The sequence below is a fragment of the Salminus brasiliensis genome, chromosome 25 (genome assembly GCF_030463535.1).
Source record: "Salminus brasiliensis chromosome 25, fSalBra1.hap2, whole genome shotgun sequence".
NCBI lineage: Eukaryota > Metazoa > Chordata > Actinopteri > Characiformes > Bryconidae > Salminus > Salminus brasiliensis.
Genome location: NC_132902.1, coordinates 7,298,160 through 7,583,932, shown reverse-complemented (window position 1 = coordinate 7,583,932; position 285,773 = coordinate 7,298,160). Strand labels below are relative to the sequence as shown.

Here is a 285,773-nt window from a genome sequence, read left to right as displayed (position 1 = left end):
CAAGAGAGAGAGAATGTGGCAAGGAAAGCATGCAAGCATAAGAGTGAGAGAGCAGAGATGTGAACTCAAGGTGAAGTAAATGTGAAAAGCGACAAATGAGAATAGATTTAGAAGTATGAGACTTTGTGTAGCCAGAGATGTTAAGAAAATGTGGGGCGGGGTGAGCAGTGGCTCATTATCATTTACAGGAACAAGCTCTCAAACTAGCCAACCTGAACAGGGCTATTTACATTGGGTAAGAAGTTTGCTGTGGTGCCAAATTCCCTGTGGTATTTTGACCAAAGCAACTCACAGATGTTTCATTACGTGAGCTGTGTTAACTTGTAGAAAAGGGGTATCATTTGTCACCTTTAAAGGAATGGTTCACCAAAAAACAAATTTCCTGTACCCTAAAACCCTACATTTTTATTTGTGTGCACAGAAGCTGTGAGGCAAATGTCACAGTCTTACCGCAGTCTAGAGTATAGAGTCCAAAGATCACAGTGTCCAAAAAAGTGTTCTTTCAATTCACTTTGATCTTTGTACATGAATGCACACACACACATACACACACACACACACACACATGGACAGAGGAAGACAGATGCAGATCTTCCTAATGGTGGGTGTGTTCTGCAGTAGAGATAATTGTCGGTTATGGGAAACTAAAACTGTCTACATCATCATCATGGTCATCAGTCAATACATGTGTTACTTACAGTAGGACTGTCATAATTACTCATTTCAATTTGCATAATGGTAAATTCTTCTTTGGTCTGTCTTACAGTAAGAAACTGTCAGGATCTGAGAGATACACCCATTTATATGTATTTTTTGGCACATGTTTTTAATACACTGACTGCACAATTTATTAGGAGAACTAGACTAATACTGAGTCTCAAAATAGCTGCTTTACTTTATGGAATGAATTCTAGAAGATCATGGTGATCAGTTGAAAAGTACCCCTTTCTTTGTGACATTATGCTGAAAATAACCATAAGAAAATGTGACAACTACTGAAAACAGTACTGAAAAGTGCTCTGGCATTCAATCAATGATTGGTTGATATTAATGAGCCCAAAGTGTGGCAAGAAAACGTGCCACACGCTATTACACTACCTCCACCAGCCTGAACTGTTGACGCAAGGCAGGTTCATAGGTTCATGCTGTTAATGTCAAATCTTGGTGCCAACCATCTGTGTGAAATTTGGATTAATCAGACCAGGCTACATTGTTCAGTTTTGGTGAGCCCTTCCTCACTGCAGCTTCAGCTTTCTGTTCTTAGCTGACTAAAGTGGAACCCGACGTGTTCTGTTGTAGTCCATCTACAGGTTTTCTCTCAGACCAGTCTGGTCATTCTCTGTTGACCTTTCTAAACATAAAGGGGGTTCTGTCTGCAGAATGCCTGGATGTTTTTTTCTTATTGCACAATTCTGAGTAAACTATAGAGCAGAGAGCACAGCGTAATGCCTCTCCTGCTTAAGAACAAGTGATTCAATTAATTTGTTAAGTGCCAGGTTTACAGGTTTACAATTTCACTGTTACATTTAAAGCCCACAGCTCACCCCATCTAGATGCTGTTGTGCTTTAAAAAAGATTTGCTTTGCTACCATATAGAACCCATTTAGCTAAATGTGTCTGTCTCACACACTACAAATTGAACATCAATTAATTTTATTAATGCACACTACATTTGATGAAATCTTACAAAAATACAACTGCACCCTACAGTTCTTCATTGGGTTGAATAAGAATTTTGTCAACATTATGTAAAGCTTGTCTAACCTCTCAACATTTGCTATTAAATAATGCATTTTTGGGTGAAGCATAACATGCTTTTTATAAAGAACACTGTAACCACATACAACCAACACATACCGGCAATACAGCACTTGCTTTTGACTGACCCAGCAAGAGATGCAATTAGGTCATGTGCTGTGCCAGAGAAAGAGACAGTGTAGTGACAGATGCACCAGAGTGGTGCAGGCTTTCATCATCAATGCAGGAGGGTTGACACTGACGGAAACAGACACTGCACATAACAGGCCCAAATAAAAGAGATATTTAATCACAGAACCAAACTACATCCATTTTTCACATCTGTATTTCTGGCATGATGTTCTTTGCCAGTGCTATTTTAGGCCTGTGTACTAAGAAAGCATCCATGCAACCATGTCATTTGGTGTTACTATATTAGCATGTATAGAAAAGAAATGGTTGGGCTACAATAAAAAAGAAGAAATTTTGTATTTCACAATAGTTATATTCTTTACTTAGAAATAATTAATTAGGCAGGATCAGATACAGTATATACAGATACTAAAAGTATGTCATACTTTCATTTGCCACAGGCAATAATTTCAGTTTACCTGTGCTTATGAACTACATCCTTTTTAGATTTTGAGCAGTTGCTTAATTTTGTAAAATATTTCACAGTAAAATTTCAGTTTATTACTACTAGATGCATTGCTTTTAACGTAATGTACTGTATCATATGAGTAGTAAAAAACAGCATACTGTGACATCCCAGACAAGCAAGATACCTATGATTTAGCTCTAATCTGCTGCTTTCTTTCAGGAATACATTAATTAACTATTAAAATACAGTAATCTTTTGTTCATACACAACAACTAGAATACTAGTATTCTACAAGATATTCTTTTGCGAACAGAGGAAGGTGTACAATGTATAAATATTGTGAAATGTTAGAACACATGCCATTCTCCCTATAGGTTTGTTTGGCACTCCTAAAGAACTAACTTTGGCACTTTGTGATTGGCCAGATATCCCATGAGGAAAAAAAAACTGAAATCATGTACATTTAACATGAATAGAAAGTTATACAAATACCAGCAAGGGCAGATGAACTTACCTAATTGGCTCCATCCATCCGTGTCCTATACAAAAATAAAACATTCATCTCCTGATGACCCTGAAACATACCAGCACATTAACTACTGTCCCAGTTGTCAAGCTCATGGACTGTAAAATCTCCCCCAGATATCTCCTGCTTCAAGGGCGCTCTATAAGTCATTCATGTGTATCCTCTGTGGAATGGTATAAAGCTCTGGTATGGTGAATATGAAGGCCACATGCCTATCCTTCCCTGGGTCCACTCATGTCTTCACCTGAAACACAGAAATAAGACAACTACAACCCAGGTACAAACATCAATATTGAAACAATATTGTTTCTAAAGTTCCATTACATTAATATAGACTAAACATCAGTAATGTTCATACCTTGTGTATAAGAAAGTGATATACTATAAATAAGATTATTATTCATACATATATCCCAAACAACCCAAACTAGGGATGTACATGAAATAACATCCTGACAAAACGTAAGGAGAAAAAATGAATAAATAGAAAAAATAGAATAAATGTTTACATTTTTTACATCATCGCACACATGGTGGGTGAAATACAAAACACAAGTGCAGTGTAGCACAAACAAACAACAAGCTGTAAAAATATCATGTTGTTTAATGTGCAAAGAGCTGTTCGAATAAAGGTGCTTTCATTGCTCAATGCACATTTTTATCATAAAAGCTCAGGGGTGTAGGTTTGACTTTGACATTAGTGGGGACATAAAAGCAGCCCACAGGGGGGCTCATGAAAGCTGAGGCTTTGCATTTATGATAGACTTAAAAATGCAATTTCATGTCATCTAGAGCCTTTATTTTATAGATATGGTAGCCAACACACTCATGGGATTTTGTATGTTCCTAACACAATGATTACACAGTTGAGATTATGTTAACCAACAGCATCACAGTTAGCTTTCTGTACCTAAGTTTTTACTCTGTACCAGAATAAAAATCTAGGTTTTTACTCTGTACTGATTCAAGAATATAGTAATGTTGTAATGTTATAAGTTATAAGTTAAGAGGAGGTCATTAGGAACTACTTCAACAAGTTAAAGTGTAAGTTAAAGAAAAAAAAAATCAAATGTCACTTGTTAATGTTTACACTGCTAAAAGTATTGAAAAAGATAAAATACCCTTGAGGAACTTTTGGAGGCTGTTCAATTTGAAACTGATTGTTGTGATATAAACAAATTCATTGCAAGGGACAATTCAGTAGTAATTGGATATTGGTATGGAGATCTCTCTAGCATTCCTACCTAATTATATGCCCTTGAAAAAGCTTCAGTTCAATAGTAGTTTAATAATTAGGCTACATTAGCTAGTCATCTTGTTAACTAAAACTGCTAAATCAATAATTAATTTAAAGGGAACTGAAATAGTTCAATCACATTGACAATGACCAAATATTATGGGTTTGTGGAGAAGCAAAACAGTATACTAACCAGCCTACTTGTGTAACCTTTACTTAATACACAATAGGAAACAAACATACACAAATAGGACATACACTATGGAATACACTATGAAATGGGACAAGGCTCACACCACAAACAGTGCATCATAAAACTGATTGATGAATAAGGGAACATTAGTTTTTCTTTATCAAGTTATATATGGTCCAATTTGACTATGAATTGAGTGTGTTCAGATCTATTTATTCTGTATAAATAATGTTTTACTAACACACTACTGATTGGAGGGTGTGTACATTTAACAACCTGAATAATCTCGGTTCACTGGTTAAATCAAAATAATGATGATCGATATTAGCAATCCCATTAGTAATAATCTGTAAATAGTAAGTACAACTATTCATTTACTTTACTAAATTGTCAACATGTAGTTTGTGAATGTGATGTAATCTGAATCTTCATTAGTTCATGAGTCATTCACTTATGTAGCAAGCATAAACACATCATCATCATCATCATTGCACAATCATGGCAGATAGGGTAGACTGATTGTTGCACTTGCCTCTGAAACAGTATTCTGTGAGCAGGCAGATGTTTTCATGAAAGACAACCAATGGCATATTGTTGCTTCTTTGAGAATGTCAACTGGTAACTGTCTATATTGGGTTGACAAGAAGCTACTGAGGGAGACAACAAAGATGTTGCTGATGAAGAGAGTAGAGGAAAAGAGATGAAAAGACATTAGAAGTAAACTTATTAAATATTATATGATTCATCTTTTATGTTTCCAATTAGGTTTTTGTGACTGAAAAACTACATCAAAGGGTCTTTATAATGTAAACTTGTAAACATATAAAGTATATATTAGGAATGTAAGCATTGGTAAAGTTTTAAAATATACCTTTTTGTAATTTGAAATGTTTCGTTATCAACAGATTAAAGATGACTTTTTTTCTGTGAAAATGATAACAGATCAACCTGAAGGGTGATGACAGGGTTGTGGGTTCAATATCTGGGTTCACTAAACTTACCTTGCTTACCTTATGTGTATGCATATGTTCACTGCTTGGATTGGTTAAAAGCAGCCAAATTCCATCCACAAATGATCATTGTCTTTGCAATTTAATTATGGTAAGAGTCATGGGTTGCAGTGTTCAAATAATAAGGATTGGATTTCTAACAAGACCTGGAAGTTAGACTAGCCCAGTGAGATTGTCTATGCAATCTGCCTTCACTGTCTCTGAAACATTATATGTTTGTAAACCTAGGGAGCTCAGCATAATTGTAAATGTCCTGTATGTGATTGGCCAAAATGAGGTTGTTTTAAACCGTTGTAAGTCATGACTGACAGTGAGAGCATGGCGCTCTAAGTTCTCTCCTTTCCAGGCGAGTGCTCAATCTGTTTCCATTAGCTGAACAGGTACAGGGTGTAATTAGAGCAGATAAAAACATGAGGCAGTAAGTGGCCTCACTAATTTGGTACATTATTAAGATAATGTGTGTTTGGTGGCATTAGCAATCCACAGGGGGACCAGATTCAACATAATCACTGCAAACAGCATTAACTCAGAGGACATTAAGAGCTGAACAGTGACAAAACATGATCTACACACTGAGCCCTGCAATTTACCACATCAGTCAATCTACTGTCAGCAGAAGGTGTGAGAGACATAGAGATAGAGATAGAGATAGATAGATAGATAGATAGATAGAGAGAGAGAGAGAGAGAGTATACATATACAGTTGTTGTGGTTGACAGTTCATATACACTCATCATGTCATATTTCAATGCTTTCTTTGAACTGTTGTTTTTTTTCTGGGACTGGATGAGTATGTAATATTTGTAAACTTAATAATTTAATTTGTGTACATCCGTATGTATGTTTTTGACTGTGTATGTATAATTTGTTGTGTTGTTTTCAGAAAATGCTGCGGCATTTTAAAACTCATGGTTTTATATCAAACTTGTATGTTGCATACTCATTTAGACCCAGAAAAAGAGAAGTTTAAAGAAATCACTAAAAGCCCAATATTGTAACTACTTACAATACTGTAAGTACAAGTTCAAACTGTGTTCATGTACGACATGTACTTTGGTCAGGACAATTCCACCATATTTATGCTTGCTTCTATGCCTTTTGAAAGATGACAGGTGAAGGCTAAGTTGTATTTTAAGATAAAAGAGTTCTGGGTATGGATGGAACTTTTGGCCAATGGAATATAATTCTCTTAATGGTTACCAAGAGAACAGTACTTGTCTGACTGCATTGTGCCAAATGTAAAGTTTAGAGGAGGGGGGATTATGGTGTGGGATCATTTTATAGAAGTTGGGTTTAGCCCCTTAGTTCCAGTGAAAGGAACTTCAGCATTAGCAGAAGATTTTGGTAAATTTAATGCCCCCACATTTTTGGGAACAGTTTGAGGGATGGTCCCTTCCTGTACCAACATGAAAGCAAGGTCCATAAAGACATGGATAAGTGAGTTTGGTGTAGAAGAACTTGACTGGCCTGCACAGAATCCTGACCTCAACCCAATAAAACACCTTTGGGGTGAATTAGAGCAAAGAATGCGAGCCAGGCCTACTCATCCATCATTACTGTCTGCTTTATATGCGTGCAAAGGTAGGCAAGCAAATACTTTGGCAATATAGTGTAACTTTTGGATTCTAGCCCATACAAACTGTGGAGTGTTAGCTAATGCTACTCCTGATTAAACAGTGAAGCACTTTTGTAAGTCACTATGGATAAAAGCATCTGCTAAATGTCTTAAATGTAAATGATTTTCATGGGAGGTATACAAGGAGGAAACCCTTGCTGTTAAAATATATATATATATATACAGTCATGCCCGAAAGTATTCATACCCCTGTCAAAGTTTGACTTAAATTTACTTTTATTTAACCAGAAATTATATTTTTGCCTGGAAATGACACAGGCATCTCCCAGGAGATAACACGATGATGTACAAGAGGCATCATTGTGGGAAAAAATATTTCTCAGCTTTTATACACATTTGAACAAAAAGTGGCATCTCCAAAATTATTCATACCCTTCTCAATAATTAATAGAAAAGCCTTTATTGGCTATTACAGCAATCAAACGCTTCCTGTAATTGCTGACCAGCTTTTTGCATGTCTCCACTGGTATTTTTGCCCATTCATCTTTAGTGATGAGCTCCAACTCTTTGAGGTTCGAGGGTCTCCTTGCCATCACCCTGATCTTTAGCTCCCTCCACAGATTCTCAATTGGATTCAAGTCAGGACTCTGGCTGGGCCACTGCAAAACATTAATGTTTTTGTCTGCTAGCCATTTCTTCACCACTTTGGCTGTGTGTTTTGGGTCGCTGTCGTGCTGAAATGTCCACCGGTTCCCAAGGCCAAGTTTCTATGCAGACTGCCTGATGTTGTTGTTGAGAATCTTGATGTATTGCTCTTTTTTCATGGTGCCATTTACTGCGATCAAGTTCCCTGGTCCATTGGCTGAAAAACACCCCCAAAACATTAGGTTCCCACCACCATGTTTGACAGTGGGGATGGTGTTCTTAGGGTTGAAGGCTTCTCCTTTTTCACGCCAAATGGTGCACACATCATTATGGCCAAACAATTCAATTTTTGTTTCATCTGACCATAAAACAGAACACCAGAAGTCTTCTTCTTTGTCCAGATGAGCATTTGCAAAGGTCAAGCGGGCTTTTGTGTGCCTTTTCTGGAGAAGTGGTGTCCTCCTTGGCCTGCGTCCATGGAACCCAGCAGTGTGCAGTGTCCGTTGAACTGTCTGCCTTGAGATGTCGCCACCAGCAGAGTCCAGATTCACCAGGATGGCCTTGGTGGTGATCCTTGGATTTTTCTTCACCTCTCTCACTATTCTCCTGGCCAGCACAGGTGTCACTTTTGGCTTCCGACCACATCTTCTGAGATTTTCCACAGTGCGGAACTTCTTGTATTTTTTAATAATACTTTGCACTGTAGCCACTGGAACTTGAAAACATTTTGTTATGGCTTTATAGCCCTTTCCTGACTTGTGAGCGGCCACAATGCACAGCCGCAGGTCCTTAGTGAGCTCCTTTGTCTTAGCCATGACTGTCCACAAACCAACTGCAGAGAGCTGCTGTTTTTCTCCTGTTGAGTTGATTAAAACAGCTGTTCCCAATGAATCAGGGTAATTAGGATGCTTTAAAACAGCTTGGACTATTTGGAATGGTATAGAACTTTGGATTTTCCTATATACTGTGACAGTTTTCAAAGGGTATGAATAATTTTGGACATGCCACTTTTTGTTCAAATGTGTATAAAAGCTGAGAAATATTTTTTCCCACAATGATGCCTCTTGTACATCATCGTGTTATCTCCTGGGAGATGCCTGTGTCGTTTCAAGGCAAAAATATAATTTCTGGTTAAATAAAAGTAAATTTAAGTCAAACTTTGCCAGGGGTATGAATACTTTCGGGCATGACTGTATATATATATATATATATATATATATATATATATATATATATATATATAATAGTAGTACTACTAGTAGTAGTAATAGTAGTAGTAGTAAATGTGGGGGTGTAACTTTTTCCTCATAAGGAAATTGAATTTCTAGTAATAAATTTTACAAATGAAAATTGTATAAATGTAAAAATTTTTAAAAGGCATTTCTTTAGTTTTATATATTACATCAATCTCTTAATATTGCTAAAACGATAATCTAAATGTGTGTAAATATGTTTAAAAACAAAAGATTGACTTTTTTGTGATTTCATATTTTATTTTAAAACACAAGTAAAAAATTAAGGACATACACACAGCAACTGAATGATGCAACACACATTTATGAAATCAGCCAGATGATGTAAATATTATTTTGTTAGCCTTAAACATTACTTTGTGAGCAAGAAGAATTAATGCCCCATCTGTTTGAGTGAAATGATTAGCAGTCTGGATCAGAACTGTGAAGCCCATTAACCCAGCTTCAGTTTGAATCATCTTACATTCCACTTGGCCTGTGGGTTCAGCCAAGCAAAGCAGGGGAGAGAGCGACTCCCCTGAGGGTATGTTTGGAATTCATACACTGTCGTGTGCTGTTACCCCCTGTGCCCATCCCCACGGCCTTCTGCCACAGACTACACACCCTCTACCCTACTGTGCGTGAGCAGAAGGAAAAAACCCAACTAACAGGCATGACTCAAACATTATCTTTCTTTCTCACTCTTTGCCTCTGAATCTGACTTCTCTAATTCAGCTTGTTCCCTTTCTCCTTCTCAATCTCTCTCCCTTTCTTTCTCCTACTGGCTCTTTACATTCAGCTCCTCAGAGACATTTTCCCTACAGCTCTGAGGAAGCACACCTTAACCTGACACAAACACGTTCTCCGACCTCTCTGTGAAGCAGAACATACACCTTTCCATTGATTTATAAAATATCAGAGAGCCGGAGCCCTCCCACCAGCTCTATGCAGGCCAACAGAGAGGAAAACTCCAGTGTGCAAAGCTTTCTGATTCAATTCCCTCCTCCACCTCTTTCTCCACCTCTTATTCGCACCCTCCTGAGAGATGAATAGAACTTTGGTGGGTTTATATGAAAGAATTTGAAAATAAAAAAACTATGAAGCACAGGCTCTATATAGCCACCTCTCTCCCTCTCTCTCTCGAAGCGAGAGAAGCTGCTGTTCCTTTCAGTTGGGAGTAAAGGGTAAAGAGAATATCTGCCCTCATTTAATTATAGAGAAAAGAACAAAGAGTTTGATTTGAAAAGTTAAAATAAATCACTAATGATGTACTACATTTTAAGACCCACAGCAATGGAATAAAGTTGCCATACAGGTGGGTCATTCAGATTTGTGACATTAAACATGGATATTTCTAAAATCATAACAGATAGATAAGCATGAACATACTTTTTTGAAGCTGAACTCCTTTGCCAGCTTCAAATAATTTTGGTACAGTTAAGTTTTGGGGATTATTAAAATATTTCTAAAACAGCTTAATATGAAGTTGTGAGTAAAAATGTGTTATTATTTAAATGATTATTTCTCAATCTAATTTAATTCATACAATGCACCTTACAAAAGAAAACAGGCGAAGATTGTATTATTAACATAGTTAACACTTAGATTTAGCACTTGTCTTTAGATCTTTTATAATTGTTGTATAGAAGAAACAGCAATTAGATGTTACATATATCAGAACTGCTCTGGTGGAAAAGCACCACTACTACACCAATGTGATATTTTAAGAGATAAAGGTTAATATAAATCTACCTTAATACAGAATTAAAGGTTGGATATTGGTTTTAGCATATTACAATGATCTAGTTTCCACCCAGCCTGTGCCAGCTGTATCAACTTGTTATCAAGAGTTGTGGGGTTACATACAACAAACAATGTTGGGAACCACTGTGACAGGAGAGGAGATGTTCAGGGGACTGTGGGAGCCATGGCAAAACTTCGGGTTGCACAACTTTTAGAGTCACTGCACAGTAGAATTGGTTGTTTGCCTTTGTAGCAATTGTTGCTCTTGAGATAAACGTACAAAAAGAAAAACTTGTCTTGTTGGTACATCTGGAACCTTCAGAGTTTAACCCTTCACCCCTGCCTTCCATGTTTGGTAGGAACCAAACATGGAAGGCAGGGGTGAAGGGTTAAACGGGTGGCAGTGGATGGGTAGGAGGAAAAAGATTGTCATGCCTTGCTTACAGGTGAGGGTAGTTGTGCCTCAAAAGATAGTAAGTTGTATTAAAGGAGTAATGGCAAACTGCAGTAGCTCTTTCAGTGCAAGTGTTTTTATTAAGTAATAGGTGGCACAAACAAACCCAATTGTATTTACAAACTATGCAAAGAAGCCAACATTTCTCTGCAACACAAACCATTGGTTCAACCAACCATCCCCCTCACAAACTTGAAATGAGCCCTTAAATAGGCTAACAGTGATCTACTACACACAGCCAAAACCAAGTATTTTCCTCTGCAGGGTAATACATTAATGATTAATGTATTAATTAATGTACAAAATAATTATTAGCTATAACATAGGTCATAACTCAATAAAATAAACATGGTCAAAAGAAAAGAAAATAATAATTAAAACATTGAGCATTGCCTCGATCTGCTCAGGCACTATTTAAGGGCAGCCAAAAGTGAGTTTTGGCTCTTTGCCAGACAAGAAAGGAAAACAAAATGGATCAAAGAAGATTGTGTAAGTATAATCCTTGCTTGACTGTTGCTAATTTGGAAATGTATAGCCCTTTGGGTTAAGGTATGAGAGTTCAAATTCACAGTAACAGAAATTGTAATTAGGCGGACCCAACTTTTGCATGCCACTGCATGCTACAGCTTGAAACAGACATCATTTTTTGTTTGACGTGCACAGGCTGTTAATACAATGTGTGTCGACTACATCATTTAGACACCAGAGTATTCCTGGAAAATAATGTAACCTATAGATCAGTACTGACCTTAAGGAAAGTCCAAATAGTTTATATAAAAAGAAATATCACTAATTCTGTGCCTAAATCATCTCTGTCGAGGACATTTCTTAATGCAGTTACTTAATTGCTGTTACTTTTTTCCTTTATAGACATGAGTAAGGCAAGTAACTACACGATTATAAACATTTAAATTGTAACATATCCTGCTGCTTCATTACAGGAAAAATAATTAATACTTTGCATTAGGTTAAAGCAGCATAAGTAAAAGGGAAGAGCCAGAAGGTAACACAGGCTTGAAGACACCCTGAGGAATCAGTACCTTTCCACTCCACCATCAACAAACCTGAGTAGCTACTTCATTCCTGACAATCACGCTGCCACAAGTACTTAAGCTGCCACTTACCTCATCAACGCTGATAATTCTTCCAGTCTCCCACCTCCATATTAAATTTCAGCTCTCCAAATCTATGTATGTAAGTATGTCTTAAATAAAAAGCAAAGGCCCCATTTAAACTTTTACATTTTCAAAAGAGAAAATAGATTAGTATAATTAAGAGGGATAAAGGACTTATTTTGCAATATTTCACTTCATCCCAGCTAGAACGTTACAGGAACGTTAAGTAATGTTTTTTAAAAAATCCAGGTAGGCTAGTCTTTAGTGGTATAATGGTTTGCTTCACATACCATTATGGAAACATCTAAATTAACTTAAACTAAAAATGCAATAAATAAAATACAATAACATTGATCAAACTTATATGACCCCCTCTGATAATTAATATTTAATGAATGTATCCTAAAACATTTTCCAAACTTAACCCCTTTATGCTCCTTGACTTTTATTACACAACCTTAGCAAATCCTAAGTTATAACTGTGTGGAGGGTTCAAATAATGAACTTGCATTACTTATTTAAATATGCATACCCTATGTCAAAAGCCAATGTGTGAGAATAAACAAATAAAGGTAAATGTCCAGAAAATCTAAACATTCTAATAACCAAAACTGTAATTTTCAGTTTCGTTCATGTAACGTTCTTCTGACCAAAGTAAGACAAGGCAATAAAGGAGTGGCTCTGTAAAAAGTGTTAAGGTCCTGGAGTGGCCTAGCCAGTCTCCAGACCTCAACCCCATAGAAAATTTGTGGAGGGAGTTGAAAGTCTCTATTGCCCAGTGACAGCCCCCAAAACATCACTGCTCTAGAGGGGATCTGCATGAAGAAATGGGCCAAAATACCAGCTACAGTGTGTGCAAACCTGGTGAAGACTCACAGGAAACATTTGACCTCTGTCATTGCCAGGTTATGTTAGAGTATTGAGTTGAACTTTTGTTATTGACCAAATACTTCATTTTCACTATAATTTACAAATAAATTCTTTTAAAAACGTACAATGTAATTTCCTGGATTTTTTCCCTCATTTTGTCTCTCATAGTTGAAGTGTACATATGATGATTATGGACCTCTCATCTTTCTAAGTAGGAGAACTTGCACAATCAGTGGCTGACTTCACTGTAGCTGGGATATTGTAAATATAAAAACTAGAATTAAAGGTAAATATTGAAAAACATTTCTTACACATTTTCATACATCTGTTTGTAATCCATTTGCACATTCATAAACCCAATTACTGTAGACATAAACAGTGAAAACAGTTTAAGCTTCAAAGATTGTTGTTTCAAGGCTGTTTCTTGTTTTAGTTTGGAAAATGTTGTAATGATTTTTACTTTTCATAGATGACGTTCTGTCATTAAGCAAGTGTAATTGACCTTGCATAACTCAGTATGAGTTATGAGTTCAGACATACAGCATGCATAATCCTAATCAGATATTATAAATATAATCTTCCAGTCTGCCAGTTTGCAACATTAGCCTTGCAGTTGTAATGTAAAACTACAGAAGATTCATTCCTTATTTGATCAATGACATTTGGCATAATGGGTCAAACTGTTAAAAAAAAAAAAAAGCAAAACCTCTGCATAGTTCTTTCTTACTCCAGCATAAAATGTGATGAATACTATAACATAAAATAATTTTGAATTTTCAATTTGAAAATATCTATATCCCTTGGCCAACACTTTCTTCAACCACCACTGATAGCTCTTGTCTTTCTAAATATTCTCTATGAACTTTGTCAGTAAGGAGCAGTACTTGTCCATTCCTCCTCCACAAAACTGCTCAGGCTCTGAATTTTACTAGAGAGTGACAGAGTTCTACTTTAGTCTTAACATCACAGGACTTTCTGGCACATATCTCCAGTGTCTCTAAGGAGAATTGTTTTGAATGTTTTTTTGCAGGCAAGGACATATTTCAACTGTGCTTTGTGGAATGCTTTTGGAGCTTTATGATCAATCAGCACAACTCTTTCAGAGTGACGGTAGTTTCCTTAGGAAGTGCCCTTTGTACTTAAAAACTAAGCATCTTTTTCCATTTCTGTATGATGGCCTATACTGAATTCTAAATGAAGTTTCCTTCTGAACTTCATTGCCATCTTACAAGTATGCTTTCCTAGAATAAATATTTGCTTAGAATGAACTTTTCAACCTTTGAAATGTCTATAATGCAAGGCCTTAAAGCTGAGTATTGGTCTAGGTATGATATGGGTTCCTAGACAAATAGCTAAAATTCCAGGCATATATTGATGTTATATTGATACCATAGTCTGTATACATTTTACTAAATTCCTGTCCAATACTATTAGCCTAAAATACAACCTCTTGGGTAACATATGCAAGATTCATAACATGGGCCCCAACATTTAATGTGATGTTTTTTTGAATAATAAATGAGGATTGCTTGCCAGTTTTACTGTGACTTGTCGCTACCACTCCTTTGCCTCCTTTGTATGTGCTGTTAGCATTACTTAAAAATCAATGCCCTACAAAAAGCAACACTTGAACCTGTTTGACAGTAAATTTACCCAGTGAGAAGCCAAGACAGACAATTGTTTTCTTTACAAAAGTTAAAATGTGTTCAAACATATGCATGTAAAATTATTCACTGAAACATGAGTAATCTTTTTAGATTGATCATTAGGGCTGACATGCTCATGTGGGGCATGTATGGTTAGCACAACTGGGAACCAGAATGTTTTCCAAGTTCCTTGGACACATTCCACCCATATGAGGCCCAAATACATTTACTGGGGGTAAACATTACAATTGCAGTTGTAGATGTAGGAGTAGATGTAGGAAATGTATTAAAAATCGATTGAGAAGCATTTCTCAGAAGCTGAGAAGGATTTATATACATTTAGGAGAGATTTAATTTTGTTGCTCTGTCATTAACTGATGAAATATTTTTGTTTTGAAATGAATTCTTAAAACGAACACATTTTTTCATGCATTTCAGTTTCTTTGATTTTCAGCTTTTGAGTCGGCAGAAGTTGCATTTGATAAATTGTAAATGTCAAGCAGCATATTTTTGTTTAAATACTGTTTCCTTGCTGCCAATTGTCTAAAGCAACAAAAGGTAAGTTTTGACTTTCTTTGGCATGAATCATGTCTTTTTTTGTCTTTCATTGACAATTGCACCTCATAAGCATTAGCATGATTTTAATTTTATGGACACTCATAAAACAAGAGAGACCTGTGGGCTGATAAAGGCCACAGCAACTTTAGGAAGATTTGCCAAGCCACAGATGTTTTGTAGGATGGCACATCTACTTCTGGCCCATTGTTGATTTACGACATGGTTGCTAACAACAATTTATTTTCACTTTCATGCTCCTTTGCTGTATCAGAAGTGTCAAGTTTTTTGGCAGGCTGTAATGCATACAAGCTTGAAACCTTCTCCAGCTATCATGAAGCCTGATTTAAACTGGAATGACATGGCATGAAAGGCAGACCTGAAATGCTTCCAAGCAGTTTACATTCTGTGTTTTTTCCACAATGACCTAGCTAGAATAGATTGCAGTAGTGACTGTTTAGCCCCTTAAACAGCTAAAAGGCCACTGCTAGTTTATACAGAAGTTCTGGTAGTTACTGAATACACATTAGTGTGTAAAATCCTTACTGGGCAGGTATCTGGACTTCCAGGAATTGCCTACCCCTGCTTTAAGTGGTGGTAGTCCCTTACCCATATTCAGAAAGCAAGAGAAGGCATTGTCACATTACTTTGTTTACTTCTCTAATATTCCAAGAAGAATTTGGATTGACTTGAGATTGCTTCTTTTAGACTTGAAGTTACAACAATAATTATTCTTATTAATGAGGTGACTCTCGATGCACACACAGCTATGATGTTGACATGAGCATGAGGTAGCAAAGATCAGAATGTTTCTTGAATTTGTATACAGTAAGAAGTGTAGACTCAGTGTAGTCAAGCAGGTAACGGTTTTACTGTTTGTTCCACCTACAAACAGGAGGTGAAGGTGTGGAGGTTTGGAATCTGCAGCTTATACCGTAAATAGATGTGCTCCGATCACAACTCCCTCCCAGATGTGTGTTCTGAATCATATCAGCAATAATGACTCATGTCCACTGAGAGCTGAGCATAGAGCCTGAAGAGTGCATTACTGACACACACAGACACAGCATTCGACAATTCCAGCACGCCACAATTATTTCCAACAACACAGTATCACCAGCCTAACAGGAAGTACATAATCAACACTGATCATATTATTCACTCCCAGAGAGGGAGTGCAAGAAAGTGAGAGCAAGATAGAGAGAACAGGTCCAGTAATACAAGGGATTAATGCTGCATTCGTTTAGATGAGAAAGTCCTGAAGCAGTGTGTTCTATCAACCTCAAGTGTTCAAGGTCACTCACAATAAACTAGCATGTGTTTTTCTGTGCTATTTTTAAAATACAACATTATTTTGGCTACTGCTAATATGTCCTGATTTCCCTCCACAATTTTAGATAGCCCATTGTCCAGCCCACATGTTAGTACTCTTCCCCCATCACATGTAATGCACACAACACTGGGATGGTGAGGACTGACCCATGCCACTTCTGATGCATACACAATCAGCCGCTGTCTGCAATGCAACATTACCAGGCAACCAACAACTCTGGGGAAAGCACCAGGGTACCTGGCTCTGATGAATCAGCTAGCAGACACCTATGCCAGCCAGCATCACACTGGAGATCACTGCGGGGTGAGGGAGTCGTCTTTTCACCCGGAAAAAGCAAGACCGGTTGTGCTCTCTCAGGCTTCAGCTGCTGATTGGCAGGCAGGATTACCTGGGATCTGAACCAGCAATCCTCATATGCATCAGATATTTAAGGGGAAAAAAGGACAAATACAATGTGATACTGTAACAATCAGAGCCAGGACTTTCAAAAAACTGTTTCTGATTGTGGCGACACAAAAAACTAGAGTAACTTGCATCTTTAAAAAGCAAAAAAAATAATAAAAAATAGCCCATCCTCAAGGTTTCAGATTCCATATTAATATCAGAAAAAAGTCACTTTCAAAATTTGGTGCAGCACAAATTGGCTGACGTAACATCAACGCTATTTTAATCATGGAGGACGAAAGTAGTAAACAGTCCATCAACATGAAGTGATTAAATTGCTCTGTACAAATAAAATAAATGGTAGTGGTAAAGTAAATAAAACATTTAACCCCCATTTCAATTAACAGATGAATGAACTTCTCCTCTGAGAAACCTACCACCCATCTCATATTTGAAAGCAGCACCGCTTTGCTACTTTGCACTAGTGTTGTCATGGAACTGTAACTTAGAATTACAAGTTGGAGAGTCACTCAAGTGAATTTTCCCACTTTCAAGGCTTAACAGTTCTGCCATAGAAAAAAAATGCAGCATATGGTAGACTTTTAATGCAGCTTTGTTTCTGAACCTGTTTTTCCCTTTCTCATGTGTTACTTGTTTATTTGTGTGTGGGAGCAGCTGGTAGTTGAGATTTTCAGTAATGTTTACCCAGCAATCAGAGCAGAGGAGGGCACAAGCCACCTTCAAGCATAAGATGCTGTTTGCCAACTGCCAAAGATATTAAAATGACTTCTGATCTTCTGACTTTTTCAAACTTTAAGGACTGCTGAAGTGATATTTCCCCCTTTGCTTAAAAAATCTGACAAAGCTTACATGATGCATTATATGCCCCATCCTCCACTTGCGGAAGCACTAGAATCACAATCAGATAATCAGAGTGCAGCCAAAACCAGTGATAAAGATGGTGGCATGACAGTGAAGAGAAAGATTAGAGAGGATGGGCGGTGATGGAGATATTTTCATATGTAGAGAGGATGACTCATTCAAGCAGTCCAGCAAAACCAGTCCAGCTACCAAAATAGAGCTTTAACTACAACAAAACGAGTTAGAAGCTGTCATAGGGGTGTGTGTGTGTGTGTGTGCTTGTGTATGAGGATTTTCGAAGTTCAGTTTCCTGCTTTCTCAGCTCAGAGAGAAAACTGTCTGCTTACCAATCAGCTCTCAGCCCCCCTTCACCACCACCCCCCCTCTTACACACACTGACAGGAAATGTCAAACAGACACACACACTCTTAAAAAAAAAAAAAAAAAAAAAAAGCTCAGTCATGGTGTTTGCTGCCAGATTGTGTGTGAGGACTGATAAAACATCCTTTTTTATCATATCATTTTAATAGTTTATTTTTGTATAAAAAGGTATAGAAAGGTATATTGCTCCATCACACAACATAAAGGGTAGCTGGTGTTTTGAAATGATGTAAATAAAGGGCATTACATGGTGTTGATATAAGATTGCATAACGACATGTGCTACAGCACTACTGACTATTTTGCATTTTGGCAGTAATTCTGTTTTTACTACTTATATTGAAAGATTTGCTGTTTATCTGTATGTGCAATTTAAATTCATATAAAAGGATTCACACATTGATACATTTTACAGGATTTTACAATGATCTACTTCGAGACACCTCAGACAAACACACTCACATAGTCACATGCTCAATCTGCTGATAAGGAGATCAGTTAACATGTGATTAAAATGCTTTAGCTGCTCTTTACCTATGTAGATAAAAACAGAGATCCAGTGTCAGTGTCCATCTCTCTGTCTCGATTTCCATCTCTCTTTCTCTCTCCCTGTCTTTCCCTTTCTGTATTTCTATGATGTTGTTAGGTGTGATTAGATTTCCTGCAGCAGAGATTATCTAATTGGACGAAACTTGCCTTCAGGGAATGCCGATATTACCCAGCATACGCCTCTCAGGGGAGCAGTCACGGGTGTGTCAGTCACAGCACAGAGAGAGAGAGTCTATCCTTCTTTAAAGCACATGTAGCAGAAGACCAAGGTAAGGTACGTGTATCAGAATATCAAGGCTCAAAGTTTCCGTAGCCCCAGGCGTGAGCAAGTGTGTGGTATCTAGGCTTCTAAATGTGCTGTTGGTTAAAATAGTGATGAGATCTTAGGTCCTGCTCTGTAGTCCAGAGCATACATTCAGCTGCTGGCAGTCATGTCCAGATTGGCTTCATTTCAATTAGCCCAAAGAGTCAGACTCTTTTCTTTTTTTTTTATCTTTTTAGCCAGTCCGATAAGGATGACTGCTAGGCCTAACTATGCATACATGCACTTGACAGTTTATTAAGTACTGGAATGAAAACAAGCTTCCAAACAAAATGATCCAGCTAACAGAAACTGACCACTGAATAAGGTCTAGAGGATGACCAACACATCCTTTAGAACAGGTTTAGCTATAGTCTACATACAGATCAATGCCTTGCTGCGCCTGATACATTTATACCATCACAACACACAGTGCCATGTCAGTGTCACTACAGTGCTGAGAATGGTGCAGAATGGTTTATAAATAACATCTGGTCTGCAGTGGCCATTTAGTGGTGGCATTTCCACTAATGGACAAGGAGCACTTACATGGTATGTGTACGGTATGTATACTTAATAAAATAGTTAGTAAGCACTTCATCTAGCAAGTATATCTAATAAATGAGCAAGTGTTTAATTATGCCACACAGTGACTCCTGCACCAAATGACAAAACGTATATCAAATAGACCTCGGTGAAAGTGAGAACACAGTCAGGTGTAATAATACATTGGAAATAACCATGTTATCTGTCTTAATACTTTTGCAATATGTTTCAATAAAGGTAGTGATCAAAGAGTAAAAATAATATATAGTTGTCTCTTGATTGTTATTTAATGCAGCTCATCTGTACATACCTTATTGTTAATTGAACAGGTGGAGAGAGAGAGGCTGGTAGATTTTCATGTCGTAATTACATGTGGGGGTCACCTTGTGTGAGGGTCAACTAATCACTTACCTCTGATTCCATTAAGATTCTGAATAATGTGGCATAAAAACAGAAGATTGAAAGCAACCATCATATGAAGCTCACACAGAACTGTGAAACAGAATTTGACATGTTGAGAAACAAGTGAGTGACAGCGACTAAATATAAACTGACATCTGTGACCACAACTTTGAGTTAGTATGTATACATGCAACTTTTCTTGACTAGGGTTCTGGATTTTCTTACTGACCTATACACTTTTGCAGTGGATTAGCTTGTATATTATGATATATCCCTCCAACAGACTGTAGGGGCGATCAATTTAAAGGTGATTGAAGGAGTTTTGGGCTGGAGTTCAGGTGGCTTCTGCTTTATGGTAGGAAGTCAGTCCTCCCTCTTATATGTAGCGCGAGGAATGATAGATGACAGGATTGAAATTGAGGTGACGGGGTGGTGGAGCATTGTGCAGACTTGATGTAGACATGTGAACAAGGTAGAGATTTTGGAGGACATTAGAATAGGAAGCAGAGGTTTCAGGAATGTTCCTTCTCCCAAAATTGAATTTATTTATTTTATTACTTCACTTTCTGAGCACTTTAATTTTGTAATGTTCTATGTCTGCTAAATTACAATGTTATGTCTTATGTTGTAACATTTTTATTGATAGGATCACCAGCTGCTTTTACAATAATACACTGGTAAACACTGTACTGGTAAACTTGGTAAACTGGTAAAATAAAAACATATGGTGGACTAATGTAGCCTTCACCCTCCTACTGGTACCATAATGTGGTCATAGAGAATGGGGAGGCTCTGCCCAATTACAAAAATATTCATTTTAATATTCAATTTAAGTTTTGTAAATCTTTTTTTATCTTCCCTTTTTGTTATGCATTATATATATAATGTAATGTTGGGGCAAGGATTCTACCACAGCCATCACAAGCTATTTTGCCAGTCACTTCAAGGACAGAAGAGGCATATAGACATACAATTACCGCAGTTAGCAACAGGAAAACAGCTTGAGTAAGAACAGTAGACTTTATCAGGTGTTAGATTGCTTTTGGGCCCTAACTCTTTCACTGTCTGTCCATGCCATCAAACCCCCTCAGTGCAGACAAAGGCCGTGAAACTGCAGCACTCTGCTTCACAAGGAACTGTTAGATTTAGAGCAGTTCAGTTTTATCAATAGACATTGTCACAAAGCAGCTTAACAGAGATTTGGATGAACTGAGGGCAAAGCCTGAGGTCTGAACCTCAGTTACATTATAGCAGATAAAACCTATAAAATGAAAAATATGTGAAGCACCTGACCAAAGGAAAATGTATCTCTCAATAAAAAAAGCAAATGTTATTGCACAATTTAGTACCAAGGTTCTTTGACTTAAACTACAGCAGATCTGTTTACAAGAGGTATTCCATCATAGAGAACAACAATTTAACCAGGCAAAGAAAAAAGCAAATTTGCATGGTCATGTTTCTTTACAAAATTGTCTTCACTAAAGAATACTTGAGGAGCCCATTTTTGAAGAGTGCAGTTGCTGCTGGAGATAAGAGCATGTCGTATGACATTTGACTGAAGAAAAGTTAGTGTGTGTATTTTATATTTTGCCTTGAATTGTAAATGTACGTCAAATTCATTACAAAGAGTCCAAAGGTCTGAGAACATTGATAATTGGGGATATTTTAATGTAAACTTAAAAAATAAACAACAAACTGTTCATATAAAAGGAAGCTTATAATGTTGATGAGTAGTAAACTTCCAAGGCTGCAGCCACGAAGCATGTCAGCTGGGTTTTTGTAGAACATTATAGGATAGAAAAATTAATTTGTAAACAAGCGGTTTTGCTGTCAGTGACGCTGTTATGACAGCAGAGTCTACCATCTGTGCCAGTGAAGTGACAGTACACTGATATTGATTATTTTGGAGAAGTTGTTTCATTTTTCTTTTAACAGTACAATTACAGTAAACACTATTTCAATCAATTCTACTGTAAACAAAATAGATGCTAAACATGCAAAATATGAGTATGTGGGGGTGAGTTTTGTACTAAGAGAACAAAATAATACTGAACACTTGTGTGAACTTGTGATCTTTGTATATTGCAACTCATCAGTCTCCCAGTCACTGAAATACAGCCAGTCAAACCAGTGCTATATGAACACCCACAATACAGTTCTCTTTTAATGGTTGTAGATGCAATGCCAACCAGCAGTAAACTCACCATCTGCAAATGTATTAAATTAATTGCAATTGCAATTCATTCTACAACATACATTATTCTACTACATTTTTCACCCAACTTGCTCCTACCTTTTTAAGTTTGTTTCTTTGAACTTTGTAACTTTGAACTTTGATTAAGAAGGCTTTGGAGTAAATAATTGTCAAATCTGGCAAAGTCATTAGGACAATTCTGCAACAAATGTACATTGCATGTAGTCTGAAATCTCAAATCTCCACCAAAATAAGCGATCTTTTTTTACAAACAGATTTTTGTAGGTTACATTTCACTTATTCAGTCATCACAAAGTTGTATCTTGTTACTTATCATTGTGATGTTAACAAATATAAATCGAAACAGATTTTAACGGATAAGGGGGTTGCTGTGGACAAATGCCTTTGTAATGTTTTAATTTTAATCTTTTACTATATTACAGTACTAGCAGCAAGCTAGATGTTAAGTTTCACAGACTTTCTCAATATTGCAGAAAGTATTTTAGAATTACACTAGAATTACACTAGAATTATACTTACCATTCATTTCCACAACCCCAAATGGAATCCCAATGTCTCCTTACTGGAGAAGCAAACAAGACTTCATGAGAAGCAAATAAGATTAGTGTCAGAGTGTGGGGACGGGGCAATAGCACAGAGATCAATACCTGTTCCACAGATGAGTAAGACTTACCCTGTCTCAGAGAGTACAGTGTCTGTCAGTAATGAGATTGGGGCACAGCACAGAGTAGCTCTGCCCTAATGCTGGGCTGGGTTGAGCAGTCTTTTCTCTCGTTTCAGGGACACACTAATGTCTCCCAAGAGGTGAGAAGGACTGGATAAGAGCACTGGGACTCCCAGTGCAAATACATAGCTTAAAGCTACAGGAAAGTTTCTAATTACAAACTGTCTTATTAATATTAGCCCTGGGTTGCAGGGGGCTTTGGGAGAGGATCTCTCTGCAGTTTCCATGTGCCTTCTAATCTGTCCCTGTTATATGTAAGATTATATATATATAAAATTGTAATAAATAAATAAATTAAATAATTTGTGTGGGTCCTTTACTTTGACTTACCATCCTATCACACTAAATAGTATTGTCTATAAATAATGTATTGTTGCTTTAAATGGCATTGCAGAGAGGATGTGACATAATTTGAGCATTTGGAGCAGCCATCAAAGTCAACCCAACCAACCTGTAATCCCCTGTAACACAGGGGAACTTTTGTATTAAACTTTTTACATTATTAATGCAAAGGAAATTCTTTTTTAAATTGATTGGCAAATGTGCTAGGACAGGAACCTGATCACATGAAGAACTGTAGCCATTTAGGATGCAATTTACCATTCTTTCACATACCATCCCATTTGATTGTGAATATGGCTCCCATATCTGAAAAAAATAATGATCTTAATAAGAATTTGATGCCTCAGGTGGACAATGTTTTTTTTTTAATTTTTTTTTTAGAATGTATATAACTTCTATTTTAAAATATGATCTAGTGTAAATTTTCCATGAGATAAGCAATATCGCAATATAACCTTTGTTATGAACTTTAGTTCCGCTCATTCTAACAGAGAGCTGTAGGATCTTGGTTTATGGTTTAAATTTCTAAAGGGCAGCACAATCTGGCTCTAATGCTGGCATCATGTAAAGGATCACAGGTTGTGGCTCCAAGCGCTTTAGACACTGCACTGTCATCAACTACAGGATGACATGAGCCAGTCGAACTGTCTGCAAGAGAGAACGCCCCATCAGAGGAAATGCCAGCAGGCCCATGTCTCCTCTCCCAGCTAAATGTCACTTCCTTTATGTTCTTCTACCATTCACCCTCTTCCTTTCTCCATTCTCCCACCTCCAGTCTCTCTTGCACTTTTCTGCCACGTTTCCTTCATTTCCTTTCTGCCCATTATCATGCGAGCACACACTCTTCATTCTTTATTTCCCTCCATCTCTCTTTCCATACTTCTCCAATAGAAAGCTTTGGTTTGTCAGCCTCTTTGACTCTGACAGCTGCTCAAAGCGCTGAGATTATTATGCCAGTGAAATCAATGACATTCAGGAGAGCCTGTCCACCAGGAAAGGTCACGTACACAAACACACTGTCTCTGTAGACACACCATCTATACACACACACATACACTCAAAGTCTCAACAAACCATCTAGGTATACATGCACGCACACACATGCTTAAAGAGTCTCTATTGCTACACACTCATACACTATCTGTAAAACTTTGACAACTTTTAAAGCAGCACTCTCTCAACCACACACACACACAGACACACACACACACACACCATCTGTCACACCCTGTAAAACTAAGATTTCTGTCCAATTAGTGGAAGGGATAGAGAACGTTCGGTACATCATTGTCAATCATGTGCATATTTTATTATGCACTCTGGGTAGCTTTATGTAATGAATTTTTTGAGACAAAACATTGAACATTGAGGCATTCAACCACAAATTTAACAGTTAACATTATTCCATTTAATAAACATTTAACAGTTTAATTTTAAGTTTTTCAGAGCCATTCAGGATGACTGTAAGACTGCCTGTGTTTGTAGGAAACCGATGTATTTATAAACAGTACACAAAAGAAATACAGGCACAAATGGCAATTACTCACTAATAAGGGGAGGTCCTGAAGATCTTAATTATTTTAACACATTTCCCTCCTTCTCAATCATGCATAAACTCATTTTTCTCATAAACTCATAGTAGCTTTTGGTAGATATTACAGTGAATTTCCCTGCTTACTTACTATAGTACAAATCCAGTTTTAATTCTTTCTATGTCAGACAATAATTGTATGAAAAAAATGTCAAACCAAAGAAGCACTGGCAAAAACTTGACTATTAGACCTAGGCCTTGACTTAAAGCCACATCTGGCAAAAATCCACAATAATGCAATTTCTGTTAGTCCTACTATAAAGTTCTTAGAACATGCATGTTGGCCATTGGCTGCTGAAATATTACAATATTTTTATGCCCACAAATCAGGAGTAGTCTAAAAGAAGAAAACAAAGAAAGTTTAATTGCCATTTCCGTAGTTTGTAATGTAATCAAGAAATGGCAATCAATCAAAAGGAGGTCAAGTTGCACAAATATGACAAATATGATATGAACCTTTTTTGTGTCCGAAAGAAGTTAAAGTGACCTGGTGCATTTTGGAAACAAGTCTTATTGACTGATGAAGTTAAGATATAACATTTTGGCAGCAATGAGCAAAGTCTGTTAGGGGTACAACATTTTCATAAAAAATGCCTCTCCAACTGTTATGAAAAGGGGTTGATTAAGGGAGTGGATTGATCATGCTTTAGGCTTGTGTTGCAGCCAGGGGCATGAGGGACATTTAACTAGTTCTAAATTCTAGAAACAAACATCTGAAAAAAAGCTATAAAGATGAAAAAGGATGGCTTCTTCAGCAGGGTAAGTACTTAGTTACTTCAAAAACCCTTTCACCATGGGCTACCTCAAAAGGCAATAGCCCTCACAGTGCCCCAACTTCAACATAATCGGAAATCTGTGAATATCGAAGACTTTAACAATTATTGTTCTCTGTCAAATTGTTAAGTTTTGTCAAGATTACCATTTTTCTCCCAGCACGCTTGCCTCTTGTGTCTTCTTGTAGAAATACAAGACTTTAGTATGGAAGTTCTTCTTTTAGCGCTTACTCAGAAAATATCCCCAGTTAGTTTGTATTGCCAAGAATCTAAAAGATACTTTTAAGCTTACATACTACTAAATACTAAAGTCAGTATGAATGCCACAATATTTAACATGCACTACACTTTGCTGTACTCTTGGAAGAGGTTGGTCCTCAGTCTGTGATTGAAGACAGCAAGAAACTCTGCCGTTTTTACTCCCAGGGGCAGTTTGTTCCAACACTTAAGTGCCAGAACAGAAAAAAAGTCTGGATGCTTGTCTTCTGTGGATCTCAAATGATGGTGGGTCAAGCAGAGCCATATTTAAAGCTTGTAGGGCTCTTGGTAAAGATTGGCTTTTGACCAATTTTGGCCTTTGCCATCAAGTATGAGGGCGCTGGTCCAGTCAGGGTTTTGAATCTGATGCAGGCAGCAACAGAAGGCCAATGGAGAGAACACAGCAGAAGAGTTCTCTTTACTGCCTTCCTATAGCTGCCCATCATCTCTCATGACCCCAAATACTGATGCCCCCCCCCATATACAGCCCTCTGCTGTACACCCTGCTCCTCCACTACTGCATCACAAGACATCAGACCAATCATATGACATTTGCTGATGGTACAGCTGTTAGGAGGCTCATCTCCAACAATGATGAGCACCTACAGGGGTGAGGTAAGACAGCTGGAGTCTGGTTTTCAGAAGGACACAGCACCCCACACCCCTCTGCACATCAACAGAATGACACTGTGAAAGTTTGTGAGTGCACATCACTGACTAGCTCTTCTGGGCCTTCTTCTAGGTAAAAGATCAGCAGTTCTACTTCCTGAAAACTGAATTGGACTGGCAAGCATGCACCCATCTTCAACTGCTTCTATTGAAGCATCAAGGGCATCCTGCCCTCCAGTATAACTGGTATGGAAACTGCTCTGAGAGAAGAGCACTGCAGCAAACGGTGAGGACTGCCCAGTGCATAACTAGGTCAAGCAAGTTTTCCTTCCATCAAGGATCTGCACTGAGCAGTGTATGCAGAAATTCTCCACAATCAGGATGGATTTCTCCCACTTTCCCATGGACTATTTACACCCCTTCCATCTGGGCACAAGCTACTGAGCATTCAGGCCAAGTCATCCAGTCTTATGAACAGTTTCTTACCAGAGGCAGTCATACTGCTGAACAGATCTACCTGATGGTCCTCAGTTACATTCAGACACAACCACCATATCTGGTTGCATTATATTTGGTCCTCACTTTTATCTATTGCTCCACCTGCAGCATCTAGTCACTTTAGAATCAGAAATACTTTATTGATACAAGGAAGGAAATTGCAGTTGTTCATGTAAGAATAATTCTTAGAGAGAATTATTGTTTTTGTTTATTGTCTCAGTACCAGAGTAGTCATTACTGTGCAACCATCTTACTGGTGTAATGATAATGAAGTTGAATTAAGTTAAGTATTTGAATTATCTTAATATTTTAGAAATAACAATGTGTATGTGTCTCTGCTCAGCTGAGTCAAATTAACGTTAGCTCCCCCTACAATTGCAAAGTGTAATAAACTACATATTCAAATTGCACTTTGAGACTCCCCTCATGGCATACATTTTACAAGCTGAGAAATTTAGAACCAGCAGTGAAAGTCAAAGAAGCAATTTATAGAGTAATATTACAGGATTTAATACAAATATAATTTGGGTTAAAAAGCATTACATTTTTGTGAGGTCTCATGCAGCTGGAATAGCAATGACAGATTCTTCATATTACAAGTCAGTGGATCATCACAATGATTATGAAGTTATTATTTTAAGGTAAAAATGCATAATGTTGCTTTACAAAGTATAAAAAATGGCTACATTGTCCTACACTATTAAGAAATGACACACCAATGAACATGTCACCCTCTTAAACATAATATTAAAACACTGCAGTGCAACAATTTGTCAAATCAGCCCAATAGGTAATTGTAAAAGGTATCTTTCCTTTATGTGGTTTGTATTGTAGGAAGAGCTCAGCCATTTTAGATTTGATGGAATGGAGGTGGAAATGTGAGTCAGCCCCAGGCTGCAATCTCACAATAATGGAGAATGGGATTGTTCTGAAAAACACAAGCAGTATGTATGTGTGTGGTTGCATGTAGAATTATTAACCTGAGCGACAAATAGGAAAGCCCTTCACTGATAGATAAGATTACAATGAACCAATAGGCACAGAGGATGTAACAGCCAAACAGACACTACAGTAATTAAATTTCCTGTCTGATGTATGTTGATGTGTATTTCATATCAAATTTCTAGCTGTCCCCATATCTAACCCCAAAAATCTGCAGACGAATATTCAGACAAAGATGCATCAATCAAAAGCATACACATTCACACCCACACAACCTTACATGATGAAACATGCTGAAAATCTACTTTCACAGTTTTCTACTGTCACTGAAAAATTCTTGTTGGGTTTAGTTGGATCTATCTAAAGCAACTTGGCATACAGTAATCTTAATGAAATCCATTTTAAACAGTTCAAGAACATTGTGCTGAGTGTAATATTCTCAGTGTGTGTGAATATTATGTATGTAATATAATGGGGCTAATGCATATATATATATCTCATAAGGACCATTGACCTATTCATGTTCAGCCCATAAAAGCATTTTAGCTGTTGCAGAATCTTTTTAAATTTGGATATTTCTAAAAATTATGCATGGCCACAACTTCCTAAAGCATAGAAACACTGGAGTCTGGACTTAAATACTGGGGGAATGATTGGGTTGGGATCATGGTTAATAAGGTGTGAAAATGTAACAATAGAGTCATAGTTACAAGATACAAGATAACAAAACTATGTTTTGTTAAGGCATGGGAAAAAGAGTTGGGAATAGAATAATTAAGTCCTGAAAATTATGTCTACAATGAGAAAAATACAATGTGATAATTAAATTATGGAATTAAATTAATTAAATTAAATTAATATTTAATGAAGGTGTGAGAATTATATATTTAAAGTGGCTACGACTTAGTAAGGAAGGCCATTGTCAGAGCTTTGTAATAATGTTTAGATAAATCAGATGTAGTTTTTGTTGTTTTGTTTGTTGTTGCTGTGTTGAAATCATGCAGTCTCATATTTTACATTGTTCATTTTACATTGTTTTACATTTTATGTACATCATATTATGTAGCAAATAGTGGTCTCAGTATGGGTCTCGATCAAAGCAAAAGAGAAAATGCAGATATTACACTCATAAAATAGTAGAAATATCAGTACTCTTAGTGCAAATTTGACAAAGCACAAAAAAACATAAAAGTAGTGATAAAAGCAAAAACAAGAATACATTTCCATTTATTCATTTAGTTTAGTTTATTAGCAAATAAGTCAAAATAGTTGTCTAAAACATTACCTTACACAAACAAGGAAAAAAATGTTTATAGAGGAAAATGATCTGCTGTTCCCTGACCCTGTACCAGTGGATTATGGAGGGGGTGTGATGTGTTGTGTTGAATGTCAAGGAGTTTAAGTGTCCTTCTCTCAACCACCACCTTAAAACCATCCAGGACTGAGTTAGCCTTCCTGATTAGTTTAATTAACTTTTTTCTTCTCTACTTCTGATGCATGACACTCCTCACAACAGACTGGTAGAAGATTGCCAACATCTTGCTAAAAACTGTCATCCCTGTCCTGTACACTGCCTCTGTGTTGGCTTTTCAGTCCAGTTTGTTGTTGAGAAGAACGACCATCTATTTGTAGGTGTCGATCAGATTGTAACACAGGCTAAATGTGCAATCACATGTTCAGTCATGTTATCCCCTTACAGTGTTAATCTTTGCTTTGACTTCCACTGAAAATTTAAAGTTTTTTTCCTTCCTCTGTAAAGCTGCTATTTTGGAGAGGATTTTCTGTGAAATAGTTATACTATATTAACAAGACATTAATAATCCATTAAATGCTCTACCCCAACCTAAGACAGTTTGTGTTAACCCATAGTTTTATTGACTTTCTTTGAGAAAGACCCACACTCAGTAGAGCTTAGACTGCATTAGGCAATCGCTCAGTAGGGCAATTCACCCTAAATGCCTTCAGTTTTTGGGTCAGTTAAAATAATACAGAAAAAATGGTTGTACCTTCAATTTATGACAGGAAAGCTTTCTCAATCACTAGTACAAATTCACAGGACTGAGAAGGAGATTCTTTATCTAGTCTATTTTGAGGGTTTAATCTATACTGCAGGAAGTAATACTAAAAACGGAGACTCTGTAAAGACTCAGTGGCTAAAGGCAATGCAGCTGAATGCACTGAGCATTAGATTAGCAATGTGCTTTCCATAAACCCCAACCTCAATTCACACATCTCCAAAACAACCCTCAGCAGCCACGATCTCCTGTGTAAGCCTAAAGAATTGTCACACAAACACACACACACACACACACACACACACACACACACACACACACACACATACACACTTTCTGAAATCATTCTTCACAGACACTAAAGAGAACAGGGACTGGAGAAATGTAGGAGTGGAAATTGGAAACTGTTCAAAAGAGTGTGTCTAAAGAGTGTGTATAGCTCCCCTCTACAGCCCCCCAGAGCACATCAAACAGTGCCCACAGACAGCCCACATATCGGAGAGGAACATTACGCCGAATTTCGGCCAATTAGCTAAATGGTACAAGCCCGCCGCTAATTCTGCTCTGTTTCCAAGAATTGTCTGATGGTAATCTCGGACTTCTGAGGGCGTATAAGGACAGCCTTTTTAAAATGAACTAAAAGGTTTTCAGGGATTGTGTGTGTCTGTGTATGTGTGTGTGCATGTGTGCGTGATCTGATGTTGCTTTCCCACAGGTATTAAGGGGTCATTAGTAGCTGTTATTCTCATGCCAACACCATCACAGTCTGATTCATAATGACACAGAGGTGCAGCGTTTCATAAGCTATCAGAAGTGTAGTGTCCATGTCAAGCTAATGTCTGTCAAATTGCATCAGTGTATGGCCTCCCTCGCTTGAATTTAATCTCAGAGGATGAGTTTAAAAGAGCTGAATTTTTTTGTTTTATTTGGCTACAACATAGCAGTGTTTAACATAATCAATTAATAACACTTAACAAAAAAAAAACATATATGTAGAGTTTTTGGATGCAAAAGCAAAGCAGCTGCAAGCAGTTGGTGTTCAATAATTATTCAGTTATCAATAATTGGTTTTCAATTCAGTCCTCCTAAGAAACCAGGGTTAGAATCCCACACAAAAAACAGCAGTATTGACCAGTATTGACCATCTTCTGCCCTAAAACCATTTAAACTTATCTGTCCAATACTGGTCATTCTTTACACAGTAATAGCCTGAGGCAGCTGACCTCCTACCTAATAACCCTATCTATTGTCAGTTATCTTTCTTCACAGTGAGGGAAGGCAGTTTATTCAACATGGTTAAACACACAGTAATAACATGTAAAATCTGGTGCACTTTCAACTATATATATTTTGTTTTAAAAATAATATTTGTTCACATGTTGACGTCTTCAAAGGCAGAAATACTTGAAATCTGAAATGTTATAATTTATGGCTTTATTATATGGCTTGTGGCACATTTATCAGACCCAGTCAAAGGGAAACCACAACACTTCATAGTTAATTAGCAAGGCCATTGTTAAATTAATTCAGTGTTAGCGTTTTGAAAAGATTTGAACAGTTAGTAATGTGTTTGATACCAGTAAGTTAAGATTATGATTATGAGGATCTGCACACAAATGAATATGGCTTAAAAATATATTTATAGCCATTTGTACCCGGAATTAATTATATCTATCTGCCACGGTTGTAGTTATTGGTAATTGTGCCACCAACCTAATACTTGCATTAAACAACATGCTATTTAGGAACTTGGCAACTCAGCAACTGTAAACAGTGAATGCTGATCCTGGTAGCCAGCAATAAAGTGCAGTTTTTGTGTCTGACTGCCAAACGGTGGTCGTTACACTTTGCATAAAATGACAATCTGTTGCAAAGAATTCAGTTGCAAAAGTTAAGGCTCCTCAGTGGTGCAGCCATCTAAGTATTGGCCCTGTTATCAGTTCAGCCCCTGGTGATGCAACAGCCATCTGTGCATAATTAGCATAATTAGCCTTGCACTGTCTGGGTAGAGCAGGATTAACCATCATCATTACTTTCATTATTTTTACCATCACAACTAACAACTTTGTCCGCACACCTGAGCATAACAAACATACGTGATGATAAGGTGACTTTTTCACATTTCTAATTAGTTTTGACTAGAGGAGGATCAGTCCCCCCTGTTTTTTTGTTTCATTACTGGATTGCAGTAACATCAGTTGTAAAAAGTGCTATACTAATAAATCTATTTATTTTAATGAGAGGAACGGATTGTTTTTACAGAATCTACAGTTCTACTGCTTTCTGATATAAATAAATTACATTGATTAAAACTGTAAGCTGCTTTTCATTAAAAGAAGGCACTGATCGGATACCAGAGATCGGTATCAGCCTGAATAAAAAATCTGCAAGATTGAATATCGGAGAAAAAAGAAAAATTAATCTGATCAATTCCTGTAAGAAATCCAGCCTGAATCCAGCCTGAATCCAAGGAATCCAAAGTGCTGCCACATGGTTTAAGGATAGTATGGTGCTGTACAGTGCAGAAGTTATCCATGTGTTTGCAATTAAAAGAAAGAGAAAATACTGGTGTGCTCATATATGTGTCACTTTTAACTCACTCTACCAGTGTGGGTAACCCTATAGTCAAATAAGCAGCAATTCTGCAACAACTTCTGCAACAAAAACTTCAAACAAGCAGAAACTGACTTAAATATTTTATTCCATCTTAAATGGTATAGGAGACAGAGTTTAACTGCTGCAACAGGTGGATAGAGAAGCCTGAATAAGAAGCTGGCAGCTAAGAAGCTATTTGAAATATAAAAAAAACAGAGCCAATGTAAAGCATTTTTTTAAAGTAAACCAGCTAAATATGGTTGATTAGTTGATGATGGACAGTAACTTCAAACTGTATTATTTGTTTTAAATTTCCTGTATTGACAATAGGATCTCAATATATTTGTTATTTATTTACTTGTTTTATGTCAAGTAAATGCAAGTATGCATTTATTTAGATCTTCTTAGTTCTTTTTTAAAGCCTCCTATGGACAGGTGCTGTAAAGGAACATTTTGCTATAAACACAGTTCATCTGGTTCTTGTGCATAACATGTTGTAGTTCCAAAGTTGCTGTAGTGTCCATGTCAAATGAAATGTTAAATATATGTAAATGTATTAGACACTGAAAAAAACACCCAAACATTTAGCTGCAAAGCTAAGACCACCCATCCACACAGTGTTGGATAGCAAAGTTGTTCTGGCTAACCCCTCAAACAGTAATGTCATTATCAGGTTTTTAGGAAGCAGTCTCAGACTCAAAACAGAAATCCTAAAAATGACGGTATTAGTTGACAGTGAGAGTAAATGCAGATGTTCTGTGATACTGTATATTTCAGGATGGAGAGAATGAGTGAGTAAGTGGGGCAGATGGTCTGTGCAGTAAGAGAGAGCGAACTGAAGCAGCAGAACCCAGTGCAGTAGAGCTGAGAGTGCTGGGGGTGAGTACTGTACAGTTGGGGATGCTAGAGGATGTGCCTGAGCAATGGAGCAAGTGGAGGATGGGCACTTTTATTTTTATTGCTATCCCCCCTCCCCTTTTTAAACAGTAAAATTTTACTTCCAGTATAACGATGTGAACAACTGTTTTTGTATACATTTGTTAGCATTCCATAAAACATATCTATAGCATGAGAATAACATTAAAGGAACATTTTAAAAGCCAGCAAAATATTTCATTTGGAGGTTAATTCCCACCAGACAGAGGAGAACCAATCACATTTTACGTCACTGTCTTTTTTCTGCCAGCAGTATGGAACTGTCTGGAGATTTCCATGGAATTTATTAAATTCATGGCAAACGTCAGAATTCTGTCATGTGTCATATTAGTTGTAGCAAAATGGATTTTCATAGATTTGTGATTTTGTTTTATTTAAATAAAGTTTGTTTGAGAGTTCATTAGCCCTGATTCCACAGTTCATTCAGAAATAGGTTTCTGTTGAAATAATATAGAAGTGTTCTGTTTATTTTCACTGTGAAGTAACTTTAGCATTGGCTATTTATTCTCAATAAACACAAAACAAAAATTATAACACATCATGTGTATTTTGTCAGGCTATGTAAAGTCGTTTCCCTAGCATCGCTGTAGTCTGTGCCTGCGTTCCAAAACTATAAATATGCAATTCATTTGCAATACTCTACATGTATGTATGTGTTGACCCGCTCCTGGAAGCAGCCATGTTCTCTGGCTTCACTGTTTCTAATGCATTTGTAACAGATTTGTGCCCAGTTTCCTAAAAGCTCTGTAGATCATCTTAACTGAAAGAGAGAGTGTTTAATGTGATTCTCACTCTGCCAGCCCTGACTGTAATTTCATTGTGAAATGTGGTTCATGTTTGCAGTTCGAGACACGCTGCAGTGTTTACAACTACTTTCCATTAAAAGTAGCTAAAGCCTGCTCAAAACGTTGTAAAATGTTGTTACATGATGCCATGCACTAATTAGCATATGTGATGTCATCACATAAAATTTTATTCAGCCTAATGTCAGTCCTTTACATCAGGTTGCTTCTCTCCTTTGTGTGTGCTCACATTTAGCCTACTAAATTTAGCCTACTAATATATTAATACAGCTGTATTCTCAATATAGCTTTTCTCATTTACATATTTTCCTGTTTCTGTTGTCAGAGAATGGGAATGGGATGAGTGTGAAATGCTGACTAAGACCTTCCAAGCCCAATTCAGGCTGTTGCATTGCACTTTCAATAGAAGGCAATGTAGAAAAATGTTAGTCAAAGTAATTGAGCATTTCTAGTGATCCATTCATCATGCAATTTTAACACATTATAAAGAGCATGTGCCACATTTGTATTATGTGTATATCAGTTAAATAAAGTTTATTGTCATGTATGGGAATAATGTTCAATGTACAGATGTGTCAAGTTCAGAAATGGGATTTAACTCAACTGAAAGTTACTGATTAGACAATGATTTGTTTATTTGTTTGAATTAAAACAAAGGATGAGCAAAAAGGGCAGGTTTAGTGACTGTTCCTTGTCAATGTGCAGCACATTTATGCATATATCAGCTGCTCCACCTCTCTGCCAATCACAGAATGAATGCAGTGAGAGGTGTGCCTTTTGTTTATGGGACTTTTAAACTAGTAAAGAATGCATGACACCCAACAAAGTTGTCCTGCTGCTGGGGAAGAATTGGTTAAGCACCTGTTTCCTTCGCACCACGATGAAAATGTGATATTTTGATGAGTAATTAGCCATTAGGGAAAAAGCAAATATATATATTCAGATCCTTGAAAAAGTGGTATCATTACATCTCTACTGTACATCAGCTGACTGACTACATGTGAGATCAGAGTTTGAAAAGGGACAGATCAGAGTGGGAGTGAGGTGTGGGAGCTCCTTTGGAAACTGTCAAAAGACACATGATGACATAAGATCCATTAGTGACATGATGGCTTCTCATTAAGGCAGACAACTGACCCTCAAAAGTCAGCAGTCATTACTTTTTTTGCTATACTATTCAATTCTAATGATGTAAATATATATATAATACATTTAGTTACATAACTCACTTCTGAATTACATTTATATTATTTTTTCATCCTGCTTTCTTGTGTGTTTTTTTATTATTTCACACAGAGAAACAGAGCAAAATGCTAAATAGTTACATGAAGAAAAATACTTTTCAGCAAATTCAAATCCTAATGATTTATTTATTTAAATGTATTTGTTTTTTTTAATCTGCATTTACATACATTCTATACTTGATTCGGTGAGCAATGAGTGAGAAATAACTAATGTTGAATTACACTGTACTTTTGGTCTCACTGTTTAAAAACAAAGTCTTATTTTTTTAAGAAAGAGAAATAAATAGAATCCTAAACTACAACTGTGTTAAACATTTGAAGTATACATTGATATTTTGAGACTGAAATAGTCTGAAGAACATTACATTAATTGTAAAATTAACAGTAAAAAAAATAAATATGCATTTTACATATGCACATCATTTTATCAGGAGCCAAGTAGTTGTTTCATAAGCTGTATTTAGAGAAATTAGAACATATTCCCTGAGGTGCTACTTTTTAAGCCTGTAAACAGGAAATACACTCTGCAAGGAAGAATAAAACTAAAGCTCAGGCAGTAAATATCCTGGTTATATCAAGAATATGATGTGAGGAAAAGTACATCATTTGGTCAATAAAAATAAAAACTCTGAAGTAGTAAGAGTAAATAAGTAAATAGAGAAATAAAAAGAGTAAAAAAAATAGAAAGGAAGACAGAACAGAGGAGTGAAAACTAGAAGAGAGGGGAAGAGAAGAGAAAACAGGAGAAGACAAGTGAGGAGAAGAGAATAAAGGAGATGAGAGGAGAATTGAGAAGAGAAAATGGAGAAGAGTGAAAACTAGAAGATAAAGAAGGAGAAAAGAAGAAGAGTGAAAACGAGAGGAGAAGAGAAGAAAAAACTGGAAGAGATGAGAGGAGAAGAGAGAAGAAGATGAGAAAGAAGAAGAAAAGAGAGAAGAGTAAAAACTAGAAGAGAAGACAAGAGAAGAAAGGAGAAGAGAAGACCGAGAACCGAGAAGGAAATAGAAGAGTGAAAACGAGGGAAGAGAAATAAATGAATAGTGATAAGAAGAGAAGAGAGGAGAAGAGTAGAAGACAAGAAAAGAGAAGAAAAGAGAGAAGAGATGAAAAAAGAAAAGAGGAGAGGAGAGGAGAGAAGAGAGGAATGCAATTACAAATAGTGTGCATGTACTGTCTTTCTGGTTGAGGGCAAATGGAGGTTGAATGCTATCACTTACACAGGTTTTATCTCAGATCAAGGCTTATTTTTCCCATCCATCTCCCTTTACATGCACATGCACACACACACTGAAAGAAGAAAGAATGGGAATGGTGGAGAATAGCAGCACTAATGTATCATTTGCATCATTGTGATGAAATCTGAGAAGGTTAGGCATTATTAATGGAGTGAACAGATAGCCTGTATCACTGTGCAATACAAGCCAGTAATGTTTACTAATGCATTTATAGCTACATCAATATTTCATTAAGTATTTATCATCCGTATCACTATGCACCACTTGGTGCTGTGAATTATTTGCAATGTACAAAACAAATCGTTTGGGTCAAATGTAAGCAAATACAAACAATTTAAACACAAACAAAGCAGCATATACATGCACATAATGTCAGATTGCATTAGATTCTCAGTTGCTCCTGTTTTGTGTGTGTGTGTGTGTGTGTTCAAATCTGGTTGCAGCCTATAGCCTGTATTTATAAAAGAATATGCCAGTGAAATTATATATCTTTACATATAAAAATACCATACTGTGGTCAGCAACACACTTCCCCTTCACACACACACACACAATCACACACACACACACACACACACACACACACACACACACACACACACACACACACAAACTAAGTTAGGAATGTAACAAGAGTGAATGTATTTCTTCCAGACTACCACAAGTTGTACAATGTGAACGATGCAGATCAAACTCTCCCATGCTGAGAAAGAAAGAAAGAGAAACTGTGAGGCACACACACACACACATACACTGGTAAGTGCTCACTCTCATTAAAGAAAAGTTATGACTGCCAGAGGGCAGCATCTGGGCTATAGCAATAACAGCAGGTCAGAGAGATGCTGCCCAGATCACTCTCAGGCTGCAGGTTAAATACATTTTCAAAATGCATTGCTAATGTGGCAGAGCCGCTAACAACACACCCCTACCATCTGGCTATGACATACACATTACTGCAGTCTACCTGCTGCACAACACACCACTCAGTTGCCAGTTCACAAGGTACACCTAGATTGTGCTTGTACAGGCACTCATTGGCTGTATTAACTTCAAGCTTAACAGATGTTTGCAGCTGAACCACATGGACAAAAACAAAGCTTTCGGGAAGAAAGGTTTATGGTCGGATTTGTTTGGCCAAAGTAACACATTTGGAGGAGGAAAGGTAGCATTTTCAGCCCCAGTAACACTGTTCCAACTGTTAAGCATAGTGGTGGTTGCATCATCTCTGGAGCTGTACATTGCACACAGTGAATGGAATGCAACAAGCCTGGTTGGGCAACAGTTTTACGCAGTTTTCACGCCCAATATATTATTATTATTTTTTATTATTTATTTTTATTATTTTTTTATTTTTATTATTATTATGTATTTATTTATTTTAAGTGCATTTGTAATCATTGATTTTTGCTGAATAATGTTATATGTGTACATATTATATATTTTACAACTGGTTACATCCCATCAACACATTTAAATTGAATTGTTGAAGTGTAATAATAAAGATAAATATTGTGTGTTTGACTGGGTGAAATGAATGTTGGAGGTTTTGGGGGAGGAGTCAACAAAATTTTTTGAGCTCATGCATTAAGTTCTGCTGTGCAAAGCTCTTCGGGAAACCCTTACAGATTTGACGCCTCTTTTCCTCAGGTCTATAGTTAGTTGCTTTGTTATTTGCTAAGATTTTATGTTTTTGATTGAGGTGTTCATAGAACATTTCTTTTGACATCTAGAGTATTAAAAGGACATTCACCCCCTTTTTACACTGACAGGTTTGGCATTGAGCCAAAATAACATTAGTGAGGTCAGGTGTTTGATGTTTGATGATTAGTTCTGCATCACAAACTCTACTGCAGTTAATCCCAAAGTTATTCAGTGGTCACTGTGGCACTCACACCACATTCAATTTTATCAGCGATGCTTTTTTTGAAGATTATACAAGTTGTGTATGTGCAACAAACACCTGTGTCAGCATGTGTGAGATGTAACTTAGATGTTCAAATATTTGCATACACCTACTCATACAACTATTCTTTTAAATCAAAATGGTTTAATAGTGAGACAGAAAAGTATAACAGTACATGTGTAAAAATGGTTTCTACTGTACATGTATGTAAATGTGTCTCACACTTTAGCAACATAATATTGTGTTTAAGGAACTTAACAAGCTTACCTACAGTGCTCCAACATAGTCCTGGGAGACTCTCTAAATATCTTGGTCTAGTTTATTATTAATGACTGTCCATGGGTATGTTGTTATTTATTCATATCTTTAAGACAAGTTATACCATGTTTACTAAATGAAACTTAAAATGATCCTGATAATTCATTAAAAACTTACGTTAGACAAGTCAAGGTTCTCAATGTGCTAACATTAGTGTTTCCCTTGTATGGCTTAGTGATTAGTATTTTTAAGTTGGTATTTTGATGCATATCCCTTATTTCTTTACAGCAATGTAAAGTCTTCAGCTACCCAACCAGGCTTTTTGGATTTTCTCTTTTCAATGATATTCAGACAAAGTGCAGCTTCTTTACACTCTACTACTTCAATAAAATTTTGTTCATACTTGATTTTGGAATTGGCAGTAATTTTGAGTGCATCTGTGATCTTTCTGACACACATTTTGTTATCAAGAGACTTTATGTTTGACAGAATAAGTAATATTATTCTGCTTTAACTTAATATTAAAGCTTCTAAAGCAGTGTCTATCAAAATATGAATGCAAAAAAAGATGTGCTGGATGGCCTTCCATGAGTAGCACTGGCAATACCACTGTAAAACATGTTTATTTGAGTAATATATTTTGCTTTGCTTTGTAGATACAAACTAAATATTTATTAAATGCATTTGCCATAACCCTAAACCTCACCCTGGTCCTAGGCTAGTCCTGGTTCTAATTATATAGGATAAGAAAACAGGTTGATTAATCAAATAGTAAGTTTGCGGAACAAAAGTTGCTATTGTTTACCTAAATTATTTACTCATGAGTTATAATGTAACTGAATTGATGTACCTAAAATTGCAATGTGTCCTAAGAAAACTTTTGAACACTGTATTCCCTCAAAAATCTTCTCTTACATGCTTTCTTTCATTTCTCACACTTTGTTTAGCTGGCGTGTATTTGTATTGACTGCAAACATGAACAGACCTGTACGTTCATTTTCTTATTGCCACGCTCTCCTCCAAGGCAATCTCTGGACTCCACCCAAATAAGGACTTCCTCTTCAGTGTGGTCTTTTCATAGTCTAAGAAAACTATCAGGTTTGCTTGCCTTACCTTGCCTTGCTCCCCTTCTTGTTACTTTGTTGGTTTTGTTTGGTTTGCCCCAGTTCTACCTAAGCACTGCTGAGTGTTTTGTTTGGGTGATGAGGAAGGATTGCACCAACCCTGCCAACCCAGCATACAGAGGGGTATATTGCTAATTGTTTGGCCTTTTTTTTACTCAAACCCTTCCTTATGTAAATCACATTGATTTGCGAATGTCAAGACTACAATCAGCTAAAGCAATTGTCTGAGCCTTTGCACCATACATCTGCTGTAGGTTGAAATGTGAAATGTTAAGAGGTGTAATTGATCATTTACAGTATAGATAGTTTCTTTAATCATAACATTGGGATTGTCTTTTACGCATTGGAAACCAATCTGTTTGGACTGTTTTGTGAATGAAAAATCTCACTGAGGGTTGAGAGGTAGTATGTAGTACTTTAACAGTATGGATCCCGATGCTTTTGTACTGCAGTATGTACAGTGCTTTTTAAAAACAAGGAGCACATACTGTCTGTCTTTCTTATGCAGGTCTAAGAACAAAAATCCTCCCACCACAATAGCTCTGACACACAGAGAGAGAAGGAGTGATTAGAGAATGAGAAAAAAGAGAGGAAAGAGGACATGGGAAACGTGGGATGGTGAGTGGTTATGGCAGTGTGGACAGAAAGCCTGGAAAGAGTACAAAGGCTACACACAAACGCACACACCTCCACTGAGCCCATGTCAGGCAGTGGACTCATGCATAGGCTAGCTTCTCTAAAAGAAAAGTCTTGAGAAAAGATCTTTCATTGTACAAAAACATAACACAAGATATGAGCACAGAACACATACTTGCAGAGAGCAGTTAATGAGGTGAGACGGGTCCTCCTGGACGAACATGTCTCCATGTCTTTCAGATCAGCATAGGTGTGCATGCTTGGCTGGGGGGTGTGAGGCGCTGAGAGCTCATTAGTCATGTGCAAGAACTCAGGATGATTACAGAGCCATTTTAGAGAGAGAGAGAGAGGGAGAGAGAGAGAGAGAGAGAGAGAGAGAGAGAGAGAGAGAGAGAGAGAGAGAGAGAGAGAATCAAAGCTGGTTTACAGTATAAAAGCCATTTTCCTATCAAGACCATACAGGTGAAATACACAGTATTGGGACACCTGTTCATTTATTGTTTCTTTTGAAATCAAGCGTATTAAAAATGAGTTTGTCCTGTTTTTGTTGGAGTAACTGTCCTACTGTCCAGGAAAGACTTTAGATTGTAGATTTCTAGACTAGAAGAGGATTTAGATTGTTTTCAACAACAAGAGTGTAAGTGAGATCATTTTGGATGATCACTACTCCACCCCATCACGACTCAATTCAAAATGTATTGGATGGAGCACCAACATTCCAGGGAACACAGTTCCACTGCTCCTCAGCTCAATGCTGGGGGGTTTAATATCCCTCTAGCCCACGTCTGGCATTAGGCATGGTGCCAATGGATTCATGCTCATCTGCTCCAGAGAGTCTTAAAGTAGCTGAATTCATTCGTTAGAAGGGGTGTCCACAGACATTTGGAGTCGATAATGACAAGGCAAGGCTCATATTCTGATTAACAGGCATTTATGTCACTCGTACAATCTTAAGACTAGGTTCACAAGCTAGATGCTTGCCTGTTGTCAGAGAGCCGGGTGCATTTGTCACTTAACGTGGTCCAGAACCACCTACTTCAACAGGAATGGCCATTTGACTGACATGCAAAATAACCAACCATGGACCATGTTTTTAGCATGATGTGTGAGAGCTTGAAGCCTGCAACTGTGAATACTTTTAAAAGCTTCTAAATGAATCAAAGAAATTCTTAGGGTTCTTAGTAGGGTTTTGAGACCAACAAAAACACAAAACGGTTTTTAAATGATCATTTTATTTACAGAAGGAAAAAGATTTAGCAAAACCTACATAATCCATGCAGAAAAAGAATTGCCCCCAAAATTGGGTGTTCCACCATTCAGGGGTGATTGTTGTCTTGCTGCATAACCCACTTGGACTTGAGTCTCAGATCAGGGACTGAAGATTGAACATCCTCCTGCTCATCATCAATATCATCATCTTAACCCCAATTAATTAAGACTTTTTATCTTTTTATCTTTTTCCGCAATAGGCTAGTTGGTGTTGGATAGTTTGTTTTTTTTCAATAAATTAAATGTACACACTAAGGCCAGTTTTCCCTTTGGTTTAATTCAGTGTTGTGCATAAGTAGCACCTATAAGATTAGCAGCATGAGCAAAGTGTGATTGTGCATGTGGTGAAAACATATCAAACAATCTCCTTTGACACATGATTCTACTCACTGGGGACCCGAGTGAAAATGATGTTTTGGAGACTTGAATGGTTTTGGAAGTTCCAGACCAAACTCATTTCTCTTGTGGAATCAAGTGCAACATTGCCTCACCTCATAACTCAGAGCATCAACACTATGAATTCAGAGGGTTGAGGTGGTACATTTGCAGTGTATCACCTCTGTTCATTCTAAATATCACAGTGAGTATATCCTGACTGACACATCACTTGAAATGACCCTTACCATAAGCACTTATTGTGCCTCACAAAGAGTGTATTGCAAAGTCTCTTCAACCACTAGAGTACATTAATACTTTCTATGTTATAAAGTATTATTTGAGAACATATTAGTACAGACATCTTAATTTTGCAAAATGCAAACCAATATTCATCCATGGAGAATCATTTTTCTTTAGTAAGTTTTAGTGTTGATAATCTCTAGTATTACCCATTTTCTTTTATTGAAAACATTAAGTGACTTCTCAGAGGCATTGGATTAAATTACACAGCCATGAATCCAATAGAGCATAATTGTCCATACTCTCTATGGGTGTGTAGGATGGTAATCATGTTCCCCTCATCTTAATGCTAGCCAATGCAGGCACCTGCTGACTGACACTGGAAAATTGACAATGAGCATTCTCTAAGCATGGTTAGCTGTACACTGATGTTGTGTTAGCATCAATTTGAAAAGATGTGAAGGCTAACTTCACATGAATCAGAGAAAGCGTGTGCTAACAATCATCAGACCTAGCTTGTGGGTGAAATTGCAATAATTGAGAAAACGGGGTTAAAACAACCCGACCTCTTACAAAAATAAGGACTGAAAGTAATGTTAGAGCTTTATTTAAAGGCAATTGGAAGTTTCCTGTAAGAGTAAGAAAATATTTAATTTTTTTTAAGAACTTCAGCACTTCAAGGTATTTAACATGGAAATAATACACACTGCTCAAAAAAATAAAGGGAACACTTAAATAACACATCCTATATCTGAATGAATTAAATATTCTCATTGAATACTTTGTTCTGTACAAAGTTGAATGTGCTGACAACAAAATCACACAAAAATCATCAATGGAAATCAAATTTATTAACCAATGGAGGCTTGGATTTGGAGTCACACACAAAATTAAAGTGGAAAAACACACTACAGGCTGATCCAACTTTGATGTAATGTCCTTAAAACAAGTAAAAATGAGGCTCAGTATTGTGTGTGGCCTCCACATGCCTGAATGACCTCCCTACAATGCCTGGGCATGCTCCTGATGAGGTGGCAGTTGGTCTCCTGACCTGGACTAAAGCATCCGCCAACTCCTGGACAGTCTGTGGTGCAACGTGACGTTGGTGGATGGAGCGAGACATGATGTCCCAGATGTGCTCAATCGGATTCAGGTCTGGGGAATTGGCGGGCCAGTCCATAGCTTCAATGCCTTCATCTTGCAGGAACTGCTGACACACTCCAGCCACACTCCTGATAGCGCCTCCAGCCTTTGGACACTACGCTGACAGACACAGCAAACCTTTTTGCCACAGCTCGCATTGGTGTGCCATCCTGGATGAGCTGCACTACCTGAGCCATTTGTGTGGGTTGTAGAGTCCGTCTCATGCTACCATGAGTGTGAAAGCACCACCAACATTCAAAAGTGATCAAAACATCAACCAGAAAGCATAGGTACTGAGAAGTGGTGTGTGGTCCCCACCTGCAGAACCACTCCTTTATTTAGTGTGTCTTGCTAATTGCCAATAATTTCCACCTGTTGTCTATTCCATTTTCACAATAGCATGTGAAATTGATTGTCAATCAGTGTTGCTTCCTAAGTGGACAGTTTGATTTCACAGAAGTTTGATTTACTTGGAGTTACATTGTGTTGTTTAAGTGTTCCCTTTATTTTTTTGAGCAGTGTATATATATATATATATATATATATATATATATACATACATATGGAAATAATAATTTGACAAAACCACAGTTTGAAGTCTAAAATTGTGTTGGCAGTGTGTTCTTTTGTTTGTATAGAAATGATTAAACCAAAAAAAAGGTGAAACTGTGACAAGCAGCAGGACAAAATGTGTCTTTAAGACTGAACTTGATCACTTGAGACTATACAGCTTTAGCAACAATCAGTTACAGAGGACATGATGCCTATTAAATGATGTTAATTACATACATACACACATACAATTACACATATTCAGTTGCCATAAATGTTTATGCCTCTAGATAACACTGGACTCTGAATATGAAATGCTGATATCAGAAAAAAATCCTCTTTAATTCAGAACAATCCACCATTAACACACATAATCCAGTGATTCCAGTGGTTCCATTGTGCTTCATTCAGGCTTCATTGCATCAAGTCAACATACAGAAATAGCTCCTTTCACAGATTCCACCCTGTATCTCTCGCTGTCTCTCTCTCTCTCTCTCTCTCTCTCTCTCTCTCTCTCTCTCTCTCTCTGTTTCTCTCTCTATCTTACACACACACACACACACACATACACATCCATGATGCTTTTCTGAATTGGATTAATTAAAAGGTTTGCTTTGATGTGAAAGAGGCTCCTGTTCCCTAGTTCCACCACGTTATAGAGAGAGAAGAACAAGAATTACAAGAAAAACAATGGCATTAGAAAAAGAAGGTGAGAAACTAGCAGTATTACAACGTTTCATTAGGGGGTTCTTAAAAGGTTCTTGCTACAGGCTAATGCCATATGTTGAAATATATAAACTCAAAGAACCATTTAAATGTTTCGATGGTTCCTTGCTCATGGTTTAAAGTAACAGAATCTTTCTGCATTGATTGCATAGTGGCCTGATTGTTATTTGAATCAGTGGTTCCCTACTCTGGTCTTAGAGGAATATCATGTGTTAGAGCAGGAAACTATTAAATGTCCAGGGCAGAGGGTCCTCCAGGACTAGAGTTGTGAAATACTGATACAAGTCAGTGATGGACAAATACAGTCTAACTAAACTAATAACACACTGATGACTGTGCTGTCAATGTCCTTTATTGAGCACATTGAGTATACTTCCACAGTGCAGGAATAACCTAATAACATCTAAACCCTCCATTCACCTCCACCAAACATTTCTTGTAGCTATCATTGAGTAGGAATGGTGTCCTTCTATACATATTTTTTTCTATACCTTTTTGTTTGGTGTTCTAATAATGCTGTTTTGGGTTGTTTGTTCTGTTTTTTTAGGATTTCATGTTGTGCTCTTGGAGTGATCTTAACAGGATGCCCACTCCAAGGGTGAGTAGTAACAGTCCTGAATTTTCTCTGTTTGTAGCCATGGTATTATAGCCCTTTCCAGCCTTATGCATCTCGAAAACACCACAGTCTATTGAGGTCTTCTGAAAGCATTTGCATTGCGGCATGGTTTGCAGTAGCCAATCTTTCTTGGGAAGAACAGATTTGTCAGTACCCAGGCTTTGTGTGTCTTTATTTAATTGGCAAAGCACATGTAAAACCCACACTTCTCACCTCATCCCTCTAATTGAAACACCTTTTGTCAATTAGTTCATGAAGAAGTCATTTTCACAAAGATTAGGTGGAGAAGAGTAAGAGTAAAATAACAAAAATAAAACTGAAATGAATAAGTAAAAGAGAAGGAAAAACAACATAAAACTCAGCTGTTGGTCATTAGGAAGAATGTTAACGTATAAACAAATGATACAGTGATGCATGATGGGAGAAAAAAGAGCAAGAGGTGTTACTTACATCTTCATTTTACAACTTATTTAGCATGAGCTCCACCCCATCTACCTAGCAAACAGTAGTCTGACAGCAGACCCTGTTGATTAAACTTAAATCTGTCTCTCTCTCTCTCTCTCTCTCTCTCTAGAGTTTCCCTGCCAGAAACGGAAACCCTGGACCTGAAGATGCTAATGTCAGGCTAACTTTCTGAACTTTTTGCGAACCAATTAGTTCCACCATAAAGGCTCATGTGTGGGATGGAACGTCCCATGGTGGGAAATCTAATGAAATACAGTAACAGGCTAGCCATCACACACACACACACACGCACACACTTCACTCTTCCATATTTATAGGCAGGAATTCAGACAGTCTCTTTACAGCATCTAATATCTAATTGAGGAAAGGGCACACTTCTCCTAGAACTCTCTTTCAGTACTTTTGTTTCAGGGAAATGTCCAGAGAAACTTCTCTCTCGCTTCTAGATCAAGTGCGACAGCTTTTGTGCTCTCGCCACCCTCTTTTAAATTTCCATCCATTTGTGAGCTTATGTAATGCTCTCAGCAGCGTTTAAGTGTCTCATGCTCTCTCTGCTTCAGAACTGAGTGTGTTTGCTGAAGCGTCATTATTCACCCCCCCCCCCCCCCCCCCAAATAGACAGAACAAGTAGAGAGAGAGAAAAGAGGTTAATTTGGTTAGAAAAACAGGTAGGTTTGACAAAGTCATGATGGGAAGCATCCTAAGAGGCACACAAACAGCACTGAGAGTGTGCAAACAAGCTTGATCAGAACAGTTAGAATGTTTTCACCCAGGCTTGTGCAGGGCACATGAGGAGGTAGCTTTAGAGATAATAATAAAAAGAGAGAAATTAGAACAATTCAGGGCAAGTAAGAATTAAAATAATTTGACTAAATGATAATGAGAGAACTGTCTAATTTGCCACTGAGAGGGAATATACTTTTCTGTTTAGGTCATTAGGTTTAACACTTTTTCTACCACCCATAATACTAGGGCCTTAGCCACACATATCTGGATTTTTTAAACAGAGATTTCCCTCTATCTGTTTTTGGCCACAGAGATAGAAACCCTTGCTCTATGGGTTTTAGTCCCTCATACAAAGATACATCAAAACACCACAAATAAGAAAGAAAACATGTTTATGCACGTTAAATGAATATATGAATGTGTATATTAATCTTAATTCTGGTGGCTTGGTCCGCACGTTAGTTGTTATTGACCTAACACTGACAAGCATCAGTTGCTAAGCAGAAATAGGAAGACAAAAAGGCTCCAGCCCATCACAAAGCCACTGACTCTCCAACCTTGGAGATGTTGAAACTGGATGCCCTGACTCTGGATCCGCTGACTGTAGCGCCTGTGCTTGGCCCCGATAATCAAACCTGCTGCCCCATGCCCTGTAGGACTTCCCTACAAGTCTCTCAGAAGCGCTTTGGGGCCTTGCATTGTGTCTCTTTTACCTCAGGAAGTACCGGTGTGTGAGGACATATCCTTTTTAAGCTGGTGTTCAGGATTCTTTTGGACCCTGCACCATGGGCCCCTATAGTTCTGGATGTCTTCAAAACTGACAGTAACGCACCATAACAAGTTTCAGCACCACTGAATTAATCATTTAAGTGGGAGCATGTAAAATTCATTCAAGGAGTCATTAGGAGGCAAATATTACCATGATATCCATGCCTGTAAGGAGTGTATGAAAACTTTACAAATAGAGTAATAGTTGGAGTAAGTGTTAATAATGATGTCTTAAGTAAGAGTCTATGCAGTCTAAAGTTACAGTGTTTTCCAGGCAAAAACACATTAATTGTCAAGATAAGCGGTTTATTGTTCTCTCATTTTTGCTTCTGTGCTTCATATAGAAGAGCCCTACTGCAAATAAAAACGTCCATCTTCGTTTCCTCAACCATTTCCCAGTTCAGCCATGTGTAAAAATGCTTTGGGTTTATGAATAGCAGTCAAAGGAAGGTGCTGTTATGCAAATCAATCCTGCATTATTAATCAAGAGAATTCCCAGGTAGAACTCATGAATATTTAGAGCTATTAATTAATAATTCAGAGTTTCCCAGCAGATGAGAGAGCTAAACGCACGCACTGGTCATCTCGGCTTAAACACCTCACTCCCAAATACCTTAATGCCTACATCTCCCATGAGGCATTTGTGCTGTATTTTTGCAGCTTAGGGTAACTGCATGTATTCTCACACATGTATACACATATATCTACAGGTCTCATACAGGTCACCATGAGTGAGGCAATGAAACAACACACAATGAAGTAATCACCCGGCCTTTACATTTGTATTTATTCAATTATTTTGATCATGCAAAAATGCAAAGGTTCAAATATTGCTTTTATACAATTTCATTTTACATTTACAATGTTTACATTTCACATTCACATAAAGGTAAAGTGATATTTTATAAATATAGAATCATGTCCAATTGTTTTGACAATTAATCAGTAATTGTTTTTCAAAGCCAAACAACAAAGAACAATACTTAGCACAAACGTCATTCAAAGGTTCCAAAATACTTTACTGAAAATGGTACAAAGGCAAGCCTTTATGTAAAAAAAACCAAGAAATCTATATAGTGTATTCAGTGGCTTCCAGCTTATAACTTCCACTGGCATTGTGAAATTCTAAATCATCTAATGATTTTGGTGCTTTTGTATTTGTTTCCTCTGTTGTTTTTCAGTTTAGTTGTTGGTAGATTAATATTGTTATTCAGGACAGTATCAGTGTCTTCTGATTTTTAGTATATCTTTAAAAATATCTAAAACTAGATTTTTTTCGGCACAACAGTTTCTAGAGTTTACTCAGAATGCTGCAATAAAAAAAACTACTTGAGTGATACCCAGTTGATGAGAGGTCAACAGAAAATGGTCAGACTAGTTCAAGCAGATAGAAAGACTATGGTCTTGGTGTGTAATTGTGGTGAGCAAAAAATCTTCTCAGAATGCACAACACATCAAACTTTGAGGCCGACTGGTTACAACAGCAACTCTTTTTATTTCTGACAAAACAGTCAGAAAAGCTGAAATCTGAGGCTGCAGTGGTTGGTAAATATAGCCTGGAACCAACAGCTTTTATCAACGGACCCAACCTGTTTCATGTCAACAATCCAGGTGGGTGGAGGCTGTGGAATGGTGTGGGAAATGTTTGTGGATAGGCTGGACATTTGCAATAAGGGATATTTATCATTATGTGGGTCATAGATATTAGCAATGGTATATTAGTATATTATTTGTAATAGTGATAGTTATTGTGGTAAACAGTCCATCGAGGACTGCAATTCCGATATTACGTATACATGGGATTTTCAAGTGACACCACTTTAAATTGTAATTAATTGAACTGTAACTAATCATAAATTAATTGTAATGCAGTGATAAATTCTATAAATAATTGATTTTTTCTGGCATTAGTCTCTTTTCTCATTTCTCTGGCATTAAATCTGCTAAATGTGTTTCCTGTAAAAGGCATGCATCTGCCTTTTTTAGCTTGAGGGCCAATGCCAAAGTATGTTCCATGTTATTTCAGCTGTGGCATGTTGGCATGCTAGACATAGTCGGCAGTTTTTGTCAGGTGTATGTGTGTAGGTGTCTGTGCTGTTGTGTTTGTAGTTCATTGCTGGTATGAAGATGCACACTGGTGTTGGAAAAGAAGGGAAAGTAAAGCACAAACACAAATATGGTGATAGATGTAGACAGACACGGACAGGATTATTAAGAAGGGTATTGCTTCTCTTTTTTATATACAAAGGGTAGAAAGAACATGGTGCAGTGTATCAAGTGTATATATATATATACATATATGTAATATGGTGGCCTATTTTCCGCAGCCAATATTCAAGGTTTAGATTACATGTGTATATGGGTTTGGAGAGAGAAGGATGGAGAGAAAGTGAACAAGAGCAGTCCTCTGGAGAGCTAATTAATTAGTTAGTCAACTAGCCAGCTTAGAGAGATAGAAAGATAGAGAGATAGCTAGACAGACAAACAAATAGACAAATATGTAATCAGAAGAATGGATGGCGGGACAGACAGGTGTCAGAAAACAGAATTTCAGAACAGCTAAGGTATCACATCTTTGTCTCTGAATAGACGACCACTGTCATCTATGTGAACATATAAAACTGCTCTCTATCTGAGCTGCTTTCTCATGGTGAGTGGCTTTCTGTGTGTTTTTTAAAGGGTGTCGGTCATTAATGCCAAAGTTTGGACTCTTTATGGTCTCATTATTCTTAGCATTCTCTACAATTATTATATTAGTTATATTATGATTATTTTGCACACCTGAGCAAAAGGACATTACACTGAAAGGACATAAAAGGAAATCAGTATGTTTAATTATGAGACAAAATAACAAGGATTATAATAAGCATTTAAAAGACTGGTATTATGGGCTGTCATGCAATTAGCTGTTTCATTCAGTATTATACAAATAATGTAAACAAGCTTTAGCCCAAAAGAACATTGTGACATAAATTATCACATTCGCCCACCCCTATTTCCAAACATTAATTACAGCATTAAGCAAATGTGTGAGAACACAACATTCATAAGTTAAATCCCCTGTTCTTGCTGTGGTCTCCTAACCCTGTGAACCCTGTGCTCCACACTCATTAATTCCTGCTGATTAAAGCCAATTAGGTTTACAACACACAATAGACGCAAGGAAAATCTGAGGTAGGTCACTACAGCTGCTTTATATAAGCAAGTACAGAACAGCAGTGTAATCAGAGCATGGGTTATATAAGCATGTAATGTCTATATAATTAGGCACAAAAATAGCCATATCCAAAGCTAATGGGTCATGTTGTTAAAACCATAACATTGATCATTAACAGTCTGTAGTCCTAAAGTCTGTCCATTAACACAAATCAGCTGTGGCAGTCCATCTCTTGCATTATGCAATTAAGAGAACCTTTTGCATAACAGCTATTTTCTCCCTCACAAAACATGAATCATTATTTCCTCTTATGCACCATATACTGCTGGATGTGCCTATGTGTGCAAGCATCTTGTGCTTTCTGAAATAAATTAATAAATATATTAAAATGCCACCACACACAAACACATATGCCCACTTAAACTCAGCGCTACAGCTTTTTTTTTTTTTTTTTTCGGTCTCTCCGTCTTGTGCCTGAAGGACTTTATGCAATACTGGCTCTCTGAAGCACACTCCAGTACTGGCCTCTCAAAGGCCTAAAAATACTTTCACCAATCAGCAGGCCTTGTCGATGCCCTGAGTGTCATTGTTGTGCATGAATTAGTGTTGCTTTGCCATAATAAAGTGTTTGTTACAAGGTAGAACATATTTTGTCAGAAGGGCCTTACACCCGCACCTCCCTTGAATTGATTTGATTTGATTTCATTTGAATTAAATTTGTTTACTTACTTTAAATCAGTCACATTCACTGTAGTCTACATTGCTATGAAGTCAACTCAGTCTGTCACTGTTTGCAGAAAGTGGCCTGATTGCTTAAATTCCGACTAATCTCAGAACCAACTAATCAATCATAAAGAAGCAGAAGGAAGCTGTATCTCTATTTTTATGCATCAGAATGAGTCTCATAATAAGAAGGCTGTACATCATTTTGCATTTAGGGACATGCTCAAACAAAGCAATCTGCTTTACTAAATGCATAGTGTCAAATGCTACATATTTGCAGTTTAAAAACACATTTGTGTGACACTCAAAATAAAAAGGTACTTTGTGAAACTTTGTAAAACTTAAAGATTGTTCTAAGCATCTATATGATCGCCACAGTACTAGAAAGGTGTCATACTAAGTAAATTTAAGTGAGGCACTGTCACTGGATGCCACCAAATGTCAGTGTGTCAAAAAGTCAGTTAACCTAAAAAGACAGTTTTCCAGTATTTGCCACAATATTTTATCAAAACCATGTAACAAACATGGAGGCATGTTAAATGTTAAGTGTTCAACTCCAGATGAAAAATTCATCATGTGTAATTTTTAATGAGGCAACCAATAAAATGAGTTACTGAACGAGAGTGAACGCAGGGCTGAACAGTTGGATGTTTGTTATTAAAAACTGGGCAAATCAAATGATTTGAATAAAGAATGTTACAAAACAGCCAGTGTAATTTTATTACCTGAAGTTGCAAAGGTAAAGGTGCACGTATTTGTCACTGTACAGTGTGTACTGTACAGCGAAATGGGTCCTCCGCATTTAACCCATCTGTGGTAGTGAACACACACTCACACACACACACTAGTGAGCTAGGGGCAGTGAGTACACACACACACCCAGAGCGGTGGGCAGCCAACTCCAGCGCCCGGGGAGCAAAGAGGCTAAAGGGCCTTGCTCAAGGGCCCAACAGTGGCAGCTTGCCAAGCCCGGGAATCGAAGCCCTGTTATCGATAACCCGGCACTCTAACCGCTGAGCCACCACTGCCCACTGAATCTTAACTGGAAGTATTGCCTGCCCTAACCCTAAACTTAAGTCGTACAAATTTGTACAACTTGTTGTACGAATGTTCGAATTTAGCACAGCATTTAGATTCAGCTGTTAGTCAGTAATCTAATGAATTGGGTTCCATGGCCAAACAGCTGGACACAAACAAACGTGCAGCGCCACATGTTGCCTGGAATTCTGCAAGTCTGATGAATGAATGTGGTAAAGAAAAATGTATTTTTATTAATAATAACATAACATTTCTAGAAGTTGGGTACCTGATATGATGAGATATATATGTATGGGTAAAACATGCACAATGTTTAATAATAAAGTTTTAAAAAATGGTAAAAGGAGAGAAGGTGTAAGGAAGTATGGTGGTTGGTGTGGCGCAACAGATGACACCACTACCTGCCACTGAGCTACCACGCCATGTGGGAGACTGGGGTTCGATTCCCGGTCTGGGTAACTGTGCTGCGCTACACCAATAAGAGTCCTTGGGAAAGACTCCTAACACTACACTGGCCCACCTCTGTAATACGAGTAACCTTGTAAGTCGCTCTGGATAAGAAATGTCAGAGAAAAAAAATTAAACAATTAGAATCAGGTGCAGTGCATTAACTGCAACTGCACCTAATTTCAAGATGATGCAGAAGCTCTCATTTAAATCTCAGACACATTTGCTCTTGACTGTTGAAGTGAGTGGTTTCACCATGACAAGATTCAAAGAGCTCTCTGAGGCCTTCAGAAAGAAGGTTGTAAATGCAGATGAGTCTGGGAAGGGATTTGAGAGATCTCAAAACAATTAGAAATCAGTTCCACTGTCCTCAAAATAATTTATAATGGAGAAAATTTAAAACAACTGCAACATTACCAGGTCAGGCCGTCCAAGCAAGTTCAGCCCAGGAGCGGACTTAAGATCCAAGTCTCCAACAATCCTAAAAGGTACTCACGGGACCTACAGCTGTTGTTAAAGTTGATGTCAAAGTACGGCATCTGCCATGAAGGTACAGCATCAGTATGACTCTAAACAAGTTTGACTTGATCCTGGGAGATGTGCAAGGAGAAAGGAAATTAGGGCACCACTAATGTTTGCCTAAAGAACACCTAAATAAACAGCAGGACTGAATCAGAAGTTGAATTAACAGTAACAGAAGACATGTTTAACACAAACCAATCACAGAATTTGTGGTTGGCGGATGTTTTGCTGCAGCAGGGTCAGGCAAGCATTCTTCCACTGTAAATTCTCCATTTTACCAAAGGGGCTTGAGATCATTCAAAAACTAAAGCTGAAGCAGAGCTGGGCAATGCAACATTACAGTGATCCAAAACTTTTCAGTAAATCCAACAAGAAATGACTCAAAAGAAAACCCTTTGCACAGATCACACAGATGAAAGAATTAAGCAAGGAGGATGGAAAAAAACTTTTTACCAGTCAATGTTCGAGAATAGTAGTTGTTAATATTAAACATCTAATTGAGAATTTTTTAAGTAATTTTCTCAGTTTTCTGATATCCATCTTTCAACATTATTAAATGAAGATCAAATGTCCATATGTTTAAACACGTAAAAAGATACAAAACGAATGTTTAAATGGGGTGCATATGTATATAAAAAAAAAAACTGGGACAATAAATCAATAACCTTATAATGAGATCAAACCATTCTATAGTATCACAGTAAGACACTATGCCACACTGGGGAGAGTGAAGCAGGGAAAGCTTTATATGTGCATTTCAAGATTGTCAATGGGTTGATGACTGAGAGGCATAGCAAATGGCCTAAGTCTTCAGTTGATTTTTTCAGGGAATCACAAGAAGACAGAGTGCTTCTGATGAGACAAGGGTCCGACTGAGGTCAAAGAGTTGGAGCTAGAGAGTTGGAATCAAAAGACTCAACTCAGAATTTGATGATTAGAGAGCATTCCCAGGTTGCAAGTAAAATAGCTATCCAGAGATGATGTGACTTTGATTTACTAGAGTTTAGCCATCTGAATTGGTTTTCTTTCCAGCTTAATCTGGCATCATACAACTCTAAAAATCTTACAAATATTACAAACACTTTTTTTCTTTCTTTTCAGATTTTCAAACAGAATCAATTTCTCATCTAAACAGTATAATATCATACAAACAACATATGCTATGCCACAAAATCCACAAAAAAAACACAAATGCAAATGTCTTTTTTTGAAACTGATATTTTGTGTTTTTTCTACTGAACACTGTGTGGTTTCCATGCATGGAATAGGTCAAGAAGGGAGTCACGTACTCTGGGACTCCCTAAATGGTCTGCTGTCCAGCAGAAGTGTTTTATGGCTGGTTCAATGGTTGTGCTATACACATATTGCAAGATAAAGAGCAGAAAAAACAGCCCTTTGGATGCTTTTTAGAGTGATCTGGTCTGCACTAGCATGAAGGTTTGAGACTCAATCAGGCCCAACTGATCCCTAGTGGGAGAACCTCGCTTTTTAGGAGCAGGCAAAACCTCTTCTCCATTACAGCAGTACCTCCTTGACCTATTTTTCTTCATGTTGCCATGATCAACACCACATGTATCTAATGCTTGATTCCACAGTTTAGACATGGACTGAAAGTATATTCCCTAAGATGTATCCCTACACTGGTTTTAAGTGATTCTGTGAGATTGCTTTCAGCTTGAATACATACTGCTATACGGTTCAGTGGTGGAGGAATTCTGTGGCTAGTTTTTAAGCTTCTTAACATTTCTAGAAAATTTCACTGTTTAGTGAAAGAACCTCTTCTGTTTCACCATAACAAAGCCCCATGCAGGTGAAATCCTTTGGGAATGTAAGCCTTTAGCAAACATGACTGGTCAACCTCATCAACACTCTTGTGACTAAATGAAAATGCACTCATTTTCTAAATATTGTGAACAAGCTGCTTTGTTAAACTCTTTCATTTGTCTTTTGGGTATTTGTCCATATTTGTTAAAGGTAAAACAACAGCTGTAACAGCAGCACTCCCTGCTCTTTGAATATGAGAAGAAAAATGCCATTAGATTTTTTGCACTTTCATCTTCTAAGCTTGACCTTGCAGACATGTATTCCATGTGTTATCATGTTAACATGATTCTCATTCTGAGAGAGGCCAAGCTCTTGGTGGCCCTTTTCCATCAGTCAGTGGGGGCTGACACTGACAGGTGCAAAGCAAGGCAGAGCAAGTTTACTAAGTATTTCAGCTTTTAAATGTAAACATTTCTGAAAAGCACTTAAACAGTTTCATTGTTAAATTAGAACCCTCAAAGCCTCCCCTGCCCATCTGGTCCAATAGAGCATGCGCTCAGAACTGAGAGCCAGTGCAATTTAAATGAGTGTCTTTGTGGTTTTATAGGTGGGACAGACCTCAAAACTTAAAACTTAACTGCTTTTGTCTTCTCATATAATCAAGCAAGCATGCAGCACAGATCAGTTTTGAAACCATATTATACTCCACCATGTCAGGGATGTGCTTCTCCACTCCTGGTTTTAACCAATGATTTTCGTCAGTGTGACACTGATTAACCCATGTGAGCATGTGAGTGTGTATCTGAGTGAAGCAGAACGCTGAGCAGCAGCAGGTTTCACTGCCCCAGGGTGAGCGAAGCCTCAGATAATGAGCGCTCTGCTGTGTGATATCCATAACAGCAATTAAAAGAGCCTCACTAGCTGCTCCTCTCAGTTCCCGCGTTGTCTTCCAGCAATATATCGTGGGAGAATCACCTCGGGGAGACGGTTCTACACTACTCTCTGAGAGCAGCAGCAGAATGTGGACTGGGGAAAGCAGTTTACTGCAGCAGAACTACTCTCAGACTACTTCAGCAGAAGCATCTGCTAGAATAGTGTTTATAAAAGGGGTAGTTCCGCTTCTACAATCAGACTGGCTGCACCCAAATGAACATACTATACTACCATACATATTAATGCAGTTAATACAATTTATACAAATTTTTTTATAAACTAAAAAAAAAAAATTATCAGGCAAAACGTTAGAGAAGTGGGCTTGACATCAAAAGATCGCAGGTTTGAATCCTACCAGCAGGTAAGAATTGGGGGTGGGGGAGCGAAGGCTGTCTCCTCCCTCGATCCATCCTCGATCTAACCCCCAACTGCTCCCTGGGCACTGAAGTTGGCTGCCCACTGCTCCGGGTGTGTGTGTTCACTACCACGGATTGGGATAAATGCAGAGGACACATTTCACTATATATTGTACAGCGACAAATACTTTTGTGGTATAATATGATATTTTGCTGTTGTTTTAAGTAATAAGCCAATCGAGACCATGTGATAATTTACGTGCCTAACCAAAATCACACACCATTAAAACATAAAGCACAGTCTATTCAGTTCAATGCAAATGTGTATAGAAATGTGTACAGAATTAGTCATCAGTAGGAATCCCAAGAATCAACACAAAATAGGAAGAAAAAAAAAAGGAAAAGACAACAGTGGCATGGAAAAGACCCCTCAGAGCTGGAGGAAGAGCTCACAAGGGGAATCCATCCTCCTCTTCTGAACTATTTATAAATTATTGATGAAAGTTACTTTACCACCACATGAGACTGTCCTACTGCTCAGATGTGCAACACAATCATAATAATCATGACTTAAATCATAAATCATAAGTGATTATAAGATAATCATAGTAGTGATGGTAATGATTAATGGTAGTAATAATAGTGGCAGATAGTTAAAATCCATGTCATTTTTAACAGTCATTAGGCAGGTGGCAGTGGCAGGAGGGTGGGCAGCTGGTCTGACGCAGGTAAAGGGGACCCCAGTGGTCTTTTAACAGGTCAGCAGAGAATGCTGAGCAGTATCAGTTTATAGAAAGCTGACAATGTTGAGCAGCATGAGAGTGTGAATGACAATTCCAACAGATCTGACCATAACAGCCTAATTAGCCAGAGGGTTGAGTCACAGAAGCACCCTGAAACACTGACGTTCATCTGTTCCACCGCCCACACACCTGAGTAAACTCATGCAAATGGCAGGATGACAGCTCCAGCATCTCAGTATACTACAATTCCCTGTGTCCATGAACCCCTGAATCTGCAACCTTCTAAGGGGAAATGTTAATTACCTAAAGCTAAACTAAACAGATGAGTTTTCAGCCTAGATTTAAAGATTGAGACTTTGTCTGCCCCAAACATTATCTAGAAGGTTATTCCAGAGTTTGGGGGCTTTATATGAAAAGGCTGTTTCCCTTGCTTGAGATTTTCTGAATTTGGGAACTAGTAAGAAGCCAGCATTTAAATATGACCAGGTAAGTATAATGTGAGACAGGCAATGTCTATGAATGTCTCATGTCTCAGGTGAATGTTTATGAATGAGTAGTTTTAGTCGAGGTCTCTGTGGGGGTCAAACTTGCACCGGCATCAAACCAAACAGGGTGTGCAGTGTGCCTTACTGCTCTAGCATCTTCAGTATCCTTTGACCAGAACCTAGACAGGAAAACTGAAACTATTCCAAGCCTACTTCAAGAGAAATATTCATTGTGGAATAGAATGACAATGACAGTAGCTAGATAGCCTCTAATGTTATGCAACAAATAGACTGGGGAAACCAGACGTTTTTCTCAGGCGTTTTAGAATTCAGCAATGTTAACAGCAACAGTAAAAGCAAAACGCTTCATTGAAGACATTTCTAACTTCTTTCACAGCTGTGTGTTACTAATGTCAAACCTTTTTGATCAAAACACCACACTGACAAAACCCAGCAACCATGTAAGCATAAAGGAAACCTTTAAAACTATGATAACTAGAACATGCAGTCAAACCAGCTGCATAGATACTTAGCTATACTTAGCAGATAACTGTGCTATTCCTCAATACACCGAGGGCATGTGTGTGCGTTTGAGAACAGGGAGGTATAACATGTCACAAATTCAATACTGTACCACTCACACCTGCAGCAGTCAGGGTTCTGTCAGACAGGGCTGAGAGGCCTCTTAATTGCTGTACTGGTAGAAGGAAGTCGAACGGGAGCCATATTGAACAAAATCCCTTGAGAAGAATTTGAAGCCTGAAATAACAACCAAGTGGTCTCTTATCCTTCTCAAGCTCGTACACGATGAAATGTGACAAACACTTCACCTATAGATGAGAACCCCTCTTGCTTCAAGCTCTTGTTCTTGCCAGTAGCACTGAACTCACAAAAGCTGCTGGTTGTGTCCTGCTGAGAGAGAACAGCAGCAGGGAGTGAAGTTCTATACAGTCTATCAGATGCCCATGACAGTACACTGCACAGTCAGTCAAACTCCTAGACAGTACACACTGTGCAGCCTAACGAACACTCAAACAATACACTACACAGTCTATTAAGGGCTCAGTCAATACACCATATAGCCTATATAACACACAAGCAATACAAGAAAACAGTCTTTTTAACAGAAAATACTGTACAGCCTCTGCCTGATCAACTACCTAGTCAATACTAGAGAAATCTCATTTGCAGACAGGTGCACAGTGTTCTCTCTGTGGGTTTTTTAAGAATCATGGTCACCAGGAGAAAACGTTCAACTTGAGATATTAGCCAATTTCTCAGAGAGCAGCTTCAATTGTTCTACCCAGATCCCCGCAGATTATCAGTTGAGCAGATTACTTTAAGACAACAAACTGCTAATGATCAGTACTGACCAGGAGTAAGCACACATGGAGCTGGAGGGTGATGCCCTGCGGACTCATTACTGTCATTCTAGCCTGTTTCAGCGCTCCACCACACTGGAATAAACTATAGTGTCTGGGTGAGGAGAAAGGATATTTCACACAAGATCCAATGAATCATGTAACTGTGATGACCCAAAGTCAAAAGATGAGCAAGGCAGAATAGTGCTGTGACGGTTATGTCTCCATGTTACAGAAGTTGGGTAGAGCTAATTAGTCTCCTCCAGTCTTTTCCAGTTTGAGGTCATCTTGCTTCTTGTAAGAGTCATGTCAGCTTGAGTGTAGACCAGACCTTTGCTATTACTATAGAACAAACATGCAAAAAAGCACAGATGTATGAAGAAGCAGCTAATGCCGTCAATGTTGGGGATTTTAACCCATGAAACTTAAATGTAACTCAATAAATGTTACCCTTCTGTAACCCAAGCAACTTAAATGAATTTTTGTATGTTGTTCGTACTTTAACATGTCAGATTCAACTCATCAGGTAAAATGCCTTTTAGGCCATTAGCTACTGTAGATTGGCTGCAGTTACTCTGAGAGATTTGCTGATGGGGATTTCCACCTTGTAATTTATACTGGCAGAAAGTGCATACATATAACAATATATTGTCTTAAGCTATATCAATCAAAAAATCAAGCTATTCTGTTACAGCAGAGAAAGAGTCGGAAACATCAAGATCCAATGATAAAACAATAAGTCACAAAATGCAATGCCAGACATTCTCTGTAACTACAGTGGTGTGAAAAAGTGTTTGCCCTCTTCCTTATATCTTATTTTTCCACTGCTTGAGGAGAGGCACTAGAGCTTGTTTAGTTTAATTTATATGACCATCCAGCCAGGAAGGTAGTGCAGTAGTTTAGAGGTTATAACTGTATGGACCAGCTTCTCACCATCTTTGAGAGAAAGGATATTTCACAGTTTGGCAATTACACTTTTAATTTTTAATTTTTAAATTTTAATTTTGAATTGTGTGATTACACACAATTACACAACCATGTAGATTTAGATTTACAGCAACATTAGCAAGTTTACTTCTCATTGTAAAAGTGGTTTATCCAGTCTTTAATGTTATAAAAAGACTGTTACCTTACTGAGACAATGGTCATCATTTGGTTTATATGACCAAGCATCAATAGTTCTGGCTATGCAAGCTGATTGGCTGAGAAGCATTCTAAACGTGCTGTTTTTCACTATAATAGCACAGTTTTTCCAATACTGTATCACTCCGGTGAATGCCATTGCAAAAAAAAAAGAATTCACACTAACAAAAATCAAATGAACAGGAAAAAAATGGTGTATGTTAGAAGCTAGAGAAGTGGAGAAGGAACTGCAGGCTGTTCAGTGAGTGAGTAGAGCTCACTACTGTGACATAGCAACAAGCTGCTTGTCAAGGAAGCAGGAGGAAGGTAATGCTAACATTAAAACATATTAAATGCTCTGTTAACAACTCCATTTGTTTATTTCTTACTTTATATGTTTTCCAAAATATTGTATTAAAGCAATAGAACATCCAAGATTGCGTAATATCATGAAATAACATTTGTAAACTAAAGCAATGGAACACAAGAGGGAGTGAAATCACAGCATGACTATGATAAAGCATATTTCACCACAACCCTGCTGTTATTTCACTGCCTCTCTTGTTCTATTGCTTAAGCTTACAAAGGCCTCTACAAAGACGCAGCACATAAAGAAAGCATAGTAAAGGACCAATCACTAACCCAGTGATGTCCCCATGGGGACACCATGTTTCACTTTTGCATGATCAGAGCATTCAGTACTTAAATAAAAAAAATTATTATCTAAGTTTGAATGGAGCAAAGATTGCAGATTGTCTGTTACAAGCACAAGAGCTTCAAGGTATGATGGAAAGGAGATACATGAGCCACCTCATACATATTTAGGTAATGATTTGAGAAAGACTAAATTCTGTCTGAGTACCTAGAGTCAGTACTTGAGTGCACCCTGTACTATTCTGAATGCACATGAGAGCATCAAAATTCTCTAAGAAAATCTGTATTTTAAGAACCTGGAACTGTGCTTAACAAGAAGTATTTTGAAGCAGGTGAGCCAGCCACTTTAAGGCTAGGCACTGCAAAAGATCTGGCTTCATAATCTGCATTTTGTTTTGCTATACAAATATTAAAATCATATATTGTGGCTACACTGCCGTCACGACCAGTCCCACAAGCACTGTAATAAGATAAAGCCTTATAGTTATGTAATCACTTGGTTTGGGCCATGTGTCAGAAAGACACAGTTTGACACATTATGGTAGGTAGTAATAAATTCATTGTAAAGGATCATGCATTAAACCGCCCTAGTGTAATACAAGAGTTGCTGGCATGCCATAAACTTGAAACTTGAATGAATTTGTATTGTATTGTATTGTATTGTATTTTGTAATTTTATGTAGTCATCAAAGCAAATTTCTGATTCTTTTGTTTTTAGGATATGCAAGAGACAACCAGCCTTGATGCTGTAGAGCTTGTTTAAAGTATTATGACTGACTAAGCAGGATATATTCCTCAATTTAAGATAGATAGAAGAATGACCGAGTGAATTATTAAAGCCCGGATGTAGCACATTTTCAATGTTCTCGATGTTTGACAGAATGATGAAACCAAGGCGAAACGAGCAAAGCCCATATCTCTGATGGAACACTGGCTGCTCCCAAAAGGTCTGAGTGATCCACTTAGTCAGTACTGACATCATCACACTAATCCTGGATCCAGCAAAGAAGCGTGAAGAGCCTGCTGAACGCCTCGCTTCCACTTTAGGTAGGTGGGCCAGAGGGGGCTGGAGATGATAACCCTGGCTTTGGTCTGCTTCCAAACATCCAGAAAATAAGTGCTCCTTCAGGACCTTGCTGCATAAAATGGAAATGTTGTTTGTTCCTATGTAGAAAACGTTGATGCTGATGTGGTTATGTTTCCGCAACATCACCTGCCAACATCATGAACACTGTTGCCCTGAAAATAAGAGACAGCTGAATTATCTTTGGAGCTAAATACCTATATAAGTAACTAATTAAATCACTCTCACCTGTGTAGGAGTAGAGATGATGACCCCTGATGTATGTCATGCCAGTAATGCTGGAGATAATACTGCAGCATAGAAGGCATCCTAGTCTGGAGGGCATGATCTTGTTGTTGTCTTTTTCTCCAGAGTTGATGAAAGTGATTAACAACAAATGATTGCTTGACCATAGTAAACACTTTATAAATTAAAACCCAATAAAAATGATCATTTGGAGCATTGACTGTCCAACTATTACTTGGACTGGGTTCAGGTGGCAGCAAGGGCATTGGTTTGATTTTGACATTGGTGGGGACAGAAAAGCGGTCCACAGGAGGCCTCCTGGAAGCTGAAGATTTTTGCCTTTATTATAGACTTCTGTACATAATTTCATGTCATATAAAGCATTTATTTATAGATATAGTAGCCAACATACTCATAAGGGTGTTTTTTTACTGTCAGTATGTTCCTAAGACAATATTTACACACACTACCACAGTTAGATTTCTGTACCCTTACTGAATCTTGGGGATGGGGGGTAGAGACAGAGACCAAACCATAAACACAGGGCCACATGCTAAAGCACACATGACAATCTTGGAAAGCATTAGTAGAAGTAGGAATGAGGTCAACAGAGATCTTGCAGATGGAAGGGCTAAATATAATGGCATCAGTTTTAAATGAAGATGTGAACAGGATGAAACATGAGGAAGAGATTTCCTTCCTTAAATTTTCTCCAGCTTGTAAAATAGCTTGATGTGGTACTGAAGATATTCCCACACAGTATTGGCCAAGGCCCAGGATCCACACACACACACACACACACACACACACACACACTCCTCCATAGCAACGATATTGTCCTGGAGTAGCATCATTTTACACTGAGACACAGAAATACAGCAAATTCTGAATGAAGCAAAACAAAAACCTTCAGAAGAAATTCACAACAAATATTTTAGAAATTGCTACAAAGTGTTCCCTAAAGCAGAGCTAGTCTGCCTTATGACTTATGATACTGTAAACTCATACTGAGTCAGGTGCTGCCCATGTAGTCTACAGCACCACACACATCAAGACCATTATTATACACAGCAGAGTCAGAGTCAGGACCACATCAAGTGCAGCCCTCATGTACAGCGTGCTTAAGGGACCATCAGTTCTGGTCCGGGAGGGCCGGAGTCCAGCACAATTTGGTGACTTTCCTGTTCAGACTGATCTGATTCAATTTATCAGTTAATTACCAAATTTACTGAATGACCCATGGTAGACCTAATCACTGGTCCACAATGTAATGTGTGTATAATGAAGAGAGAGAGAGAAAAAAAAATAGATGTTAATTAGTAAAGTGCATCAATTACACTGTATGGCCTATTCAATTGTGTGTATAAGCAGCTTTGGCTCAAATGAAAAGCAAAAGAATCTGTAAGCTGTTTCCAATATAATCTTTGTGAACTATTTAGTGAGGTGAAACAAGCTGACAAATGTTCAGTAGTTTGTCTTTTCCTTCTGGTTCGATCAATTCGGAGTTGTACTGTCAGATAAACCAAGGAGCTAAATCAAACAAAGCATGTTCTTCATAAACAAGTTTTTACACATTTTTAATACTTGACAGCCTGGCATAACTATGTCCATGTGTGGCCTGTATGGGTACCAGAAGGTTTTGTCCTTCCCTTCCTACCTGTATTGGTCCCTCATATGGATGCCCACTAGGGTTAGTAATGGGACCTGGAGGGGTTAAATATGGCCCCATCTGGGTTGTACATTGCATACGGGGCCTGGATAATGGGGTTAATTTGTGAAGCCCAACTGGGTCCCAGTAATAACCCACTCAGAGTCCATGCCCGCCGAGAAACCACCTAGTCCATGTTCCACCCATGTGAGCCCCACATGAGCATGTTGGCTGAGATTTATAGCCTCTTTCTTAGCATTGGCACCTAGGCAGTTAAGAATTCTTAGTCAGTTCCACCAGTTTAAATGGTAAGTTATGTGAGGCAGTAGGTCTGGGGCTTTTCAGTTCATGAATAGCAAATGTGTGCATTCTGCACAATACTGCAATGAAGGATTAGCACTTTCTCCTTCCATAACATTCACACTGCTCCAGGAGTGTGTACTCACTGCCCCTGGTCAGTACTTTGTATGTGTATGTGTTCACTACCATGGCTAGGTTGAATGAGGGAATTGAATTTTGTTAAGCATTGCCTGTGAAGTGTGTTCTACTCTAATTGTCTAGGGTCTTTGGTGCCCCCTCACACACACATTGATGACTATGCTCCATTTGCAGCTTCTGAAGTAGAAAATTATGTAAATTAGTATCTTAAAAATATAAACTAAAGTAAGTTAATTTGCAGGCAGCAGACTGCAAGCAAGTATGCAAGTGACAATGAGAGCAATGTAAGGTGTTCTCTGTCTGTCAGCATGTGTGTCCTGCAATTGGCTTGGAGAGAGGCAGCATTTACACTGAGGTGTGAAGCAGAGTTTACACTGGTAGGCTGTGCAGATGGATGGAACATATGCAGCCAGTTTTGCTGATGATCAGTTGGGGGTAGAAAGCAACTGTCAATGCCAAGATTAAACAATTAGCACAGAGTGTGCTGCTAATAGACTCCACTGAAATATGCTGCACTGAAGTGCAAGTGATTATGTTTTCTGAATGCCTTTTTTTTTTTTAGAGAGACTCTATTTAGGAATGCGGTAATAGCTGATTAATCTAGCTGGACTGCGGTGATCTAACTGGTGGCAGCTGTGTGAATTGGCCTTGATTGGTTGGAAAGTCGCTGGTTTGATCCCCTGAACTGATAGGACATGACAGAAGTGCCTCTGAGTAAGGCACCTAACCCCCAACTGCTCCTCGGGCACCACAGCTAGGGCTGTCCATAGCTCAGAGTCTATGTCTTTCTAACACACACACACACACACACACACACACAATCTTGTGTACATCTCAGCATATGATACGTTTCTGGTTGCTTCAGCCGCAAATTAGATTTTTTTTTTACATCCAGTCCATATCCAGGTCTAAGCAGCAAAAAATAATTGAATAGAGTGTATAGGACTGATACAGATGTTTTCAGTGGCATCAGCATCACTCACTGTGAACAGGTTTACACCAGATCATACTCTCACAGCTTTTTAGTACAAACTGGAAAGCAAAAAACAAGCAGTCAGGTGTCAGCCTAGAGCACAATAGGCTTTAAAACTAGCAGACAGAGGCATTTACTGCCAGAACACAGTTATATTCTCTCTCTCTCTCTCTCTCTCTGACAGACAACTCACAGCATGTGTCGTTTTTCCCATTTAGCCTCTGCCTCAGCGTGTGAAAGCGGTCTCTAAAGAAAAGTCCCATCGTGTCCTTCAGCGTCTGACAGTCGCTCAGTGTAAACATTGTTTTTAATCGATTTCAAAGTCCCTTGCGCCCCCATGTACTGAATTTTGAGGACTTTTAAGGGGCTGACAATCAGTGTGAGGATTGCAGCAAGGCTGAGAGCGGTTAGTTGAAGGAACAATCTGTTCCCTGAAACTGTACAAGGAAGCAACACCAGTAAGGGTGCCCAAAAGAGGAAGTTCCCACAGCCCGGTCTGCCTAAAGTTGTTTTAAAGGTGTGGGGTTATGCATTTTTACATGATCATGATGTCAGTCTCTAAAAAACTCGTGGGAAGCATGCCCACATAAAGAAACTGAAGGATGTTTCTGTAAATAACCCCATCACACTGTGTGGTACACTTTACTGGGACATTTTCACTGTGAATATCACTAATGTAGTTGAAATACAAATATTGCTATGGATCCACAAAGCCCCCTCTCTGCTCTGACAAACCAAAAATGAGACATTAATATATTATTAGAACAGCACAGCAAATCAGATTCATGGGCCAGTTCATTTAACAGTGCCAGAACAGCCACAGCTGGCTATTGCCAGACCAGTTTTGCCCCAAAATAGGAATGTTTTTCAAATGAGACCAAATGAACTGTCAAACCTTAAAATCCCAGTGGACACAGTGTAAAATATAAAAATTGTGTATGATGCTAAAACTGAGTGTTCTATTAAATGGACACCAAAATTTGGAAAAAAAAAAAGCAGGACAGAGATCAAACACGGTCTAAAAACCACTAATCAGATTGTCTGGAGACTGTCTGGGCCTGGTGCTAATATACTAATTACTACCACTGTTGTAAAACTCAAAAGGGGAAAAAGGAGTGAATCTGTAGAAAGGGTCAAATTTTCTGAATGATAACTGGTTGGATGGATAGACATAGAAACTAACCAAGTGGCGCAATGACAGATGAACAGGCTACGATAGACAGATAATTAACAGGTCAGCAGACACAGAAAGGTAAGCTTGCTTGCTATTTTTTTGTCATGCTGGTTAAGTAAGCATTATTTATCAGTTAGATTTTGCTTGCTGAGTATTTTTGACTGGACCAGACTGAGACTGTGCTGAATGGATGTGCTGCTACTTCTAAAGCTGCTTGACATTTCACAAAGCCTGCTGGTTTGTGTGGAACATTCTGCGAGGTTACCAGTCTTATGATGTCAAATAAACAGTTTGTGTTTAGCATATATTTCCATTTTTGTAAGCCAAACGTCAGTGAAAATGGAGGGAAAAACAAAGAAGTACAAAATCGGTGGTCAGTCACAAAAGTGTGAAAGGTGCATTTTCTGATAGTGGCATTCATTTCATGCCATGGAAAAAAAAGAAAGAAAAAAAACAGGGCTCTGTCTGCCAGTCTGAATGCTGATGGTGAACTGCAAAAATGACAACATTCAGAGGTCGGTATCTCCCAGTGCAGCTGGAACGGGCTCAGACACCTTATACCAAACCTGGTCTCATAGAGACAGTTAGAAATGGAGATATTCTATCGAATCACAGCATGTTTACGCCACACAGCTGTGACAGTTGCATGAGAGGGGTCTTGTCTCAGTGCCTGGCCCTAAGTCTTCAGTGTCGGAGCACATATTTATTTATTCTGAGCTGAAGGCATGAACGAGTGGCAGTTTCTCAGGCTTTGAAGAGATGCCATTTTTTGAGGCTTTCAACAGATGTCATCTTTGTTCTGCTCTCACAGGGGAACGGAGTCACGCTGACACTTTCCTGGTAAAATGAAGCAGGATAAGGGATGTGACTCTGCTTTTCAAATGGCCTCATGCCAATCAAAGTAGTATCATACAACTCTAAGGAAGTGATGTAGAAAAACATCTCAAAGCACATTAATAACCAACACCACTCAAATTAAGCAATAATACGCTCAAGGTTTGTGCTATGTGGGACATCTGGGGTAGAGTACACTAATGCCAACATCTCACATTCTAGCATGAACCCTTAAGTGTATTTTTGAGATTATACCACAGTTCTAATATTGCCATTTATTGTTTGTGTTTAAGATAAAGAAGACAAGAAACTACGCTTATCAACATTTCGCAAGGTAAAATAGTTCCACTGTGTCAGTCACCATGTTACTAAAACACCATCATCAGACTGTGACCCCTCAGTCATAACAGTCCCCCCAATCATCAGGGACATAAGCAACGGGTAAAACATTAGGCTATGTTACAGAATTTTTTAATCCATGGCTACACACTCTGCCAAAGCTCCTACATTTATGTGAAGTGGTGTTCCCGTATTCACTCTCTTTAAGCCACTTCCTATTGATTCATACAGTAGTGTTCAAAGATAGCTAATATGACTAACCAGATAATCACTGTTTCGGTATAAATTATATTACCACATGACAAACAATGTACCAGTTGATGCAGTAGATTCTTAGAAAACCAACATACTCAGCATTCATGATATGCATGCTCTTGAGTCTGTGTATTTGAATAATTAATTGAAAGGGGTGTGTTCAAAATGATAGCAGCGTGGAGTTCAATTAGTGAGGTCAATCATTCTGTGAGGAAACAGGTGTGAATCAGTCGGCCCTTATTTAAGGGTGAAGCCAGCACATGCTGTACATGCATTTCTTCTTGAAAGCCTGAGAAATATGGGTCATTCGAGACATTGTTCAGAAGAACAGTGAACTTTGATTAAAAAGTTGATTGGAGAGGGTAAAACTTATAAAGAAGTGCAGACAATAATAGGCTGTTCAGCCAAAAAGAAGAATAGCCAGAATGGCAAAGGCTCAACCAATGATCAGCTCCAGGATGATCAAAGATAGCCAAGTTACCTGTGAGTACTGTGACAGTTAGAAGACGCCTGTGTGAAGCTAATCTATTAGCAAGAAGTCCCCGCAAAGTCCCACTGTTCAAAAAAGACATGTACTGAGGAGGATGCAATTTACCAAAGAACACCTCCGCTGGCCTAAAGAGAAATGGAGAAACATATTGTGGACTGATGAAAGTACAATTGTTCATTTTGGGTCCAAGGGCCGCAGACAGTTTGTCAGACAACCCCCAAACTGCAGTACACTCTAAAGACGAAGCATGGTGGTGCAAGCATCATGATATGGGCATGTTTCTCTTACTATGGTGCTGGGCCTATTTACCGTATACCAGGGATCATGGACCAGTTTGCATATATAAGAATACTTGAACAGGTCATGTTGCCTTACGTTGAAGAGGAAATGCCCTTGAAATGGGTGTTTCAACAAGACATTAACATTAAGGACATTAGCATTAAAGACATTAAAACCCTAAACACACCAGTAAACGAGCAAAATCTTGGTTCCAGTCCAACAAAATTGAGGTTATGAAGTAGCCAGCCTAATCCCCGGACCTTAATCTGATAGAAAACTTGTGGGGTGACATCAAAGTTGCCGTTTCTGAAGCAAAACCAAGAAATGCAAATGAATTGTGGGATGTATTCAAAGCATTCTGGGCTGGAATACCAGTTGACAGGTGCCAGAAGTTGGTTGACTGAAGCAGTTCTAAAAAACTGTGGTTATTCAACTAAATATTAGTTAGTGATAAAAAAAAAAGAGTTTGTAAAGACAAATGCAGACACTGCTATTTTTTTGAACAGCCCAATTTTCATTTTTTGTTATTTTCTGTAAAGTAGTTAAAAATGATATACATTTCTTCATGGTTTGATTTGGAAAACAGTATGCAATGTTCCCAATGCATGGAAATAAAAAACTACTATAAAGATTTTCTGCTTTACTAATGTTTTATTATTAGTATTATTATTTATTTATTTATTATTATAAAATAACTGTATTATTTTAACACAACTGTATAAAAGATAAAAAAAACAAAATAATTGAAATAAACCTACGGTATCATTTATCATTATAAAGGCTTGTTCTAACAAGCATTCATTAGTATAAAGCCTACTTTGATCTGTTTTTTTGACATAACTGATACTGACAATTTCATGCTGCAAATATTTCATTTAAGATTTGCATGCCAAAGGTGTTCAGTTGGAATCAGATCCAGTGCCTTTCCAGTCAATGTTGGATGTTGCCATTAGAAGGGCATGAATTGTAGGCATGAAGGCACTGACCTGGACTGTAAAGTTAAGGCAGGTTGGGGCCATGGATTCATGCTGTTGTTCCTCAAATTCCGACCCTATCATCTGTGTGCATCAGCAGAAATCCAGATTCAGCAGATCAGGCTGTTTTTTTTAATATTCATATACAGTTACCTTAATACATATACGTTTCTATAGGTTCATTTTAGTTGTTCCGAAAGGCTTACATGGTTATTAGGTGGCATTATGAACGCCGGCATTCAGTAAAGAGAAGTTGAATGTTTCTCAGTTCTCAATGTTTTTTTTTAATTTACTGTTCAGAGCACTTCAACATTTCGTGTTTACAGTAAAAACAATAACAATCAGAAATAGTGTGCGCATGCAAGTGTGTGTATAATGTGAATACTACAGGAATGATGTCATAAAGAAAGGCCACCCTGTGTTGTTTAGGAGAACTGTATATTTTATGTGTTATACCATATGTGTCTCTGAAACACACATACCAGAACAAGACTGAAGTAGCAAAAGTTGTACCAAGCAACAGAAAAAAAAAACACTCTTAATAATAAAGGTTCCTAAATGGTTTTTGGCTTTAATGTTTGGTTTCTATGAAAATCGGTTTATTGGTACAGAAGCTTTAAGGATATAACAATTTCTAAATGTTTAAAAAAAAAATGAAACAATGTACTTACATTTTAAACCATCACCCCTCAATCTGTTCCAATTCTCTTTCTTTTATTATTGTTCAAGGAAATCACTGGCAATCAAAAAAATAGGCATTTTGAGCAGCCTATCTGAAAAGCGAAGGGTCAGGGAGTGTATTCACGCCCACACGCTTAAATAATTGTGCTTTTAATAAATTAATCATAAATCCTAAAGGTGGGTGCATTTAGGGGGATGTGCAGACAGCAGTGAAAGTCCTACTGAAGAAGTCTTCAGAATTTAAAACCATCTCAAATCGGAGAATATGTGCAATCATTATTCTCTTTGCACACACGGGGCAAACATTATGATATTAATATTCACTTATGAACACAAGGCACATATTCAGGCACTGCTTATTTTAGCTGTCTCTAAAAACATATCGAGTCACTACCACATTGTATCGAACCCAATTCTTTCATTTTATTTGTATCATATTGTTACACTCCTAGAACCACAGTTCACACATGATTTTAAGACTGTATGCTCTTAACTCCCCTCCTTCTCATTTCTTTTCCTCTGGGAAATCCTTTCCACCTCTTCACCCTGGTCTCATTGTCCATCAAGGTCTATCGGCTATATGCACTGCCATGGCAACCACGGCTGCCACTGTAGTTGTTGTTGTTGTCGTCATTGACAGGTGAGGAAGATGAAGTGGGGTGCAAGGAAGGAGAATGCGTCCTGATGTCTCCAAGCCCCCCTTCTGCTAACACATCATCCGTTTCCATGGGAACGTGGGAGAAGGGGAAAAGAGGAGACAGCTGTTGAGAGAGAAAAGGACTGTGAGCCGTGTCTGGAAGGGGCGTGTCCTGCTCCATGTAAGTTTGTACAGTTCCGCCCTGTGCGGTAGAGGGTGCTGTGGTGCTCTGTGTGTGGAGGTGCAGCTGCTGGGTGTGAGTATGTGAAGATGAACATGCTGCCTGGGGCAGAGAAAGAGTGCTGCTGGAACCAATGGAAGGAATGGAGAAGGAGGGTCCCGGGGAGGAGGTTAAACGACTGCTGGCCTGAGACTCCGCCCCAGTCTGTGAGCCGCGGTGAATGCGGTGGCTGACGATGATGTCATTGCCAAAACTGCCCATAGAGGCCATTGTGGTGCTCTGCTCTCTCTGGACCACTGCTGTCATGCCCCCTTCTGCAATCAGCCTCCGGATCCGAGACAGAGCGTCCTCTCCCATCACAAACTCCTCCTGTCCATCCCCTAAACATAAAGGGAGGGGAAGAGGGAAGAGAAAGAAATAGATAGCTAAGAATAGTGACACTTAGGGGTGAGTGGCATGACGAGATAAGGTACTTGACGATTACCCTTTATATTATACATTATATGGTATACTGTAAAAATCATCAGCACCTAAAATACTGAATTACATAGAGTTTGCAGGACAACACATTTTGGTTTCTGCTAAATAACTTAATAACAATAATATTAATAATATAATAACAACAACAACAACAACAATAATAATAATAATAAGCCAGACTCAGTAAGTTTCTGTTTAAAAATAAAATGTAAACTTTATTTAAAAAATTGAAATGCATTCAATAGGCTGGGTAAACTGTAACAAATGGAAGGGTTAGTTGTAAGCATTGCTAAAGAGTCTGAAATACAATTAGTGAAAAGAGGCTGTGCCAAACATGGTAAATGTATATTAGGTAGAAACACAAATATCAATATAAAACTGATATATTATTTACATGATGTTTATATGTTTATGCTTATTTTTATGATGTTTATTTTATGATATTTTTTATGTTCAAATGAATCTGTGAATACACAAAAATCTTTTGAATTGAAATGGGAAATATAGACTTCTGTCAATATATTTATTTGGGAGTGCTTAGCCTTTACATCCACAAAGAGGGTGATTACTTCTCTGCTGGACTTTACCGTTACCATACAAAACACATCAAATCCATGTCTTTAGAGTGAACCAAGAAATGTGTGTGTGAATATGGTCAAAATTCATAGATGAACTTGCTATGAGAATATGGGCTGATGACCAAATGCACTTCCTTAAATTGTTTAAAAATCCATGTTAAATCTTAACCTAGGTTAGTTTGTGGCCCACTCTCTTTTTTTAATGAATTCTTTCCAATTGTTTCTTGTATCAATAATGTTTTACTCTACACTAGGGTTGTGAATCACCTTTGGGAATGATGTCTAGGCTCATCACTGTGGTCCATTAAACTGGCTTCAAATATTTACTTTATTGAACATATACAAGTTCAGAATTTTTACAGCTTAATGAGCAGCTAATGTACTGAACTGTGATGTATTGAATTTGGGGGATTTTTTTCTAGTACTGAAGGTCGGAGTACCAAATTGCTGAACCCCTAGCAAAATCATTTGCAGATGATGAATTCTGTAAGAGAATCAACTGGATTTGACTCTTGTGAGATAAGCAGTAATTTTCAGCCCAGCCTGCAGATGCAAAACATTAAACCATCAAATCACACTAATTACATGAGTGTAATTACATGAGTCAAAAACAGAGAAAAAAAAGAGAAACTGCCTTTTGCCTACTTTTCCCCCAATGCAAATTCATAAATAGCTGATTTTAATGTTTGCAGTCACTCTCATGCTCCTTGCTGACCCAGCATGCACACATATGTCCATCAACATTTCAGCGCTGAGGAGCATGACGCACTGAGAGCAACAGTCACTTTGTGCTACCAAAGTGCAAAATCTTCCATTAATACACTTCGAGATGCACATACATACAACCTTACAACCATACAACTCTAGGGATGTATATTCTGATTCATTTTGATATCCATAAAGGTTGTTTGGTGAAAAGCAAATTTGGTGAAATGGACCATAGCCATAGTATCAGCATATAATTAAAAAGTTCCCCACTACAACTGATCAATGCATGCTTCACCCACAACTGTTTTGTCACACTGCACAGGTTTAAAAAGCTGTAGACGATGTTGGCAAAAATCCTACAGGTCAGTTTAGAAATAAACTTTCTTCCAGTCAGCAGCATACTTGGCTCAGAAATATAATAGCATTGTATTTCAAAGGTGTGAACTGTAATACTGGTAAGTAACTGAATGTCAATACATAACATTTCTTATTGGCAATTTTTACTCATAATACATAGAAAAATGTGTGCCAAAAGAACACTCAGGGTGGTGTCATAGAAGTCCTCATTCCTGATCCTGGAGATCTACCACACTAGAGAGAGATCAGATCCCACTCCTGGCTCTAATATCCAGAAGCCCCATGAAGGTCTTGATTACCTGGATCAGCTGTGCAAGATGAGGGTTGGAGATAAACTCTGCAGGATAGTAGAATTATAGGACCAGGATTTTATTTCTTTTAAATCAAATTAAATCAATTTGTAAATTACAAATGCTGTTGTCACAAAGCAGATTTACAGAATAAGTAAACAGTAAAGCAAGTTTTATATTTTAAAATTGAAAAGGCAGTACAGAACAATTCGGAAACAACTTGTTTTGGGCAAACTCATCATGCAAACTGGGCCACAATAATGTCTGTTTACAGTGGCTAATATGCTGGTGTGAGAATGATGTGGTGGTGAATTAAGATTACAGGGATGTTACATGACATCCATATTAACAGTGCGATCTCTACACTGAATATATTTTGAACTGAACAACAGCTTCTAGGTTCTAGGTTTTTGTTGTGGACTACATTAACTTGCAAAGCAATTTTGCCAACTTTCTGTAAATTTGGCCTCGACTTTAAAACATCCGTGCAGTGAAAACACACATACACACTAACTGTAGAGCAACTAAATGCTATTGAATGTCAACACATAACTTAATTTCAGTCAATTAATGCATCTCTTAAATCCCTGATTTCTTGTCATGTAAAGTGATGAATACAGTAGTTCACTTATAGGCCCACACTTCAAAAGGATTCTTTGGAGTGGCGCCACAGAAGAACCACGTTTGGTGTCCAAAAGAATCTTAAACTCAAATAAAAAAAAAAGAACCAAAGGTATTTACTCTGTCATTGCGCCACTGACTCCTTTTGGGCACCTTTATTTGGGAGTGTACCCAAACAATGATATCAGCATTTGGATACTGGTATCTGTGTTCGATTACCCCTGCACACTCCAACCAAACATACTCTATCCTTTCTGTCATTGTGATTCTTCTCTGTTAAGGCCCATGAAGGATCAGTCTGATTGACAGATTTCAATACTGTACAATATGGAGGCTTTCTCAGAAAACTTTAGCTTCCAATGTGTGCCCCTCTGAACACACAATGATGGAAGGGGTGTTGTGAGTCAATTTGCTCTGAGCTGAAGACAGAGCGGCCTGTGGTGTGAGGAACGTGTGTGTGTATTGATTAGCACCGTAGCAGAGTTTGATGGACAGTATGGGGGCTCAGTGACTGCACAGTGTGTTTTCCCTTATGTGAACACATGCTGAATGGCTTTAATCTTAGACGAGGAAAGACAACAATTAAGTATTTCTAATTAACAGCCTCTACATGTTTGATCTTTTTGAAAGGGTGTTTGACTGTCTGCTGGTTTGGACAAAGTGTGCATTTGTGTGTGTGAGCGGGAGAGTGAGAGAGAGAGAGAGAGAGAGAGAGAGAGAGAGAGAGATAGAGGAGTTGAAGGATTTCAAATGCTTGCATCAGAACTAGAGTCTCTTTTAAAATCCAGTGTTTTATTATTAGTAAATATGATTTATGTTATCTTCATGCATTCTCTACCACTAGTCAGTGCTGTGCGTGTTTGCAGTGTTATCTGTACTGGTTATGCAAAGATATGAATCAGTCACTGTTGCTGTAGTAGGCAGCACTTTATATTTAGTGATTTTATGTTCAGATCTAGTATTACCGGCACCATTGCCAAAAGATGAACAAACAGCTACATAGAACAGGCACCACTGAACTAAAACTTGGCACATACTTCCCTGACAAAGACAGCAGCCCTTCCCTTTAATGTTTAATAAGGCTTTAGAAAGCATAGAAGAACCCTTGGATCATGGACAAGGACCCTAGGAGCAGTGGCAACACAATAGACAGAGAACAACCTACTAACTAATCAGGCTGCCATATACCATGACACCCTGATCACTGAGTGCAGCTCTAATCTAATGCCAATATGTATGTGTTATCCATCATACAAGGAAGGCGCTATGGTATCTGAGCCCAAACATGACAGACTTTCAGCTGCCTCCCGTCTTGCATCCCACACCATCTTCCTTGGTGCATGGATATAATATACTTTCGGTTCTTTTGCTAACAGCGTTTTTTGGCTTTGTTAACCACTGTATTCTGATTACATTCAAAGTGTTAGAAAGTGCTACTACTAAAGTGTGTAGTTCCAGTGAACTGCAAGTTTGGTCAGAAACCAGATGTGTTTCAGAGCATATACATTTGTTGTCATGGTGTCTTGTTGGTAATGATTCTCTTCAGGGAATGGACAAGCTGTGTGTGTGCATTTGTACAAGTTTGTCAGCATTGGATGCAATGTAAAGTAGCTGTCTAGCTCTACTTTACCAGTCTGGGGGGATGAAGTAACCTCACATGTCCAATGAACGTACTGACTGAATAATTCAGTACACCTGACCTGACGCCTATAATTTGCCATCCCTGGCCTGAATTGAAGCCGCAGATTGCTGCCCAGCTCTGGTTTTTAAGGATTTATTTGAAGTCTGTGAGTCATTCTGATTGCAATGAAATAAGATTCCAGAATAGCATGTATTACAGTAGTAATCAAACTTACAGCACAGCAAATCCAAGCAGCCTTATTCAGCCAGCTGCACATGCTTACATGAACAAACATATACACACTGATAATACATACAAAGAGATGCATGTATGTAAAAATATAGCCTAACTTAGTGTTGACTCCTGACATTCTTTCCTATGTGTACCATCTGGCCGTTGCAACTGTCTTGTCTTCAATGTTCCTACGCACTAGCTACGTACTCCACTACTCTGCTTCTGTTCCCTTCACTGGCTTCCTGTAGCTCCCCACATCAGATTCAAAACCATAGATGACTACCTAGCCACTTCACTACACACCTCTTGCACCAGTACCACCATCACAGTCAAGCCAGAAAGTCTGCACACACCTTCTGGGCTCTGGCTGACCCATTCAAGGACATTCATCGATGGTGCCCAGTTTCCCCCAGATGTGACCTTATGGACGTTTTTAAGTCCAAAAAAGTAACTCAATCAATTGTAGAACAAGTGTGCAATGTAATAAAATGTGGAGGTAAACTATATATCTACACTGCTGCATTGTCGTTTTGATCTGCAGAAATTCGGAAGTGAACACTGGCAACTTAAATACTAAGAATAAAAACAATAATTAAAACAGCTTCCTACTTGTGTAATCAGTGTATTATAAGTGTGTAATCAGTGTATTATCTGATTAGCTTATACACTCCCTCTTGTACATCTTATTTTAAAGATGTAAATAATTATGGCTAACTTCAGAATAAATTACTTGGTCAATATAATCATGCCACCAACCTTTACAGGCTCTGTAATCTAAGTATATTAGTGTATTTGTATGTGCCCACTCATTAATAAGGTACCTGTCCTGGCATTAGGCTCTGCAGTTGGGTCTGGCTCATCCTCCTGAGGTTGGCTATGAGGTGGAGTCTCAGGAACGACCTCTGAAGGTGAGTCACCAGGAAGGTCCAGATCCTCAATGTCTGTAGATTTAAAAGTATGCATTTTTACTACATTCAAATACAGCAAGGAGAAAAGCTAATTAAATGGGATAAGAGAAAACAGAAAACAAATACATAAAAAAACAATTCACAATTCATTTTAAGAATAAAAATAAAAAAACTAACAAATAAACAAATAAATGAAGTGAATTAAACAAGGAATTCCAGTTTAGCTAACTAATTTAAAGTACAGCCTCCACATGGGGCAGTTACATGTAACGCAATGTTACCAAGCCTATTAAACAGTGAGACCCCACATTTCCACATATACATTCAAAAACTGTCAATTTCATTAGCCAGTTTCTAACTACAGAATTAACCACATTTAATCAGACTGGTATTTGCTGTTATACTCTGCTGTCAAAATACATTTTATTATAATATGTTTGACACATTCATTAGTTTTATCACATTCATTTTTAATTACACATTCTTAAGTATTTTGGTTAGGAATGTTAGTTTGATTTAAAGAAGATTTACTGATTCAAGAACTCCCCTAAAATGAACTATGTTTGCACTGATTTGCCAGATTATACTACCACAACTACCATTCATTACAAATGACCCCACCAAAATGTATAATGCGGAGACCTGCGCTTCACTAATGCAGTGTTGCTTAATCATATTATAAGTAATGTAAAGACTCTAATTAATAAATTAATAAAAAAAATAATTAAGACACAAAAACAACATAAAAACAGTGTTATGCTTGCACCCACAATTTGCTATGTTCTCTGTTCTTTAATCCAGATATGCCAACTTTTAGTATTCTATTTAAAATGAAAAACAACCTTCAAATCAAAGTGTATAAAATTTGTAGACCTTTCAGTGAAGTAGCTGTAAAGGAAACTTTTATGAATATTTACATATAAATGACCTAATCATAAATCACCTCTCTCCAGGTCCAGCAGGCTCTGTGCTTGTTTATACTACATATGCTAAAGGAAGCACATTTCACTGCTAGATCAGCATCTTTGATCATAAGACCTGGAGACGCAAACTGGATTGATGACCAGTAGGAGAATGCATCTATCATCTAGCCAATAATGAATTTTAGGGACTTTGTCTTGTAAATATTCATAAATAAAGTGTGTGAATTAAAAATAAAATTAAATGCTACAACATCAACGATTGTGTTTTTACAATTAAGCTCAGTAATAAAAAAAAATGAACTGGGCAGATTTATTTAGAAGTTGGAAACCATTATACCTGTCCATACCTTGTGTAAGTCCTCCTTTATAAACCCCCGTCTTTTATATGCTAATTTTTATCAGTAATACAGTGTTTGTATTGTTGCTCTTAGTTACATGATTCTAACACTTAATTTGCCAGTTTTCTTATCCCTTACATACTGAATGTGCTTCATAATGTCAACGTGCAAGCTGACAGAAAATAAACAAACAAAAAAGGTTCAATGAATATAAGATCTAAATTCAGGTAGCGTTCAGGGCTTGATTTGCAGTTTGATCAATACTTGTTTAAATTCTTACTATGCACGCCTCTGCTTCAGAACAGAAAGCCTAAACAGAAAGTTTTTCTATAAAACAGAATAAACATTTAGTAAGGCAAAAGATCAGACTGCATTCAGATACAGAAAATATCTTCCATGGAAGCAGCTCTGTCTAGCTATCTGTGAGCAGATCCCCCAGAAGTGTGTGTGGTTTTTGTATGCAGGTGTTAATGCAGGTGTTGCATTAATATATGCAGGTCTTGTATTAATGCGTGTGGTAGCTGCCCACTGACCCTCATTAGCCACTTTCTTAAATACAACCTGACAAACAGAGCAGGGCACAAAAGAAAACACACACACTCACAGATTTCTCTCTCACACCTCAAACCCCCAAGTGCCGAAAACAGTTTAAACATGCATTTTAATTTGTCGGTACCTAATAACACGTTTTACGAGTCAAATTACCAGAGCAGTAAAGAAGCTTTTAGCTGTGTATTAAAACCAATTATGGAGAATTAAATAAAGACACTTTTCAATTTCTGGCATTTCGAATCAGGTATGTTTTAATGCTTTGGAATAATGGCTTTTTTTATGTTTAGGTGAGCATAATGATGAAGAGAAATTCACTGCCTATGCACATCTACTGCACTGAGCCTGCAGCCCACTAACATCAATGGTTTCCCATGATGCTTTTATCTCTGTCAAGCCTTTCAGTTCTTGTTTGTGTTGAGCTGTGGTCTGTTTTTCCTGCATATAAAATGCACATTTAATTAGACATACGTTTCAAAACTGACTAAGAAAATCCAAGACCTTCTACTTTTTCCCCTTGAACTCTTTAGTTGCTTTGTCAATATGTCTAGTGTTTAATGTTTAACAACATACCAAGCAAAAATACCATCACTAGCTAAAGCATAGTGAAGTACACGGGCATGCAATATGTTTCTAAGCACAGTTCTAAAGTCACTTTAGATTACAATAGATTTTAATCTTTAGTTACATCATCAATAAAAACACAGAACTTTGGGTGCTCGTAAAATGTACATCTTTGCATACTGAGGTTTGATGGTTTCAGTTTTTCAGGGCTTGTCTTGATTTTGTCTTTTTTATTTTAAAATAATTCATTCAGTAATAAAGTGTAGTCCACCTGTATTTGCAGTTCACTCATGCTGTGATGATAACCTGTCTTCTATAAGACCCCACGGATGCTCTGTCAAATTAACATAGATCATTATCCACCTCATTAACTTCTAACCTCATAGGCTGGCATGTATTCATTCTGAACTCCTAACCCAGTGTGTACTCATATTTCTATAATACTATCCAATATAAATATTTTACAAACCAAACAAAGGTCTCTCTGGGCCTGTTTACCATGCATTTTGTATCTGGATAGTATCTGGATTTACGCTGTTCAGATTCTGTTTGTCATTAAAATGCATCCCCAGTGTGACCAGATGAGATTTTACCCCAATGCACACAGTATTTCTTTTTTACTCCCGTAAACAACAATTTCTTATCAATACTGTTCTGCCACCGAGAGACTGTTTAGAGGAAGGATGGGGGTTCTACAATGACATGGAACAATAAATGGTCCTCGTGTTCACATAACGACTCAATCAGGAAATGTCAGATCAGATGGACTGTTTCAATTGCAAGGGAACAAACTCTGTATTACTGCTCTTATCTACCGGTAAATAAGCACAAGCGCGAGCATGCACACCCACACACCCAAATACACACACAGAGAGTGAGGGAGATGGAGCAAGAGGGCGGGAGAAGTTAAGATCCACATTAATTATTACTCATCTTGAAGTTTTTTCAACACGTATTTTTGCTTATTCTATGGAATCCGCTCCCATGATGGCACCAGTCAAGAAGTGTGATATACATATTAGGCAGTAAGTGAAAAGTCAATTATTAAAGTTCTAACGCTACTTTTGTCTACCTGTGTACAATGACTCAATTCTAAGTCACTCTGGATAAGAAGGTAAAGGTAAAGTGCGCACTGTACAGCGAAATGGGTCCTCCGCATTTAACCCATCTGTGGTAGTGAACACACACTCACACACACACTAGTGAGCTAGGGGCAGTGAGTACACACACACACCCAGAGCGGTGGGCAGCCAACTCCAGCGCCCGGGGAGCAGAGAGGGTAAAGGGCCTTGCTCAAGGGCCCAACAGCGGCAGCTTGCCAAGCCCGGGAATCGAACCCACAACCCTGTTATCGATAACCCGGTGCTCTAACCGCTGAGCCACCACTGCCCCTAAGAGAAATGTGATGGCTAGAAGACTGTGTCAGAGCATAGTCCAAAACATCAGGCAGGTTTTATGTTTCTTGGATGCAGTGATCAGTACCTACCAAAAGAGCTCTAAGGAAGAAGGCGAGAGAGTCCTGGGCAGCCAAAACTCATCTCAGGAATGAAAAGATCTGCTGTTAACATCTTAGTTTTGGATACCACAGGATGCCTTTAGAAGTTATGCCTTTTCGGGTCAGAGCTGTTTTGGCAGTACCTACACAATATTAGGTGGTAGCAGGTATTTTTTTTTCATCTATCATCAATAGGACAAGTAGAGAACATATTGATCAAATAAAAACACAAAAGATGCTGATTCATTTATTATGAATCTATAAAAAGTTATTTTAAATACATGCCAGAAAAAATGGTATACCAAACTCATGAGTTCGCTAAATGTCAAGTAGCATTTCACAAAAGAATAGCTGGTTAACCTTCCAAGCAGTAACGTATGGCAAACATGCAATGTTACCATGTTCTTTTGCTGTTCAAGGTCCTTATAAGGACAAGACTTTCAAGTTCCAGATGCTTTTAGAGGAAAATCCCAATTCTTCTACAGGGAAACTTAAACTGGGTCACTGGATCTTCCAGTAGGACAATAAACCCATGCCTTTTTGCATATCCACACATAAATGGCTCACAGACACAAAGTCAAGCTTCTGAAAAGGCAAATCCCTGACCTATACACCAGCAAAAAGCTGTTGAGCTGTAGAGGACAGCCCACAAGCAAGTATCAAATCCTGAGGCATCTGGAGATATTCTGCATGGAGGAGTGTGTTGTTCCAGCTCCTTAGCCATTTAAAATGTTTAACCCAAGCACACGAGATGCAAACATTATTATGCAGTGTTGCAGTAATAAAAACACTGGTATCACTTTACTTGGATAGATGCCTTGTAGATGCTCACCTGGCATTAAACTTTATATTTTTAAATGCAACTGAACTCTAATGTAAATGATTGTTTCAGCTAATGCTCAAACATCAAACACTGGGTGAATAATTCATGTAAGAGTGTTTTTTTATATATAGCAGGATACGGCATATAATACTAAAGAACATACACTTTTTTGAAACTGATGACTGTTTCCTAAACTTCCTTTACACAAATCAAATTAAAATATATAATAATTTCACAATTACCTCATCTTTACTTTGCTAGAGTGATTTAGGCTATTATTTAGGCTAATATTATAGGTAGGATATTAAATGTCCTACCTATACTTCTGCGGGGAGCATTTTCTGATATGGTGTTTTTAGTCTACCCATGCCTACAAATATGTGCACACAAGTGTGGTCAACGAAGAAAGGCCGACTGGTTGGAGCTGGCAGAAAGGCTACAGTAACTCAGATAACCACTCTGTATAATTGTGGTATAACAAAAAGCATTTCAGGACGTACAACGCATCAAACCTTAAGGCGGATGGGCTAAAACAGCATAGACTACGTCAGGTTTCACTTCTGTCAGTCAATAACAGAAAGCTGAGGCTGCAGTGAGCACAAGTTCAACAAAACTGGACTGCTGAGGGCTAAAAAAAAATATAGTCTTACTGATGAATCCCTCAGTCCACAATTAGATTCTTCTCACAATTAAATGATACTATACTGGACTGAGATGTTGATTGCTTCTGGATGTTCTTTAAACAGTACAACTACATTAGATGCCACAAAACAGTGCAGATGCATTTAGATATTACAATTAATAGACTATCCAAAATGCTCCAGAACACACATTTTGCTCTGTGATTGTAAATTTGAAAAGTTTTCAAACTGTTGAGTAATAGTACCGGGAAATAGCACTGGAGTTAAAAGTATTTCCTAATTTGTTGGGAAACAGAAGTTGCTACTATCAGACATTGTGCCCTATCCTAAAACACAAAAAAAGTAATTAAAGTGCAGGAATTAAGCACATTTTTATTTTTATCATTAACCACCAATAAGTCTACAGCATTATGAAGTAATGTCTGATAAGGACCGGCCCAGTCCGTACTGACCCAAGAGGCAAGTTGTAGAGGCGAGCAAGCAGGCAAGCAAATACCAGAGAGCACAGAGCAGATCACTACACTCTGGCTGTCTGACAGGGAGCGGCACGACATCAGAGACATCGGGCAGCTCTCACAAAACAACATAAAGCGCTCACAAATGTTGCCACAATAGCCCACTAATGCACAGCTTAATCCAGTTTTGTCTTGTCCCTTCACATCCACACATGAATGCTAATGCGAGGTTTGGCGTTACAAAATGCGTTGAACAGGGATATGAACATGATTTAGAGAAACACACACGGCCTCGGGAAATGCTTTTTTTATTTTAATAGCATCTTCATATTCAACAGAGAACCCACGAGAGAGTAAGATAGGAGGGAGAGAGCGAGAGAGAAAGAAAGGGGCTATGAATGTATTGTATATTCAGTGGATCTTAATGTTCTGCTACAATGCAGCAAGTTAACAGTGTGAATTTAGCAGCTCTGCATCATAATAATTACATAAGAGTGCTAATGCTAATGTTCATGCTAATGCGGGGCTGCATTTCACTGACAGCAGTTTGAAACACTAATGTCCTTAACCTACTCCCACAGACCTGACTGGAGGGAGGAGTGTGTGTGTGTGTGTCTGAATGTGCCTGTGAGTGTGTGTATGTGTGTGTGTGTATTCTAGCAAGAGGACTCAGATGTGAACTTTTCTTCTCTAACAGTTTGAGTCATCCAGTCTCTGCCACCTGCAGCAGTGAAAATACTGAACCTCACTGAGCAGTGTATTAGACCAGCACCAGGCTCTCTGCCTTTAGCCCAACACACAAGCACACACACACAACTCACCTCTGACCTCCAAAACTACAGCCCTGCTCACTCACTCTACACACGCCCACAACCATGGCCATGGTAACTATGGAGACAGGCTACAGAATACAGATACAGAAAGCTGCTGTAATAACCATGAGAAAAAAAGCACGCTGAATTAGGATGAAATGCCAATAGATATGTATCACAATATCACATTACTATATTTTTTGAGGTTTGTCTTATAAAATGTGAACAACTGGAAAAAGAAACTGATTTAAAATAGTGATCTGACAAGTTTGGTAATGAATCTTGTTTGAATCGATAATTTATTTTATTTAATTATATTGGAGCTAATATTAATAGATATGAATATCACAATACAGTCATTTCAATTAGTTCTTTCGTTAGTAAAACAGCTACATTAGCAATGAAACATATCTAAACAACCCTTTTATTTTAATGTATCTGAAATAGGCTTCTGTAATTATATCTGAAAAGCCTGAGTGCCTAAATGCCTAAATATTCCACTGTAAAATCTAATCTAAAATTTTGTGCATGACCAAAGAACATTTTCTGTCAGATTTGATTTTTAAGCAATAGAACACTCAACGTATTTTATTGCAAATAACATGGCTGTGATTTGGTTGCTGCAGATAATCATAGATCATGTTATTTGTGACAATAAATTAAAGAAGCCCTGAATTTTATACTGAATAATGTAAATTTCTTCCTTCAAAATGTAGTTCCATAAATTAGTTACCGCTATTTTATGATAACAATTCCAAAACAGCAGGACCGACTAAGTGGGGGTTCGTTAAGGTGACTGTTGAGCTCTGTACAGAGTCCAAGATAACTGCTGATCCTATAAGGCTCACCTTTTGTTCACCCATTGACATTAAAATGAGGAGACCGGCCACTGGTTGAAAAACACATGGGAGTTTTGTATGCGGATTAAGTCCCAACCCTTCTGCATAAAAGAGCCCTCAGTTGCTGGTTATGCCACGGGTGGAGGGTCGACATGCTCGTGGGGAAAACCCCCTCAATGTGGAGATGTACGCAAGCACAGTAGCCAGAACAACCAGAACAACAATCTGTTGGAAATATAATGCAAACATTTTTTTTTGCATTATTGAGCCAAACGCCACAAAGTGTTCATGAGTGTTTTGCCTGATTCTATCAGTGATTTAAAAATATGCTTTTGAAACATCTCTTGCAAAGATGACCGCAGAGTGAACAGACCTGGAACATTGGTTCAGGGCAGTCTTTTCAGCGGAGTGATACAGTTTTAGCATGAAAAGGCCATGCTGTTATCACAAATATCAGCACTGTTAGAACCCTTCTTTGCTATCTGTTGTGTAATGTTACAGAACAGCAGTCACTGGCCTTATAGAGAAACACAGAGCTGCAGGCGTGGTGCAGAGAAGAGGGGAGTTGCTGCATACTTGAGTGAAACTAAAGGTTGCAAAATATCTGTAATTATCTCCCCAACCTACAAAATTAGCCAGATTTACCAGCTAATAACATTTTAGCTGCTGATATACAGTTATGAGCAAAGTTTGCATACACTCATCATGGACATGAATGTCAAGGCAGTATTAGGCTTTCAATGATTTATTTCTGAATGAGTGTCCAACATCTTCGAGTTGCAAGTTTCTTTTTTGGGGGGCTTTCTGAACCAATACAGGCTCAGAATAATGTCCAGATGTTTGTGGACACCCCTTCTAATGAACGCATTCAGCTACTTTAAGGTGCAGCCACACAGAAAATGAATGCACAGCTTGTCTACTCCCTGTAGAGAAGTACTGCCAATATAAATACACAAAGTCCCTCAGCACTGGGCGATGAAGCAGTGGAACTGTGTTCTCTGGAATGCTGATGCTCCATCTAATTCTTTTGGGATGAGTATTGGATTATTTGAGAATTGGTTATCCCTTGCTCCTGGGCTCCACATACAGTCCGGAAGTGTAATTCACACTTTGATCCACAACTAAACGGACATTTACACATACATTTCTGGAAAGACAGACAGATATAGATCCATCACTGAAAGTGAACGAACCAGATGTACTGACACGTTTCAAAATGATTTTGAAGCTGTTATTGTAAAGCAGAAATACTGCATAATGTTGCTTTAACATACCAAGGCCAAAGCCTCTTAAATTCTAGTTAAAGATCATGATTGACTAAAGCAGTTAATAAGTTAAAAAGCAAAAAAACGGATTGCATAATGGCACTTATTGGATTGTCCAACACACTGTACAATGGTAAAGTCCAAGAGGTCATCAATTCAATTCAAATCATCAATTCAAACAACTGTATGTACAGTTAAATTATTGAGATGGGTAGCCACTTTGCCAAAGTCTGGAAGAAGAGCCAGCATAATTACAACAATTATTTACCCTCTAGGGCTATTCTTAAATATAACATTCCTAAAAATGACAAAATGACTAAAATCATCAGTAAAAAGAAAGACTGAATATCACATTCACTGTGAGGTGAGGTCAGCCAGATCAGAGAGTCATGTTTGACAGCTTCACTGCTGCTTCCCACACAGAAAACCTGAACCCATGCAAAGAACACAAACCCACGCTTTGAACAGGGAAAGTGTATGAGTGTGTAAGTGAAGGCTGTTGATTACTATCTCCTCTGCATTTTAGAGGAAGCGAGTAGGTCACATTACCGCAGAGACCTTTTCGCATAATAAATACCATCAATAATGGGGTTGGGAAGGGAGTGGAGAGTATTGGAGGAGGAAGAGACAAGCTGGTGATTTCTTACGTGGAACAGCCAGTGAAGCTGATGGTGTTTGTTGTATTAGCTCTATCCATTGTGGTGTGTTTACAGTGTGACAGTCAATAGTATTGAGGCAAAGACACACAACAGAGCAATAACAAGCTAATTAGTCTTTTCATTCCCTGACAACAGATAACACCTTGGCAGGGTGAGAAAGCTGAATCACTCTGTTTACAGCCACAAGGAGTCAGAGAAGTCGTTTTGGAACATCATTACATCAACAGGGGCACAATTATCATAACACAATCAGGAGAACTCACTTTGTCTGTTATAGACTTGATAATAAAACTGCCAAAAGGATTCTTTTGACTGATACCACAAAAGAACCATTTGTAGGTCCATGAAAAGAACATGTTATATGAAAATGAAATTCTCTCTCAAAGAAAACTCTCAAATAAGACTTCATGAACAGAAATATGAGTTTGCACAGTTAGCAATTAGTACTTTAAAGAACCTGCAGAAATCTGGAAAAGGGTTTTTTGGACAGATGGGACTAAGGTTAACCTGTATCAGAGTGATGGCAAGTGTGGGCTGCCCACGATCCAAAGCATACCACCTTATCTGTGAAACATGGTGGTGAGGTGTCATGGCTTGGGCATCGCTGCCACAGGTACAGGTGCACTTATCTTCACTGATGATTTAATGGCTGAAGGCAGTAAGACAATGAATTCTAAGGTGCATATGAACATCTTATCTGCTTAGGTTTCAGTAAGTATCTCTAAACTGTTTGAGCAGCACTACATTCTACAGCATGTAGGGCAACATAGGCGTTTTTCACAGGTGGTTTTTGGCAGTCACCTGATTTATATTCAATTCAGCATGCGTTCCATTTGCTGAAGTGAAAACTTAAGGGAACAAGGCTCTGAAACAAGCATGAGCTGAAGATGGCTGCAAGAATGTTTGGCAAAGTATCACCAGAGAACATACTCAGCAACTGATAAAGTCACAGATAGAGAATATTAGAATGACATGACTGCCACTGGTTTGGAATGAACTCAGCTCCGCTTACCATATAGGAGCTCTTTGTAGGTCTATAATTGCAAACTGCAGTTCATCTGTTCTCTGCCCACCATGTCAGTGTCACTGCAGGGTGAAAGACAAAGAAAGTATGCACAGAAACAGATGGACCACAGTCTGCAATTACTAAGAGCTCATATATGGCAAGTGGAGCTGATATAATGGGCAGACATAATTCCATGATATTCTGATATATCTGTGTACACATACATACATACATAACTTTCATTGAATTTAAGAAATCCATAAAGTAGCACAGAGAACTCAGGAAGCCAGTGTTCTAACTGTTTATCAATAACTTTTAACTGTATTGAAAATGAGTGCATTGTAGTGTTATAGATTGTTCTTAAGCAAGCAGAAAATACACTAACTAATAAAACTAAATATTTCCTCATATAATAGTTTTGAACTACATTTTATTCATAAAAATGAATGCTTAAGACTTCTACACAGTACTGTGTACACCGTGTTTAGTTATCTCAGGAGGTAAGATTCTAATATTATCAGCACTGCACAGAACTAATTTAGAGAAAAAAAATGATTAAAACATGTAGTGTCAGTCTTTGTGGTCATGACAATGTAATAACTTCACTACCTGGAACCTGTGACCCCTGGGAGGTGCTTGGTAACTGAAGGCCAGGCTCGCGGTAGGATGAGGTGTCAAGCTCAGAATGACGGTCTGTTTGTGTCTCTGCATTTTGCAGCTGCAGCATCTGCGTCTGTGTGCCTTGTGACATGACAGATGGGGTGGGGTGTCGAGGTTGCAGGCCAATGGCGTTCATCAGGCCTAAGTCTCTCTCCGGACGCCAACCAGCCCGAGTGCTCCTACAAACAGGATGTAGCCACCCACAGGATGAGTGACAGGCCAAATTGCTTTGTCTAAAACATGAAGCTGCTGGCAGCACAAAGACCTACAGTCAACATTCATGGTTGCAAACAGGATTCAGATAAATGTTCTGGTGCAGATTACACATCACTGTTTTCATGTGTATTCATGAAGGTAAAAAGTTTTTTTTTTTTTTTTTTTAGCCTATAAATGTAACACTGACATATATTTCTTTTAATAAATTATACTTCACTGAAAGGTAGATTTCAGCATATTTTGCAAGAGATCAAGCTGATAAGCATCAAGATGATTTTTTACCTTTATCGAGGGTAACCTTTAAAACCTACCAGAAACTTAGATTGCACTGTTAAACTGTTAAACTTTGCAATACGAATTTGCATAAACCTAATTTGGATAAATTAGGAAAAGGAAATGTCTTGTGCGATTATTATTATCATCATTTATAAACAGAAATTGTTCTGATATTAAATCAGCTGCACAACCTTAGGACATGTTAATAAAGTGCATCAAATGCGTACTTTGTAATACTCTTTGTTTAATTTGGTTATCTTTAATTGAAAAAGTTTCTGTTCATAACCATTTACCAACAAATACGAGCAAATGCGACTTTCAAAGCTACATTCTGAGAACATCACACCAGGTCTTTAGCTAATAATTTACTGCTTACAGAAACAGCTTTGCTAATCTGTTTTGATCAAAATGTGAACCATATTGTTCGATACAATAGTTAGGCTTAAAAATAAAGAATAATGACATTTTATGAATGTCCGACTGCATATTGGTGCTGTAGGCCAAGAACCCTTTGTCTACATTTTTGCCCCTTTTTCATGTCTAAAACTGCAGCACAGAAGCTCACTCACCCGGTTCTCTCTCCGCCTCTGCTGTTATTAGCTCCGCCCCCTCCACTGTTATTAATGTTAATCATGGGCTCAGTGTGTTCTGAGGAACTGTCCCCATCTGTCTGCATGTTACTGCACAAACACACATACACACACACGCACAGAGATGCATGTCAACACATAGGAAGAGATTATCAATGGAGACTTAAGTTAAAATAATAAAAAAAGGCAGGATACTGTTAGCTTGCGAGTGGTTTAAATGGCCTTCTGGTATTCTGGTATTAATTTTGGAAATTTGGACATTATGGTGAGCCTAAACAGTCACTGTAGAATATTGAAGATATAATGAAGATATAGAAACCCTGTTTTTACATTTTTAAAATAATGTGATTAATACAATAAAATATGAAACTGCATGATGACATGCAAATGATAGGATAGACACTGCTGTCCATGAATGTTTAAAAGCTGAAAATGTTTTTTATAAATTGTCACAGGGCACTGCATTTTACCCAGAAGAAAAATTCTCAGAAGGAAGAAACAACAACAACAACAACATCATCATCAATACATCTACTGCCAGAAATATTTCAGAAATTGTTCAAATGTTACATACTTTAGAATCAGTGGAGGCAGTAAGGTCTGTGATGATGTTCTATGCATTTAACAAACATGTGTGTGCTGAAAATATGTGGGGTGGGGTGTCAATTACAGGGAAGAAATGTATCCCAGAATATTTAGCATTATCTTCCAAAGTTTAGATGCTTTCTTCCACATCTGCATGCTCCTGGCAAGCTCTGCCACATACTGACATTACACAGTATTATACATACATAGAAAGGAATACTGCTTTCCACACTATGGGACCTATGACTGCCTCTTTAAACTGATTCATCAGTGTACTCATTTTTCAGCAGAAACTGTCTGTTGAGTTTCTTTTTAGGAGTTCAACGGCTGTGTACACCACACACTGATTTTCTGCAATAGTTAAAACAGCCAGCAACTTTTACAAGATTTAGTAGTCCGTATTTGAAAAGCATTCTCAGAAAACTTTAATAATATTGAGAATACCGCCTTGAAATTGTAATGTAAACTGAATACAGATACTTAAGTTCAGCATTTTGAATACACATTCCCAATATGGTTAAGAGATGTTAGAGAAATGGTATTTGGATTTACTTGATTGCAGACTGGTATTTCTAATTGCTCAAATATTCTGTGTTCCACTGGACTGAGCCTAAACTGGAAAAGGATAAAAAGTAGGAATTACCCAGTAATAAAAGGTGACATTATGTACTTATCCCTCATATTCATCTTTTGATCTGAATTACAGTCAATACATATTCAACAAAGAATCAATTTTTACACTGTTTTATCTGTTAACTGAACTTACTAAAATGTAAAAGCTTTAAAAAGTTATATTGGCTTACTAGTCAAAATTTTACAAAAAGTCATTCACAGAAAAAACACAAACATATATACGGGATTCATTTGATTTTATGTACCCAAGCTATCTAATCAACCAGTCATGTGGCAGCCATTCAAAGCATAAAATCATGCACACATGGACCAGCAAATTGAAGTGATTTCCATATTAACCATGTGGGGGAAAAATCTGTGATTTTCAACATAGCATGATTGTTGGTGTGTGTGCATCCCTTCAAGGCCACAATTTACAATTTATCTTGTAACAGATAATTCCAGCATGATCAGTGATGCACCGCGTCACAAAGCATAGGTCGTCTCGATCAGTTTTTTTAGTTATCAGAGAGTTTGGTGGCCTTCCCAGTCCCCAGATCTAATAGAACACCTTTTAATCCAATAGAACACCTTTTGGGATGTGGTAGAACAGAAGACTGACAGCATGAAACAGCTCCTATAAATTCTGTAGGAACTACATTGAATGCAATCATGTCAACATGGGCCAGAATATCAAAGGAATGTTTCCAACTGAAGAACTGAGACTGTTTGGAGAGCAAAAGAAGGCCCTACACAGCATTAGTAGTGTTCATTGGGGAGTGTATGATTGTTTCTGCGTGTATTTTGGTTTCAATGGCCGCAGTCTCACTTTAGGAAAACGGCAAGGATTACGAAGCATTGTAGTACAAGCAGATACAAGCAAGCATCAAGGTGACCCCCAACCCAAACTCACTATCTATCACTGTCTCTTCCCATGTCTCTCTCTCTCCATTTCTCCCCCTCTCGGGTGAGCAGGCTGGATGTTCATGACAGAAAAAAAGAAGCGCTCTGCTCTGTTCTGTCAGAGACAAGCTGTTCCGCGTTCTGCGCTCCGTGTTCCGCCGTCCCTCTTGCTACACTCTCCAAGGACTCCCACGGTGCATTTCTGCACCTCATTAGCATAGTCCTGACAGTAGCACAGCAGTGTGAGGGACGTTTTGCACCATGTGGAAAGACATTTTTTCCAGCCCAGGAATGCCATAACTGAGTTTAGCAGTAAAAGGGAGATCACAAGGATTCACTTTAGTGTAATTTTCCTGCAAGCAGGGGAGGCAAGAGGTCATGAAACACATTGAAAACATGCTTTAGAAATACATCACAGGAGCAGGTTTCCGACATTGTTGCCTTATTAACAAACGCTAACAATTAACTCAGAATTCTTTATTATTTTGGTTTCTCAAACATTTGTACATGGGTCTTGGGCATGCACTGATGAAATGTAATTCTTTCTTGTTTATTTATCCATTTGTAACCCCAATTCCCCCATAGTTTAGCAAGTAGCAGTTCCAGCAGATAGCTAGGTGTCCCCATCACACAGTGCTACTAAGATGAGAGGGTGATGTCTTGAATTATGTATCCACAGAATCACGAGACGCATGCATTTTAAAATGCAGCTAACACGGCATCTGACAGATGCTGCTCACGATATGAGTGATATAGGGAGTGGGAGGGCAATTTTAAAAAGGAACGGATGGCTGTGGCTTTAAAATTGCAATCTTCCAACAATGGTGTCCAAGCAAAAATGACACAACTGGCTACTCTTCAGTCACATGTTATATTTTGTTATAAGGACACAATAAGTACATTTTACATTATCCTACATTAAGTGCGTTTACAGCACATCTGCCACAGCCCAATTTAGAATACTGCATTTGACATATGAATTTATGTCATATGTGAAGAAGGGGCATGAACCACCAAATTAGGTGGCAGATCTGGTTCCAGTTTTTTATGGCACCAACTTGACAGTTTTGTAGAGTGATGTGCGGCAGACCACCTGCAATTTAAGTGTTGGACTGTCAGCATCTGCAGCACAGACAAGCAGAGAGTTACCTCACATAATTACTTGTCATGGACAATAACAGACAATAACACTCAAGTCAGACAGGGTCAGAGTTGGATGGTAAGACAAATTTGTAAATTAACTGAAAATTTTCACAACTGCAGACAGAAGTATAGATCATAATTGAGGCATATGCTAAGCATTTGTGTTGACTCAGGAAGAAATATAATTTGCTTATTATATATATTATTATTGCCCCAATTCATGGCCCAACCATACTGGTGACTCAAAAATTGCTTCATATGTTCTACCAGTCTGTCACTAGCGGGGATTCTAACTATCTAAATAAGGCTTGTTTTTGATAGACCCACTACAGGTGGTGATGGAGAGAGGAATGGTGTCCAAATTGATGACTGTCACACAATGTTCCCCACTTCCTCCATGTGTGCTTGTCAAACTCAAGTTCACAATAGCTGATCCAACCATGGTGTAATAAGGAGAGCAATAGGAAGCCACCCATTACTGACTGGAGGTGTCTCACACACGGACAAAGAGGGGAGAGAAAATTAGTTGGATAGCCGTGAGTTTACCAAACTTAGCTTATTTGTTTCAAATGAAAAGCAGAGCTAGCAAACCTGGACGACCCAGCCTGAAGGTTTTGCCTGAAAGCAGTCTTAACCCAGAGTGGAATTGTTGAACACAATTTTCTGTTAAAGTACCACAGATTCTCGTTGGGGTTGAGATCTGAACTTGGTCATTGCAGAACATTCATTGTTTTGGGTGTTTTGGGGTCTGTGCTGTTTGTGTTGCTTGGGATCATTATAGTAACTTATTTTGAGTGGTCCTTTGTAGATTATAAATAAACTCTTAACGGAGTATCAGTTGAACAGCATATCAGTGAAGCATCTGAATACACTGAGGTAAATATACTGAAGATATCCTGTTGATGCATTACCTGTATAAAGTAGATGTATGGTTAGTGGTATGTTACTTCCTACTTCCAAGCAAAATCTAACCCAGCCATTTCCAAAACCTAATCATAATCTCAATCCTGGCCATATTCCTTCAAAAGTTTTTGGATAATCTTCAGAATGTATTCAGATGCTTCACTGCTGCTTCACCACTGATCTGTTGTTGATGATTCTTAGGAGTCTTTATTTCATCTAAAAAGGACCACTCCAAATTAAGTTCCTTCCATTGTTCTGCTAAAAGGTTCTCCTATGATTTAGTTTTTTTTCTTTTTGGCAGACTGTAGTAGGTTGTCTTGCAGTCATCCTTTAGCTTTAACCTGTCCTTACAGAGAGGACAGCCTCATAACATGATACAGACACTTCAGTTTTGGGAAGGTGTTTTATGAGGAATGGGCAGTGTTAGGTTTGTGCCTTGCGTTGCATTTTGTATTTTGGCCAAACACTTCTTTCTTATCTTATCTAACTACAAAACTTCCTAGGAAACTCCAGGCATGCTGTGGCATATTTATTTCCCCCTAAATAATGTCTTGCTAGACATGCTCCTACACAATCCAATTGTATGCAAAGTTCTTGATACTTAGTACTACAACTGAGTCAATAAACTCAATAGTTCCTTTACAGTAATGGTTGACCTTTCAATTAAGAATAATCTACCAACACATGCTTTTATAACCCAAAACAGAGAGAACTACTGAATAGTAGGAGGACAAAAGTAATAAATACATTTAAAAATCTAACAAATTTTTTTGTTATTTGTGTTATTATTATATTTTAATTATTTCAAAAAAGTTTCTGCAGTTTAGTAGTTTGAGTAGCGCAACAATGGAGAGCTGATATTCTTGTCAGTAAATCACTATTTCACATATATAGCAAGAACTTTATTTAAACTTTATTAATATATACAAAATGAAGAATAAAAATACAATTAAAATATAAAATATTGGTTCTCAGCCTTTTTAAAACAGCATTGATCACACAGCTTTTTATATTGTTCAGACCCTGATCTATATCCAGTATTTTTTTAACCATACAGATTCATCAATCTATTCATCTAAGCTCTCATAATTCTGAAACCCTTTTTCAAATTTTTTGTTTATATTATTCCTTGTGAGATCCAGGTATGAATATTTTTGGATGTTGTCATTAGCTTTTGATTTGACCTGTACAGTCACTGCACAGCTGCAAATGTAAGTTGGTGAAAAGGGCAATCACAAATGATGGGGTATGCACAGTATGTGAGCCACAGGCTGGATAATCTCTAATGAGGGCCTTTGTGTGTGTGGTGATGGTGGTGGCAGGGTACGATACTCAGTAGTCTTGTCTGAACACCAACAATCAATGTCTGATTGTTCTAGAACACAAACTGCGATATTCTTGCCCTGATGGGTAAGCATGTATTACAACCTATATGAAATATGCACCTGTTATGATCACTTAACACATACATAAACTCACTACAGATGACTACTATGAGACTACTATGAAGAAGACACTAATGTGTGGTGTGCCAGTAACAGTACTAACACAATACAACTTTTCGGTGTGTGCGTGTGAGTGTATGTGTGTAAGTATGCATGGATTTCTTCATTAATTATCATTATTTTGTTTACAAAGATAAAAGTGGTTATTTGCTGCACTGTGGGATTTCTGCATGCCCAGTAACCCTGGTGATAATTATAATTCATCTGCAGTATGTAAACATCTTCAAAATACAAAGGCTGTATCAGCTAATTACTCACTGCTACAGAAGGGACACTCGGCTTGAGATAAATTGATTAGAAGAAACAATCAAAATAAATAATGAAATTAAAAAACAAGTACAGCAGGAATGGAAAATCACATGCCAATCATTTGGGTAACTGCCTCATGTCTGCTTTTACATTTTGTTTGGGCTACACCAAAGCTACCTTGTAAAAAATCAGGCACACACACTGCCAATTGTTCTGTGCTTGAAGTTATTCACTAGTTTCTATCTTTGAATTCATAGATTTTTAACTGATCATGAAAATGTCTTGTAGGTCTCTATTAGTCACGAAATATTTGTAAGGTAAAACAAGCTACATTAGATACACTGCCAATCTCTATCAAATAAAAAGATTGTGTCACTGAAAAAAAGATTCACTGACAAATTCAAATTCTATTTAAAAAGACAAATTAACAAAAAAATATTTAATGGCAATGGCTCCACATGCTTTACCTATGACACGACACAAGTGGAGAGATAAGCTAATTAGCTTTTTTAAACGTGTTGAAATGGGACACGTCTACAAATCCATGAACGTTCAGGAACTGTCTATATTACCATTTTACCAATACATTTACTCAAGTTTGTCAGTTTGGTTTCCTGTTTTAAAATGCATGTTTTGACAACAGGGAGTAGTTGTAGTTGGGTTTAGGCCTACCTATTTCAAGACAAGCAAAATTGTAAGGAACAGCATAATCTAGCATCCAGTATATTCCAAGCAATTTCCACATCAATGGGTGATTTATTTTATTGTTCATTGGACTTTTTCCAGCATGCTAAAATCAGGAACAAATGGAAAATGGAATGGGATTTTAGAAAACAGAATTTTCTAGTGAATTCAATGCACTCACATGGGTCTACAGATGACGAGGTCTCCTTTGTTCGTGCCATAGGCCAGGCCCATCCCAGGCTCAGGAAGCCAGCGGGCAGAGTTAATGCTGACATGCCTGCGCTGCTCTGTCCCCATCGGGTACACCACGTCAAACACCCTCTGCAACACACAATTTTTCACACATTAATCAACACTCGAATCGTCCAGACCCCCTTTCCCCATATGGCTCCCCAGGTCTGTACATATTGCTGTATTTAATGTCACCAAATAAACATCTTAGACAATGTAAAATTCTGTGGAATATTCAAACTCTGTATTATACTGTCTTTATTCAGCTACTGTGTAAAATTGCATCCAGTCACATTTGTGAATGAAACTGAAATCTGAATCTAAATTTTTATTATATAGCTAATCATTTGCTGTAGAATCAAAATCAATTCAATGTGTGAGGTCTGAAATTTACAGCCTACAGCATGGTCAAAAGGCATTCATTCACCCATTTATTCATTCATTCATTTCTAAGACTCTTGCTGTGACAGGGACTGACTCCCTGTTACACTGCTGTCTCTTGGTGTTCTATTCTCGCTGTTCTTGTCTGTCAACCACAACATACAACTCACAGTTCACTGACTCTGGAAAAAAGAAAATAGGTCAAACACACATCTGCCAAAAAAGAAAAAACAGACCCATTCATCTGTAGATGGCTGAAGCTCTTTCTTACTCTTCCTATTCTATCCCCTCTGTCTCTGTCTCTTCAAGACAGGGATAAAAGCCGCCAAGGTTGGCAGTTCAAAGAGAGTCTTTAGGGAAGAGTGTGTGTGTTGTATGTGTTTGCCTGGGTGCAGTAGATAATGTGAATGTTTTTAGCCCAGTGCTGGTAATGTTGTGGCTTTACTGAAGCTCTGTGTGTGTGTGTGTGTGTGTGTGTAAGTGAATATGTATCAGGTCTGTACAATTAACAGTGCAATAATTGACAGTATTTCAACACCACAGCTAATGGACTGAATCACAAATATTCAGCAAAAACAAACAGGTGCTCATAGGAAACATGGGAATTTGCTCCTACAGAACATCCTGTCAGTCTGGTCTATGTGTGATCTGTGTGTACAGAATGTAATCAACTATTTTAATTAAGAAATCACAAATAACTGATCTGTTAAATAACTGCAGTTGTAAGTGTATATATGTATCAGTTGGAATCTGTGTGGAAGATCATACAATGCCTGCTAGGTCACCACTGCTAGGTCACACACACACATGCTACATTAGAACAGATGCAGGTAAACACAGATACAGTCAAAACAGGAATTTCTCATTTCAAAGAAAGTAGTTGATATGTAGTAGTTGATGTGAGCTAGTCTGAAGAACAAAGCTTGGTTCCAGATTTGAATTTGTTCAAGTCTATCACCAGCTTACTGATTTACCAAACCAGGTATTGGATAATAACTACAAATATTACTAGACTCCCATTCTGAGAGAACTTGGAAATGTTTGGAAATGAACGCTGTGATGTAAAATCACCACTGCATGTATAAATGTTATTTGTATATATTTTAATATTTGTGTTAACTAGGCAAATAAGCACTTTCAGAGCTTTTTTTATTCTAAATTTGCCTAAAATCTTTGCAAAGTACTGTATATGTTTAACAAATCTGTTAGACATTACAGTGATGAGAAATTAGGAAATTCTGATAAAAATAGTGTGTCTATGAATGGATGTAGTTTTGTATTAGAATGTACAGTTTTTGTTGGGTAAACAGATCGAACTAACCACTTCTTTAAGCAAATAGCAAAAATACAAAAGAACATACTACTACTACTGAATAATGAAATGCTAATTAATTACATCCAAATCTAAGTCGGTGAAAGAAGGTAAGCAATTTTGGCTATAACCATTTATAAAACATGGAGAAAGGTGTTTGGAGCAGGAATCAAGCTGTTTCTGCTCAAAACTGGAAATTAAACATGTTTTGTTTGTAATTCTAGAAACGGGATCAGACAAAAACAAACCTGTCTTTTATGAAGACATTTAGTTTAGATATTCCCTGAACTAATGACTTCTTATGCTCATTTTCTTTTCTTTTTTTTTACCCAATTTATTTCTCCACTTTAGGATAGTCAATTGTCCAACCAATTTGTTAGTACTCTCGTGCTATCACATGTAACGCTCCTGATGCTGGAAAGGTGAGTATGGACACAAGCTTCTACCGACACATGCACAACCAGCCACCAACCAACTTTTCGAACTGTTGCTGATGCAATGTCACCAGGCAACCAACCACGCTCAGAGGAAAGTGCTGGGTACCTATCTCTGAATCATTGACTAGCAGGCGCCCAGCCATCGTCACATTAAGGTGATGTGGAGCAAGGCAGAAAAAGAGAACCATCTTCCCTCTGGGTGAGAGAAAGGCCAATTGTGCTTTCAGGCTCTGGCTACTGATAGCAGACAGCATGACCTGGGAGCTCATTTATCCCACATGCCATGTATTTAATTACATAGTGACTTATCATTGTTGGAATGGAATCATTGTTTCATTCACAGTATTTTATTTGACCTAAGTAAACCTAGTCCAGCTGCCTATTACAACATGGAAGTATTTTTGCTAGCTTTTCTCTTTTTACAGTCTGCTTTAAAATTTAGTAATTAATAACACATATGTTGAAAAAGTCAAAATGTCAAAATATTTCTGCACAATCCATCAACATAATCAAGACTGCCCTTCTGCCCTCCATGCACATTACAATCATTGTTATTATAATAGTTTTGTTGGATGTATGTAGCATATATTCTTATAAACCCATCAGAGATTCAACAATACTTTAAAATTTGGAAATACTACAAAGAATGAGTAAACAATTAATATATGCTGGTAAAAACAAATATTCATAAAAAAACAATAAGACATAAAAACTCTCACTTGAATAACCCTGCTGGTGTTACTGTAACGACGGCTGAAATCTAGTGTCCTATGGGGGCAGTGCTGCGGCTAAGGTTTACGGTGGTTAATATAAATTTTGTTCCTATATGTCTTCTGATATGTTTGGTTTAAAAATCCCTTACAGAGAAAATTGAAATCTAATAACAGATGGCAGTCAAAATCCTGATTTATTTTTCAAACATTTTAACTGTAATAGGCCTTTAAAGAGCCTAAACCCTGTAATCCCTCAGAGTCAGACAAAATGAGCTGTTCTCTTCCCTAAGACTCAGCACTAACAGCCACTAACTGCCTCGCTCAACTTGTTACTGCACCTTATTAATACAGCACAAGCTGTGAATGTTACAGTGAGTTACAGTGAATGAGAAAAACAGCTCTTGCTAGGGTGATGATGTAACTAGAGTGCCGACCATGTCAGAACACACAAAGGTCTGCAGAGCAGCTTTATTTAGACTTTAGATAATGTCTCTGAAGAGGAGAAATTATTGCGTTCAGTTTCTTTTTCACTGCAGCTCACAACAAAAATGAAAAAACTACTCGCTGTGTTATCTAGCCGAGAAACAAAATCGGAAAAGGGGAGAACATACCGTTCCGGAGTCTTACTAGCATGCTTTAGGCTGTAATTAAGTTTAGTTGACCCCTACTGCCCCAGTCTGTGTCCATTGTGTTTTATATGCCTGGATAATAGCATTATATAACTGTCATCAGCAGTGACACCTAACGTAATGACAAAGCTTCCATGATCGCAATCACTCAGGTCTCAAGTATTAGGTACATTTCTTTTTCAGATATCACTCCTCAATTATTTATCATGTTCACACACAATCCAAAATGAAAAGCTACACAAGTTCCACAAGCTAGGCCTGATACCTACCTCGTTCAACTTTTCAACAGTTAGACCTCAATCACCTCCAGCACAACAGGCTTCCCAAGGCTACAGTTTACGTCCTATGCTGTATATCCACATTACTCAAGACCGTGTTGCCTTCCACAGAATCAATACCACCATCTGATGCAAATCTGTCATGCATGAAGCCAGGTCAACAATCAATCCTTAAATGACAACAAAATAATGGAGATGATCATGAAAAAGAGACAGCGGCATAAACCTTTACTCATAAAAGAAACAGTTTGAAAAAGGGAGTGTGTGAACACCTTCAAATTTCCTGCCAACAACATTAGTTAGTGTCTGTGGTTACACACATTATGTGCACGTTGGGACAGCCTTCAGTAGGATATACCACATAATGGCCCTTTGGGGGACCCACAAGATGATCATGGACAAAGATCTACCCCCAGCTAGGTAGTATATTGCACAGAATTACATAATTGTATATAGGGCCCTATGGTTTCCATGATGCATAAAACATGTAATGGCATAATTGCTAAACTTTTCCTGCTGTTACTAAATGGTATTTTAATAAAATGTTTCAGTGTTTATATAAGTTGTGTACAACTCCTAAAAATAATACAATAAATAAAAATAAATAAATAAAAAATCCTCCTGCTGGAAAGAATTCAACTCAACTTCCAGTAATATACAGTTTTAAAGACACAGCAAAGAATGCTGCAATACATTCTTTGTCTTTGTCAGCTACCTTCAGGCACATACTCTGAGCACATAGTGGTGCAAATGCGCACAGCAACCAGTATGGTTTGTCCACTGTGTGTGCCTCTAGTCAGATGAGATGCATTTGGGTGTATTGGGGCGAGAGGAACACCGGGGAGAACAGGAGGGAAAATTAGCTGCCCCTGCTCAACTCTCCGAAATAAATCCATGCTGAGAATGAGTCGAAAATCCCATCGAGCAGAGGGCTTATGAAAACAGCAGCCAGGAGCCTACCCTACAGCATCCTCCATTAATGCCTTGGACTTGACTCAACTAAACGCTCTCTCTCCCTCTCTTTCTGTATTTAGGTCAGGTTCTTAATCAAAGGTCTTAGCTTGCCCCTTGTTCTATTCCTCATTTTTTTTGTATTTAAACACATCCATTTCACACATATATGGCGCATTTCTAAAGATTTCCAAGAATTTCTTAAATCTGAATTTTTCAAGTTTAGGGTCAGAGTATCTCTTCACACAGTGCTCTAGGTCACAGGGTTTTCATTATAGTAAATAGTGATCTGAATGGCACGTCCAGACAGGAACGCCACCGCGATACCACTAGCTCTTGGAGAAGACTCCTGTCTTAGGGTGGCAATGGTATTCGATTTTTACATTATGATAACTTTCACAGGATACGACATTTCACAATTTTTCCCTCTTGTTGTTGTTCTTCTTCACATTATTATTACTGGCTCTTAAAGTAATGAAAACAGGGAAGTGAGTCAGTTCTTGAAGGTGAGGTGTTAAAGGCAAGAAAAACGGTCAAGCGTAAGAATCTGAGCCACTTTCACGAGGATTGTGATGGCTACACTGGCTCAGACAAAACATCTGGGAAGTCTTGTCGTTTTTTTCTGTTATGCAGAAGTCAGTACCTATCAAAACTGATCCAAGAAAGCACAACACGTGTTGCACTTAAATTTCATTAATGCGATCAATGGAGGCCTCACCTCAAAACTTGGTGACAGATTACAGCCCTTCAGAGGTCTTGTGGAGTTGCATTGGAGACGCATTAAATGGTCTGATCTGTAGCACAAGGGGGGCCTACTAGATATTAGACAAGTGGTATTATTCTCTGATCTGTGTATACTGTATCATGTTACAAATATTAAAGACGTCTCCACCAAAAACAACTAATACGAGCCAGTATGTGAGAATAGGTTGTGAAAAGAAGGATTTAAACCCAATTAAAGTGAAGTTTGTGCTCATATTGCACTCACAATTTTATTCATAAATCTGATTGTGACTCCAAAAATAACTGTAAAACTGAGTGAAAAACTCTTCTGAGATGTCAACACAGCCATGTTTCTGATGTCAAGAGGCATGACTAATGATGTCAAAAACATCTCTCACTGTCCCAGAAAAGATATCCCAAAAATATTCCTTGTCTTTTAGGGAGTATTTTACTTTGTAATCTGAATGCAGCACACCCCTGGGACAGAACAACAAATAATTAGGTGTGCAATGTGCATTCTGCCAGTCAGACACCGTGCCATACATGGCATCTTTGGATCAGGCATTTCTCTACAGACCCACTGACCTGTTTCTTTAGTCTCCTATAGACTTATCTTCTGAAACTAGGGCTGCATGACAAGGAGAAAAAAACAATACAACAGTTATAATGTGGCATAATGTGGTTGCCATCCAACTTGTAATATATTGTGGGCAGATGCCAATATATAATATTTTCATGTACATATCTGCCAATACTGACATATCAACAAAAACCCATAAGGATTAGCATTGCAGAGAAATGTAACATTTGTTTCTGTAGCCTTACAAAGGCAGTACGTAAATAGATATAACTAAAATATAAGTAAAAAAATATAAGTAATGAGTCAAATCTAAACATTTATCCAATGCCAATTACTCATTTTAAGTATATGCAGATATCAATATGATTCTGGTATCACTGTGCATCTCTATTAAAGCACATTGGGGCTACATCATTTAAGCATTTCCTTTAATCATTCTTATCTAGAATCTCATCTAATACAACATACACACACCCACACATTTACACTCATCCACCAGCCAATGAAACAGAACACCTAAAAACTTCTACCTCACTCTGCCACAAGTGGTGAAGATAATATAACAGACTCAAAAACCCTCCACATCCCTGAAGACAGACAGTGATGCAAAAGAACAATTATTTTAAGATAAAGAAAGGTGGAACAGGCTTAAAGATAAAGCCCCAAACATTAGCTATGCTTCTACTCACTTTAACATTTCAATTATGGTAATTTTCCAGCTAAAGCACACTCCAGTTATACCCGTGTTCCTAATAAGGCCTATAGTAAGATTAAGCATATTTTAAACAGCTAGATAAAGATTTTTTTTGTACATATTCTCACTTCTGTTCTGCCAGTGTTCTCTCCTTGTTTTAGCCTTAGCCAATTGACATTGCTAAAGACAATATGACAGTGTGGTATGACAGTTCCACAAAGGCTGACACAAGCAGTCCTCCAACGCAAGCCTGTCACCAAATCTTTTCATCTACCAGATACACAACATTGTCAAGCTGTTCAGCACACCTGGAGATGTGCGCTGGCTACATGACTCAGTTTGTGTGATGTGTTACAATCTTACTAAAGTGCCAAACCAAAGGTTTCTCTGTAGCAGTGGCGTAGGAGAACCAAAAATGATCCAAAATCTTTCACAGAATCCTTTCAGCAAAATGTGTGAGTGTGAAGAACCTTAAAGTTTAAAGATATTCTCTATAATGCAACAGTTCTATACAGATTCTAGAGTTTGTATGTTGCATATTCAAGACAAGATCTATTGATCTATTTGCAAACCATTGCTGTGAGCTTGCAATACTATTTAAAACTAACCACATAATGTAATTAACTGCATGTTAGTCATGTAATGATGACTTATATAATGGCTTGACATGCTCTACGACCGGTTCAGCAAAACTGATCTGTACATACAACAACCTTCATCGAATTCAAATAATAATAAAATGATTCTGATCAGGTGAATTTAAGATGGCCACAGGGTGGGGGCTGGTAATGTGATACTATAAAATTATATATATAATAAAAATGAAAAAAGGAAAGGAAAAGGAAAAGGAAAAACAAGTAAACCTGGATGAACCAACCCAACATGCTGTTTTTAGTAGTGTAGTGCTGACAGTAACTTACCCTCATAGAGGTCTCCCCACCATGGGGCTGTTGCAGCCGAAACACTTGAGCCACCATGTGATCAGTAACATGATGCAGCAGTATGCGGCGAGATGCTAAACCCACCATCACATAGCGGCCCATTGGAGACAGGCTTACTGAGATGGCATTTGGGCCTGCAAATGAAAATAGAAAGAGAAAAAAAAAAGAGCAAAGAATAAGTGAATAACACAAAAATGGGGAGGAAGGTGGAAAAAAGACCAGAACTAGTGGGTCTAGGACAAAGTAATGGTATGTATGTACAAAAAGAAGTTCGGAAAGGTGGGAAAGGTCAAGTGAGTGTTTTGGTTCATAAGTAATAAATGCAAGCAGGACTGATGTGATGTGTAAATTCCCTAGTGTGTGTAATTAGGCGTGCTGCTGAATTTCAAACACACTGCAGTTTATTTTGAGTGTCGCCCAGAAGGCATGTCAAAACTACAGCTACAATAGTCTAGGAGAGAAATAAAAAATGCCTGACCTATGATTTTGGCATCATAAAAAAAGGAAAGAATGAGAGACGCAAAAAGAAACAAAACCAGAAAATCAGATAAATAGGTTGGTAATACCCTTAGAGCAAAGTGAGAAAGGGTAAGTTGCCCTTGGACACCAATAAGGTCAAAAGGAAACAACATTTACTTTAGTTGTGATTGTTGTTAAATGTTAGCATACTTTCACACACAATCTTGAAAATCAGTAATGCAGCAGGTTCGAAACAGTGAGATCAAAAGACATGGCTGCACAAGTACTTTTATCTGGATTGGTGTTTGGTAAAAAAGTTCCAAGATAATTGTTCGAACAGTGCCTGGTGCTGAATGCCCACTATTGTGACATTTATTAAGGAAATTTCATAATTACTATGACCAGAGGTCTCAGATATGCAAACCTGCAGAGGCGTGAAATTAGCACCTGAAGTGGCTGAGGCGCTAATTACGACTAAAAACGTTTCATGTGAAATCCAAATTCAGTTTCACAGACACCATCCTCTTCCCCCAAGGGCTTGAGCTTGGCACGTGTACAGGCATAGAGGAGCTAACGAGTGGTAATGATGATGAAGAAAAATGAAGATGTGTGGAGCGAGTGTGTCTATGTGAGAATGCATGTACTTCAGTAGGGCTGTCACTATCAATTATATTAGCAATTGAGCAACCTAGCAGTCATTGAGAACTTAAAAAAATGCCAAACAATAAAATAATAGATGTATAATTGTTTAATGATTTAACTGAATTTCTCTACTAGTAAATGTTTCTGGTTGCAACACAAGCCCAAAGCAATTTTGCATTTTTCCCCTTTGCTCACTGATAAAATCTTATGTCATCAGTCCACAGGGCCATTCCTGTTAACTGTCATTTCTTAATTACTTTATGAACAGGCTATCTAACATGCTTTACTATGTTCTTGTAGGCTATATAATATCCTGCTTTGTATTGCATTTATTTTATTTTATTTTAATTATTAGAGTGCTAGGCAGCTAATTATAAGCCCATGGCTGCTGACTGTTGACACAAGGTTTGCGGAGACTGAGTATTTATAAAGCAATTGGCATCATCTCGCATTCCTTAACAATGATTATGTCATAGTCATAGCCATAGTCTAACAAACTAATTAAGGTCTGAGACTTAAATGTTATCTAAGAGCTTAAATCTTTTAAGGTGCCCAAATATTTGCATGAAGAACCTTTCCTTTAAAACGAAAGCCTCATATTTAACTTTATGACTTTTGAAGATCAGTTCATCTTCTACATGCTTTGCTATTCACAGTAAGAGTGGACAATAAGCCTGTATTTTATTGTATTGCGATAATAATTTTTTTATGATACGCAACATGCTTTTCTAAGCATATTGAGAATATAATCAACGCTTTTAAGTACACTCAACTGCATGTTTCATATCAAACAGTGTAATTAGTCTGGTTTAATTGGATGAAGCGCAGCACATTTTGGATAATTGGCTGCTGACAATCCAGAGCTGGAACCAGAGCCTTTACCTAGGCTCCACTGTATTGAGACCGTGTCTGTGCCCCAAATTAAGTCTCTACGTAGAATAACTCAAACAGCTTAATAACTGAATCAGTGTTAAGTAATCACACTCAAATGGCAACAGCACCACCTCATTCCTAAAGTTCAGTCGACTTAATATTACATAATTACATTCAAAAGCAGTCATTGTGAAAGAAATAATAAGTGATCAGAAATTCGATATTTTATGGCTCACCGAAACCTGGATTAGACCTGATCAATATTTAGCACTAACTGAAGCCACCCCTGCAGGCTACAAGTATGTACACAGCCCTAGATTATCAGGCAGAGAGGTGGAGTACATTTAATTTATTTGATCAGAAACGTTAAGACACCTTCGCTTCTTGTTTTTCCATTAACATATCCAATCCCATTACAAATACATTCTCATTAACTAATATTTTCAGGCATCCAGGGACACATTTTTTTGCACAGAATTTTAATGCAGGCATAGCAGTGTGCAGTGATAAAATAATAATTGTAGGAGATTCATTCTGATGATCAAAAAAAGATCTGATCAACAATACATTAACAAAGGTACTTACATCAATCTTAGATTCTGTCTGCATTACTTAAAACGTATCTGGGACTACATGTTACTGTAATCATACCCTGGATTAAGTTTTAACCCAGTGTGTTAGCACTGATAACCTAAATAGTCCTCCTCAAACTTCCTCAAAAGTAGTCTCTGACTATTATGTAATTTTTTTTCTTACTTAATATTTACATCTTAGCCAAAAAAGTATGTACACTCCCCCCTCCCTCCCAGTCCCTTGACTGAAGCGCTCAATAACACTGTTTACAGCCCTACAATTTATTAAAGCCTACTAGACTTAGCTACCTCATAACAAGGTTTAAGGAAAAAAAAACAACAACCTTGCACCACGGTACAATGAACAAACTTGTACCCTAAAACAAAAGGTAGAGAGCGGAAATGGCTGTTGACCAAGCAGGAGGTATTCCACTCTGCCTCGAAGAACAGCCTTATTGAGTACAGAAGGACACTCAGCTCGCTCAGCATATTTGGGCTGAAAAATAAAAACAATCCTAGAGAACTTTTCAGTGTAAACTTATTAACAAATTAGGCAGCTATAGAACCTCAGTTTTTTTTTTTACCAGCAATGTTTTTCAATAATAAAATATAAAATATTGGACAACAAATTATTAAATTCAACCGGTCTGTCACATTGTTTGGCTAATACAGAACAAAACTTAATTGCATAAGAAAGGATGAAAGCAAATTGCTCAATGCAATTTCTTTCAAACTTCTAAAAGAAGTACTGCTCTTTATAATCAGCCCACTTGTAGCAATAGTAAATTTGTCACTTAGTCTGAGCATGTAAATCTTTTAAATTAGCAGTTTATAAACCTTGTGTGCTATGTAATTTCCTACCCTATCATTCATGTTCAATATCCTAGAAAAAACTGTCATTCATGTTCAATATCCTAGAAAAAACTGTGGCCCAAAAACACACTTGCATAGACATATGCTGTATAATAAATTCCAATCTGGATTCAGACCCTCTCATAGCACTGAGACAGCTCTAGTGAAGATTACAAACGATCTTGCCTCGCATCAAGCATGTGTATCCTTATTAGTACTACTCAACCTCAGTGAAGCTTTTGATACGATATATCATACTATCCTCAGGAACAGTATCCACTATTGTGGTTAAAATCTTACTTAACTAAAATTTAGTAAAGGTAAAATACATCAAATTATACAAAAGGGCACTGGGCACAGTTATAAGCAAACATGCTGTTCACGTCCATTGTCATGTAGATGATACATAACTGTACATATACATAAAGCCAAACCTGATGATGAACTTAAAGAAAATTGAGGACTGTGTAAAAGATGTTAGCACTGCGCTGGCTTCAAGTTAAACTCTGTATGCATTATAATCCCTACACTTCCTCACTTACCTGATTTCTTTTCCTATTATAAACCATCACGATCACAGGGTGATGTGAATTATCGGTGAGTTTCCAGAATCCAGAAGTCTTTAGCAGGTGAAAGAGAATTTTCTTGTAAGCCCTCCCAACTCTATGGATACTATAATGTTCGGGGTGCAGACACAGTCTCAATCTTCAAGTCTAGGCTAAAAAAAAATAATCTGTTTAATTTAGCTTTTGGTAAATCATGTTTTCCTTTAGATAAAGTTTGCAGATTCAGGGGATCTTGGGACACAGGTAATAAACTGAGATGCTGGAGCTGTCGTCCAGTTGCTTGCACGCAATCACTTAGGCTTGCAGACAGTGAAGTCGACGGACACCAGTGTTTCTGTATTACCTTCTGGCTCTCTCCTTTTAATTAGGCTTTTTTAGTCAGATTCTAAATCTCTTTACCCTTCTCCTAGGTAATGACTGCCCAATTGTCCGGCTTGCTGCTCATGGAAGACTGACCACTGGGTTACTCCCGTTACCCGCGTCAGACTTACTGCCCACCATCCTGCTACTGCTACCTGCCTACAGACTAATTTAAAGTTTATATAGACGCTATTACATATTACTATTATTATTACCATCATTAACCATAATTACTCATTAACCATTATTATTCTTACCATTCTCTATTATGATTATATTAAATAATATTATGCTTATATCAGCACACTTGAGCAGATGTAAAGACCAGAAGAGGATAGGTTCCCCTTGTGAGTCTTAGTTCAAGGTCAGCCCTAAGGGGTTTGTTTTGTTGATTTGTTGATCTCCTGTCATATTACTGGATTCCTGTAAAGTTGCTTTGTGACAACAGCAGTTGTAAAAAGCGCTAAATAAATAAATAAATGTTTAAATAAAATTACAACTAAACAACTAAATCTGTTGCTACTGATGTATTTTGTCTGCAATCATTTGACAAAATACATCATATTGTGTAAAAAATAGTCTTTAAACATCAGGATATAATATTTATACCATTTTTGTACTCTTTACTCTTAATTCACAGTAACATACCAGGGGTGTTAACACTTGCCACTGTATTGGGTGTGGTTAATATTTCACACAGTGATAATTTACCAAATCTCTTGGTGTAGAGCATCTCTCCCAAGTTGTGGGGTGTGAGAGAGTAGATGGCAAGGATGCCCTCGTCAGGAAAGCCTCGTTGACTGCTGGGTATGAATACAGCTAGAAGCTGTCCATCTGCTGAAATATCACAGCTTGCATCATTGTAGATCTTACAGTTTGGCACCAACACATTCACTGATGCTGAAAAACAAAAAAAGAACATAAAACATCAGCTTTAATTTATGCACTGAAATCTTAATAAACTCAGCATCACATATGTTTACAGAATAGTGTAACCAACAACAAACATATATACAATACAGCTGAAAAGAAAAGAGATTAGGAAGAAAAATGGAGGTTATGGGCTGTAAATAGTACAGAGAGCTAGTACACATTAGATATACTTGTTACTTGTGATGCACCTCTCATGAATCATAAATGACCGTCAAATTGGCAGGTTCAAATTAGATACATTACAGCACATTGCACACAAGTGAAAGCTAAAAGCACACCTCACTTATAGGGCTGTTGATTTAACACTTTGAGACACATTAAAATATATATTGTTTTCAACTACCAGTATTTTATTTGTATAGATTTTTTTATGGTTTACATTAGTGCTATAGTACTTCAATCTAGTCTCAGTCTCAACCTCATTTGGAACCAGCCGAATCCAATGCATCTGTCTAAGGTAACTGTAGAGACTATTTTGCTATTGTTACTGAACAATAGTAACATTTAAAGGAGTACAAATCAGTGTGTTCAACTCTCTACTGTCTCCAATAAAGCCACCATACACCTGGTGACCTTTTAGGGTAGATTGAAACATTATTATTACGTTTTCACATTTAATAATAAACATGGATGGAATGGATGTTGGTTTATATTCAGTTGGCTTTATGTTCTGACTTCTGATGAGGTTTTAAAGAAGTAAGGACACTGGATCATCAGTGCATTGCCTTAGTTTGACTAAGGCTAATAATAATTAATAAGAGTTGTAGGCTATGTATTATGTAATGTTATATTCTGCAAAACATATTAAAAATAATTAAAAATAATATTATTTAGTAGTATTTAGTATTTTTAATAAATGATAATGATTATAGAATGAATGACAAAGGAATGTAATTTTATCTATTTTTTTCTTTTTCTTCTTCATTTTTCTACGGTGAAAAAAAAACCTCTGTCTTGTTTTGGTCACCTCCAGTCTTGGTCTAAACTTTGACTCTGACAAACTCGGCTCAGAGAATTGCAGATTAAGAGTTTTATTCAGCACTTCTGTTCATAAGGACTAAAATGTCCCAGTAATTCTGTAAAGTATTAATTATATTGATTATGAACTTCTGAACAACATCTTAGATAATTAAACTACTTTTTATGTATCATGAATGGCACCTTCGAGCATAAGAATTCAATGTGGATAGGAATTTGGCACAAAACGAATACTTTATATCTGTATGGCACAGAAAGCTAACAGAGATTAGACTGCAGAATCAGCCAGCACTTTCAGTTACTCTGCTCGTTAAATCTAAACCTCTCCATTTGCAAACTGACAGCATCGTCTGATTTTGCGCGACATAATCTCTTCAGTAAATGAGCTGAGAGGTGCTGGAGTGTGCGCTGCTGCTGTAAAACTGATTTACCTCCACAGAGCTGAGCCTCAAAGCCACATCTGTTCTTACTAAACTTATAAATAACACAACGCTCTGGTAGCCAGGAGAGCTGCCAAACACAGTCTCTCTCACACACATACAAGCACGCACCAGAGAGAACTGTCTATATAGGGGTTGTTAATCGCAAGGAAGCCACACACTTATAACCCTCACTCAGCAGTTCTGCTGTGTGCAGGATGAGGCCAGGATGACATCTTGGGGAACAGCACGACACCTCAATTTCATTTAGACTCCTGTTTTAATATGTCAGCCAGCGCTCAGAATAATCCTTTACAGTTTCCTTGGCAATTTGCAGCCTAATTAAACAATTCTTCACCAAGTGGAAGGAACAAATAATAAACAAATATTAGTGATTATTTAAAACACTTCAGAAAGACATAAGTACATGCCCACTCACATTATTAAGAAAAGCTCCAGGCTATGCGCTGAACTAGCCACACATTAAATATGGAAAGCAATTGTTACTGTAAGACAATAAACATGCATGGGATACATCTACTTACAGTAACATACTGTAATGTTTTACGGCAGAGCAGCAGCATAGGTTAGGTCATTGCAATGCTGTTTCTTCTGCTACATCATGAAAGAACTCTGCAAACCTTTCTGCTTCTCTGGAGGTTCATAAATGACCAGACTTTATAGGCAGGCAATTCTAAAAAGAATACTCCAGTGGTTTTCAACCTAATCTCTGCTGTAGCTGTAGTTTACAGTCCAATAATTGTGATGCATTTTCTTGTACTGTGAATAGAGCAAACAAGCAAACAAGCAAAACAAACAAGCTAAACAAAATCAAGGAAGTGAAAGTAGAGAAAGTAGAGAAAGTAGAGGGATACACTCTCACAGACCACCAAAAGTATTCTGAGGCCAATATGCAGTGTAACATTCGGGATGAGGCGGTTAACCAGCCTGGTGTGGGCGAGACTGACAACACTTCGCGTAGAGAAATCCCACAAAAATCATGAACAGCCTAAATAAAATGTTCCTCAATTAATAAATGACATAGATAAATAATATTAAAGGAACACAGCAAATTAATGACAATTAATGAACAAAACCAGACACAAAAACGACACACAAACTGCATGTGTGCAGGCTATGTCCTAAAAAAAAAAATAATAATAATAAATATATATATCATCATACCATACATCAGAGTGTTTTTTTGTTTAAATGGGTTCCACGCCATCCATCCTGCATTCAAATAAGTGGCCTTTGCTTACAGGGTCACCCACTAAGTGAACACTGTGCACAGTTTTAAATCAAGCATTTAATACAGGTTAAACCAAAGCTAAACAGTAAACTGCTGTAAATCAGAAGAAAGAAACTGGTTACTGTTAGCTCAGTTAGCATGATAACATTCTGCTCAAAACAGAATATGCTCAAGTCTGTCTGCATAAACGTTAAGCCGAGAATGACTCAGCGTCAGCGACTTATGTTGAAAAGACAATCATGTATTTAAGACATTAATTCACAGCAGGATGAGCAAGTTTCTAGTACTCCAATGCATAATGTATCATATGATTCTGAAAGTGTTACATCTTTAATATGTAGTGGAAGATCTGTGTCTCTAGACTAAAATTGACGGGTGAACACGGACATGGCCATCCGGACACCACCTGTGAAAGAGAAAATTACCCCAGGACCCCATGGTAAATTGAATTCCATCCATATAGGATTCATGGTAATCAATGGCACAAAGCAGATGCAGCAGATAGAGATTAAGTTAAAAACCTATTCCTATTACCAACCTTTAAGGCTGTCTTACTTACTCAGAGACAGACAGAGGAGTTTCCGAACAACAACAAACTATAGCTACATAAGTGTGTGTGTGTGTGTGTGTTTGTGGATTTCAAAGAGCGCCAGATGGCTTGTTAGGAGGGACGCACTCGCATCTCGAAGTTACAACTTCACGTCTTACCTAAGCACACTCAACTCTCCTCTCGCAGACTGACACAAGAGGCACCATCCCTTAAATTAGCATCTCAAAAACACGAAACCCATACACCAACAACAGCAGTCAAAGCAACACATAACATTAGCTCACAGAACGAAAGCATGTAAACATGTTTATTTAACGGTGGAGGTAATTAAGAGGAAAATAACTAAAGCATAACTGAACCTGCCTCCCACTATGATGGAACCTAATTGAAACTAATGCTTGTACCTTATTGTAAAAACAACCATTATAGCAGTGCAGGAGAGCAGCTGTCAATTTGTAGACATGAATCAGTCCCTACTGTCAGTGCGCAAAGGCTATATAGGGCTTACAGAAGCAGTACAGTAAAGCATCCAGTAAAACATTTCCTTACACAAACAAATCTGACACAAACACCAATCTAGGCATTAGTTATATTGTGGTGATTAATCATCAACATAACAACAGAAAAGGTGGGTTTAATGTCTTGAAATGGGGACTATATATTGAATGTGCTGTCATTTCTACATGCTAAAACTAAACTCCATAAAATACTAGACTGAAATTTGAGGATAATACACACATGAAGTAAAACTGTGATGATAAATAAAAATGAGAAGAGGATAAATATTCCATATCCTTATGTATTCATGTTTTTTTTTTTTTTTTTATAAACAGGTCATTTTGAGGATTTATTTGAACTTTTTAAATGAAGAAACACTGTACAGGATGATAGTCATTTAAAATTCACAGAATTTAATATTAGAATCAAAGAAAAAAAGTAGTTATCTCTACCTGTCATATAGCAAACCAAACTGGTAAAGTTTGAGCCACCTAGTGGGCATAGGGGCAGCAGTAGCCCCACGTCGTCTCCTATAGGGTAAAAGTAATAAAAGTAATATAATGTAAATGTCGAAATAAGTGATTGTACATTTTTTCCTTGTACATGAATGGATCCTTTTAGTGAGGTAGCTAAAAAGTCTAAACATGAATACTGCTATACATCTGCTATACATCCTAATCTCCAGTCAGTCCTCCCTAAATTCCATCAACATGTGGACTTTGCAACGAGAGGAGCGAACGCACCAGACCTTGTTTACACAAACATCCCTAGTGCGTACCAGGCGGAGCCCCGTCTCTACCTCACGTTCTCGGACCACATGTCTGTGTGGCTGACTCCAGCATACACACCTCTCATCAGACGCTCCAGACCAGTTCAGAAGCAGGTAAAAACCTGGCCGGCAGGAGCCATCTCTGCCCTTCAGGACTGTTTTGAGTGCACTGCATGGGATATGTTCAGGGAGGCTGCAACTGAAGGCGACTCTGTTAACTTGGAGGAGTATACAGCATCAGTCACTGGCTACATCAGCAAGTGTATTGATGATGTCACTGTCTCCAAGACCATCACCACACGCCCAAACCAGAAGCCATGGATGACGTGCGCTACTGAGGACCCGCGACTCGGCCTTCAGAGTGGCCATCCGAGAGGCAAAGCGCACACATGCCCAGAGAATCCACAGCCACTTCAAGGACACGGGTGACACGCGGCGCATGTGGCAGGGCATCCAGGAAATCACAAACTACAGGACAATGCCACCGTCTTGTGACAGTGATGCCTTTCTCCCTGATGCCCTGAATGACTTCTATGCATGGTTTGAGGCACAAAACAACACGTTGGTGAGCAAGATCATGCCCAAGCCGGACGAGCAGGTGTTGTGCCTGACTGCAGTAGACGTGAGGAAAACTCTGCGCAGAGTCAACCCACGGAAAGCTGCAGGACCAGACAACATCCCCAGCAGAGTGCTCAGAGAGTGTGCAGACCAGTTGACAGATGTTCTCACGGACATCTTCAACGTCTCCCTGTGCAGCTCCACTGTCCCAACGTGCCTCAAGACCACCACCATCGCCCCCCGTGCCGAAGAAGTCCATGGTGTCCTGCCTCAATGACTACCTTCCTGTTGCTCTCACGCCCATCATCATGAAGTGCTTCGAGAGGCTAGTCATGAGGAACATCAAGACCCACCTGCCCTCTTCATTGGACCCCCTGCAATTTGCATATCGTCCCAACCGCTCCACAGACGATGCCATCACCACCACCCTTCATCTCTCCCTCACCCACCTGGAGAAGGACACCTACGTCAGAATGCTGTTCATGGACTTCAGTTCAGCATTCAACACCATCATCCCACAGAATCTCACCAGGAAGTTAAGCTTGCTGGGCCTCAACACCCCCCTCTGCAACTGGATGCTGGACTTCCTGACGGGGAGGCCCCAGTTAGTCCAGTTCGGGGACAGCAGCTCCAGCACCATCACAATGAACACTGGGGCACTAGGGCAGTGTACTGAGTCCTCTGCTGTTCACCCTGCTGACTCATGACTGTGTTGCAAAACACAGTTCTAACAACATCATAAAGTTCGCTGATGATACAACTGTGCTGGGTCTCATCAGCAAAGGCGACGAGTCAGCATACAGAGAGGAGGTGCAGCAGCTGACAGACTGGTGTACAGTCAACAACCTTCACTGGAATGTAGAGAAGACCAAGGAAATGGTTGTTGACTTCAGGAAAACAAGACACGACCACTCTCCGCTCAACATCAATGGCTCCTCTGTGGAGATCGTTAAGAGCACCAAGTTCCTTGGTGTCCACCTAGCGGAGAACCTCACCTGGTCCCTGAACACCAGCTCTACAGCCAAGAAAGCCCAGCAGCGTCTCTACTTCCTCCGGAAGCTGAGAAAGGCCCGTCTCCCTCCACCCATCCTCACCCTCTTCTATAAAGGGACCATAGAGAGCATCCTAAGCAGCTGCATCACTGCCTGGTTTGGGACCTGCACAGCCTCTGACCGCAAGACCCTCCAACGCATTGTGAGGACAGCTGAGAGGATCATCGGAGTCTCTTCCCATCCGTCATGGACATTTACACTGCCCGCTGCATCCGCAAAGCAACCAGCATTGTGGATGACTCCACCCACCCTTCACACAGACCGTTATCCCTCCTGCCATCAGGAAGAAGGTACCGCAGCATCCGGTCTAACACGACCAGACTCTGCAATAGCTTCTTCCCCCAAGCCATCAGACTTCTCAACTCAACTTCTGAACTGATGTCTTTTCTGTTACATGCACACTCTCTCTCTTCAACCATTTACCCATTACCCATTTAAAATGGGAAGCATTTTTGCACAAAGCATTTGCACTAATAACTTTACTACCTCACTGGACTCAATATTTATTACACACTGCATAATTTGCACACTACCGCCAACTATTTATTATTCTCTGTCTGTACTGTGCTGTGTTGTCTGTCCGCACTTGAATTGTGTTGCACTTATGTTTTTGTATACACTGTCTGTTGCACCATGGTCCTGGAGGAACGTTGTTTCGTTTCACTGTGTACTCTGTATGTAGTTGAAATGACAATAAAACCCACTTGACTTGACTTGACATGACATCTGTTCTCTATCTAATACTCACTGAAACGCTTTCCCTTTTTAACTTGCTTTAAAAAGCCCTACAAGTTGACCTGCACTCTGAACAGATTGACAGCAGTTTTTACCTCTTTGCTTTCTTCAAGGATGACCACAAATGTACTAATTTGTGGTCATCCTTGAAGAAAGCAAATGATAAACGCCAAATAAGATATGACCACTACAGACGGCCTTGTGACAGTTTGACAGAAGATAAAAAATGACAGCAATTAAGTGAAAAATGTGAGAGAAAGGATGAGGGACAGACAGTGAAAACAAAATGACAGGCAGAGGGATAGTGGGCATGATATGATATTTGTTTTTTAATGAATTAAAAAAGGAAACTATGCTTAAAAACATGGGGTTATGGTTAAATTAACATTTAATTAATTGGATTATGACGATGATAAGTACATTTAACTTGAACTTTATTTGTTCAACAAACCCTAACTTAAGTTTTTAAGTAAGGGAACGTATTTGGGTATACACCCATTTGAGTGTCAAGTCCTTTTGTTGGTTTGTCTGTCGAAAGACATGAGTTTATTCAACTTAATACAGTATTGCAAACTATTGGAAAAAATGTGCTTTGAAAACATCAATCATTTGAGGTAATTTGTTGCCTTGAATGAATTGAGTAAACCTAAATTATTAGAGTTTACTTTTCAGAGAGGCTGATTCACTACTAATATCATTTTCTGATCAGTTTACCACTGTGTTCAATGCGCCCTATCAGAATATTATGACTACCTATCGAATAGGAAATAGGAATAACACTTGGTATGACACGGATTCTGCTAACTTTGTGGGATGTTCGCACATTGAGTGTCTCCCAACGGCATAACAGTGGTGCCACACAGACCACTGAGGCCAGAGGCGAACAACAGCTTCGGCGAGTGGTACAGAGCAATTGACGTGCCACTGTGGACCAGTTAGCCTCTATAATAAACACACCTCCATCACCCAATTCTGTCCATGTCACAACATATCACAAGTGTCATCCAAGCAAAGGGTGGTTATTAGGTTGGTGGTCATAATATTCTGATATGACTGTGTATACAAAGTATTGCTGAAACTCTCACTGAAAATTTTACCAGTGGAAGTATCAAAGAAGTAAAGGTTAATGCACACAAGCATTAACAAACCCGGATGGGGACATCTCTAGCACCAACAAGTGGTGAACTTCTACTAAACTTCTACATTACTAAAAACTGCATCACATTATTTTGACAAAAATCATTTACATTTGTTTGCTAATAAAACTGCCTTGATTGCTCAAGGCCCAACACCTACATACATTCACCTGGAGCTGGTACAAACGCTCATAGCAGAAACTCTCATTTGTATATTGCAATCTTCTGCAGTAACAACACCACAACAACCAATTTAACAACAGTTTAACAAACAGATTTCCTAGCCATTAAAATAAACAGAAGGCTGAAAAAAATTGCAACACATTCTGAACACATCCTCAAGCACTAAACTGGGGCTGAGTTTTTGCCAGGTCCTGTGTTTACTGCATAACACTGGCCTTGTAACAGAAGTGCCTGGCCTGACTGAGACCCTGTCCTCTGCCAAGCTGTGCACACTCTCCCTCCAGTAACTACTCCTGTTCGGGGGCATTCAGAAGACATTTTTACTCTCTGCAGATTTGCAGCAGTTAGGAGTTAATGAGCAGCTGGGGCTGCTGGCCATGTCTGCTGCTAAAGGGGTCTGCTGGTGAAAAGATGTAAGGGAATGGAGTGAGAGAGAGGCAGCGTTTGCTCACTCAGCCTGGCTCAGAGTGGCAGCACATGAGAGGATTCAGAAGGGTTTACAGGAGTCAAAAACATAGAGTATCCAGGGTTTCAAGGCCAAGACATATCAGGGGAAAAACACATATGTGTAAACACACACACACACACACACACACACACACACACACACACACACACACACACACACACACAGTCTGATTATCACAAAGAGAAATTTTGAGAACAGATCTTTAGTGCAATTTTTGTGCCTATGAATGTCTTCCTATTATTAGAAGCATTTACATATATACACGCTGCTCCATATGTTAATGGTAGGGGTGTAGTGATTGCATTTGGGCGTGCCAAAGGCCATAGTGTGAAGGAAGTAGCTGAATTTGCAGGTGTATCAAAGCGTGCAGCCATATGGGTCTACCAACAGTGGCAAAAATCCCAGTCTACAGGGAATTCTCATTCTGCTCCATATGTTGATAGGATGCAGTTCCCTGCGCAGTGTTCTTTCGGAAATTGGTTGTGAAGGGCCTGCGTCGACTTCTAGAAGTAATTCTTGCACCTTTAAATTCAACAAATATGTACTATCCAAGTAGAGTCCTAATTTCATATAAATCTGTCAAGTTGCATTGTGGTTAATAACTGCTCAAAATTAATTAAGCAGATCTTCTTGTATGTGCTGATGAAAAAAAAAGCTAAAAAACAAAACAAAAAAACAACTTCTTACTTCTAGAAAAGAATACAAACTTTCCCAAAACACACACACACACACACACACACACACACACACACAGACACACAAACTCTGTCTTTCTCTTTGTCTCAGAAATGTCTGCTGTGCTTTATACTTTCTCTCTCGTCAGCACCACATTTGTATATCACTCGCTCATCTACATATGGCAGTTCCTACGCTTCAAGATGGGGCACCATTTGCACAATCTGCAACAGTCAAACAGACACTCACACTAGCTCTTAATTGCAGCCAAGGAGTTTTGATGCACATTACACTATACACATACTCAACATGTTTTTCCCCAATCCGCATACATATACACTCACCAGTATTCACACATGACTTACTAATAAGCACAATTAATAATGCTGTTTTATGTAGTTAATTAGACATACTTTGCAGTCAAGCCATCGCTTTCATTATATAATTAAAACATTTTCAGTGCTGTTTTTTCGGCATGATTTCTGACCAAGCAGCAAGCTCCCAAGTGTTGAAACTGACTCATAAGCTTGCATACTATAGCTGGGATGCGAATGTACTTCCTCATATTTAAATGATGTTTGCCTTTAGAGAAATACACCCTGAAGTTTTTAACACAGTTCTGATGACTTAGGAATGAGACAGTTGCTAAGTTGTTATTTTAAAACTAAAGAAAGCAAAAATAAATGTTGATGTTTTGTTTACTTATGATTAGTACTGACATCCTTGTATTGCAACACACAGTTCTTGTGTGATTAAAAGGGCTTGTTAAAATCATATTTGGAATTACAGAAGAAGTAAATATGTTTCTGAATAAATTTGACCTAAAAGCAGCTATTTTAAACAGATAAAAGTGCTAAAATTCCACCAAGCTGCTGTAAAGGACTATTTAACATTTGCCAGAAACGTCACAGTTATTATTGCACAATAAATACATGACAAAGTCTAATATTTTTCTCTCATTTGTTTGATTTTGTTCTCCTTATCTACTTTTAGGACTTGAAAACCTGATTAAGTTTTAGGTCAAATATAAGCAGACATATAGAGAACAAAAATAGAAAAAAAGTTTAGAAACTTTTCAGCACCAATGCACATCACCGCTGTCCAATGAAAAACATGTATCTCAATTTTTGCCGTTTTTAGTTTTCTCCACCGTTTGAACCATGTAGCTGCTCCATACATTATGTCACGAATTCTGGACGAACAGACCAATAGAAATGTTCTAAATTATTTAGAATAGGCTCTTGTTTTACACTGACTTCCATTCAAAGAACATTTTGCCTTTACCATTTTGGATATACATGCTTTTCATTGGATAGCGATGATATTCAAAGCACTAGTATTGGGTGGTTCCTTCCAGCACATTTACTTGTGCTACAGCATATTCAGATGACCTGCTAACATCATAAAGCAACCCTCCAAGTGCTCAGAGCAAATGGTGGCATGTAGTCCAGCAAGACTCCAGCAGGAACCTAATGTGTTTTACGCATTAAAAAAACCTCAATAAAGAGATAAATGGGCAGGCAACAAAAGCTGTCCTTACCACCTGGATACCGCGCAGGATACCTCCAGGCAAGGAGTCCATTATGACCACATTTTGTCTAGCTTTTTAATCACAACTCTGTATGATGGAAAGGATAATACTGGACAGCGACAGCAAAGACAATATCCATCTCAGTCACTACAAACCCAGCATGTAATGAGGCTCTGTTTCATTGCCTCCATTTCTGAACTGACAAACAATCTTTGTTGCTGTAGGCAGTGGATGACGGCCTGAGCTTGTAGGCATAAATTAGTGCTAATGTCCCGAGGAAATCTGTTTTTCCACAGTGTCTTTCAGCTTTAAAAAATTGTACACAAAACTGAAATATTGCAGATGCAAATTGGGAGCGTTTAAAACGCGTTTCTTGATCTTACTCCAGGCCTGTAGCCAGTGAATTACGCTTTATGTGAAAAGGATGGAAGGCAAAGCCGTTCCCACATAAAATGCTGAGTAGGCAAAGACACTGCGGACACATAAAGCAACTCAGAAATGGCTACTGAAAATGTATGCGGTGCAGCACTGTCTTCCTAGTAAAGAAGCACATATTTTAAAAAGTTTCAGAAACAGCATAAGAGGTTAAACAATTCAAGCTACATTTGTTTTTATGATTTGATTTTTATCTTCTGCCAAGACACAAACATGACCGGTCTACTTTAATTTTCTCAGAAAATCAAGGTAGGAGTACTGCTGCTCCACTCAGTCCAGTCACAACAACGCCATAACTTCCAGCTGCAGGCAACTCCAATGAATCTTTGATTTTTTTTTTCTTTTTTAAAGAACTGAATCCCCTTGAGGCTCCAAACACTTTCACTTTGATCTTGTTTTTTTGTTGTTGTTTTTTAACAAAAACAACACATATTGAAGGAGGCCAGAGCCAGGGCAAAAAGTAAGCATGATATGCAGCCGGTGTATCATCATGCTCTGCAATTTGTTCATGAGAAATGTACAGAGAAATGTAATGCCAATCCAGATTAATTTAATCAGTTTATTTAAATACTTGAATTCTAACATTTTACAAATGTTAATGCAGTATGCTCTGGAAAGCACTGCTACATACTCAACCTTTTTTCCACCCGGTTATGTTACAGGATGTGATGCTATCAAACATGTCAATTCCTGTCGCAGTATGCTTGCTGTTGCTGTCAGGTTAACGGATAGTAGCCAGTCAGATGAATTTAAAAAAGCAAGAGTGGAGTATAAAAACATTCATCCAGTAGAATACGTTGCACAAGTAGCGTGAATGCTTCTACGTTCACATGGCTCCTGTACAATCTCATCCTGCATTATTTTATAACAAAAAAAAAACGATCAAATACTAAGTTCAGCTTGATAATCCAAGTATTTTTTTTTTTTATTAAAAAGTTTTTTTCTAATGAGTTTTTTTAATACATTTGATTTCAGGGAACATTGGATAAGCAAGTGTCCCTATATTTCCCTATATATAAGTGAAACTAGGCAGAAAATAAAGAAAAAGGTTACTGAGAAAAAATGGCATCACTGAAATAAATTCAAATGCTAAACAAATATATAAAATAAAATATGAAAAAATTTAATATTTTTTTTGACCATTCAAAAAATGCTGAAGGCCTAAGGGGATCACTTCTGCTAGCATCTTGAGGCCCAAAGTTCTCCTTTAAAGCCTTCAATCTTGAATAATCTGTCTAATGTTTAGGATTCAATATCTCAGTCTTTACAGAGCATATCCACCCTCAATATCTGCTGCTCACCCGCCTCCTTAGGGCATTTAAAGAAAGCCAGAAAAACCTCAGCATGCTCCACTCATCCTCCTGATAAGACTGATTCCTGCACAGACTCTTATTAAAGCCATTACTACTAACATAATTAATCATATTGAGTTCCTCTTTACATATTCATATTAAAATGACAATCACAGATATAATCTTCATTCCACTGAAAAGACTTCTACCATTAATCACTGGTTTCCAGTGGTAAAATCTGAGCACTTAGGCTGACCTCCATTTCTTTATTCATTTTTCATTACTGAGAGTCATTTATTTATTTGATTCCGGAATGTTTTCTCAAAACAATTAATAAGGTGCAAAAGTCTTCTTATGTCGCAATGATACAAATACACTAGTAACACCAGACCAACCACATGTACACTGGATTTACACCACAAACCACTAGACAACACCCTAGCAACCTGGAAAACAACTGCCTATCAACCACCTAGCAACACCAGGATCCCAACCAATCACAACCTATTAACTACCCAATGGCACACCTTGAAACTAGGGCTGCACAATATTTAATTTTTGCATCATCGTCGCAATGTGGGCATGTGCAACAGTCATGTAACAGGATGTGTGATGTATATATATATACATACATACAGTGCCCTCCATAATTATTGGCACCCCTGGTTAAGATGTGTTCTTTAGCTTCTGATAATTTTTTTCTAAATAATATAGGACCACGATGGAAAAAAAGAGTAAAATCCAACCTTTAACTCAAGTGAATTTTAAGGGGGAAAAAAAATCCCCGACTAAGAAATAATTATTCTTCATAAAATCACCTGTTCCACAATTATTGGCACCCCTAACATTTCTTAGGAAATAAATGTAATTAAAGTATTTCTGTCAATTCTACAGTCGTTTACGAAGTTGATCAAAGTATGTAGGAACATTTAATTAGTAATTCACAACTTCCTGTTTCCCTGGGGTATAAATATGACGTGACACAGAGACCATTTCTCTTCAACATGGGAAAGACAAAGGAACATACCATTCAAGTAAGGCAGATGTGTGTTGACCTCCACAAGTCAGGCAATGGCTACAAGAAAATAGCCACTCACCTACACCTGTCCATATCTACTGTCAGAGGAATTATTAAGAAGTTTAAAACAACTGGAAGAGTGGTAAACAAGCCTGGATGAGGACGCAAGTTTATTTTGCCACCACACACAGTGAGGAGGATGATAAGAGAAATAAAAAGGTCTCCAAAGCTCACTGTTACAGAATTGCAACAAATGGTAGCTTGGGGTCACAAAGTCTCCAAAACAACCATCAGGCGCTATCTGCATGCCAACAAGCTGTTTGGGAGGCATGCACAGAAAAAACCTTTTCTCACTCACAATCATAAACGCAAACCCAAACCAAAAAGGGGGTTGTACAAAGTATTAACATCAGGGGTGCCAATAATTGTGGCACACATGATTTGATGTTAAACAATTATTTCTTAAAGTTGTATTTTACTCTTTTTTCCATCGTGGTCCTATATTATTTAGAAAAAAAACTCAATTTATTAGAAGCTAAAGAACACATCTTAACCAGGGGTGCCAATAATTATGGAGGGCACTGTATATAGGTAATACCATAACAATAACCTAGCAACACTACAGCATCTATCTAGCAACACCATATTACAACATAATTGGTTGGTATAATTTAAAGGCATAAAATGGCTATGATTGGACAAATCACATTTTTTAACAAAATGCAACTAGGAGCATATATGTGAAAATGTGAAAAGTAAGGCCTTTTTACAGCAGTCTTCGGACATAGATGCATGACACATGGTTCATGGAGAAACAGAGTTGATATTCAAGTGATATTCTGCATATCTGTTGCGCATACAGGAGAGAGGGGCGCACAGACATGAGAGAATTTCATTTCAAAGCCCTTCTTATGATGTTTCACGTTTTAGCAGCACACTACCACAACCCTGGATGACTAGTAACTATTTATGAAAATACCCTGAAGAATTAAAAGTGAAAAATAACACTAAAATCCATCTAGCATAAGGATTCACTAGCTGCATTCAGCAACTGCCCAGTGGTTTTCTTTAGAAGAGAGTGTCCAGTCAGCGTGTACAGGAGAAGATGTTGGAAGTACTGTCTGAGGTAATCAACCTAATCTTGCAGAGGCAGCAGATAAACATTAAGTTGAAAAATGAAGGTTTCCTTTAAACTAAGCTGAGACATTGGTGCTGTCATCTCACTACTCTGATGTCTGTGATGATGGATGATGAACAGCTTTAATAAGATCTTTAAAAATATCCTCTGGGCCAGATAGAGGTCTGTAAAGAAGACATTTCACAGATACAGGACACACAACCCTGCAGCTGGAAAAATGTGGACACTGTCATCGTCAATTAACTCCAGCAGTGGAAAGACAGCACTCTTGTCTACCAGATGTAGCATATTTGCAAAATACTTGCTTAAAAAGGTTGCTCATGTCCAAACATGCAGTTTCTGGATGCAGGAACATTCACTCCATGCTTCAATTATACTCTGCGTCCTGTACTTATACAAGTTTGTGTTAGATCTACTTACAGTTGGATCTATTTCAACATTTGTGCTTCTGGCGTGTGTTCCCTTTCATTAAATGCAAAAAAACAAACAAACAAACAAAAAAGTGCGCTGTCTACTTTATATTTTAGGTTTCAATTTTACACTGATAAGCCATAACATTACACTGACCTACTTGATGTTAGGCAGGCCACAACAGAACTCTACAAGAGCACTGAAGGTGTCTTAGGTATCTGGCACCAAGAATTTAGCAGCAGATCCTTGAAGTCCTGTTAATTGTGAGGTGGGGCCACCATGGATCTGTTGACGGTTCATTAGTTGTCCCTTCTTGGAGCACTTTTGGTACTGATCACTGCATACCAGAAAAACCTCAAGACCCGCCTATTGTTGGAGAGGAGATGTTCTGACTCAGTCAGAAGTGGCTTTTTTCGATATTTATTGTCTGTCTGTTACTAAGTTTCATCAGTTTCAATAAAAAGGTTACAAAAAAGTCAAAAGTAAAAGTGCCTTCTTTTTCTTTTATATACAAAAGAAAACCAACCGAAATTTTAATTTAGGTACAATTAACTAGAATAGCACAAAGTATCAAAAGTATCAAAAACCTTTTTCCAATATTGTAATTTCAATATTTCAATTCAACACTTTAAATTTCACACTTTTAATAATTTAATTAAATGAGCCAGTACATTTTTGTATTGAAAATCTTGAAAACTAAGGAACAAAATACTGACAGGAAAACAGAAAATAAGGTTATGAAGACACAAGTATCACTGTGACTTCAGACCTGATGGGAACATTTTCTGAAGACTGTAGGCTTCCACTAATCTGGTCTGAGAGGATTACTGCGCTACAGTAATGATGACTGTGTGCTGGTAGCTAACACTCCAGAGGCCCTGCAGTCATTTATCTCTGCTGCTGTTACAACCTAAAAAAAAAAGTGATGGGATATCAGGGAAGTATCTCAGCCCTACCAAACCAGCAACTGGCTATGCGCTTTCAAATAACTTAGCAATATAGAAAAAATGACTGCATACTGGATGAGGACACTTCAAATCAAAACAAACCTCTGCCAGTAAACTGTACATTTCAGAAAGAGAGTCTCAAACGTCATGGCTTACTTGGCCATCTATTTTTCCCAACCTTGTGTATTAACATGAAACCGAGGCCATATTTAACACACAACAGTAATATATATATATATAATAAACATATAATATATAATATATTACCATTAACCTGGAGGAGTATGGCATATCATTACTTGAACTTAGCATGTCGCAAAATTTGCAACTACAGTGGGCTCGTTTTTTTCCCCGCACCTGGATTTCAGTCGCCTCTGCGAGTTGCAGCAATTAATTTGTTTTTCTCCTCTAAAACGAACAGCTCTGAATTCCTGATGAATCTGTCTATACAGTCGAACAACACTTTCTTGTTTTTGTGTTATAGCAGCATTAACACTGAACGCTAACGCTGTCACGTAGTGGGTGTGGCCCATTGCAAATTAGGTTTATTAGCAATAAGTTACAGTTTGCAATAAACCAATCAAACAAGAACAATTTAAATAGCTCAAAACAACTAACATAACAAGGGCTTTAACCAAATGTAATACCTAACGCAGTTTCAGAATTACTCAACTCCTTCACGATAAGTGTCTTTAGTTCTTAGTAGTGCACTCTTTCACTGTCATAACCTGTTGCAAGTTTCAGAGAGCATTCCTGAGCCTTGGTAACTTTAATGTATGCTTGTTATTATTGTCTTTTTGGAAGGTGTTGAATAGTTCTGAGCCTGCAGTCATCTTTAAAAGTGTCCAACACTCTATAACCAAAACTCTGATGCATTGACCAGCAGACAACAGCGCAGGCAAGCATTGCACTGTAGTGATTTAGAGAGAAAGGGTCATCTATCCACCCTGGAGAGAGCTAGGCCAAATATTTTTGGGATCATCAATATTTCTCCATCATTGCTTCATGTGTTCATGCAGGTAAATATAACCTTGTTCTTGTATAACCTTGTATAACAAAGACTGTACAACAACAAACAGTGCTTTCTTATCTACTCACTTCCCATATAGCAAAAAATATAAAGTTTAGCAACTGATATTAAAGCTATTTATATGACTTGTTGCTAAACCACATGTTGTGGTGTCAGACTATGTTCTGATACCACTTGCTTTGTAGTGAATAGTGCTCGTTTTTGAAATGTTGTATTCTGTAGAAAAACGTCCTATATACTCAAACATTACACAGAGTAATGTTATACAGATCATGATTGCAAAACATTACATAGTCTGGATGACTAAACCCCAGATACTGGTGTTACAATATGCATCTACATTTCACCTTTAGAATCGTTCTACAATTTTTTGTTTGAGCAAATCACAATTCCTTTGCTACTGTTGACTCTTAGAAAAAAAGAAATGTCTTTTTCAAACATAGCATGTTGGGCATGTCTTGTGAGAGGAATTTCTTCTGGCAACTTATGAACAGACACTATTGCACGAGTAAGAAAGTTAGATTTACTTATTTAGAAAAACTGACAGGTAACTGCAGGCAGGCAGCCTTATTTCCAGAACATGGTCTCTTAAGGGAGCATGTTTGACATCATTCCCCAGCAAATTAGGTCAGGGTCTGATGTTATTACTGGGAAGGAGTAAAACTGTGATGCATTTAATGATGATTTCATTTTACCGGCTTGTTTCAGGTGATGGCAGAGAGATTCAGGATTTAGGAGACTAATCTTCGATTAAGCATTGTCATATGTTAAGATTCTCAAATTAACATTTTGGAGTGTCAGAGAAGAAGTGGTCCAAAGTCCAGAGAAATACCATACCAATACCACACTGTGAATCGGTATCAAGGGGACAAATACTACTTCTTATATGATCTTGTATGATCTCACACAATTCACAATTGTCACATTCTTAATCTGACACTAAGATATAGAACTATTTCTAAATGACTGTAGCCAGTATACACACATCAATTTCATTATACAGTGGTGATAGCATGATTATATTGATAATTAACATCCAAGTTTCTAAACTCTTCTGCCCTTGCCCTTACCTTCTGCAATCATGACCAATTTAAAATATATGGGCAAAATGGGCAAAGTTTCAGTTTGCAATAAACCAATCCAACAAGAACAATTTAAATGGCTCAACAGCGTCTTAATCCACTGGATCACTTGGGGCCACTTGTTCACTCAATTCTGTATAAATGCACTGAACTGCAGTTGCGACTATCTTTTCCACTGTGTTATGCACTAAACAGAATAACGACACCATCCCTAGTTCTGGGACAGTTAACACAGTTATTGAATGAGTTATAGTTGTTAATGAAAAGGTTTTGGTACCCGGTGTCCTAACTTCCTCAAGTGCACAATTTTCCAACATGCAATTTGCTAGGAAAATAAATGACTGATTACCATAATTACTGTAAACATTACAAGATTAATAAAATTTTAATACCTACGATACATTTCTATTCTCTCTTAGTTGGCCCACTACCTCTAATACAACTACAAAAAGCAAACATACTCACACCTCTATTTATATTTCTATGAACATAAAGCTGGAATGCTGTTGTCTTTCTGTTCATATATGGAACCATAAAGCTTGTTCCGATCTTAATTCTTAAACTGGATGAGCAAACTTCTAAGACCACTGAAGGCAAGAGGAAGGAAAAGAGAGAATGAGAGAGAAAGAGAGACCAACAGAAAGAGGAAAAGAGCAAGTGAGAGAGAGTGCTTTGCTGGGGAAAAACTCCTGTTTTAATGAAGGATAATAATGCCATTATCAGCAGCAGCCCACAGAATGGCTGTCCTCCAGCTGTACTCTGGGCTGATCCGAGCTCCTCCACAGGATTCGGGAAAAAGCCACAGTGCAAAATTACAGTTATCAAAGTGAGGCAAGAGGAAAACTGCCTCAAATTCAACTAAGGTTACCATTACTGGGCAAGGCTCACTGGATCAACTACTGTCAACACACGTGATAAAGTGTCTTTCACTGAGATTATGCTACCCTGTTTATGAAATTATTTATATTCCATGGTTATTTAACTACAAGCGTATTTACAATAATCTGTGGGAAAAAAATCTGGATCAAGGCTGTGTCGAAATGAGAAGTGATAGGATAACGTGAATTACTTTTTGTCCATCTCTATTTATCTATCTATTCTTTTGCTGTCTTTTTTGTGTTGCACACAGGTTATATATGCAGAACACTCACCATTACTGATCTCTGGCAGGTCAAAATTGGTGAAGTCCCACCACTGCATTCGGTAGGTGGTGTTGGCAATGTTACTGGCTACAGCAGACTGACCATCCCCAATCACTGCACCTACACACCACACAAACAGAGAAAACATTTGTTTACAAATGAATAACACAGAAGGTCTAAAACTACTTCACAACTAGGACACAATACAAACAAAAATCATACTGCAATTCCCAGTTGTGACTACAGTATAAGTCTTTTTTTTAATTATACTAATACTTGCTTATGTGCCTCCTTGCCTCAATATCAGCGTCAATCCTTTCAAGTCAAGCTCTTTCAGCCAGAGTTTGTGGTTACCTATATCCAAATTTCATCCGCTGCTGTAAATTAAGGACTTGGATTGTAAATGGTGATTTTGCTGGTCAAGTCAAAATAAGCCAACATTCCATTGTGGGACACTTTTGATTTAAACCCATGTTTTCCAGTTGTCATTTTGTCAATGTGTGTGGGTCAATATTGTGTTTGTGCTTGGATATAAAACACAAAGTTTGCCAATTGCTGGGCGTAAAATGGTCAGGATTGTTGTTGTTATGAAAGAGACCGGTAACCAAGTATTAGAGAAGAAATTTAAATTTTCAATTTTCAATGTAGTATTTACAGAAAACAACGATTGAAAGGGAGGACAATTTTATTTAAATCAACTTAAACTAAAATTTAAATAAATAACTTTTAATAAAAATAAAAACAGAATTAGGAGATAAAGTAAAAAAAAGTATTAATTAACCTTAAAATAGTATGATTTTAAAACAACCAAACTAAAATTTAGAAAAAAAAAAAAAAGAAATATACAAAACTGAAAACAAAATATTAACTAATAGGATATATAATAATAATAATACAAGCAACTAAAAAATTATAACGCAATTAAAATAATAAGAAAAATATGAATAATAGTAAACAGACAAGCCAATGAACATAAGAATAAGGAAATTGATAGAATAAAATAACTAAAAAGTTAAACAATTACAGGCAGTGGAGCTGGTTAGAAATGAAAAGTTGTTAGTGAGTGTTAGTCTTTTGCACATACAGCTTATCTTCCAGTTTTCAAAAGTCTTTATTGAACCCTTGATGTCACATGTTAAGACTGTCCTAAAGTCTTTTTAATTTTTTTTTTTTTAATAAATGACAGAACAAGAAGAAACAAGAAAAAAAAAACAATAGTAAATTAAGAGCTGTGGCAAATGTGACATCTAAAAATCTGAGTAAAATGTAAATGTTAATGCAGGTAAACAGTCAGTCATAGTTATCACCACCACAAACAATTTAGCAATAGGCAGTACCTGACGTAGTATGCAAGTTTGCTGCAGTGCTTTTTTTTTTTTTTAAATTGGCTACGCTATTTAAGACAATCAACAGCTTCCTCCTCATGGAACAGATTCAAAACTGACATTACTGATAACGCACCCTGTAAATAAATCTGAACAAAAACACATGCAGACATGGCTTTACTAATATCTGCTTCCAGCTGCTCTTCTCTAGCCTAAACAAAAATACATCAACCTGTCCTCTCCAGCACTCCTCAGCACAGCTACAATTACAGCACAGGGGAAAGATGGCCAAACAGAACACTTAGTGGTCCATTTGCCATGGGGCTGGTCCCTGTCCAAGCTCTGAGATTAGATTTGCCTTTTATGACTTGGACTCTGGGAGAGGTAATGCAAGCATAAATAACCATTAGACTGAATCTCCCAGTACTCAGCTATGGCCCTATTACCAGTCCACAAATCCTCAGGTACAGTAAGCTGCAAAAGATATTGCTCTAAATTCAGGCTACATACATGTGCCGAGGTAGACATGTCAGCCAAAGTTAGTCTCCACAGCATAAACCAAGCAAAAGGTCCTGGGTTATATTATGTATATTATATACAGTTATGGTCAGAAGTTTACATACACTCCTTAAGGACTTTAAATGTGATTGTGATTTTGTAAATTATAGGATTTCTTTTATTTGTTCTTTTTCTGGGGCAAAATGAGTATACAACATACATCTTTAAAAGGGTAGAGCACATCTGAGAAAGGTGCTTGAAGATTTATACAAGCCAGGGTGTCTCTTAGAGCCATTAAAGAAAAAAAAAACAGATTTTAAGATCATCTGTTTAAGTTATTAGGAGGTTGAAAAAGTGGCAAACTGTCACACTCAACTGAAAGGAAACCAGTTTAGATAGTTAAGAACATACGAACCACCAAGGAACAGTACGTTTCAAAGTTGTAAAAGAACAATTTAAATAAATCACAGCTATCGGTTTATTTTTAGGGTTTTTTCTCCCATTTTTTCCTGCAAAGGGCCTCTACCTCAGTGAGAATTTTGGGCCGTCTTGCATGTATTGGCAAATATGTTTGCATTAAAATACTATACCAGTCTACTGCTTTTGGAGACCTGTATTGGTAAGTGCCAAGTATAGCCTGATTGTTATGACAGCAAAATACACAATAGTGCAAAAAACACAGCAATCCAGGTCTAGTCCATTAGAGGTTAATTAACAGTAACAGGAACAGCATTAGAAAGTGATTAAGTGCAAAACAAACTTGAGATGCAAAAAACAAAAGGAAAACAATGGCTATTTTTAACCTACTTGGGTTCAACTGTAGCGACACACGAATGGGGGAAAAAACAGATGAAAAAACGATTGTGTTTACCATAATTAGCTATGCTTCCACGACAATTTTATCAAAAAATGACAGAGACTGCGAGAGTGGGGGATTAAGAGCTTACTTGTTATCTGAAGCAGCGAGGTTATGTGCTAAACCTCTTTCACGCCTGCTGTTCCCCTTACTGACATGCAAGTTTTCCCCCAAAATGTAACAATTTGCACAAGTGGACAGCTGGAGGTGAATTTCATCAGGTGGACAAAATTAAGCAGCAAGCAGAAAGCCACTGGAGGATATAGTCATTTGCATATTTACCACCACAGAAAGCAAAAGCCAAGATGAAGGACTTCAAAATGTTCAGTTCAAAAGTTCACTTCAATTCAGCTTATTTGTCCATAAGAACAACCACCACAGCTTGTGAGACTTTCACATAAACAACTATACATACCTTTAGTACTGAACAGATAGAGGTAGGACAGAGGTAGAGAGGAGAGTGTGGTGAAGGAAAAATCACAGATACACTGCATGGACAAAAGTATCAGGACACCTGCTCATTCATTGTTTCATCTGAAATCATAGATTGCTGGAGTAACTGTCTCTACTGTCCAAATGAAGGCTCTCTTTTAGATTTTGCCACATTGCAGTGAGGATTTGATGACAAAAGCGTTAGGATGGTTAGGAAGTTAGGATGTTGGACGATCACCACCCCACCTCATCCACAACTCCTCAACTCATTCACAAAAGCATTGGATGGAGAACTGTTATTCCAGAGAACACAGTTCCACAGCTCTAAAACTGGGACCAACACTTATGGGGAGGTGTGGGGGTTGTTTAAGGGTTCATACACCTTTAACCCACGCCTGTCCTTAAGCATGGGGCAAAAAATCTATGTCTATCTGCTCCAGAGTCCAGAATATTGGCAGATAAGAGATAATCCTTTATTAGTCCCACAGTGGGGAAATTCTCAAAGTACTTCTCTATATAGACTTGACAATCTGTGTGTGTGCGCATTTGCAGCAAAGGTAGCTAAATGCATTTTCTTTTAGAAAGGGTGTCCACAAACATTTGGACATCTGGTATATATACACTGAACAACATGTACAAACCCACGTGATAAAGCATTCCTTTTTGATGAATCATCTTACACATAGACCAAGAAGAGGCAAATGGTACGAAACATAGTAACAACCGAAATACAGTGAGAGACGTGCAATGTGAGCACTTGTGCAGTTCAAGAAAACAAACAATAAAGAAAGTGTGTGTGTGCGTGCGTGCGTGTGTGTGTTCTGGGTGGATGATCTGTCAGGTGTGGTCCACGTGGGAGAGTGTTTTCCACACATGGCTGAGCAGAAGATAAACTCAGGAAAAGGAGACAGGAGAACACACACGCATGCAAGAAGGCCCAGATACACACATCCACGCACCAAATGTTATGAGAATAACATTGTGCTCAAGAACATTTCATTTACCAGAGCGTTAAAAATCTCTTATACATATTCATTGAGTGTGTCCATGGTAGCAATAAAATTATAATGACTACATAAGAAAAATGAGTAATAATGAGCTATAATATTACAGTGCCACAAGTACCACAAATATTTTTAGTATCTGCCTAAAATAACTAAATGTTCAATATTTACAAACAAAAACTAGCTAATTTAATACACCTGAACATTTGAATGAATGAATATAAAACAGATTTACTTTATTATTTAAAGTTTCCTGCTGCACATTCTGAATTATTTAGAATGACTTAATTCCTAACTGTAGGGGCTCCTAGTGGTTCAGTGGTCTATTGTGCTGTTACTATGGCCCGAAGGTTGCAAGTTTGAATCCCGGGCAATGCCGCTTTGCCATCAACAGCCAAAGTCTGGGTACTCAAGCCAGGTGATACCGCACTCATGGCAGTTCGAAAAGGGGTTGGCCGGATTCATATGTCACTGAGGAGCCATGTGTGCAAGTCCTTACACTTCTTGCTACTCCGGGAGCATTGCTAGTGCTAGGAAGAGCTCTGAATGGCAGTAGCAAATTGGGAGAAAACAGGAGAAATGTGATAATCAAAAATGACTACAAATACATAAATAAATAAATAATTGCACTGGACAAGTTCTGTCAACATCCTTTTAATGTAATACGCCAGCACTGCTCTTATATAAGTACATAATTCATAATATCTTACATTTAGTGAGCAGAGTTAATTGTCTTGCACTGCACTTTCCTGCGAGCCATCTGGACCACAATCAATTTCACTTAGCAGCCTCTGATATTTTTCATCAACATTATGTTAATAATTACCAGCAAATGGAAACTTAGAGGAACACAATCATGTGCAGCAGACACGCTGTCTCAAAGAGCTGGACTAGAACAGCCTGACTTCAGGCAATATGGAAGGGGGCTTTAAACTAACTTAGGTAAGGGTGAATTTGTTGGTAATGGAGCCCATCAGGACTAGGACTGTTATCCTTTTAATGATTTCATTCATAATCAAGCAATCCACCATTTCTTGTGATTAAATAAGTGATTGCGTACAACAAAAATGAACTTACATAAACGATTACAAACCAAGAGAGAAACAAACAACACTATTTTTACCAGAGTATTGTTATTTGTCATTCTATGAACTGAAAAGGGAGACACTGTATGTGTTTGTATGTGACAGAGATGGAGAGACTGAGGTGCATTAGTGAGCACCATAGTAGCTCTGGGCAGTTTGGCAGCCTAGGTCAGAGCATGGTAAAAATCAACCTTCCAGCCAAGTGAGAGGGGGAGAGAGAGAGGGAGAGAGAGAGTGTAAGAGGTAAAGCGACCTCACCTCACATAAACCAGCCTTGTACAAACCCAGCTGTGCTTTTAGAACAGCCCCACTGGGTCCTTTAAGAAACCATTAACACTGGATGAGTGAGTGTGTGTGTTGGTGTGTTTGTGTGAAGTGAGCTAAATGAGGACATGCTAAGCAAGCTGGGAGTACAGAATGAAAACAGGATAAATTGGGTGGAGAATACATTTCAAGTTCAAACTCTTAACAATGTACTGAAGGACACTGGCCAATTGACACATCGAGCATTCCTTACACTCCAGGAAGGCAAATGAGGGATGATTAGACATGTGATTTACAGCATGGACAGAGGTGAGGGCAGTGTAGGCAGCAGAGAGCAGCGAATGATGCAGGACAGTGGATGTCATTAGTTCTGCACTGACTTGAGTTGACCGGAGCATTTTTAGTGAGTTGTGCACTCAGAAAACAAACAGAAATCGTAAATGATCCCTAACTTTTTCATATTACTACATACTCAAATCAATTTGACCTTTTACACTGACAAATCAAGAAAAGATAAGGGCCATGAGATCCTAGTCACACTGCAGTTTGAAACACATCCCCACTATCTCAAAATGGAGAAGCTAGCTGATGTGGTAGAGCTACATATCCTCCCCACAATGATGCATCAACACAACTGAAGTGATGCAGCACTGGATGTTAAAATGGCAGCAGCTGGGCAGTGTTTTTTATATTTCACCGTCATAGAACCAGGATGCCATCCATTAGACATGTAGCACGTTTAAACTGAGATCTTATGTACACTGAGCATGTGTGACAAACATAGTAATTTCTGCTACGATTTTGCTACACATTGCATTAGCTCCACTAGATCCAATTTTATTTCAGTTAATCATATTAGTTTTTATAATGATTCCACAGTTATTGCAAATGCATATCTTTCGTAGCCACTGCAATTTAGATTGTATTTAGGCTGCAAGGTTCTTCAACCTGCCTCTCTCTGCTAAATTTCTTCGACCTCTCTATGTTAATAAAGCAGCATTATTGGAATTGAAATTTCTTGGGCTCCCCCTACAGTCAGGAAGTGCATTTCTTGGTTTGAGCCACCCCTAAAGGACACCCTTTACACTGAACTGTTGTGTTAGAGTAACACTCAACTTAACTATGGGCACATGATGAAATGCACCATGACCCTGACTGGCCATCTCACATAAAACATACATACAAATAAAAATAATCTTCCATATATTTTTCCCCTTTCCCTGCCTGCATCACATCGCTGCCACTGCACAAACCTTTGCACATGATAGCTGTTGGTCTCCACAGAAATCAATGAGAAGCAAAACAAACAAACAAACAAACAAAAATAAAAACATAAAGGTTGGGTGAGCTGTGGCTTTTGCAAACACAGTTAGGGGGTCTATTTTAACCTTTATCTGCATCTGAAGATAGAAGATGCAATTATCTTTCAACAACTGTGTGAATGCACTGTGTATTTGGCACATACAGCACAAAGCTCCTCTCCTGATTTTTATTTGTTGTAAGTTGTAAGTAGAGACGGCATATCAGTATCGATGGGCATCAGCATGTGGCCGATATCCAGCATGGATGGACAGAAAATGCTGCATTTTGGAGTTTTGGAGGTGAAAAAAGAATGATACAATTCTGTAACAAATGAAAGAATAACATACATCCCCCACTGTGTGATTTTAGCTGTAGCACTGTATTTCTTCTTGTGGGGTGGTAGGCTGTTTCAGCAGTTAAAGCACTTTTAAAGCAGCATTATGTGGCATTTTTATCCTAAAATAATATCTTAATCATGTTGATGCTCCACTGACATGTAATAGGGTGAACAGCCTATAACATAAGTCATAATGCTGTAAAATCCTTTAATATCACCCTACCATTTCATGCTTCTTTCACTGACCGTTCTGTATGCATGTGTAAAGCATGTCCCATAGCAGTGGCTCAAAGTGAGAACTACACTTCACGACTATGGGGGGAACCCAGGAGAAAGTGCCATTTCCAATTCTTGCATAATGCTGCTTAAAAAAAATATTACTCCAATACAAAAATCTCTATTGGTAAGTTCCTTGTATGTAAAAAAAAAAAAAAAAAAAAAAAACAACAAAAAAAAAAAACTCTTCTTACAGTACATTTATATTTCCGCAGAACAATTAGAAGTTTTACCTTCAATTTATTTCTACGTAAATAGGCGATGTGTGAAGGACAGAACGAACAGGGAAGAGCAAAACAGGGAAGCAGAGTGACTTTCTGCAAGTTTCACAGACCAGCAGCTAATCATCCTGCTGAGAAATGCTATGGTGAGTTTCATTATTTGACACACGCACATTATGCCAAGGTGATACATAAAAATAACTCATGATGTCTAGTTAAATATAACAATTGTTGATAATCAGGTGATTTGTTGCACTTCGCAACAGATATGGGAAATTTGATTATTAATAAGTAATGACAACAAAGTTAATAAAAAGCTTATTAATGCCTTGTAATAAGTCACACATTATTTAAAATCATTTATCTCATACAATAACCATATAATAATAAATTAGTTTTTGCTGGTACAAAAGGATGCAAGTAAACATAAATAGAGTAAAAAACAACTAATTTTAAGAAGGTTTTTTGGGGCAAAAAATATTTAAAGAAAGCTAGCTAAAGAATATTTAAGAAAGTTAGTTTAAAGAACAAAGCTTGGTTCCAGGTTTCTCCTGGACACCTTGTGTGGACTGATTTCATTTCATCATCAGCTCACCTAATCTTACATGAATGATTTACATAGTCGTGAGAATGATTTACATTGAGAAGGCATGTGCTGGTACTGTGTGTTATAAAGGAAGGCTGTGGGCCTGATATATTTTGAACAGAGAGAGCAGGGTAAATGAGTTATTTAAAGTTATGCAGTGTGTGAGAGATTCAGTGTGTTAGAGACATTATAAACAAGGAGCCCGGAAAATACCAATAGGAGGATGTACACTTAAACTGACCCAAAAGGACAAGACAAGTTCAATCTGCTCAAATCTACATAAATAAGCCACAGAAGTCTTGGGATTCTGTTCTGTGGAGCAATTGAAAAAATCGGGTCCATGGATCAGCGGTGTGTCTGGAGGAGGGAGAATGAACCAAACACCCTGCCCACAGTGAGGCATGGCCATTGTTCAGTGGTGCTCTGAGGCTGCTTTTCTTCCTCTGGCACTGGAAAACTGTAGCCTGAGGAGGGCAAGACGCATTCATACAGGTATTAGGAAATCCTAGGATAGCCTGTCAAAGATTCCTCAGGAAGGCTGCAACAGCTGGCGTCTGGCTCCACCAGCACATCTTGTTTGCAGCAGGTCATAACAGTAAAAGGCTGCTTTACTGAGCACTAAAGACGCATGTCATGACTGCAGTAGTCATTAAAAGTAGCATTCAGTGTTGCATTTAGGGAAAGAACTTATTAGTTGTATTTGTTGCAAACAGACCTAAATTGTTACAGGGGGTTAAATACTTTTGATTGTAACAGTTCTTTAAGGTAAACTCATTACTGATACAGAAAATCTCCTTTGCCAACAGATAGGGAGGTGAACTATACCATGGTCTGATATATGACACAGATATTAGCATTAGCTTAAACTTTCCATAGCTCTGGTTTCTGCCTGTTCCCATGGTTCTCTGTTCTTTGCTTCCATCTTTACTTCCTTTTCAGTATTTCAGTATTGCTCATTTATGTTTATCTTCTTTATTTGGTTTATTATTAGCCCGCAAAATAATGGGTAGTAGATTCCTTGACTGAAAATTAGTATTGCACCATTTCAGTATTGGTTGGCAACTAATTTAACAGTCAATTAATTGGTGACAATACCACATATGTTTCTCGTGTTAACTAGGAATGATTTAGGGCACACATGAACCGCAGATTAATCAACAAGTTGAACCATAACACTGTAATACAGTGTTACTGTTGCAGTTACTTTTTACAGTAATAATTTTCTCTGGAATTATTAAATGTAGAGCTGTAGTGAAAACACACAGACTGAGCATCGGTCATGTGAACGTGTGGATACAATCGGTATGGAGCCATTAGGCAACACATCTGCAGGGCCATCACTTTGGTGTGTGAGTGGAGAGCAAAGTTGTATCTGTGAGTCTCATTTAGTCACAGGATGAGTGTAAAAAAAGGAGAAATCTTCAAGTCAACCTAGAGACTTAATAAGTGAGGAGATGGTCACTGGTTGAAATATGAATATGAAATATGGGAGTTCTCATAACAGGTAATAGAATGCCCTACCCCAACAAACAAACAGCTTGCTGGTTAAGCCGCGAGCATAGGAGGGTCAGTGATATTGTGACCGCCTCAAAATAAAAGTCACTATTACAAAAAAAGCAGGAACACAAAATTTTTAAACTGAAAGCTACAATTACTGTCTCACATTTGTCACAGTTTTTCCCTTTTCTTCTTTCTGATGCGAAAATGAATGGGAAACTGAAAGAAAAAAGGGAAAATGAAAGTTCATTAAAACATTGAGCTTTTTCAAGACCCACTGCAAAACCTGTAAGGGCAGCTTTTTGGAGTGTGACTGACAGCTCCAACAATACACACAAACCAGATGGAATAGCACATTTTGCATGGCTGAAAGTCTTCTTGAACAAAAGTCAGATTTAGTAATTTCAGTCATTTCTCACTCAGCAGCAGCACGGTGTAGAGAAGAAAAAATCCCCTTAGACACACACCCACACAGACATCCACACACAAAAACTCCCACCAACTGTCTCTCACTCCAGAACCGCCTTCCACGCAGTCATTGCGAAACCGGCTCAGTTATGTGAAATTACCACCATCTTTGAGCCTCGGTTGGAGAGACACCAAAGAAAGGGTATGAATGAAGCAGTGTTTTAATTTGCAGGGTATTACAATTCTAAGGAACATCTCTGAAGCAGCGCACAGCGGTCTGACTGAGATGAAGTGATGCTTTAGGGATTTGGGCAGAGCTCTTTCTAATGCACAGTGTTTGTATGTATTCCCATAACAGGGATTAAGGCACTGCTTCACAAAGAGAGCAGGTTAGAGTCAGCGCTCAGGGAGAAAAGAACAAACATATAGCTTACAGCCACGTGAGCACTTGCGAACACACAACCTCACACAGGCGCACATATCCACATCCACACACACACTTGTCACATTAACAGATTTCAATTGCAGTTTTAATACTGATTTGTTAGATACTGGGTGACAGCAGGGAGACAAGACAGAAATAATGAGGCACTAAAAAGAAAACAGAGCTGAAGAGAGATTTGCAAAAGGCTGGTTGTGGACAGTATGTGTAATGGATGTTTGGGGAGGGGGGAGGTGTGGGAGTTTGGGTGTATATGGTATGGGCAGTCTGTAGAAACCTTACAAACATCAAATTATGTAAGGTTTCTACAGGCTACACATACCACACACCACCAAACTCCCACACCACCCCCAAACACACATATGTATGCAGAGAGAGAGAGAGAGAGAGAGAGAGAGAGAGAGAGAGAGAGAGAGAGAGAGAGAGAGAGAGAGACAATGGAGAGAAAGACAAAGATAATGAGAAAGAAAGAACAAAGAAATGGGGAGGAAAGAGGAAACCAGAAAGTGGCGGAGAAAAAAATGTTAAAGAAAGAGAGAACGAAGACATGATGAAAGTAAACGCAAAAGAGAAATGAAAAAAGGAACAGAAAGAAGAAGAAAACCAGAAAAACAGAAAGAGAAGGGCAGAGACAGCGAGGGGTAGCGAAGAAAGAAAAAAAAAGAAGAGAGTGAGAGAGAGAGAGAGAGAGAGAGAGAGAGAGAGAGAGAGAGAGAGAGAGAGAATAAACTGCTAAAATCTATGCACTTAGTATCAGTTGGTGCCGGGTTTGAGCTCAACATACCGCACCTCTTCTCTTCCTCCTGACCCAGAAACAAGGTCCAATCACATCTCATGGCTACATAATGACCTTCTTCAGCACAGCACTCTGATAGGCTGCTTAGAGAGGTGTTCATGGAAACGACCTCATGGGGTACTTGACTCCTGAAAGTGTCATTACTGTATGAGCAGTTGGGTAGTCTATTATAACAAATATACACAAGCACACACACACACACACACACACACACACACACACACACACACAATTAGAAAAGTGCTGGATAGACCAGAAGACTGGGACCTGGGAGGAGTAGCTTGATTCAAAAAATGAAAACAACGCAATTTTTTTTTTTTTTACCGTAAATGCAGCTGATCAACCAACATGAAGACAGCATTTCTAGTTTAATGAGTAACCAACATCATACAAACATACATCTTTAGCAAATAGTAACGGTGCGTTCTTTTAGCAGCACAGCAGGCTGTTTTTTTCCCCACTGTGACTTTCTAGCCAAACATTTAGAGATGGTGTTGGGGAAACAGGGTGTTGAGTGTTTCAAAGTGGCTGAGAGGAAGTCAGTGTAAACAGACAAGATGTCGGCCTTCATTTAACAAATACTCAGGCTATTGCTAGAATATATATATATATATATATATAATTTTCTTCTTCTACATATTTCAATAGTTTTAAATTAGTAGTTAATGCTATAAAAATTAGGGCACACCTTTTGTAACATATTTAAACATATGGACGTTTGCCAGTCTTCTCAAATGGACATTTGAACAATATGAAGCTAGATGGAGGCAAAACCATGGACATGTCTTTTATTAATTATTTGTAAAATGTAATTAATAGAAATGCAGTTTTCTTTTACGAAAAAGATTAGGGCACCCCCTACATTTCTTAAAATTAGTTAAAATTAGGGCACCCCCTACATTTCATAAAAACTTAAAATTAGAATCAGTTGCATATGATTAGAACATGTTTAGAGGCGTTTTTCGAAAAGTCTGTCTTATTTCAGACCTTCAGAAACAAGGTTGATGTATTTCTTTAAAACATTTAGAGAATTTAGAAATCATTCCACTATACATAAAGCAAACGTGGCTGGGATGCATAAAGAAGTCAGGCACAGGTAGCTCTTGCCACAGTCAATGTCAAATGTACAGCATCTACCATCAGGAAGAGACTGCACTAGTTGGCTTTATTTGGGAGATGTGCAAGATTTCCCTTGCTGTCAAAAACAATAAAAAAAAAACCTACCAAAACAAAAAAAAAAACCTACCAAAAAAAAAAAAAAAAAAAACAAAGATCAGGGCAAGACTAATGTTTTCCAAAGAAGCCTTAGACTGGACTTCAGCAACAGTGTGTTTTGGACTGAGTCTTGCTATGATGTTTTTTAACAGGTTTCCTGAACTTGCTAGTGCTGTCTGCCCTGACCATGTTGGTAGTTTTTTGGTAGTAGTACGTTCTAAACATTTCTAATTGTGTTAAATTAAGATCTTTTTAAAACTCTTCCCAGACTCTGATGCATCTACAACCTTTCTTCTGAAGGACTCGGACAGCTCTTTGGAGCTTTTCATGGTGATACTACTCACTACCACTCACTTCCACACAACTATAAATCCTCCGGGACCCTACCACTAACCATGTTCTGATTTGCTGCACATTTCCTCAGTGGTATATGTTTAGTTATACTGCCTATATCTCGCAATTTTGTTCAAATGAAGGTGAAACTAAATAAGCAAATTTCAGACACCAAACTCGTTTTGGCTGATCACCCACATCTAGGGTAAGGGTCTGTAGTTTTATTTTGTGCCAGATTACTGCCTTAAAACAGCTGTTCTCATACAACATGCAGTAAACACAATCCTGGGACTCATTCTGACATGACAACTGGTTCAAATTTCCAAGCAGAAGAGAGGAGAAGGACAGCAATGAAGAGGATAGAGCGTCTGAGCGAGCAGTGGAGTGTGTCATTTTCCCCCATGCAGAGTTAAAGAGCATTCAGAGAGGGGCATTTCTGAACCTCGAACCACTTTCTGCAATTAGTGTGGGCTAGAAATGGCTATTTGTGTGGGAAAGCGAGAGAGGCAGACTCTTACTTTACAGTGAGATGGAGGGAAACTCTGCATAAATGTTTCAAAAGCAGCCAATGACCAGTGCTCTGAAAATACAGGAGGAGGCAGTGTCAGAGGCAGTCAAGACTCCTTCATTAGCGACAATGAAAGAGATGCCAGGCGTGGGCTAGAGGGGTATAAAAACCCCCAGCATTGAGCTATGGAGCAGTGGAACTGTGTTCTTTGGAATGATGCTATTACAGGTAATTTCCTGTAATGTCCTGACCACACTAATGCTTATATGGCTAAATGCAATCAAATCCTCACGGCAATGCTCCAAAATCTAATAGAAAGCCTTATTCTCTGGAAAAGTAGGGACAGTTATTTCAGCAAAAGCAGTATCAACTCCTTTTTTTAATAGCCTTGATGAAGAAACAACGAATGAGCAGAGGTCCCAATACTTTTGTTTATACTGTGCAGAAGTGTTTTATGAGTGGACAGGGACCAAATAAATGAAACTACTTACACAGTTATTTTAGAGCACACAGCCCTGGGCACTCTTATGTATAGCACTCTTAGCTATTTGAGTACCGATAGCGCCTCCTTGTGGTGAAACCAGCTATAGGTGACTAAGTGAGTGAGTGAGTATGTAAGTGCAACCAGACTAACTCCACAGTGTCTATTTCTGCTTTGTGATGATAATATAATATTACACAACCTAATCAAAAGTCCAGCAAACTGTACAGCTCAGGATGAGGTGACCTAACTGGCTTGTATTTTGAATGGATGAAGCTTTACCTACCTCTAACTGGTGCTGACCAATAACCAAAAGCTGCTTAAACAAATCCACACATTTCAAAACACTTCCCATAGAAATGCCACCATGTGAAAGCCCTGTTTAGGATGTGTGGGTTTGGCACCATGTGCTACCTGAAACACGTGAAGTCAAACATGCAGCACATGGGCCTGAGCAATAGGCCAGCTTGCTAAATACTTACCTGCTCCAGCACAGCTAATATTAGTCTGTGAGTCACAGACTTTCTCCTCCTGTCTAACATTTGATTATTACAGCAGCAGGTGAATAAATGCACCTGCTTCGAAAACCACGACACTGAAATAAAAAGTGAGTATTATGTACCTGCCAAAACTCTGTTGACTGAGGAGTGTGTAGCCAGGCCTGGCTGTCCTCTCTCATGGAAGATTCCAGCATAAGGCAGATATTCAGGGAGGAGGAAACGCCTACAGAAAGAAAGTTACATGACATAAAAGGTCATTAAGCAAAATGAATTAATTTTATTCAATTGAACTAAACAGGAGTTACCTTTGACCTTACCTGGGTACAAAACGCCCAAGGGAGGGTGCAGACATTCGTGCATTACGTGGAGCCCTGTGTCTGTTTCTGTCTCCACTACCCCTGTATATTCACACACACACACACACACACACACACACACACACACACACACACACACACACACACACACACACACACACACACAAAAGAGTTCAGGTCAATTATGATCCACAAGAAGCAAATGTCCCTAGTTCTAGAGAATACAGTGCTAAATAATAAGAATTTCAGTTTAAACATTACAAAGGTAGGGTGTTTTAGGAAAAAATCTATCACCTTTGGGCCACTTTGGGGAACAAACCATTAGCCAACAACTTATAGCTGGTCTAAAGCAAATATGAGTAAATTAATGAGTAACATTTTACAATTTTCAACTTGTCTATATAAAACGCAGTATGCGTATTGGCTATTTTAATCTCTACTAAACTAAATAAATCAGAATGTCTCATTACAAAAACTGCTACTAATAATAAAGTGATTTTACTTCAGTATTAACTGGCAGCACATCTTATCTAAACTGTGTGGCTGTATAATTTCTCAAAACACAAATATTGGATCAATACTAAGCTTTAAAAGACACTAATCGGATGGGGGGGGGGGGGGGGGGGGCAAGGGACATCCTCATGGAGACATTCCTAAACAGCAGTGCTGGTACAGATTGTGTAACTACACTCTCTTCTCTCAGCATTCGGATAGCCATAATGCCTAGAAAAATGAAACTCAACAAAAGAAGAAGGTTTTAACTCTTAAAAGTGTTGGTTTTTCCCTTTAGAGTAATTACAAGTAAAAAAAAAAAGAAATAGGGAGTGTTTTAAAACTTTTGACCATTATGTGTATCTTCACTGGCACAGAAGATCATTGTCTCTTTTGCATGTCATAAAAATGCGTTTATTCCACAGGGTTTAAATGTGAATATATTACGTTTTCTATGATTCCCTTTCGATTTGGAGTTTGGTGCAGCTTGATAGCTTTCTAAAACTAAAAGAGAGCACAAGTAGAAATGCATTTTGATAAGAGCTAAGCAGGGGAGTCAAGCAACATCAACCTTGTGACTTACCCAAGACAAGGTACTTTGAAGGGGGGGGGGTCTGATGAAGTACACATAAACAAGTGCATGCAGTTATTCATAGCGCCAACATTGTACATGCAGACTGTCTGCTCATAAGACCAACATTAACCTAATTAGAAAGCAACACATTTAGGTTCCCTGGGGTTTTAACAAATTGTTTCTAAACTAAGCCAAAGTGTCTTTTTTTTTCTTCTTCATATGCCATCTCTGGCCAAGCGTCCCCAACATTATAACTGGCCAAGCTCTCACTGATTGAAAGAAAAGAGACCCTGTGTCATGCAGGCCAAATGTTCAAAGATTTACCAAAAAAAATGGCATGAATCCATAACAAGCTTTTGTTCTTCCAAACTGGCCAGTGGCACTGTCACATGATGACATGATCTACAAAGGGAACTGGCTCTGGCTAGCACTGGGAGAAGATCCAAAGCCGTTCAAAAAGCTGGAAAAAAGATAAGGTGTCAGCTGCATTTATGCAGGTGAAGGATCTGGGTGCCTTTAAAGCTGCAAATATTTTTCGGTGGTTTAACATCTGATTGTCTGATGCAACGTGTGAGACTTCGACTGCAATGCCACACACACAAACGTGTGCAACAGCACACACAGAGAGAAAAAGAAAGAGAATTATTATCAGCAACCCACACAGCCAGTGATACTGAAAACAGGAACTTAGGTCCTGTATGTATCAAAACATACATCTGATTTTAGTGCAGAGGAAAGAAAAGAATATGGATTTGTTTAACATGAAAATTGCAGTTTTTCCTCATTTTAAAAGGGTTTGTGGAGCTTTTATTTCAATCATGAAAACAAAATGCAAAATTGCAATCTGGCAGTGTGGCACCTGGCACATGTGAAGTACAGAGGAAAGGATTGAATGGCAATGTATTGGACAATTTTTAGCCTATATACGGCAATCAAGCCACGTTCAATTGATCCTGAGAGCTGGTCAGATTGATATTTTGCAAGTTGCTGCAGCATTGCACGAGATCACAAGACCTCATTCAGACCTTCACGGCTGCAGAAACCGCTTTTAACGTTTCTCACATATTTGTGTTAAATGTGTTAAACTAACATGTCTTTTGGGGGGAGGCAGAGTAAAGACTTCTAATACAACTGGATACCCCCCACACTCAGTCCAGTACATTGAGTATCAGAACACAGCAGAGCTAGCAAACATTGCATGCAGAGTTCTGCATGGGAATTCACAGGCTCTCTCAGTTTGTGGTCGACAGCCTTTTAAATGTGGTTAATTAAAAAAGTAAAACACATTTCATCTACAGCGAAAGTGAAGGAACAGAAGTCCTGCATAATAATGCATTACCAATTTTGCCTGAAAAGCTTAATGTGGCATCCAGCCCCACCTTCGATCGGTACTGGTGATCAGCCAATCGAGCTGAAAGACAACTGACATCGATTTAAAAATCACTGATCTCTAAAGTGGAGTGTTTTACCCATTAGACCAGTGGTTATGAACTGTAGTACTGGGGAGCCATTGCTCTGCCCATTTTCTAATCAAATCAAAACAAAGTTTATTTGTGCTGTCTGGACACCAGAAAAAAATACAAGTAAAAATACAAATTTAGATTAAGATTAAAAAAAAAAGCTAAAACAAGAAATAAATAAATAAATAAAAATATACAGAGACAAGAAATAAAACAGTATTTATCATCACTGTCGCACAAAAAACTCCAAAATGTAAACTTTACAGCAGAAGGGAAAAACAACGGATTACCCTGAAAACCGGTTTAAAATTATTTAATTCCAAGTCATTTTGGAGCATTGGTCCATCGTTATTATTTTTTTGACACAACATAAAGAACAACTGTCAGATTCAGTCAAAAAGTGAAAAATGGCTAAACTTAATATATAAGGTATTGGCATGAGAGCAATGATTTATGTACAGATCAAATATAAAAATAGAAAATATCAAAATAGAGATAGAGATTTGGGATATGTATAAAGCTAGATGTAAAAAGTGCAGAATTTGCAGAGGGTTCTCAAAAAATGTGTGTATGTACACAGGTGTGAACGCGGTATCTGGAGTTCTCTTGCTTTTTTAATTAGAGCCATGTGTGCTGGAGCTCGATCCTTTACTATGTCCACATGCTTGGCAGCTTAGCAAGCTCCATGGGGCAGCATGGAAAAGGAATAGGAAAAAGAGAGAGATTCTAAGAAAGAAACAGTTCTTGTCACTTGCTGTGTTATTCAGAAACCTGTGCTGCCCTCCGCAGGTACATTATAAACAGGCACCAAGCGAGAGCTCAATGGACCCTCCAAATCCTATACTTGACAGCAAACACTTTCTTTCACAGAACACACTGGCTAATTAAAAGATTCAGTTGTCCTCTGGAGTTTATCTTCAGCTTCATTCTCGATGTATAAATGCACCTTAAACTATCCCAGGAGATCAGAGAATGGAGACCAGAGAATTGCTGGGTAATGAAAGAATATAAATATAATACAAACAAGGGAAAACAGGCAATATAGAAAAGAAAAAAGAGAATAGGGAGAATAGGCAAGAGTGCTCTCAGTAAGTAGCACTTTTCACATTTTTCCCATGTGTTGTGTACTGCTGTATTCGTGTAGTAACAGAGCAGAATATAGTACAGAACCCCATCCCTTCCAGATCTAATAGTTATTGTAATTTATTTAGTTATAACTGTTTACAGATAAATGAATTTACCATGGTATTTATCATTCCACAGAAAAGCATTACAAAGCGTCTTAAACTGATCAATGTTTTTTATAAAGCAAACCTGAGGGACTGTCCAGATTGTTGGACGTGCCCCCAGGAAGGCAAGCTAATTCATTCTCTCTAATAAAAGTAAAAAACTCTTAGTGTTAATTTGCAAGTGAGTGTAGCTGACTTTTACCTGACTCCAACAAACAATTTTAAGAGACAAAGAAACCTCCCAAAAAGCACCTACAAACACACAAAAAAAAGAGAATTGAGCTGAGAGTCCACATAATTCTTAAAGACCTGAACCAGGTACAAAGGGAAGCAATAAGCATCCTGCTCCTCAGTGGAGGATGCCAGCTCAATGCTCTGATTTATGACTTAAATGTATAAGAACTTTCAGAGATAAACCGGACTGACGTTTATCCACACTTTTAGCTGGGAGTGTGAGCTTATGCCAAAGGCTCAAAAGATGTGTTGTATAAAAACTATAGCACAAAGGGAAAATCCTTAAGAGAGCAAAGAAACTGAGGTCCTTCTCTGTGCTTCCTTTGGGTTCCGGAGGAACAGTCGAAGGTCGTCATGACAAAATCATGTGTTTAAGTGACTTTTCTGAACCTGGATCACGACTTGTCACTTATCGTTTTTCAGGATAATTCTGTTTAGTTCATTGCCGTTATTGAGTGTTTCATGACACTGTTGCTTTAGCTTAGCGTTTCCCAACTAGGCCATCCTGCCCTGACATTTTAGCACATTTTCTGCTTGAAAATGCCAATATCAGAGTAAAGAGTTGTTGATGACCACATTAACATTAGCCACATTAAATGGCCCCATTAACAGCTGGAGTTAGCAATTAGCCTAGCAGGGTCTCTCGCACCGCTTTTGATGTCCACTATTCGGCCAGCAGGCTCAAGCAAGTCTGCTTGAGAGTAGGAATTGTGGCTTAATTCTCAGTCTTAGCAGGGTCTGGCAATGGTATACATTAGTTGGACCAGTTGTGTTTAAATAGGGAAACACTATAATGTGCAGAGCAGTGTGCTGGGACCACAGTTGGTAAACGCTTCTCTAGCTTACGTGTAGTTGTGTTTGATTAGATCATGCCCCAATCGGCTCTCCAACTCCCTATAAAGTGCACGGATTACAAAAGTTACCTTGTATCCAATAGGGAAATGTGCAGTTTGCGCTGCTTGCAAACACAGTGAACCAAGGGTGGGTTCACGTCATGTGACTTAAACCTAATGCAATCCTTAGACTTTTTTCTGGGATTTTCTAGCAAGCAGGTTATTTTTGTGCCACCAGATTGTGTTTTTGCTACATTTTTAGTAACTTCATTAGAGTTTCTCTTTAAGCATTAGGAATTTAGCACTACAGGAAGCAAGTACCACACCAGGTCACATCAATTTACCACATAAAACAAACAATATCAAGCAACATGCTAACAACACAGTGCCATGCCCTGGCCCAATTAGGACAGGAGGTCCCACCTGAGCTGCTTTAGTAATCACCTTACAAGGGATACCATTAGCACAAACCAAGTTCTAGAAGTCTTTCGCATAGTCAGCAGCAAAATACTCCAGAGGAGGTGTTTCTTTAATGAAGGTAAATCAACAGCAACAGCAACAGTTTAAAGCAGTTGGTCTGATGAGTTTTAACAAACAGATCCATTTGGCTCTGTGGATTCAAACAGCCAGAACTAATATACTATGATTTAGTCAGCTCAGCAGTCAGTAGGGGTAGTCATTCAGAGAAACCAGATACAGAGTGGCAGTATGGGGGGGGGGCAGTATTTTTAAATGACTAAATTACAAAATGATTTAAACATTTAAACAGAAATAAGAATAACAGTATTGTACAAAACATTAAATGCAAGTACAATACAATAAAATCAATGCATTATTTGTTTGTATTTTGAAAATGTCTGAAAATAAACTTAGCCTACAACCTCCCTGGTCTGTAAAAGCCCTAGCTTGTGGGAATTGCCAAAAATGGGGACACCTAGTTACTGCCACTGCACACTGCAGCATATTAGGAATGCTGTAACAAAATGGCAATGAAACTATTTTTAACGATTATTGTGTTTGTGAATTTGTATGAATTTACTCACTCAAACTCTTCAAAATCAACCTCACTGTCCATACTGGGGCCTGGGTTGGGGGCAGGGCTATCTGGGGTAGTTGGGGGCCGGAGTCTGTTAGGGTAGCGCAGAGAGCGCTGCCGAATGGTGTCACGTCGGGACAGGTACTGGATCATACGTTGGGCATAATATGCAGCAGGGGATAACCTACAAACACACACAAAAACACATTCACTGAATTAAATTCCCAATATTTGGCTCTAATGCCAGTTTGCAAATGTTATTTCAGATAACTCAAAGATCATTTTGCAGTGAAAACGTCATGTATTAACTCTCACTACATTCTGACCCTTGCCTATAAGCGGAAACTACACATTTAAAGTGATTTATTTAAACAAAGATATCTGTACAAATACTTTCATTAGAAGCACATACACATGGCCCTGCTTGGAAGCAGTAAATGGTCATATTGGATTCAGACCAGTCACATTAAATCTCCTATTTCTACTATTTGTTCATTATGATTTTTATTCAAGCTGATATTTTTCAGACAGAAGGGTCAAGAAAGAGATTCTAAAGTGGTGTAAAATTCATTATATAAATAAAAAAAATAATTAAAAAATAATAATAATAATAATAAAATCAAGAGTGTTAGTAAGGTCAGGATGTTGGGTGATCACCACCCCACTTCATCCAGAAAGTCCTATTCTATTGGCAATCCTTTTCTACAGTGACCTTACAAGCTGTGTGTGCATTTGCACATCTGCATTCAGTAAAAGGGGTGTGGTTAGATTATATAGATAGGTAGATACACAGTCATATCAGAACATTATGAGCACTCCTGGTTTGGAATGAGCTCAAAACACACAGCTGACAGGTTGCTTTTACATCAATGTCCTCTGATTACTTGTGTAGCAGCTGCAATAAGCAGTCAGCCTTCTACCAGATGTCGCCACATAAAGGACAAATAAAGAACCATACAGTACCAAAGGAGGAGTGCCTTGCTATGTAGAAGGACTGTCATTATGAAGAGCATGCTAGCATAAGTAAAAGCACCCTTAACAGGCACAGCTGAAGCCACTAGTTATACAAATCTGTTGGCACAAGTGAACTGATCTTTCAGTCTGTACAAACTGGGTGCGTCCAAAAACTTTTGCTACTGCTCCTGTCCTCCCTCTCCCTTCCTATTGGGAAAATGGGACAGCTGATCCCTTTCAAACATGATGCTGACTACTGAGGAACTGAGCGCTTCACATCGTCTGCTTTCACAACACTCCTAATACTTCCAAGCCAATCGCAGCTGCTGCACAGAGCCAGCACATATGCAGTAATTCTGTCCATTTTAATGTGTTAATTGTGAACGTTTAAACCCCTGCTCATTGCAAAAATACAGTTGCAATGCTGGATGTGGGTACTTTGGTGGGTATTTTAAGTGTCTCAAGATGGTGTAAAAAACAGTTTCCGGGTCACAGAGGAGAGGAGGAAGATCGTATGGGGGGAAAAAACTGTAACTTTTAGGGTTTCTAGACGCACCCATTGGATTCCTTTGCTCGAATCCCAAAACCATAGACAACACTGTGCTGCTAGAAACATTACACTACTGTGTACACTACACTACACAACACAATGACCACTGTGAGCACATACATTTGCTTTACAAAAACTTATATATATATATATATATATATATATATATATATATATATATATATATATATAACTGACATTTATTTTTAAAGTGTTATCAGACGCTCTTGTCCGTATCTATTAGCAAAAAGTTATTTGTTGACCACTCAGACAACAACATAGGATGTAGTCCATCGATACACACAAGCACAGGCAGTGCCATCCTCAAGATTCAGTGCTCATACCTGGACACAATGCACAATATCTGAAACCCTGACAAAAGCAATTCACAATGCAGTGATGAGGATTGTGGGCCAAGACAAGCTATACTAAGGGGCAATGTACCTCTGCCATCAGGTTGGGAGGGGCAGGGTAGACAAATTTAAATCTGATGCAAGCATCTACAAGGTGCAAGGAAAGGCTGAACAGTGATAGAGTGAAGTGACAGAAGACTTAGTCATGATGCTTGATGACATGCACAGAAAGACCGGCCAAGAGCGAGGTGCTGTAGTCAAGTTTTGAAAAGTGGCTGAACAAGAACCTAGAATCTGATCTGATCTTTAGTTCTCGATCATTTCTGTTTTCCAATCATAGTCTAAAACATCTGGATAGATAAAATCCCCTTAATATGGTGTTCTCATAATTGCTATATATACATTTCTAGTATTCATCAGCCCTCTTGTCCAGAGTGACTTACTTTTCAACCATGTTATACATGTAGGCAAGGGTGGAGCCTTGAACAAGCGTGCTTGCCTGGAAGGGGAATTGAACCCTAGTCTACCACGAGGCAAGCAGCATTGTTACTCACTACGCTACAACAAACAATTTCTATATGCTCAAACTTCCTGTGCACTTAAAATGTCACATCTCTGAGAGCATTCACTGTGCAAAAATCACAAATAGAAATGCATTCCCACCTAGGGGTGTGCAATATATATCTATATATATGTCTACGATAATATCTTAATTGTTGTTTTAACGATGTGCGAGCAGACGTTATAGAGTATGTCACTCACTTTGTGGAAACCACTCAAAACACGCCCTAAGAGTTCACATATTCACTGCGCCCTGTTAGCCTGATAGGGCAGACCACTGCGCATGTGCACGGAGTGCATGCAGCACGCTAACATAGCCTACAAGTTCCCCGCAACATAAGCCATTCTGCACGGCACTAGGAGACAAAACACAAGCACCAACACCCTGCCAGTCTGCAGTGTTAAGATTTAGGTGCTAGACTCCAAGCCGAGACCAGCCAAGAACCTGTTGGACCGTAATCCGTGACCAAAACCAGCAAATAATATAATTTTATATATAGGTATATAGGGTGGTCTTGAGATCCAATAATGTCATACCGAGAGAAAGACGGCAAGGAGGTTTGGAGTTTAAACAGCAAAACAAATGGTAAACATAATTCTGTCGTCTGCTGTCTAACTATTATTACACATCTCAAAGTCAATATGAGGATTACTGTAGACATCACAGCAGACTCTGGTGCAGCTCTTGCAGGACATGTCTTCCTTACAGTAAAAGGACTAAAAACGATAAGCAAGCAGTGCAAGTGGCTATGCATATTCAGTGTGTTTAGAAACAGCTGACTTTGCCTTCACACCCTGCACTCAAAGTGCTTTAAAGGCTTTATAAGAGCATGTGTGTTTGCATGTGTGCTTTATGTGCGAGTACTGTAGTGCGGCAGAGAAGTGCAGAGCTCTGTATTAAAATACCACTTCCTGCCCTTTAACTTCCAACAAAACATCACATACTGATTGTGAATTAAAAGTATCCAGTTCTTGGGCTTCCACTTTTATAGAGCATGAGGGGCTTCACCAGACATTGGGCCCTATGAGTAGTGTGTCAGTAGTATATATCTGTTCCACTGCAGGTGTGGACATGGAACTAAGTTGGAAAAAAGCCTCAGGACTGGATTAAGAGGCACTCCATACCAAATACCAACAGAACACACACTTTGCTCTAAATGCTGAGGGGACCAAGGAAATACATTGCAGGATGTATTTGTTGTATTTGTTAATTGCTAATATATACTGAGGCTATTTGCTTGATGCAGACATTGTGTCCTTTAAGCAACCTAAATGACATCTGACTTTCCAGATGAGTTACAGACCTATTGCAATTACTACAGATTTCCCTACAAATTTGGATGATCTTTCTACATCCCAAAGAAAAAAGATTGACCTCACCTAAGGCCAATTCTACCATTCTCCCCAATAAATAAATAAATACAAGTAGGGGTAGGCAATAAGACAATATTTTATGGGATTCTACTATGTTATCGTGATTTAATATGGTTTTCTAAGCATAGCAAGGATATCATCAGTCTGTGAAGAACACTGATCAACTGCACGTTGGATGAAGTGCATAATATATAAGCCACTCTATTAGTCTTTATGCGGCCAGTTGGTGTTGTCAAATCCAATTAAAAGCTAAAGAATACTTTGGATATGTCTGACAGGTTTATGGAGATTTTTCTTCAATATGATAAGAATTCTTCTGTCATCAGCTGTAAAGACCTATTAGTACCTTTATGGTTACGTAGCTTACCAGGTCCCTCCTAATATTCTAAATAGCCCCTTTAGGTCAGCCTAGGGCCTCCGCATCTCTTATGGCACTTGCAGGTGATACAAGGAAAACACTGCTTTGCACTGGTAATGTCATAACTGTAGAAAACAAGTCCTATTCCCTCGCCTACACATTTGGTAGACCCACCCCCTTCTCCAAGGCGAAGCAGGTCTCAGACATGTGTCTACATTGAGCTTACAGTGCAGAAGCAAACTGGAATTTCCCCCTGGATACCCTAAGCGTAGTGTGTCAAAAGGCTGTACTGGCTGAAAGTCAATGGCTTTTCTACTTTCAATTAAAAAAAAACATTATTAACACCAGCAGCAACTTTTCTTTTCCTGATCAATTGAAGAAATGGCAGAAATAGATACAGAAATATCACAAATTCCAAAATCTGGAAACATAGCGCTTTTTTCTCTGTCACTTTGAACCAAAATGCTGTCAAATCAAATAACTGCCTACTGTATGGAACGAACAAATACTTGCTCTCTTACCTGCGCAGGTAGTCGTCATCAGATGTGTCGTCAGGCATTTCCTGGTTTAAGGCATCTTGTGATACTCTCTCAGAGCGAGGGGTGGTGGACTGCCTGTAAACACGTTCCCATTGACCAGTTTCTTGGTTGTAGACCAGCCCTACTGTTTGTTCACTACGCAGGCCAGAGGCAGCACCACGTGGAAAGGCAGAATCAGGCCCTGTAACATGTGTAAAGGCTGAGTCAGGTCCTGGGACATCATTGCTGGGCTCCCCGACTAAACCCTCGGCGGGATGGGGTTCGGCTTGGACTGGTGGGGTCACGCTATGGAATGTGGGGCTTGGGGTCCGCCAGGATGGAGTATCCTCGTGGCTAGGAGGCGTTTGCCGAGTGCGTTCCCAGCGCTGCGTGCCCTGATTGTAGGTAAAGAGGTTGTGGCAGACCCTACAGCGGTTGAGGTGTCCGTGAGAAGTGCCGTCTCCTCCATGAGAGGACTGGTATTGAGATTGGTCAGGCTGCTCAGGAGTGTTTTCCCTTGCATAAGGAGTCTGGTACTGAGACGGCCCAGGACGCTCATGGTCCACGTTGTTATTCAGAAGCTCTTGTGTTTGCTGCTCTTGACTGCCGCCATCCCTACTTACGCCATCTAGTGGCTGTACAAGGTCCTGCAGGTGCTCAAACTCCAAAAAGTAACGGCTCAGGTTACACTGGAGTGCATTGCGAATAGAGGTAGGGCTTGTGCTGCCATCTTCCCCTAGAGGGTGGTGTATGTTAGAGCTTGACCCACTTCCAGATGTGCTACTGCTAGTATGAGTCCACGTCCCTGATGCAGGGAAGCTCCGGTCCTCAGAGGCAGAAGTGTAAACACTAGATTGGCTGGCACTTTCTTGCTGACGGAGAACAGACAGCAGACTGACAGAAGAGGCACTAGTCCTTGGGGGCAGCATGCCATGCCCACTCATCATGCCGTCCATCCAATCTGCTTCTGTCGCCCTGCCCAGTGTGGGTAAGGTCCTCCTCCCAGAAGCAGAGGCAAGGGTTCGCAAAGAGCTTCCTCCTGCATACACGCTGCTAAATGCAGAAGGCCTATTACCCAAGCGCGACTCAGTTGGTAACCGCGTTAGCCGTGGCTCAGTGCGTGCGGAGGTAAAGGTGGAGGCATGTGACTGTCCATCCAGAGAGATGAAGCCTGAAGGGTTTTCATCCGATGAGGGTGAGGACGCAGCAGAACACCGGCTACAGTAACAGGCCATGCCAAGGTGTCGGACGCAGCCATTGTACAGCGGCCGAGGGCGATCCCTCACAGCTGTGTAATGGCTAGAGGACAGCCTAGACGAATCAATACTCTCAGGAGGGATTGCGGCAGGTAGGTCAGTCGCCTGAGGGGACTGGTTCCGTGATGAGAGGATGTGAAGAAAGTTGTGCAGGATGGGAGTGCGTCTTACAGGCTGAGACTGCAGGAAAGAACGCTGTCGGAAATGTGGAAGCTCCACGCTGTCCATCGGAATCTCTGTATCATCATCGCTCTGTTGTACAGCATGTATAAGACAAATTCACACAAAACAGTCCTAAGAACAACTGCTACTATGTTGAAAAAAGTGATGCATTCAAGGTACTTAATTCAAATGTGTCCATTAGCTCATATTAGCTCCAACACAGTTTTGCCTTTCAGTTATATTACATTTAGCAATCACCACCTTGATGTGATGATAATGTATTTACTGCAATGTATTTATTTATTGTGGATATTACATATACCTTATACTCACATACAGCTTTACTGAAATAAGAAATTTTATCATGCCTCTTTTATTCAGTACTCATTTAGTGACCATTAAAGTTTGGCCAATTAAGGCTAGATAGAATCAGTATTGATAAGTATCAGTACCAGGCAAATACCAGGAATAAATGCTATGCAGCACATCGAAGGGAAGAAATAATTAATCTGCTGCAATCTTGTTGGCCTGATTTGCTAATGAAGGTCTGAAACCTTTTTTTTTTTATTGCAGTGCTTAGGGTTTGTCCATACACTTGCACAGGGCATAATGAGCTGCAATTGATTTTTGTAATGCTATCAAAGACATGCATTAGGTAAGTGTGCATCAATAATTGCAATAAAATATTTTTATTAAAGACTTGCTACGATAATAAAAAAAAAAGTGTCAAAATGAATCCTGGCCAATATAGCTAAATCTAGCCTGAATGATGCGGTCAGTTGTGATATAAATATCAATACCTGACAGGTTCTTATCAAATAAATATTTGCCTAATTTACAGTAGCTATTAAAACAGAATCAAAGCAGAATGAGGGGGACAAGACAACTTGAAATTGGCCTAGTATTACGGCTGTTTCACTAGCTTTTACAATGGCCCACTTTGGGATTCTTGTCATAGACACCTTGCCAAAACCAACAAATGTCATTAATTTGGCAGTGAAGCTCAGCAATTACCCACATATACAACAGTATATGCATGCATGAGCTGCCGTTGCCTGTTTAATGAAAGAGTAAACATGCTCCTATACATAGAATTCTTATCTTTTCGTATTTACTGCTGCATTCCAGAGGGTCTGCTCTAGGATCCAAATATACACCAAGCAGCTATAACTTTAAAACCACATAGAGGTGACGTGAATAGCATTGATTATCAATGGCTTATGCAGCTAAACAGTCCATTCTTCCAACATTCCATTAAGTGTTGGTAGCATAAAGATTATAGGGATCTGAGCGACTTTAATACAGGCCAAGTTGGGATGGCTTACTCAAAAAGGTCTGTCATCCTGCGCAAGCATTTCCTTGGTAGGAGAGACACAGCACACTGCGCTGGGGCACTGAAACTTTTTATTTATGTAAGTTTAAGCCCAACCAAAAACATACCTGCTGTGCTGAAGGGTTCACAATAGCAGTCAGAAGGTAATGGCCCAATGGATCAAATCTCACCAGCCTACAAGATAACAAGCAAGAAACATAAACACAATTAGTGATGCGCTCAGTCAAAAGATTTTTTTTATGACAAGCCAATGAATGAGGCTGGTATGACTCAGTATTGTAGAACCATGTGACCGTGCAGAAAAACGGTACAAGGCATCTGGAAAGTAGCTAAATAAAATCGATACATTGGAACTAACTGCACTGTCATTTTCTTTGGGATCTTTACAACAATTCTGCAAATAGTTCTTAAATTATTATAAAAATCAATATTGGCAAAATAAAGCACAGTAAGCTTTTGATGCAGGCAAAATAGTTCTGTTAAACGTTTATAAATTAAACTTCAGTAAACCATAAGACTGTGAATGCACGTATTGAGGTGGAAGAGCTGCTGAACATACAAACATACCTAACAAGTCACTGTCACATTGTTCTTCTGGCTGTCCACAGAATCAAATTATCTTTCAGATAAACTTAATCAACAGTTGTTTCTTAACCCTAGGTATATTGTTCTATTATTATTTAGAATGCATTGTGGATTATTTGGTAAAATGTTAGCATATTTTGTGGATTGCCACAGGGTTCTATTTTAGGTCTATGAAACTTTTGAAACCTTTGTTAATAATAACAGTGCTGTAGTTGTACAGCTGAAGAACTGTACTACAGAGTTTAAGGAGTTAAAGAAACATAAAGTATGCAAATATCCCGGTGTGTGGTCAGATGCACCTAAAAGGGCAAAAGGTTTTATACTCTATTATGCTCTTCTTTAAGCCTTCCTTCTAACTCAACAAGAACAGCATGTCCAATTGTGCTACTTTTGACTCACGATCAAAGATGGCTGTGGCAATACAATACAACCCTCTTAGTCAGTTGCACCACTCAGTTGTTATATGTCATATTCTTTATTATTACTTTTATTATTATTATTTACACCCTATACCTTTAACCCAGGGAATCCCCCATTCATTCATTGTTCCATGATTTTCTCTGACTCTTTCAAAAGGGATAGTGGTGCAGGCCCCCACCTGACTCTCTCAGTTTCACTGCCAGTTTTTACAGCAGCAAATGGCTCTCTACGGCTCCAGTCCCAGAAGTGTAGCTCATTGTTGGTGGCAATGAGAAGAAGCTGAGCCGTGGGGTGGAATGCCAGCGACGCAATGGCTATGTTACTCTCTGTAAACCAGCTCTCACTGCCTCCCTAAGCAGCCAAACACAAACAGACCGCAGAATAAAGCATCAACATATGAGACATATTGCAAGTTTGCAGATACACAGCATAATTATGACACAATTAGCAATATATTACCAAACAAGGTGAAACTTAGATGTGATTGATGTGAGTTAATGATGCCTTGATACATAAGCTCATCAAAGAACATCTGTACATACATAAAAAGAATTATGTGACTGGTTTCAATCTCATTTGCATATTGCAGCCTTCTATGATAGAAGTTTTGCACAGACAAGTACTGAAATAACAAATAACAAATGATTAACAGGCCTCCGGGAAGCACATCAGACATATTCAGAATTCCACACAACAAAAACTGTGGAAGTAACCAGTTCAAAAAGACGTACGTGCAGGTCCCAGATTCGAACTTCCCCATCCAGGCAGCCTGAGGCGATAAGGCCAGGGATGGTGGGGTGGAAGGTTAGGCACCATGGCGTACGTCTGTGACCAACAAGAGAATGAACACACTTTCCTGTCTTCACCTCTGTGATGTAGATGTTGTGGTTGACATGGGTGGAGGCCATAAGAGTCCTGCACAGAGTATAATGCATGAGCACCTGCGCCTCTGTGTGACAACCAGTCAGATTTCTGCTATCTGTCTCTCTCCATAGTAGGCCACTGCAGGCTTTCTAATGCTAATGGCTGAGGTATATTTCAGGTTGTGCATGAATCAGCAAAAAAAATTATCAAATTTCTTTTTTAGCTTTTTTTAAATAAGAGGGAACAAGATTAAGTTTTAAACTAATGAATGTTTGGCAGACCCGTTCTTATTTCCACATTAACCATGTGCTCTAGAAGCGTCTGTCTATGTTAAACTGGCCTGACCTCATCATGGTGTATTTACATTCATCCACCTGATGAAAACAGGTCATGCTATTATGGCAGATTCCCCTTGTATACCGTATGTACTCCCATTATTTTTCTGCTTCTCTATGCAAGATTCCTGCTGTCTTTCTGACCCACTCAGTTTCAGACTCCTGCTGTCTATCTGTCGCCTTAGGGCAGACTTTTGCTAAACTGTTTGTTTTGCAGTTGCCTTCTTCTGTATCTCTATCAAATATCATTCAGCTAAGACAGAATTCTCACCTGTCAGGACTGAAGGCTAACAGGAAAGTTGAACGAGGGCTGTCTGGCAGCTCCACTTTCTGTTAGAGGAAAAAACACACATTAGACTTTGCAGCTTTGCATTAAGTGCTACTTTAGCTAGGGATAGCGTTTGTGCTTTATAATATCTTGCAAAGAACAGAAGAAAACAGTAAGAGTATGAGTCATATTTTACATGAGAAGATATGTTTCTTTTTCTATTTCGGAGAGCACCTATACGATTACAGGCTTTATGTTTGTAAAATGTTTATTATGGCCATTTTAGACAACATAAAAAACATACAAATAACACACAATGCAGCCTAGATTGTCTCTTTCTTAGGAAGGAAAATAGTTGTGGTGTCTGGAAAACAACTGCCAAATAATCTCAATGGACTGTTTTATGTTGTTATGCTCTCTATTTTAGTGAATAGCAAAACAAACTAAAAGGATGTGACAAAATAATGGGTCTGTTCTGCGAGTGCTTGAAGAAGTGGTTTGTAAGATTAAACTTAACAAATGATTTAAAATAACATCTTGGCTGACTCCTCTCCTATACTACAGGGCAAAATCATCCCTGGCAGAAAACTGCACCAATGATTTCACTCAACTTGTCTTTACTATTACACCATAGTATACTGATGCTAAAATCTAATATTTAGTTACACTGATATGATTGTGTGTTTAATAATTATTAGTAGTATGGAAAAATGGGGAAAATACATACATATATATATATATATATATATATATATATATATATATATATATATATATAGTCATAATAATAAGAAATAAGTGCATATATTACAACTTTCAAAAGACCAATAAACATAAAAAGAAGAAAAAGAAGAGAAATAATGATATTATTATTATTATTATTACTAATAATAATATTAATAATAATAATAGTGGTGATATGTAAAATGAATAAACGTTCAGCTGCATGCAATAAACCAATCAAACAAGACCAATTTCAATATCATATAATTTCAATAGCTCAACACAGCTAATAGAACAAGTAGTTTCTCAAACTTCAACATAAAATGCCACTTTTATTGGCTACTGCAGTCTCAGAGTTATTCATCTCTTCATGATATGTGCCTTTAGTACTTAGTAGTGCACCATTTTACTGTTATAACCTGCTGCAAACAAGATGCATAGCCAGACACCAGCTTCTGGCATCGTTCTTAAGAAATCTTAACCCAATCTTCATGAGCAGTGGCCTTCAGTTCACTAATATTCTTTGGTTTGTGTGCTGCAACCACCTTCTTCAAATGCCACACTAGAGAGCAGATAACAAACCCCTCGCCAGTCCAGGTATTTAATGTGTTTTTATCAAGCACACCTGATGCAACTAATAAAGCCTTTGATTTGTGACCTGATTTGCAAATGTGTGCGCTTACAAGGGATTTTATTCATGGGGCTGAACAATTCTGAGACTGCAAAAGTCATTAAAAGTGGCATTTTGTGTTGAATTTGAAGTTCTATTAGTTGTGTTGAGCTATTTAAATTGGTGTTGTTTGATTGGTTTGTTGCAAACTGCTGAAAGTTTGTACATTTTGCCAATAAACCTAATTTGCAGTGAGTGGTCGAATAATTTTAATTCCAACTGTAAACTACATTTTTAGAAAATACAGTTATTCTGTCTTTAATAACATCATCAATGGCTGTGCAAAGTTTTGGGCACCTTACAGAGACAGGACCATGCACACACTTTTTGTAGCAGTTTACAACCTCTTAGTTCTTGTAGTTCAAATCTGTTCCCATTTTTCTATACAGTAAGCCTCTAGCTCCAAGATATGCTTTAGTTGTCTTGCATGCACAGCTTGCTTAAGGTTCTACAATATTTAGGTAAAAAGTATCTGTAATACTCTAGGTGCCTCCACTTCCCAGTTAGCAGTTCCCAGTGTTCTTTTCATGAAATGCAGTTAATGTTTCCCTCTAACTTTTGGTTTCTGTGATGAGGCTGCAGGTCATTTTTCCTTCATATGGCTCCTTCATGAAGATTATATTTGTGCAAACAATGATGCACACTGTTCTTGCCGGACATATGAGCAGTTCTCATTTTCCAGATTTCACCCTGACTTCCATAGTTCCCCTGAACTGCCATTTCTTAACAGCCATTCACACTGCATAAACTGCAAACTCTTGACTATCAGTAACTTGAGTTACTGTGCATTACGATTCTCAAATATTTTTTATATTTGCTTTTTTTGTTAGTTCTTTAACATATTATTAAATAGTCATGTTTGTCAGTCTGTATTTGTCCACACTGTCTGGGGCTTACTTGGTTTTGCCATTTCATCTGCCGGGTCTTCTCCTCCACAAGCTCCTGCAACAATTTATGTGAGCCAAGATCTGGCACACCACGCTCCCGACCAGTTAGGATCCGCACCGAGTTCTTCTGCCGGACCTTCATTTTTCTACTCTCTTCCTCCTTAGTAACACTGCTTACTCAACCACTGCTGCAACTATCACGCCATTAGAGCCTTACAAAAAGAGAGAGAGAGAGAGAGAGAGAGAGAGAGAGAGAGAGAGAGAGAAAGAGAAAGAGAGATAAGAGGAAATACTCTACATGAAGAAAAAAAAAAAAATCCTAGCAATAACACTGCCCCAAATTAAAATAGACCCTAATCACTGGTTCAGAAACATCCATGACTGTTACCGTTCTGATCATAAAAGAAATACTAATTAAGACTAATATTTGATTTTATTTGGCCCATAGCTTTATCTTCACCAGGAAACACTTAACCAGATCTAAGCTTACAGAGTTACTCCTCCAGCAGGGAAGAACAGTAAAAATGTAATAAAGTTGTAATGGTGCCTTCAAATACATGTTTATGTATACAAATGACTTCACATTTTCACTAGGATTGCTGTACACTGGAATAAATTCTATTAGCTATGTTTACAGTTAGTCTGGGGAGAAACTTATCTGCTAGTAATAGCAGCTCACTTAAATGATACTTGATACACTTGATATTTTCTGAAGGTGAAATAAGTAAAGCACTACTTTTGGTTTAAAATGGAGGCATCAATGTAACATGTGAGGAGGTACTATTTCTAAAAAATCTGCCACAAGAACCATCACAAACAGTGTAAACTGATACATTTACAAGTGTCACACATTACAAATATAACATGAACTGCAGCAGCCTTGGCTAAAGTGAGAGCCAGAGTCCAGTTTATCACAAATCAAACAGTCCCTTAAAAGTGGAACTTCTTCCTTTCTAACTGTACACAACAAAAAAAAATCCTGATCTGACCCACAGCACCACTTCACAAGTGTAGATTATACTGCCCATTGGCTGAGTCAAGCATTAGGCCTTACATCCATTTACTGCATAGTTCAATTGTTGCAATGTAAAGAAAGTCATTCAGAGTGATACAGTCTTTTGCAAACTGATTATTTTTGAAGGAAAAATAAACAAACAAATCCTCTATAGGAAACAAATATCAAATTTATAAATGTAAAATAAACATAATATATTTAATGTTCTATTACTTTTGTACACACCACTTTTTTTGCAACATAGATTTCAATATATTAAATAGTAATTAAATGCTTTGGAGTATTTAAAAGTTTGTTTTTAGTCAAAGAAAATCAAAAACACAGGGGTGCCCAAACACTTGTCTAAAACAGTTTGAAATAGTGCACTGTACAGAAAGCTAGCAAATCTTTGTTACTTTACAGTGGTGGTACAATGTCTACAATGCAAATTAATTTAGAGCCATTTCATTTAGTGAGCCAACACATATTCTGAGTTTTACATGTCATGTTGATAATGGAAAAACAGTGGTAAATCAAAAGTAAGCTGTCTTTGGTTTCTAACTTGCATGTGCCTTAATGGAATAAATGTATTTAAATAAACATGTTTTCGGTAAAAAAAAACATAAACAAACATCCCAAGCATAAAGCAACATGTCTGGAATCATTTTGTTTAGTAACTTTTCGTGGAGTCGCTTATAGTGGCATTAGCTAAATGCTTCATAAATCTGACACAAGCCTCTGAGGATGTACAGTCATTTTGCATTGGGTAATAAGGAGCTTCTGGTCTAACTCACTTGGAAAAAGTAATGCTGTTTTCAGATATGTCTGCCATCACACATTGAGGTGCACGAAAATGTTCCCAACCTGATACACCCTGTCTTGACAATATATTTCCAATGATTATCACTAGGTTCCCCCAATTCTGAAGTAATAAAGAAATTGACACAGTTGTGCACATTTCTTTTACATAAGACTAGCAACCTCACCATAATGCCCCACACACACCAGCAAGGCAAGAGTGGTTAAATGACTCTGGTAGTAGTTTAAGTAACTGGCAGCGTTGTATTGATATATACTTCTTTTTTTTTTTAAGTGCTCAAGTGATCTCAAAAGAGCAATTAATTTTTTTTTCTTGAGATAAACAGCTTAGACACAGAAGTCCTTATTCTAGCACACTGCCAACTACAGTAAGGTTTCAAGCAAACTACTCCCTTTAAACTACTTTGTACATGTAAACATATACTTTTTTATTTGCAAAAGGATTGAAAAAAATATTTTCCCTTAATAAATCAGACAATTTAGTTATTTAAGCAAGTTAAGCATACTACTCAAGAAAGCCGCTCTGCCATAAGTGTTATAGCCACTTTTTTATATAGCAAAATAATAAAGAGCTGGGTTTGAGAGTTGTTATTATTAAGAGTTTTTTGTGAATTGTAATGGTAATTTCATTACATGTTAGTTAGCCTATTTAATTCCGTTTCTTCAGGTAGCTGAACACCTGAAAACACCTCACAAGTAAAAACGTATAGCTAGGTAACTTAACTCTGCCCGGAACGCGAATTATTATTTAGCACAAAGGAGCATCCCAAACTAGAGGAATCATTATGCAAGCACGACAGTATCTGCGCTACCATGATGCCTGCCCAACTATGTTTTATTAGGAAAACGTAGGTTAGCTACATGGTATGTTTGTCTTAATACTAGCAATCAACAACAGATACTTATTCATCTCGCTCGCTAAAACCCCTAAAACTAAGTTAGCTAGCTAACTAGCTCCTTTACGTTCCAAGCAGACGTTTCTTTATCGAGCTCCACCGTCGAGTTTTACAAAGCATCCGTACCCACGATCTGAGTGATGAGACTTGTGCTGACAGCAGAGTTGAACTTGTTTAGTGAAATCCACTCCGCCCAGGCCCGAAGCCTAAGTTAGCTAGCAAGCAGGCTGCCTTTACCGTTGTGTTTTCGTGACTCAGTTCCTTTTAACAAAAATGTACCAAGTCAATTTATTGACAGTTATTCTGCGTAATAAACCTAGACGCTAAATTCCTATGCATTGCCAATACTCATATTTGCAGATTTTTTCAACACAGAGCTTATTCTGTAGTTTAAGGCGAACATAATCACTCTCAACATTTTTCCCCCAAAATATTGTCTAGCCAGCAGACAGAGCAAGCAGATCACAGATCTCTACTTGTCGTCTACCGAGAGCATCGATGAGGTAGCTTGAGACGGCGAGTCTGTGGCGCTGCTGTTCCACACAGGGGCGACCTTTCAACGATAGTTCCCTTAAAAACTATGTTCGTGCAGCAAGTGGGTTTAGTAAGTGCTACTCTGAGAAACAGCTGATTACATGCTAACATGTGGACAGTATAGTAGAAGCTCAGTTTGATAGGGTTTTATACTGTAAGTCTAAATAATTATTGTATTATTTAAGCGACCAATATTAAATCCAAGTGTCTCATTTCACTTTAGATGTTTGGCAACCAGCAGCATAACACGATTATCACACTAAAGGAACGGGTACAGACAGGACTCTGATACAGATACACATACTTATATTATTATTAAATAATGAAATTAAGAAGATAAGTACTCCTACACAAAAAAAAAAACACTCAGTAAAGACTCAGTAAACTATATATATCCAGTTGAACGAATAATAAAAATAAAGTGTCTTATTATGAACATAGAACAATTCTTATAGTCAGTCAGTTATAGTCTTATAGTCATGCAACTGTGCACTTGACCATAATTATTGCACTCAGTTCAATTAGATCTCCTCAGCCTGTCCGTTCAATGTTGTGCCATATGGTCTGACTGTCAATTGAATAAAAGTTAAGGCAACTGGAAATTATAATTATGTTAATATATATTAGTTGACAGTCGTTCAGAGTGGTTTGATTCAAAATAATCTGTGCTAGAGACACAAATCGGCATGTTTACAGTGGTGGTAACAGATCACACAAAGATCTAAGAAATTAAGTGTCTTGCTGCCTGAGAGACTTAAAAAAGGCAATTCATGATTGTGTGCACAATATTACATAAAGCATACTGGAGTTAGTGGATTTACCTCTTCTGTCCCATTACCAACATTACATTTAAATTCAGAAGATATGTGTAAATGCATTGATTGTTTTTATTTTTCTATTATTTTTATTTTTATATTTGCGGCATTTGCATAGTGACACCTAGTTCCGATCTACTGCGAACAAAAAATCGGATTTTGTAAGTTTCAGTACAAATAACCATTTTACATCAAACCACTCAAAATGACCTTGTATATATTTTAATTATGCAGACGATTTAAATACTTGGTGGAATTCACATTTATTATGGTGCTGACCAAACGTACAGTAGGGCTTTGTATAGTGTAATGCGTCATCCCATGCCAGACAGTTTTGTCTAATGCCATCATGTTGGCCCCAAATATGGCTTTACCACTAGGGTCAGTAATGGGACCAGAAGGGGTAAACATCGACCCCATCTGGGTTGCACGCTGCACACGGGGCGTAAATGTGACCCACGTAAGATTAATGTGGGCTGTAATGATGGGGCCCATTTGGGAAGCCCAACTGGGTGAGTTCAGGGGACAGAATCAAAAAAGTTGGGACGGGATTTCATGCAGCCATCAAAACAGCAAGGCTTTAAAAGTCAAACGTCTACATGACCCCTACATTTTAGTTTAGCGAATTTGCAAACCGTCATAGTTTAAAATAGCTACACTATGGGAAGAGAAACATGCCTGAAGCCCCTCCTCCAAATCTAACGTCTTATAAATTCCATATCTACCTTGTTCACGTGTCTACCCTCCATCATCCTGCCCCCCACCCAACCCCCAAACGCCGGTAAGTGAACCCCTCTTGCACCTTGTGTTGATCTCCACAATTTCTGGGACATAGTCAAAGCCCGCCTCTTTTGTCAACGTTAGCCAATGAGATCGCGACTTACTCCGTCCAATCCTGGCGTAGCTGGTATGACAAACAAACAAGGGACCTTTCTTTCCCTGTCAGGTAGCTAGCTGCTAGCTTGCTGGCTAGCTGTGCTCCGCGTCTTCAAGCATGTCTTCGTATCTGTTGATCCTCTTATTGTATGTCTTCGATCAAGCATTTGGAGAAAGCCAGCTCAAACTGGTCACAGTGGTGAGTATGATCCTAAAAATGTATCGCGTCCACCGTGGTGTCAGTTTTGTTAGCCTGCTTTTCAAAGCTAAGCTAGTCGCATTTTCACTCAGCAAGCACTGGTGAACGAGACAGCTAGCTACCTTTCTGCCTCCCAGTGACTGTATGGTTCAGCTGAAGTGGCACATTTGCTTAAAAAACACGTTAGTGAGCAGTTGTTTATAGCTAAAAGCTAAGTAAGAATTTAAGTTTGACTTATACATTTTACCTTAGCTATCATTGCTGTTTTTACAACAGTTAGTGCTACATTGTTAATTAAACTTTCTGGATTTTTGGCAAATGTGTCTAGCTATGGTTATCTGTTTTTAGCTGACCAGTTTCTTAAACAGTCCTGGTCAGATATTAACTACGGGCTCATCTCAACTAGTAATTAACTCTTTGCTTTGCACTAGAGTAAAAAGTGCTGACTCGTGTGTTTACTGTAGTTTTGCGAGCACAAGATCACACCTTCCGTCTACGTGAAAGTCCTTGCCTGACCAATACGCTGCCGGACGCCTGAGCTCGCTAACAGGAACACTGTCAGCTGGTTGTATTCTTGATTGAAAACGTATTGAAAACGTTCTCGGTTTTCTAAGCGAGTTAACTCTGACCACTTTAATTCGTATTGAACTTCTTGTGAAGACATTTATAGCCCCTCTTGGTCTTAACGTTCAGAAACGTTCGTGCTCGGTGTCTCAGGCATGTAGATGGAGAGGTAAATGCCCATAGCCTATAGTAAATTGAAGGTGTGCCATACATGCAGTCACACTGTTTTGCAGGACGGGTTGTAGCTGAGATGTTCCTGGCTTTCAAGTGTCAGTGAATTACTTGTAGAAGTAAACGAGATAGGCATATGATAGGAAAATAGCAGTATGGAAAGCAGCCCAACCCCCCCCCCCCCCCTCCCCATACCTTGCATAAAGTGCTGCCTAAACACGTTTGGCAAGTTTGATCATTGTGCCATGGGTAGAAGAAGTATTAATATTTGTGAAAAAAGTTGGCTGTCAGTGGCATGTTTGACAGGAGTTTTATTTTCATATGATATGCAACAGTGATAAATGGGATCTGGACGTGCTCTTTATGTGTTAAGTGTTTTGTAGAATGTATGTAATTCAAAGATGGATCACAACCAAATCTTAGCGATTATGCGACATTGAGCAAGTTGGAGCAGTTAACGTATATTAAAGAGTGGCCCTAAATAGTAGGTATGATTTTCAGACTACTGCATAGTGTCAGCTAATCCAAAATTACTTATTTGTTCATTCACATAAATGTTGGCGGTCTAATGGTACATTTAAGGCTACTATAACTTTCCATTTAGATCAAATGATAAAACCACTGCGATTAGAAGCTTATTTCCCATTACATAATAAGTTAACGTTGTGGAACATGGTGAGACATTATTGGAAATCATGTGAAAAAGTTCTAATTATAAATCCTATTAGACTCACAGTTATAATCCTGTAAGACTGAAACCTCTGATTTCACGTTTCCCTTTCTGTAGCTGTATCGCCATGGAGACCGGTCTCCAGTCAGAGCCTACCCAACCGACCCGTACCAGGAGAGTGCGTGGCCGCAGGGATTTGGACAGCTCACGCAGGTACTGTTTAAACAAATACGCACACATACAGTTACACATTTGTTTGGTTCCACGTGGAGATCAGTTTGGCAGAGTGGACGGGGGGAAAATCTGACAAGTTCAACGTGATATGCAGTATATTCCATCCAGTGGTTAAAGAAAAATGTTTACCCTTCATACAGTTATTACTGAAATACAGCAATACATTATTTATCTTCCCCCTGCAAACACGCACATTCACAAAAAATTGAGTCATACTAAACCCATACATAAAATCATAAATCTTATTTATGGTCTTCACAGGGGTGTGTTTTTCTTAATAACACTAGTGCTGTTTTTTACAAATAAATATTAAACATTTTAAAAATCACCTTTCACATCACATTGCCACATCACAAATCACTTTTTTTTCTTCTTCATCCTTCACAATAATTGTGGTACTTAAAAAATTGGTTGAATACTTCTGCAGCTGTTCCATAACTCTGAAACTGTAAATGACCAATTTATTGTAATTATTGTTTTTGTCTTGCTTTTGTCTCTAGGAAGGTATGCGGCAGCACTTTGAGCTTGGCCAGTTTCTGCGGAAACGCTACACAGGATTCCTGAGTGAGCCATACACTCGTTATGAGGTCTGTGGTCACCACCTAATAGATCCTAAACCTGACCCTGTTAGCCTATGACGGTATTCGATTGAGTTTTCTGAATTCACAGTATTACTCCCTATATATAAATGGTACTGTCCGTTAATATAACTTAATTCATGAGGATGTAGTTTTATCTTATGTGACCCTTCATGGCCAGTATGATAACATCCCCTTTGGCAAGCATCGCTGCTTGTAAGCACTTTTTGTTGTCAGCTAATAATCTTTCAAATGTTGTGCATGCGCTGCTCTTTTGAGGTCAAACCACAAATTTCAATGATGTTTAGGTCTGGGGACTGTGAAAACAGTCATGGCAACAGCTACTGCGAGAGGTTCAAGCTGTTTTCACAGTCCCCAGACCTAAACATCATTGAAATTTGTGATTTGACCTCAAAAGAGCAACGCATGCACGACAACCCAAGAATCTCACAGAACTGGAGGATTTGGCACACCGAAATCCATTGTGGATTTTGGTGTGTTAGGATCGTTATCCTGCTCTAGAAGCCTTTTCATTTACATTTATGGCATTTAGCAGATACTCTTGTGCAGAATGACTTCCAGAACAGAGTGCTTAGCTGTTCACTCAGAACTTTAAAGGGTGGTGGGTCAAATCAAGCTATACTTGAACCATGAAGGACTGTTGGTACAGACCGGGTTTTGATAAAATATTTGGCTATTTGCCCATCAAGTAGGGAGGGGCTGGTGCATTTTTAACCTTATAGGCCGACATCAGATTTTTAAACCTGATGTAGCCAACTACAAGAAGTCAGTTAAAAGAACGCAGCAAAAGAGTAACATAGCTGAACTTGGATGATAGAAAAAAAAGTCATGACTTTTTTCAGGAGTTGATGATAAAGAGAGGCTGAACAAGCACGTTCAGAAGAACCTGGCAAGGGAAGAATTGTATGAGCAGAGGTCTAAGTCTTGCTACCATTTCCTCCTTCCTACCTTCTTTCTCTTCTTGCTCTTTGACAGCAGAACATCTGTCAGCCATTAGACAGCTGTAGAGGATCTTGTTTGATCTTGTAGAGAGTCGATTAACTGAGGAAAGTGATGATGTGTTCGTAGCAGTTTCCAGTAGAAAAAAAGCAATCAAGGTTTGGAAGGGTGGGAATGATAGTAAAATTAATCAGTGTGTTGTGAAACACCTTTTTTTCTTTATTTAGGCCAATTGTGACAGTCTTTTATGCTTATCATGTAGCATAAAAAAAACAAACAGGAAAAACATAACCTACGCATTTAAACATTTAAAGTAAACCGGAGCTACAAATGAATTCTCCTTATGTAATCACAGCACTAACTGTACTCTGTGAACTATCTCCACTTTAAAAACATATTACAATAAACATTAATTCTAGTAATTCAATTATTTAAACTAATAATCTTAGAGGTGAACCTTCTCTTCTTTTAGAAGAGTATTCATTTATTATAATCTTTTCTAAAGCATAAAGTTAAGAAAAAAAGCACATCTAAGAAGAATTTCTTTGACACTTTCGTGAATCCAACCCCAAGAACGCGATAAAGGAACAATGATGTTGTGTTTAGTTGGGAAAGATGAGGTAACAGCACAGAATTTAAAAGAGAAAATGCCACGTTGTGAAAAAGAGGGTGGGGTGAAAAGCTAGGACTCTTCTGTGACTGAATAAATGCAAAAGCTGAAATTAGGTGTGCTTTCTGCAGACTGCCAGTTTTGGAGCCTTCCAGCCATAATAAGGTAGTTGATATTGCAGTTTCTGCATCCGTTCAAATGAAAAGCAAATGTTGGAAGCCAAATGATTTCTGAAGGTTGCCTTTCTAAACATTAGTCTTTTCTGATCTTTAAGTGTAATTTGTACTGGGTAAAACTGAGTACAGCTGCCATTTCAGATTTATGTTTACAATGAATAAAGTTGGCTACTCCCTCAGCCAGTATTTCTTAAGAAGTGTTCTATATGAGCATATTAATATTTGCGTGAGATATTTAACACAGCCTGTGGAAATGTAAGTGCCGGATAAAACTGTAGATCTAGAAGGAGACTGTGAGGTCAGATTTGGGCCTGGTTGTGCTTGTAATTTCAGCCCAGCCCTGTGAACAATATCATTACTATGTGTGCTGTAGTGTACTGCAGCATGTTATTGTAGTTACTATGTGTTTTTTCAGGCTTGTTTAGATTAGTGTTATTCCTGCATATTGTTTCATCCCTATTATAGTCAGTATTGCAGCTGTGAGCTGTTTCTAGAATACAATAAGACCAGAATTTTGACAAGTAAAATATTCCAATAGTTACTTAATTATCTCTGAATTATCTGATTCAGTCTCTTGTTTATTAATAGATATCATAAAGATAGTGAATAAAGATATTCAGCATGTTCTGAAGGGAATGTAAGCTGTGAGCTGAGGAAATGTGATGTAGCTTTACATTTATCTTGCTAGGTTTATATATAAAAAAAAATGAAAAGTGGGTTACTGTTCAGTCATTAAGCAGTCATGTCAAAACATTCTGAACTCATTCGGGATGGTTTTTATGTAATATCAATGTTCGATGTGGGACCATTTTAAAAAAACGTGCAGAGTACAATTGGGAGGAACTAAACTTCTGAATAGTTGAATGCCTGGTACATCACAAACTATTGCGTATCTTATTAAAACTAGTTTTGAAAGGAGAGATTAGTTTAAAATTCATTTTTTAAGCCCATTAATGGCTAAATATATATATATATATATATATATATATATATATATATATATATATATATATATATATATATATATATATATATATATATATATATATATATATAATTTTTTTTTTTTTTTTTTTTTTTAAGGAAGAAAATCTTTTATTTTACATTTTAGGACTGTCCAATTACCAGGGTTACTTATACAAACATATACATGTGTTTGACAAGTTTGATTCATGTTTTGGATGCAAATATAAGCTCCCCTATATGCATTTCTATTGTTACTTCTCTATGTGTCCCTTTTCCTTTTTAACAGTGTCAATTCTGTCAGGTAAGGATTACACTAGTCTCTTGAGAGAGTTTGTTCTGGTGCTGTTTAATGAAAGTGTCCCAGAGTTTCAACATGTCTGTTGAACCACTCACACCAACATCCAGACACACAGTTGTCCTCCTGGAATGTGGGAGTGTCAGTGTTATGTTTGCTTGGCTATGAGGTGTAAAGTTAAGAGTGGGGTCAAAAGGACTGGTAGAAATGTATTGAGACTAGTGTAATCTTTATCTAACAGACAAAGGGACACATAACAAAATATTAGAGTATGAATTGAGGGATTTTTGTTTTGTATGGAGAGCTTAAAAGGGCAATTTGCATTGTAGCCCTTCCTACATCCTGCACATACAGAATGTCACTTTTGGTCATTTAAATAAAGCAAGTGTATAGAGTGTTAAATCGATTAACATGTTGCATTGAGCTTTTAATACATTGCTCAGTATTAGCAGTTTCAGTTCCACCCTCTGTTCAGTTTTTATTTTTGCTACTGTTTTTCTTTCTCTTCTGCAGATTGCTGTACGGAGCACAGACTTTGATCGGACTTTGATGAGTGCTGAGTCAAATCTAGCCGGTTTGTACCCACCCAATGGAACGCAAGTGTTTTATCCTGGCTTGAACTGGCAGCCCATACCTATCCATACTGTCCCACAGGATGAGGAGAGGGTAGGACTGCACAAAGGACATTCCTCCACATTACCGTAGCTCTACCATAGTCCATCCCATCCTAAACACAATACACCTAGCATCTCTAGAGGAACTACATCTACAAAGTGCAGGTCTATGGCTGAAAATAAGGTTAACATTACATTGCAGTATTTTAGAGTTTTGAATAAATATTGCAATATTTGATCATATTCTGTTCTCTGTAATAATCTTCTAATGTAATAATCTTAGATTTTACTAAAATAATAATTGAGTAAAATATAAGGTTAAGTTACTGCTGTTTTAGGGTTCTATGATCTGGATAAAATGCCATATTATACATATTGTAACCCAACAATCCATCCAAATACCCAACTGATACCCATACCAGTCTATTCAGAAAATTATTTGTAAAAGGTATTGGTAGTGCTGATGTTTTCCAGCGACATGCTGAACATCGCAACTTTAAAATTAGGGTTTAATTAAGTTTAGTTTAGTTCAATGTTATTGCAGCTTTATAGAAATCTCAATTTAAGGTTATTTTATCGGTCATTTTAAAGCTTGGAGTCCAGAATATATAGCAGTGTACAAATGGTACTGATAATAATTCACACATTACTTTTATCAGCATAGTGGAGAACATTCAGGGCACTTGCACACAGTTACACACTTAGCTTAATGATACAAAATATACAAAAAATATAACAAATATTTAATGCAGCTGTGCGGCAATTACAGAAAGTAGAGGCAGAACAGTCCCATGAGCTAGTGGACCAGTTTAACAGCTCATGGGTAAAGGCTCTTCTTGAGACTAGTGCTTCTGAATTGCATGGTTCTGGTTCCTCTTTCCAAATGACATGGGTTGAAACAGGAAGTGTCCGAACCATGTAGAGTCAGAGGAGATGCTGCTGGATTTACTCAGGCCTTCCTGTAAATGTCATGTATTGTGGGGGTACATCTGCAGCGATGTGATGGGTAGTTTTCACTACCCTTCGTGGGACGTTACATTCAGCAGCATCAGAATGCAGTCAGTTAGAATCCTCTTCACCATAGACCTGTAAAACTTCCAGAGGAGCTGTTGTGACAGGTTGACTATTCTCAGTCTTTAGAAGAAGTTTTTTTTTTACACAATGTGTGATATGGCGAGTGAGTTATTTGGTTATGTGGCTACCTGGGAACTTTAAGCTGCTCAACTTTTCTACCAATGTGCCCCCCCCCCCCAACATTGATGTGTGCACTCCAGTCACAGAGGTGTGGTTATCATAGATAGGTCTGTTTGTGTGGAAGTCTATAATTCAGTTGCAGAGTGGGTGACTGATTCTAAAAGTGTTGAGTTTGGACTTCATTAAGTCATTGAGTTGCTGACTTTGCTCTTAAAGTCAGCAGTTTCTTGGACACCTTGCCACATGTTAGGGCTGCACAATACAGTTTATGGTTTTCTGCATTAATTTGTCATAAAATGTGATCTAATCCTCATCCAAGTCAAGTGTATTGACAAATATAATGTGCCTAAAATAATAACACAAAGAATCTGATACTTTATCTCTTCATTGAGAACAGCCATAAAAACTGTAGTGCTGGAGGATAAAGTATGTGAACCCTTATTAATAATGATCTCTTATTATATATTTTAAATATATAATTATAATAATTAATAATTTCTTAATTAATAATCTCAAAGAAAGGGTCCGATGTTAGCATACGTAGAGTCTTCTTAAGAAAATGAGCACTACTTTGATTAAAAAAAAACACTCAAACTTTTTTTGCTCCGCACAAGAAGGATACGCTTATGTGAGCCATACCTCACGAAAAAAAAATGTTGATTTACATTAAGCTGGAAGGGGTTGCTAAGTTATCTACAAATGGAGACAATTTGGGACTGTGGCTACTCTGCCAAGAAGTGGCTGCCCAGTCAAAATGACCCCAGAAGCACAATGAAGACTCATCAATAAGGTAAAAAAAAAAACAACCCCAAGTGGCAGCCAAAGATTTGAAGGAGTCATTGGTACAGTCTACGGCCCATTAAACCTTAAACAAGCAGGGTGTCTATGGCAGGACCCCACGAAGGAAGCCGCTGCTTACTAAAAATAACTTTGCTGCACGCCTGAAGTTTGCAAAAGAGCACATTGACACTCCACAATGGTACTGGCAAAATGCATTGTGGACAGATGAAACTAAGACTGAACTATTTGGAAAGAACATGCAGCGCTACATCTGGCGTAAAAATAAAAGCACTGCACATCACCATGAAAATATCATCCCAACCATAAAGTATGGTGGAGGGAACATCATATTTGTAAGCTGAACAGGACCTGATGCAGCAAAACATGCCTATATCATAGAGAGGAAGATGATTTCCCAAGTGTATCAAAAAAAGTCTACAGGATAATGTGAGAGTGTCTGTACGTCAGCTGAAACTCTGTAGAAGTTGGGTGATGCAACAGGACAATGACCCAAAACACCAGAGCCAGTCCACAACAGAATGGCTTATGGAAAACAAAATCTGCCTTTTGGATTGGCCAAGTCAGTGCCCAGATCTCAACCCTATAGAAATGCAATGGACTTTAAGCGTGAGGCGTTCAAGGAACATGGCGGAGCTAAAGCAGTTCTGCCAGGAAGAATCGGCTAGAATTCCTCCTGATCAGTGTGCAGGTCTGATCCACAGCTACAGGAAGATCCTGGTTGAGGTTATTGCTGCTAGAGACAAGATATCTTGCAGAACAACAAAATATTGCAATGTCAATTTTTTTTTATTTTGTGCAGTCCTGACACATGTCAGGGATTTGATTTGAGTTAAAGCAGGCTGCCATCTCTGGACTGTGCTTGTTTTTTGCTGCCCTGAGGCCAGCCTTACGGTTGTCTGGCAGCTTTCAGTTCCTTGCTGTTGCCAGATTTAATGGCTATTCAGACATTTTCCCCAGTAAAGCGGTACACACCAGACATAATGTAATTATTTATTGTTTCCACCTAAAAACGATTAATAAATAGCTTAATGTTTTCAAGCGACATTTTTTTTGCTTCTCAGAAAAAGGAAAAAAGATGCCACTGTGTAGTGTACTTTCATTTGAAAAAAAACTAAAGTAGTGTTGAGTTTAACCACCTTATTCAGCAGCTGAAAGTCTGAGTGTTTTGCACACAGCTCAGTACTTCTCTTTGTGGTAGTGCCACACATATTGATGGAGAGAACTTAATCTTTTTTTCAGAAAGTACTGGTTATCATTTGGTATTGTTAGTAACTTGTGAATTGACCTCAGAATATCACGTACCCTAGTGAACCCATAATACTATTTGCTTTAAATTATTCACAGCATTATTCACAGCAGACTACTCACAGTGCTGAATTAACCTATTTTACTTTAGTAAATAAAGGTTGACTGTTGACTGTGTTTTAAGTCTTAGTTGTGTTTGTTTTTCCAGCTACTCTCGTTTCCTCTGTCAAACTGCCCAAACTACATTCGCCTCATGAACGAGACCGAGAAAACGGCAATCTTCCTCAACATGACCAAGACGTATGGCGTAAGTCTGCATAAATCTCTGCAACCATCACCTGCTCTCACTCAGAAGTATGTATGTGTTTTTTAGTGTGGAGTGTTAGTGTATTTGAAGTCTGAAACTTAAACAGAAGTACTTGACTAAAGTACATATCTTTTTGTTTGTTTGTTTGTTTGTTTGCCCCCCCCCTTCTTTAATGAACAGGATTTCTTGGAGATGGTGCGAAACAAAACAGGTTTGGAATCGACCTCCATTGAGTCGATATGGAGCATCCATGACACGCTGTTCTGTGAGGTGAGGATCTCCTGTTACAGCACCATGCATTTCTGTTGATAATAATACAAACTCAAAGTCTTAGCACCCAGAGAACTTTGTATTAGAAACCAGTATTTTGTTTTTTAATTACCTTAAAGTTTGTTCTATGGACACACAAAATACATATGTATATATAACTAGGCCCAGTGAATCATTTTACAAGGTTTACATGAATGCAACAATAATTTCTTCCCTTTCAATGCGAGTTAGAATGGCCTTATCTTGCATAAAGCCTGTGCATGCTGGAACTTGATACTTGCGTATCATAAAATGTGTTATACAGTGTGTGTCAGCACTGCCTTTGCCAAGCACTGCCAGCATTAGGAACACCTACTCATTCATGCAATTTTCTAATTAGCCAGTCATATTGTAGCACTAAAGTGCAAAAAAAAGTGGATTCTGGCTAGCAGATCTTGGTTATGTTGGTGAAAAAATGTTCAGCGTGATATAATTATTGGTGCAAGGCAGGCTAAATAAGGTATTTCCACATCTGCTGATCCTGGGACTTTCATGCATATCATCATCTAGAGGTTACTCAGAGTAGTAAAGCAAATAAAGAATAAAGAAGCAATAAAGAAATTGAGCAGTGAGCAGCAGTTCTGTGGATGAAAATGCCTTGTTGATTACAGAGAATGGTGACCACTGGCAAAAACGCCATGGTAACTCAGATAACCACTCTGACCACTGTTGTAAGTAGAAAAGCATCTCAGAATGCATAGCACACATTTAAGGGGGGTGGGCTACAACAGCAGATGACCACATTGAAGACTGTCAGCCAAAAACAGAAAGCTGAGGCTGCCAAAGGCTCACTAACACTGAACAGTTGAAGAAAAAACTGTTCTGATGTCTCTCGATTTCTGCTGAGACCAACAGGTGGTAGGACCATTCTCCATTGACCCCTCTAATCAACAAGGCATTTCTACCTGCAGAGCCTGCCACTGCAAATAGACTGATTTTTTTTTTTTATATATATATATATATATATATATATATAATCGGCAGATTAACAGTTCCATAAATGCACAAATCAGCCCATGTGGCACAAACAATTAGCCACACTCAAAATCACGGAGATCATATTTGTTATCCATTCTTATGGTCGATGTGAACATTACCTGAAGCTATTGGCCTGTATCTGTATGACTATATGCATTGCACTGCTGCTACACAGTTGACTGATTAGTTAATACAGGGAGATGTTTAGAATTTGCATATAAGAAAAGCATCTTCGAAATGGTGGCACAAGACAGTTTTAGTCGTCAGTGACTGAGAACTAACATTGCTCAGTCCTAGCTTTAGAAAGCAATTGTGCAACTGCTGGTATAATGTTAGGGAAGCAGCTAAAAGGGGAATTTGCTCTTGGTTTGCAGTTTGTAGAAGTTTGCAGTCACATGTATTGTCATGTCAAGTTAGAAGGAAGACAGACACCCTCATTTTGAGACTAAAAACAGAAGTGTACCCATCCTCACGTGGACATGGTGACCCAAAACTCATGACTTGAAAGTGACGTGTGACTCCTTGTGGTGTGTTCTGCTGATATTTACCAAAAAGCATAAAATTTGGGCTTAGGCAAGGTCTAACTAGGTGTAAATTAAAAAGTAAATTATTGTTAGACATGAATAGTGATCTTTATTTTTTTAAGCTATAGGGACAGTCTTAAACTTCCCTGTGCCTACTGTGAAACAATTCCTCTCTTTTTTGCCTGTGTGAGTGAGTAGGCAACTTCAATAGTCAAGTCAAGTCAAATTTATTTGTATAGCGCTTTTTACAACTGTTGTCGTCACAAAGCAGCTTTACATAATTAGTACTTAATAAAGGACAGAGACAGAGAAGAAAGAAGAAATGACATGAAGGGTCAAAGACCCCCGTGAGCAAGCCAACGGCGACAGTGGCAAGGAAAAACTCCCTCAGAGCTGGAGGAAGAAACCTTGGGAGGAACCAAGACTCACAAGGGGGACCCATCCTCCTCTGGCCAGACTATTTAAACATTAATGATAAAAATTACCAAAGCAGATACAACAGAAAGTTGATAGTGGTGATATTAATAGTGTCAGACAGGCACGAGTCCATCTAGGTTTCAGCACGGCCACCAAACAGGCAGCAGCGGCAGGCGGGTGAGCCATGGGTGGTGGCGGGTTGGGGGGGACCCGCTGGCCGGACTGGTAGGTGGCAGCTGGTTAGACGCAGGTAGAGGGGACCTCAGCGGGCAATCTTCCAGCAGGTCGGGCTGGGTGGCCATTTACTCGAAGAAGGTAAAGAGAGAAAAGTTAGTTCTAAGAGGAATTTTATGGAGTGCAGAGAATGTGGAGAATCAGCATCTGGGTATGTCTGACGACTCCGGCAGGTCTGATTATCACAGCATAATTAAAAGGAGAGAGTCAGAAGGTAACACGGACACGGGCGCACCCTGAGAACACCAGCATCTATCTGCTCCACTGTCAACAAACCTGAGTGATCGCGTGTAAGCAGCGAGACGACAGCTCCAGCATCTCAGTGTACTACAATTCCCTGGGTCCGCGAACCCCTGGACCTGCAGCCCTTATCTAAGAAACATTAATTACCAAAAGCTAAACTAAACATATAAGTATTCAGCTTAGATTTAAAGATTGAGACTGTGTCTGAGTCCCGAACATTATCTGGAAGGTTATTCCAGAGCTGGGGGGCTTTATAAGAAAAGGCTCTTCCCCCTGCTGAGGTTTTCTGAATTTTGGGAACGAGTAAGAGGCCAGCACCCTGAGATCTAAGTAGTCTTGATGGTTCGTAATATACTATAAGATCCTGCAGGTACTCAGGAGCGAGGCCATGTAGGGCCTTATATGTTAATAGAAGAATTTTGTATTCGATACGGAATTTAACTGGGAGCCAATGAAGTGCTGATAGATAAGTGCAATAGTGCACTTGTCAATAGTGCATTGCTTTTAGTAGAAAGAGTTCTCTCACTTTCTCTTTCACTCAGGAAAAGCATGGCATGACTCCTCCAGATTGGGTGACTCCAGAGGTGATGAGTACTCTACAGCTTCTGAAGAACTTTGGCTTTCAGATCATGTTTGGCGTCTATAAACGAGAGGAGAAAAGTCGATTGCAGGGAGGTCAGACCTGAGTATTTTCATATTGTACTAGGGTTGCCCACTTAAACACATTCATAACATGACATCTACACATATTTACACACCGTTACTTATTTTTCTATTTTATCAGAGAAATGCATAAATCTATGCATCCCAGTGTAGGTAGACATCATTAAATATATAAATATATATAATTAAAGAAACAAATAATTTTTTTTCAAATGGTTTTAAAGTACTGATGCACTGATGTCCGAATGTCTGTAGACACCTAAAAGAAATGCATTCAGCTACTTTAGGTTGCACCTATTGCTGACAGATGTGCAAATGCGCACGTGCGCACACACAGCTTGTTTAGTCCCTGTACAGAAGTACTGCCATTAGAATAGAACTGGAATAGAATGGATGCTGATAAACATAAACCTGAGCTGGGACGTTGGTGATGAGGTAGGGTACTGATCATCCAACTTCCTGACCTCACTAATGCTTCCTAATCACTAATCCTTGTCTAGGTCATATTTGCAAGTGTGTGTATACATACACACACAAAAACAAAGTATGTTGATCCAGGTGTTGGACTATTGTGGTTTCCAGATAGAACATCTTTGAGAAATAAGAACTTGCTCACCTCCTGATTATTTTGTTAGTTTTTATTTATTTATTTATTGAACAGTGAATTTCATAATATTAGCTTTGTTCTACATGTTCTTGCATGTCTTTTGTTGTTGTTGATGACTCTGGGCATATACACTGACAATGTAATTACTTAATGTTATAGTAAATATTAATAATTTGTGAGCATAACTCTGGGCATATACACTGACAATGTAATTACTTCATGTTATAGCAAATATTAATAATTTGTGAGCATAAGATTACATGTGTGGCTGGAAGAAGCAGACATGAGTAGCTCCGCTGAATTTTGCATTTACACTAGGTTCTTTCTCACTCTCACTTAGGTCTCTTGCTAGATCAGATCATTAGGAATTTTTCAGCTGCTGCGTCTGTAAACCCCAGCGGACCGCTGAAGATGATCATGTATTCTGCGGTAAGTCAGTACTAAAATCATATAAGGGCTTCATTATCCAGCATTGCAGAGTTCTGAACACAACAGATTTTCACTACAGCTTATCAAAGTCTACTTTTAAGGGGTCCCCAGTTATTAAGGGGATTCTCAATACAAAGTGTACGAAATTGGAGTAGCATACCTGGTAGTACAGATTTTACAAGTTCAAAAGTACAAACTCCCACTGTATGTTCATTCTGCATGAATTGGAACAGCATCATACATTGATACTTGGTTACTACTTAAACCTCACCTCTTTGTTTGTGTGTAGGTTTTATCTTAACCACATACTGGAAGTCTAAACAACTTTCAATTAAAAAAATCTAAATTCTCACCTCTAAAACAAAGATCCTAACTTTTCCCATGACACAGCAGTAGTACGTTGAACATTCTAACACCTGCAAGTTTTCTTCTCAGCCATAAGGCTGCCTTGCTGAGAGTGCAAAATGCGTCTCAAATCTACGCAAGTCACCTCCTGATGCATCCTTGATAACATGGGCATCGCAAACACATCCAAGCATTTCTACTGTACTTTGCTAGATGCAGACTTTTGAACAGAACAGTTCTTGGACTGGGACTAATGATGTTTCACAAGTCCACGAGTACAGACCGGCACAAATTTTGAGATTTGCCTATACAGTTTACATGGATGTGAGAAAGATAACTGCAGTGCAAACATTGTCTGACCTGTAGGATACTAGATGATGCATATTATGTATTATGTATGTATTATGTATTATATGCATATATAAATTGTGAGCTTGAGACTTCCAAATAAATGTATCACGTGTGTGTGTGTGTGTGTGTGTGTGTCTGTCATCTTTTTCTTTACAGCATGACACGACTATTGTAGCTCTACAAGAAGCACTTCATGTGTTTAATGGCGTGCAGCCGCCATATGCTTCCTGCCACATATTTGAACTGCACCAAGACAACGAGTAACGCACCCTCATTCCTCTCCTCTGAACACACATGTGCATACACACTATTTTCATTTTTGTATTTCCTATCATGTATTTTTCCTGCTTACGTTGTCTTGTTCTCTCTCAGGTCTTTCTCAGTTGAGATGTTCTATCGAAATGACAGTAGTGTGGCAGAACCATACCCTCTAACGTTACCAGGCTGTGCTCAGCGCTGCCCTCTGCAGGACTTCATCAGGCTTACACGCTCAGTTATTCCAACAGACTGGGACAAAGAGTGCACAGTGAACACACATTCCAGTGACACAGGTACAAAGTTATAAAGAACAGAAATGACACACACACAATATTGATGCCAGTTGGCCCAGGAGGCATAAAGTGTAAATAGGTTCTTAGTCTCTTAGGTTAGTGCAAGTCACTGAGAGTTACTGAATTTTCTTTTTGCTTGGTCTCGTGTGTGTGTGTGTGTGTGTGTGTGTGTGTGTGTGTGTGTGTGTGTGTGTGTGTGTATAGATGTAATCATTGGACTGGCTGTGTGTGGGTGTGTGCTGCTGCTTCTCGTCATGCTGCTGTTCATAGTGCTCTGCCGTCAGAGCGAGCCATCTATCGGCTACAGCCATGTCATCAACCAGAGCGACGACCACTCCTGACAGTCGTACCAGCTCCTCCACAAAGAGGACACCTGGGACAGCGAGGAGGACCTGTGAGCGACCAACCACGAAGCCACGCACACCAGCAGCTTCCAGCTACCAGACTGGATTTAGGGGGCCACTTCTGGTCTAGACTTGTAATTTATTCCGGCGTGAAAATAGGGACCTTTCTTTTTATATGGTCTGTTTACACATCACTGACAGAGGACCATGAACAGCTCAGACTGATCCAGTGTGAACTACTGAAAAGACCACTGCCTGTCTGTCTCTCTGCCAGTATAATTTGACTGAAGCCTTTTTTTCTGCTCAGAATGTTTGATTGAGAGGTGGCGACTTTCATGTTCTGATATTTTGATGCTGAGAATGTATTTTTCTTGAAAATCCAATGAAACTGATATTTTTGATATACAAATACGAATTATCAGTATGAGAGCTTGATTTCTAATTGACGTTTAAGGCAGTGTCCTCTTAATGACAAATCTTGGTGGGTGAAAGCATCTTAAATGTAGCAAATATATGTAAATATTCTCTGATTAGATTGCTATACAAATATAATACAACTATTCTGCTTATTTCTGAGATTATGCTTAAAATAAGCAAAAATGTCAAGAATAATTGTAAACAGTGTGTGTATCACTTTCAATCTAATAAGATTTTCACTTGTCAGGATTTCTTTGTTTTTTGAATTTGAATAGCAGTGGTACCCTATGGACAAATGAGTCTTTGGTACACAATACAAAGCTCTGTGGGACAATGGAGGCTTGTTTAGGTGGTTCAGGTGTTTGTTAGGTTGGTGATTTTCACATTTGCATCTAATAAAACACAATAAAGACCAGCTGTACTTAATTTACTGTGCAGTTCTTATTTAGCTTATAAGAGGAAGTATCTTGTATTTGTAAGCTGTCAGTCTGCCTCTCACAATGTATATGAGAATCTAAAGGTCTGAAGTTTGGATGCTGAATTGAAGTGCAATTCCTTTGACAGAAATTTTGAAAGCCTGTAAAAACGAAAGGGAATTTTTTTTTTCTCTATGTATGTTTTGGCTACCTTGGCACTAAATTGTTGCTTTAAAAGTCCATACACTTGAGTGCAGGAAAGTATGCAGTTTTTACCTGGAAAATATATATAATTTTTAAAACTATACCAGGACCCATGATTAGGTAGACGGACATTCGAATTAGGTTCACTGCAGTTCTAGAAGTTGCCTAGCGCACAAGTATTATTATTTATTTATTTATTTTTACCTTGTAGCTATTTGGAGAGGTGTTTCTACTGGAGTAAAACTATGCGTGATACCTCTGACACCCCAATATTCAGTAGGGACAATTCAACTGGAACTCCTCAGATAAGTAAATAGTAAAAAACTTTGGCATTGTCAAATCATTGACACGTTTGCAGTCATTTAGAGCAGTCTGGTGTTAGAATTACCATTTTAGAATTGTTCCCAGAGGTGGTTAAAGAAACCTGATGTCCTTACATTTACTTCCTCACAAAAAAAATGGCATGAAATAGTTCTTATTGATTCTTGTTTCAAGATCAGATTTAATCTAATCTAAAAATAAAAAAAAAAAACATTTGGAAACATACATTACTTACAATTTTACGGTCAACATCATGTATAAAGATTTTTTTTTTTTTGAAACTGGTCAAATCCACTTTATGTAGTCTACCCGGAGTTAAACTAGGCGAAGGTAAAGTATAAAACATTTTGCGTTTTTTAATCACTTAAAAAAAAATTCATGTTGAAAACATTTCAAACTCTTGTCCAAAGCTTCTGTTCTACTGCAATGTATACTTTGATGCAGTGTGAATTGAGAGTGAGTACATAAGCTGAGGCCTTTCTGTATACATCTAACAGTCCTGTGTCATGTGCCACTTCACTGTACAATATGATCACAAAATAAAGGCTTTATTTGTATATATTAATGAATGTTTGCACTATGTCCTTGGCTAAGTTGCAAAGTCCTCCTAGCACACCTCCCATGAAAATCAAATGTTTGATGCCTTTCTGATGGTAGATGCTGTAGATCCCTTGCTGACATTTTAGGATTGTTGGAGACTCCTGTACACATTTTGTGGTCTGCTGTTGGACTGAACCTTCTAGGACAACCTGACCTGGCCATGTTGGCAATTGTTGCACGGCTGCTTTCTAAGTGTTCTGAGATCCTTTTAAAACAGTTCTCGGACTCACCTGCACCTACAACCTACTTTCTGAAGGCTCTTGGATCTCATCATGGTTGAAAAAAGAAAAGAAAAAAAAACTCCAGAAAAACTACTGAGGTTTAAATAAGTTAAATATGTTTTTTCTTTTTACAGGAAACATTATTACATTACATCTTACAAATGATTTAAAGACATACTCCATCTCCCAATATTGCTGAAGGTCTAATGTCCATATGTTTAAAAACACAAAAGGTGTTCTATAATATATAATTATCTTCTTCTGCTAAAGGCAACGTAATGACATTCTGCATATAAAAGTGTTCTTTAATCAAATAGGCAGAGTCGGTGAGTTTTCTGTATTTTAAACACATTTTAGTAGAATCGGATTAGTAGGAAAGACACACATTACTGTAGATTCAAGTCAAGCATTTCACCTGCTTTGATATTCATCTGATGGAAATCAAAGCATGTTTTACAACCACAGATTTTTCAGCACCTTATCATTAAAAACAAAATGTAGTAGTGAAGGTAAGACAGTTACACTCCAAATTAAATGCAATACACATACATTTAGACCGTTTTTCTGCACACAAGATGGACTGTCAGTGGAGGTCTGGGTGCAGGAGGCTGTTCATTCATAATGTATACATCCGGTAAAGACATTCGCCTCATCAGGCTATTACACATCAACCTGGACAAAAACATCCACATCACTACAAAATAATCTCATTAGCTTTACTCAAATTTACATTTGTTAAAGTGTGTAATTATGTAAGTATATATAGAGAATTACACTGAAATGATCTGATTTGTTACAGCCCCCTTCCTTATCAAGGTCACTGTGGTAAAGCTTCAGGATAAAGTATCTATAAGCAGTTTTTGTTGTTGTCATAAATCTGTCATTTTGTTATGCTCTATGGATTAAATCCAGCGCTTTTATAGTAGCGAGCCATTTTGATTCCTATTTTACCAGAATTACTTAATGAGCCTCTTAACGCCTGAAATACTTGACACTGAAATCAACGAAGAAACCATGACAATTATCAAAGCTCTTGAGAGCGGCATTGATAAAGTGATGTCATTATGCAATCAGTATGTCATTGCTGCAACTAAATAAAATGATGACGTGCCGACTCTAAATGGTTTCCCTGACAGAGAAAACTTACTTTCTCCTAAGCTCAAACCACATCAACTTAAACCATGCCACTCTAGCATCAGACTCATTACAACTGCCCATAAGCACAAACCTTCACTAATCGCTTAGATCCAGCAGCATAAAAGCAAAACATTTTTGAAACAATTTTTTTTATCTTTAGGTTAGTTTAACAGGCTGCTGACTATCATACATGTTCACACACAAAACACTACACAGAGTCTACAACCTAATGTCAAAGTACCAACTTCCATTTCCAAATCTGAAAAAAACAAAAAAACAAAAACTATATTCTGACAGTTTAATCCGAAGCTATTTCTCTGGAAATTCCATTGAGTTTTCAAAATAACATCATTAAGATGTATACAAAGTCATTAATAATTACGTGAGAAATGTGCACTACTTTTCTATTAATTACAACATATGATTGCAGATAGCATTATCCACTGGTCATTTTGGACAGCAAAATAAAACGCATTTCCCAGCTCCATTTTTCTCCAAAACATTCTACAAAACACCTAGACTTTTTGGATATCTGTATTATGTGAAAAAGCAATGGAATTCCTGTAGACAGGATAGTCTTGCAGCTATACAATGTGCATATATAGGTAGTAAGATGCCAATTCAAGCTGATTTTACTAGGAATTCTTTCTGGAATACTGATAAATCTGCTACACTGACCTTCATGTGACAATCTTCTATTTTTAAATCCTATAACAGTGAAACCTCATGTTGGCTTCATGTTTTTGTCGCTGTATCACCATGGAGACTGAGCTCCATATAAATGACAAAATGACACAAAAGAGTGCCACAACATCTGTGGCTGACATCACAGAACAGCCAGAGAAAAGCTGTAGATTTGAGCTAAAGGAATGAAACAGCACCATTTAAAACATTCCATGTTGACATATGCTAAACAGGGGTAGAACTTGATTGTCCATTTTCCTTCAGCACTGTGCATGCTTTTTCATTTTGTGTGTGTGTGCGTGTGTGTTTGCATCTGCGTGTGCATGTTTGCATGTGTGAGCATAGTGGTGACTAGAAGTCCAAACTTCGCAGGGGGCAGATAAGTCATCATCAGGTAGTAAGTAAGCAAGTATCACACAATGGCTTTAGCCTCTGGCAGGAACGCTTCCCAACACTTTACAGCCTATAAAACAAAAACAAAAGCAAAAAAAACAGTGAAAAGTCAAACACACACACACACACACACACACAACACATACACACTCAGATGTGTGCACTCACCCGATGTTGTGAGCGAAGGAGAGACTCCAGGTATTTCACTATGTGGTGCTTAAAATCTCTGCACTTCTCTTTCTAGGGTGGGGCACAAAGAAGATTAACGGACAGAGCTGAATGATTCTGCTGTAAAGTCACAATACAATGTGTGTTGTTTTTAACAACGGCAACATATAGGAGAAGACAATAAATGAGGGCAGTAAGTATAATTCAGTGACTTGTTAGAGGCTCATTTTCATATTGTATTGAAAATGACCTTTTAACGACTACGAAACAATATAAGTGCAGACTGACTATACATTTCTCATGCTGTCCACTGTTTGCTTCTAAGCTGCAGTTGGTTCAGCTGGTACACCTCCAAACACATTTTACTGCTCTTACCTCAAATCTGTGCACTTCCTTCCGTAATGTGGAGCTGATTCGCTCAAAATCTCTTTCACACTGACCCACTTTAGCTTCCCACTGTGCAGAGATGGAAACAGAAAATAGGTAATACAGGACACACAGGAAAGCATGGGAACTGGAAGTGAAATGCAAACATGCTAAATCATATGCCCAGATTTAAAAGTTTTATTTGGGCAAGAAAAACTAGGAGACAAAATTTGAATTAGTAACGTTCAGTAAAGTTCAGTTACTGCAGAACAGAAGTTGCTGTGTAAATTTTAATGCTGTGGGTTTAAGGAGGCTGACTTCATTAATGTTTATGTTGAAGACTACACCTATGGCCAAAAATGGATCCCTATTCACATTTTAGAGCACTACTGAGTTTGGCAGGCAATTTTATTGGTAGCGTTTGAATCATAATGTGAAATTTAAGCATGATTTTGAGGGCACTTCAATCTCCTACAATGCACTCATTACTTCTAGCGAACATCGTAGCTCACTACGACGTTCACTATGTAATGTGGACCAAAATGCATTGTGAGCTCTTTGTCAAAGTGAAAACGGATTTCTACAATAAAATTTAAATATATAATGAAAAACAAGGCCCTTCATAAATATTCACCCCCTTTGAAGTTACTGGCCTAATTTAAAGAGGTTCAGGCCACTGATGTTACTCTCACAATCAGTGAAATAGATCACCTGAGTGCAGTGAATGTGAATGCGAAGTGATTGTAGTATAATAAACACCTGTCTGGAAAGTCACTGGTTAAATCAGTATTCCCAGCTACAAATACTCAATGAAGACAAAAGAACACTCTATGCAACTCCTAAATAAGGTTATTATTAAGAGTATTAGTCTTATGCATACAAAATTAATTTGTCACTGAACATCCCAAATCCATCCTAGAAATGATGAATTTACACATTGCATACTTCCATTTCTTCCAGTTCCATGAAGTGTTCTTTTGTCTTTGTAGCAAAAAATACTGATTAACCAGTGAATGAACCTTCCAGACAGGTGTCGGCATACAATCCCACATTCACTGCACACTGAATTAGTTCAGTCTCTTTAAATGGGGTTGGATTTTTGTTTAATTGACATTACTTTGCAGAAATCAGTTTTCACTTTGACATTAAAGAGGTGTTTTTGTAAATTCTTATAAAATAGGCAACATTTATTGACCATGATTCCATTTATAAAAGCAATAAAAATGGAAAACATTCAAGGGATGAATACGTTTTACAGGCACTGTAAGCAAGTAAACATTATAAGCAACCAGACACTGTGAATTTTAGATATTTCGGATGTTGCTAAAAACATAAAAAACTGTTCCATGAATGGCACAATGTTTTACAAACTAACTCAGAATAGTCACAGGTTTGATTGCATGACCAGTGCTGACGCACGTCGATGAGGAAGCGTCCAAATTCGTTTTAGTATAGTAGTAGGGAGCCATTTTGGCCACAGACTGTGTGTGGCTAGTGTGACTGTGTTGACCTCAGTCAGGTCTTCTTTTGCCTGTTGTAGTTTGTCAGGTTTGTTGGCCCAGAGCAGTTTGGCTTCAGCCTCTCTTTTCTTCTGCAGAGTTGTCTGTGCCTCCTGCCAACGCTGCCACGCTTTCATGCGCTGCTCAAAACAGCCCTGACAACAACAGATTCACAATAAATAAAGAGATAAAAAACAAACCTGTCTTTCCTTCTTAGTTCACATATATGTACCTGTCACTGTATCAACCATACATGTTTTTGCCGCATTTCCTTTTTCGTTTTCGGTAGCTTATAATCAGATATCTCTGACAGACAGGACAGTGTAGAATAGCGCTGTAATGCCATGTACAACAACGGGTTTTCTGTCAGCAGACTCTTTTTCGCTGATGTTAAGAGGTCATCTGTAGGCGAACACATTCTATTCTACATTAAATTGTGAATTTACTTTGCCGTGTTTGGGTGGCTCAAATAACATTAAAAAGTCAAACGTATGTGGCCGGTCTACTCTGTTCTCTGCAGACAGTCAAAGGTAAAGGTGCACGTATTTGTCACTGTACAGTGTACACTGTACAGCGAAATGTGTCCTCCGCATTTAACCCATCTGTGGTAGTGAACACACACTCACAAACACACACTAGTGAGCTAGGGGCAGTGAGTACACACAGTACTCTGTCATTACAGAGAGTTACTGAAGAAATTACTCAGCTACTCAGAATCAGACATGCAAGAGGAAGAAACAGAAAAAGGTGATGACGGATAACAATGTGTGCCAAAGAGTGGTGCTTGGTCTGTCAGAAGTGATTTAAGTTACAAAAACTTCCTTGAACCAACAGAACATATGCAGAACATTATATCCGGTGTGAAGCCCAACCTGATTTCCAGCTTTATCTTTATATTTAGTTGTTTTTTTTTGTTTTTTTTTTAATAAATATGCTTTTTGTAGTAAATATGTCACTATAAAACAACAAAGATGGGCGTATTGTTTTCTATTTGGAAGAAGGAAAACAATTCACTGTATCATGAAATATCCCAAAACCATCTTAAAATTTAATTAAACGGTGATATATATGATTTTTGCCAATACTGCCAACTACTAGTGGACATTTGTATTTTTGTGGGCTTCTGAAATGAACACTAGGTCAAGAATATGTATACACTCACTGATTATTATATCAGTATAGTGTTGCTGAAAGTTTCAAAATGTCATAACTTCTACATGACTGACTACAGCTAGCCCAACACACAGATCTCAACCCTATAAATATGTGGAATGAAGTAGGTTCACGTTCTGATGATCTAGGATCTAGTTGTGATTCAAGTTCTGGTGTCCGAGAATGCAGCGAATGTTTTCTTACCCTCACAGCCCCCAGTAGTCGTACATAGTCTGCAAGCAGCTCCGTTAAGATGAAGAAGTCACTGAAGGCCTGTTCCTGGTGTAGCTGCTCCAGCTTATCCTCCACCTCAGCTAGCTGGGACAGTGCACGTGACAGGGCAGAGTTTTCCTCCGAACTACCCAACATAGCCACACTCTTAGCAAACATGGCGGTGTTACTACACAGCTCTGCAAAGAAACAGAGAAGTGTTTGTCCTTTACAAAACCATTACACCAGTAGCGCATCAGCTATGTAACACCAATACTATCCGTTAAAATTAGCATTCACCTTTTCTGTGATTCACCAACGAGTCAACTGAAGCATGGAGCCTCCTCAACAACTGCTCCTCATTCTCAACCTCCTGCAGCTTGCTCTCAAACCACTGCAACATACACACGCACACACACCTATAAATATTCTTGAAAAGATGTTATCTGCACCACAACCACAAATTTGTTGAGTTGTTTCTTTGGCCTCCTGTTTAAATTCTTACATTATCCGACTCGTTCATCTTTATGGTCATCTTATTCACAGCATCCGACGCTTTGTTTATCATCTTGAGGAAACCAGATCCACTCAGGGCCTGGGTATTTACTGCCCTGGGTAACTGAGGTATACACATATGCACACACATGTAGACACACAATGACAGGCAAAGGTTTCTCTTTAATTGCTATGATTTTGAAGAAGTGAAACTGAGCCTACTTCTTCTCTTTCCAAAAACTCTTGGACATCTGAGTCCTGCAACAGTGCTGGATGAGATACCACTCTTTGAAGGTACCTGTCACACATAAAAATAAAAATAGAGTATCCAACAGATCAAAAATAGAGTGCAAAATAGACTGCAACCAAAGATTTGCTGCTTACTACAGCTGCAGTTGGTAGTATGAATTGGCAAATGAGTAAAGTCACCTCTCCAGTGCTGCTCTTCTCTTCTCCACAAACTCAGCTGAGGATGGATCTTCCTTCCCTACCTTGACTTTAGTCATTCCTGGCACACAAAACGCATGCAAACATTCACCCACAATCTATCGCTTAAACATTCCATGGATGTTACACAAAAGGATATAAAAGAAAGCACTCAGATATGATTAACAATATCCTACTGACTTAACACTAAGACTCCACAAATCTGGTTCATTAACAAAATGTCATGAGAAAAGAAGTCATTTTTATGGCCCTCAACATTTCTTTTTATCCCTTTTTGCATTACCTTTGTTCTTTTCTGCTCCAGCCCAATTCAGATAATTACTAAGCCGATCATTAGCTGTATTATATGATAGAAATTGAAACACTGAATATTAATCCTCCAGGCAGGCCTCCAGTAAGGAACAATTGATTAGATAGAGATGAGATGAACAAGACAAAGAGAGAAATAGGATGAGACATCTCCTCAAAAAAAAAACCTCCCCTAAAATGATGTTCTGCCTCATCTGCCTGTCATACTTGTCAAATACTATGAAAGCTGACAGTCTGCAGAGATCACAAAAAGCCAAGTGGAGTTTAGACATCAGCATAAGATACCAATGAACTGACAGTCAGATTAAAGTGTGACTCCTTACCAACAACACTCTTCTGAGGAGGGGGTGGTATGATGCAGCCCATCAGATTGTGCTTTACTGATAACTTCTCATAAAGACCCAAGAAATCACTAAACCTCCGACGCACCGAAAATGTTTTACTGTGGAATGCAGGCAGCGTAGTCTGTTAGTAAAAGAGAGATTCTGTAAGTGTCATGTTATAGAAGCAATTCTAAAGCTAAAATTAGTTGGGTTTTATTTAATCAACAAACCTGAGTTGACACTTTATAGGTCATGTACGCATTCATGCCTTCTCCTGCAAAATATAAAACCAGAAACCAGTCAAACAAACAAATAAATTAATTAATAATAATAATAAAATAGTTCACAGACACTGGTACTGCATGATTATTTCGCCTGTTTTACATACCCATCTTTTCAGGATTGGTGACAGCAATGTTGAGCTCAAATGTGTCCCCACTTTCCTCCTCTTCTAACTGCAAAGAAACCACAATTTAGCTCTAGCTACAGACAGAAGACAGTCACTGTATTTCTATTTACTGCATGACTTTATTACCTCCTCCACAGGCTTGTTTAAAGTGTTGTGCAAGTGTAAACTAGTTTGCGTGTTCATAGTGGTAGAAAGTGGTCCAGTTGGCCCAATGATTTCTTTTCTTCCCCTGCTATTTGGAGTTGTCAGGGTCAGTTCTACGGTGGCTTCTAGAGTACAAATGAGAAAAGGCATATTTAGTGTGACAAACAGCTAGATAAACTTTACAACAGTCCAAAAATCATAACTCACCATATGTTGTGAAGTGCCCTTCACAAATATTAGCACCTCCACAAACACTTCAGGATATCCTGCATATTATGAACTTTTGTTTGTTTATACTAAATCAATGCTTTTAAAAAACAGTGTTTGACTAACAATTTACTCCTAGTTTATGTTCTGAAGTTCTTAAAAAGCCATGTTCAAACATGTTTAATGTTTATAAGGTTTGTAGTCTCATCATTTTGATATAAATAAGCACAATAAAATATTATTTGATTATTATTATATACTCCTATAATGTATTTGCCTTGTTATTCCATAAAAAACATGGTGACAATGTCCTGCGATATCGGCCAGGCTTTTGGTAGCTTAACAACCTCGTTAAAAATAATCTCAGTAAAACATTTCTGCTATAAAATCCAGAATTTTCGGTTTCACTTTCAATGGTGCAGAGGCTACATGCATTAAAATGTGACTTCAGTTACACATTTACCATTTAGTTAAAGCTATATTATGGGAATTGTGTTTCAAAATAACAGCTTCATGATTCTGGTACACTGGCTTGCAATAGGGAGAATAGTGTCTCTGTCATTGCCACCCCATGCTCAGAACGTCATTATATATATATATATATATATATATATATATACACACACACACACACCAACAAATCATCATTATTTTCACTGACTTCTGTCTTACAAATTGTGGCTGAAAGTCGCATTAACGTGTTTACAGCTCAGCACGATTAGAGCGCCACATAGTGGCCACGGAGTTACAGCACAAACTGGAAATGAGCTCATATACATATTAATAATCTGTAATATATCTATAATATACACACACACACATATATATATATATATATATATATATATATAAACGTTTATATAATTATAATGTATGTGTATGACTGACCACTGCACAGTCCTACACAATCCTTTTTTTTTATAGCGCAGGCTGTTTACTTAAACTCGCTTACCATTACTTTTAAAATGATATTTAAAAAGGGTGCTATATTTACAAGGGCGGTGGATGGCGAACTGTTCCTTTTTTAATTGTCGTTAAATGTCATTTGCTCAGCAGGTGTTTTTACAAGGACATCCCACTTACTTTACCGCCATTCACAAAATCAGAAGAGGGGAATTAAGAAACCAACTTCGATCAAGAGGAGCAAGAGGCTGCAAATAAGAAGCGATGTTTATTTAAGCGCCGCGTGTACCCTGCTCCTGTTTCCACAAACCTGATCATCTGTAGGCCACTCATGCATTTTATTAGTGCGGTCAGTCACGTTTCTGGAATCCTATTCAGTGAGACGGGCTCTCAGCTTTCAGCTGGAGACTCCTTAGGTCTTAGCAAGACGTCTAGGCGCACCCAATGGCGTAGCAGCCTTGCTCAGAGACATTACGAGAGGCTGAGACTTTCTCTACCTGCGAACAAATCCAGCTCTTCGTCGGACTGCACGCCGTTGGCTTTCGCAGGTGGATGGTTCTGCACTGTGAAAGACCCTTCTTCGCTAAAGATGTCTGTGGAGGGCTCCGTCTCTGGCGGTGTTGCAGCGAATGCCTTATTCTGTCAAAAATATTGAACAAATATTGAGCCGTTAAAAAGGTTACTCGTCCACGAAATGTGAGACACGACGAGTGTGTTAGCTAGTAACACACACAGCAGGAACCAGCTAGCCCACTTTCTAGCCACATTAAACAGAGAGCTTGCCTGAAAGCTTGAGTAATTTGTTGCTGGCTGGCTAACTGGCTAGCAAGCTAGCGAGTCAATCCAACAGCCAATTCCAAGTGACGTATAGCCGCACGCAGGATACCGGTTACAGGCCAGTGTCCCGTTCTTAAACACAAGCTGATAACATTTTAATTTAAATTTTCATTGCAAGGAGGAAATCCACGACAGCTGCTTACACTTGATCCGGTGAAAATATCCTCTCCATCGTCGCTATCCAGGTCTCTTGTGTCGAATTCTGGCTCTTGGTCCTCAGCGTCTAAGAAAGGAGGGGGATTTCGCACTGAACTAAGCGACATTATCTCTACTGTTTCTACGCCCAGATGTTTTCAAACATAAATCAGTAGCTAGCTAATGTGTTCTTCCTCCGAGAGTGTTTCTGACTTTAAAAATGATGCGAGAACAGGTGCTGCCCAAAACTGTAAGCTAACATCATCCAGCTCAAAACATCCTGTGCGTCTCTGCCTGTTTGTGGTCTCTCCACCTGCTGGTCTGGACCGCGAATAGCAGCCATAACTAGACCTCACCTTACTGTCTCCTTTTCAGCACAGACGTTTTGAGCGAGGGCAGTGTGTTTTCTGTATCACAGAGCAATAGGAAATTAAACGTCTTCTGCAATAATGTAGCTTTCTTTTGGACTGACTACCCCCCCCCCATACAGCTGATCTGAAAATACCACACTATCTCTCACACTCAGCAGCACAGCAGGAAAAAACAGCACAGGCCAGACCATGGCTAGACATTCCCTTAAGCTTTTTATGGCATCAGAAGAGCTGATTTCATCTTGTGGTTTTAAGTTGTTGCCTATATGAGGGGATGGGATGGCTGAGGAAATGACCAGTTTCTAAACCAGAGACTTCTAGATCAGAGCCTTTTCCAGTGGGCCAGCTGACAAGTTGTTTATATTGACTGGTGTGGTTGAAGTCTTCCATTAAGGTGACAGAAGGGTCTGAGTGTCCCTGTACAACCTCTGTAATCTGATAAGACAGCTGTTGTTAAGTGAAGTTTAGTAAATACAGTTTAGTAGTTACACAGTCCCACTGTAACTGATCAAGTGTAGAGAGAACTGTCCTGATTTCACACACAGACATACACACACACACACGCATATAATGGTTTATTAGGACGTTATTATATTACAGATTATTTTCAGAGAACTGCTGCAGCTCATTGATTATTTGAGTATAACATACATACATACATACACATATATATAATATATACTAATACTGCTACTAATAATAATAATTGATAACAGGTGGCATGTTCATGCTTATAAACAGCCACTGAAACATTAAACATACCACTCAGGGACACCAGTCTTGTTGTGCCCTGTCCATTTAACAACAATGGAACATAATCAACGCAACCACTGATGAGAACCGGCTGGCAGCACAGTTTTGACCTTTTGACTTTAGGTTGATGTTGCTCCTAACTCCTGTACGCACTACTGTACACATTCTCAAATGTCGTAATCTACAGCCCTAAAGTGTGCCTGATTTTTCACTGAAGGTGCAATCACTGGTGTGCACAAAAAGGTTTTGTGAAGGGAGCTGAAAGTCATGTGAAGTATGTGAAGGTGAAGGTGTGCCCTTTGTTCAAAGACCTCTCCTCATAACCCCTTATGTGTGACTTATATCATGCCCAGCTGTATGGTGATCAGATCCTGTAACACAGAATAAGAGAGGAAGACATGAGCATACACTTATTACAGTAAACTATCAGATACTAAACAAGAACAACATAACATCGTAACACTATGGAAAAAAAAAACCAGGAATCATGAAAATGTCCAGCAAAGTTGAGTAATTTCTTGCTCAAACACCTGATTCAACTGGTAGGTATTGTATATGTGCAGAGAAAACGTACCAGTTTTGAAAAATTTTAGGACGCTAAAAGGAAAGGAGAATCATTCAAACATGTGGGCACCCCTGGAGATTTAAGCTTTTAGATTGCCAATGATTAGACTTTAATTATCCTGTTAGCACTATAGCTTGTTCACTGTCATCATTAGGAAAGGCCAGGTGACAGAAATGTCAAATCTTTATAAATACTCTGATACCTCAAACCTTTTCCCAGTCAGTCAGCAGACACTGGCTTTATTAACCAATTACCTAGCAAATTAAAATAACTGACGCCCACAAAGGTGTCATTTTCTCAGTTTGTAATGTAATTAAGAAATTGTAGGAACAGGGAATGTGAAGTTGAAATGTGGAAAAAAAGGTTTGTAATATTTCTAGAAAGGCAAATAAATCACTAATTTGAATGCAGATCTTGTGGTTTATGTTGATTATAACTAAATGCAATATAAATATAAATAATATAAATGTGATTATTTTGTTTATTTTGTGGAAAGACATTATTTTTTTGCATTTGGTAAAAGTTAGTATTTTATGTATGTTTAGGAGTTATATTATCTGTTGGTTTACAATCCCGCTTTCTGCATTTTTTTTTGCTCTATGTCCACTAAGTACATTAAAACAAAAACAGACTAATGCTGGTGACTTTGATCTGCAGAATAAACTATATTGCTCATTCCTAAGGTAATTGATTTGATGATTTGAATAATATTTAAAAGCTCTTAATTCACAACCTTCAGGAAAATTTTGCAGAGTCTGGAGTGGTGGTGCACAGTTCAACTGAGCAGCGGCACAAGTACGAACATGACCTTCACAAAAGAGTAATCAGAAGGAAACCTTTCTAGCGTCCTCACAACAAAATTCATCAACAGAGGGTTTGATCTATGGTCTAATGAAGGTTAAATATAACCTGGCTCCAATGAGCAAATGTTTGTTTGGAGAAAAAAGGTTTGGAAGTTAATGACAAGAACACCTTTCCAGAAGAGATAGATCGATCATGCTTTGGCCTTCTGTTGCAGCCCTTATAGCCCATAGGAGCATATCATCACTGAAGTGCATGCAAGATGGTCCAATAATCTCACAGAACTAGAAGCTTTTTGCAAGACAGAATGGTTGAAAATCAAGCAAAATGTATAACAGCTGCAACAAGGACTGTAGCTTCGTAAGTACAGTCATGCCCGAAAGTATTCATACCCCTGGCAAAGTTTGACTTAAATTTACTTTTATTTAACCAGAAGTTATATTTTTGCCTTGAAACGACACAGGCATCTCCCAGGAGATAACACGATGATGTACAAGAGGCATCATTGTGGGAAAAAGTATTTCTCAGCTTTTATATACATTTGAACAAAAAGTGGCATGTCCAAAATTATTCATACCCTTTGAAAACTGTCACAGTATATGGGAAAATCCAAAGTTCTATACCATTCCAAATAGTCCAAGCTGTTTTAAAGCATCCTAATTACCCTGATTCATTGGGAACAGCTGTTTTAATCAACTCAACAGGAGAAAAACAGCAGCTCTCTGCAGTTGGTTTGTGGACAGTCATGGCTAAGATAAAGGAGCTCACTAAGGACCTGCGGCTGTGCATTGTGGCCGCTCACAAGTCAGGAAAGGGCTATAAAGCCATATCAAAATGTTTTGAAGTTCCAGTGGCTACAGTGCAAAGTATTATTAAAAAATACAAGAAGTTCCGCACTGTGGAAAATCTCAGAAGATGTGGTCGGAAACCAAAAGTGACACCTGTGCTGGCCAGGTGAATAGTGAGAGAGGTGAAGAAAAATCCAAGGATCACCACCAAGGCCATCCTGGTGAATCTGGACTCTGCTGGTGGCGACATCTCAAGGCAGACAGTTCAACGGACACTGCACACTGCTGGGTTCCACGGACGCAGGCCAAGGAGGACACCACTTCTCCAGAAAAGGCACACAAAAGCCCGCTTGACCTTTGCAAATGCTCATCTGGACAAAGAAGAAGACTTCTGGTGTTCTGTTTTATGGTCAGATGAAACAAAAATTGAATTGTTTGGCCACAATGATGTGTGCACCATTTGGCGTCAAAAAGGAGAAGCCTTCAACCCTAAGAACACCATCCCCACTGTCAAACATGGTGGTGGGAACCTAATGTTTTGGGGGTGTTTTTCAGCCAATGGACCAGGGAACTTGATCGCAGTAAATGGCACCATGAAAAAAGAGCAATACATCAAGATTCTCAACAACAACATCAGGCAGTCTGCAGAGAAACTTGGCCTTGGGAACCGGTGGACATTTCAGCATGACAACGACCCAAAACACACAGCCAAAGTGGTGAAGAAATGGTTAGCAGACAAAAACATTAATGTTTTGCAGTGGCCCAGCCAGAGTCCTGACTTGAATCCAATTGAGAATCTGTGGAGGGAGCTAAAGATCAGGGTGATGGCAAGGAGACCCTCGAACCTCAAAGAGTTGGAGCTCATCACTAAAGATGAATGGGCAAAAATACCAGTGGAGACATGCAAAAAGCTGGTCAGCAATTACAGGAAGCGTTTGATTGCTGTAATAGCCAATAAAGGCTTTTCTATTAATTATTGAGAAGGGTATGAATAATTTTGGACATGCCACTTTTTATTCAAATGTGTATAAAAGCTGAGAAATATTTTTTCCCACAATGATGCCTCTTGTACATCATCGTGTTATCTCCTGGGAGATGCCTGTGTCATTTCCAGGCAAAAATATAATTTCTGGTTAAATAAAAGTAAATTTAAGTCAAACTTTGACAGGGGTATGAATACTTTCGGGCATGACTGTATATTTTGTTTAGTGATATTTGTTTGTGCACCATGAGGTGTATTTATCCACTCACTCAAAACATCTGTATGTATCATATACAGTGTGCCAAAGAGGTATATGTAAATTATTTACTGTAGTTTCTCCAGACTGCATTGTGGATCCTTTTGCAAATCAGAGAGCAGCTCCAATGCTGTCTGTCCTGGTTTGTTGTAGTTCAAATGCAGTTCTCTCAGGTGAAAGGGGTTTGATTTCAGAGCTGAAGCCAATGCAGTACAGCCTTCGTCTTTTATACTGCAGTTATACAGCCTACAGAGAAGAAAAAAATCTTTACACTTCATGCAAAAGACACTTTAAACACACAAAAAAACAAAGCATCAAGCAGAATTTTGTAACTGTAAAATATGGTCAAAGTGTTTTTTCTTTTATTATAATAAATTAAGACTAACACATATAAATAATCAAATAAAAAATAAAAGTGTGCATGCAATTGTGTGAGATTTACTGTACAGTGAGACACTGATGATCTCACCCTCTTTGTTTGTGTGTGTGCGTGAGAGAAATCTGCATCCACAGTGAAAGTGATAATCTTACCCAAGCTTCTCTAGTTTACACTGCCGATTTTTCAGTCCGGTAGAGAGCAGCTTAACACCTGAATTCTGCAGTTCATTGTTACCCATGTCCAGATCTCTCAGGCTTAACGTGTTTAAGCTGAGAGCTGAGGCCAGATCTGCACAGCTTGCCTCTGTGAGTTTGCAATCGCGCAGCCTAGGATGTAAATTATGTACATTTACATTTACATGTAAGGCATTTAGCAGACGCTCTTATCCAGAGTGACTTACAAAAGTGCTTTGCTATTTACCCAAGAAAAACCTCAGCTAGTTTGAGTAGACTAATAATTCAAAGATACCTCTAAGTTTAGAGGTACACAAGTCAGTAAGGAGACCACTTTACTATTCATACTATTCGCTGCTCTTATTCAGATTTATGAAATTAATTAAATTACCAAACCAAAATAAAATATTAACTTGCATGCCTGCTCTCTGCTTTGCATAATTCTACATTTTCTTTTTATAGTTTTTATAGAGCTCAAACAGCTTACATGGATTTCTTTTTTACTGTAAGCTCTTCTGGTAAAGTACACACTCATTAAAAATTAGACACCTGTTTTTGAGAATTTATCATTGATTATTAAATCTGCTAATCACCATTAACAACAACATAGAGGACTATGCTGCTTAAACTTCTCCATTGCTTAAAGAAAGGAAAAGCAAAAAGGACTGTGAACTGCAATGTTACAGCCACAGATGGAACCCTTGATTAATTGTTTTGAACCACTAATGACTTTGAGCAGAAATCTCATTGTCAACAGAAATTAAGCATGGGCAAAAATGACTGTGGAATTATAGTAAGGACTCGCACAAGCTTCACTTGTCATCTCTGTTGTCAGGAACAACAAACCTGCTTAACCTATGTCTCTGAATGAAACAAGGAGCTTCTTAACATTGTATACTATACGTCCATATGTTTTGCTGAATTCATTCAGCTACTTAAAGTTTCATCCACTGCTGACACAAATGTGTGAATACACACAGCTTTTCTAGTCTGTATAGAGATGTTATGCCAATAGAATAGGACTTTCTCAGAGAGTGTCGGTTGGCCTGCAATAGCGCATCGTGGCTGGCTTCGCAAGTGCTGGAGGAGATGTGTTAAGTCCTTTTTGATTCCTAGTGTCGGGAGCATTGCTAGTACTAGGGGGAGTTATGAATGGGTGAATTAGGAGAAAAAAGGGAAGCATTCGACAAACAAATTTATATATATTAAAATCATCCCTTGCAACCTCCACCCTCTCATTCTCAACTACAATTGGGCTTTTCAGAGGGAGATCCTGCAAACTTGTGCTGCCTCTCATCTTATACTGCAGCTAAGAAACATAGGGCATATGACCATTTTTATCTCCTTGGACCACTTTTGCATTGTCATCAGCTGCCTTGTCCTTAAAAACCTATGACAATGCAGAACACGGTATGTCCAGAGAGCAGTACCAAGCAACTTACATAAAAAATTCAGTATTTATTGATTATGGCTTTTTTTTATCATAATGGGTACTTAACAACCGCATGAACAATTCAGACAAAAATTGCAAATAATGTGTTTTGTTAGACACTCTGCATGTGAAAGAGCCTACTCATACCTAGCGTAATACTCTAAATCTGGTTATCAAAATGGGTCTCTGTATTTCTATTACTCTGTAATTCTATTAGTAGAATTAAATTGAAATGTTATGGATGCAGATGCACCTGCTAAACAAAACGGGCAAACAGAAAGCACCATAGAAAAACACAATGACTGTAAAAGACTTGATGAAATGAATGCAGAAAAGCAGAGTGTAAGTGGAAACTTGTAATATACATTATAGGTATAAACAAGTTTTCTTTAATTATTCTTTGTTGTCCTCTCTTTGAGAAAGCAAGATTGTTCCCACCTGCCCAGTGACTGACTGGTGTTCCAGGAAGTCACAGAAGAACACTAAGGCTATGTTTATGGTCTTATACTGAAATAGTAAGCTTTAGGGAGGAAAGGGGAGGGTAGCTGCATTATATGCCAGTTTGTTCGCCATCTTCATATCAGAAATCCTGATACTACAACACTACACTGTGTGCAGAATTATTAGGCAAATGAGTATTTTGAGTATCACATCATCCTTTTTATACATGTTGTCCTACTCCAAGCTCTATAGGCTTGAAAGCCAACTACCAATCAAGTAAATCAAGTGATGTGCATCTCTGTAATGAGAAGGGGTGTGTTCTAATGACATCAACACCCTATATAAGGTGTGCTTAATTAGGCAACTTCCTTTCCTTTGACAAAATTGGTCAGAAGAGAGATTTGATGGACTCTGAAAAGTCAAAAATTGAGATGTCTTGCAGAGGGATGCAGCAGTCTTGAAACTGCCAAACTTTTGAAGCGTGACCACTGAACAATCAAGCGTTTCATGGCAAATAGCCAACAGGGTCGCAAGAAACGTGTTGAAAAAAAAGGCGCAAAATAACTGCCCATGAATTGAGGAAAATTTCAACTAAGCTGAAGTCTTGGATATCCTCACAGAACCTGATATAATATGTCACAGTTTCAGTATATTTATCCACACTGTAAGTTACTCAAACACACTCCTTTGTCCTTTGCATCAGTAGCCTACTACTTAACAGTGCAAAAAAACAAGCTTAGCGAACTTTAGCTTTTGCTAAACGTGATTATCTTACCCCACTTTCTCCAGTTTACAGTGTGGATTCTTCAGTGCAACAGAGAGCAGCTTCACTCCTGAATTCTGCAGATTATTGTTGCTCAGGTCCAGCTCTCTTAGACTTGAAGAGTTTAAGCTGAGAGCTGAAGACAGAACTGCACAACTTTTCTCAGTGAGATTACAGTTACACAGCCTGGGAGAGAAACGATAGTGAATATACAGAATATACAAGTTTGAGATCTAAATATTAAATTGGTTCCAGATGAGTTGTAAGTAGCTCACTGTAGTGTCTCCAGTTTACAGTGTGGATCCTCCAGCAAACTAAAGAGTAGTTTCACTCCTGCGTCTCTTGGTTCATTATGGTTTAGATTCAGCTCTCTCAGGTGGGAAGGATTTGATTTTAGAGCTGAAGCCAGAGCAGCACAGCCTTTCTCTGTAATACTGCAGCTGCACAGCCTACAAAGAATAAAAACAAAACCTTCACATTTTACAGCTCACAAAATACACACACAACTGAAAAAAGGTATATGTGTACGCAAGCGCATGAATACACTGTGTATTCTCACCCTAGCGATGCCAGTTTACACTTTTGATTTTCCAGTCCAACAGAGAGTAGCTTTATTCCTGAATCCTGCAGTTCATTGTAACTCACGTCCAAATCTCTCAGACGTGACATGAGAATTAAAGCCAGATCTGCGCAGTTCTTTTTGGTGAGATTACAATTTGATAGCCTGTAAGACAAATTATAACATTTGACAACAACTGCCACTTTCCCCATCTTCAATGTCTCTGGTCTCTGATTATTTCCACACATACACAGACATGTTCAAATGGAAATGACAGAAGATATAACATCTTAAGGGGTCATGTACAAAACCAGCATCAAGGTTTACACGCAGATGTAAACCTGTTTGCAGCAAATCAATCAAATGCTAATTTAAATGAGTACTGCAGTTTCAGAAGTTTTCAACCCCTTCATGATAAGCATCTTTAGTACACAGTAGAACACCCTTTTGCTGTTGTGACCTGCTGCAAAATGTGACCTCAGCTTATTCCTCATGGGCAATGGCCTCCGATTCACCAATATTCTTGGGTTTGCAATCCCACTCTTCAAATCCCACCAAAGATTTTCAAAGGGACTCCAGGACTTACTTGGGATACTTGGGATAACTGTTTGGTCCAATTATGCCCAAGCTTCAGCTTCCTCACAGAAGACATGATGTTTTCCCTTAGGGTGTCCTGATACTTGACTGAATCTATTTTGCCCTCCACACATGTTGCAGGTTTCCAGTGCCAGAGGAAGCAGAGCAGCCCCAGAGCATAATTAAGCTACCACCATGCTTCCCTGTAGGCAGGGTGTTCTTTTTAGCATGTCTCTATGTTCAGACATACCACTGATCCATAGGCACACATAGCACCTTACTATGCAAACTAAAATCTCAGTGCCTGCTGCCACCAAATCTTGCTACTGGTCTTTGGCAATCACTTGAAAGTTTTTGACCACTTGTCTCCTCAGGAATCTGGTGGCAGTCATTGATAGTGTCCTTTTTCTGCCACATCCAGGTAGTGTAGCCAGTGTTCCTTCAACTTTGAACTTGCAAATTTTGCTTCCAACTGTATCTCTAAAAACTTTCAATGTCTTTGCCGTCTTTTTGTATCCTATTCCTTGTTTGTGCAAAGCAATGGTCTCTTCTTGACTTATTCTAGCATGCAATTAAACATCACAGTCAACAAACCCCTAAGCCCCTGGCATTTTATTTCAAGCACACCTGATGCATCTAATGAAGCTCTTGGTTTGCAAATGTGTGCTCTTACGAGTGATTCTCGTTCAAGGGGTTAAATAATTCTGAAACTGCAGAAGTAATTTGAAGTGGCCTCTTGTGTTAAATTTGGACAAACCACTTATCTGCCTTAGGCTATTTACATTGTTCTTGTTTGGTTTATTGCAAACAGATGAGGTTTGTACATTTTGCTAATAAACCTAATTTGCATTTGTAATTGAATAATTTTAAATTCTGACTATAATTTTATAAAGACATTTACTATGTAGCGATGATTAGATTGACAGCTAAAGAAAGACTTTCTTTAAGCAAGCCTAACCAAAAAAGAGACCTGTTTGACAGTATCACAAGTTATGTTCCAACCATACTCATTTATGCTACGAGAATAGTTAGGGTCTCTCCTATTCCAGATAAAGTGGCTTTAATATGGTATAAATATGTATAGTTGCTCCTAGGCAGTATATGTGACATGTGACATTATAAAGCAAGAGTATATGACTTTATAGTCAGACTCCATATTGACATATAACATATACCTCATAAGAACACTACATAGGACACTTTTAACAACTACATAGGACACTTTGTATATCACTGTCAGGCCATTACAGATTTCTAGTGAAGAGAGTTTTAATGTGTTTTAAATGATAAGAAATTATATACATATGATAAAGTTTAAATAATAGTAACATTACTGCAGAATTAGTATTGTACAAAATTAAGCATGTCTCACCCTGTTTTTTTTTAATATTTTGAGGGGAAAGCAAATGTGTGTGGTTTGTCGTGTCACACCATAGTTCAAGCTATAAAGGGGTCTGATGCACTGAGCAACAGATGTGGATATAACTGGTAACTGGTAGCTAGCTGGGATAGCTGTCTACAGTTGCTAGACTGTTGGCAATTAGCAACAAGGACTAAATTGTTTGTACCTTAATGAAAACAGTATAATAAATATTTTGGTTGATTTGGCTTAAATTGTCAAAGCCAGCTTAAAACCATTGCTTATTACTAAACAAGACAAGACTTTCTTTTACAGAAACTTAGCTTTACAAATAATAAAGGAACTCTATCAAATTCATAGTAAATATGAATGGCCTACCTGCTGACATGTGTGTCAGAGATCTGGTTTGTTTAGCGACAAGTGCAACATCTTTTAACCAACCATGCTAACTGCAGCCTTGTAGTGCAAGTAAATGAGTGCAAAAATATTATACCTACATATGATGCTCAATGTTAGACATACCTTCATGTCATCAACTGTGGCAAGACTTTCTCACATGTAGGTATATTAATCGGAAAAAAAGATACAGTAAATGAGAAACTCACTGTAGTTTCTCCAGTGTACAGCGTGGATCCTCCAGTAATTCAGACAGCAGCTTAACTCCTGACTCTCCTGGTTTGTTGAGGTTCAGATTTAACATTTTCAAATGAGAGGGATTTGATTTCAGAGCTGAAGCCAGAGCAGCACATCCTTCCTCTGCAATATTGCAATTACACAGCCTGCAGAGAGGACAAAATATCATCATATTTATACACTTTATATGTGTGTGTGTGTGTGTGCATGTGTGTTGTAAGATCTACATTATTAGGGAGTAAGTGATTATATCACCTCAATATCTCGAGTTTACAATGTGGATTCCCCAGCCCAGCAGAAAGCAGCTTCATTCCTGAATCCAGCAAATCATTACTACTCAGATTCAGCTCTCTCAGATTTGAGGATTTGGAGCTGAGAGTCGAGGCCAGAAGTGCATAGCTTTTCTCTGTAAGATTACACACACGTAGCCTGTAGAAGAAACAATGCATCAGAAAACTGTCATATATTTCAATCTCATTATTTTACTCACTTATAAAAAATGTGACTTATTGCTTTAGACAAGTCACAAATACTAAAATGTAATTAAGTATCACAACATCTCTCAAGACCAAGGAAACCATACAACAAATGTGCCTTAGGCTATGTCATACTGTATGTGTGTATATATTGATAAAGTAAGCAACTTAACTTTGTTATGAATTATGCTTTAAAATGTAAAATAATGTAACTTTTCATAGTATGTTAACAGTAGTATGGTTTATTAATATAATGGCAAATTTTGTAGAGTTGCAAAATCTAGATTCAAACATGAAAAGAGAGCGGCTTCTACATTTAGGGTGCTGTTTCTAAACACACCCTAAAATTCACAAGTCTAATACTTTTTTTGCCATAGCCCTCACAGTGCGCTGGACTTAAAAAGAGCAGTGCATACAATACAGCCAAAGATTCTAAAACTACCAGGAGTACCCAAACTTTTGCATGCCACTGTACGATTAGACATGTGGTTAACTCAAAGTGTTTAGGCAGCAAACAATTTACATTTTAGAAATTAGTAAAGTTTAGATTTTTTTTCTCAGTATGTGAATCTAGGCTGAGGTACTGGTGTATATTAGCATTAGTGTAGCAGGGGTAATGCTAATAAGGCTCACAATGTGACAGTAATACAAAAATTACATACATATGTACCTTATACAGTAAAAGTTTTATACAAGAAGCTTTATTACAGTGTAGTAAGTGTGTAGAGATGAGTTAAAATAGTTTAATTATGAATGTAATTTAAAAGATTACTACTACATAGGCCTAAATGTTGGTTTCTAAAATTGGCAACCAATTATTTTAAGAAACAGTAAGACATTTAACTCACACAGCATTTCTGCAGGCTTTGACTACTGGCATCAGCCTCAGTAGACCTTCATCAGATGCATCATATTTACGAAGGTTGAACTCATCCAGCTCATTGCCCTCATCGCTCACTGAGTTTAGCATTACAAACACCAGAGCTGACCACTGAGCAGGAGAGAGCTTGGCTCCACTGAGACGAAAATAACCTTCTTTGTTAAGATATGTTTGCACTTCCTGCACCAGAGAATGATCATTCAGTTCATTCAGACAGTGGAACAGATTAATAGATTTTTCGACTGCAGGATTCTCCTTGATCTTCTCCTTGATGTACTTGATAATTTCTTCTTTGCTATGAGAGCTGCTTTCTTTTAGTGTTAGTAAGTCTTGCAGGAGAGTCTGATTAGAATCCAGCGAGAGGCCCAGTAGGAAACGGAGGAAAAGGTCAAGATGTCCATTCTCACTCAATAAGGCCATGTCCACTGCATTCTTGAGGAAGTCTGACATATTTGGCATTTTGAACATATCAGACAAATCAGTAGTTAATTTTGTTACATCTCTGCTGGTGAAAGAGATAAGGGCATATAAAGCAGCCAGATACTCCTGAACGCTGAGGTGCACAAAGCTGAATACTTTCCCCAGATGTAGCCTTAACTCCTCTCTGAAGATTTGGGTGCACACCCCTGAGTACACGGACACTTCTGTGACATCTATGCCACATTCTCTCAGGTCTTCTTCATAGAAAATCAGATTCCCCTTTTCCAGCTGTTGAAAAGCTAGTTTTCCCAGTGCCAGTATACTTTTTTTAGTTTGTTGAGGATTAGCGCCGTGTTTTCCATGGTACTTCTGGTCTTTGTTTTTGGTCTGAAAAATTAGGAAGTGTGTGAACATCTGAGTCAGGGTCTTGGGGACCTCTCCACTCTCCGCTGCATGCAGCACTCTCTCTAGAACAGTGGCTACAAGCCAACAAAACACTGGTATGTGGCACATAATATAGAGGCTTCTTGAGGACTTCATGTGTGTGATGATTTTACTAGCATAGCTCTGATCACTGATCTTCTTCCTGAAGTATTCTTCTTTCTGAGGGTCACTGAACCCTCGTATCTCTGTTACTTGATCAACACACTCAGATGGAATCTGATTGGTTGCTGCTGGTCGAGAGGTTATCCAGTGAAGAGCAGAGGGAAGCAGATTTCTCTTGATGAGATTCGTCACCAACACATCCACTGAGGCCAAATGTGTGACGTCTGACACGTTTTTATTGTTTTTAAAATCTAGAGGAAGTCGACACTCATCCAGACCATCATATATAAACAAGACTTTGTAGGAATCACAGTCAACTGACTGCAATTCTTTTATTTCTGGGTGAAAGTGGTGAAGAAGCTCCATTAAACTGAGATTTCTCTCCTTCATCAAATTCAGCTCCCTAAAAGGAAGTGGAAATATGAAGAGGATATCTTGGTTTGCTTCACCTTTGGCCCAATCTAGAATTAACTTCTGAACTGAGACAGTTTTTCCAATTCCAGCAACTCCTTTAGTCAATGCAGTTTGTATATGCTTGTCTCTAAAGAGGTCATTGCATTGAATGGGTATATCTTCTGATGCTAGTCTCCTGGAAGTTGTCTCAATCTGTCTCACTTCATGTTCATTGTTGACCTCTCCACTACCCCCCTCTGTGATGTAGAGCTCTGTGTAAATCTCATTCAAAAGGACTGAAGTTCCTTGCTGTGGTATTCCTTCATTAATTTTTTCAAAATTCTCTCTCAGTCTTGATTTGAGTTTTTGATGATACTCTGATAGCAGCTCTACAAAAAAAACACAATATAAAATTCAACATTCTTTTAGAAGGAATACTACATCCCTGTATCATATATGAAAAGTAAATATAAAAAGCATAAAAACATCACTATGAATCACAGGTTCTTACAGACATAGTGGCCCAAAAGTCCCTCCTTCCCTGCATTAATTAGGATGTGTATTTTGAAGATAATGTGGTAAGAATGTAGATAAGAGTGTTCTTACTGGTCTGTAGTATGTAAAGGTCTGTCTGCTGTATGTCCCTCTGGACACAGGGTGTAATCTTGTGCGTTCTGCAAAAGGATAATTTAGCTGTTTGTGCCATGTGTAAACAACATATCAGTTTAATATATTAGAATTGAAATTTTCAGCCTCAAACCTTTATTAGCTTGTTAATCCTTACATTGAGTAGTAAGTGTAAACAAACAAACGCTTTAGGGATAAGTGCATAAAGACAGGGTTGGTGACTACATTTGTGTATGCAACCAGTTAACTAATTGTCTTAGTGTGGTTAACATAGTATGTCAACCCAGTATTAGGTACATTTATTAAACATTAAACACTGTAGTGCTTTACTTGCACCACACCTACAATAAGGGACAATACATTTAGTCCTGAATCTAGCACTGACATTCCTGCTCAAACATATCTGATCAATTACCATGGAATCTTTATTAGCTTGTTAGTCCCTAAACTGACAATCCAGACTTTGTCTGCATTAGGTTTAAAGTTGTCTGACTAATGATTACTGACTAAGAATAACTCCATTGGCATCAGGTATGGAATCAGGACAGATTTAGCAGTCCAAGAAGTACTCTGTTCTTTTGAATCAACATCTTCAGCATTAAGGCTAAAAACACAATCTCAATAATAGTGCATTTTAAAGTTGTCCTTTCTTGTTTCTCTACTAAAAAGCAATATTTTTCCCATTGTTTAAGAGGGACTGTTCCCCTCAAACATTATAAGAGAGTAGATTTGCGATGCGATACTGTGCCATTCGCTTTGTTAAAACAATGATAAAATATAACATGAGATGATGAAATTCAGCCATGTGTTCAAAATTCTTTGCTGTTGCACAAATTCAGAACTCAGTTAGTTTCATCAAAACCATATATTATTATTTTTTTTTATCATTATTATTATTATTATTATTATTAACAACAATTGACTAAGCCTTTCCTGACCTCAGCAGAAGAGTCTCCCTCTTTGTAATTAAGTGGAGCATTCATTGAATAGTCAAGGTGACTATATATCTGATATATATATATATATATATATATATATATATATATATATATATATATATATATATATATATATATATATATATGATTTTGTGTTCTTTTTCACACTCTTGGTTATTTGCTAAAAATCCTTACCTGACCTCAGCAAAAGAGTCTCCCTCTCTGTAATTTTGTGGAGCATCCACTGAACAGTCACTGCGCATGGACACACAGCTGGGTTCTGGTGAGTCTGGTCTCTTACCCTGAATCAGACTAAGACACAAGCAAACACTGCATTTAATAAAATTAAGGTATTCAGTAAACGTCATATATTTAAGATATGAGAACCACTGCAAATACTACTTCAAGAACATCTTTAAAAAAAGGCACTTTTTTATAGTCATAATAATGTGAGCTACAGAAAATGAACCCTATATTAAATTAATCTCACTCACTATGTCTGTGCCTGCTGTGCTATTTTTCTGTTAGTGTCTTGACATTATTAGCAATTGACAATTAACTAATCCTTACCTGACTTTAGCAGAAGAGTCTCCCTCTCGGTAATTTAGGGGAGCCTTCATTGAACAGTCACTGCGCATGGACACACAGCTGGGTTCTGGTGAGGCTGGTCTCTTACCCTGAATCAGACTAAAACACAAGCAAACACTGCATTTAATGAAATTAAGGTATTTAGTAGACACAACCTCAGACGTTTATGTTTCCGTTCAGGCCGAGCAAGACATAAGCTTTCATTCATTTATTCATTCATTTTCTTATCCACTTTATCCTGGTCAGGATTGCAGTGCCATTGAGCGCAAGATAGGCATACTCCCTGGACAGGGCACCAGTCCATCACAGGGTGCCGCACACAGTCATTCTCTCACACCATGGGGTCAATTTAGCATAGCCAATCCACTTACCAAGATGACTAGAGCAACACAGAGCACACACTATCTGAGGCACCACCGTGGCACCCCATATGATTTCAGTTTTGTGTAAAATATTAAAATGACCAGATGTCTGGAAAATAACTTTCTATAGCTATGATTTTGTGTTGTTTTTCCCACACTTGGTTATGTGCTTCAAATCTCACTCAGGGGTATGTCTGTGCCTGCTGTGCTATTTTTCTGTTAGTGTCTTGATATTATTAGCAATTGACAATTGACTAATCCTTACCTGACCTCAGCAGAAGAGTCTCCCTCTCTGTAATTTAGGGGAGCATTCATTGAACAGTCACTGCGCATGGACACACAGCTGGGTTCTGGTGAGGCTGGTCTCTTACCCTGAATCAGACTAAAACACAAGCAAACACTGCATTTAATGAAATTAAGGTATTTAGTAGACACAACCTCAGGTGTTTATGTTTTGGTTCAGGCCGAGCAAGACATATGCTGTCATTCAATTATTCATACACAGTCATTCTCTCACACCATGGGGTCAATTTAGCATAGCCAATCCACCTACCAAGGTGACCAGAGCAACTCAGAGCACACAATATATGAGGGAATATCTTTAGTTGGCGTTTGTTTAAAGAACAAAACAGAAACTGTACGCTTTTCAAATCCTTCTATCGAATCTGTTTTGTCATGTACAAAATACATTTGTGATATTGTGAACTTTGGCTGTCTCACAAAGCACACACTACTAGTTATAGCTTCACAAAACCTATCAAATGCAACTGTCTGTGACTACTTTATGACAGCAATGGATTTCATCAGGAGAGTAACGGGAAATTACACAACAAAAACAAAGAACATGAAAAAAAGTTGATAGCAAAAAGTTACTGCTACCACCATGTTACAGGGATATATATACATTTTTCAATACCTATGATTTTGTTTTCTTTTCCACAAACGTGGTTATTCGATTGGTTATTTTGGTAACACAATCTACAAAAGGGGTCTGTGCCTGTGCCTGCCTTACCTGATCTCAGCAGAAGAGTCTCCCTCTTTGTAATTTAGGGGAGCATTCATTGAACAGTCACTCTGCATTGACACACAGCTGGATTGAGGTGAGTCTGGTCTCTTACCCTGAATCAGACTAAAACATAACCAAACACTGCATTTAATGAAATTATGGTATTTAGTTCACATGTCTTATATTTAAGAGAATCAATGTAAATACTAATTTTAGAATATGTTACTACTACTGCTTCCAATTTCCATTTAGTTACACCCACTATCTTTCTAGTATTCATTAACCTTACAGTTTTAAATGATAGGCCATTAAAATAATGCATTTAATAACACAACTGTGTATTTAGATTATAGATAATGAAGGACTGTGTAAAGGATATAAAACTCTGGATGTCACATAACTTTCTTCTACCTAACAGTGACAAAACCGAGGTTCTCCTTTTAGGTCCAAAAGACACAAGAAATAAACTATCAGACTTAATGTTAGACTTGACTGATGCTTCCATTATTCCTGATTTAGCAGCTAAAAATCTTGGCGTCACATTCGACTCAGATTTATCATTTGAGCAACATATAGCCAATATTAGTAGGACAGCCTTTCTACATCTTAGAAACACCACCAAACTAAAACTCCTTATCTCTACAGGACGCAGAAAAGCTAGTACATGCTTTTATTACCTCAAGGCTAGATTACTGTAATGCACTTTTGTCAGGTTGTTTCCAGCAGGAACCTCAATACACTTCAGCTGGTGCAAAATGCTGCAGCCAGGGTCCTTACTAAAACTAGAAACTTTGATCATATCAGTCCAGTTCTATCAGCTCTTCATTGGCTCCCAGTTAAATTCCGTATTGAGTACAAAATTCTTCTATTAACATACAAAGCCCTACATGGCCTCGCTCCTGGGTACCTGCAGGATATTATTATATATTTTGAACCATCAAGAATCCTTAGATCTCAGGGTGCTGGCTTCTTAGTAGTTCTCAAAATTCAGAAAACCTCAAGAGGGGGGAGAGCCTTTTCTTATAAAGCCCCCCAACTCTGGAATAACCTTCCAAATAATGTTCAGGACTCAGACACAGTCGCAATCTTTAAATCTAAGCTGAAAACTCATCTGTTTAGTTTAGCTTTCGGTAATTAATGTTTTCCCTTAGATAATGGTTGTAGGTCCAGGGGTTCACGGACACAGGAAATTGTAGTATACTGAGATGCTGGAGCTGTCGTCTTGCTGCTTGGACGCGATCACTCAGGTTTGTGGACGGTGGGGCAGATGGATGCTAGCGTTTCAAGGCGCTCCTGTGTCTGTGTTACCTTCTGGCTCTCTCCTTTTAATCAGGCTGTTATAGTCAGACCTGCCGGAGTCGTCAGACACACTCTGATAATGATCAACATTCTCTGCTCTCTATAAATCCATTCAGAACTAACTATGTCTTTTTACCTTCTCCAGCTGCCTCCTACCAGTCCGACCAGCAGGCCCCGTCCCCACCACCACCCATGCCAGACCAGTGGCACACCCTCCTACCACTGCTATCTGTCTAATGGCCATGTTAAAATCTAAAAGGACTCTATTAAAAAAACAAATGAGCACTATTAATATTAGCACTATTAACTATCATTACTCTGACCATCACTGCCATGACTACATTTAAGTTCTACTACACCATGATTAATATATTATAATTATGATCAGAGCAGTTCAACAGTATAGATGGTTTGGTAACTTTTTTTTTAAATAAATAGTTCTGACCAGAGGAGGATGGGTCACCCTTGTGAGTCTAGGGTCCTCCCAAGGTTTGTACAACTGTGGTTCCTCCACAGTTGTAAAAAGCGCTATACAAATAGATTTGACTTTTGACTATTTTGATTTTGATTTTGACTATTTAAGACCTAGAATCAATCACTCAAGGACTGATTCCAAAGTCTCTTTGCATAGTGTACATTTTTTATCGCAACTGATCTGGCTAAAACCCTAGTGTTTTTTTGTGGATATTACTTTGAATTTAAAGCTCATGAATAAATGTTATATGATTTACATGGTGGGCCAAACACAAACAAAAGGTAGTTTTTGAGTTAGGTACAATGGCCTTTTAGTAATTTTACTTAAAATAACTAAAAGAGAACATCAAATCTAATGTTGCGCAGCAAGTCATCAAAGGTAGAATACAGCTGTTGTAAATCAAAAATTCCACATTGCAAATTGTTTGCATTTTTTCACTTTTCACATTTTGTTTGAATCTGTCAGTTGTTCTTTACACTCAAATTTCACCAATAGAAAAGTACCAAATTGACTTGGAATAATATATTTTTACATTTACACTGAAAAATAAAAATCTATATTCCCACCGTTGCAGTAAAATGATAAGATCAACAGTATATCATCACACACACTGTTCAGCATCTCAAAAACTGCCTGTAAACTGCTACATTAGCATCCCTAGCCTTTTTGACTGCATTACACAGTTCTCAGATGAACAACTGAAACAACTGGGCTTACTAAATCCCATATGTGACAACATAAAACATAACCATAACCACCTAAGCACCAGATTTCCATTCTTATCACACTACTTAATTATTTGAGGGCTACCTAGAACATATGATATTGGTTAGAATTTCTATGTAAGACAGAAGTGTAGCATTGTTTAGGTGTGTAGGAGGTTGATTTTGTACAGTGCAATGCACTTATTATTAGAAATATTTATCAATTTGTAACTAGTTCTGTTTACCCTGGTTATGCCTTTTTATAGAAAGCAAAAATAACTGAAACCAAATGTTTTGTCTGGTTGTAAGTGACTCATTAATGAATTTTGGCCTAATTCACTCCACGGGAAAAAATACTGCATCAGCTCAGTGACATTTGTTGCCCATTATTTGTGTGTTTCATGTCCTGCCACAACTTTTTAATAGGGGTTAGGTTGGCTAAGCTTGAAATGGACTATGCAACTATGGCCAGGCAACTATGACACTAGCAATAGCAATAACAGAATGAACAAAAGACTGATGGCATAGCAACACCAGGACCATATGCATTTACCATTTGCTTGGTAGCAATCATAACAACCATAATTTTTAATTTATTAAATAATAAGTAGTTCAGGATTTTCTAATAAAAGTGTGTACGTTTTCAGAGATCAAAATAAGTTAGAATGTGCTGTTCTTGTAAGCATTTATGAAATGTTTCATCATCATCTTGTCAGACGTTAACTGTTACAATACATGAAGTCTTGTTATTACAGCTTTAGTTCTTCGTCTAGTTTATTACCTGACAACATTTCATCAATGCACATATGGTTTAGTGGCATACTAATCTCTCACCTTTTGCCTTCCATGTTGTGCTGTTCCCCAGAGAAACTCATTTTGTGGGATCGTGTCACTTCTCAGTCTTACTTTCACTTTTACAAACCGGTTTCAACTGGTTTTAGCCAAACAAGAGGGTGTAAGGGATGGCGGTAGAAACCCCGCCCCATTACACAAACACACACATATGTACACAGTCAGAACACAAATCACTGAATTATTAATACCCACGTGCCACAAGTGAGATGAATCTGCCATTATTATTACCACCATTAACCATAGTTATTAATTTTTCTTACCATCACAACTCTGATTATTTTATAATTATATCAGCACATCTGAGCAGAAGAACAGATATTTTTATCAATAATTTATAAGCGGTTAGAATAGTTAAAATAGCATTGGTTTCTCCCAAGGTTTCTTTTCCTCCAGCTCTGAGGGAGTTTTTCTTTGCCACTGTTGTCTTTGGTTTGCTTACTGGGGGTCTTAGGTTTTTATCTTAGGTTTTTAGGTTTGTATGTGTTGATCTCTTGTCCTTTTACTGATCCATGTAAAGCTGCTTTGTGAGAACAGCAGTTGTAAAAAATTGATTTGATGTGAAGTGAAGTACATTTTAGGTTTTTTGCTTTGTCATCAAGCTGTAAGATATTAGCATCCTCTGCTAGGCTGGTGTGCTCATGTTCGTCATTTTTGTGATCCCTCATGGACATTAACATTTTCAGAAACACTGCTTGTCGCGCTGTGAGGGAGAGCTGGGGGTTAGCCGGGCTGCTTCTCTGCACAGATAGGACTCCGCTTTCCTGTCTCGAGGCTGTGTGTGTCGCCATGGTAACCGAAATTTGTTCACCATTGATAAGAGGACTGCCAGTCACGGATGTTTATTAGAAAATTAGGTCCAGGCCCTTCTCAGAAACGTCCAAGGAGGGCGATTTATTATCATATTTCTGCGTTGTGTTTTCGGTTAAAAAAAGGGCTGAACGCTTCACATAACACCCTGTTTTAGTATAAGTGGTTATAGTAATACTAGAGTTAAAACCACTTGAGGTGGATTTTTATTTATTTGCTAAAACAGTGAAACAAATATGCAGTCCAGGTTATGGCTATGGACCATAGCACATAACACTAAGAGCGTTTTTTCGGACCTAGGGCCGTTGTATGGTGTCAAAATAGGGCCAAATGTTTTAAGAACCAAAAAGCAAAATTTAATATATGCCTAATATAGGACTCTGTAGACAATAATGATTAATTGTTTTATTGAATGGTATTCACATCCATCAGGCTAGAACTAGGGGCATTCAGATCAACTGCAGGGGCTCCGTCATTGAAACAACACCGTCAGTCACTGTGGAGCGATGGCGTTACATAAAGAAAATGCGTCACGTCTGATCGTCCGATCCCTCTTGGATAACTCCTAGACTGGGTAAATCATGTTAAAAAAAAAGGAAAATTTCAGCTAACTTGTTGAACATTATTTTGGCATTTCCTTCTGCTAAATGTTGAAACAGTAGACTATGTTTCAGAAAAGATCTTTTGTAGGTAACCGTGAACGCGCCTCAGCTAGGGTCAACCTACTCAGAATCGACTGATCTTGATTACCCAAACTCCGACCAGCTGTTCTGGAACCGGAAACTCTGGATATGTCGCGCTGAGGGAAGTCGACTCGGTGTTCAAGGATAAGTTAAGTTTGTTAAACCAGCTTTCTGAAACAACCCCCAGGACTACAGTAAACTACTGGAATAGAACAGGTATTCTTAGTCCTGCTCATTTTCGTGTTTTCTATCTTTCTAACATGCCTTATAACCAGGCACGTGAACAGATAGACCCCTAGTGGTGCTCAAGCACTTGCCCTTTCACCCTGGATGAGAAAAGTGCCCTTTCTGCTTGAGCCCAATTTTTTTCTATATTCATCAGTTTTAAAAAATAAAAATTACCCTCTCTGTCCTCAATTTCCCCCAAAAGTGTTTTAATATCTAACAGGCATTTATTTGAGGTCTTGTCAGAATTCTGCCCTGAACGAAATTCTATCAAAATAAAAGTCCCTCCTGAACCTGAATAAACATTTTCTGACACTGTGAATTGAAAGTTATAAAGTAGTAGAAAATAGTGTTTGCCACCATTTTAAGCTTATTAAAGTAACACACATGAATAACTGTACAATCTAACAAACAAACAAAAAAAAAACAGACAAAAATGATAAATTATTCTATACTGTTGCTGGGAAACAGTTTTGTGCTGGGACTTCATTAATATAATCTTAATCAGGACATATCTTAATAAAAGTGTCATTATGAAGACAAATATAATGTAGGTCTTTCAGCCACTGACAGCATATTTTATACTGGGTGAATACAGAACATCAGTAAATTTTAGACATTTTGGCTGTGATGTCTGAACTTAATTATTTAGGTATTTGAATAACTGGGACCACATTTTGTATTAAGCTAACTGTAAATGTTACTGAATAATGAAACGTTGAATCTGTTGTTGCTAGAAAATAATGTTCTGTACGTTTAAGAATTAGATATTAGTTGGGACATACTACATACTACATGAAATTCGAATTTTTTGGCAATTTGGCAGAAATATGCATTATTGTGGCAAACTGCTTCTTGTGCTTACTTTACATAATTCAGTCTCTTTTTGTTCTCACATTGCTACTGTAATTCAGTCATTAATGTTCCAGCTGCATGTAAGCTGTAATTTACCTTATTAGTGGCCTTATGGTGATCAGCGCAGAATGCCTGATATTGAGTCAGTGTCGCTGTAAGTACAGTTCTAAGTTTGTATGTATTTCTCTTGAACAGGTTCTGATAAAACTACATATTTTACATTAGGATGATCATCACAACAAAATAGCAATGTTTGAGGACGATGAAGGTAAGATAAGATAAGATAGTCCTTTATTAGTCCCGCAGTGGGGAAATTCCCAGTGTAACAGCAGAAAGGGATAGCAAGACACTCAGTTACAAAAATTTGGATAAATAATTTACACTATATACACAATATAAATAAGAATTAAAAGAGCAATAACAATACTATTTACAGCAAAAGACTCTTAATTGCACATGGGGGGGGGGGGGTATTGCACATAGTATTCCCTGAACATGAACATGTGTGTGTAGTTAAGTGTGTGTGTATGTGGTCCGCTGGGAGCAGTGCTGGTTGTGCAGTCTGACGGCAGCAGGAAGGAAGGACCTGCGATACCGCTCCTTCACACACTTGGGGTGAAGCAGCCTGTCGCTAAAGGAGCTGCCCAGTGCTGCCAGAGTCTCATGCATGGGGTGGGAGCTGTTCTCCAGCATGGATGCCAGCTTGGCTGTCATCCTCCTGTCTCCCACCACCTGCACTGGGTCTAAGAAGCACCCCAGGACAGAGCCGGCCCTCTTTATGAGTTTGTCCAGTCTCTTCTTATCTGCCGTCGAGATGCTACTGCCCCAGCAGACCACTCCATAAAAGATGGCAGATGCGACCACTGTGTCGAAGAACGTCCTCAGGAGTGCTCCCTGCACTCCAAAGGACCTCAATCTCCTCAGCAGGTAGAGTCTGCTCTGGCCTTTCTTGTAGAGTGCAGCAGTGTTGACTGACCAGTCCAGTTTGTTGTTCAGATGAACACCCAGGTATTTATAAGAGTCCACACTCTCGATGTTCATACCCTGGATGTTCACTGATGGAGGGGGATGTCTGCACCTGCGGAAATCCACCACCAGTTCTTTGGTCTGTCCAGCGTTTATCTGAAGGTGGTTCTGCAGACACCAGTCCACAAAGTCCTGAATAAGTTCTCTGTACTCGCTGTCCTCCTCATTGGATATGAGGCCGACGATCGCCGAGTCATCAGAGAACTTCTGGAGGTGACAGGTCGGTGAGCTGTACATGAAGTCAGCAGTGTACAGGGTGAAGAGGAACGGTGCCAAGACCGTTCCTTGAGGGGCTCCTGTGCTGCTGACCACCAAGTCAGAGACAGTCCCGTGCCCTCACATACTGTGGTCGGTTGGTGAGGTAGTCCAGTATCCAGTTTGACAGGTGACTGTCCACTCCACAATGTCCCAACTTGTCCTTTAGAAGCCCTGGCTGTATGGTGTTAAAAGCACTGGAGAAATTGAAGAAGGTGATCCTCACAGTGCTGCCAGGCTTCTCCAGGTGAGAAAGAGCTCTGTGTAGAAGATAGATGACAGCATAATCCAGCCCGACACCAGGCTGGTAGGCAAACTGAAGAGGGTCCATGGATGGGCTCACCAGAGGGCGGATGTGGTTGAGGACCAGCCTCTCCAGTGACTTCATCAGATGGGAAGTCAGTGCCACCGGCCTGTAGCTGTTTAGGTCCTTTGGGTGCTGTGTTTTGGGCACAGGTACCACACAAGATGTTTTCCACAGCTGTGGTACTCTTCCCAATTTCAGGCTCATGTTGAACATATGCTTAACTACCCTGCACAGCTGATCAGCGCAGGACTTGAGGAGCCTGGCACTGATTCCATCAGGACCTGTAGCTTTCTTAGGCTTGATCTTCCTCAGCTCATTTCTCACCTGGGTTGTTGTGAAAGACAGGTTGGAGCAGGGGGGCTGGGTGCTGGAATGTGTGAATGGGTGGTTGATGCTGCCAGACGATGAGCCATTAGGGGATGATGATGGTGATGATTGTGAGCCAAAAGTTCTGAGAGAAGAAGAAGGGGGAGGGCAGCATGATGGTAGTGCTGCTGAGTGGGGATACAGCAGGGGTGTCTGTGTGGGGGCAGGGCTAGGTGATTGATCAAATCTGTTGAAAAATAGATTGAGATCATTCACCCACTTCTGGTCCCCCGCCACCTGGGAGTTGGACTTTGTGTGGCCAGAAATGGTTTGAAGGCCTTTCCACACTCCCCTGACGTTGTTCTGCTGCAACTGTTCCTCCAGCTTCTTTCTGTAGCTGGCTTTCCCCTCCCTGATCTTCCTTCTCAGTTCCCTCTGCACAGCTTTCACAGCTTTGCAATCTTTGGTGAGTGGGTGGGTGGGGTGCTTATTGTGGTCTCCAGTGAAACCATATAAATGTCCATGCTTGTCCTTCTGTGTAATGTGGTGCTCACTTACAGCGGGGTTTGAACCCAGGCCGCCGTGTTGGAGGGCCGGCACGCTACTGAGTGAGCTACCACGATCACGTGACCAACGGGCCCAAGTGCAGAGTGCAGCAGGTAAACCGGAAATGAAAAGTAAAATTTCTCGGGACTCGAACCCAGGCCGCCGCGTCACGAGACTGACGCTCTGCCGCTTCACCAAAGCGGCAGTTATGATAACGGCCAACAAATGAAACTTAAAAGGAGATGGGTTTAATAACAAAGGACGCCAGGGGAGAACTGGCTACCTCTTTAACTCTGGAGGGAAAACAACTGAAGAGCAAAAAGGATCTCCCAAAAGAAACCAGAAAACTGAGAAGTTACAGGGAAGACAGACACCTGCCTTCCTCTGTAACACGAGTGTATGCGTGCTACGCGCACACACACACAGACACACACACCAGGGAAGACAGACACCTGCCTTCCTCTGTAACACGAGTGTATGTGTGCTACGCGCACACACACACAGACACACACACCAGGGAAGACAGACACTCCTGCCTTCCTCTGGTACACGAGTGTATGAGTGCTACGCGCACACACACATAGACACCGGGAGAGAGACTCGGGAGGGAAACACACGAAGGGGAGTGACACACACTCAGCCTTCCACTCGAGACTACACAGGCACACAGATACACACACCACCAGAATCAAAAGATCCAGCAGTGGGGCAACTGGATCTGTGTGCCTATATAGCCTACTGCCCAGGTGTAGGAAATTGGGCTCAATCACTAGCTGGGGTGACTCGGGGCCTCCCCCTGGTGGCAGGAGGAGGCCTTGCCCTAGAGCTACCCCTTACATTCTGAAATGATTACTGTCAATAAAACTGTGTTCTTGTTGTAATTTTCACAAAACAACACAGCCCAGTAATGGCCATGATGATGTGTCTTCCCAGAGCTGCAAATTTCTCAGTGAGAAGTTTGATTTACTTGGAGTTATATTGTGTTGTTCAAGTGTTCCCTTTATTTTTTTGAGCAGTGTATATTTATGTATATGTAATTAGTATAGAATTATTTCTCCTGTATATCTATTATTTACAGTTATTAATTTGAGTTACTTAATAAGCATTTAAATTGTTGTTTACACTCTGTTTTCTAAAACTAGTTTATAATTTTTCCGTAAAATATTTTTATTTAGATTTAGGGGGGGACTTTTATTTTGACAGACGTTCGGTACTCCTGGCCAGGTGTTGCTAGAATCACAATGTTGACAACGAAGCATCCACTGGCCAAGGATTTTCTTCTTCGGTTAGTAGAGAAGCATGGTGTGCAAATGGGGTTGTCCTTTATTTATTTGATTTTTTATTTATGAATCACTTTTTTTCTGGACAAAAATGCACATACTAATTTTGACCTCATGAGGGAGACAAATTGTGCTTTTTGTTTTTTTTCTGTAGTGTGTTTATGTATCCATTTCTGCATGTAAAGACATGTTCACAGAGTGCAAATCCAGATGTACAGTATGAACAACATTGAAACATTGAAAACTGAAGCATGTAAATAATATAGGAGACCCATTATCCATAACATTGTGGAGTACAGTTAACTGTTGCTGTTGTGGAAGGGTTCTGTGCCATCATGCATGCCGCACCTCATGCATAGCTGCAGAAACTCTCTGTATTTGCTGTGTGTTGTGATAGAAATAAATGTGTAGTGTACCTCTCTTTCCTCTCCACTGTAAGACCAGAGTGATGTCACTTCAGATGTGTGACCATGCTTAATGTCTTACTCTAATTGTACTGTCCTGGTTTTATGTTTTTAGAGTGCTGAAGGAATAATTCCCCTTTGCATTATTATAAAACCTATGCCAGTCTCACTTGCACACGCTCTGGTTTGAAAAGTTGTTTCTTGTAGGTGATGTTAAATCAGAATAAAGAATTTGTACATTTACTGCAATAAGTTATTAAAAGCGAACTTTTAAACACCTCAAGGAATACATAGCTGGAATTTTTGCATTTTTTACTTTGTTTTTGATTGTAACAATTTCTCCAAAGCTGTTTAAGCAACAATGTCCTGTTTCTGTTGGTTTTCATATAGACTCTTCATATGAAGAAAAGTGTCAAGTGTTCTTTTTTTGTTGATGCTTTTTCTCATCAGCAATTCTTTCAATACTTTTTGATTTAAAAATAAGTAATTCCAATTCTCACATTATTTTTTTTCCACACAAAATTGCTCACAATTTTTTTTTTTGCTCACAAAATTGAACATCGGCAATGTAAACATTGGTACCAGATGACTGGGATGCAGCTCTTGGATTAACTGTGTCTCTTAAAGCGGTCATTTGTACATCAGTCAGTGGGCATTCTGCATCTGCAACAATGATTATCAAGTGTTCATCATTAGGACTGTTTTTGTATTTGTAATGTCCATTTCCTACAAATAGAAAAAAATGATGCATCATAAATATAAATAAACACCAGACACACTTTCATATACTAAGTGGCATTGGATTGTAATTTTAATTGCTTAAACTGGAAGACCACACTTTTCATTAACAAATGTAAAATAAGCGATTGCATAAATATGCACCTACTTTAAGTTTAACTTTGGCAGTTAGTGCTAGTATTCTCAGAATTAGAATTAGAGTGCAGTGAATGTGTCTTAAGGGATTGTAAACACCTGTCTGAAAGTTCTAGACACTGGTTAATCAGTATTCCTGGTTATAAATACACAATTAAGGTAAAAGAACGCCCCACTCAACTTTGAGAAAAGGTTATTCAAGAGTAGAGGTCAAGGAATGAATACAAAAAATTCCAGCTTTTTGAGTTTTCCAGCTCTCATTTAAAGCATTTTGGGTCAATGACTTGTGAAAATTTAAACAAATAATCAATGATTAGTGAAACAGTGTGACCTAATGAAACCTTAGTTTTGATTCGCACTTAGAGACAATGTGTCGAAACACTGCTTCAAATGAATCAATTCAGGGTTGACATCACTAAGAAATGGAAGGAATGTGTAACTCTGACTAGAGCAGGCTGTCCTCTCAAACTGCAAGTGACTACACTAATGACAAATGACAATTGACAAAGGCCACCAAAACACCTTTGACTACTCTGAAAGAGTTACATTGATGCAGCCACCACCATGCTTCATGTTTGGAATTATGTGTTTGTGGTGATGTGCTGGGTTTGGGATCTGACAAATATAACGATCAAAAAACCTTCTATCAGTTGACCTTGGAGTCTCCCACATGCTTCTGATTGAACTGTAGTCGAGATTTCATTATTCGTTCTTTGCCACTCTCCCATAGAGGTAAAGAAACCGTATGCAGAGTTTCTCATCTCAACTGCTGAAGCTTTTACCTAGTGGTATAGTGGTGAAAGCATTGAAGTAAAATCATGAAACATTATTGCAAAATGTGCTGTTAATCATAGATGTGTGAAGTGTTATCGTGCTGGGCACTATGTTGTACTGTAAACTTTGTTATTAGAAGATGGTCAGAGTAGTTGATGAAACGTTGTTGAAGGCTGTACCAAGATACATTATCTGCAGCACTATGCAAGGACACCAATATAACACACTCAATTATTGAATGATTTTAAAAAGTATAATGGGTCTGGACAACTGTGTTTATCTTGCAGGGAAACCGATCAATGGTGCCAAAGATAATGTAGCTGCTGATTGATGTTTATCAACCAATTTATCAATGTATGTAACATTTTACAGGTAAGAAAATGTGTTTAATACACTGAATGTAATGGACAGGATATGTGTCTTTGAAGAGGTTAGTTGTATTGGAACATGTACAGTAATGTTAAAAAGAGCTGTGAGAAACAATTGCACTACTGTTTACTACAGCATACTTTACATACACACGTGGACAAAATTGTTGGTACCCCTCGGTTAATGAAAGAAAAAAACACAATGGTCACAGAAATAACTTGAATCTGACAAAAGTAATAATAAATAGAAATTCTATGAAAATGAACAAATGAAAATCTGATATTGATTTTGAACCATGCTTCAACAGAATTATTTAAAAAAGTAATCTCATAAAATAGGTCTGGACAGAAATGATGGTACCCTTAACTTAATATTTTGTTGCACCTTTTGAGGCAATCAAACGATTCCTGTAACTGTCAATGAGTCTTTTGCACCTCTCAGCAGGTATTTTGGCCCACTCCTCATAAGCAAACTGCTCCAGTTGTCTCAGGTTTGAAGAGTGACTTTTCCTAACGGCATGTTTCAGCTCCTTCCAAAGATGCTCAATAGGATTTAGGTCAGGGCTCATAGAAGGCCACTTCAGAATAGTCCAATGTTTTTCTCTTAGCCATTCTTGGGTGTTTTTAGCTATGTTTTGGGTCCTGTTGCAAGACCCATGACCTGCCACTGAGACCAAGCTTTCTGACACTGGGCAGCACACTTCTCTCTAGAATCCCTTGATAGTCTTGAGATTTCATTGTACCCTGCACAGATTCAAGACACCCTGTGCCAGATGCAGCAAAGCAGCCCCAGAACATAACAGAGCCTTCTCTGTGTTCTTTTCTTGCTTAATTTTTCTGTCTGCGAACATAGAGCTGATGTGCCTTGACAAAAGGTCAAGTCCATAGGACATTCTCCCAGAAGCTTTGGGGCTTGTCAACATGCAGTTTGGCAAATTTCAGTCTGGCTTTTTTATGATTTGTTTTCAACAATGGTGTCCTCCTTGGTCATCTACAATTAAGTCCAGTTTGGCTCAAACAACGACGGATGGTGCGATCTGACACTGATGTTCCATGAGCTTAAAGTTCACCTTTAATATCTTTAAAAGTTTTTCTGGGCTCTTTTGTTACCATTCGTATTATTATTCATCTCTTTGATTTGTCATCAATTTTTCTCCTGTAGTCACGTCCAGGGAGGTTGGCTACAGGCTCATGGATCTTACATTTCTGAATAATGTACACTTGTAGTCATAGGAACATCAAGCTGCTTGAAGATGGTCTTATAACCTTTACCTTTAACATGCTTGTCTATAATTTTCTTTCTAATCTCCTGAGACAACTCTTTTCTTCGCTTCCTCTGGTCCATGTTGAGTGTGGTACACACCATAACACCAAACAGCACAGTGACTACCTGTAGCTCTGTATATAGGCTCACTGACTGATTACAAGATTGTAGACACCTGTGATGCTAATTAGTGGACACACCTTGATTTAACATGTCCTGTTTAATGAGTTTATTTTTAAAAATAATTCTGTTAAAGCATGGTTCAAAATCAATGTTGGATTTTCATTTGTTCATTTCATTTTTATTCATTATTACTTTTGTCAGATTCAAGTTCATTTCTGTGACCATTGTGGGTTTTTCATTAATTAACCGAGGGGTATCAACAATTTTGTCCACGTGTGTACACTGGAGTCACTTGCACTTTTCTAAAAAGAAGACTTAAAGGGCCGTAAGGCAGATTGGGCTGAGGTTGAGTGTCAACCCTGTTGTTGGTTATTGATGGCTAGTATATGTGGTATCTGCACAACTGCGTTTTCCTGTTTGGCCTGTTCAGTGGCTGCATTTCTTTATTAAAATGAGAATTACCCATACTTTAGCATTACTGCAGTATGAAAATCATTAAAGAATTAAGAACCACAAGAATTAATTTTTTCCTGGTATAGGATCGTGTTTATTAAAACCAAACTCTATTCTCCTGATTTAACATTCATGTCATCATAAAGGAGTTGTGTCACACTTTGTAACATCCCTGAAACAGTAGAAATCTGAAGTGTCTTATAAAATAAAAAAATATTCTTTACAGTTTAATGCAAGTAACTTCATTGCACTTGTCCGGTCAGTTTTATTATGGCTTCACATATGGATCTTTCCAAACTCGGTAAGTAATGCAACAACAAGAAAGGCAGCATAGAAAATTAAAAGGAAGATTCCATAGGCTCGACTGAGGTGGAAGCGCTGCAGGGGCACCAGCACAAAGGAGAGAACAAGAGAGAGACCCAGCGATCCGGCCAACACCCAGCACAGCAAGCCCTCTGGCTCCAGCTGCACACAGAAAATAGCACAATGTTACCAGCCCTAACATGCTCCATCTTGATCCAGAACAAGTTCACATTCATACTGCAAATCATACGGCGCATGTATCAAGGCCTGGAATACTATCTTCTACATGGGGCATTATGTGTTTGTGGAACAGAACTGCTTGTGGACACCTGTGATGTTTTTATGCCACTGCAAAAGCCCTAATAACACACTAAAAATAGAAGAGATCACTCTACATAATGAAATCTGCTCAGATTGCCTACCTGGCTCCTTATTCATTACTTAATACAATTTATTTGGAACGGAATATTGATTAACAGAAGTTGTTGCAGATAATATCATTTAACTTTACCATAAAATGTGGATCCAAAAGTGGACTAAGATTGGTTGATGGTCTTTCCAATAATATTAAAATGAACTACAAATATATAGTATATAGTATTTTAATACCCCAAAAATGATACTAATCTAGTCGGTCTTGACTTCACAACTAGTAAAAGGATGATTTTAATTAAATACGAAACTGGTGGAAATTTTTTAATGTGGTGATTTAACTGTCAAAAGTAAGAATTTAACTCATACATGACATTTATTGATATTATTATTATTTTTTTGCTATTTTATTTATAACATAGTTTAATAACTACAGTCCTGGCCTCTGTCTTGACTACAACACCTCTAAATATTTATGATTTACATGTGATTTATAGTAACTATAACACCCCCTGTTCTGGAGTGGTACTACACATTGTCACTCTCAGTTGACATTGCGATCAACCTATAAAGAATTCATGCAGTTATTAGTTTTTAAAGGGTAAAAATGTTTTTAAATATGAATATTGCTTTTATAAATTCAAAGAGATCATTGGATACATCACAGCTAGCATTAGAATTCAACTTTGAGTCATCAAGTATTTGTTAATTACAGGTGAACATTTAAATGTCATCATGTGGTCAAATCAGACATACCATTACAACACCATTGTGGAACATCTGTAGCAGACAACCAAGACCAACCCCAAACAACATGTCTGAGGAAGAGAGGTTAAGGTCTACTGGAGAATTAAGTGCATGTCAGGGAACTGGCCAGCTCCTGTCTTAGAGATGCTAGGGAAGCTAAAACAATCCAGTCAAAGCAACATTGGTAGTTTGTGTTTTGCAGGTTTAGAGTCATCAATAAAAAGATACTAAAGATGATTCCACCAAAGCAAGCAGAAATTGCCATTCGTGGGTATCCCTGCCTGGCAATTGTGATATCTGAGAAGCAATCTAAAAATAAACAAAATGTGAAAGTTATAAGTGAATCAAATCAATAATTTTTTACAGCGACAAAAACTAGAACAATTCTAGGCATAACTTTGTTAGTTAGGAAACTGTACTGTTATGTAGTGTATTTTTCTTTTTACTTGCGTACCTCCAATGCTGTTGCCCCATGCGAGGAGTGTGAGCCCCAACACAGTATTACTGAGACGCAAGATGACGCCCAGAAGGTGCAGCACACTTACAACCTCTGATGCCACTGTGCTAATCCACAGAGCACTCACTACAAATCCCAGTAAAGAAAAGAGCTGTGTGAAAAGAGCACACACACACACACACACACATATTATGAAGTGTTCTGAATGTTATAAAAACTCTAACAATGTTTGTTTTACACCAAACTCCATGATTTCAAAAAAGGACAGACGTTACCATGGATTCTTACAAAGTAGTATGGAGGAGGGCGCTCATTAGTAGTAGTGCAGAAGACTATGCCGGCGAGGAAGACTCCTATTAAGGCCGTGAGCAACCACACAGGAAACTCTCCCTCAATGAGGTACAGACCATCTACAACACAAGAGAAAATTGTGTTGTTACTACCGTCAGTTACAAATACAAATACACAATAGGTACTTTCTGACCACAGTGCTCTAACTACCTTAAAAGGCAAACACAGGCCTCTGCGGGCCACACTGGCTAGGTTCTCTTTTAATGCAAAAATGGCGACCTCCCAGTCACAAAGAAAGTATCCAATGAAAAAAAGCAACATCTAATATGTATTTGGGCATAAACACACACACACTTACAGGTCCCCGAGTTGAAGGTAAGCACACACACCAGTGGCCCAGTGATGAGGTGGAGGCAGTTAAGGGGACGGTTCCAGTTACGGTCTTCCTTATCAGTATCCACGACTGGAACTGTCAACAGCAACACTATCTCAAATGGCATCTAGAAAAAGAACAATCATAAGAAATTACAAATAAACACACACACACACACACATTATATACATACATACACATTAATATATATTTTTAAATTATTTTATATTTATATTTATATTTATATTATTTTATTTTTTTTCTAAATAATATAGGACCACAATGGAAAAAGAGTAAAATCCAACCTTTAACTCAAGTGAATTTTAAGGGAAAAAAAAAAATCCCTGACTAAGAAATAATTATTCTTCATAAAATCACCTGTTCCACAATTATTGGCACCCCTAACATTTCTTAGGAAATAAATGTAATTAAAGTATTTCTGTCAATTCTACAGTAGTTTACGAAGTTGATCAGAGTATGTAGGAACATTTAATTAGTAATTCACAACTTCCTGTTTTCCTGGGGTATAAATATGATGTGACACAGAGGCCATTTCTCCTTAACATGGGAAAGACAAAGGAACATACCATTCAAGTAAGGCAGATGTGTGTTGACCTCCACAAGTCAGGCAATGGCTACAAGAAAATAGCCACTCACCTACACCTGTCCATATCTACTGTCAGAGGAATTATTAAGAAGTTTAAAACAACTGGAACAGTGGTAAACAAGCCTGGACGAGGACGCAAGTTTATTTTGCCACCACGCACAGTGAGGAGGATGATAAGAGAAATAGAAAGGTCTTCAAAGCTCACTGTTGCAACAAATGGTAGCTTCTTGGGGTCACAAAGTCTCCAAAACAACCATCAGGCGCTATCTGCATGCCAACAAGCTGTTTGGGAGGCATGCACGGAAAAAACCTTTTCTCACTCACAATCATAAACACAAACGTTTGGAGTTTGCTAAGCAGTACTGGAACTTCCACTGGGACCATGTGCTTTGGTCAGATGAAACTAAGATAGAGCCCTTTGGCAACAAATGCTCTAAGTGGGTCTGGCGTAACACAAGAGCTGAGTATGCAGAAAAGCACCTCATGCCCACTGTGAAATATGGGGGAGGATCAGTGATGCTGTGGGCCTGTTTCTCTTCCAAAGGCCCTGGGAACCTTGTTAGGGTGCATGGCAACATGAATGCTTTGAAATACCAGGACATTTTAAAACAAAATCTGGTGGCTTCTGCCCAAAAGCTGAAGATGGGTCGTCACTGGGTCTTTCAGCAAGATAATGACCCAAAACATATGGCCAAATCTACACAGAAATGGTTCACCACACACAGAATCAAGCTCCTCCCATGGCCATCTCCGTCCCCAGACCTCAACCCCATTGAAAACCTGTGGGGTGAGCTGAAGAGGAGAGTGCAGAGGAGAGGACCCAGGTTGCTGGATGATTTAGAGAGATTGTGCAAAGAGGAATGGTCAAAGATCCTTCTATCTGTATTCTCCCATCCTGTGAAACATTATAAGAGAACAACCTGAAGCTCCATTGTTCCACTGAAGGAAAAAAACACCCCAAATCAGGATTGCACCCCCACCACTGTGCTGTGTACAAAACTTCTCAGGTGGGATGTCCTTGTCATGCCAGTAACGTTGGAAGCCATCAGGACCGTCAAAGTCTTCAGAGAATAAAACTTCTTTTCAACCTTTAATGTCCCATGTCTGGTGCTCCCTTGCAAAGTCCAAAGGACCAATTTTGTGGCGATGAAGGAGACGTGGCCTCTGAAGACACTTTTTTATTTCTGAAGCCCTTCTCTCGCACATGCCGTCTGATGGTTAGTGAGCTGCAGTCAGCACCAGTAATTTGGGTCGAGGATCGTCTTGTGTTTTGACGAACAGTCAGTCGGATCCTGCGGCTCAGCGCTTTGATCAGCTGATGAACAGCCTATTTCCTATATTTTCTATTAAACAGGCCCGTAATTGCTGTTTTCAATAAATTGCCCACTCAAAATCTTTTGTCTCTTGCTCACATTTCTTCTTTTAGCATTGTGGAGCTCTACTTAGGACAGAACCTTTGTCTGTATAAAATCAGTGTTGGGACTGTTACTGTTGTGTTGTGCTGTGCTGAAATAAGATGTGACGACCAGCACATCAACACAAAGCCTGCCGAAATATGGAATATAGAATATGGATTACTGTCCTACTCATGTCCTTCTTAAATCATTCAGTGATAAATCTTTTAGTGCCCTGTGAAAGGGGGCATGGTCATCCTGGAAGAGACCACCAACATCAAGATAAAAATATTTTATTTCAGAATATTTATTTAGAATATATTTGAAACATTTTTTTATTGCTGTTGATGTGTCTATTGTGATACATATTGCTACTGTTTTATTGCCCAGGCCTAGTGCTAGCCTACTGTCGCTAGCAACACATTAGTGCTAAGCATTTGTGATGCATCTAAATTATGCATCTTTTTCATTCTGCACTTTCTGTTGCATAGTGTAGTATTACTGAATGTGAGAAATGCTGACTATTGGATAAAGTAAATGTAAATGTTTTTAACCTGAATGATCTTGAGTGCTCTCCAGGACCAGTGGCTCCTCCTCCATATCCTAGTGTCCACAGGGTAAATGGCTTTCAGGAAGATTTTACTCGTTGTTTCAGAGAAGGAGATTAAAGGCTCATACTCCACCTCTAATGAAAAACAAATCAATGAATAAACTATCAAACACATACATGTATACGCTTACATATATTTAATGGCTGATAGAACACACATAAGAGAAATTAGGAGAACACACACACACTTCTACACAGTTCAGAATCTAACACAGGTACCACAAATTCTAGAGCACACAGTGATTACAACCAAAGGATAGAAAAGCAAGACCTACCATGTTCTTCTATGGTTCCATTCCGATTTTCTCGATAGTAGTCCGCAGCTTGTATGTCTGTAGTTACACACAGAGATGTAACCATCACAGTCTCACCCTCTCAGGAAACAAGGTTAGTACCTCTAGTCCCCCTCTTTTTCTATTATTACGCTGTTATAACATGTGCATGTGTGTGCATGCGTGCACACACACACACACCCACACACACACCCACCCACACTCTGAAGGGAAGAAAGGCCATAGTTACCATGGGCAACTTCAGAATTCTGCAGTGGTCCTTGAAGAGCGCGTCTCCGGCGGTTATAAACATATGCACTCACAACCACTGTTATAACATACAGTACATACAAACCCAGATATCCTGCAGAAAGAGACAGAGAATCCAAAGAAAGTGAGTGTGAATGTCAGGGCTTCCACACAATACCACAATAAAATCACATGTCATTTGCAGATTTTAAAGGGATGTGTATACACAGCATTATGTTACACTTCACTCCTTTGAGCAAGTAAAAGAGCCATCAGTAATGATTAAGAGAGATGAAAGTGTGATACTTACCAAGAGCTTCTTTCAGATCAATCTGTCTCTTATACAGGATTGTGAAAGTCCAGAACACAGCAGCCATGTAGAAGATGATGTCACGCAAGAAAGGGCGAGAGGCCACTGTGAAGGGTTTTACCAGAGTAACGCTTCCAGCAACCACTGTCGTCACAAAGATCCCTGCCCCTTTCAGACAAAACCAAAATGTCTTTTCAAAGTTCTTTCAGTTCATATTTCCATTATACATACAGAATACTTATTAAGATACGTAAAAGGTCATAGGGACCTGCTTCAGTGTAATTGACATTAGAACAAATGCAAATAACATTAATACAAAACTAGTGGTTTTACATTTCTCAGTGTGTTAATTAGTCTCCTAAGCTTTTCTCATGAGAGTATGGTATTATTTATGGGTATGCTATTGATAAAACTGAACAAATCCCGGTGTTGCCTGTATTCATGTATGCCTGTATTCAGCAGAAATCTGGAACCACACTTTATTCTTATATGAGAGTGTATTTAAAAGCAAACGACTAGATAGACATCATGGAATTTATGAAATCATGGTCTTGTTTTTAACTTGGACTCAGACTCGTAATTCATGATGAGACGAAAGGGCCCAATCTTACACCCAGTGGCATGTTTGAAGGGTTGAAAGTGAGAAATTGAAAAAAAACACTGTACCATCTAATGAGATAATGAAAAAGAGAGACTACTGCATGAGTCTTCAGCAGCTAGATGGTTGAAACATGGTGAAACACAAGTGATGTTCCAACAGGACAACAACCCCAAGGTGGCTGTGAAATGGCATTCTTCAAAGTCCTGACTGGCTTTTTGTTTATATGAAAGAATTATGCTGTTGGTGCCAAATTCTGACCATCTCATCTGTGTACATCAGCAGAAATCTGGCTTCTAACCAGGCTATGTTTTTCCAGTCTTCAACTGTCCAGTTTTGGTGAGCCTCTGCCCACTGCCGCCTCAGCATTCTGTGAAACTCAACATGGTGTACTGCTGTTGTAGCCCTTCCACCTTAAGATTTAAACCAGTCTGGCCATTTTCCATTGACCTCTCCGAAAAACAAGGTATGTCTGCCTGTCACTCACTGGGCATTTTTTTCCTTATTGCAATATTCTGAGTACTGGTATTTTTTTTTAGCACTATGATCTTACAATAAATAAAAACAGGTTATAATTTTAGGACAACCCTGAAGTAAAAACAGTATTAAATGGCTAATCATCTCACACCAATATCTGCCAAATAATTTACATGATACATACATTACAAATAATTAAATTAGGCTTCTTCAATTTAAATAATAAAAAAAAAAGAAACAACAGTTCAGTCATTTAAATCTAGGTAAATTGCTTTGTACCAGAAGTTGTTGTTCCTAAGCTGAATGGAAAACCGTAACAGTGCATCACTTGTACATTTTAAAAGTTGTATATTTTTAATTTTGCATACTCACCAAACAGGGCTCCGATGGCCAAACCAGCTGTCTGTGGCCGAGAAAAGGCAGCCATGGCGCTGAACACATCCGGGGCACCATTCCCAAGTGCTAGGAATGTCACTCCCTGCACGCCAGTGTCATTAAGGAAAACACAACAATCTTACAAAACCAAGAGTTTTTTTTTTACTATGTATTGCACTATTCTGGGAAATGTGCGTCTTGGCAATCATGTCTGAAAACAAAGTGGAGATTAACCAGAACAGAGCAGAGCAGAAGAATGAGCAACCTATGTAGCATTGAAAAGTATCATTTTTACAATTATCTGACCATAAGTAACAGGACACACATCAGACTACTATTACACTGGGAGGCAAATAACAAATAAGTGTGTTCATTGTTGAAAATAAGCAAAGTTATCATCAGGGAAAAAGGACAATCGCTGGGACACATTGCTGTACTGCTCGAGAGACTAAGTCACTGAGACACAAGAATTAGCAATTTTTAGAGGTACAGATACAGAGACAACAGAATCACTTCATTGTGATTTGACATTTTCAAGGATACAGCCACATTATGAGTCAGCCTCAATGTAGAGGAGATAGCTGAGAGATTTGGACAAAAACTATATTGGCCGGGGGGGGGGGGGGGGGGGGGTGAAAAACAAATCAAGACATGCTTAGTACTTGTTACACTGCATAACACAATGAATATGCATTCTTGTTGTACAATTTTGTGTTTTTTGAAGCAATGACTAGTTCCATTAGGACATTTCAATGTATGTTTCTTTAACCCCTTGAACCCCATGCTTTTTGTAGTTTTTAGTTAAATAACCTATAATTCAGAAACTTTTACACATTATTTTAGCTAATAAAGTCTGCAGTAACTGCTTTGAAACTATATGCATACTGCAGTGTGTTTCAACTTAATCTCCATCTGCTGTTTTATACAATAATCTATACAATAAGTTTGTATTATACAATAGTTTTTAATTGTAACTGCAATCCTCCAAACAACCCATTTTGTACTTTCATTTTGAGTGTACATAAAAACAACAAGTAGATTGTGTAACTAAACCTAGGGGGAAAAAAATCAATACATTTCACACGTTTCACTTTTACTTTTCCTGTCATTCCTGTCAAGGTCTGCAGAACCTTTCCCAAATTTCAACAACTGAAAGTTAAGTGTGAACATAACAGCCACAACTTCCTCTTTCTACTTCAGCAAATGAAAAACCATGAAGTCCATCAGCATGGATGTGGACTCTGAGCACATAATGCAATAATGTGTAGTCAGGTGACAAAGTTAAATCACTGACTACTACAGAGCATACAATGACCTTTGCTCATATATTTAAAATATAGTTGCTACAGAATCATCATGTCCTGTTGAAAACATTACTTTGATTCAGACTGCTTCACACACAGTTACTGCTGATTTTTCAGGTGCCCCTACATGGTGCAAATCTCCAGCTCTACAACATCTCTAGTTCTACAACACCCAAAGTGGACCAAGAAAACACTCTAATCTAACCTAATCTAACCCATCTCACGGCTTGTCACGAAACACATAAAACTCCCAATTTAAAAGATGTAAAAGGACGTCATCAACACACACACACATAATGTAACATATACATTAATTATATAAAAGACAATTACTAACAAATCTGATGCAATCAGTCCAAGAACCAAGAACAAAACCAGGAGCCACAGAACCTGAAGAGGGAAGGAGACAGGAGAAGAGAAATGTGAAACATTAGTTATATATGATTAAATAAAATCAGGACTACACACAAAAAATAATTCAGAAAAATAGTAGATACAAATACTGTACTGGTATCAGTATCAGCTAATACTGAAGGTTTGGATACTGAAATAAATGAGCCCTACATGTGCGAGAGGTGTGATGTTTTAGAAACCTGTGCAACCTGTGAAGGTACTTACGTATAAGAAAATGGCGAGGGGCAGGAGATGAGGGGGCAACAAGCAAAACGTGATCCAGGGATAGTTAATGAAGCCGCCCTCCAATGCACAGTCTGGAGTGGTTAGAACAAACTCACAGCGGTCGGCGGCTGACAGGTTCATCACTTTGTCGCACTGGTGGCGGACAACATCACATACTGTCATGGTTTTGCGGTCAATATGCCAATGCTCTCCAGGACATATGCCAGAATTTAGAACATTGGGCCTCGTTCACCAACAATTCTTAAGAAGGCATTTCTTATGCAGTTTAAGCTTCTGAAATTAACCAAGGTTTTCTTATTTGGTATTTGTTCAATTTACAAGGACAACAGGATCAATCATTAGAAGAACAAAGCTCTAACAATTCTGCCACTTTAAAACATGACTTTTTATTATACCTCCATTCCTTTATTTTAATTCAGTTGTACAAGTATGACATTTGTGTCAGATCCCCTCTACAAACCCTATTCAGCGAGTGAAGATAAACACAGTTCAGTAAACAGGTTCCATGGGAAAGTCTTTGCTACTTCGCAGAGCACACAAGACTACACAAGTTATTTTAAGTCATTATGCAACTTCCACTTCCAGTGCGCTCCACAGGTCAGGTGACAGCAAAACACGAACCTTTAAACATTATCAATGCAGAAAAGAAAAGTTGTTTTTGACCAAAGTTGACCATAGACACGTGACGTGAACATCGTACCTCGTCTCCATTGCTTGTCAGCACACCTTCAGCCGCCACGGTGTTCAAATTCAGGTCATTTCTTACGACCGACCAGTTCGCTGCAGTAGCTGGCAGAGCTGAAGCCAGCTTAGCCCACTTCTGAGAGCCGACCTGGTCTGTTCTCAGAGCAAATGTCAGAGCCGCGACTAAAAGCACAGATTTCATTCCTAAACATGAGTCTCCACTATAGAAAAAGCCGGTGCAGCATCTCTCTGGATTCACTTCCTCAGACTAACACAGCTGCAGTATAAAAAAGCGCCTCTGTTTTCCACACGTAGCTACATACATACATCCACTCAATCCGCTGAGACAGCTTACATTAAAGTAGACGCTGTTTTTTTCTCTCTCCAGACTGCAGTTTTACACTGTAAAACACAATTAAAGCAGAATCCAGAGGACGTTTACAGCCCCAGAGTTTCGCTAACTCTTAGCACTAACTCCACACTTCAGGTGCTGGGAAAGCTGGCGTTCCTGCACTTCCTACAACGTAGAGTTGCGTCGTGGTGGCGTCAGCACAGCAGTACCGTTTATTCCTCGTGTGTGTGTGCGCTCTCTCTCTCTCTCTTAGAGTAGTATTTGTGTGCATGATATGTTTAGTACATTGTAGTCATTTAGTACAGAGTATAACGAGTTTAGTGCAGTTTTACTCCCATATGAACACTGTGGCAGTAGAACAAGTCTTGTTCAGTGAAAATGGAGAAACACTACCATTCAAAACGTTTTAATAATTATATTAAGGGGTTTAAGAGTTAATTATATCAACATAAATTATGCAATAATACAATATAAATAATTAAAACTACAAGAAAACAATAGTTTACATGTTTGTATGGAAACAACAAAAAATGTAAAATGGATAAACAATGGAATGTGATTATCTATTTAGATTCATTTTCTGTGAAATTGATCTGTCTTGATATTTGATTACAGCCATTGAAACATGAGACATTCTGGAGAAATGTATTATAACTTTGTTCTCGATGTTAGATTTATTAGAACCATATACTGATTATTTGAAACCAGTGAAGGTGCACATCGTAAGCATTATATTATTCTATACAGTTATGTGCACCCACATGGGATATCTTAAGACACATTGATTTGTTGGTTCTAAACTTTTGAATGGTAATGCATATTTAGAACAAGAACTGTTCCAGAAATAGCAACTGTAATAAAAAACAAATCATGATGTCTTTGTGTGTGTAGCTACAGCACATTATACAAAGCATACACCAGCAGATTTAGTCTTGTAGCAGTCCTGTGTAGTCAGTGTTCTTATCGTGTGGCCCATGCCATGCAAACACTCTTTCATCCTTCAAAATTGTTTACCTCTATTTATTTTTTATTGAAATATTATGTTGCCATGTATGGCCTGATCTCTCCTTATGAACTGTCACACCTAAATTCATCTTTGGAATATTAGGAGCAAGTTCTTTTTTTAGTCATGTATTTAGTTTTACAATTGCATAAAAAATTGCAGGATTTATCAACATAGAGATTTGTGGTAAACTGATGTTGATGTTTTCGTCCTACTGCTTTTAGTCGTTTCAATGTGTGAGGGGTCTGCTTGCTAGTCCCCTGATCCGCCAACAGAGGGCAGCAGAGAGGTGCCACTCAGTAATGCTGGGGCGACAGTCCAGTGCAGAGGGTTTATGTTGTGTGCATGTTGCTCAGACAAAGCTGGTAATCTGGGTACTGCTCTCTCAAGTACTGAGTTATCTAAACCTTCTGTGTGTAGCTCTCTGTTTGAGTATCTTTTCCAGTCTTTTTTATGTTTATTCTATATTTTTTGGGTGCCATGCCAGTCCTTACCCCTCTCATTGTATGTTTGTTTGTTGAGATTTTTGGTTGATGGACTGTTCTCAGTCTAGCAGTGATACTGAGGTGTGAGGTATGTATTTGTATGATGCATGCTGCCTTGTAGTTATGTTTGATGGATGAAAACATGAAAATGATATAAAATCATATACTATCAAAGGGTACAGTGCTGAGCTACAGACTACAGCATATAATGACAAATAGGTTATGAAATGAAAGTAACTCTATTCTACCCATCTTCCTATCTGCTTCTTCCTGACCAGGATCACAGCAGGTCCAGAGCCTACCCAGAATATATAGGAATGCAGGAATATCCCCTGCATAGGGCACTGGTCGCAGGGTAACACATAACCATTCACACCCATGCCCAGGGGGAAATTTAGCATAGCCAATTCACCTACCATGCACTACATACATTTAACTCTGCTAAATATGCCATATTGCAAATAATTATCCTACATGAAAAGCAGAAAGTAAAAAAGTAGAGATTTTTTTTTTAATCCAACTAAGTGTGGTCATTTGGGCCATTTACTGTTCATTCTAGCTTTCTGAGAACTATTTAAGGACATGCCCCCAATCCTTCTGTTTTAGGCTGTTCAAACTGGGGCACATTGTTGTTTTGAAATCTTAGACTATGGCTTTAGACAGATTTGTTGCTCATTTGAGATTTAGGAGAGATTGTGCTCCACTCTCTGCTTTCTGCCCTCATTTCTGCTCATGTTACACCCCTCAAACTCCCCCCTCCCCCCAGCTCCAGTTTGATAATTTTACTTTTTCAATCCTAAGAACTGTCCTGGCTGAAGATGTTTAGTTAGTGAATGTAGAAATGACTCAGTTAATGACACATATAAAAATCCTTAAAATATGTTAACTAAAAAAGAAGTTTTTTAAGTATACTACCCATATGTTTGGAGTAATGCCAGCCCTAAACAGCTTCTCACAGACAGCTTGTCTGTTTTTGTAAAGACAGCTCGTTTTCAGCTGTCACCCGTGCCCCCACCACCCAAGATTCCAAGGTACAAAGAGAAATGTGCATGTGTGAGCTGACTCTGGGAGGGTGTGGGATATTTGAGGAACATGTTGTTGATTGGTTTAAGGAGCAATCTCCTTCCTTAAAGAGAACAGAATTGTCTGCTTGAGCCCCCTGAGATGACTATATAAACTGCCTTAATGGTTCTGTTCCCTCTGGCTTAGAGCCACGTGCTTTCTTTCATGTGATCCCCTCTACGCATCTCTTTCTCTCTCTCTCTCTGCTGAAAGGTGAGATTCTCTACGTTATGATGTCTTATCCCTCAGAGATGTTTAGTAGCTCTTGTGTTTCCTGTTTTAACAAATAGACAGGCACACACACACACACACATGTACGACGGATCTTCTCGCTGAAAGCTGAGTAATCTTATCCCATTACGTAATGAGTTCTAATGACTGTAGCACAGAGCAAGACTTGTGGGTTGATTCCTGAAGTAAAGCTTAATGAATAACCAGATTGACAAGCTATTACAGATTTTGGTTGTGGAATTGGACATTGCTGACAACCTTTAGGTGTCATTTTAGTTTTTCTTCTGAGGCTGCAGAGGTTTGAAATAATGCTTGTAATGGAGGAAAGAATGTATGTTTATTTGCTTGTTTGCAGCTATTCTAGTGTTGTTGTTTTTAACCTTGAAAATAAACAGCTTTTGAGACCATCATTTTCACACTGAAACCGCACATCTTCAAAATTTTTACAGTAGTAGGAGAAAAACTTTAACTTCCAATGAAAGTCAATGTAAATAGACTATATTCTAGCTCATTTTTGAGCATTTCTATTTGTCTATGGAATGTTGACACAATGTAAAAAACAACTGCCAGATTCACATTATGTCAAAAAGTGGAAAATGGCAAAACAGCATTGATATATTTTTTCTTAATTTTTCCTCAAAGTTCATTTACAAACATTGTAAATGTTGACAGTGATACTGTAAACTGCAAATTGACAAACATTGCCAAAGTAATAAAGTATAAAATATAATAATGGCAAAAGGAAGCTAACAAATACAAAGTTCTGTTATCTCTATATGTGTGAGAGAGAGAAATCCAAGAGAGTTGACAGGGTAATTTTAAGCTGTTCACTATGTCTCAGAGCAGCTGAGGAAATTCCTGAGGAAGCAGAAATGCACTCAGCTGTTGTGGTCTCACACACACACACACACACACACACACACATATATATATAACTTATGTCTTTGCTTGGTTTCGATTTTTACTATACTTTTATATGTCACCCTTTTTGTTGTAGATGTTTACTGTTTTTTTAATGTTTTTTATTTGTTATTTTAAGTGTATCATAGCACATCCCACATAATCAAGTTATGTAATGTATAAGATGAAATGAAATGTAAAACTCTAAACATAATCCCACATCTCTCTCTCTCTCTCTCTCTCTCTCTCTCTCTCTCTCTTTCTCACTGGATTTTAGTTTTGGTTTTTTTTTTCATTTAAGTGTGGCACAAAGAAGAGGCCAAAATGTCTGAGTGAGTATTGACTGTTTCACAGCACTTAACACACTTTATCTCATCACTCATTTACGAATTACAGTTGCACAAAAATAAAAAAATTACTTATTGATTTATTTATGATAAGTATTATTTAGAACATTGTAAATGATCAGCTAAATTATACTGTGCTTTCCAAACAGGAAGAAGATGACATCCAGCCGTCGGCACCATCTGAAGGTCTGCATCGTAACACTGTAGAAACATTGAATTTGGGTTAGGAATCTCTACTGTGTTTGGTATTTACTACATGTATTTTTTAATCATTTATTGTTTGTGTGACTATGCTGTAGAGCTTGATGCTTCAGATCGCTCAGGGGCTTCTGGAGGCCGAGGCTGCAGAGGCAGAGCAAGAGAAGCAGAGATACATGGAGGAGAACTGCCCTTCTCTCTCGCTGCCTGGAACAATGCAGGAATTGCAGGTACACACAAACACACACACGTTTTGTATATGATTTCTCGAGATGGTACACTGTTCCATGAAATCATGAAACATCATAAAGAAATCATAAAAAGGACACCTTTACTGCGGCCTTGTTTGAAGTATGCTGGAGCACATTAGGATGGTCACAATCAATCAAAAAATGGTCACAATCTGCAAATGTATGTTTTGAAAAGGAAAGCATGGGGGTGGATCTATCATGCTTTGGGATTGTGTTACCGCTATCACAACATATATTGGTAGTATTGCCCAGGTGGAGATAAGAGAAATTAAATGCCATCACATCCTCGATGTTATTAAAAAAAAAAAGTTAAAAGGCTAAATCTGAAAAGATGCCTTTTACAACAGGATAATCATCCAGACTATACATCAAAACCACCAGCGGCCACCCGAAGCGGCACAGACTGAAGCTTTTGAAATGGCTCTTACAGTCCCCTGACCTAAACACCATAGAAAATTTGTGACTAGTATTTAAAGCAAGCTGTGCATGCAAGAAGACTCAAAATTCTGCAAAGAAGAGTGATTAAAAAATTCCAAGTATAAGAACTGAAAGACATTTAGCTGCTTTAAAAAGCATTTGCAAGCTGTGATTTCTACAAAAGGGGTGTTACTAAATCTTGACTCCAAAAGGTGATTTACACAGGCCACATTGATCATTAATTAAAAAGTTAAATGTTTTATTTTTATTTTATTCTTTTAAAAAATTGAAATTTGTTGATATTGTAACTGTGTATGTGTAAAACTGTGAAAATGTTGTTTTCTGTTTGGTTAGCTACAATATACACAGTTGATAACATTTGAAATGAATTAAAAAAAGCAATTTGCCAAAATATATAAACAGATGTGTAATAATTATTGTTTCTTTTATTTTTGTGCTGAAAAGTAAACCTGAGAGACAGTGACACTGTGTGTGTTTTTGTCAGGATTTTTGCAAGAAGTTACAACAACAAATTGATATTGTGGATGAGCAGAGATATGACATGGAGAGCAAAGTGGCCAAATCCAATAAAGAGGTATGATAATAATAACAATAATAACAGTTCAACACATTGTTAAAAGAGACCTTTTTTAAGTATCTCAGCATCTCTACTGGAATTACACTCCTCACAGATTGATGACCTGAAGATGAAAGTGCAAGATCTGAAGGGCAAGTTTAAGAAGCCAGTTCTGAAGAAAGTGCGCATGTCAGCTGACGCCATGCTGCAGGCTCTGCTTGGCTCCAAACACAAGGTGTCAATGGACCTGAGAGCCAACCTGAAACAAGTCAAGAAGGAGACGAAGGAGGAGGTGGGTAGATATTCATCATTTGCATTTGGTTGCTTTTGAACATCATCTTCCCTATAACATATTGGAAAGCAACCAAATACAAATGATAAAAGTTCCAACACAGAAGTGCTTGAAATTTTATTTCTTGTAGGCTTGTAGGCTGTGACCAATTTTGTGTATGAGACCTTTAAAAATGAAGTGCTTCAAATGTATCCTGCAGCATTCAGAAGAGCTTTGAGATGCTGTTGGATTTCACATTTAGTACTTGAAGGACATGTGATTATGAGTGTTATCTAAATGACTTTGTGAAATGGTAGACTACAGAGACCCAGAAGAGAATGAGAGAGAAACGATGAAAGAAAGACAGAAATGTTTAACTTTTCTGTTTTATTCCTAGGAGAAAGAATCTGTGGGTGACTGGCGTAAAAACATTGAAGATAAGGCTGGCATGGGTGGCAGGAAGAAGATGTTTGAGACAGAGGCATAAATTTAAAAGATTATTTTGCATTAAATTATTTATTTGTTTACCCTGTTGTGTGACTCTTTTTTTCTTTTTTTACACTGATAATTAAAATGGATGATTTTAAATGATACACATTTATTGTGGTGTGGCACGTTTTTTTTTTAATAAAGCATATAGCACTACCAAATGTACCAAATCTAGTAAAGTATACTATATCCTAAATAATTGTCAGTAAATTATTTAATGTGGTAACCACACCACAATCTGCAGAAAGTGCCATGTTTAATGACGACTGCAGTTTCAGATTTGTTGAACCTTTTCATAACGTCTTTAATACTTAGTATTGCACCCTTTTCCTGTTGCAAATATCATGCATAGCCAGACATCAGCTTCTGTCAGGGTTCCTAAGGAATCTTAGTCAGGTGACAGTGACGACCACTCCAGAATCTTCCAAGCTACAGCTTCTTCAATAAAGGCATCATGTTTTCTCTTACAATTTTCTGATATTTGATTGTATCCATCTTGCCCTGCACACACTGCGGGTTTCCAGTGCCAGAGGAAGCAAATCGGCCCAGAGCATCACCATGCTTCACTGTGGGCAGGGTGTTCTATTGTATGTAAAGTGTATACTTAATTTTTCCACCTCCAGACATACCGCTGATCCATAGGCCTAAAAGTTCCAGTTTTGTATCACTGCTCCACAGAACAGAATTCCAAAATGTGTGGAGCTATTAAACAAAACTAGAACTTTTCAGAGTTTGGACAGTTATTCAAGAGTCACCTTTAAGGTGTTTTGGTTTACACTATACAATTTACACACTTTACAATGTATGTGAATGGAGATAATTTCTTGTTGGTTTTGTCAGGCTCTGGTGACAAGTGGATGCTATGACAGTAACACACATTCATAAGTAAAATCTATCTGAAAACCTCAGGGCCTCATTTACCAATATTTTTTAAGATTTGTTTTTCAAAAAAAAAAGATTTCTTTTACTGACAAAGGCAAAGTCTTTCTCAGACTCCTGATTTTCGCAGCTATGCTCTTCTAATAATGAATCTCCCTGTCCTTGATATGGTGAATTAAATAAAAATAAAAACTGCATTAGTGGATTTTAGGAAATAATTCTTCTTAAGAACAGTTGATGAATAAACAATTGTTCATTCTTTCCAAAATACATTTCCAACACTGAAATACATTAAACAACATTTTTAATCACAGCAAACACATTTGATAAATACAGTTTGCATTATGGGCTCAAGGTTACTTAACATGTTTTTCTGCGACTTGCTCAACACTTCAGAGAAAAAAAAAGTTTTGGGAGTTTCACTGCAAGTCGGATGAAAATACAGGAAGTCCTTCTTACCCACTAAATTAAGAACAGACATGTTTACGTTTGGTTCAACAGTAACATTAGTGTGCACTGTATCAGTGTCCACCTACCAAAAAAGCTAATTTTTACATAATTCAGGGCCCACTCACACACATTCCGATTCAGATTGCACTAAATCCACTTATATCCCCAATATTGTCTGTAGCCTGTATTGGCTAGTGTTTTACATCAAAACACTATGTTTATAGTCAATCATGGTGTGCTTTTGTGCTGTGACATATAGGTGGCAGTTTTCCTTGATCCTCCTTCTATGGTCATTCCTCCATTCCTCCTTATGTTGTCCTTGTCCTTCACACTGCTATTCTTAAATTACTTCAAGGAGATTGTGCTGGAGCAACAACGCATTCACTTCCTAAGTTTGGCTGGTGCTGACAAGGCTGCAAAACTCAAGGCAAATTCTAGCACCCTAAATTTAGAGGGCCTGACCACCCATCTGGGATGGCTATTTTAAAGGGTACCAGTAACAAATGTCATGATGACGTTATAATGTTTATTTTCACTGTTGTAAAGCTTACATGTTATGTTAAATGTTTGCATGTCTAGCTCCACATAAAAATATTAAAAAATATGTATGTTTATTACATGGAGTCAGTATACTTAAAAAAAAAAAATAAATTAAAATTGTTTTCACAAAAATATTTGAGTAGGCTGGAAGAAAACAGGGAAGGTGTTAGAGTTGTAGTAATAATATCCATCACTAGAGGGTGCCAAAGAAAGTGTGTGTGTGTGCATGTGTGTGAAAGAGAGTGAGAGAGAGCAAAATAAAATGCAGTATTGTTAAATTAAGTTAGATATTAGGCCCATTGTGTGTTCAACCATATAGTCATGGCCAAAAACATTGGCACTTCTTTCAGAAAATGCACCACGTCTGAATTCCATGCTTTGGTAATAATAAGCAAACAGTTTGTTTCCTTTGTCTGAATAGAATTATTGGTACCTTTTCAAAATTGTAAGAAATAAGTGAAGTTTATCCATGTGATTCTTTAATATGCATGGGTGGCAAGTAATAGGTACTGGCAATATAGATGTTCTTTCAGTTTAAATGGAGAAAAGTTGACTCATGTCAGCTCCAATCCGATTTCTGACATATTTATCAGATTTAACTTTTTTTCTCTGCTTTTTTGTGCTGTTCCAATGCAAACAACATAAATTGTAATTGCAACAACTTGTGGTGAGAAGTGGTGCATTTTCTGACAGAATTGCAGTGGTGCAGATATTTGAGCCACATCTATAATAAATGTCACATCATATTCACTGTAAATAGTTCTAGGATATAGGATATTTATAGTTATAGTTATAGTTATAGGATAAAAAATTATTGAACATTCCCTGGAGTTTAGCTAAACCCATCATTATGAAATGAAAGGAATATGGCACATATGTAAATCTGCCTAGAGCAGGCCCTCCTCACAAACTGAATGACCATACATGAAGGAAACCAGAGAGGGAGCTTATCTGCATATAGCAACTGTTGTGGGTGTTCATTACCAGTCAAAACTTTATGGGAGAGTTGCAAAGACAATAAAGATCAACAGTTTGCCCAAAGGCAAGTTGAACTGTAGGTTCTTTGGTGAACAAAATGAAAACAAAATGAATCTTTTTGGCCATCACACTTGACGCTATGTTTGGCAGGCACCAAACACTGCACATCACCACAACACACTACCCCCACTGTGAAGCATGGTGGTGGCAGCAACATCCTGTGGGGATGCTTCTCAACAGCAGGCCTGGTAAGGATGCAGCAAAATATAGGGTCAGACTCTGTGCTGCGATTCTGGCCAAAGGTGCATTAAATTTATTGTTGAATGGCGGCAACAAAGGTGTGTACGGTTGTGCTGCTACTCGCTCTACTTACCCCCTACTTACACCTCCATTAAGAGACATTTTGCTAGTTTAAAAAATGACAGTAAAATAAGAATCTAGGAAGTGGTTGGATTAAATTGGCTTGTGTGAAAAAAAATGATGAACACGTGCATAGGGCAGAACATGCAATTGCTTGGCGCTGGAAGACTAGGCCTTTTATTATTGCTTTGTGTTGCTTAAACACTGGTATTTATCAAAATGTACAATGTACTTTTCAGATAATTGACACCTTAGATTAGTTCATTTCTGTGATGGGTTAGTTTTCACTTTCTTGATTAACGGAGTTACATGGTGATGCTTGTTTTGTCATTAAATGTGTACACAAACACACACACACACACACACACACACACACACACACACACACACACACACACACACAAAGGAACAACAAAAAGTGAAGATTCATAATGATTGGGCAGTATTTTAGTTTGTAACAATGTAATGTGTGATGTCAGTAATCAATAACCGGTTGGCTCATCACTCAGAAGGGAACTCAGAAGGGAACTCAGCTGTGTCACAACCCATGTGCCTTATAGCTTTGGCTCCTACAAGCAGGTTAAAGCACCTCTGAAGTAAATGTTTGCTCCCCCATTGTTTGCACAATGTTTGCACAGGCTTCACTTGCTCAGTTGCTCAGTAGCCAATGCTTTGTAAAAACCAGCAGCCTCCACAGGGCAGGGGTGTACAAATTGTGGGCCTCGTGAAAACATTATTAATACTTTACCCAGAAAGATTAAAGCATAATGCATAGCGCGAACATTTCATTATGTCTTCACGTTTGACAATTCAATTATTGTAACATTTGGCAAACATCCCAAATGCTTGCAGATGTAAAACAATAGTAAATGTTTATTTACCAAAGAAGAATCAAAACATCTAGTAAAAAAGCCAAGCCAGGTAAAAAAAGCCAATAATCTATATATTTTATATAACAGGATTTTATATATTCTTATATTATTGTTTAGGATATATTTCCTTAAGTGTGGGAATAGTGAAATCTTGCAAGTAATATTCTGGATTTGCTGGGTTCAAATGTATGAAAACTGAATGACATTGTTGGATATTGTGTTATGTAGAAAAGATGGTCAAGTAAATAAAATGCTTTATTTTTAAAAGTGTTTAGTTTGTGTGTGTGTTTCCTTGTCCCAAACATGTGACTGCTGCTCCAGTCTGCTGATTGGAGGACAGCTGTGACGAGGAGGGAAGCTATGAAAAATGGGGAGATCCTGAGAGAGAGGGAGAAGGGCTGAACCCCTAGAGAATGCAGAGGAAGAGACTTCTCTATACCTCTTTAAATAAAAACACACACAGTTATAGCTCACACCCAGCAGTTCTCTTTAAACACAGAGACTGTTGTTGATGATGTGTTGAGAGGCATATGGATGAACACATGAGAAACATGTCCATATTAAGACGACACTCTAGCAGACAGGGCTTGCAAGACCTCCAAAGGTGAGCATGTATGTGTGTTTGGCAATCTATGAAAAAAATATAACAAAAGATGTTAGATGTTGACCAATATTCTTAGAATTCATTGTATATCTATTTTGTAATCTTGGATTCATTTGTTTGTCTGTATGTCAGTCTAATTTTCTGTATTCTGTTATCCGAAGTGATGAGTAAAATCTTGGGCAGATAAGCTGGATGATTCATTCTCAAGGAGCAAATGCAACAATCTGGAATGAGATTGGTTGTTTACATCATGACATCATTAGATATGTTACTGCCTGACTTCACTGAACTTTGTCTAATGATCATTTGACATTGCCCCAGGGCATAGAGCTGAATCAGGCAGCTAAATGTTTGTCATAGTACTTCAAATTTAGAACACATAGTGTCATAAATGCCAAATTATGTTTTTGTGTGCAAAAGGTCACAATCCTAGGAAGTGTGTGAAACATGTTCACTACAAATGAATTCATTCCTCTTCAACCTGCCTAGTTTTAGTTAGCTATGTCCAGTTCAGTAGTGGACTATTTTAAAGTGAAAACCCAACATTATGTAGCAAATGGAAATTCCATTCCACAGCAGCAACAAAAAGTTTAACCAGCGACAACAATACTTTTTTTAAAATAACTTTTCCTATAAAATCTGAGGCTTTTTGTTTCTTACATTGATGTAAATATATGATATATATCAATTAACAGATTCATAGCTGATAGGTTTGCAACACTATTTTTGTAGTGGAATCTATGGAAACCAAAGACTGATTGTGAGCACCATTAGAATTGCAGGAAAAGTTTGCCTTGTCATGACTTTATTTGAAACACTGATTCCATACTGGAATGGCTCTGTTTATTTGGCTGATACTGTTGTCTATAAATGCTAGAGGGATGATTAACGTGACATAAACAATATGCCAGCTTGTAGTGCTCCCATTTATGTAATCTTCTATACTAGTGAATGTCAGTCAGATCTGATTCAGGAATTTGATTTAGTTTTGTTTATTTTCCTTCAATATAAAACACATATGGCATGAGACTGAAATTCAGTTCATCTGGACTTTTTGTGTAAATGTATTAAACATTCTTTTTCACTGAGTTTGATCAACATCCATCTATAAATCCCTATAAATCTATCTGTCAATTTTACATTAAGCAGTAGTGTTTTGTTTCTGGGATTTGTATAGTGCTTTAATCATTTTCATCTTTTTTTGATAGTTTGATATCAGAGAACAGAAGAGGCTGTATGAATTAGCCTGTTGTCTCTCCTATGTGTTCTAAACAGACTCCGCTCAGTATCTTGGTGTTTGTATAAAGCTGGGGGTAAACTCAGCCAGTACAAATCCTGCTAGCTTTGCAAGATTATTTGCTCCCAGAAAACTCTGAAACATCTGAGATGTTTGGTATATGCATTTATCAAACAATGCTACTACCTTGTCATATTGTTTCTGACATATCAGGCATTTGCAACACCAGTGTTGATTGGAGTTACGTTTCACATCTTTTTCAGAGCCAGCTACACTCAACATTGTGTGAATAGATCATGATATATTTTGTTATGGCAACAACAATACATGATAGAATGATATCATAGAATGATAGGATGTTAAAGAAATATTTACTGTCAGTGTGTCTGCACTTCCTGTCCACTGTCCACTCTTCCCTTGCAATATGTGTGCAATATTATCCCCCATGCAATATGTGTGCTGCCGGGGGATAATAGTAGATTTATTCCAATACTGAATAGTTACCAACAAACAACATAGATATATTATGCAATTCAACCTGATGTGTGTGTATGTATGTGTTTGTGTGTATCTAGACTCATAGTTCAGAGAAGTCTGGAAGATGCAGAGGAGAAAGAGAGAGAACAGCAAATGTGTGCGAGAGCAGTCAGCTCCACAATGTCTCCTCAACACAGTGGCAGTCCTGGACTGTGTGAAGAAAGCTTGTCAGTATCTCAAGTTCATGTAGTCCAGTAGTGTCTGTGTGGTATCCTGTCATATTTGCAACGGATTGGTGTAGTTGCTGGGTGTCTTTATCTGTTGCCATCAGAAATTTTGCTGGTGTTGAAATCTGCCCTGGGTAGATTGGAACACGTACATTCCCGTGTTAGGAAAAGTTTGTGCCACATAATGATACACACATTTATTTCTTAGGGTCATGTTCTGTCTAATTTAAGATAATTTAATTAACACATCAAATGTGCTTGAGAAATTACTTTAGAAGATTAAGTTAAAATCTAAAAATAACTGCCCTTTCCCTCACATTAGTGACTTAAACAAACTGTATCAAATAGCATGGTTAGAATAATGTTGACAGACTTAGACCTGGGTGGAATGAAAACCTTGACCCTGATTGGCCCTTGTAGATATGACTGAACACCTCTGTGTATAGTACTCATACAGAGTGTTATTTCAGTGTTCAGTGTTATTTCTGTGTCTTTAATCCTGAACTCCAAGCAACTTTTTCCTGTTGTTTTGTAATCCAACTGCACCATGAAGGCTTGAGTTGTATGTTCAAGTCAGTCTGTGTGAATAAGAATCACAATGAGCATAGCAAGTCTAATGCTGAGTGAGTAGTTGCTTTGTGCAAGTTTCATAGGTGCCTAGAGAGAGAAACAGGAAACAAGTGTCATTCTGATTGTTTCGTTTCCATAGAGTCTCAGGCCCAGAGCTCTGACTGACACCTGCTTTCACTAACTATGTGGATGTAAGCAAGACCACACCTGCTCCCTGAAGAATATTATATTCCATTCACACTCATATTATTTTATTAGTACAATTAGCTGATGCTTTTGCTCAGAACAGCTAACATATGCCAAATATCAGGATAGATGCCCTGGAGGGAGCACAAAAATAGCATGGTTTCTTGGTGTTCAGCCAGTTCTGTGGCCAAAGGTCTGCCACCATCCCATCATTAAAGATTGTATTTCTTTTAAAAGGTTCTATAAGTATCAGTTAGTGCTCTGTTACTCCATGGGAGAAAATGATATCCTTAAAATACATTAAAAACTAAAAAATACAAAATGACTTTTTTTAAACCAGATAATTTTTTGACTATGTTGTCTCTATTTTTACTTAAGCACTTAGAGTTGTGCAATTATAATGGCAATATTGAGCTTTCAATGTTTTTAAAAAACTGTTTATCATCTTGAATAGTCTAAAACACTTCTCTTCCTGGCAAATAATTGCTTCTAGAAGAAATTGCAGGTTCTTTACAACCAATTTCTATAAGACGACTCTGAAGGAGACTGCATTTTCATTCACAAGCTGTGAAACCCACCGGTGGGCCCTGCCTGTCAGTTTTGTATTTTGCCCAAATTTCTGACGAGAATTTCCTTTAGACTGGTATTTTAGCCACTGCTGGTAGAGCCATATGACAGTACTCTACAATACACCTGCAGACTCAGCTACTTCCGTCACACTGTGGCTTTTGGCATGCCCAAATGCACTTTTTTGCCAATCATTAACTGGCTTGCGACCCATTTTCCCAACATCTAGACATTTATTCTCATCATTCTCAAATCACTACCACCTTAAACACGCAAGGTGACTACATATTTAGTGAGCTTTTGTGTGATGCATATGTTTTTGAATGAATTAAAAAAATTAAAACAGACTGTTCAAAGAAAACACTAAAGGCCCTTTATGTCCTTGCTGAATGTATGTTAAGTGTTCACAACTTCAAGCACACATTGACCACCAGTGGTGTCAATTATGATGCAGATACAATGCATGTATGTAATGTAATGCAAACTTTTTTTTGGCAAAATAACTAAATAAATAACTCCTGCTGTTTTGTTCTTCAGCCTTCAGGGTTATCAGAAGCCATGCAGTTTGTCCTCTTGAAAGAGTGATAATCCGTTTAATACTTACTTGGAACAAGTAGAGAGGGAGACACAAAAAGCAAATTGTAAAAAAAAACAGGAGCTTTTTACAACTCTGCCCATCTACATCTGTCATCTGCTCCACTCTGCCCCACTTCTCGAGACCTTGTCCTCTCTTTCTCAACAGAATCACCAGTGTGGAAAAGAGTTGGATAAGGTAGTTGAATGGAAAGAGAAAAAAAAAGAATGAGCAGGGAACAGCAGAAAATGAAGAATGCTGCATGGCTGAGAAGATTGGGAATAGAGGTGAATGGGAGCAGAAGGCAGGGAGGCAGATAGATGGAGCAATGTGTATCAGAAGTGGAGAAAGGCAAAGAGATGACATTAATGAAACCGTAAGTATGAATCTAGAGATCTGGTGTCTTTATCAGTGTTTATGCATTACATTCTTAAACATAGTTTATTGAAGCAACACCTCAAATTCAGATACTTTTGGTTTCTGATCCTGGAACTTGAAGGAAGGTAATGTAAATGCAGAATCACAACCAATTAATATGCATAAATACATGTTGTAACATTTAAATATACCTTTAGCTTGAAGCAGCAATACTATTTTACTCATTACACTTAAGGGTTTTAACACTCCAGACTTTTTAGAATGAGACTGTAGTATTTTGCCTTTTATATCAGAGTTACACCGATTCATTAGGTCAACTATTTCTGCATCTGATTGACTTACTCAATATGTTTGAAACCTGCCACGTTGCTATGTTAAGAAATGACCAGCCACACCAGGTGTGTTTCACAATTTCCTCTAGCTGCATATCCTTCCTACGCTCAGTGAATATAACTTAGTACTTAGCCAAGCGTAGTAACAGTGCAACATGGACTCTGCTGCAGAATCTCCTGTGCTCAATGCAGACAGGTAAATTACAAGATCTTGCAGGTTTTCTAATGTAGATACACTATTACTGCTTAGCCGCTTTGTAGACCTATAATTAGACTTTCAAAATGTAAAAAAGCAAGCATATTTAGATAGATCTTGAATGCACTCATGAGGTAGTTACCAAGTGCTACAATTGCTCTGTATTATAATATTAATGTAGTTGTAAGGGATGCACTGACGTCTGGGCAAATGACACTATTTGATATTTTGCATGTACATGCTTGTGTTAATGCTGAAACATAAACATGTATAAAATCTAATATCTAGCATTACAGAGAAACAGAACATTTAGTTGTTAAGGATGATAAATGCTGTACAATGAATGAAAAACAGATATTTTAGCACATTATCTGCTGTTACAATTAAAAGTTCTTTAATTAACAGTTGCAAATATAGTCAGATGTCAGTCATTTTTTTTTAGTAATTGTTTTGCCAATGCCAATATCACCATGCTATCATCATCTTCTTTAGGAAATGTCCACATTTACTGCAATTATCCTCCTAAACCTCCCTTTTTTCTCGGTCTCTTCTCTCTCCGCCCCCGCTTTGTTGCAATCCCCGGTTCATCTAACATGAGTCTTGTGACTGTAATACTAAATACTTTATACTGTGCACAATGGTTACTATGGTAACCATACTAACTGCAGTGTGTATCCTATATAAGTCTAGCAATATCATGTTTTTGTGTCTTTTGATGGCTGCCGGCTCGGTGGACTTCCTGAATGCACTGACTATGGCTGTGGATACTAGTCTGGGGTGGTCAGATGCAGTTCCTGATCACACACTGAAGTTTAAATCTGGTTTGTTCCTCTCTCTCTATCTTCTCTCTTCTTGAGTGAGGGGGATTTTGTGACAGAAGAAGATGCCGGGGATGGCACACAAAAGAGTGAGACAGTAACGTGTGAAGAGGTAGACACACTCACACACATGTGTTTTTAAAGACACGATTGATTTACAGTCTCTTAGCAATTGCTCATGCTCTCTCAGGTAGAGGAGCACTGGGTGAAAGAGGAAAACGAGAAGGAGAGACTGGAGGTGGAAACGGAGGAGGAGAGAGCGACGAGGATTAGACAAGAGGAGAAAGAGAGGAAGAGACTACGTGTGATGGAGAGGATGAAAAGGCTGAGTTTATCCAGCAATGAAACAGATGAACCATTTAGCCCTCTAAGTCCCACTCTCATGGTAAACACAGCACTCGGCCCATAACATACTCCACCATCATGTATGTAAAGTCATGGTCAATAATCATAGTTGGTTGTATTTGTGTCAGCTTCTTTTAGTTTGTAAAAAACGTAAGTAAGCCATCAAATGTTACGTTATTCATCCTTTAGGCCACAGTTACACCAAGCAATACATGGGTTGCATCAACTAAAAAGGTGCAATGTCATTGCACACAACTTTGCATTACACCAGACAGAGTCACTGAAGAGAAACCGCAATAAGACCACAGTCTCAAAAAAAGTTGTAACACTGTATTATACATCTGCAGATCTCTGAGAGAACTGAATCTCTGAATCGCTCTGTTAAGAAAAGGTGAGTACCCAGCATGCTAAGTGAAAGTCTTATGTCTTATTTGTTTATGTCAGCTGAATGAGTAAGCAGAGCAGAACATTTTCTAAATAAACCTTTTCTACTCCTCAGAATTATAGCGCCCACTCACATGTACAGCAAACAAACTATAGCCAAAATCCCTGAGGGAATTTCCTATTAATCCCGTTAAGAAAGTAATAAACATTGCTAGGCATGGATGTATGGTTCTAGGAAGGAATTTGCCAAAGTGATCCTTTGCCATCAATAGCGATTTAAATGAATTGAAATATTCTTTAACCTAGTCTACCGTGGAATTACTCCAGATATTTTGGGCCCTAGGAAAGATTTCTCTTGGGGACTCCCACCCTCACCAATCATAACACCTGTATGCTATAATTAAAAACTAAGTAATAAAAACACTGTAAACTCAAATAATCAAAAGTAATACTTCATCAATTTTATTAAATGATAAATAAATTATAAAACGTTATAATTATAAAATATTTACAGGTGAAATAGATCAAGTAGAGCCTAAAGGTGACTGCTTATGCCCCTCATAACTGCAAAAAGCCCAACTAAAGAACCCTTTTTGGAGCCTTAGGTATCAAAAGTGTAATTAGTAAGACATGGGAACAAAATAACTACATTTTGATTTTATACAGATTTGTTTGTCAGTTCTAGCATTCTATATTCATCTATATTCAATTTCTAAATTCATACATCCTAAAGTATAGTAAATACTCCATGTAAATGTGTTTTTAAAAACAGTAACAGCTTCCAGAAGACTCCACCTTCTATGATTATCTCTAAGATTGACAGCCGACTGGAACAGTACAACCATGCAGTTGAGGTATGCCACTATAGAGCTATTTACAACTCATCAGGGATATTTCATTGTACTCAGTGTCACACATTGCTATTACAAAAATGTTTCTTTAGGAAACCACCAAGTGGTTATTACATAACATTGCTCAAATAGCCTTTTGTGGCACTTTTATTTTTAATAAATAAATAAAATATTAGAGTGTAATAAGTGTTTTTTGTGTGCAGGAGAGCGCTCAGCAGGCAAAAGAGACAAAGGTAGTTCCAACGGACTTCCCAACCAGCCCAGAGCCTGTTTCTGCCCGCAAGAACCTTTTCGAAGTTGGAGATGCCCAGAACCAGAATTTAGTAAAGGTTGCATCCTCTAAGGTACTTTTAATTTGACTTCTTTTTTTACTACATAAAGCTAGAAATCACACCTCACATTTAAATATAATCGTGTTCCTCATGTTCTGTTTGAACATGATTTGATAAAGCAGTGACTGTCTAAGATGTGTGCTCACTGATTATTATTTTCATTTTAATTTTGAGATGTACTATATGACACTACTTAACCAATTAATTCCTAAAGGGCCCATGTGTTCACACTTTAGTTCTTCACAATAGTACCATGGAAGATTAACCAATAATTTATAATAGTTACTGAGCTGTTTTTCCAGAAAGAAATTCAGCCTTGTGTTTGACTGCACAGCATTCCAAAAAATGCAATCCAGGACATGTTTTATCCCTGCCTATGGCAGCTTTCAGTTATAACAGATTATAACAATTTGTATTTATCAGTACACCTTACTAAATGGGAAGCTTTGAATTTTCTGTGTTTTTTAATTCAGGAAACAGAGGAGTTGAAAGTAGGTGTGGCTGACCTAATCACTCACTGGGTGAAGGGTAACCCTGATGTCAATCCAAAAAGTCCTTCCTCTAAACCAACAGTTAGTAAAATATTACATTAAAAAGTGAACTGACTTAAAATGTCACTTTAAATCAGTTTCGATTTCCCTTCATCCCTTTTTACTTGCTTGATTTTCAGCTTTCTTATTTCTTCTCTGGCCCTATCTGCTGTTCTACTTGCTTTTTCCTATTGCCAGGTAACCACCGTCTATGTTAAGGGTTAGCTATTTTCAAACATACTGGCTGCTGCAAATTTTCATAGAACACCACACAGTCATGGCCAAAAATAGAAATACATATTTTAGAAAATGGCACAGTTACAATGACTGTATTCACATGTTTATGTCTTTTGAAGAGGACTGGACAAAATTATTGCCACTCTTAAAATTGTAAGAAATAAATGTTTGAATGGTGTCTAAAGAACCTTAGTCATTTGGCTGACCTGCAGACAAAAGGTACAACACAGTTACAATCCCACAGTCCAGATGACAGATGAGGCCAAAGCTGTCTAATAAAGCACATTACATTTACATTTGAGGCATTTGGCAGACACTCTTATCCAGTTACACAACTGGATATCAACTTACACAAGTGCTTTACTGTTTATTCAGGAAAATATCCTTAGATAATTTGTATAGACTAGGAAGCTTAGATATTAATAAACACAAAAGTCAACATAATACTCGACACTACACTTTGCCCAAGTACTCTCGAAAGAGTTGGGTCTTCAGTCTTCTCAACTCCAGAGACTAAATAGATGGACTCCTCCATCTCCTCCACACACACGGACAATCCCAAACAATGTGATAGTATTTTGCAGTAAGTACTACCTCACTGTGTCACTGGACTCTTGCACATTGTTTCTGGTTGATCCTCTACAATAACATAAAATGCACATTCTATTTGCACTACCCCACTTCCCACTGCAACCTCAGTCTGTCTGATTTATTTATTGTATCCTGCCTGTTACACTTTCTTGTCTGCACTTTGTGTCTCGTATGCACTGTGGATTATACTGTACTGTCTGCATTGTGTTGTACTGTCTGGATGCACTTGTTCTGTGTTGCATTTGTGTTCTGTCTGCACTGTGTTGTGTGTTGCAACATGGTCCTATACTCTGTATATAGTTGAAATGACAATAAAGCCTCTTGACTTGATCATGCTTCTAAAATCACAAATGAAATAAGATAAAGTTCTGGAGAGTTCTGAAGTGTCCAGCAATAGGTCAGAATCGAAATCCTATAGAACAAAACAGTAGGCGGGAGACAGCATACTTCCGAGAGGCCTGGTGCAGTCTGCAAATGAAAGTAGGTTCAAAATTGCAGAGGTGTAAGAAACTCATTCAAGATTATATGAAACAAAAGAGTGTGCTACCAAATATTGATGGTGCCAATAATTTTGCCTAGTCCATTTCTGGAATTCTGTGTGGAATGAATGCTTTTGTAACTGTGACAATGTTGCATTGCAGTGTTGCATTGTCTGAAAGAAGTGCAGGTGTGCCAATATTTTTGGCTTTGACACTTGATACAGTGATTAGTGAGCAGTGAGGAGTTGCTCGCTGTAGCTGCGGTTTTCTTTCCCTGTTCATTTTCTCTTCTGTTCTTTTGTCAGTCTGATGAAGTTAAAGTTGGTGATGTAAAGAACAAAAAGAGTCTGTGGGAGACAATGGAGACATCTACAGCAGAGAAACCAGGTGGAAAGGTACAGCAATCCTCTCACTTCTAAACAGAACTGCATTATACCCTGAGATTCCAGTTTACTGGATACACATACCTTGTTCCAACACTCATATATCTTTTTGTTAGGTACCATACATGTGCACAGAGATAGCCTATCTATTGCTCCACCATTCATTCACTGTGCTCTACTTCGTATTGGCTACATCTCAGTTACTTATAAACTTGGTTACTTATAGTTCTATTAACTCTTTAATATACTCATGGTGTTTGTGGTTTCTTCATTTCTAGGCTGGCATGTGTGCAAGATACAAGTTTGTTGAGATCGGACATGGTAAATATGAAAAGGTCTTTGTTGGCGATGGGGACAGTATCCATCACTAAAATGTAAAATCAAGTAAGAAAGTATTCTTTATGTTACAAAATTTTACACCAAACAACTGTAAACTTGTATTTATGTTGCTACTTTCCCATCCTTATCACTTCTGGTAAAAAGCTTAGACTTTGCATGGTTAGAACATTGATCCATCCCACAATGCTCTTACTCAAACTAAAACTTAAAATGTACTTGTGGTTGGATGGAATTAAAAGCAGATGAAAAAAAGCTGTCTTATGCTGAAAGAGGCACAGTGTTATGTTTATTTTTCCAGTAGATTTAATGTACACAGAGTACACAGAAGCTAGCTAGCTAATTGTGGCTAGTTAACCACAATGCTTAATATGCAATATTCTTTTTAAAGAAATAAAATGTTTTATAAAAGACACTGTATTTTATATGAGGTTGAATTTGTAATGAAAACATAAAGAAACACATTTGTCATGAATAAAGAGAGAGCTTTTACTTCAGAGAATCAACTTTTATTGTGCAGACAAGTATAGCATTACCCAGAGGTTTTAGCTGTAAATTGCTTTTTATGGTATATTTCTATTCTTTATAGAAAAAAAGTCTTTCATGTTACAATAGTATGCTTTCGTGCTAAAGCATATGTTTGGATACATTTTTGACATGTTTTTGCTAAATTCACAGAGACAGTGTTTTTATTTACATCAGTAAAACCTGTTAAGGTAGACAACTGGTGACTTTAAGCATGACATTTGCTAATTACTAAGGTTTTGCTCTGTTTTTTAATCTCAGTGGTGTTACAGATTTTTTAAAAATCATTAAAAAAGTATTAGTACAATATCAATGTTAATTACCACTGAATCTGCCAAAAAAACATACAATTACAGTATGTTTAGTTGGACATAAATTGTCCTGTACATATATATAATATGTACAGTAATTAAACTGGATTTTTTACAGTATCCTTTGGATATAATCATTTTCAATAAATAATATAATACCTAAACACAATTCCACAAAGAGACCAATTACAGCAGTACAAACAGTGTTTTTTATTTAATTTTACATCTGTTATTTACATTTACATTCATCCTGCTATGAGGATGTTTTAGTGTACATAGATTTTTTAATGTCTGTAATTATTAATTACAATATTTTTTTATATTTAATTACAATCATTCAGGTAAATTTAGCTCATCCTGGCTTATATTTATTATATCCCCGAAACACTCACATATACACACACCAACTGACACATTAACCAAAATGTACAAAAGCATGCATGTAAAATTTGTAAAAGCCATTCTCACTCTTCCATTCCCAGTCTGAATTCCCACCTCATTCATATAATTAGCATTCAACTAGTTGAATTGAGCTGAATCTGGTAGAGCAAGAAAAATGCGCAGTTCCACACCACTCACTTTTTGTTTTTTAAAGAATCTGTATTGTAAATAAGTGAGTGTCAAGATTAGCTTTTTTCTTAAAAGTTTAAAAACCTTTAGGGTTCAGGGTAATATACCATTACATTTCTTTTCTTTGTGTAGAAAATACATGTACTAAAACATTTCCTAATGCATTGGACACCCAACTGGCCCTTGAGTCATTTTCTTTAATTTCAACTTTCTCAGTGTCACATTCTCAGACCCCTGCTTACTCACTCCCTCTATCATTATCTCACCATATCACATGTCCCTCTCCGCTGTCTACAGCTGTCACTTTCTCTCTCCTTCCTTTCAATGCAGGAATGAACCAGTTAGCCTTACAGCAAAGGAACATACAGACTGTGTCCTTTCACTGTAGCTTTCTTTAGGTGGTAGCTCTTTGACTAGCAGAGTGTCAAGAATATCAGTGCATTTAATTGAATCAATCTTGTATTTGTAATCATGTGAAATGACAAGGTCATGTGCTATACATTCTCTGGTGTTGCTAATACATTGCTAATAAACCTAATCACTACACATAAAGAATTAGTAAAGAACTTTTTAGTGAGAGTAACAAAAATCAACTCATTCGCAGTGTTAATTTAGTATTAAGGTACTAAAAATTATACATTGTTTTTTTTTGTTTTGGACATGGCAAATCCTTTGGCTGTCCTATTGAAATCTTTGGGCTCCTCACCTTCACCTTTTCGATGTAACAGGCTCCTCTCAAATACTGTGGCAATTTTGGTCAGGGGTTTTGCAGCTGCTTCCTTTAGCTTCCGGGCATCAAATCGTGGACTGTAGAGCAGGATTGGCAGGCGATGTGCAAATGAGGGGACCTGCGTCGGGCTTTCCTTTGATGTCTTTCTTTTGTCTGTCTCAGGTTTGTTGGAATTTATCTGCTTCATGATGTTCTCTTTGGTGGAGAACATTTGAAAGAGAATAGCATCCCACATTTTTAGTGCTCTGGGGGCCTCATTTTTCATCATTACATCCTGACTACCAGATTCCTCATCAAATCCAACAGAGTCATTATGCCCACTTGTCTTTATGTCATGTGCCTGAGCAGTTTTCTTATTCTCATTCTGTGACTCTGGAAACTGTGGCTCTTCAGGCTCCACGATCATGTGTTTCTTCAGCCGTGTCCAGCCACTGAGTTTTGCCTTCAGGCCCTTTGGCTTCTGTGTCTCTTTGTTTTTCCCTTTTTCTATAACCTCAGTGCCCTTTTCTTCAAAACCTGCTGGATGTCCACAGCTAATCTCTTTGCCCTTTGTATCAGGAAGAAGGTTCTTGATCATAGTAGTATTAGTGTGTGAAGATTTAGTGGTGGAAGCTTCTCTGGAAGTAGGTACCTCCGACTTTGAAACTTCAGCCTGGTATTCTGTGGTAGAATTTAATTTGACCGGAGTACTGTCTTTTCTTGGGATTTTTGTTTCGGTAGCTGTAGAGGAGGTCAGAGATTTTGCTGCTTTGAGCAGCATCTTTGCAAGGCTAATTTCTGTGCTGTGTGACTTGATGAGTGCAGTACTTTTGTTACGTAACATGGTATTTGCATGTTCTAGGGATTTAGAGTCTGGTAAGGATTTTAAAGAGCAGTCTGTTTCTGTAGAAGGCTTGGCTTCATTAATTATCACATTAGCATCTTTTTTTGAGTTTGAGTGAAGAGAGGGTGAAGAGGATGAAGATGACTTTAACACAAGTGACTTAGTGCCAGCATTATTTGTTCTCACTGCTTTCTGTGTAGTGTCAATCTCAGTGACGTCCTGATTGTTTGTAACAAATTGTGTGCAAGGATTGACATCTGTAACAGGTGCCTTACACCTTGTTGTGAGTACAGTGTCCTTAGCTGTGATTAAACTGTGATGGTCTGCAAGTACATTAACGGAATCATGTGTGGCCACTACAGGGATGGTGATTGCTTTGTTGTCTATAGTGTCTGTTTTAAAAAAATAGGTGTTGGGAATGGCCGCTTTGGGAATTGAATGGATATTCAGACCTGTGGATTTGGTATGCTCATCTGTTGAAAACTTTTGGTAAGGTCTCATTTCTGTAGGTGGCAATTGAACAATGTTCGTGTCTTGAAATGATTTACATGAGCTCCCATTCGTGGTGTTGGGTTGAAATAACGGTTTAGGATCTTCTGAGGCAACTGAAGAGAATGTGTATGTGCCAGACAATATGGCAGATGTAGATGAGTCTGACTTAGAGCAAGCTACATGTTTAGCCAGGTGTAAATCAGCAGCTTTAGTTGAATTTGTTGACTTTGATAAAACTTGTGGTTTTGTTGAGTCTGAGTTGGACAAAAATTCTGGTTTGGTTGTTACGCCTAGAATATTTACCTTTTTTAAATCAGGAGGTTTTATAATAGATTGCCAGGTGTCTGTAGATAGCACTTCAGGTTCTTTGATATTGGTTACTAAATGTTTAAAGTGGTTACTTTCAGCTGTTACTGATATCAGGTTGTCTGTAGATACTAGCCTGTTAAGGTTTACAGCCACAGTGGTTGCTCCGGAAGAGTAATGTGCTCGTGAGTCAGTCTCTGGGACCACAGTGTTCGCTTTAGAGGAAACTGATGTTTGCACTGATGGGAGATCAATTGTTTTTGTTGGATATGCAGATTTGGAGACATTTTCTATCTCTGCTGTTTGCAGTGGAATATTTTGCATTGATAAAAAATTCCTTTTTGATAACCCTGCAATATTTGAGTTCAGAATATTTGATTGTACCATGGGAAAAGGGTAGGTTGGCATTTTTTCTCCAAATGTCATGGCTGAAGAGACATCCGTATGTAGATCTCCTGGGTTAATTGTTTGTGGAGTCACAGGCACAGGTGCAGCATTAGAAGAATTTACTGGGGCTCTTATGGTTGCAGCTTGTTGTCCGTGACATGCTGAGGATTTATGATTAACAAGTAGAGATTTTGATGTTAATCCAGATTTCACGTCTTCCTCCTTCAGAGCAGCCTTTGCTATATTTGAGGTAGAGATTTTGATAGTTTGAATATTGAGCATGTCTGGAAAGGTCTGTACCTCACTGCTGGGCACTTTTGAAACTGTAGTCTGTAGAATTGAATCTGAGATTGACATTTGTGGTTTTGAGGTTTGTGAAAAGACAGTTTTTAAATGGTCTGATCCTTCAGTGAGCACTTCAACATCGGAAGATATTTTGTGTGTTATTCCGATATGGGAGTTTAGCACTGAAGACTTTTTTCGTGGATGTTCAGAATCTTCGGACGTCTGAGCCAAAGATACTGGAGAACAGTTGCTGGCTCTGATTCCACCATAAGCAATATATTCCATTGGCGTCAATCCATAGTATGTTGACTTTTTGGGGAGTATATTAGGTTGATTATGTACAACATTCGGCTGCTCTTTACCAAAAAATCGTGCTGGAGGTCTGGGTGACCAATAGACTGGAGTGCTTAGTGTTTGGTATGGATGGGTAGTAGTAGAAAGTATTTTTTCAGAACTTACAGCTCTTGAAACACATTGAGCTGCTGTCACTGGACTAGACTTTGTTAGTGGTGGTGTTAAGTGTTTCTCAAAAGTTTCAGTTTCATATAATTTTTTCTTCTGTGTAGGTGCAGAGTCCAGTGTGTCACATACTCCTGAATTTGAAACACAAGTCTCAGTTGAAACAGACAATGGAATCTCACATCTGGAGGACTTTTTGCTTGGGTTTCCCTCAGAATATGCTTTGAAAAGATCAGGCTTTACATCAGGGTCCATTTTAAGTAATCCATTTGGTGTAGAATGCATCTTTTTATCCTCAATACCTGGAGCAGGGATGTCATTTCTTTTTGTCTGACAAATCTGATTTAGACTTTTTGATGTAATGCATGGGGATATTATTTCCTGAAGATTTGTCTGTTTGGTTTCCTGAAGAGTGAAGGAAGTGTGTGAAGTAAATGAAAGAGCGTTGGTATTGAAGTCTTCAGATGGTTGTGTCTTGGTTAAATGGCACATTTGTGTCGTTGGTTGACCAGAGAATGGTCTAGCTATTAAAACTTTATGTGTAGTCACCGCACTTTGTTTAAGCTCTGAGCCGACTTGTTGTGAATAAGGCAGAGTTGCTCCTTGATTTGTTGTATTTAATTCCCCACTGTCCTGGAAATTTGGATTTGATATTCCATTGATATTTTTTGGAAAATTAGAAAAGCTCTTCATTTGTGAACTCTCATCAGAGGTTTGATTTGATGTAGGAGATTCCTTGGAAGTTGTTTCAATGCTATAATTATATGTCATAATACTGTGAGGACCCAGTGAAGGTTCAGTGTCTTTAGACCCACCTCTAATATACTGGTTTACAGTTGTCTTGACCAATGGGGAAGCACAGGACAGATCCAAATGTGGAGTGGTAAGCTGTACTGGACCCAGTGAAGATTCAGTGTCTTTAGACCCACCTCTAGAATACTGGCTCACAGTTGCCTGGACCAAGGGGCAAGCACAGGACAGATCCAAATGTGGAGTGGTACGCTGTACAGGAGCCAAAGCAGATGCTTGTGTTTCAGCTGAGGCCAGATAGGTGGCTGCAGAATGACTTGATGTCTGAAAAAAATTATATGGTGTTGGTATTTTTAGTTCTTGTCTTTGATTTTGTGCAATGTTAGGGTTTCCTGAAGTATGGGACATAAACTTTTGTCTTGCATCTATGTCAGATGCATGAGTGGGTTCCAGGTCTGTGGCCAGCTCTGTGGCATCATCGAAGAGAAAAGTAGAGCATGTATGGAGTGGGGCTATTTGGCAGTCAGACAGTGGTACTACAGCTGAGTGTGACTGCGAAGAAAGTGTGGGTGTTGAGCTGTAGTGAGGACTGTAGTAGGAGCAGAGATATGGCGAGCTAGAGTGGTGGTAGGGGGATCTGACGGGAGAGCTTTGTGAATCAAGGGTCCTGCAGTAGAAAGTCTCTTGAGGTAAGTCAAGTGTGCTGCCATAGAGAGGTGTCTCTGGAGGGGGAGTGGAGACATCGCTGTGCTCTTGGTCTGGACTGGCCTCGTTTACAGGTGACAGGCTTGAGCGGAACGGTATAGGTGTCTGAGAGGAGGAGCCTACTTTCTTCTTGGCATTTTTCTTAATTAGCTTTTTCAGACGGGCATTGTCCTTTCCTGGCTTTGGCAGGAGGGGGGGAGGGTATTGATCAGAGAGTGGGCCAGACTGGCTTCCATAACTTACTTCCATTAGCATTTTAACTTCTGCAAAAAACAAATGTAAACATGCTTGGAAAATATCTTGTGAAAGCAAACGTGATGGTATGCATGATTATGTTGTATAATGTAAACTGTAAAATGACCAGTAATTAACTGCAACATTGCATTAGTATTACAACAGGTTTTTCATAATAAAATTACACTGAATGTATTTCTTATACATATACCTAAATTAAGATATGAGATTATCACTGTCATGGACACTATTGGAGATTATTAACTTCAATGTAGGTTAATTTTAGGCATGTTATTTCCGAGCTAACTATTTGAGGTAACAAACAATTTAAACAATGTTTACATAATTATATATGTTTAAACATTTATTGTCTTAATGTCTTAATTGTCTTGAGGTTTAATACATTACCATCTCCTAACTTTACAGTGTATCACAACTTTGTGCTAAATGCTTCTTATTAATTATAGATTCATATTAATTTTCTATCTCTCTTTTTCAGGCACATAGTATCGGGAAGTTCTCTGATACCGGATGATTTCTTCAGTTTGATAATTCATTCTTTTGGTTGATTATTGGTTGAAATTTTGATTTTTGTTGTATTAATGTTTCAAAAAAATTCAAGTATTACATTCAGAAATTAAAATTCTTAATAAATCCTTCAAATCCAAATGCCCCTTCTTTAAGTCTGTTTTGTAAATCTTTGATCCCACAGTCATATGATAACACTGGGCACTAATAAATTCTAGTCAATGGTATTTTTGATGTACTTTCATTTCTGTCCCCCAAATATTACACTTCTAATGGAATAAATGTAAGATAAAACTCTCTGTAAATGGAAATATTGAAATGCATTGTTTACATTTTCTTTTTAAATCTTGTATTGTCTGAGATGAAGATGGGTAATTACTGATAATTAACATCCCTTCACAACTGCGAGACCTGCAGGGGGAAAAGACATGGAGCAGAAGCAGACTGATATCTGAAACTTGTGTCTCCATTTTAGGATCTGCTAGCCTAGATATATGACACACTCAATTCCAGCTCAAAAAAGAAAAAGTAGTAATAACCTAAAACCCTACTACTAAAATTGACTAATAAACTTGACCTTGAACTAAACTTGGTTTAGAGTGATTTTCCATAAGCATCCAGTTTTCTAAGTGCTTGTACTTACAGTGAGGCCAGAGAGGATTTAGTAATGCTTCTGAGAGGACAGAAAAATTTGTCTCTCACTAGACACTCCCAGAAAATGTACTGCAAGTAAAAAGCAAATACCAGTTACATACTATTGATCTCCAAGCTACACTGTACATGCAAGTTTTTATTTTAAATCAAATTATGAAATAGCAAAGTGCCAGATACTGATTGCATATGTGCTTTTAGTAAATAAACTTAATAGTACTGGGAGCAGAAATGCATAGTTAATTATGTTACCTGTGTGGGTTGATCTGTAAGCTCCAGCTCAGAGTGTTGTGGCCAGACAGTAGCAGAGAAGAGCTGCAGGGCACAGTGACAGACCCCTTGGCCATACCAAAAATAAAACCACTTGCCCTAAATTCAGAGAGCAGTAACCATGCAGGGGGTTTCCACTTCACCTGACAGGCACGGAGAGAGTATGTGTGTGTGCGTGTGTGTATACAGTGTTTCCCAGTGTTGTTTTGATCTCTTCAGACTGACAGGAGCAATTTCTTGCTTTGAGCCAGGATCTGTGACTGGAATTTGCTGGAGTTCAGTGAATTAGGAAGGTTCAAGGTTCAAGGAAGGAGTGTAGGTGTGTCCTAGTGAATAAAGAGACACTGTGATTTGCTGGGGCAATGAGCTGTGCTTATTACATGACCTTAAGGTCTAATAGGTGTTGTGTTTAACTAGAACATGCTATGATAGGGTTCTTGTCTGTCATAAATCTTGACAGATTGTCTGGTAGTGTTATCTCACTTAGTATGTTGGGCTACACCTGCTAAAGGAATACATGTAGATAAATATATGTAAAAATGTTTGGAATGTTGCAGCTAATGCATTATTGTCCAAAGCCATATATAAGCCATGAATCATAGTTACATAAGTAAGAATACATGTGTTCTGCTCCCTGGTGGATGATCTGTGCACTGCATGCACCAGTAAAACATTCAGGGTTAAACAGTTTTGGGTTCTATACATTTTAATGTGTTTAAAAACATTGCTCTAAGCAATACATTCCTGATATATCAAATATGATATAAAATATAAATCATGCATGCAAAGTGTTCTTTAATTTCTTTCTTTTTTAATTGTTTCAAATAAACATGAAATTTCTGGCAATTATTTGATGGTTTAAGCAGGGTTGAAATCAGGCCCAACAACGGTTACCAAGATCCGTGAAGATTTAATGTGTGAATATAATTATTGATTTAATCAGGCTCCAAAAACTTCAGTACCTGCTGTGTTCCATGTTCCATGTAAATAATATTGCTATTACTTTTTTATTCTTATTTATATTGTGTATATAGTGTAAATTATTTATCTACAATTTTTTGTAACTAAGTGTCTTGCTATCCCTTTCTGCTGTGACACTGAGAATTTCCCCACTGTGGGACTAATAAAGATAGATTTTCTTATCTTATCTTATCTTATCTTATATTATCTTATCTTATCTTATGTTTCATGTGCGTTATGAGCTATCTACGTATAATGTCACGGCATGTAAATATATAAATGCACCTTATTCTCTTCACCTATCGGTTAAAAATCTATTTACCTTATAATCACTATCTCTACTCTAATAATGAATCACATTTATTGTATTTATTGTATTGTCTTTTAGTTCAATGTCAACTATGTCTGCACACTTTCTGCAATCTGTCCTGTACTGTATTGTTTTGTTCTCGTTTTGTTTCATGTTGCCCCTTTTGTTTAGGAAAAAATGCAATTTCATTCCACTGTGTACTTATACAGAGTTGAAATAACAATAAAACCCACTTGACACTTGAACTGTACTGCTCTTGAGTGGAAAGCCCTGCAGAAGGTGGTGCGCACAGCCCAGCACATCTTCGGGGTTTAGCTTCCCAACCTTCTGGATAAATACACCAGGCACTGTCTGAAAAAGTCCAGAAGGATTATTAAGGACCCACCCCAAGCCCTGTTCTCACAGCTGCCCAGTGGCAGGAGGTACAGAAGCATGAAACAGCCAGCTTGTTCCGAGACAGCCTCTACCCCAAGCAATTAGGCTGCTGAACATCCAGTACTACAGTCTATCAGTCCAGTCTGTCACAAAGCTCACCGGTCTCATCACACAAGATATCTCAATCACACCTCCACTCTGCACCCTTACTTACTGGAACTGTGACCTCTGATAGAGATAGAGAGAGTGAGAGAGTGCACCAAAGAGAGGGTTTGTGGTCTCCGTGTGAGGAGCCCCATGTGACCTACACACTGGGATTCACTCTCTGACTCCTTACTCAGAGATCTTGACATTTATCTTGACCAGATCATTATCTTTTACACAAGTAGTTGTCTTACCAGCCAATCCAAAATATCCACATGTTACAACCCCTGACTGAGTGAACAGCCCCCCTCCTCTTTGGGGCATGCTGTAAACCCTTTCGAGATGGGGGTTAGACAGAGCAGCAGGGCAGAATACAAAGCTAATAAATTATCTTACAAAAGCACAAGGCACCGGACCCTGGAGCAATAGAAAAGTGTTCTCTTAAATGATAAATCATGTTTCACTGATCTGAGAATCTGCTAGATTTTCTGAGAAAAGTTACCTACAATACTGGATAGTGCCAGGAGTAAAGTTTGGTGGTGGAGGATTGATGTTCTGGGACTATTTTTTAACCTCTTTCACTTAAGGCCCCATTATAGATCACCAATGACAAATCCTGTAAATGACAGTAGAAAGTTTCTTTTTCATTAACACTTTGGACTTAACTCTGAAGTTGTTCAAGTGTAAGAAATAAATACATAAACGTATTAATGAAGCAGAGCAACAATGAAGCAAACACATTAGTAGAAATTTAATTCTTCTACTTTTGTCCAGCAATAGCATTATAAAAGCAGTTACTGTAAATTCTGCATGAGATCAGAAGGCCTAAAAACACAGTATGGACACACAGTTAGGGACAGTTACCAGGTCCTGAACCAAATTAAAAAGGGCAAGAATGTAAAATACATTTTGAGGATTTAAAGAAAATAACATTTTATCCAAGCTGAACATATATAAATATTCTTACATTACATACAAAAATAAAATTTTATTATATAAAGTTTTAAAAATATATATAGTAATACATTTATTGTCCATTGCTCACACACCCTGAGGCAGCCTATTGGACACATGTGGCTGTAAAAATAAAATATTAAAAAAATGTTTTTTTTTAAAATCATTTTTCAGTATTTTTACACTGCATCCATGTATCACCAAGTAACATTTATGGCTTAGTAAAGATGTTTGCAGATCTATCTCACAAATTTATAAAACAAAACAGTTACTGTGAACTCAAATATGAAACAAGGAGATCAAATTAAGGTCTAACATTGTATTTTACATTATCCAGCTGAAAGAGAAGCACATCTTGCAAATGTCATGCAAGTCTGAATACCAATTATGTTTACATATGCTACTTTGACAGAGTAGTCAGATGTTTACATTTTTTATGGTTCATACTTATCAGAGGAGCAGGGTCATTTCCAGGGATTGTGGGCTTTATTAAAATATATTACTCTGGGCCTCACCACTTTAACATGTCTGCCAAAATACACAATTGATACATTTTGTGTAGTGTTCATTAACCAAGAGCACCCTAAACACCACATAGAGAATACAAAAGGACAATAGAGAAACAGAGAAAAAATAAAGGAAAAGTCTGTCTTTATTGCAATAAAAGAAGGTATATACTGATGGAAAAATACAGTCACAAACAAAGCATGTAAATTAAACCCAGAACTTGATCTGTAACACAAGCATTTCTCAACTGTGTTCCTCAATTGTGTGCAATTCAAGTCATTATGCATACACAAAGAAAAAATCTGCTACAATGAGGAGAGAATGAGAAGTTATGATCAAATCAAATCAATCAAATTTATTTGTATGGTGCTTTTTACAACTTTTTTTTTTCGCAAAGCAGCTTTACAGTAATGCCATGTAACCTCAAGTGAGCAAGCCAAAGGCGACAAAGGCATGGAAAAACTCCCTCAAAGCTGGAGGAAGAAATCTTCAGAAGAACCAAGTCCTCTGATTAAATTAGCACCCATTAATAAGATAACCTGTGTTAGAGGGGAATTCGACATTAATACATTTTGTCCATGAAGCACAAAAACTGAAACATGTGCTGAACTGTTAGCTAACTTTTCAATCAGGAGCTTGACAGCCCAGCCAAACATCACTTTGATTTAATAGTGAGGTGCAATATGTTCATGTTTATGGTGGGAAGCAAAAGCAGGTCACAGTTCACACGTGTGTGGCTTACACTGTAGCTGGCTTACAGTCCTGTGCCACCATCTCTGCATCCTTTTCCAAAAAATCGGGCACAGGGTTAAGACTAGCTGAGAATATTTATTCTTTTCACCACCCAGGTTCAGTCTACTTAAAAAACAAAAAACAAACACAACACAAGAGAACATAACTAACTTTAGAGAACAATATTAGCCATTGCCCTTATACCTTGTACCAGTACATACCTTGTTGGTCTATAGGGTTTCACTCAATATCTTTGTTGAACTGTTTGTCAGACTTTGCAGTTTTTTGTTGAAGAGTGTTAAAGCTGCCGGAACATAAAAATAAACACTAAAACATCTCACAGTGTTTGTTCTGGAGACATACAAGTTTGCTATACAAAGTCTCCTCTTACACAACACAATTAGATGCAATACAAAACAATAGTTTTACTTTATACTTACATATATCTATATCTATCTCTCTCTCTCTCTCTCTCTCTATATATATATATATATATATATATATATATATATATATATATATACAGTCATGCCCGAAAGTATTCATACCCCTGTCAAAGTTTGACTTAAATTTACTTTTATTTAACCAGAAATTATATTTTTGCCTGGAAATGACACAGGCATCTCCCAGGAGATAACACGATGATGTACAAGGGGCATCATTGTGGGAAAAAATATTTCTCAGCTTTTATACACATTTGAACAAAAAGTGGCATGTCCAAAATTATTCATACCCTTCTCAATAATTAATAGAAAAGCCTTTATTGGCTATTACAGCAATAAAACGCTTCCTGTAATTGCTGACCAGCTTTTTGCATGTCTCCACTGGTATTTTTGCCCATTCATCTTTAGTGATGAGCTCCAACTCTTTGAGGTTCGAGGGTCTCCTTGCCATCACCCTGATCTTTAGCTCCCTCCACAGATTCTCAATTGGATTCAAGTCAGGACTCTGGCTGGGCCACTGCAAAACATTAATGTTTTTGTCTGCTAACCATTTCTTCACCACTTTGGCTGTGTGTTTTGGGTCGTTGTCGTGCTGAAATGTCCACCGGTTCCCAAGGCCAAGTTTCTCTGCAGACTGCCTGATATTGTTGTTGAGAATCTTGATGTATTGCTCTTTTTTCATGGTGCCATTTACTGCGATCAAGTTCCCTGGTCCATTGGCTGAAAAACACCCCCAAAACATTAGGTTCCCACCACCATGTTTGACAGTGGGGATGGTGTTCTTAGGGTTGAAGGCTTCTCCTTTTTTACGCCAAATGGTGCACACATCATTGTGGCCAAACAATTAAATTTTTGTTTCATCTGACCATAAAACAGAACACCAGAAGTCTTCTTCTTTGTCCAGATGAGCATTTGCAAAGGTCAAGCGGGCTTTTGTGTGCCTTTTCTGGAGAAGTGGTGTCCTCCTTGGCCTGCGTCCGTGGAACCCAGCAGTGTGCAGTGTCCGTTGAACTGTCTGCCTTGAGATGTCGCCACCAGCAGAGTCCAGATTCTCCAGGATGGCCTTGGTGGTGATCCTTGGATTTTTCTTCACCTCTCTCACTATTCTCCTGGCCAGCACAGGTGTCACTTTTGGCTTCCGACCACATCTTCTGAGATTTTCCACAGTGCGGAACTTCTTGTATTTTTTAATAATACTTTGCACTGTAGCCACTGGAACTTGAAAACATTTTGATATGGCTTTATAGCCCTTTCCTGACTTGTGAGCGGCCACAATGCACAGCCGTAGGTCCTTAGTGAGCTCCTTTGTCTTAGCCATGACTGTCCACAAACCAACTGCAGAGAGCTGCTGTTTTTCTCCTGTTGAGTTGATTAAAACAGCTGTTCCCAATGAATCAGGGTAATTAGGATGCTTTAAAACAGCTTGGACTATTTGGAATGGTATAGAACTTTGGATTTTCCCATATACTGTGACAGTTTTCAAAGGGTATGAATAATTTTGGACATGCCACTTTTTGTTCAAATGTGTATAAAAGCTGAGAAATACTTTTTCCCACAATGATGCCTCTTGTACATCATCGTGTTATCTCCTGGGAGATGCCTGTGTCGTTTCAAGGCAAAAATATAACTTCTGGTTAAATAAAAGTAAATTTAAGTCAAACTTTGCCAGGGGTATGAATACTTTCGGGCATGACTGTATATATATATATATATATATATATATATATAGACTTTATTATGGGCATCACAATAGTGCTTATGCATGGCTCACAAAAAATGCAATGCTGTTGCATTTAAAGGTGCAAAAAAGGGTTTTTATATTATTGTATATTCCCTTTGTATAGAGCATGGAACATCAGTTCAAGTTCTACATGCTTAAAAACACCGGAAAAATGGTCTGAAGCAGTAATAATAACTCAACTTATAAACCCTGTGTGTGAACTATGCCATTATGCCCAGCAGGCCTACAGAGGTTCTCATATACACTGAAAACACACAGTGACATTTTTTACATGCCAGACTCATGTGTAAGAGGTCCAGGCTTTCTCACCCCCTCAGCTTGCTCTTATTTTTGCTCGCCTTGTATTATGACAGATATAGCAATGAGACATCCTTGCTTTCCAAATCTGAGTGTCCTTTCATCCAGCTTATTCTCTTGATCTCCTTATTGAGCCATGGGTGTTTGTGTGGGCCTGTGTGTTCATAGGGGTGGTTCTGAAGATGCAGATCCACCCCAACTGCCTGGATTATCCCCTCAGCCAATAAGGGTTCGATAGATTATATATCACTATAACATAGGACCAAATAAGTGTGGAAGTGCCAGTCTCCTTGCAGCCAGTCCGAAGGACACTCTCCTCTTTCTGCTTTGCTGAGGTAAGATACTCTAGGATGTTCAGTTTGATTGTAAGTTTAGCCTAGAGACTAGTAGAAGTTCTAGATGGTTTTTGACATGTCACTGAGGGAGGAGAATTATTTATCAGTTCTTGGCAATTTTGATTGTTAGTGATATTCTCTGTAGTTAACTCTGGCAGCTGACTTGACTTTATGCTAAACTTGATTTAATCACTTGATTCCATGCTAAAACTTAATGAGTTTTAGCATTACTAAATATAAAGTGTTCTGCCTGGACAATGACCAGTGAGTAAAATGATTTATTATTTATGATTTATTATTCAAAGCAACTTATTTGATTCATAAAATCTTTTTAAGATACTTTAGAAATTCAACACATTCAGAGTTCTTCAGATTCCACTATTCAGGATAAGAGGTGCAGCTGTTCAGAGGTCCAAGAGAAGATTGATTTATGTTTAACACCCTCAAAATCTCCTATGGCCAATGCAGTGTGCTGTGGCATTTACAAAGACTTTTCACTATTGTGTTGTAATGCAATGGTATGAGCCTCACTGTTGTCAGTGACAAAAGAGGATTAGCAAGGTTTATCATAGCTTATCTGTCAATTCTATGTTAACAGTTCATAAGGAGCACTGGAATCATTTCAAATTATTGTAATGGTCCAAAGGGTCAATTTAATTAAAACATTAGCTCTAAACATTCACTCTTAAAAAGAAAGGTGCCACAATGGTTCTATGAAGCAATGGCATAGAAGAAATCTCACAACACGCCACCCAATCAGTGGGTTTAGAATCTGTTATTTTACTAAATGTTTATTATTGGAAACACATTTTTGTCCATGTATGCTACAAATACAGCAGATAGAAATTTGCATGAACATTCTGGAGTATTCTTTAAATTAACATGACATTTATTGATTTTTTTTTTTGGGGGGGGGGGGGGTAATTGACTTCTGAAGTAACATGACCAGTCATTTCTTAGGTGTTAGGCTTGCTCAGGGTTATGCCCACATAAGGATAGCAGAGGGACTTGAGAAAGGGTTGATGCTGAGAAATATGATCTGTCGATAATCCCCCAAAATTTCTACAGCTATGCTGAAGCTCTGCGTCACAAAACACACCCCAGAGCAGGGCACTGAAGCCCACATGTTTAGGTTTTAGTGATTAGGTCTTATTGGTTATGTATTGATATCATCAATTCTCTATTAGGGGCCTCTTACAAATGCCAAATAACTGTTAACTTAAAAAAGAGGGACAACCCCTAAACTCTCTATATAGTTGAGAACAGCAGGCCTTATAAAAACCTACTCAGTGCTATAAATGATATAAATGTAATTTCAAATAAAAAACACAATGATGTGAAAAAAATAACAATAGTGAGAGTTTGTTTTTTTTACTGTTTCAACATTCCTGATGGAGGGACTAATAGAAGTAGTCAAAGATAACTTTCTTGGAATATCTTTTTTGGAATAAAATTACATATTTGCATTTTAAGTTAAGAATGTCTTTGTCCATATACTGTTGTCATTGCTGAGCTATTCGTTTTTGTTATAGCAGCAACAAGAAGTCTGTTCCATGTGATAAGAGAAAATAGGTTGTAAATCTTGGGTGCTTAGAAGGTGTCTTTGTCTTTTGAGCCAAATACAAAGACACCTTTGTCTTTGGAGCCATGGTGTTGGGCAAGCACACCTGTTTTCTGTGTGACAGGAACAAAGCATATACCCTTAAAAATGGTTCTTTGACCTGTGCCATATAAGAAAAAAACATCAACTGTTGCTTTGTAGTTCTTTCATTTAGTGTTTTTAATTTATTTGACTAAACTGCTTGTTATTTAAACTGACAGTCCTTTTTGCAGTGTAGAATACTGTGCGAATTGATGTTTTTGTTTTTCTGTTTCAGCTCTAAACTCTGAAGGCATCATGTCTGACACAGAAGACTAGTAAGTATTTTTCCATTTACACTGGCATGGCATCATTTGGTTGAAAACATGACAGGTTCATTTGATACTTACATTGTCTTTCTTTTCTTTTCAGTGGTGAGGGTAAGTGCAGCTTGATGATGATGATGATGATGATGATGATAATTATTTTTATTATAATAATACTTCAGGAGTCTCCTTGTGTTGGAAATCTAATGTACATTACATCTGTTTTGTATGTTGGTATTGCTGCTTTTCCTCTTCACATACATATTACAGTTTTATATATATATATATATATATATATATATATATATATATATATATATATATTATAGTTAAATCCTATCAGTCCTATTGTTACATTTTTATATGGGCTGTATTAAAGTTAGAATGTAGTTAATTATTTGAAATATCAGTGATGTACTTGTGCCAGTTGTTTGACCCCAGTAAGCATTTACCACTGAAAGAGAGGTAACGTTATCTTACATTAATATGATATATTAATATGCAAAACCATGGCATCATCCAAGACACATCCACACATCCCTTGACTAAGCAAGCTTTTTAAACCTCGCAGATGGCCTACACTCAGTATTGGGGTAGTGCCGCCTACTGTTTGGCAGTAATATGTGTCTGATCTGAGCTAATTTAAGAACATCCTTAAAGGCGCAAAAGGGCAGCAGAATTAGGCTCAAGTTACTGATGTTCTCTTGGGACAATGCTGTTCTAAGACTATAAAGGTCACACACTCATTTAAAGTTTCTATTTCAACTCCAATAACTGTGAAAATACCTTCCTCACAGAAAACTAGAGTAGAGTAGTGTACATAAATGTTTTGGAATTATCATTGCTATAGCATTAATTATAATTGTATTTGTGTTCATCTATTGCTTTCTTTTTTGGCAAATGAAGAGGTCGAAGAAGAAGGTAAAAATATCACCTGGTCTTCCTTCATACTAATCTATCCACATTCCTATCCTTTAGTTAGATTATGCCTGCCCTTAACTTCTATATTAAGGTTCACAGTTTTGACAATTAACACAAGATGTTAATTTGTCTGAGTCTGGTATTCACTTTGGATAGCTAAACAAAGAAAAGTCACAGTAAGGGAAATTCTGGTAATTAGCACTGTCACTAATGTATACAACTGACCTCTTTCTGATTGCACTTTATTAAGATTGCGTGGTTATTAAAGAGATAACTTAACACATTCATCTATCCTCTAGAGAAGCTAACCTAACAGAACACATGCATTATTTATATATAAACCACACCTAAACATGGCAAAATCATTTGTCTGCTAAGCAAAGCACAACTGTTCGACTATTATGGAAGCCAATATGTGTGGATTAATTGTGTTAGCCTTTAAGGTGTTTGAAGACCTTTATTTTAGACCTTTGTGTGATAAGCAAAATTGTGAAGTTAAGATGAGATTGACATAATTACTGAAAGCAGCCATTCTACATAGATAATGTTGAACTAAGGCAGATTTAACAGATGTAGTGGCAGTAAGCATGAGTATTCAGTTAACATTCAGCAATCTAAATGTCTTTAGCCAAACTTATCTTGATGATCTTATCTCTCTCTTATCATGTCTTCCCTCTCACTCATCTATTCGTCCTCTCTTTCAGTATCTTATCCCCCCACTCTCTCTGTATCTCCTTCTAACCTGCAAGTCATCTCCCATTCCTAACTATACCGTCTCTCTTTCCAAACAAATAACCGACACCACCTCCACCTGGTTGCTTGCTGCATGCAGCATTAGCTGAAGAGGTAGTAGAAGTAGAGGTTGCCCCAGAGGCTGAGCCAGAGCCGGAGCCAGAGCCTGAGCCTGAGCCCGAGCCTGAGCCTGAGGAAGAACCTGAGCCTGAGCCTGAGCAAGAGGTGCATGAGGAAGGTATGTGGCATGAATATTCATTCATCCTTCCTTACTCATTCTCCCCAAACAGCTAAAATGAGAACTACAGTGCACTTGTGCCTGGTATGAAATCAAGTTTATTTAGTACTCAATAAATGTCAGCCCCTGAGTGCTAACTATTACTCAAGGTAAAGTGCCTCCTTTTCATATGTCCCCATTGTGAAGGAGGCATGGCTGTAAATGCAGGCAATAGGGCTGAGGCCATTGCTTCTTCAGTCTGTCAGACAGGATTATAATTAGACCTTGACAAGGAATTGGAAAATTGTTCAATATTTTTCAATTCCATTTTACCTCTGAAATGGCTGCAACTGAGCTGCAGCTAACCAAACATGGCGCTAAAACCATCTTAAATGCTTTCACAGAACATTAGCTGGCAGCTTGACTAGTGCGAGTGCTGCTTTAAGCAACCAGGACATCTCTGGATTAACCATAGCATCATTGGTGCTCATGCAAATCATGAGTTAGCAGTGATGTCAATAGTACTCATGCTGAACCCTCTTGCTTTTCCACACATTGAACACCAAAAGATACTACTACTGCCACTAGCATAAGTACGAAGGCTTGCGGTTACTGCGGTTACTTATCGCATGAACTTGCTGTGGTTCTGATTTCATTGCTAATATATGTATTCTTTATATGTAAAAAATAATATTCTTTCTTTAACAGTAGTAATTTTCATAACAAATAAAACGATCACTATTCGAAAAATAACCATGGCATAATCTGATTATCTACTTCCTTTCTAATGAGACGTTTGGTATTTGGGAAATTTTCTATTTGTTCCATGTTAATTTTCTAACACGAAAGTACACATCCATAATACTCACATTTTCACTAAAGGATGATAAAGGATTGGGTTGTTTGTAATTAATTTGTTCCCAGTTGGTGAGGTTTTCCTGTTACATAGATACAAATAATTTAAGACCTTCTTTCTGAATCAACTCCTTAATTTACATGACTGTCCAGCTATGCTCTGCAAAAAAAAAAAACAACGTCTGCTCTGTGTAGCACATGACACAGGGCTGACCAGCTAATTCTTTCTGTTTTGCTCTTGCTTTCAATGCTTGCTGCATGCAGAGGCCTATGAAGAGGAAGGTATGTTGGTAATTCCTTTACAGTATATGTGTTTTTTCAGATTGGAGGGAAGGCACAGAGTAAGGTTCTACAAATGCAACAGAGATCATAGTAAGCTATTAGAATTAGCTTACACATTTTTATACTTCTAAAATATCTCTAAACATCCTGTTGCTTTTGTAGATGCTGAGGGCAGGTGATAAAAGGGTGAAGGAATTTGTAATGCTGGCATTTGCTTTTAACTGCGCAGTAGTCCCACTGCTCACCTCTGCTTTCCTTTTTTTTCTTTTTGCATGAAATGTGCCATACCAGTGGAGGAGGGAGAGCAAGATGGTAGTTTGTATTTCCTGCACACCTGATCATTTTGGCATTTATTTTGCTTGTGTTTTGGGAGTGAGGGTCAAGGTTAAGTTAACACTTACAAATACTGTTAGCAATCTCAGGCAGCTTCTCAGAATGTAACATTACCCCATCAATACCTGTGTTTGAAATGGTCAACTTACTTTGATCCATATATTTTGTGAGAAATATCTTAAATGAATCATTATGACCAAATTCAGCTTTTCTCATTATGTTAAATGTAGTTGTTGGATACAGATTGGTTGATATTAACATTATTCAAACTATTAGAACAGAGTAATAACTGAAGAGGTAGATAACCTAAAGATGAAAAAAGTTATACACCAGTTTTATACCTTAGTGTGAGATGTCTACCTGTGTATGTCTACATCTACCTGATCATGTTTGTTGTGTGCTCATTTTGTTTTATGGATTTGTGTATATTATATGTTTGTCTTTATTATTGTATTATAGGAAAGTAATGCTTACATTTTAATACAATCTAAGGAATCAGTTTAATGAATCAAACAGGATATTAATATCTATATATACAAAACATCTACCAGTTAAACAACATTATTAACTATTTCATAGTGATTGGCAATGTGTGCCATTATTAGGATCAATAACTCGATCAATGTCTGACTGGCACAAATATATAAATATAACAATTTACCATACTGTTTTACAAATAAGCATATATTAACACTTAACCAATGGTTTCATTAAAGTAAACTGATGCACAAATAGTAAATACAAATAGCATGTTTTAAGTATTAACAACTGTTAAATAATTGTATTATTTAATAAAATGTATTAATTGCATGTATTAATTAGGATTCCTTCAACAATACATTATGTTTGTATTGAGATAATGAAGATTAAGATAAATAAATGTGCAGTTTTAGGACAGACTATGGGGATTAATAGAGGGCAAAGTTTTTTTTCTATACATGCCAGTCAGATCACAGGTACTCGGTGCTTCTAGATCAAAACAGGTGTGGCACTTCTAGTAAGACCTCACAGTGGTCAATTGATAGGCACTTGGTGCTTCTAGTGTTAAAGATGTGTCTGGTAAAGATAAAATGTAATGATCTTTGCAAGTGGCATAGTTAAGAACTATAGTTAATATATTTATATACAGTTGTTTTTGTATAATTTAAACCCCATTGCAAATTAGGTTTATTGGCAAAATTAATGAATACATAAAATTCAACAAACAAAAGCACCTTTAATGAGCATTGCAGTTTGCAACACTTACAGTGCCTCAACGTTTGCACAGGCTACACTAATTATCTATTTTTTAAAATAAAAAAATATTTTTAACAATGTGAACATGAAAATTCAAAATAAATGAAACATATTTCAGAAACAAATGACAAAAAGAGTAGGTTGTGTCTGTATACTTTTAATTCAAAAGTAAATTGTGTTACTCTCGTCCAGCAGAAATGTGCAGGGCTGTAGAGTGCATGCGGCAGGTGGAGCCTTCTGCACATGACCAAAAACATGCTAGAACAAACAATGCTGTGGACTGTGCAGCATAAACATTGTGAACTGCAAACTTGTTTAGGAAAAAAAGCTGCATTTCTGAAATGACCTTCGTTGATGCATTCAGACCCTACATTTTGCTGCAGCCTAACATGATGATTATTACATATTTTATTACATTTTTAAGTCATTATGTTAACACAAATTAATGAATATATAATGCTCTGCAGTTGCAATTATTATTCATGATATATATATGAGTATTAATTTATATGCTTCTTTATTTCCCAGTGTATTAACTACTATTCTATAAATTAATTTACTCTGATAAAACATATTAGTTTTTACACATTCATGTACCAATATCAAAAAGAGTTACCGAATGTTGTATATGCCTGACAAGACTTGTGCTAGGGTGGTAAATTTGAATTGTCATATAGAATCAATATTAACTAGCATATATATTACCCTTGTTTTAGTAAATTCTATAGTGTTTTATAGAGTATATTGCAAATTCAATATGATTCTAAATCACTACTTAGGTAATGGTTTGCATAGAACTCTCTTTACATTTACCTCAGTGATAAAGCACAGGGTCCTGAGTGGGTGACGCTACAATTCCACTAAATAACCATTTTTTAATGCTTAACACAGATCCCATCTACTGTCGTTGTAGCACCTTTGATGCTTTTTGAGCACAATATCTCTAATGGTGTAATGTGTCCCTCTCCCTTTTTTATGATCTTTTGTGTAGAAGAGAAGCCTAAATTCAAGTAAGTGGAAATGGCATTAAAATCATTAAATAGTTTTCCCCAGTGCAAAAATATGTATCCTCCTGTCTGCTATACCATACAATACAGTACTACACCACATTGTTATTATTGGAATTAAATTGCAACATTTTATAATTGAGTGTTATATCCATCTGATGGTGTTAGAGTGAGAGAATGCTCTCAGGCATATTGTGTATTATTGTGTGTCCATGTAGTGCTGGTTAATATGTATATCTACTCATACACTAAAATTGATATCATACAATAACATATATATTTTTGGTTTTAGCTTTATTTAACATTATATTTAAGCATGTCTGTAATTTTTATAGTAATTCACAGCCATTAAGTCATTTTTAGAAAACAGGAATTCAAATATAAAAATGCAAATACATCATACTGTGAAATCAATAAGGCATAGAAACTTACTTTCTGGCAAAACCAACATACTTGCCACAGGGTTTGTCTGAGTGTGTGTTTGTGTGTGTGTGTGTTTGTTGAACACACTAAGTTCTGTTTGTCTGTTCAGGCCAAGTGCACCAAAAATCCCTGACGGAGAGAAAGTGGACTTTGATGTAAGCCACTGATTGCTGCTTTTTTTTACATCTTCAACTTACTCTGTGAAAGCTTTTATTTAATTGCTCTCATTGAGTGCTTCCATTAGGTTTGGGATAAGCTGAACTATATGAGGATGAACTAGGCCATTCCCTTGCTTGTTGCTTCACTATACAAAAATTATGTGTGTGTGTGTGTGTGTGTGTGTGTGTGTGTGTGTGTGTGTGTGTGTGTGTGCATGAATGTGTGTAACAGGACATCCAAAAGAAGCGCCAGAATAAGGACCTCATTGAATTGCAAGCACTTATTGATGCCCATTTTGAGTGCAGAAAGAAGGAGGAGGAAGAGCTTATTGCTCTGAAGGAGAGAATTGTGAGTGGCTCTAATTATCACCACACAAAAAATCCAAATAATTTTGACTAATTTCAGTATGATGTCTCCTGAAATAAATACAGAAAGACCTGTTGCACTCATCCTATTTGTTCATAGGGTTATATAAATGTTCCAGGTATATAGAAATGTAAAAATATGTATGTTTTATTTACATTTATGTTATTATTTTTTTTTTTTAAATCACTCATGAGCTGCCCTTTACCTGGTGTGACTTGTCTTTAGACCAGCAGAAATGGTCTTAAATTAGGGGAATGCAATTTGTTTACTTTTGTTTTCCTTCTTTTATAAAGTTAGCATTTCAGATTTTCAGAACTTTTCTCTGATGTTATATTTATATAATTTGTTTTATGATGAGAATGAGTAAAAGTTGAAAGAATTCATTCTTCAATTCTTCATTAATCATTTATTAATCTCATAAATGTATGTGCATTTTTTATTTATTGTTTAACTTCTGAGCTTGTTTAAGCTTTGTCACAGGACTTATTACAGCTTCTGCATAATGTGCTTCAACCCTAATATGCGTTTTCAGGAAAAACGCAGAGCTGAGAGGGCAGAGCAGCAGAGGATCCGTGCTGAAAAAGAGAAAGAGCGCCAAGCAAGACGGGAGGTATGACACACTGGCACATGCTCTTACATGCTGCATGCTGTCAGTGTTATGTGGACAGGGAAATGTAACCACGACCTGCTGTTGATAACCACAAAATCATTTTCTTGCACTCTGAAGAAATTTTATGATGTCTAAAATAATTGCTTAGTTATGCAATACAAGTATATTAACAACAAATTTATTTGAGGGGGAAGGAATCTAATTTTAGATGGTTTTGGCTACAAATGTGGTAGATTTCAGGTCATGTGTGACCTCAACAGGTCACACAATTCAATGATTAACTACCTAATATAATGATTTAAGTATGAAATGGTACATTTAAGCAACAATATGATGAATTGAAATCAATTTGCATATCTGGGTGACAGGAGGAGAGGCTGAGGAAGGAAGAAGCAGATGCCAAGAAAAAAGCAGAGGAGGATGCCAAGAAGAAGTCTGTTCTGACCAGCATGGGCTCCAACTATAGCAGTCATCTGCAGAAGGTACAAATCAGCAGTTACAATTACATTACAAGTCACATAAATACAACTCCCAAAGCCCATACAGGGATATGAATTACATTTTAAAATGTTGCACTAATATCTCTGATATATTTATGTTATTGCTGCTTCCCTCAGTACCCTCAGTCACATTAACATGGTGTTCTATTTAGGCTGATCAAAAGAGGGGAAAGAAGCAGACAGAAAGAGAGAAAAAGAAGAAAATCTTGGCTGAGAGACGCAAGCCTCTAAACATTGATCATCTGAATGAGGACAAACTGAGGTCTGCACTTTACTTTTAGTAATGCCAGTCAACCAATGTTTAAAATAATGGATCAATACAAATGGTTTAAAATTACTGTATGTAAAAATGTAATTTACTCAATACCTGGAAGGAGGGTAGCATTGCAGTGGTCAATGGAAACATAATTCTGAGTGTATATGCTGTAGTTTGGTTTCTTTACATACCTGAAGTATTTGTTGTCTGTGTGTATGTGTGTGTGTGTAGGGAGAAAGCTAAGGAGTTGTGGGACTGGATGTACAATCTTGAGTCAGAGAAGTATAACCACATTGAGAAACTGAAGAGGCAGAAATATGAGGTGAGAATAATCTAATGCAGATAATTCCAGTGACCTCCCTTTTATGGGCATAATCTGCGTTAATGTTATAAAGTAAATAAAGTTATTTAAGTGACAGTAGCTTTTGTAGCTACTTTGTAATGTAGATTTATTGCTTAACAGTAAATAATATATACATATATATATATATATAATATATATAACAGTATAAATAAATATTATTGTCATTAAATTTGAACAACATAGTATTGCATAGAAAATACTATTGTTTGCATGTTGCATGGTTGAATATTGGTGTTGCTGTTAGTAATTAGCAAGATTTCATTTGTTATATTTTTTAAAACCTTATTAAATTGAATGTTCTTAGTGAATATTGTGGTAACTTCCAGGTACATTTTGTACCTGCACTAGTTCATCTGGCCCTGATTATGTTGTTTTGCTGTTGCTGTCATTTTTTCCTTTTCAAGTTATACTTTACTATAGGGATTACACAGGTTGTTATGGTAAATAAAGTAATTTTCTTGGACAATAGACATATTGATAGACAAATTAGACATAATGTATCTATTTTAAATTATAATTAGGGCCTTGTCACCTGGAAATAGCCATGAGTAACCATAGATATGCATAATTTCTTCTCATGTTGTTTTGAATGCTGAAACAAACTCAGAGATCAGAGATGAGATCAGCCCAAGGGTAAAATTTTCCACAGCTGCCAAAAATGTTTTGGTTGCCTAAAGAACTTTTCGCAAATGCTAAATGAATATACTCTTAAAATGAACCCCTCTTCCTACTTATTGATGGCACAAGTACATTTATGGACTGATAACAATGAAGGACAGTGGTAACACTGTCAACTGGCCCAGTGACTAAACACTTCCAATGAAGAGATGGTGTTTCGGTGGGTTAGACTATGCAGAAGTCCACAGTTCTGTAAATTCAATCAAACCTCTTGATTCGTGTGGAAAACATCATTTTCATGCTGCACACACAAATACACATTACCTACAAAAAGTGGAAATGTGCTTTTGTGTGTATGTTAGTGAACATCTGAATGCAGCTGTACTCTGATTTTCCCCAGATTAATATCCAACGTCAGAGAGTGGAGGAGCTCAGTAAACAGTGAGTAACTGAGGTCAAGTCTAGTAACAGTTGCAGACTAGCAAAGAAGGTGTATCAGCAGAACTTTACAGCAAAGCATGGTATGCACGCATGAGACAAAATCTGGTATCACAACAGTTTAACATCAACAGTTCAACTTTTCTGTAGGCCCAAAAAGGACTGCATAGAATAAGCATCTTATAGCAGAGGCTCTTGAATAAATTGCTTTTGCTTTTTTTCTTTCAGGTTTGATTATAGTTTTGTAAATTCATATGGCAGATACTGTTTGTTAGGAGAACATACTTTACACACACTGGTTTTCTCCTTTAAAATAGTATGGCAACTCTCTGCATATTTACTGATTTAGCTACTTAACATGTCCTACAAAAAGAAAACTCTTTTTTACAGTGTACCTTTATGCACAGTTAGGTGAGCCAGTTATAAAACAAATTGGCTACTAACAAGTCTAGCTTGTAATTTGGAGCTGGGTGAACTCACAAAGTGGATTGCGAGTTTTTACAGAGTGCTTTTGTTTTCTGGGCCATAGGTGATAGGGAATTCAATTACACAGAGAGTTGGCAAAAAGTGTAGTAAAATCAGTATTAGTGCACCTGTGCAGTGGTATAGGGGACAGCAGTGTTGGCTGGCAGAGTGTTAATTTCCCAGTCAGGAGAAGGCACAATGAAACATTTCTGGGTTTGCCAATTTTAAGAATTTGACTTCAACTAATCAGGTTTTTAAGATATCTGAATGTCACAGCCTGATAGAACTTCCAATCTCCAATTCCATTTTCCAGATGTGATGTAGTACTACTTATGTAGTATGTATTCATTCAATGTATTTACATGAATTACTGATGGATGTATAACCCATCAATAATGAAAGAACAAAGCTGAAACTGTAAACACAGTGATGATATCCTACACTTGGGGCATACATGAATGAAAACTGTACCATCCAACCAAGGTTTCCCCTAAATGTTGTACTGCACAAGTGGTATTAGTAGAAATTGTCATATCAAATCAGTCTCTGAAGGGTGCTGTTAAGGATGGTTAACAGTGCCTCATTCCCACAACACAGGCAGTGCAGGTAAGTGTGTTTGTGTGTGTGTGTGGGCCATACACAGCCATGCTGTCAGTCTGCTAGCCTACTTCCTCTCTCGACACAATGGCACAGAGCAGAGAAAGCTGAAGATGCCGTTGAACCTCAGGTCAGAGAGAGTGAGAGTGTATGAGTGTTTTCCTGAGGAAAGCCATATCCCAGGTGAGAGTGGTCCCTCGGTAACGGTAGCATTCCAGTTGGTTTAAAGTGGCTCATATGTTGTTTTCAGGTTATCTCACTCCGCAACCGTATTGATGAACTGCAGAAACAGTAAGTAGCTCTACTTCACACAGTCACACACACACATCTACATATACACATAATCACAGTCTACAGCAGTATCGCCGATCACCACAGGTGGAATCATGACTTCCTCATAAATCTACACATACATCTGTACAGTCTTGATGGAAATGATAGCATGATTGTTATTTGCAATCAGGTCTTACAAAACATGTCCTGAATAAGACCAACAGTGAATATTTGGGGCATTTTTGTAGAATTTTTGTTTAACATCCTGGCATGATAACATGCAATCTCTATTACCTCTATTACCCCTTAGAATTATTGGTATTAAAATTACCTATATTCTGATTGGCTGCCCTGTGTTGTACCTCTTTGTGCACCCAAAAAGCAATGCAGACTGGAACACTCCTAATAACATCAATGGGACTATATGTAGTATATTACATATTTTTCCATTGGTGTTATTAGGAGTGTTTAGCCTGCTTAAACCAGTTGACATATGTGGCATCACAAAAATAAAATAAAATCAAGTTTCTGAAGTTTCCAGAGAGCAGTGCGGTTGCGAAACAGTATGTACTACATGAACGTTTTAATGTCACAATAATTAAATTTTCCATGACAAGCCCTCCAGCTCTGCTGGACTTCAATTAGCTGTTTTATACTGCACAACTAACACCAGACTGACTCAACTCAGAGGTCTTTTTATGCATCTCTTCTACACCTTTAAGTAGTTTCTTGCTAGTTTACCAGACAAACCCTTTGGGCTTATTTTCTCATTGCAGCATAATGAGAAATGAACTAAATGTGTGAGTTGTACTAAAGAAGAATGTAAACACTGATAATGTGTTGAATAGACCAGCAACAGTAATGAGAGAGTGAGACAGTGAGAAAGATCCAGTAAGTCATTCTTCTTTTAATGGGAGCTAAAAGACAGTGTACAGCGGTAAGTTCTGCATGCAGTGCATGATCACATCTCTCTTTAACTTTTAGTGTTTACACACAGCAAGCTGAGAACAGTCCACATTAACCTTACTAAAGAACTTTTGTAGTGGCAGGGTTAAACAACTTAATCTCTTAATCTGTCATATCTGTATGTAAAAGTACAGTCATTTTGATTCATTGTGATTGTGAGACTGCCTGTAATTATAAAATGTAATTTTACTTTTTTTACTACGGGGAAAACAATTATCCATGGCAATCAGCCATATATTATGCAAAGATTTCTTTAAAGTGTTTTAATCCAAAGGCTGCACAAGACTATAACTTGAGATGTTTGTTCTCTGCTTTTTGATGTTCTTTGGGGAACATTGTTGATATTGTACTTAAATACCATTTTATTTGATGTATCTGAACACTTAAAACTTTAATTTATTTAATTATTTCTTCAGCACTGCAAGATACACTATTTAGTGAATTTGTTTACTTGCACTTAACAATCCGACAACTGCAGAAGACTGGGTAATCAGATAATAGAGAAACTCTAGATTTCCAGGTCTTAATCTGCTCTAATAAGTCAGAATGTGGTGTTTACATGACCACTTAAATAATCAGATAACTGCAGAAATCTGGTTAAGATCAGATTTAGTGCATGTAAACTAAAAGTAAAAGAGTATGTTTTTCAAACTCATTTAAAATGGTTCAGTGTTCATAAGAATCAAAAAGCAGCAGAATTGAATTTGGATAAAAGCATATATAATTTCATATATTATCTAGTAATTCAGTAGGATAATATAAGAAACATTTTCAGAAATATGATTAATATTACTTTTTTTGTGTGTCATTACCTTACATCTTTTTATCATTTTCTTCATTGACATGTAATCACAGCTCCAAGAAGGGTGCTGCTGCTCGCCGCAGAAAATAAAGATTTTATTAAGAAGGCTGTACCACTGGTCAAGCAGTGCCCTCATCCAATGCTCCATGCCATGACCGTGTTCATTTGGCTTCATCAAGCTGGACTCCTGGTCTTAAGACAGCCAGAAACAGACTCAGTCTCAACTTTTAAATTCCAAGTAAATTCAGTCTGGCATAATTCTAGCAGTGGCACAAATTCAACTCTCTTCCCTGTGAGCACTGTTAGGTCCTTATTCTGTGTGCTTGTAAATAAAAAAGTTCTGGCTCACCAGCTTTGTCTGTATTTCCGTCTCATGGTTTAATAAATCACGTTCTTACAGTTTGCAGTGCATTTGAGTGGGTGGTATGCATCTAAACGCAGGAAGATAGAGGACTCCTTTCAGTTCAACAAAGACAAAGCCAGCCACATTCATCATTTATCCACCGTTAACCCATTAGTGCAGTGAACACACATACACACTAGTGAGCAAACACACACAATGGCCAGACCACAGGGAAAGTTCATTGCCTTGCTCATGGGCACAACAGTGGCAGCCTAGTAAACCTGGGAATTGAACCCACAACCCTGTCATGAATCATTACAGTTAATATATACTACTGATCTGAGTTACCAGTTTATTATTTATATCTAGCTTGTAGCTACACTCAGCAGCTGTTTTTAGCTATAATATAGATACACTTTGCAGATGTACAGTTGTTGACCACATATTATTTGGGAGGTGGATAGAGGTGGATCCAACCATGCCCTTGAGGGGTCCCTCAGACATGATCATAAGTAATAATAGTAAAATGCATAAAATGGTCTTAACAGAATTCTGAAAGGTATTTGTATAACAGTGATGGCAGAACAAGTTCTAGCATTTTCTAAAGAGATTTGAAGTCCAACACAAAACACAATATGTACCTACCAAACTGTCAAGTCTCAAATCAGCAAGAAGTGATTCATCACAAATCAGCAGTGTTTAGTGGAACATGCTGATTTGTGTAACATGCCCACTATAACTTGGTTTCATGTTCAATTTGTTGCATTTTTTTGCCTCCAGAAGACATTATCATTCACTATCAGCGGTCTGTATTTAGAATAGTAGAATTCTCTA

The 285,773-nt window shown here is 38.1% G+C and overlaps 8 protein-coding genes across 16 annotated transcripts; 4 read left to right on the top strand and 4 right to left on the bottom strand.

Moving 5' to 3' along the window:
* Positions 1 to 70,578: 70,578 nt before the first annotated feature.
* On the bottom strand, positions 70,579 to 163,760 carry ambra1a (autophagy/beclin-1 regulator 1a). 6 transcript variants are annotated; one of them, XM_072671018.1, is made up of 18 exons: positions 163,465 to 163,760; positions 160,640 to 160,841; positions 158,353 to 158,411; positions 157,614 to 157,797; positions 157,061 to 157,233; positions 155,985 to 156,051; positions 153,130 to 154,634; positions 148,466 to 148,642; positions 142,601 to 142,681; positions 142,406 to 142,506; positions 127,927 to 128,037; positions 108,396 to 108,584; positions 103,340 to 103,494; positions 95,672 to 95,811; positions 88,886 to 88,996; positions 87,774 to 88,003; positions 76,709 to 76,828; positions 70,579 to 71,378 (listed from the first exon to the last, which is right to left on the bottom strand). In XM_072671018.1, exons 2-18 carry the CDS (start codon positions 160,769 to 160,771, stop codon positions 70,750 to 70,752), a joined length of 4,164 nt encoding a protein of 1,387 aa, XP_072527119.1. In that variant the 5' UTR covers positions 160,772 to 160,841; positions 163,465 to 163,760; the 3' UTR covers positions 70,579 to 70,749. The 6 variants fall into 6 exon arrangements, with proteins under 6 accessions (XP_072527119.1, XP_072527123.1, XP_072527121.1 ...); XM_072671022.1 differs by having other exon boundaries at positions 108,396 to 108,518; XM_072671020.1 differs by having other exon boundaries at positions 163,576 to 163,760.
* Positions 163,761 to 165,622: 1,862 nt separating this feature from the next.
* On the top strand, positions 165,623 to 181,985 carry acp2 (acid phosphatase 2, lysosomal). 2 transcript variants are annotated; one of them, XM_072671102.1, is made up of 11 exons: positions 165,623 to 165,762; positions 167,285 to 167,380; positions 167,902 to 167,988; positions 171,500 to 171,652; positions 175,049 to 175,147; positions 175,328 to 175,417; positions 178,395 to 178,527; positions 179,463 to 179,551; positions 180,404 to 180,507; positions 180,620 to 180,798; positions 181,003 to 181,985. In XM_072671102.1, the coding sequence occupies exons 1-11, from the start codon at positions 165,682 to 165,684 to the stop codon at positions 181,137 to 181,139; spliced, it is 1,248 nt and encodes a 415-aa protein (XP_072527203.1). In that variant the 5' UTR covers positions 165,623 to 165,681; the 3' UTR covers positions 181,140 to 181,985. The 2 variants fall into 2 exon arrangements, with proteins under 2 accessions (XP_072527203.1, XP_072527204.1); XM_072671103.1 differs by lacking the exons at positions 165,623 to 165,762; positions 167,285 to 167,380; positions 167,902 to 167,988; positions 171,500 to 171,652 and having other exon boundaries at positions 175,107 to 175,194.
* A 1,519-nt stretch (positions 181,986 to 183,504) lies between these two features.
* On the bottom strand, positions 183,505 to 193,441 carry snx1b (sorting nexin 1b). The gene is made up of 15 exons (XM_072671550.1): positions 193,148 to 193,441; positions 192,665 to 192,806; positions 191,040 to 191,182; positions 190,893 to 190,959; positions 190,735 to 190,778; positions 190,505 to 190,646; positions 189,855 to 189,933; positions 189,648 to 189,723; positions 189,436 to 189,549; positions 189,231 to 189,324; positions 188,925 to 189,130; positions 187,580 to 187,723; positions 186,079 to 186,159; positions 185,704 to 185,775; positions 183,505 to 185,605 (listed from the first exon to the last, which is right to left on the bottom strand). The coding sequence occupies exons 1-15, from the start codon at positions 193,265 to 193,267 to the stop codon at positions 185,555 to 185,557; spliced, it is 1,575 nt and encodes a 524-aa protein (XP_072527651.1). The 5' UTR covers positions 193,268 to 193,441; the 3' UTR covers positions 183,505 to 185,554.
* A 635-nt stretch (positions 193,442 to 194,076) lies between these two features.
* On the bottom strand, positions 194,077 to 213,580 carry LOC140547959 (NACHT, LRR and PYD domains-containing protein 3-like). The gene is made up of 15 exons (XM_072671265.1): positions 213,520 to 213,580; positions 210,214 to 210,330; positions 209,467 to 209,583; positions 208,822 to 208,938; positions 208,447 to 208,563; positions 207,293 to 207,360; positions 205,296 to 207,075; positions 204,227 to 204,400; positions 203,944 to 204,117; positions 201,403 to 201,567; positions 201,119 to 201,292; positions 200,856 to 201,029; positions 198,187 to 198,360; positions 197,728 to 197,901; positions 194,077 to 194,634 (listed from the first exon to the last, which is right to left on the bottom strand). Exons 1-15 carry the CDS (start codon positions 213,558 to 213,560, stop codon positions 194,628 to 194,630), a joined length of 3,573 nt encoding a protein of 1,190 aa, XP_072527366.1. The 5' UTR covers positions 213,561 to 213,580; the 3' UTR covers positions 194,077 to 194,627.
* A 10,575-nt stretch (positions 213,581 to 224,155) lies between these two features.
* On the bottom strand, positions 224,156 to 234,659 carry slc8b1 (solute carrier family 8 member B1). The gene is made up of 15 exons (XM_072671266.1): positions 234,168 to 234,659; positions 233,447 to 233,599; positions 233,166 to 233,218; positions 232,068 to 232,125; positions 231,522 to 231,627; positions 230,075 to 230,242; positions 229,766 to 229,879; positions 229,519 to 229,575; positions 229,188 to 229,318; positions 226,618 to 226,759; positions 226,257 to 226,378; positions 225,966 to 226,119; positions 225,740 to 225,820; positions 225,521 to 225,582; positions 224,156 to 224,554 (listed from the first exon to the last, which is right to left on the bottom strand). Exons 1-15 carry the CDS (start codon positions 234,351 to 234,353, stop codon positions 224,366 to 224,368), a joined length of 1,776 nt encoding a protein of 591 aa, XP_072527367.1. The 5' UTR covers positions 234,354 to 234,659; the 3' UTR covers positions 224,156 to 224,365.
* Positions 234,660 to 237,074: 2,415 nt separating this feature from the next.
* Positions 237,075 to 240,772, top strand: LOC140547965 (troponin I, fast skeletal muscle-like). The gene is made up of 7 exons (XM_072671288.1): positions 237,075 to 237,266; positions 238,462 to 238,516; positions 238,681 to 238,717; positions 238,831 to 238,959; positions 239,903 to 239,992; positions 240,090 to 240,266; positions 240,643 to 240,772. Exons 2-7 carry the CDS (start codon positions 238,509 to 238,511, stop codon positions 240,730 to 240,732), a joined length of 531 nt encoding a protein of 176 aa, XP_072527389.1. The 5' UTR covers positions 237,075 to 237,266; positions 238,462 to 238,508; the 3' UTR covers positions 240,733 to 240,772.
* Positions 240,773 to 250,100: 9,328 nt separating this feature from the next.
* On the top strand, positions 250,101 to 262,866 carry lsp1b (lymphocyte specific protein 1 b). Of its 2 annotated transcripts, none has more exons than XM_072671284.1 (10): positions 250,101 to 250,161; positions 251,019 to 251,091; positions 251,170 to 251,364; positions 251,672 to 251,715; positions 252,481 to 252,562; positions 252,763 to 252,903; positions 253,365 to 253,463; positions 255,034 to 255,123; positions 255,390 to 255,432; positions 262,524 to 262,866. In XM_072671284.1, the coding sequence occupies exons 1-10, from the start codon at positions 250,121 to 250,123 to the stop codon at positions 262,529 to 262,531; spliced, it is 816 nt and encodes a 271-aa protein (XP_072527385.1). In that variant the 5' UTR covers positions 250,101 to 250,120; the 3' UTR covers positions 262,532 to 262,866. The 2 variants fall into 2 exon arrangements, with proteins under 2 accessions (XP_072527385.1, XP_072527384.1); XM_072671283.1 differs by having other exon boundaries at positions 255,390 to 255,495.
* A 9,302-nt stretch (positions 262,867 to 272,168) lies between these two features.
* Positions 272,169 to 284,694, top strand: tnnt3b (troponin T type 3b (skeletal, fast)). 2 transcript variants are annotated; one of them, XM_072671287.1, is made up of 14 exons: positions 272,169 to 272,185; positions 273,069 to 273,097; positions 273,936 to 274,067; positions 275,166 to 275,183; positions 275,475 to 275,495; positions 277,744 to 277,762; positions 278,292 to 278,337; positions 278,573 to 278,689; positions 279,240 to 279,317; positions 279,686 to 279,799; positions 279,970 to 280,079; positions 280,305 to 280,395; positions 282,806 to 282,846; positions 284,650 to 284,694. In XM_072671287.1, the coding sequence occupies exons 1-14, from the start codon at positions 272,169 to 272,171 to the stop codon at positions 284,684 to 284,686; spliced, it is 870 nt and encodes a 289-aa protein (XP_072527388.1). In that variant the 3' UTR covers positions 284,687 to 284,694. The 2 variants fall into 2 exon arrangements, with proteins under 2 accessions (XP_072527388.1, XP_072527386.1); XM_072671285.1 differs by lacking the exon at positions 275,475 to 275,495 and adding an exon at positions 274,282 to 274,303 and having other exon boundaries at positions 273,930 to 274,071; positions 275,168 to 275,183.
* Positions 284,695 to 285,773: the final 1,079 nt, after the last annotated feature.

Excerpts from the sequence above, each read along its gene's own strand:
- tnnt3b (XM_072671285.1), top strand. Across the intron at positions 274,072-274,281 it reads GAGGTGCATGAGGAAGGTAT|GGCTGAGGCCATTGCTTCTT; the intron begins GTGGCATGAATA and ends TGCAGGCAATAG. Across the intron at positions 280,396-282,805 it reads TGAAGAGGCAGAAATATGAG|GTTATCTCACTCCGCAACCG; the intron begins GTGAGAATAATC and ends TGTTGTTTTCAG.
- lsp1b (XM_072671283.1), top strand. The coding sequence starts at position 250,121 with ATGGACTCTGCTGCAGAATCTCCTGTGCTCAATGCAGACAG. Across the intron at positions 250,162-251,018 it reads CCTGTGCTCAATGCAGACAG|TGAGGGGGATTTTGTGACAG; the intron begins GTAAATTACAAG and ends TCTCTTCTTGAG. Across the intron at positions 252,904-253,364 it reads TAAAGGTTGCATCCTCTAAG|GAAACAGAGGAGTTGAAAGT; the intron begins GTACTTTTAATT and ends TTTTTAATTCAG.
- LOC140547965 (XM_072671288.1), top strand. Across the intron at positions 238,960-239,902 it reads GAACAATGCAGGAATTGCAG|GATTTTTGCAAGAAGTTACA; the intron begins GTACACACAAAC and ends TGTTTTTGTCAG. Across the intron at positions 239,993-240,089 it reads TGGCCAAATCCAATAAAGAG|ATTGATGACCTGAAGATGAA; the intron begins GTATGATAATAA and ends CACTCCTCACAG.
- LOC140547959 (XM_072671265.1), bottom strand. The coding sequence starts at position 213,560 with ATGAGTTTCTCTGGGGAACAGCACAACATGGAAGGCAAAAG. Across the intron at positions 204,401-205,295 it reads AAAGCCTGCAGAAATGCTGT|GCTACGTGTGTGTAATCTTA; the intron begins GTGAGTTAAATG and ends TTTCTTCTACAG. Across the intron at positions 204,118-204,226 it reads TGTAAACTCGAGATATTGAG|GCTGTGTAATTGCAATATTG; the intron begins GTGATATAATCA and ends TCCTCTCTGCAG.
- ambra1a (XM_072671018.1), bottom strand. The coding sequence starts at position 160,771 with ATGAAGGTCCGGCAGAAGAACTCGGTGCGGATCCTAACTGGTCGGGAG. Across the intron at positions 142,507-142,600 it reads CTTGGGCGTTTTGTACCCAG|GCGTTTCCTCCTCCCTGAAT; the intron begins GTAAGGTCAAAG and ends TTCTTTCTGTAG. Across the intron at positions 71,379-76,708 it reads AGAGCCTAATGCCAGGACAG|GGGATGGACAGGAGGAGTTT; the intron begins GTACCTTATTAA and ends CTTTATGTTTAG.
- snx1b (XM_072671550.1), bottom strand. The coding sequence starts at position 193,267 with ATGTCGCTTAGTTCAGTGCGAAATCCCCCTCCTTTCTTAGACGCTGAG. Across the intron at positions 192,807-193,147 it reads ATATTTTCACCGGATCAAGT|AATAAGGCATTCGCTGCAAC; the intron begins GTAAGCAGCTGT and ends TATTTTTGACAG. Across the intron at positions 189,325-189,435 it reads AGATGAACGAGTCGGATAAT|TGGTTTGAGAGCAAGCTGCA; the intron begins GTAAGAATTTAA and ends TGTATGTTGCAG.
- acp2 (XM_072671102.1), top strand. The coding sequence starts at position 165,682 with ATGTCTTCGTATCTGTTGATCCTCTTATTGTATGTCTTCGATCAAGCA. Across the intron at positions 165,763-167,284 it reads AGCTCAAACTGGTCACAGTG|CTGTATCGCCATGGAGACCG; the intron begins GTGAGTATGATC and ends CCCTTTCTGTAG. Across the intron at positions 167,381-167,901 it reads GATTTGGACAGCTCACGCAG|GAAGGTATGCGGCAGCACTT; the intron begins GTACTGTTTAAA and ends TTTTGTCTCTAG.
- slc8b1 (XM_072671266.1), bottom strand. The coding sequence starts at position 234,353 with ATGAAATCTGTGCTTTTAGTCGCGGCTCTGACATTTGCTCTGAGAACA. Across the intron at positions 233,219-233,446 it reads CCCTCGCCATTTTCTTATAC|GTTCTGTGGCTCCTGGTTTT; the intron begins GTAAGTACCTTC and ends TTCCCTCTTCAG. Across the intron at positions 226,760-229,187 it reads GAGCACTCAAGATCATTCAG|ATGCCATTTGAGATAGTGTT; the intron begins GTTAAAAACATT and ends TTCTTTTTCTAG.